The sequence below is a fragment of the Macaca fascicularis genome, chromosome 2 (assembly GCF_037993035.2).
Source record: "Macaca fascicularis isolate 582-1 chromosome 2, T2T-MFA8v1.1".
NCBI classification, from domain to species: Eukaryota; Metazoa; Chordata; class Mammalia; order Primates; family Cercopithecidae; genus Macaca; species Macaca fascicularis.
In genome coordinates, this window is record NC_088376.1 from 155,604,873 (window position 1) to 155,888,955 (window position 284,083).

Below are 284,083 nucleotides of genomic sequence, written 5' to 3' on the forward strand. Positions count from 1 at the left end.
TTGTACTTATAATGACCTTAGTGGAACATTTTTCAGTGTGTGCAACTTTGAACTGCTTCACTAACCTGATTAGTCAGGGGAAGAATTTCTCCTTCACTGGTGAGTCCAAATCTCATTACAGTGCTTGGGCCCGGTTACTAATTGCTGACATTCTGGACTTGCCAAATGCATTTAAAGAAGGTGGCACGTGGGTGGGAACCTATATTTTCATCTTGGTAGATTTGATTGTACTTAATGGCCTTTCCCAATAGGCCTGGCCCTTGTGCTTAAATACAGAGCAAAAATAGCTGCTCACAGCATGACTGTTTCTAAGAGCTGGGAGGACCCTTGGAGACCATCTGGGCCAAGCTTTATCTTGACCCCCAGGACGCTGAAGCCCAGAAGTGAAAAATCATGCTGGTATGTAGGGCGCCTCAGCCAGGAGGGGCTGTGGGCAGGACAGGCAGAGTGGGGGCCACACCCAACTTTCCCTCCTGGACTCCTCCCTGTGTGTCTCCAGCCTCGGGAAGGCCACACTACTTACATGATGGCTTACATGATGGCTTTGCCATATCTATGACCCACAAGGTATTTAGGTAATACCTTTCTTTAAATCAACCCGTGTTTTAAACTTCTTTTATTATGAAAGATTTCTTTAAATAGAAAATGAACACTTCCCACACAATAAGGTCGCCCTACAATGGAGAAAGCATGAGAGGTGGACGGATCGGGTTCACAGACTGGTTCTGCCATTTCCTCGCAGGGCATTGGGCAAGCAAAAGAACTTCTTTGCTGTGCAATTCCTCAGCTGTAAAATTCATGATAGTGCTGACCCCATAGGATGATAGGGGCATCACTGGCATGGGCACCTGTTAATTTACTTCCCTATTTTGATTCCCATTGATGCAATTTCTGCAGGAACTACACTAAAAATACTCAAAATGTTCTGTTTGGTTTTTCCCACATGACCTTTAGTGGTCAAAGAAAGGCAGGAGAGTGCCTTTGACTGCCACACCTGCCCTTCCAATGACATCTACAACTGTGTCCTCATGGAAGAAGAATTTGATGGCCAAGTCAACTCTCAGGAGCATTCAACGGGAGAAAATGAGCTTTTCTGCACCCACACACATTGTTTAAGAGTTTATGTTCACATTTAATACCTAGCAGTTTGGGGGGCCGCTAATGACTATAGTTCCTTTCTCAACCATGCTCGTTAATGGCCCCAAATCTCCTATGCAGAAAGAATTTATGCAGAAAGAACTAAAGTCTTCATGGAAAAATTGCTAAAGTGTGCCAAGGTAGAAATGATTTGGGGAAATTTTCCTACACACTTCAACAAGGTAGAATAATGGAGTCAATAAATCCTGCCATATCAACATTAAGAACATTTATGATCTCTAGTTATAGCACCCAGTACATCCTATTTGATTAATTTGATTGTTCTGTCTGTCATGTGTAAACTTTCTTCTACAAGATATTATATATCATACAAAGTACTTCTTTCCTTTCTCTTCTTCTATCCAAATTTTCAGTAATTTTAAACATCTTTTGATTTAGAACTGTTGAATTCCACCTCCCAGGTCCCACAGTGATTGTAGAGATGGGATAACCGTAATGTGTGAGATGGCAAATGCAATGCACAACCTGCTGCACCAGCTAGCAGCTGCAGCATAACGTCACCCCAACACTTAGCAGCTTAAAACAATAACCACTTATTTATCTCATGATTCTGTGGGGCAGCAACATGGGCCGGGCTCAGCCGGGTGGTTCTTTTGGTCTCTGCTGGGCACCCTTATGCATCTGTGGGCAGCTGCAGGTCACAAGGGCAGATCTGCTTCTGGGGATTGGTTGCTTATCTGATGGAGAGCCTTGGCTTCCTCCATGGGCCTCATCACTCCATCAAGCTAGCCCGGGCTGGTTTACATGACAAAGGAAAGGGTTGGGGTGAGTGAAGAAAGACTGACACGTAAGGCTTCTTGATGCCTTACATCAAGAACTGGCACAGTGTCATTTCCACCACACCCTGTTGGCCAAAACAAGTCAAGGCCAATGCAGGTTCAAGGCATGGGAACTAGACTTCACCTCTTGATGGGAAGAGCTTCCAAGTCAGTACAAAGAGCATGGGAACAAGCAGGCCATTTACTGCGGCCACTGATGCAACAAATCTCCACCCCTGCTGAGGAGATGTTTCTCGAGCTCTCTCCAGTTCATGTCTTGCCTCTTTAAGCAGCCTGGCTACTGGAGTCTCCAGGAAGCCAGTTACTTTCATTCCCCTGATGCCTTTGCATCTTACTGTCTCCTGGCTTGCTCTTTCTCCCTTTCTCTTCACAGGTATTTCCAGTGAAGTCCCACTCTCCTCAAACCTCACAGGATCTCTGGAAGGCCACACAGAACCTGGGACAGGAACCAAGGCACAGGGATGGGATGGAGACTCAAAATTCACTGTTAACATTTTGGTTCTCATTTGAATTTTTAACACATGCATCTATCACCTTAAGTTAATAGCAACAAAATTTTATTGCACTTTTCTTACCATGTGCCAGGCGTTGTGCTAAGTACTTGACCAGCATTATTCCATTTAGTCCCATGAAATAGACAATAATCTTAATTCCCCTTGTTTCATAGAGATATACAGAGGGTAAGTGACATGCCCAAGATCATGTAGTTAAACATTAGCAGAGCTGGTATTTGAACCCAGGCTGTCTGCCTCGAATGTCCATTGTCCTTGCCACTGCATTCTTACCTCTACTCCACAGAAGATATCTTGAAAGGGTTATCTACACTTGCTGTCTCCACTTATTGTCCACTCACTTCATACATCAGCACAAGCTGATCTCTACCCTGATTAATCCATGAACTGGGTTCTCTCCAGGGTCAAAAATGACCTTGTCATTAAGTCAATTGCACATTTCTCAGTTTGTCCTTTGCTTGACTGCTGGGAGCTATTAGACTCTTTTGGCCACATCTTCTTCTTGGAACATGCTGCAATTTTGGATTCTCTGCAGTCACACCTTCTGGATCATCCACCTCTGTCTCCATCACCTTTGCACTCTCCTCCTCCTCACGATGATCTCTCCTAGGCCTGCTTATCCTTCCAGTCTACATCCCCTGGGCAATTGAATTCATTCCCATGATTTCAGTGCTAATAAATGGCCAATGGCTTCCAAACCTTCATCTCCATCTTGAGCATCCTGCTGCATCTTCCATTGGCAATCAGGCCCCTCCACTTAGCTGTCATGGAGAACTCAGAAAGCCTAGAATGAATTGGACATCACACCTCTGCCTATCACCATAAAAACTTCCCCTTCTTCCTTCATGTTTCACAAATCAGAAAAGCTCCACCCAGTAAAATAAACCAGAAATCTGAGAGTTAGCTTTTTTGGAGGTGGGCCAGGCAGAGCAGTGGGCCAATAGACAGATGCATGCACCGCCTGCAGGGGGCAGCCTTCCCCCAGCCGCAGTGCAGGCCGCTTCCAGTCCAGATGGAACCCCATGTTGCCAGACCTTTGGCCTTTTACACAACCAGCGTTGCTATGTGAAATGCCATGATTTTCAGAAACTGGCTACTAATTCAACCAAATATCAATAAAGCACTGTGCAGGCCAAATCTCCTGCTGACCAGGTGCAGTATGCAGGCTGCCAGGTCACACCTGTACCTGCCCACTCTCCTGGGTCAGCACACTCTCCCCCACAGCCGCAAGGGCCATTTCTGGCCAATGCCCACATCTCTGTCTCCAGTCTGACCTTCTTCTTCAGCTCCAGATCCTCAAATCCAGCTGCCCCTGCAGGCACTTTATGCTCAACCCATCATCCAACACTAACAGACCAGTGTAACCATATCCTTCAGCTCTTTGAGAAAAGCTAGGAATCTGGATTTGCATGTGAAATCACCAATTTTTAAAACCCACATTTAAAAAACCATTTCAGATATAGAAATAATTTTTATTGGGTCAGACTTAACGTGAAGGCCCCCAAGCTGCCACCCTTGACTTAATGCAAGCTGACTAGCCACCAAGCACCATGTTGATTTCTCCCTAGACATGTTCAGTCCTTCTTGGCCAAGGCCCTAGAGAGGGTATTCCTATCCACATTCCCCTGTTTCAGGTGAGGAGGCAGGCTTAGCAAAGTATAGTAACTCACCAGGAAGTAGCACCACTAGTCAGTGGAACTTGCTTCTGAAGCTTATGTATTTTTGCCCAACTTTATTTTCCCTTAAGTTTGATGGTACAGTCTTGCTTTTTCTCTATCATTCACTTTCCGTACCATTTTCATTCCCAGCCTCCACTCCTTTCCCATTAGAAGTGGTTTATAATTGAAGTATACAACCACCCAAATTCTTGTGCAATATTCACATATATTAAAACTGCTAATAAGAGAAACTCTTGGTCTTCTTACTGTCTCCTAGCTTGCTCTTTCTCCTTTCTCTTCACAGGTATTTCCAGTGTGTTCCACTCTCCTCAAACCTCAGAGCATCTCTGAAGGCCACACAAGAACATTTGTGTTTTAGCCCATTCTCATGCTGCTATAAAGAAATACCTGAGACTGGGTAATTTATAAAGAAAAGAGATTTAATTGAGTCATGATTCTGCAGGCTATACAGGAAGCATAGTGGCTTCTGCTTCTAGGAGGCCTCAGGAAACTTTCAATCATGGCAGAATGTGAAGGGAAAGCAGGCACATCCTACATGGTCAGAGTAGAAACAAGAGAGAGGGAAAGGTGCTACACACTTTTAAACAACCAGATCTCACAAGAACTCACTCACTATCACCAAGACAATACCAAGGGGGAATGGCACTAAACCATTCATGAGAAATCCACCCTCATGATGCATTCACCTCCCACCAGGCCCCACTTTCAACATTGAGGATTACAGTTCAAAATGAGATTTGGTGGGGACACAGACCCAAATCATATCAACTTGTGGGGGCAGAAAGATGCCACCTTTACTTGAATTGCAACCCTTACCTTTTCATCCCAGGCTATAGGAGCAGAGCCTGATAACCAACACTTGTCTTGGAGATCACTGCATCTAGAATAATCCTGCCCTAGAGATCTAGGTGGACACATGGGCAAGTAGGGGCCTGGTGGCCCACTGATTTCCCTACTGAAGTAAAAAGCCAGAATCAAGACTTCTACATCTGCAAAGGTGGAGTAGATGTGCTTTTCCCTACTTTTCCCACTAAGTATGACTAAAAACCCTGGACATTATGTATAAAACCAATGTAAGAGGATGCTGAAAGGTAGAGATAAAAGCCAAACCTGCTGTGGACCTCAGGACCTGAGGAACAACATAATGGTGAGTTCCTTGGGTTTTTTGTTTTGCCTCACACATCTGTGACTCTGGAGAAAAACAGGTAAAACAAAAGGTTTAAATAAGATCCAGAGTTTGGTGACATAATACAAAAACAACCAAATTTCAATAGAAAATCATTTATCTTATCAAGAACCAGAAAGATCTAACACTGGATTAGAGAAGACAATAGATGCCAACAGAAAAACAAACAAACAGATTTTTAAAGCAGCCAGAATAAAAAGTGCTCCAACAGGCAATTATAAACATGCCTGAAACAAATGAAAAATAAAAAGTCTCAGCAAAGGGATAGACATTCTTAGCAAAGAAATAGAAGATATAAAGAACCAAATGGAAATTTTCGAGTTGAAAAATACAATAACTGAAATAAAAAGCTCAATGGATGGGCTCAAAAGTGAAATAGAGGGGACAGTTCAATAAGCTGGAACATAAGACAATAGAAATGACACAACTGAATAACAGAGATAAAATAGTATTAAAAAAAAAAACACCAAAAAACCCCAAAATGAACAGAGCCCTCAGGGACCTATGGAACTATAAGAAAAGCTCAAACATTCATGTCATCAGAGTCCCAAAAAGAGAAGAGAAAAGAGGGTGAGGCTGAAAAAGTGCTCAAATAAGTAATGGCTGAAAATGTCTCAAATTTGTCAGGAGACCAAAAAAAAAAAAAAAAAAAAAAAAAAAACTATAAATTAAAAAGCTGAATGAATTCCAAATAAAATATACCCAAAGAAACCCATAGCAAGAAACATCATAGTCAAACTTCTGAAAACTAAAGACAAAGAAAAAAATCTCGACAGCAGGGAAAGATAAATTGCATGTTTCTTATAAGGAAAAAAAATTTGAATGACAATGGATATCTTATCAGATAGCATTAAGGCCAGAATGTAGTGGCACAATATTTTTCAAATACTGAAAGAAAATAATTTTTAAACCAGAATTCTTTATCTAGTGAAAATATGCTTCAGGAATGAAGGGGAATCAAGATATTTTCAGACAAAGCAAAACTAAGAAAATTTTTGCCAGCAGACCCATCCTCAAAGAATGGCTCAAGGAATTTATCTAAATGGAAAAGAAATGATAAAAGAAGAAAACTTGTACTATCAGGAAGAAAGAGCACAGTGAACAAAACTATGGGCAAATAAAATAGACTTTTATTCTCCTCTTTTCTAAGTTATATTTGATGGTTGAAGCAAAAATTTTAATACTATCTGATGTGATTCTCAGAGTTTGTAGAGAAAATATTAAGGCAATTAGAGTATAAATGGTGCAGAGTAAAGGGACATAAGATGTTAGGTTTTTATATTGCATTAGAACTAGTAAAGTGACATCAGTAAGATATGATACATAAAATGCAGTACATAGAGCGACCAATGAAAAGTCTGTACAAAGAAATACACTCAAACACAGTCTAAATAAATAAAACTGGAATTTTAAAATGTTCCTGGCCAGGCCTGGTGGCTCATGCCTATAATTATCCAGCACTTTGGTAGGCCAAGGCAGGCAGGCTCAGAGCCTAGGAGTTTGAGAACAGCCAGGGCAACATAGTGAAACCCTATCTTTGCCAAGAAAAAAAACAATTAGCTGGGCACAGTGGCACACATCTGTAGTACCAGCTACTCAGGAGGCTGAGGTGGGAGGATGACTTAATCTAGAAAGTTGGGGCTGCAGTGAGCTGTGATCACATCATGGCACTCCAGGCTGGGCAACAGAGTGAGACCCTGTCTCAAAAACAAAACAAAACAAAACAGGCTGGGCATGGTGGCTCAGGCCTGTAATCCCAACACTTTGGGAGGCCAAGGCCGGTGGATCACCTGAGGTCAGGAGTTCGAGACCAGCCTGACCAATATAGTGAAACCTCATCTCTACTAAAAATACAAAAATTAGCCAGACTTGGGAGGCTGAGACATGAGAATTGCTTGAACCCGGGAGGCAGAGGTTGCAGTGAGCCAAGATGTCTGCCTGGGTGACAGAGCAAGACTCTATCTCAAAACCAAACCAAATCAAACAAAACAAAACAAGAAAAAATTCCTGTGCAAGTAACCCAGAAGAAGAAAAGAAAAAGAAAACAGATAAAAAAAAATTAAGAGAACAGAAATAAAAATAAAATGGCAGACTTAAAACATAACAATACGATAATTACATTAAAGGTAAATGGTCTAAATATACCAACTAAAAGACAGACATTGGCAGAATGGATTTTTAAAAATGATACAAGTATATGTTGTCTACAAGACACTCACTTCAAACATAATGATGTTTTATGTAGAAAACCCCAAGTAAGCTACAAATAAAACCAAACGCCAAAAACCCAAAGCCTCCTGGATTACAGAAGACAATAGATGCCAACAGGAAAAAAAAAAAGAACCCTATCTCTGTATTTAATAAGTGAGTTCAACAAGATTACAGGATACAAGATCAACATACAAAAATCAATTTTATCTCTATATGCTAGAAATTAACATGTGGAAACTGAAATTAAATATACCTAACATTTGTAATTACTTATTTTTAAAAAGGTATAAATTTGACCAAATGTGTATAGAACTTTTATGCTGAAAACTATGCAACATTTATGAAAGGAATCAAAGAACAACTAAATAAATGGACGTATATACCCATGTTCATGGATTGGAAGACTTAATAGTAAAAATGTCAGTTCTTGAAAAATATACATGTTTAATGAAATTCCTATCATAATCCCAGCAAGATTTTTAATGAATATAAACAAGATTATTTTAAAATTTATATTGAAAGGTGAAGGAACTAGAATAGTTAAAAGAATCTTGTAGACTGAGTGTGGTAGCTCATACTTGTAATCCCAGTGCATTGGGAGGTCACAGTGGGAGGGCAGCATAAGGCCAGGAGTTCAAGACCAGCCTGGACAACATGGAGAGATTTCTTCTCTAGCAAAAAAAAAAAAAGGTCTTGTAAAAGAAGAATAAAGTGAGAGCAACCAGCCTATTCAATTTCAAGATTTATAGAGAACTTCAATAATCAAGACTGTGTGTTATTGGTGGAGGAATAGACACAGACCAAGGAAACAAAATAGAGAACCCAGAAACAGACCTGTACAAGCAGGCCAGTTGAATTTTACAAATGTGCAAAAGCAATTCAATGGAGGAAAGGCAGCCTTTCAAACAAACTGTGCTGGAGCAATGGGACATGTAGAGACAAATGAACCTTGATCTAAATCTCACACTCCAGACAAAAAGTAATTCAAAGTAGGTTACAGACTTAAGCATAAAATGTAAATCTATATAACTTTTAGAGAAAACCAGGAAAAAATCTCTTGAGGTAGGACTACACAGAGTTCTTAGACTTGACATCAAATGCATAATCCATAAAACAAAAAATTGATAAATTGTTTCTGATCAAAATGAAAACTTTTACTCTGCAAAAGACCTTGTTAAAAGAATTAAAAGACAAGTTACAGACTGGAAGAAAATATTTGCAAATCACATATCTAGTATCTCATAGACTAATGTCTAGAATATACCAAGAACTCTCAAAACTCAACAGTAAAAAATCAACAAGCAAACAATTAGAAAATAGCCAAAAGGCTGCAGTGAGAGATCGTACACTGCACTCCAGACTGGGTGACAGAGTGAGACCCTGTCTCAAAAAAAAAAAAAAAGAAAAGAAAAAAAAAGAAAGAAAAGAAAAGAAAGAAGGAAAGGAAGGAAGGAAGGAAGGAAGGAAGGAAGGAAGGAAGGAAGGAAGGAAGGAAGGAAGGAAGGAAAGAAGGAAAGAAGGAAGGAAGGAAGGAAATAGCCTAAATGATGGGCATGGTGGCTCATGCCTGTAATTCCAGCACTTTGGGAGGCTGAGGCCAGGTGGATCACCTGAGCTCAGGAATTTGAGACCACCCTGGACAACATGATGAAACCCCATCTCTACTAAAATACAAAAAATTAGCCAGGTATGGTGGCCTGCACCTGTAGTCCCAGCTACTCGGGAGGCTGAGGCATGAGAATTGCTTGAGCCTGGGAGGTGGAGGTTGCAGTGAACCAAGAAGGCGCCATGGCACTTCAGCTTGGGCTACAGAGTGAGGCTAAGTCTCAGAAAAAAAAAAGGGGGGGGGGGGGGTGGGGGGGGGCAAGAAAATAGCCAAAAGACAAGAAGAGACATTTCACTGAATGGGATATATAGATGGCAAATAAGCACATGAAATAACACTAGCCATTAGGCAAAAGCAAATTAAAGACCATAGTGAAATATCATCACTACACACTTAACAGAAAGATTAAAATTTTTAAAATGGTGACAACACTACATGCTGACGTGAATGCTGAGAGACTGGATCTCTCCTACACTGCTGGTGGGAATGTAAAATACTACAGTCACTCTGGAAAACATTTTGGCATTCTCTTTAAAAACTCACAATTTCCATACAGCTCAGCAATTGCACTCCTGGGCCCTCATCTCAGAGAAATGAAGACTTAGGTTCACACAAAAACCTGAACATGGAGGTTTACAGTAGCTTTATTCTTAATCATCAAAAACTGGAAACAACGCAGATATCCTTCAGCAGATGACTTGTTAGGCACACTGTGGTACTTCCATACTGTGGACTGCTACACCCAACCACCTGGAATTACGCTGAATGAAAAGGTGAATCCTAGAGGTTATGTACTTTATGATTCTATTCATAAAATATCCTTGAAATGACAAAATTTTAGAAATGGAGAACAAAATAGTGGTTGCCAGGGGTTCTAGGGAAGTGAGGATGAGAGGGAAGTGGATGTGGCTATAAAAGGGTGCCACTTTGTGGGATGGAGACGTTTTGTAGCTTGACTACAGATACTGCATCAGTGTCAGTATCCTGTTGTGATATTTACTGTGGTTTGTGAGAAGTTGCCACGGCAGGAAACTGAGTAAAGGGCACATAGCATCTCTCCGTATTATTTGTTACAACTGCATAAGAATCTACAATTATCTCAGAATAAGTTTAATTACAAGAAAAAGCCAGATACAGAACAATAGGATCTGTCTCTTAAGTCCCAAATTCCCAGTTGGCTGGCCACACACCACAGTCTCAGTTCTGTCCATAACCAAGTTTTGGGGATCTCTTCAAGTTTGCAATGTCACTTCTACTAAGATCCCTCTGACAACTTCAGTTAAGGCTCTCCTCAAAACCTTTTTTTTTTGAGACAGAGCCTTGCTTTTTCACTCAGGCTGGAGTGTAATCACCGCAACCTCCGCCTCCTGGGTTCAAGTGGCTCTCCTGCCTCAGCCTCCTGAGTAGCTGAGATTACAGGTGCCTGCTATCACACCCAACTAATTTTTGTATTTTTAGTAGAGATGGGGTTTCACCATGTTGGTCAGGCTGATCTCGAACTCCTGACCTCAGGTGATCCACCCGCCTGGCCTCCCAAAGTGCTGGGATTACAGGCATGAGCCACTGAGCCCGGCCTCTCCTCCAAATTTTCAAGCTGTGTATTTTAAATCATGAAATGTTAGAGCCAGGGACATGTGAAATAATGGCTTGATAAAAGCATCCATCAGACCCCCAACCACCCTTCCTTTCAATGAATTATAACCCACGGAAATCCAGTGCACTTAGCGTGTCCAGCTTTGAGTGAAGCCCCCAAGCTTCCTGCCCCTGAGACTGCTGCCCCTCAACCTCTCTTGCATGGATTCTGTAGAGCTGCCCGGACCAGAAGTCACTTGGCCACTCCTCTGCTCCAGGCGTGGTGGCCTGCCAGAGGCCAGACAGTGGGTGAGTCACGCTCAGCAGTGCCTACAACTCAAGCCACTGCTCAAACGCTGTTGTTTTATTTCTCGAGTTAGACCACAGGCTCTACAACAACCTGGGCCTCATTGGACACACACAGTGTGACGCCGAGACACAGTTCTCAATGCTGCTATGGTGTAGAATTTTTTGCAGAGGAGGAAAGACAGGAAGGCCTCTTGAGGTCAGTGTGAGTCAGGGACACTTCACTGGGGCATAGGTATATCACTCACAGGTTGAAGGTGGTAGACTGAGGCTCAAAGAGCAAGCGGAAGAGCTAATGTTCAACCCAAGTGGTCTGGAGTCTCAGTCCAGTGGCCGTATCCTCCACGGCCACGTTGCTAGTTATACTGGACAGAGCTCAGACTGTGCCCTGGCCTGCGTAGATGCACCAGAGGTTTTATCTGGGGGTCACAGCCACTGGGCATGGGAGGGTTGCTGGGGATTGCCGGGAAGGGACAAGGCATTTGTAGGCATACACCATCTGCTTTTACACTACCAAGAGTCACGTGGACCCCCTCCAGCATTTTTTTTCCCCCGAGATGGAGTCTCACTCTGTCACCCAGGCTGGAGTGCAATGGCGTGGTCTCCGCTCACTGCAACCTCCGCCTCCCGGTTTCAAGCGATTCTCCTGAGTAGCTGGGACTACAGGCGCGTGCCACCACGCCCGACTAATTCCCCCTCCAGTACTGTATGTGTCTGACTGCATGAGGTGTGAGTGTGTCTGTGTATGACTGCGTGTGTATGATGTGTGTGTATCATTGCAGGTGTATGATGTGAGTGTGTCTGTGTATATGTGTGGGCCAGGTGTGTAGTCTGCAGATGTCTGTGCACGTCTGTGTCTCTGTGGGTTGTCTGTGCCTATGTCTCTGCATTACTTTCTATGTGAATCTAAGTGAGTTTGTGTGTCTCTGTGGATGTCAGGTGTCTTTGTGTCGCTGGGGCTGTGTGTGTGCATGCATGTGTGGTCTGTGTGTGTCTGTATGCATGTAGGATCTCTGGGATGTGTGTCGGTATGTCCATGCAGTGTAGTGACTTTGGGAGTGCACATGTGTGCACGTGTGGTATGTGTGCGGCCCTGCGCGCGTTGTCTGTGTACGTGCGGTGCCTGTGGGTATGTGTGCGCGCGTGTGCCCGGGGATGTGGTGTGTCCTCCTGCGCTGAGGCTCCGATGAACCCAGCTCAGTTCAGACCTCCCTGATAGTCCCCGGGCGGCCACCCCGGGGCGCGGCTGTCCACGAGGCGGGGAGGAGAGGAGTGCGTGGCTGGGTCGGCGGGCGGCGCCCCCGCTCCTCCCCGCGGGCCGGGCACACGTGGGCCCCGGGCGCCGCCTCCCCGCGCCGCCCGCCGCCCGCCGGGTCCCGCGCGTCCCCACCCACCTCGGGCCGCCCCCGCCGCCGAGCCGGCCCGGGGATAAAGTGGCGGCGCAGACGCCGCACCCTGTCGCCGCGAAGCCGGTCGCGCGCAGCTCGTCCCGGCCCTAGCCCGCCGCAAACGAAGATCCGCGGCGCTCGGGGAACGCGACAGCGGCGCTCGTGGCCCCGGTAACTGCCTCCCGGCCCCCGCCCCAGCCCGCCAGTGCCGCCGTCAGGGGTGGGGAGCAGCATCGGGGTCCCGGAAACACCCGGCGTGAGCTCCCGCTACCCATGTGTGCGTGTGTGTGTTCACGGTGTGTGTGCGCGCGTGTCCTTGTGTGCGCGCGTGTGTGTGCGCGCGCGCCCTCCCTGCTCCCTCGCACCAGCCCCCAAACCAACTTGTCCCCATCAACTCCATCTTTCTAGTCCCCACCTTCCCCGGTGCAGACACCGGCGAAGCGCCCCCCGGTTTTCCCAGGGGCATTTCCGATGACAGCTGCGGGGCTACATGTCCTGTACTGTCGGAGACGCGCAGGAAGCAAAGTTTGTGAGAAACCTTGGGGGCGACTTTGCCTCGGGCACCCGCATTTGTGCGTCTGCGAGGTGCCTCGGTGTGCGCCGAGCTAGTTTCCCAGTTTCCCGGGCCCCTCCCTGCTCCGAGCCCCTCCAGCGATTTGTTTAGGAAAAGTGATGACATGAACTAGTAGTGGAGATTCGCAGCGCCGCTCCCCGCCCTGGGGAGGGAGGGGAGCCCCGGAGAGCCTGCCAGTGGGAGCTGGAAGCAGGCTCCCGGCTGAGCGCCCCAGCACGAAAGGCAGGGTCTGGGTGCGGGAAGAGGGCTCGGGAGCTGCCTTCATGCTGCCTTGGGGCCGCCTAGATGAGGGAACAGCCGGGTTTGCCTGGTTCTGATTCTCCAGGCTGTCGTGGTTGTGGAATGCAAACGCCAGCACATAATGGAAACAGGTTTGTCATGTATCCTTGGAATTTCAGATGGGAGGAATAATCTGAGTATCATCCACCTCATTACTGTGCCCACTTGAAACTGTTCCTTGGAGATTTTAAGATAGATGGGTCTTCTTGCAGCTGGGTCTTTGTACCCATAGAGCCGACTGTAATTTCCACTTGATTACAGCTAAAATAGTCTTTAAGATGAAGTTTCCTGAAATGATTTAAAATAAACACAGATGGGAAGGGGGAAAAGCTGTAATGAGGCACTTAAAAAATAAAGTGAGCATTTTCTTAAGAACAAATGGGATTTTTCAGTCTTGGAGAGGTTTGCAAGAAATATATGTATTTTTTAAACCTTTGAAACGGAGGGGTTTTTAAAACTGCTTTTAAAAAAATGTTACTGACTCTGAACTAGGCTTTTCTCTCCTATCCATACATGTTCTTGAGATATTTCTGACTTTGGAATATGTCACTTTCCTTCTAGGATCTGAAGACCCTTCCAGAATGCCAGAGGAAAGTTCCCCCAGGCGGACCCCGCAGAGCATTCCCTACCAGGATCTCCCTCACTTGGTCAATGCAGATGGACAGTACCTCTTCTGCAGGTACTGGAAACCCACAGGCACACCCAAGTAAGTCTTCCTTAAAGAGTCACCCCAGGTGACAGGGGAGCTTGACCCCTGCTTCTCCTCTGGTCGTTATCATGTGCCATCTGGGGCGGGGCCGCTTTCTCTATGACCTACTTCCCCTGCTATTTTAACGTTAGGCTGAGCAATGTTAACAAAGCTAAAATGTATACTTTATAATTTTTAAATTAAGAAGCAGGAATTCTTTTTCCATTATAACAACTCAGATATGGATCCTACCGTATGGCAATTTTCAAAAATTCCACATGACTTTATTTTTTGTACTGGAGTTGATTTCCTGTTGTACAGGCATTCATTTAAAATCAAACCCAACAATTAAAGAAAATCCCCTAGGTGGATGAGAAACCCGAAGTAATACATATATCTTCACCTTTGCTCTCTTTTCCTGCTTGTTTCTGAGCTTCAGAAGATGGCATACATGTGTCACCAGGAAGACAGGGGCCTGGGTATTTCCTTCCGATTCCTTGCCTGCTCAATTACTTTGTACATTTTCCATCAAGGATTTGTCTTGCTATTAGAAGCAGGCATTGGGACTACACGCAAGACAGTTGGTCTCCTGCTGCTGCTCCCTCCTCTTGGATGAAGCAGGAAAACCCTGCTTGTGTGTGTTATTTGGAAAAAGAATTTATTTGTGGTAACCAGTTGGCCTGGTGACAAGTGAACATTTCCTGTTCCAGGGACATTTTACCTGTTTTGTAGGCCTCTTGTCTCCTAGGGATCATTGTGTGGTTGGATCATGTCTCTCTTTGTGCTCCAGTAATCACCCAACCCTCACACAGGTGTAAAATTTCTTCTTTGTCTTCATCAAGGTATGATTCAGGGAGCCTCACATCAAAAACACAGAGATACGGACTTTTAAAACCCGAGGTAGAGTCACAGCTTCAGGGCAGCTATACATACTGACTATGGTTTCTCTCTAGTGTTTTGAAGTGTGTAATGTGCTGAGAAGGGTTCCTACCAGTTCTGGTAATACATTTCTTAAAGAATGTGTCTGTACGTGCATATGCATTAGAGGAAGTGTGGGGGGTTGTCGAGCATTATGATGCTAATTAATCATTAATTCTCCACTCTGTCTTAACTGGCTGTAGAATTGCTCAATCTTGGATTAATTTCTAACAGATTAGTGGTTTGTGGTAATTTGATCAATATACAGAAAGAGGACAAATAATTGAAAATAGAAGTTTTTAATCTGAGTCTCAGACTTGGGGGGCTTTGTTGGTTAAGTAGTGAGGTTGTCCTAGTTCGAAGTCAACAAAAATAAAGAGGTTCTGCAGTCCTGGCACAGGGGGAGGGCGGTGGGTGAGTGTGTTCGAAATGGTCAAGTTGGCTGCCCTGCCCTCTCCTCGCCTGCGAGTGGTTTTCACAATCTCTGTGCTGAAGTTGCATTGCAGGGAGCTCTCTCTGCTCCGTTGCTTTTGCTCTAGTTAGAAATGATAACTCAACTTCTGAATTTAAACTGGGCTGCCTCTTGGATGTCAGCGTCCGCCTTATGGTGGTTGCTGATGGGCTTAAGAACAGGGGTGGATGGCTGGGGCAGTTCAGCCCCAGAATTTGGAAGAAAAGTATGGGTCTAGAAAAGGTAAAGGGAAAAAAATATTGAGGGCAGGAGTACTGAAATAGAAAGAGCAACAGAACCATGAGCATGTGCGGCTCAATGAACACTTTCTGTTGTGTTTTCCTCAGTTTACCAAAGAGGAAGGGGCTGGCTAAGGTCCTACCTGCCCTGCCTCCAGCCCCTGGAGATGATGCAGAGGTCCTGGAGGCCCCTTGTCATGACTCATGTTAACCCTGTGCTTGCTGGATCTTGGGGCAGCCTTGGGGATCCTAGCGTGGGGGCTCAGGGCAGACGTTTGTGCCAGCCAGCATGAAACACCTCTGTATCTTCATAACCGAGAGCAGCTGCTCAGCATGCCTGCCCTCTTGCATGATCTGGGAGACCCCCGCAGCATCATTATAATAAGTATTATTATTATTGCATGCACAGAATCATTCATTCTGCTTTTAGGAAGAGGGAGGAGACCTCAAGTCACCAGGGCTTCAATCTTTCCCCCCAGTCTCTTTACCCCTCTTCAGCAAAACCAGGACCTGGCTTTGTGCAATCCTGCCTCTTCCCAGTTAGGAAGAAAGAAGGGAGGAAAAGCAAGGGGCAAAAAAAGAGGAGACTGAACCCTCCCCCACTACTCTAGCAACTGTGGGCAAAACCTGGGTTAAGAGCACCTCATCTCCAGCCCCGCCTCTGCTCTCTTTCTCATAGAGGCCCTCGGGACCTCAGAAGCCACCCCGGGGGCCCGTGGATATTTTACTATGCAGAAGGATCTGTGCCAGCATCAGTTAGTCAGTACTGGTTTGGGTGGATTTTCTGGCCAATCAGTTACCTCCAGCTCCTGGAGCCTGCCATGAGCACCTACAAGGACATATTGCCCTCAGAGGACCTGCTGGGTTCCAGGACTGGCTCTGCAGGTGGCTCAGAGCAACACCAAGCCACAGGTGTCAGTCGCTGCACTGGGAACCTGGCTTAACCCGCTTTATGGAAGCAAATTCTGTCGTACAAACACCAGCCTCCTCAGACTGGACCCTGAGAAAGAGAAAGCATGTCTTGGGTTAGCCTTTACCGTCAGTGCTGTTTTTAACATAGCAGGCCAGAGTCTCTGTATTTCATCATCAGGAATCAGAGCTTAAACTCCATTTGGCAGTGCCAAGGCAAATTCATGCTGTAGTATTTACAGTAATAACAAATCTTATACTTAAGGCATGGCAGAATTATCTCATATTAATTGAGTGCCAAGTATGTTCTAGGGTCTGGACTAGATTCTGTGCACACATTATCTCATTTTACCTTCACATCAATCTGTGAGACAAGTATTATTATTCTTACTATTCCCATTTTTACAGATGAGGAAACAGAAGTCCAATGTTACAAAGTATCTTTCTACAAATGACCCCTGCTGGCAGTGGGGGAAGGCGGGGGGATTTGGTCCACATTCTTCTGACGTGGACCAAATCCAGTTGTTCTCCTTACACCACCAAGCAGGACAGATTTTGTGTTTATAGTTAGTATTTTCCTGATAAATTTTTAGATTTTGAGTTGGGGTAAAGATCACTTCCTAGGGTAAAGAGGAAGAGAATAATGAATTCTCCCTAATCGTTTGCTCATGATATATTAAAAGTGGGAAATGACCTGGGTTCAGTGGTACACATCTGTGGCCCAGAAACTCCAGAGACAGAGGTGGGAAATGCCTTGAGACCAGGAGTTTGAGACCACCCTGGGCGACATGTTGAAATTCTGTCTCTTAAAAAAAAAAATAGATCAGAGATATGTGTCTATTCTGAAAACAACAACAACAACGAAAAAGCGGAATTTATGCCCTTGGCTGACTAGCTGCCTCATCCAATTCAGCATGCTGGAATTTAAAAATATTGGCTGGGTACAGTGATTCACACCCGTAATCCCAACACATTGGAAGGCCGAGGTGGGTAGATCACCTGAGGTCAGGAGTTTGAGACTAGTCTGACCAAAAGTGGTGAAACTCCCTCTCTACTAAAAATACAAAAAATTACCCAGGTGTGGTGGCAGACGCCTGTAGTCCCGGCTACTCGGGAGGTTGAGGCAGGAGAATCGCTTGAACCCAGGAGGCAGAGGTTGTAGTGAGCCGAGACTGCGCCACTGCACTCCAGCCTGGGTGACAGAGTGAGACTCCATCTCAAAAAAAAAAAAAAAAAAAAGGGTACTGGATCATGAGCAAATGTCCACTGATGCTATCACAGGGTGATGGAGACTGGCCCATGGGTGAGGGCGAGCTGCTTTGTGGACTCTTGAGCTAGGAAGTCACGGTTGCTCTTGTGCCTCTTTGAGAAATATTTAGCACCTTTGAATTCAGCCCACCAAGTGGCTCTCAGTTCATAGAAAGGACACCTGGAAGTTAACTGTGAGAATTCCTTACCCATGAGAATGACTGAATGGCAGTGCTTGGGTGGGGGAAAGGGTGTGGTGTGAAAACAATGTGCAATTTGATGACTTAGACTCCAAAAATATCCTCATTTGACACTGGAATGACCAGGAAGGCTGGAGAGCAGGCTGTAATTATATGATTGTACAACTCTGACCCCTCCCAGGCAGTGAGTTCAAGGTATGGAGCAGACCATATTTGCTGTTCATCTGCAAGGACCGGCGTGAAGGAGGTGCTGAGTAGAGGGGTACCGAGTGGACACATCTCACTCCCATCTTTCTCTAGCGCTAGTGCACCCATCCGCTCGCGCACTTGGCCTTCCCGGCAGCCCCTCAACTCTGAAGAACTGGCCCACTTTCTTTTCTGTAGCTTCTGTTAAGATGATAACAACTGGTGTATTGAAGGAACTGGCTCAAAGTTTGATTGTCCCTCCCTCGCTGGTGTCCCAAGGCACATCTCTGGGAGGCCAGCCCTCCCCACTTCCTCCAGAGCCCTGCCCTCAGGCCTCCAGCAAGTGCTTCCTCCTTTAAATCTCTGTTTTGCATTTTGTTCCCAATTTGCCTGCATTTATGGAGACCTTCTGGAACAGAAGCCCTTTCTCTGAACCTTATTGGCCGTGCCTTCTAGTCCTTTCTCGCCTCAGACCTCGGTCACGTGGCTTTTTCCCTCCAGGAACTTTGTAACCACCCCCTCCCCATGGCTCCCTCCTCTCCCACCTGGTCTGCTCCACTGGTCTGAGCTGCCTCGGGGCCAGGTGCAGCCTGCATGGTTTTCAGGAATTTCCTGCCGGTGACGTGGAGCTAGGTGCTGCAAGGGGAACACAGGCAGGGGAGGGACTAGCAAGGGAGATCTGGCATCGTTTCTGGAACCTGCCCAAGTTCTCAGAACTGTGGCCGCTTTCAGTGGATCTAGAACCAATAAGACAGGGCTCCCCACTCCTGCTGTTCCTTCCCTTGCTCCTGGAGTGGGGCTCAGTGATGGCCCCCATCACAGCCCTCCCGTTCCAGGCCCATGTTGATCCCTTTCTCCATGAAGTCTTCACTCCCTGTGTGTGTCTGCAGCAATGGGCAGTGCCATCCTCAGGCACTTCCACCACCTATGCCAGTTTACCTGGAGGAGAGGCCGTGCCCTGAGGCCTGGGTAGATTTAAGTGGTATAGAACATCCCCCCTTCTTGCGTCCTTGTAATGTCCTCCTCACATCAGCCCCCAGTCAGACACGGGTGTGGCACCTGTGGCTCTAGGAAATAAGGGCCCCTCCCAGCCATCTGGATCCATCCGGAGGTGAAGAATTTTCACCATCTGCTTGGACATAATTCCATCCCCACGGCCTTCCAGAGACTTTGTCCTCAAAGGTGGGACTGGCTTTTCTTTCCCCGCCCTTAGGTTTTCTAAGCAGGTTGTCAGCCGGCTGTTTAGTGCTTTCTCTCTCGCACCCCCTGCTTTGGGGGTTTGTTCAGTGTTCTGGGAAGCCTTCTGCACGTCCTGTTTTCTTCTTTGAGCGTAGAAGGGAGTGTGAATTTCCGTCTCCCCAGGCCGCAGCTGCTGAACCCTGTGGCCCTTCTGAACTCATGCCACCTGCGACCAGGTGTTCCCGCATCACCAACCAGCTGGTGTAGCACAGATGGTCCCTGGGGTCAGCTAAATCACACAACTTATTGTCCCTTCAGATGGCCATTTTGAACTCCGCTCTGTCAGTCTCTGCAGGGGTGAGGACGGCCTGGCTCCCACTCAGCGCCCCTCGCATGCAGCTCTGTGGCTCCCCCATACGGCTCCTTGCTCTCCTCTCCCAGGATCCAAAGCAGCAATTCATTCAGCAAATACTTCCTTATTGATGTCTACATGGTCCTTGGGTGCCAGGGTGGGGAAAGGGTGGCAAAGATCATGTATCTGATGAAGGGGTGGGGATGGACCAACACGTGGATAATTATAATATGATGCAGCCAGGACCTAGAGGCAGGGCTGCTGCTATGCCATGCAGAGCCTTTGTGCAAATCAGACAGAAGTGCCCACTGGGCAGAGGCTGCCCCGTGAGTTGATGAGCAAAGTGTGGGCTGGGTCGCAGCTCCTACTTGCCCTTCTGTCCCGTGGCCTGGATGGTGTTCCACCCTTGGAAAGGGCACGTGGGGGAGAGGACCCAAACACAAAAGCATGAGCCAAAGGGTGGGTGTAGGGGTCCCAGCTTTGTATCTCAAATAACCAGCCAGATGGAGAGGTTCATAGTAATCTAGGTGCAAGGCGAAGAAGGCCGAGTCATGGCAAAGACATAGCACTTCGTGGTAGCGGGGGATGGAGAGATGAACAGGGACCGTGCCTGAGGATGCATGGGCAGCAGAGGGAGAAGGAAGGTGACTCCCAGGTGTCTCTGGTGTGATGGCAGAAGGAGCTGGTGTTATTGAGGGTGTGGGAATGTGGGATTCTCCTTCACAGCACACACCTTTAGCATATTCTCAGCTCAGAACACGGTGGGGCTGCTGTGTGGCAAGGAGGACGCATGGGATCGCCGCAGGCTGTGGGTCATTTGTTGGCACAGCCCTGGGATAAGCCAGGAGGGGAGTGAGGAGAAGGAGCAGTGGCCAATGAACTGATTACATTTCAGACGCCACCATACAATATGAATCAATATGAATCACAAGTGACTGTGCTGAAGGGAAGGAAGGAATCAGCTTACACTCTCTCCCTACAAGGAGGAATCAAAAGTGAAGCACCTTTGACTTATGTCTGTTGTTCCATAAAATTTACTCTTAAACTCTGAGAAAATGGGCCCTACCATGCATTTTCTAGCAATGACATTATTTTTAGTCAGATTATTGCATTTTAGTAGCACCTGTGTGTTATTTTGTCCATTTTAAGAATTTTCAGAAGTTTCTTTTTCTTGTATGAAGCTGTTATTTCTCCTTCTGATGCTTCTGCTTTTGTGATAGCATAGCAAATTGTTTTATTTTTAAACAGGGCATTTCTTTAGGGCTTTTTAAAAATACTGTTCGAATAGAAAAGATCTTTTGATGGCAAGAGGCAAGGCCAGCTGCTATTCTTGCAGTTGAGTTTTTCAACAGCTTCGTTAAGGGATAATTTCTTCCAGTTGCTGTAAGAATGTTCTGCTGATACAAATCTGGCTTTATTTTGCAGTAGAGTCGAAGAAAAAAAATAGCAGAATAAGCTGCTTCCTGAATAGCAACCTTTGTCCACCATTGTCTATTTATTGGCACCTTTTGGGTTTAGATCTTAATCCCAGATGCACTTTGTCCATGAATGCAAACCAAACTATTGGTCATTGTATACACGGAGGAAATGGTCTTTACTGGTGCAAATTTTTACAGCTGAGATGACAAGATGACCCTTGTCCCATATTGCAGGGTCATCCAAGGTTCTTGTTGGTAGGAGGTTCTTTTCATTTCACATAGCCTTGTTCATTAGGGGATGGGGGTGGGGATGCAGCGGTGGTCGGCGAGTGAAACGGGGTGACATTGTTCTCTGTGTGTTTGAAGCTGTAAGAAGAGCTGTGTGCTATGTGTCCCTCCACTTGCAGCTGGCCCAAGCTGACCTTTGTGGCTGTCTGCTAACATGCCTTGCTCCCAGGCTAACGCTGACCATTTGTTCCTGTGCATGGTGTTCCACACAGTCTCTTGTATATGATGATGAGAAGGTATGCCTCACCTTCCCCCAAAAAGATTCAAACCACATGCTTCTCAGGGAGTCATAGCTCTAGTGACAGTCTGAAGAGAGGATGGGAGAGAGGGAGGGAGGCAGGGAGGAAAGGAAGGAAGGAAGGAAGGAGGGAGGGAGGGAGGGAGGGAGGGAAGGAAGGAAGGAAGGAAGGAAGGAAGGAAGGAAGGAAGGAAGGAAGGAAGGAAGGAAGGAAGGAAGGAAGGGAAGGAAGGAAGGAGAGAAGAAAGAAAGAAGAGAAGAGAGGAAGGAGAAAAAAGAAGGCAGAGGAAGGATAGAGGACAGAAAGAAGGGTGGGAAAACAACAGACTGAGCACTAAGGTATCTTTAGACATCAGCCGCTGTCCCTGACCTTGGGGACTTACAGTAGGTTCGTGGATAGTTTTAGGGGGTTAGAGTCTGGGGCTTTTGACCTCAAAGTGGTGTATACACTTCTCTAGAAAAGGAAGATGGATCACAGGCTCCACGAGACTCTCAAAATGGGGGTCAGTGATCCCAGAGTTCTTTGCTACCTTCGTCATTTCATAGAAGGAAAGACTGAGGCCCGGGGGTGAAAGGAGCTTCTCAGGCTGCCACAGGGCTGGCTCAGGGCTGCAGGGCAGCCTCCTGATTATGCATTGCTTCTGCTTTGGGCTCTTCCTCAGAAGTTTCCCCCATGCCTTCTTCTGATCAATTTAAACTACAAGTTAGCCCTCCCCAGGAAGGACTTGAGCAAATGTCCGGTTTGGAGCAGGGCTTGGAGAGGTACCAGCTCCCTATCTCCCATGGCCAGCCTCCATTTTGCTGGGTCTGTTGACAGTGGTTAGCAGTATTAGGGCACTTAGGTGATGCCCACCGAGGCTGCTAATAAGGGCAGATGGACCTCAGAAGAGATGACCAGAGACCTACTTAGAGCATACAGGAGATAGGTGGGAGGAGGGGAGAAACTGTGGGAGGAACAGGAGCCCAGGAGGCCTCTGGGAGAACAAGAGTCAGAAGAAAGTGGCAGACTCTTATGAGGGGGCCCCAAACAAAAAGGAGGGAAGGAGGGGAAAAAAGAATGAAAAGGGAAAGAGATGGAAGGGCACAAAAAAACTGCACATGTGGCCACATACAGCCTCTGGTTAATGTCTCCTTATCAAGGCATGTCAATTTTCCCAGGTCACTGACAGTCTACTGGATTAGAGATTGAAAACCTTTAGTTAGGAAATTGCTGCCTTTAGACATTTTAGAAGTTCCCCTCTGTTTATCCTGTTCCGTCAATCTTAAAGAAACGTGTTTCAGGGAAACATTGCCTCTCTGAACAGCAAAAGCCAATGGTGCATGGAGAAGAGCGGAGGTCCTGGGGCAGGACTGCCAGGACCACACCCTGGTCGACACTGGCCAGGTATGGGCCCCCAGAGACGCTACTGACCCATCACTGCAGCAGTTTTCTCATCTTTAAAACGAGGACTAATAGCACCTTTCCCACATGGGTGGTGTGGGTGAGAGAGAAATGTGGGCTCCCTGAGGGGTCAATTTAAACTCTCCTGATTCCTTTGTCCACTTCATCTCCCTGCACCATCGTTCTGGGGACTCTGGACCTGTGCCAGGCTTGTCGATTGCCCACCATTACCCCTTACTTCCCTCCACCCTCATGGCAAGCACCAGTCACAGAGGACCCAGTGTGAAAGCAGTCATGCTTTTGACAGATTCCAACCTGACTGCTGCCCTCACCACACCAGGCCACAGGCTTTCGCCAGGGCTCAAGTTACTCACCTTTTTTTTTCTTAACTTTTTTGTTTCTTCAAATGAAACTCAGTTCTATGTCAAGGAGATTTCAGGCTCCCTAATAAACTTCTGCAGTTGCTGGGTGCTTCTTTTACAAAGTAAACAAAACAAAAAAGCCACAAGGAAGCCGGCCTTTGGTGGCGAAATTCTTTTTGAGATAACACATAATAAGGTTAGTTCAACACTTTTCTTTTATGTGGAGCTCAGTACAAGATTTGTGGCATAACTCTTGACTGGAAGGAGAACCAAACAACCCTTAGCTATTATAGCTGGAAGTCAACTCAAATAAACCTTCCTTAGAGCATCCAATATTCAGAGCATCCAATTTTCAGAGCATCCAGTCAAATTTCAGAAAATTAAGAATACCTTAATCCATGTCTTAAGGTACTCTGGTCTTTGGCATATGTTTTTCCTTTGGTCCTGATTACGTTATCATCGTTGGTGGAAATGTTTATGCTGCAGAGAGTGAGACTGTTACTACAAGGGCCATGTGCTGGATCCAGAGTGGACAGGATAGTCTAGGGTATGTTAGGAATCTATTGCTGTTACTCAGCCCTTGATTCTGTGGGTTGGCGATTAGTGCTGGGCTCAGCTGGGTGGGTCTTCTGCTGCTCCCAGCCAGGCTCCCGCATGTATCTATGGTCAGCTGTGGATTGGCAGGCACTGGCAGGCCATCTAGAGGCTTGCCAGTCTTGGATGGCTTTACCCACGTCTGGTGTTGGCAGGCTGTTGGTAGGATCACCTCAGTTCTTGTCCATGTGGTTTATCATGCTTTCTCAGACTGGCCTGGATCTGTTCTTAAGTTGGCAGTGTTTCAAGAGCAACGAGAACAGATGCCAGTGTTCGAGTGCTTTTGAAGTCTCTCTTGTATCACGTTTGTGAATGTCCCACTGGCCAAAGCACATCAGGAGGTCAGCCCAGAGGCAGTATGTGAAGGCATGTCCAAGGAGCGAGGATGGAGGAGAGAATATTTTGTGGTTATTTTTGAAATCTACTGCATGGGGGAAAATATATTTGTATTAAGAGTTGGGACCAGGGTTGAAGTCTTATTACTACCTCTGCCTCTGAGTAACTTTAGACAAGGTACCATCTCTAGACTGTCCAGCAAGTTCCCAGAAGTTTTCTCTTTTGCTATAACTCTGGGATAGTTTGCATCTCACAGGAGTAGAACAACCTATGAGCAGAATTCATGTTTAGCTTTTTTCTATCTTCTCCAACCAGGGCAGAATTCATGTTTAGCTTTTTTCTGTCTTCTCTAACACAGGCCTCTTGTAGAGTTTCATACCTGGCACAAAATAAGGGATCAAAACACATTTGTTGCATGGATGATTCAACTTCCTCATATTTACAATGGGATGATTGAGAGAGGATGATTCCTGAAGTCTCTACTGCCATAGTTTTCCAGGAAAAGAATAAAGGCTTTTCGGTTGTATATGGGCTTCAAGGCATTAACCTTTTGTGCAGGAAAAGGAGGAGCTAAATCCATAAGTATCACTGAAGGAGTTAGCGACACCTGGAAGAAGAATATTCCCTGCAGGTTACCCCTTGAGATACTGGATGACTGTGCTTTCACCAGTTTAGTTAGCTGTGGTGTAAAACTCTGTGTGAAATGCATCTATGAGTGGGAGTTGCAGTATGGCAGGTGTTTTCCATTTTAGCACAGAAGTTGCTGTGGATGTCAGAATCTGGAGGGTTTGCATCCTTTTTTGATTGGGTGGGAGAATGGTTCAACAGGTATTAATTGTGCTCCAAATATAAACTCAGCACTGTGCTAGACAGCAATGGAGGGTCCACAAACAGCTTGGAGATGTGGCCCCTTTCACTTCTGACCTCTCCATGGCACTAGCTCTTGCTGAACACCTCGTATATGCCAGGTCTCATTCCAGTTTGGAGACACAGAAATGAAGTCGCCCTGCCCCTGCCTTTGAAGGCATCTCCATACCTTTGTCAGGGAGGCAGTGCCACACACCATGGGTGTTGTCTTGTGAAGGCTGTGGATACTGTGTTTGGATTTCAGAGAGATGTTTAGGTGACTTTCGGCTGGATCTTGAAGGTAGAAAGGGACATTCTGGGCTGAAGGGAATCACTCTCACAGGCATGGAAGTGAGAAAGGATACAGTGTGCTCTGAAAATTACAAGGATTCTTTGGAAACTGGAGTCTGAACTGCATGGTAGAATGTGAGTTTGGAATGGCGGGTTCAGGAGCCTGGATTGGAATGGCTGTTGTCTAGTCTGCTAGGACGACTATAACAAAATACCACAGACTGGAGGCCTTCAACAACAGAAATTAATTTTCTCGCAGTTTTGGAGCCTAGAAGTCCAAGATCAAGGTGTCAGCAGGGTTGATTTCTGCTGAGGCCTCTCTCTTTGGCTCACAGATGCCAACACTCTTTCTGTGTCCTCGGGTGGCCTTTCCTTTGTGCACTCAGTTCAGTTGGCAATGGCCATTTTGACTTGCTAAGGAATTTGGGCTTCATTGTATAGGCTGTGCTGGGAACCATGATAGAGTCAGGGGCCATGTGGGTTGGTAATTGTTTACAGTCTAGTCCATCCAGAGCAACTGAGAAATTCCTGCAAAGATTTTATGTGGCTAAATGTCTAGAATTGGGTGAGGATCCCATATTTTCACATCTGTACTTCTCTGTGGTTCCATGGTGGGTGCCCCAGCCTGCATGAAGTTGCTGTTGGTTTATCCTTTGCCTTGATGTCTTTTGTCCAAGACCATCTAGTCTCAGCAAGCCCCACAAGCCACCTGGCTCAAGGGCAGAGCCAGCACAACATGGGAGCGTGCCAGGAATGAACTCTGTCATTACAGAGTAAGGGCACCATGCAGAGAACTGTGGCCATCCTCACTTCTTTCATGCTGATTTTTGTCCTCAGGGATATCACTCATGATTAGTCTTTTTTTTATTGTTGTTTTAAGAGACAGGGCTTTGCTCTGTCACTCAGGCTAGAGTGCGGTGGCTTAATCATAGCTCCCTACAGCCTCCAACTCCTGGCCTCAAGTGATCCTCCCGCCTCAGCCTCCTGAGTACCTGGGACTACAGGCATGTGCCACCATACCCAGATAGCTTTTACATTTTTTGTAGACACAGGATCTCACTATGTTGCCCAGGCATGTCACAAATTCCTGACCTCAAATGATCCTCTCTCCTCAGCCTCCCAAAGTGCTGGTATTCCAGGTGTGAGCCACCGCACCTGGCCTCATGATTGGTCTTAATCAGACATGGCTATCCCATTCTTCTCTCCCAGTGACATTGCAGCTAGGGCTGGCTATAGGATTTAGTGATGGCTAATGAGACACAGAATAAGTTTCTGGAGGATTTTAGTTCCATGATAAAAGGCAAGAGAGAGCAAGATGAGAAGATCTATCTCTCTCTCTGCCCCAGTTCCCCTCACTCCTACATTCTGCCTTTGTGGGCATAATGCTTGCAGCTGCAGTAGCCATGTTGTAGTCATGAGATGGAAAGAGATGCCAACAGAGAGTGAAGGAGAAAGCTGGGAAAATCTGGGTCCTTGATGGAATAGCTGAGGCAACCTTGGATCTGCCTATAAATATACTTTGATTGATAGGACAAAAATCCACACTCATATGTCTCAACTACCAGGTGTGTTCTGATTCTTTCAGCCAGATGCATCCAAATGATGGAAGATCCAAATGGTGGTGAGTATTTGGGCTGCCGATGCTTGAATTGAGTCTCAAAATGGCCCAAGACAGATATGAAGGAGCATGATGAGAAGGAGGAAAGGAATCCTAGGCATATGTCCAGCCTGAGTAGAGGCACTGGAGATGGGAATGAGCAGGAGAAGAGAGGCTGATGTTGAAGAATAGTGGGAGATGAGCTTGGAGCCTGAGTAGACGTTGGTTGGTTGTCTCCCCAGTATCCATTTCCTTCTTCTTCCACCCACAATGCCTTAAATTTAAGAGGCATCTCTCCTCTACTTTCAGCTCATGTGTTTCTGATGGTGTTGACACCACCCTGGTGAGAGGTTGATCATGTGACAAGTTTAGCCTATCATCATTTTACATTCTCCCCAGCTACAGTGATTGGTTCAGGGATGGGCAAGTACCCAGTGCAAGTTAGTGATCAATAAGATTTCCCCTGGGACTTTTGGGAAGGAGACTGTCACTTTTCTCTTCTGAAGTTGACTCTGGAAGTGTGAACCCTGGGAACTCTGGCAACCATTTTGAGACCACAAGGGGGAAGTCTGACCAAGAATGGAACCTACCTCAAAAAAGCAAAGCTAAGAAATGTTGAAAGAGAAACTAGTTCCTGGTCATGTTGCCAGACCCCTTGAATCAAACCTAACAGCACTGAGCCCAACAATCACATAAGCCAATGAGCATGGGAATCACTTTCTGTCACAACTGAAAGAATCATCATGGATCTGGAAATGGTCACATTGGAGGCTATGGTCATGTTGGAGGTTGTAAACAAAATTTTTGATAAGAAAGCTAGACTCTGGAGCAGAGAAAAAAGCAGAGTTTTCACAGTGTGTCTAAATTAGCCAGAGTAGGTGTCAGAAAGCATCATAAAATGAAGTTCTGAGTTACAGCCCCTGTTCTTGTACAACTGTGACTTTGGAGGCCAACAGACCTCCCTTCTCTCTTCTCATCACTGACAGAATCTACCAACCAGAGATTCACTTAATAAAATTATCTTTTAAGATGCAAATATCTTTTCACCTTAAGACACTGAAAAAAGAAGAGCAAACTAAGCCTAAAGCAAGCAGAAGGAAGAAAATAATAAAGATCAGAGCAGAAATTAGTGAAATAAAGAATAGAAAAACAATAGAGGAAATAAATCCAAAAGTTGGTTATTTGAAAATACCAATAAAATTGATAAATCTTTAGCTTGAGAGAAGACTTGAATTACTACAATCAGGAATGGAAGAGGGGACATTACTACCAAATTTTCAAAAATAAAAAGGGTTATAAAGGAATACTATGAACAATTGTGTCCTTATAAATTTGATAATGTAAATGAAATGAACAAACTTTAAGAAAGACCCAAACTTCCCAAACTGACTCAAGAAGAAATAAAAAATCTGAATAGACTTAAAACAAGTAAAGACATTGGATTAATAAGCAAAACAAAAACAAAACCAAAAAAACTACCAACAAAGAAAAACCCGGGCCCAGATGGTTTTGCTGTTGAAATATACCAAACATGTAGAAGAATTAATATCAATTCTCACAAACCTTTCCAAAAAATACAGGAAGAGAAAACACTTCCCAACTTATTCTAAGTGGTCAGTATTACCTGGATAACAAAAGCAAACAAAGACATCACAAGAAAAGAAAACTAAAGGTCAGTATTTCTTATGAATAGAGATGCAAAAATACTTAATAAAATACTAGCAAACTGAATTTGGCAACATTTAAAAACGTATTGCTGGGCGCAGTGGCTCCTGCCTGTAATTCCAGCACTTTGGGAGGCCAAGGTGGGCGGATCACCTGAGCTCAGGAGTTCGAGACCAGCCTGGACAACATGGCAGAACCCCATCTCTACTAAAAATACAAAAAATTAGCCAGGTGTATTGGCGGACACCTGTAATCACAGCTACTCGGGAGGCTGAGGCAGGAGAATCACTTGAACCCGGGAGGCGGAGCTTGCAGTGAGCCAAGATTGCACCACTGCACTCCAGCCTGGGCAACAGAGCAAGACTCCATCTTAACAAAACAAAACAAAACAAACTATATATATATACACACACACACGCATACATACATATCTATACACATACATACATATACATACACATACATACATACATATATATATACACACACACACACCATGACTGAGTGAGATTTATCCTGGGAATGTAAGGGTGGTTTAATGTCTAAAAATAAATTAGTGTAATGCATGAGATTAGTAGAGTAAAATACAAAACCTACATGATCATTTCAGTTGATGCAGAAACAGTATTTGATAAAATTCAATACCCTTTCTTCAATACCATAATTTTGTCACTTAAAAAACAAAGAATAGGAAAGACCTTCTCAATCTGATAAAGAACATCTACAAAAAACCTAAAGCTAACATCATACTTAACAGATGCTTTTCCCCTAAGATTAGGAGCAAGATAAAGATATCTAACTCATCACTTCTACTCAACATTGTACTGGAGAGACTAGAACCTCCAACCACACTGTGCTGGAGGTTTTGTGATCTCAACCATATTAAAATTATAATCATGGAAAAAAAGACTACAAATATGAATAGTAGTAATCTCTAGGCTTCAGAATTATAATGGGTAATTTTCATTTTATTATTCATATTTTTCTGTACTTCCAACATTTTCTAAAAAGAGCAGTTTGGGGGAAGACTTTGGAGAACATTATACCTAAGCCACGTATTGAAGGATGATGGGATTTGAATAAAAAGTAAAGTATGTTCTAGGCAGAACTGGACAGCATCAGAAGGCCTGATGGGGAATAGAGCACGTGGCTGGAGCACAGGGGACGAAACTAGAAAGGGCCTCATGTGCCTTGTTTGGGCTTTATCTTGTGGGCAATGGGAGGCCTCTGGGACTCCTTTGGTGGGGGGTATGTGGGAGTTAATACAGGGAGAAGAGTAGAGACCCCATTGCTGTATCAACAGCAGATCCAGCATCAGGAAGCATGTAAAGGAGAGACCAAAAAACAGTAGAGAGGAGAGAGCACCAAAAGAGAACACTGTCACAGGAGGGGCAATGGGGGACTGTCAGAGCACAGTTGCTGTGGGCCTGCAGCTAGCCAGGCAGTTTCCTCCTCTCCCTAACTTGGGCTGGTCCCAGCTACAAAACAAGAAGTATGGGAGGAGATTGCTAAGGGGATGGCTTCATCACAACACTCCTCCCTATAGTTTTTCCCTTGAATGATTTAAGGACTCCCTGAAGAGAGATGGGTGTTGGATGTTAACAGGCTGCCAGCTTCCAAAAGGCCTGGATGTTCTGCAGCATCTACAAGGGAAGAGGCATGTGTAGCTATAACCATCCATCTATCCATCCACCTATCCATCCATCCACCTACCTACCCATCCATCTACCCATCTACCTATCCAGCCAGCCAGCCAGTCAGCAGCCAGCCAGCCATCCCTCCACCCATTTATCCATCCATCCATCCATCCACCCACCCACCCACCCACCCATCAGTTTACCCATCTACCCATCCATATATGTATTCATCCTTCCATCCATCCAGCCACATGCCCATGCATGCATCCATCTACCCATCCACCCATCTATCCATCCATCTACCTACTTTTTTTAATTTTTAATTTTTTTTTTCTCTGAGACAGAGTCTTACTCTGTTGCCAAGGCTGGAGTGCAGTGGCGTGATAGCTCACTGCAACCTCTGCCTCCCTAGTTCAAGCAATTCTCCTGCCTCAGCCTCCCAAGTAGCTGGGATTATAGGCACGTGGCACCATGCCCAGTTAATTTTTGTATTTTTCATAGAAACAGGATTTCATCATGTTAGCCAGGCTGGTCTTGAACTCCTGAGCTCAGGTGATCCACCCGCCTCGGCTTCCCGTGCGGGGATTACAGGAGTGAGCCACCGCATCCGGCCCTGTCTACCTATGTATACGCCCATCCATTCGTTCATTCACCCGTCCATCCACCAACCCACTCATTCATCCATTTACCCATCTACCCATCCATACATCCATCCATCCTTCCATCTATCTACCCACCCATACATCTACTCACACACCCACTCATCCATCCACCTACCATCTACCCATCCATACATTCATTTATCCTTCAATCCATCGATCCATCCATCCATCCATCCATCCATCCATCCATCCATCCATTCATCCATCCACCCACCCCATACATCCACCCAGCCACCCCGTTCATCCACCCTTCCACCCATCCATTCACCAATCCACCCATCCATCTATCCATCCATTTATTCATTCATCTACCCATCCACACATTTACTTATCCATACATCCGTTAGTGTCATTCAGTAAATATTTACTGAGCACAAACTTTATGGCAGGCCTTGTGCTGGGTGTTGGGTGACAGAGAAATCATTAAGACCCCATGGTCTCTGCCTTCCAACAGCTCACAGCACAAGGAGAAAGGCAGGCAGGCCAGCCACTAGTGCATGTGCCAGGGTCTGGAGTCTAGACTGGGTGATTTGCCTGGAGAAGCTAGAGAGCTTCCCAGAGGAGAGGACCCTCATAGTCCCATGCTTATGCCCCGCCTGGCCATTCAGTGTGTTTAGAATTCTATGCACCAGATCCAAGATGGGCATTGTCAGGCTCTATCTCCACTGAGGCCCCAGCCAAGAATGGGGGAGACAGCCTGCTGATCTCCATGGCTTAACCTCAGAGGGCTGCAGGGAAGCATTTATTCCTTGAATACATGACTTTCTTAAAATTCTTTTGTAACCACTTTTGATTTGCATCACCGTCAGAAAGGGGAAGGAAACCAATCTCTTAGGAAGGCCCAAACCTGTGTCTGACACGTTGCTAGATACTTCTCTGTCTTTACCTCCCTGACTTTCACAGCACCCATGAGATGCCTAGCCTCATTCTTGCAATTTTTTTTTTTTTTTTTTTGAGATGGAGTCTCGCTCTGTCGCCCAGGCTGGAGTGCAGTGGTGCAATCTCGGCTCACTGCAAGCTCCACCTCCTGGGTTCACGCCATTCTCCTGCCTCAGCCTCCCAAGTAGCTGGGACTACAGGCGCCCGTAACTGCGCCCGGGTAATTTTTTGTATTTTTAGTAGAGACAGGATTTCACTGTGTTAGCCAGGATGGTCTCGATCTCCTGACCTCGTGATCCGCCCATCTCGACCTCCCAAAGTGCTGGGATTACAGGTGTGAGCCACCGCGCCCGGCCATTCTTGCTGTTTTATTGCCATAGACAGTGTCAGCCACATGCTATTAAGTGGAAGGGCCAGGATTTGAACCCAAGTCTGCTTGCTTTAAAAGCACCATTGAAATTCCAACACCCAGTTATGCCTTGTAAAACATTGCAGAACCATGCCTGTAACTCAGCTGTTTGTACAGATGTTATTTAACCCTCACAAAAACCCTGAGTGGGGCGGGGGGGGGGGGGGGCTGGGCGTGATAAGCCCATTTTACAGATGAAAAGACTGAGGCCCACAAAGGCTCAGTGGCTCTGATGATGTCTCACAGTTAGGAATGCCAGGTCTGTGGTATGAGCCTGTGGCCCATGCCCTGTTTACCCTCCATAGGTGTTCAGCTCCCGCTCCCGCTGATGATGCTGGCCTGGCTGCAGATGCCCCTTCAGGTCATAATGGAGCGCAGAGGCCTCATTGTGCCTTTGAAATTGTGACCATTTTCCTTAAATTCATCACTCGACACTCATCTCACCTCTCCTGCATTCTCAATAAATTCCTGATCATTTATCGCCATCCGTTTGGCATTTCACCACCCAGAGGAACTTGGAGCCATCTGCAGCCTTGGAAAGTTCAAGCTGTTCTCCTTCCAGGAAAGAAAAATGAATGTTACATAAGATGGAGCCCAGCACATTCTTATAGAAGATCAGGAAACCACTTCTCTGACTAAAACAGCTCCCTGTTATCTCTGCCTCTTGCTTCCTATTTTATCCAGGTCCACAATCACACGGCAGCTGCCGTTTTTAAACATTCTCTCTTGCAGAGCCTTTAAAAAGAGCTCCATACTGTCCCTGTGTTCACATAGAATGGCTCTCTCTCCAAGACCCCCATGGGCTCTGTGAGGAAAGTCTTCTCCCACTGCGTTGTCCCCAGCAGAGCCTGTGCTGGTGGCCTTGTCCTTTGTCCTTCAGGTGTGGGTGGGAGACCTCTCCAGGGGTCGAGGTATCTGCAGACCCCCAGAGGACCCTGGCCCACTTCCTCCTAGTGCCTCTCTGGGGTGGCAGGCCTGGCCCAACTATTACCATTTCTTCTTCATAGAACAGGCTCTTCTTCTACTTGCTCACCTTAGGTTATTTTATTTGGTTATTGTCAATACAACTGGCTCTGTGTTTTGGGGAAACATGTTCATTACAAAACCTTGAGAAACTGAAGTAGAAATATATGACTACTGACCGCTCCAGGACAATTAATGTTGATGTGCACAGGCTCTGAGGAGTTGGAAAGCACCCTGAAGATGATCTATTATAGTTCGACCTGGGGGCTCTACCATGGGGAAACTGAGGCCCAGGGGACTTACGCTCACTCATTCCCTTGTAGGTGGCCATGGCAGGAGTTGGGAGTCCTACTCAGGGAGTCACTGTGGGACGGGGGACAAGTGAGCAGAAGCGATCAGTGGACTCTGCCATGTGGCCAGGATGGCTTTAAGCAGATGTGACATTTGAGCCGGGTCTGGTCTGCCCCGCGGCCCTGCAACCCTCTGCTCACTGCCAGCCTCCTGGGTGACACTGCTTTCTGGCTCCATGGCCCCATCCTCCTCCCACTGATGTTACCTCCTCACCGGCCACCTCACATTCTGGGTGGTAATTCCTGCTAAATGGCTCCAGGTCAGCTTTTCCCAAACCTTGATTGTTTACACACCACCTTTGTGATTTTCATAGTGGCTGTTTAAATTTCTTACTATTTCTTCATAGTTTTTTAAAAATCAACTTTCTTTTTTACTTTAAATCTATTTTAAGAGGAAACTTTATTGTAACACAAGAAGTAGAAACCAGTGTCAGGGGCTGTAAATAGGTGACCACAAGGAGAAAACAAGACGACAGTGTATTCCAGCTCTGCACTGGGGCGCACTCAAGAGCCCTGAGCCACCCCGTCCCGAAAGTGGTGGAGAGCTAGTGCCTGAGAGGTGCTTACAATGGGACAGCACCTAAGTGAGTCTCTCTCTTATGTACTCAGAGGATTGGAATGGAATGAACTAGGGAATGAGTAATGTTTTCCTGGTACAAGGTGATGGCATTTCATGCTGTGACCTCAAACTTCCCTAACTCATCCCAGGCACAGCCAGCTGTGGGAGTCTTACAGGCTGAGAGACTCATGCTTTGCACACTCAGGGCTCATCACCCCAGCTAGTAAATGTGCAGGGTTTTTAACAACCCTCTATGTGATTTAGAATGTAGCGTTCTTCAATTTTTTTTTTGCCCTAACATATATGCACATCATTCAAAGCCATCCCATAAATAAGTGTACTGTTCCCCTCCTATGGAACATGCCTGTATAGTAAAAGCATCCCATATGGTGTGAGCGCACCAGCATTGCCCATGGTTTGCTGTGAGGCTGGTTGGCACCAAGGAGAATTAGAAGAAGCAGATGGGGCCAGAATATCTTCACCCCCACCCCACTGCTTTGTCCTTCAGGTGGCTTGGAGGTGGTGCCCACTGCCAGAACAAGAGCAAACACAGGCCCTCCCCATGCAGCAGTAAAGAGACTCAGGCTTGGGCCAGGTGCGGTGGCTCACATCTGTAATCTCAGCAATTTGAGAGGCCAAGGCAGGCAGATCATTTGAGGCCAGGAGTTCGAGACCAGCCTGGCCAACATGGCAAAACTCCGTCTCTACTAAAAATACAAAAATAAACTGGGTGTGAGGGCACATACCTGTAATCCCAGCTACTTGGGAGGCTGAGGCAGGAGAATCACTTGAACCCAGGAGGTGGAGGTTGCAGTGAGCCGTGCCATTGCACTCCAGCCTGGGTGACAGAGCAAGACTCCGTCTCAAAAAATAAAATAAAATAAAAGAGAGAGAGAGACTCAGGCTTGAAAGACAGTGCTCCAAGCTCTTGCATAGAAGCGAGGTCAGTCATACCAGCATCTGGTCCTTTTCCGAAATCTTGGGACAGCTGTGGAGCTCTTCACTAATGGACTGCTCTAAAAGTCACACCATGTGCCTTCCACAGACCATCAGTGATTTCCCAGAAGGGCAGTTCCAAATATTGATCTAAATGTCGCCTCAGAGGAGCCCTTTGGCATAAGAACCTTTTCAAAACCGGCCAGGGCCCCGGCTGGCCTGGAAGAGGCATCTGAAGAGATAGCACATGTTAATAAAGGTTCTTAATCTCTTGGCCTCCTATAATGCAGAACTGCTTTTTGATTAAAAATAAATCACTCCTGGAGCTTGCATCCCCAAAGCATATGAAATAATTTTGAGGCAGTAGATATCTGGTGTTGGAGGAGTAATAAGGGCCATCTAAGTTTCCAGCCTAGTACAAGGGGGGCGATTATCCATGTCACCCCACTGGCACTGACATATTTCTGCACCTGTAGGAGATTACAGGCGGATGGGAAGGTGTGGGAGGGGCTAATCAGGCTTAATTAGGGAATGCAGGATGTCAGTTCTGCTTGTTATTGCACCTGGGCACCAGGGCTGTCAAGCTCTGACCGCCCTCAGTGGGCCTCCACACTTTGGTCCTGTTTGCATTTTATGAGCAGCAAACAAGTATGCACCTAAATGAGTGAAGTTCAAGACCAAACGCTTGAACCTAGTATCTCTTACACTCCACAACTCCAGTGTCTCCAGTCCTGTAGGTAGCAGGCCTGTGCTGTGTGGTATGGAGCGGGTGTCACCTGTCCCCTGACCCTGACATGCTTGGCTCAGGGTGCCCAACCCAGCCTGGCATATGCTCATCTGCTAATTATTCTCGGTCCACACTAGACTGGAAGTTCCATAAGGGTAGGGACTTGGTATAACTCAGATGTGTCCCCAGAGCCTAACCCAGTGACTAGCCAGACAGAGCTCTCAAGGACTCTCTGTTAAAGAAGAAATAGAGGGCTGTGAGCTGTGTGGGCCTCTGGTTGGTGACAAGCATGCGTTCCTCCTGTTGGGTTACAGCTGTGGCCACAGCAGCCTTCCAGCTACTTTCATAGGGCTTCATCTTTTCTAGAAAAAAATTATATATGTGTAAATATATATTATAAAATATATATTATATTATTATAAATACATATTTAAAAATCCATAACATATACATATATTTTTTTTCTTTCTTTTTTAAAGGAAATAAATGCTTTAGGGAGTACTCCAGAACCTTGCATGCATCTGAACTTTTCTTGGAAATGTCACCCTTTTTTGTTTTGTTTTATTGTATTTAATTTTTGAGACGGAGTTTCGTTCTTGTTGCCCAGGCTGGGGTGCAGTGGTGTGATCTTGGCTCACTGCAACCTCCGCCTCCCAGGTTCAAGCGATTCTCCTGCCTCACCCTCCTGAGTAGCTGGGAATTACAGGCGCTTGCAACCAGGCCTGGCTAGTTTTTGTATTTTTAGTAGAGACAGAGTTTCACCATGTTGGTCAGGCTGGTCTAGAACTCCTGACCTTAGGCGATCCACCTGCCTTGGCCTCCCAAAGTGCTGGGATCACAGGCGTGAGCCACTGCACCTGGCTCATTACCTCTTTTTAATTAGTAACATTGCTCTTCTCTCTCTGACTGTACGTACTCTCTCTGACTTCTAAATTTATCAGCAGCTTTTTCTGAAGCTGGCCTGGTACCTGGTGAGCTATGGGACTCTGAGCTGAGCTTAGAGGAGGAAAAGGCAGTTGAAGGGATTTCTTGTTGGCTACAATGCTTAGACACCTTAGGGGGTGAAGCACATGCTTTCAGACTGTTACCAGTAAGTTCCCGGGCCAACCCGTGGGTAGTTCTTACTACCACACTTGGCTTGCTAGGGCTTTTGCATTAAAATGGATGTGAGGACATAAGATCAGTTGTGGCAGGAAGACACATAACTAACCACACAGGGGACCAACATAAAAGCTATTTCCTCTGGTACAGGCTGACTAATGCACGGGTAGCCTGGCTGGGGCTCCACAGGCAGGAAAACATTTTGATAAGATGATGATAACAGTAGCCATAACAGTAGCCCACTTTATTGTGTATATTCTATGTTATTTAATTCTCACTATAGGTCCCGTGGTTCTCCCCATTTCACAGATGAAGAAACAGTAGTTCAGCAACTTGCCCAAACTCACAGAGGTAGGAAGTCACAGAGTGTAGATCGGAACTCAAGTCAACTGGCTCTTCCCTATGTAAGGGGTCTTATTTTGTCTTCATTTGTTAAGGTACAGGCTGAGCACAGAGACCTCAAAATTTAGTGGCCAAAATAAGAGAGAGGTTTATTTTGCTCTCGCGTAGCAGTCCAGAGGTGAGCAGTCCAAGTCGGTAGGGTCACTGTGCTCCACATGGCCATCCAGGGACCTAGGTTCCTTCCATCTTGTTGTCCCACCACCACTTAGAGTGTGCTTCAATCACCAAAGCTGGTCATTGCGGTCTCTGTGTTCCAGACCATGCTGGGGAGAAAGAGCAAGTCTAAGGCAAGCAGATTGTTTCAAGTAGTTGTTGTAGAAATTGCATACATCACTTCTATTCGTATTCCATTGGCATAACTTTGTCATATGGCCACACCTGGGTGCAAGGAAGGCTGGGAAATATGATCCTTATCTGGGCAGCCATATGAACAGTTAAAATTCTATAAAATTCTGTAACTATGGAAGAGAGAATGCAGTTTGGGGCAATCAGTTTGCAGTCTACCATAAAGACCATCTTCTCTTTTGTGAATGTTAAGACTGGGCTACCACAAGGACAGTGTTAAATGCATTCATTATCATATGCAGACATGGGGTCATCTATTCATTTCATAAATATGAAGCCCTTCCTTTGCTGGTACTACTGTAGTGAGCTGCTTGGGGGCTGCCAAGAAGCCTGATTCACTCTCTTCCTGAGGCACAGCTGGGAGATGACACATCAGCCAGGATACAGGAAAGAGGAAAGAGAGTTGACTGGTGGATTTCATTCATTCATTCAACCTGGTTTATTTACACACGTCTTGTGCTGAGAAAGGACTTGAGGTAGCCCACTTGTAGTAGGATACAGCTGGCAAAATGCTGTTCATGTGCGTAATCTCTTTCACCTTCTCACCCACCCTGAGGGAGGCAGGGTAGGTTCAGAGGAGTTCTGGAAGCACCAGAAATCCCATGACTGGCGAGCGGCAAGGGCAGGATTCAAAGCTGGTCATGAGGGCAGTAGAAAGAGCAAAGCGCAGGTTCGAAGTTGGGAGAGTCCACATTCGAGGCCCAGCTCTTCTGATCCTAACGAATAGCTTCACTCACCCCTGGAAGCCTCAGTTTCCCCATCTGGAAAACTGGTGCTCAGGCTACTTATGTCAAAGGGCCATGAGGAGGACCTGCTGAGACAATGGGTGAGTCTCTGGGGCATGTGGACACTCCATAGCCATGAGTGTCCTTCTCCCTGGCTTCCTAAGAGCACTTGGTCCCTGGCAATTTGCATTGCATGTTCCATGATGTCCCAAGAATGTGTCCTCGAGAGAACAACGAGTCCATGGACTCGACGCTGGGCAGAGGGCCCTGTCTAGGCCTTTGGTGTTTGGCTCCAAGTTCTCCCTTCGTCATGGGAATCCGGCTGCAGGCTTAAAAGGCAGTGCTCCTGAGACTGCTCCCCTGCTCTGCCCTCGGCTTCCCTCGGATGCTCTCCAGCTTGGCCGCACCGCCTGTGACCTCACTTCATTGTACACACCCTGACCAGGGCCCCAGTGACTGGGGTACCTGGGAAGGCTGTGGAGCCTAGCCTCCTACCGATAGGAACCTTCCTGCAGGCGAGGAGGACGGGAAGGGCATCCTGAGCGGAGGAGAGGCCACAGCAAAGGTGCGGAGAGATGATGTAAGAGCAGAGCCATCAGTGATTTTGGCTGTTGACACAACAGGAATATGGCGTTTGTGTAAGCACAGATTTGAGTGGGGGAAATGGGGGCAGGGTGTGGAGTTGGGAGGCTGTTGGGATTGTTCAGGCTGTTGGGGTAATAAGGGCCAGGAGTGACAGCAGAGGGAACGGAAAGAACAAATCCAAGAGAAGTGAGGACTCAGCAAAGGTCCTGTCCAAGGAGGAAGTCCTGGAACCCAGAGTCCAGGAGCAGAGTCCAGGGGCAGGAGGACAGGCAGGGGCCACAGAGGCAAGAACAGGGCCCTGGGGTCCCAGCTGGGTACTTCGGAGCCCCAGGACTGTAACTCAGAGCAAAGCAGAGGCTGAAGCTAAAGGTGGGAGCTCAGAGAGATGTGCTGCCTGTTTTATGGCACCCCAAGAATTCACTTCATGGGCTAGTCTGATGCATAGAGAACCTGAACAGGCTCCTGCTTTCCTACATACATAGATACGAAGAAAAGCAAAAGAGTGATTCTCACAAAACCCTGGATAGTGGGTTGCTCCTGCAGGGAGAAAGGTATGCACTGTGCTTGCAAGGTGCTGGCATGTGCTTTGTGTCTTCCGCTGTTAGTAGGTACGTGGGTTTCCACCTGTCATGATTATTTGACCTGCACAGATGAGTTGTTTGTACTTTTTAATACCTATATCTATTTCACAATGAAATGTCACACACCTTTTGCTGTTCTGGATGACATCAACCTGGGCAGAGTTGGAGATGAAGGTTGGAGATACATTGGAGAGGTATATGCTATATGAAGAATTTTGGGCCAGGTACAGTGGGCCAGGTATGGTAGGCCCACATGCCTGTAATCCCTGCACTTTGGGATGCCCAGGTGGGAGAATCACTTGAGCTCAGGAGTTCAAGAACAATCTGGGCAACATGGTGAAACCCCATCTCTACAAAAAATAAAAATAAGCCAGGCAGTGGTGGCTTGTGCCTGTAGTCCCAGCTACTGAGGAGGCTGAGGTGGGAGGACTGCTTGAGCCTGGGAGTTTGAGGCTGCAGTGAGCCATGATTGCACCACTGTACTCCAGCCTGGGTGACAGAAGAAGACCAAGTCTCAAAAAAAAAGTTGATTTTTATGTTGTTTGTTTTTCTAATCTGGAATATTTGAGGATTCTAGTGACATTCTGGATATATAGTTTTAGGCATATAAATAAGGACTCATAGACAGCCATAATAAAAGGATTGTGTTCCATCTCCATCTTTTCACCCTGAGTTTCTATTTTCAGGAGCCTTCCAGCTCAGAAAATAGGCTGCATGCAGAGCAAGACTAGCCTGAGTCTTGACAGGTGGAGAGGAATATTACTTAGGAGACATGGTTCTCTTATTTGCCTCAGGAACATTTTTCTTTGCCTGCAAAAAGCCAGGAGGATTCTCAGCTTTGCCCCAGTGTTCTCAGGGACAACCACACAGAATATCCCAGAAGCGGAGTGGAACGCAGTCCTGGGATATACCCTCTGCAGAGGGATGGTGAGAGACAACTGGAGAGACGATTTTGATGTGGTCACTCAGCCAACAGTGACAGTCATGTGTGCGGCACAGCATGGCCTCTTGTGCCTGGGGACCACACGGCATCACAGGCTTCTGCTCTGCCACCCTGGCCTCAAGCACACCAGTGGATTGCAGGCCTCCCACGGGGCTCTGCAGAGTGGGTAAGGCATCCGCCTTCCAGAATCTCTCAGCTTAGCAGGCTGGGTAAGGCAGGCACTGGCCCCGGGGGAGTGTGGTAAGTGCCCAAAGAGAGATGTTAGCAGCATGATAAATTAGGTGGTAAATGCACCAGGCTGTCCGTCCCGCTCTGTTTCAGGCTGGTGGATGCTGGATTTGCTTTTGCACATTTATATGGAAATACATCTTTGCTGTGGCTTGTAATTTTCTAGTTGAATAACTTCAGGGTAGGCCTACTTTAGAATTTAATTATCCTTACGCTGGGAGAGCTTTGCTGAGGTTCAGTGCACGATTCTAAACATCTCGTGACACTCACCATAGGGCACCATTGGCTGCAGTACATCACTGTTTTGAGGGTTGTATGATAGTGTTCTTATGTCCTGCTGACCCAGGAGTCAAGATGGACTGGTCTCAAACTAAATTCTGCCCTGCCACTAATCACGCAGCAGGGAGGTTTCTCATCTGCTGGATACTTAACCAGGAGTTTCTGAAGCCAGACTGATTTTGGCAACCCTAAGGCATTGGCTTCACAGTGCTTTTTTAATGACAGCCCAAGCTAAATATGAAAGATCCAACTGCAGATTCATTGTGCACTAAAGGCTTGAATCTCTAAGTAGTGGTGACATAGTCCTGCAGGGAAATTGTGAATTGAAGATTGTCTCAGAGTTAGGCTTCTCAAAGCCAAGCCCCAATGTAGGAAGATAGTATGTGACTGTCTAGAGTGTGGTGCTGAAAAAGGGTCAGAGGGCTTCTGGGTTCCTCAGAAAAGGGAACTGGGATTGGTTAGTAATGTCTGCTTTGAGTTTGGGAGCAGGGACAGTGGCCCAAATGCCATGTGTTTGTAATTAGCCATTTTCAAGATACCGCCCAAGTTCTGGGCTCTGTGCAGGGAGCTGTGGGGCAGGGAGGGGCTTTCTCCAATGCTCTCTCCATTCAACCTCACTGCAACTCTCATGGGAAGATGTTCATGGAAAGATGTTATGGAATCAAAAGCGGGATTTAAAAGAAACATATAATGTATAAATAATTATAAATGAATTTTAATATATTTGGAAAAGAAGAACCTGGAAGGAAATACATCATAATGTTCATAATTATTATCACTGGGTGATAAGATTGTGGATGGAGTTTGCTTTTTCCTTTATGCTCATCTATATTTTTCTATTTTTCTGCAATGACCCATATTCCTTTTTAAGCACACATAAATTATATGTGTGAGTTGGTGTGTGCATTCTTCAATATTACATATGTGCAGATTTGGTGGCATACTTTTTTCACTTTATAAATTCACCAGGAACATTAATTACTCCTCCTCAACATAATTTTTAAGTCACTACTTAGGGTAATTCTAAGCCTTTTGCTTCATCTGGGCTGAAAGGTCTGGACAGCAACCTCATCATCACCTCAGTTTTTTTTTTTTGTTTGTTTTGTTTTTTAAAGTATCAACTTTTATTTAGATTCAGAGGATACATGTACATTGCTATATGGGTTTATTGCATGATGCTGAGTTTGGGGTATGATTGATCCCCTCACCCAGGTATTGAGCATAGTGCCCAATAGGTAGTTTTTCAATCCTTGCCCCCTCCCTCCCTTCTCCCTCTAGTAATTCCCAGTGTCTATTTTTCCCAACTTTATGTCCATGTGTATTCAATGCTTAGCTCCCACTTATAAGAACATGCAAAAACCCGCCATGTTTGGTTTTCTGTTCCTGCATTAATTTGCTTAGGATAATGGCCTCCAGCTGCGTCCGTGTTACTGTAAAGGATATGATTTTGTTACTTTTTATGGCTGCATAGTATAGCGTTGCATATACGTACCACCTTTTCTTTATCCGATCTACTGTTGATGGGCACCTAGGTTGATTCCATGTCTTTGCTATCATGAATAGTGCTGTGATGAACATACAAGTGAGTGGAGGTGTCTTTTAGGTAGAATGATGTATTTTCCTTTGGGTATATACCCAGTAATGGGATTGCTGAGTTGAGTGGCAGTTCTGTTTGTAGTTCTTTGAGAATCAATCTCCAAACTACTTTTCATAGTGGCTTAACTACCTCAGTTTCTAATACTAGACACACATTAACTTTCTTCCAAAAGGATGAGCAAAAGATCAAAACTCAACAGAAATCTGAAAGACTCTGTAGCCCAAAGGAGATGGGTATCCTTCTGAGGAGGCCTACATACGACGCATAGAAGAGAGTCTCACATCATAGAAGGCAGTGTTACATCATAAGACAGTCTTACATCAGAGAAGAGAATCTTACATCATAGAAGAGAATCTTACATCATAAAAGAAAGTTCCACATCATGGAAGATAGTCTGACATCATAGAAGACAGCCTGACATCACAGAAGACAGCCTTATGTCACAGAAGACAGTCTGACATCATAGAGGACAGCCTTGCATCATAGAACACAGCCTTACATCATAGAAGACAGTCTGATGTCATAGAAGACAGCCTTACATCATAGAAGACAGCCTGACGTTATAGAAGACAGTTTGACATCATCGAAGACAGTCTGGCATCATAATAGAGGATAGTCTTACCTCATAGAAGACAGTCTTTTTTTTTTCTCCCGCCTCAGCCTCCTTACTAGCTGGGATCGCAGAAGCATGCCACCATGCCCAGCTAATTTATGTATTTTTAGTAGAGGAAGGGTTGTGCCATGTTGGCCAGGCTGATCTGGAGCTCCTGACCTCAAGCAATTCTCTCACCTCAGCCGCCTGAGATGCTGGGAGTATAGACACACGCCACCATGCCCAGCTAATTTTTGTATTTTTAGTAGAGACAAGGTTTCACCGTGTTGGCCAGGCTGGTCTCAAACTACTGGCCTCAAGTGATCTACCCACCCTGTCCTCCGGGAGTGCTGGGATTACAGGCGTGAGCCATCACACCTGGCCAGAAGACAGCCTTATATCACAGAAGACAGCCCGACATCATAGAAGATAGTCTTACATCATAGAAGACAGCCTTACTTCAAGATGTTTAGAAAATTTCCAGTAACTTCCAACACACTTCAAGAAGACTTGGCCAGGTGCGGTGGCTCACGCCTGTAATCCCAGCACTTTGGGAGGCCGAGGCAGGCAGGTCACCTGAGGTCAGAAGGTCAAGACCAGCCTGGCCAACATGGTGAAACCCCGTCTGTACTAAAAATACAAAAATTAGCTGGGTGTGGTGGTATGCACCTGTAATCCCAGCTACTCAGGAGGCTGAGGCAGGAGAATCGCTTTAACCCGGGAGGCGGAGGTTCCAGTGAGCCGAGATCGCTCCATCACACTCCAGCCTGGGGGACAAGAGCAAGACTTCGTCTCAAAAAAAAAAAAAAAGAAGAAGAAAACTTGTCATCTATAAAATAAGACCCACTTATGCAGAGGGGTAGAAACTGACATCTGAAAAGATTCCGTGGGATCTAGAGCTTCTCTAATTATGGGGAAGGAGATTGTGAATAGAGAGCCCTTAGCCGGGTGCCTGGCCCATAAGCTCTCAAAATATGTTACTGTTATCATTCTTAAAATAAATTATATTCACACACAACCTATTTTTCTAATGTTTTGATTTATTAGGGTTTATGCCAATTGGGGATTTTTAACTTCCAGTTTGGGCAATTCTGACAAGCTAGGCCCTTCGCTGCCTCTCCCTAGACTCATGCAAGTTACAGAGTGAGACCTGAATGTGGCCTGGGAACTGCTGAGTCAGCCAAAGTCCAGGGCGGCTGCCATTCTGCCAGGTGCCTGGGTCCACTCCGATTGCTTTATTTCTCTGGTGGAGCCACTGTGGTTCACATGTTGGAGCTGGGAAGAGTTCCATCTGGCTCACAGCCAAGGAGGAATGGAGAGTTCCTTCAGACTTAGGTAGGCTGACAATCAACATCACTGCTCCCAAGAAAAAATGTTTTGAGTCATGGCCCCTGGGTGGGATTGGAACCCGTCAGTTTCTGCCCAGATGTGCCTGCTTCATGGGAACCAGATGTGCTAAAAAGCAAAACACAGGCCAGAAAACCTGCCATGTGTCTAAAGAGGCTGTCTGGAGTGGTCTTCCCAAGGGCCCACATAGCTTTGCATGTTCTCCAGTGGCTTGACTGAGGAAACCCTAACATGCACACGCAGGAGAGGAAGCCAAGAGAAGTGAACTGGTACCTACCAGCAGCTTTTTATCTTCAAAGCTTTTCTGCAAGGCAGGGATTTCTTTTTTTTTTTTTTTCTTTTGCGACAGAGTCTCGCTCTGTCACTAGGCTGGAGCGCAATGGCGCAATCTCGTCTCGCCGCAACCTCCGCCTCCCAGGTTCAAGCGATTCTCCTGCCTCAGCCTCCCGAGTAGCTAGGACTATAGGTGTGTGCCACCACGCCCAGCTAATTTTTGTATTTTTACAAAAGACATGGTTTCACCATGTTAGCCAGGATGGTCTTGATCTCTTGACCTCGTGATCCGCCTTGGCCTCCCAAAGTGCTGGAATTACAGGCGTGAGCCACTGCGACCCACCAAGGCAGGGATTATTATTCCTGTTTTCCAAGTGAGACACTTGAGGCTGTGAGTGACTTTCTCAAATAACAAGGCAGGGTTCATCACACAGCAAGCCCGTTGCCGTTACTCCAGCCTTTCTTGAACCCCTGTCCCTCAGATCTTAGAAGTGCATGTGTGGACCACAGCAATGGACTTCTGCCTGTAGTGTTGGTCTGGGCATGAAAAAAAGTGGATGTGTTGATTTAACACAAGAATCTGAAAGCCAGATTGATAGACGTAAACTTCTAGAGAGAGAGACCTAGACATATAGATTTGAACTTAGTGAGTGACCTCTGAGGGTGGGGACGCTGCATGTTTGTTCATTTGTTTTTTGAGACAGAGTCTTGTTTTGTTGCCCAGGCTTGAGTGCAGTGGTGCCATCTCGGTTCACTGCAACCTCTGCTCCTGGGTTCAAGCAATTCTCCTTTCTCAGCCTCCCGAATAGCTGAGACTACAAGCACTCATCACCACGCCCGGCTAATTTTTGTATTTTTAGTAGAGACAGGGTTTCACCATGTTGTTCAGGCTGGTCTCGAACTCCTGACCTCAGGCGATCCACCCGCCTCGGCCTCCCAAAGTGCTGGGATTACAGGTGTGAGTCACTGTGCTCAACAGATGCTGCATATTAAAGGATTCATGCTCCTCTTGCCTTGAGGGAGCCAGTGCAGTTCAAGGAATTTCCATAAAAGGCGAGGAAGGAACTCCTGGCCTCAAGAGTTTAAAACTGAGATAAACAGCCCATGTTAATATTTGAGCATCCTGTTTCACAGTTTTGGGAGGAGGCTGGGGATGATATAATTACGGAGTTCAGTCCACAGCATGACATATGTAAAGCACTTAGCTCAATAAGCATTCCTCCCCTTTTCGGGTAGGGGTCAGGGTAGGGGGAGCTTAGAGATGCACAGATACTCCCAATATACACAAAACATAATCAACTGCAACCACGTAGAATCATCAGGACACGAAATGTGAGCTGGACTGTGGTTAGCCTGGAGGCTGCAGATGCTTCTCAGAGAGCTTTCAAGCAGTATGGCTCAAAGACAAGCAAGAAATGAGAAAGAAAGGAGGGAGAGAGGAGGCAGGGTGGCCCTCTAGTGCCCGGGACAGAGGGGTGTGCGGGAGGAGCTTTCAGGCTCCTGTAGGATTCTGATCTTTCAATGATCTGAAGAAAGCTCATACTGAAAGGTAAAGCTCCTGACACAGGGAATTTGGGAGTCAGGCTCTGCAGTTTTCTTCTATTTCTGGGAGCACTTGTTTCAGCAGGACATTTGCACCAAAGGAAGAGGAAGCCTCCCCAGACACTGGGCTGGCCACACCCTAACTAAGCCCGCACTTTGGGCAGGCACAGTGCAACCTCAGCTGCAGTCTCAGTGGCACGGGTGACATGGAGGACTGGGTGACATGGAGGACTGGGCCTCGCCGCACTGGGGCTGGCTACCCCCTTGGATTTCCATCAGAGCAGGTTCACACACCAGCCCGCGGGGGAAATGGTGGGATCTGTCAGTGTGAGCGGGAGAAGGATCAGGCCCCTAGACTGGGGTCCCTCAGGAAGTGGGCAGACTGGCTGGACTTGAGTAGGAGAGCTGAGCTAGAAATCCAGGCATTCCAGCGTGGGGGAGGCAAGAGGCTGCGGGGCAGGCTGGTGTCAGGCTGTGCTAATGGGAAAATAGGGAGTCAGGGAAATTATTTCCCATGCGACTTCCTTAAGGGCAGGGGACCAGGTCTCATTCAACTCAGGATTCTGAGGTGGCTTCACAAAGTACACTTAGTAAACCCCTGACGGACGAAGGAAGGAAGAAAGGAAGGACTAACAGTGCCTTTATTTCAGGATTGTCCAATCTATCACCCCTCTCTCCATCTTATCTCCTGCTGCCATGAGGTCACAGTGGGCGTAAATTGTCCACGACAGGCAATGTAGTGTACTGGTTAAGAAAGGCGGTCTTCAAATCAGATCTCCCTCCCTCCAAGCTTGGCATGTGTGCATTTTTGGCTAAATACTTAACAGCTCCATGCCCAATTCCTAATTTGTCAAATGGCTTAGAATGTTACGTAATGCTGAGATCACATCCAGGGAGATGATGTTAGCTCATGTGGGTTGAGTGCCCCAACGCACACTGGGCTCATGTTTCACTCATTACCAATGTAATCGTCACGGAGCCTCTGGGAGGTGGGTGCTACCATAAGTACCCACTTCACAGATGAGGAAACTGAGACACAGAGTGATTGAGTCACTTGTCACCTAGGCCTGCAGCCAGTCAGGGGCAGATCCAGGATTCAAGTCCAAAGAATCTGATTCCAGGGCCCCAGCCCACAGGATACTGCTTCTTAATCAACGAGCACACTTACCACTAATCAGGGTGATTGTCACTTTACCCACCTTGGCGTAACCAAGGGCTTCTGATTTGTAGTGTTTTATGATAGTAAAAAAAATACATAGCTTGAGGTGGGTGGCAGCATTTGTGCTAAAATATGCTGGATGCAAAGTTGCTCTGGGTCTGAGTTGTGCCTATTCTGAAAGGAGTATTAGATCAAAGAATGCTTACCTGTGCCGTGGCTTTGTTTTATTATGGTTACAATTTTGTTTTCTTCTTGGAAAATGCCTCTATTAAAGGTCTGCTTTCTCTCTCTCTTTCTTTCTTTCTTTCTTTCTTTCTTTCTTTCTTTCTTTCTTTCTTTCTGTCTGTCTGTCTGTCTGTCTGTCTCTTTCTTCTTTTTTGAGACAGGGTCTTTCTCTGTCACCCAGGCTGGAGTGGAGTGCAGTGGCATGATCATGACTCACTGTAGCCTCAATCTCTGGGGCTCAAGTGATCCTCCCATCTCAGCCTTCCAAGTAGCTGCGCCACCACACTCTGCTAATTTTTAAAATGTTTTTGTAGAGATGGGGTCTCACCATGTTGCCCAGAGTGGTCTCAAACTCCTGGCCTCAAGCAGTCTTCCCCCACCTTGGCCTCCCAAAATGCTGGGATTATAGGCGTGAGTCACCTCACCCGCCCCAAAATATGCCTTTTAAGAAGAAGCTAAGGTTGTGTTGGGTGTCAGGGATGATGAGTCTAATTCCCATTGTGTTCCCAAATCTCAAATTTTCCTTCCAGCCATAGATGGGTCCTGGGCCTTTTCACATTCTAGTCCAGGTCTCCTGAAGCTGAGCCCACAGGGGATGGTCCACAGCGGCTCCTCCTACCATGGCTGGGCTTTGCTCACACTCAGACCCAGCTCCTCCTGGCCACCACGTGCCTCAGGGCCTTGTGTCCCTTGCCATTCCACCCCCTCCTGCCCCACCTTTAATGCCCTTTTCACATCCCCCCACACCTCTTGAGCCCAAAAGAGTTCCCACCTCTCCACTGGAGCATTTGGATAACCAGGTTCAGCTGCAGGTACCAGAAGCCTCTCTAGCCAGGCAAAGCAAAAAGGGATTTAACCTGGGGCATTGAGTGCTTTCAAAACTGTTGGGCACTGCGGGAGTGGTCTGTAGGCCTCCAGGAATGCTTCATGACTGTTCCAGTCCACAGTTGTCTCTCCTCTCTCTGATGTATTTCATTCATTCGTTCGTTCAGCATTCATGGAGCAGAGGCAGTGCCGGCTGCTAGGGGCAGGACACCAGGATGAATGAATAAAACATGATCTCTTCTCAAAGAACACAGGGTCTACATACCCTGGACAATGAACTCTGGATACGAGCCATGAACAGAGTACCACAGGGCCCCAGGAGGGTGCACGTAACTCAGTGCTGGGGAAGCGTGGAAGGACTGCGGAGTGCACAGAGGGCAAGAACGGGCCTCTGCCCAATCATGGGAGCATAGACAGAGGCAGGGTGTGGAGGAACCACACGTCCTTCCCTGTGGTTGGAGTACAGGGTAGGGTAGGGGTGCCGGGGCAGGCAACCAGAGAGAGGATAAGCTGGTCAGGGTGAGGGGCCTTCGGGGCACAACCTGACCATTACATGGTGTTGTCTTATTATTTAATTATAGTGATCAAGAAGGCAGACTTACCAGCCAGCCTGGCTGAGTTAAAATTCTGCTGGGCTCAAAACCTACTGGCTGTGTGACCTCAGGCAAGCTGTCCAGCCTCTGGACCTCACTTTTCTCATCAGTAAAATGGGAAATAACAGTACCCACATCATGGGGGTGCTGTGAGGGTTAAATGAGTTAATATGTAATAACACACTTTGACCTGTATCTGGCCGAGGTGTCAGCTGTCAGCCCTGGCTGTTATTTAATGCCTAACTCTGCACCAGGCAGCATGCTGGTGATTTTCCATAAATTCTCTCAATCAGTCCCCTCCAAGGCCCTCCCTGGGAGGCAGGCGTTATTGATCTGTTTTATTATACAAAGAAGTCTATTTCTAGTTTCCTCTGTGAGATTTTAGCTCCTTCACTGGCTCTGTTCTATTTCTGTCCCCCGCGCACTGTCGCTGTGGGAGCCCTGCCAGAGACAGAGAGGAACCAAAGCCCCCTGGAACTCCAAGAGGAAGGACAAGTTAGATCTGGGCTTCCACAGAGCCATCATGCTCCTGCTTTAATTACTGGAAAGGGATCCAACTCACTCTCACAAGCCCACACGCAGCCCCGACGGCAGACGTGCTGGTCAAATTTGTCAAAGTCATAAAATTTGGCAGGAAGGAGTTTGGTAGAAGTGGAAGATGAAGTGAGGGATCCAGTTGAATGAGTGGGATGCTCTGGAATAAGCAAGAATCAAGAACAGGCACTGCCCTGGAGAGGCAGGCAATGCTCCCGCCCCTCCAGCGAGGACACCCCAAGGGTCGTGGGACTAGTGTCCCCGAGGCTCCCCTCGCCCAGGACTGGCGGCATCCCCACCCACCTAGTGGCAGGAACAAACACTGTATCCCTCTGACCATACATTTCCTCCAACAAAACGTTCATTTTCCTGATTTTTTCTAAGAAAATGAAGGGAACATTCCTTCAGCTGGGCATTCCGTTCTTCCTTTAAGGGAGCCTGGCGTTGCTTCCACAAGGTCAGGCAGGAAGGAGGCTAGCATTTTCCCCTCAGTGCTGGCCGTTCCGCATGCTCTAGGGGACTGTCCCTTTAATTCTCTTGGCGGCCTCCTAGGGAGGCACCGTCATCCCCACTCTGTGGATGAACAGTCGAGGGCCAGCAAGTCCAGCCAAGTCCAGAGTCTGGCCAGAACAGGCCAGCCTCTTCGGTGGAGGTGAACCCCTTTCATCTCAGCTCTGGTCTCTGCCTTTCAAGGCAGTGGTGGCTGCTGGTGTATTGCAGGCGTCTTGCCCATGGGGCTGGCAGTGACCATGAGAATGTGAGTTGTCCCTGGCCCCGAATCCTCCTCCTCATGCAGGAGGCAGGTGAGGCAGAGCAGATGGTCATGAAGGCAGAAGCCTGGATCCTGAGCTGCAGGGCCTCGGTGCACTTGCACACACGTTGTCTCATTTTACCTCCAAACCCCTGGAGGCTGCAGTGTTCCTGTGTCTCAGGTGGAGAAACTGAGGCCCACAGAGGTCTAGGAACTAGCTCATGGGAGGGCCAGAGCTTCACCCCACACCTCCAGATGGCGAGTGACTCACCTGGCAAGTGGCTCACCTGTGCCATTGGAGCAAAGGGCTTCCTAGCGGACGGTGATGGGGGCTTTCGTTAGCCCAGACAAGACCCCTGCCCCATCCGCATTTCCTTATTTACCTCGTGACGTCATTCTCCGAGGCGGGTGGTGTTGGGATTATCCCCACCTCACAGGTGAATGAACTGAGGCACAGGTGAGAGGTTAGGTCACCTGATTAATGAACAAAGGCATAAAGAGGGCATTCGTTTTTCGATGGAGAGGATAAAGTAGCCTGGTTTGTACATTCTGAGAGGCTCTGTGGCTTGTTCATCTCGAGGGCTGTGTGTGCTTTATTGGGAGCTGCCCCACCTCCCGGGGCTGGATGCCAGGCAGGCCATCTGCTTCTGGGGCTGGGCGCCCCTCCCACAGTCATTGCCTTCTCCCTGAACGACTGGCTCCCAACTGGCTGCAGCCGTTAAAGAAGTTCCAGGAAAAAGATCTTAGCCAGCCTCCTCTGCAACCTAATTTCTGCTGCTGTGGGTATTGCCTTGTCTGCATAAATGGCTCTGCTAATTTTCTGCTGCTGCGTGTTGTTGAGGTTGCAGAACGGCAAGGGAGGAAGGGCAGAAACCAACCACTTTCCTTGGCACCTGTTCAGGGCCCTGTCAGCCCCTTGATGAATGTTGTCTCTCATCTCCCACTCCATTCGCAGCAGCCCTGCAGTCCTCACAAAGCTGAAGTCAGATCAGGTCGCTGCCCTGCTGAGTACCATTCCCTGCACAGAGGAGAACTCCAGCGCCCCATTGCTGCCCCTGGGGCTGTGGACCCAGCCTTCTGTGCACCTCTCACCTTCCTCCTCCACACGGTGTTCTGGACTCAGGGCCTTCCTTCTGTGCCTGGAGTAGGCACACCTGTGTGTCCCCAGCAGGACCTCTGCACCAGGACAACTCCCAGTCACTCAGACACTCAGGGGTCTTCCCTGGCGATTCCCTGGAGTCTAGGTCAGGCTCCCTTATCTGTCGACCCTCTCGTGGTGCTCACAGTGCTCCTCACAGTACACAATCACACATGTGTTCTCTGCTGAGTGACTGCAAGCTGTGTGCGGGCAGGGACAACGTTGTTTGTTCATCTCAGTGTCCCGGGGACCTGGCACGTAATAAGCTCTCATTCACATTTGCAGACTCAGCTGAAGGAAAGTAGGACCCACTGTTGCTGCCATCCCATTCTTTCTATTTCAACACCAAGGAGACAGGCTGAGGGCCATCAGGCGACTTGCCCAGGGTCCTGCGTGGTCACACTGGGAGTCCAACTAGGTTGTTCTGGCTGAACTTTGCTGTCTGTTCACAGCCTCCCAGCAACTGGGATGTGCATTTCCTCCACATCTGGGTTTCTCAGTGCTCGGTCATGTATGTTTTTAGAGCAGAAATAGAAGCACAATGTTTTGTAAAACCCTGAAGGGGAAGCTTCCACGCAGCACCCAGCATCCAGTGGTGAATGTGACCTTCCATCAGGAAGCCTGGAGCTGGGGTCTGTCCATTTACCCAGACAGACAAATACAGACACACATAGCTCAGGATATGGCCGGCTGTGTTCATGGCAACAGGGCGGGAAGCTGGGAAGGGCTGGGCCAGGCTGGGAAGAGGTCTGAAGAGAGGAGGGAGCGGCAGCAGTGGCTCCGCCCGCAGCAGGTGTGTGGGGAAGGAGGCGGAAGGTCTCGCAGGAGGAGGGGTGTGCTCACAGGGGGTGAGGTGAAGCACATGGAAACCCTGGTGCCAGTAAGCACAGCACAGGCGGGCTTCCAGGAGGCTCTGCCCTGGGCACTGCAGTGGGCGGAGGAACCCTAGAACCACCCCCACACCCAGTTGTTAAACATTTAACAGCACACCATTGCCTGGCACACCTGGGCACCAGAAAGGAGGCCTCGGAGCTTGGGAGCAGGGCAGAGGGGAAGAGGTGTTTCAGAGGCAGACAGGCTTTGTTCTGTTGCAGTGCAAAGTCTCTGGAAGGCTTAAAGCAGAAGAGTAACGTGATTTGATTTCACTTTGCTGGACAGATTTACAAAACACACTAAGGTCCTGGGAACATGTAAATGTGGCAGCCAGGGGGAAGGGGAGATTGAGTTATCAGAATCGGGGTCCAGGCAGGATCTGAATCCAGGCACTAAGGAGAAACCTACCTACCACAACAGAAGCTGAAGATCAGAATGAGTCCAGGTGTCCAATGATGGGTTCTCAGGGTGCTGACCAGGCCTTGGGGGTGGAAGTGTGGGGCTGTCGAAGGCTGAGCCTGCAGGTGCTGCCAACGGGCTCTTCCTGTGCAGAGAGAAGGGTGGCAGTGGTCCCCACCGCCTGCAGTGGGATGGCTATATCGGTCAACCCTTATGGCTAGAACCCGTGGTCTACCCAGCATACCCCCCAGGGAGATTGGTGGCTCTAAGCATGCTCTAAGTCCACGATGGCTGCATTCTCACCATGCTTAAGTTCCACTTAGCCTCTGAGCAGCACCATGGCCTAAGCTCAACACTGTGATGAGAACAGGTGCTTCTCCACCTTGGCTGTACATCGGAGCCACTGTGGAGCTTTTCTAACCTCAGACCAATTAAACCCAGAGGTCCCCTGGGGGTGGGACCCAGGCATCAGCCTTTTTGAAAGCTCCCCAGGTGACTCTAATATGTGGCCAAAGTTGAGAACCTCTGGATTAGAAGGAATTGCTGTAGAGTAAGAGACCACGTGTTTTTGCACATATTGACTTGGTGCTGGATTCTCTTGACAGGCAATTCCAGCATGATGGCAATGTCTTGTGCCATTTCTTTGGTTGCTAAATGGAACCCCGAAGTCCTTTTCTGCTGGGTGGCCCCTGGCTGTGGTGAGAGGCCGGAGAGTTGCATGATCCAGCTCAACGACTTGTCTGTCTGCATTAACAGTAGCCTGAATTATGATAGCAGTGGCTGTGCTCCCAAAGGGGGTTAAAGGATTTAAGCTATCCCTTCTGGAAGCACAGCCCCTTTTGAAGACGGAAGATGCTGACTAGTTAGAGGTTCCAGCCATGCTCCTCAGTAGCCAAGGGAAATGCAGGAAAGAAATCCCATCAGCCAACCCCAGAAATGTGAGGCGGGCAGGTGTCATTTACACAAGTACACATCTGATCGAGTGGAGGTGGCTGGGCATTCCATGGAGCAGTGAAGAAGGCGTGAACATTCCTCTGCTGTTTTTAGGAAAAAGGAAGGAAAAAGGAAAAGGACAGATGGCAAAGGTGATTTGAAAAATGGGGCTAATTGAAGTACCATAAAACAAAGTGGTGCCATTCTGCCCTTACACAGCCTGGCCAAAAAGAGTCATAGGAAGAACACAGTTGTAGAATGAGGTGTCTGTGTCCTCAGCTGGGACCCTGTTCATGTCGCTCGGCTGGGATACAGCTCTGGGGTCCAGTCCTCAGAGGGTTGTGGGCTGATGTCGAGGTAGGGGCATTAGGAAGCAGGCAGGCAACAGGGGAACCAGAGTGACGGTCACCGGGGGTGTGCGGAGAGGCCAGGGCCAAGCAGAAAGGCCCAGGAGAGGTTGCCAGATCAGGCACGGGGGGCCTCTGCCAAGGCAACGTCTGTCCTGACTCCATGGCTTGTGTTCTGAGCCCTACAGCAGCTTCTTGGAGACCAGAAAGCCAGTGGTAACATACTGTGAATGGCGTTTTGCCAACTTGCTGTGTGACTTGGACAACTTACTTAACTTTCTTTTTTTTTTTTTTTTTTTTTTTGAGACAGAGTCCCATTCTGGAGTGCAGTGGCACAATCTTGGCTCAACTGCAACTGCAGTCTTAGCCTCCTAAGTAGCTGGGATTACAGGTGTGTGCCACCACGCCTGAATTTTTGTATTTTTTATAGTGATGGGGTTTTACCATGTTGACCAAGCTGGTCTCAAGTGATCTGCCTGCCTCGGCCTTTGTAAGTGCTGGAATTATAGGCATGAGCCACCTTGCCTGGCCCAACTCACTTAACTTCTATGTGTTTCACTCTCATCTGTAAAGAAGATAAATCATCTGATGACTGGAGGATTAGAAATCTTGCATGTGGAGTTGCAGAGGAACGGGTGTATAGTAAACGCTCAGGAAGGTGGCAGCTTGTTCTCCTCCTCCTCCTCTCTCCCCCCATCACCATTAGCAGCAGCAGAAGTTGGTGGGTATCCCTCATGGCATTTACTCCATGCCTGAAGGAGACTCTAGCTCTCCATGGGTCTTCTGCTAAGAATATAGGTCTTGAAAATTGGATAGTTTGGAATCTAAATGTCGCCACATTCGCCCCCGAGGGAGGAAGCAGACCCTGGTGGAGGACCTGCCTGCCCCGCGCCAGCACTCTGCCTGGGCCATTGACATCGATTAGCTCCCATGAGCCTCACAAGCACCCGCAGAGTGATGCTATTCTTACCATGTTACAGGCGAAGAAATGAAACTTCATGGGACCAGAGCTCTGCCCGAGGAGCCCACAGGAAGAGCGGGGATTTGGGCTCCATTCTGTGTGACTCTGAAGTTCAGCATTTTAACAGCAAACTCCTCTAATTTGACAACGCCTGGAGCCCGTGGTGTGGCTCCTGGTGTTGCTGAGGTTGTGTAAGCTCTGGTGCTGCTGCAGCACAGTGGCAGCCATCTGGGCTTTTCTTTTTTGGAGACGGAGTCTCACTCTGTCACCCAGGCTGGAGTGCAGTGGCACCATCTTGGCTCACTGCAACCTCTGCCTCCTGGGTTCGAGCAGTTCTCCTGCCTCAGCCTCCCAAGTAGCTGGGACTGCAGGTGCACACTGCCACGCCCGGCTAATTTTTCTGTATTTTAGTAGAGACAGGATTTCACCATGTTGGCCAGGCTGGTCTTGAACTCCTGAGCTCAGGCAATCTGCCCGCCTCAGCCTCCCAAAGTGCTGGAATTACAGGCGTGAGCCACCACGCCTAGCCCCATCTGGGCTTTCCTAACCAGGCTCCCTTCTCGTCCCTCCAGGGCCCTCATCTTTGTGTCCCATGGAGCTGGAGAGCACTGTGGCCGCTATGAAGAGCTGGCTCAGATGCTGATGGGGCTGGACCTGCTGGTGTTCGCCCACGACCATGGTGAGTGTCCCAGGGCGCCGTCAGAGCTGGCCGGGCCCTGACAATTTGGAGATCTCCCTCTCTAGTCCATCTCACCGCCAGCATCCTTCCTTCTCAATTCTTCTATTCCCCATGGATGTTTCTAAGTAAAAAAATGTAGTTACATAAACAAAAAAAAAATGTCTGAGGGGCACATTCTGTAGCGTCTGAGACTGAATGCAGGCTGATTAGAAACCTCAACTGGAAAACAAAGTCGGATATGTTTATCTCAGAACTTACCCGAGGCCAAGGAATTCTTTCCTGCATTTATAAAGTGCTTTCTCTCAAAATGGGCCCTAGTTTTTCTCCAAGTGCCCTCAAATGGACATGATGTAGTCAGTTCAAGTGCAATGTAAATCCCGGTTTAACCACACGAGGTTTACCAAGCATTTCAGACCAGGAGAATAGTAGAAGCCTCAACAGGCCATATTGGTCACAAGAAAACCCAACACACATACATATACAGGGACACACACACACCCATGCATATAGTCATACACACATGTGCACACACATACACATGCACACATACATACACCCACACATGCACACCTGTACCTATACACATACACATAAAACGCACACACACACATACATACACATGTGCGCGCACACACACACCCCTACACACATATACACACATTCATACATACATATAGACATATACATGCATACATAAACATACATCCATACACAAACACACACACACAACCCCAGGCCAGGTCTTTGATTCTTTGTCCTGCAGCAAAATCCACAACTGTCAAAATCCAGTGTTCGTTGCCTGAGTCGGTACGTAGTTTCATAATCATGTTTGCAACATTCTCTATGGCTGGGAAGTCTCCCAGTTTAGTTCTTTGCCTAACACTTTTTAAAATTAAGACTTCCCTGTGACTAAACACGGTGATTTCCCCACAGCTTCATTGTAAAATTCTATAATTGTGACCCAGATCCAGAAATGTTGCTTCTGTTTTATCTGATTTGAAAATTGATAATAATTAAGTGATGTCTCTGAAAAGAGGGACAGGGGAGCAGTGACAAAGGCCTGGGAGTCCTTGTAAATGCGGAAAAGCCTTATCTGTACAGAGAAGCTGCACGGGAGGTGAAAAGCTTGCTGGGACATTCTGTAGGTAAAGAGCTGCAAATGTGATTTGCCAGGAGCTCTTATTCAGCTGGATATATACAAGCATCCTCATAACTGACAGTATTGACTAATTCTTTCTTACCATAGTTGTGACATTCTTTAGTGCTTTGCAAACTGTCCCAGTAATATTTGTGAGACTGTTTGAGGAATGATATTTGAGGATTATCTCTGAGGCTTTTAGTATGGGGACTGTGTCATTATTAACTTTGGTACTTCTTACATGTAAAAGCCTCAGATAGGAATTTTTTTTCCTATTGCATTTGCGTCCTTTAAAATTTGTTACACTCATCATCATTATGTTCTAGAGACATCCTGAAGGCAAAGAATATTTGTACTATGCAGCTAGAGTCCCAAGAATCTATTTTGTATCTTAGCACCAACCACCTTCTTATCAGATAAAACTTGGCCAAATCTGTGGGATTAAGTAAATGTTGCTCCTTGTTTATTTTGTCTGACTGTGGCACTTTGAGAAACAATTTTAAAAGCCTCCTTTTTTAGAATAAAGGGAGAAAAGAAACAGCCCACCTTTTGATGTTTCCAGAATAACATCTAAAGCTGAGGCAGAGCTCTCTGTGACATTCTAAATATAGTACAAAAGTGGTTGTTGGTGTTCACCTGTTTCAAGCTCTTTGAATGACTCATGGAAATCTCCCTGGCAAGTGTTTAAGGAAAGTGTGTAATTCAAGAAATGAACCCTGTTGGCTTGTGTGTGTGACTTTTGTTGTCTATGGATGGAAATGACTGTGGCTTGCTTAGTAGAAGGAAGCCAAGTAAATGGGCTGCCATTTCAGGGATCTTGTGCAGGCTGGCGATGCAGGTACTGGTGGCTTGTGATCTTGGCTGTATTTCCTTCTTCCTGAGAAATGTGCTAGTAAGTGAAGAAGGAAGGATTTGAACCCAGGTCAAAACTTCCTTAGAAGGTTGGGGAGGGAGAGGAGCAAATGGATGCTAAATCTGACACTAACTACTATGGATCTCGTTGCTCAATGCATTATAGTATTTCACTGTTCAGCATTTTAACAGCAAACCCTCTTATTTAATAAGGTCTGGAATCCACGATGTGTCGCCTGATGCATTGCTGAGGTTATGTAAGTTCCTGAGCTGCTCCATTACAGCCACAGCTGTCTAGACTTTTCTAAGAAAAAAATTTATTACTGTATACAATGTTTCCAGGCACAAATGCCTACAGAGATCTATGCAGACTGCATTCTTTCCAACATAGCTTTTATTTTATTTATTTATTTATTTATTTTTTGAGATGGAGTCTCGCTCTGTCACCCAGGCTAGAGTGCAGTGGTGTGATCTCAACTCACTGCAACCTCCGTCACCCAGGTTCAAGCGATTCTTCTGTCTGAGCCTCCTGAGTAGCTGGGACTACAGGCACCTGCCACTATGCCCGGCTAATTTTTGTGTTTTTGGTAGAGATGGGGTTTCACCATGTTGGCCAGGCTGGTCTCGAACTCCTGACCTTAGGTGATCCACTCTCCTCGGCCTCCCAAAGTGCGAGGGTTACAGGCATGAGCCACCGTGCCCAGCCCAACATAGCTTTTCAATTTAAATAAAATAGGCCAGGTGCAATGGCTCACACCTGTAGTCCCAGCACTTTGAGAGGCTGAGGTGGAAGGATCACTTGAGGCCAGGAGTTTGAGACCAGCACAGGCAACAGAGTGAGATCCCGTCTCTATAAAAAAACATTTTTTAAAATTAGCTGGTCACTATGGTATGTACCTATAGTGCCAGCTACTTAGGAGGCTGAGGTGGGAAGATCACTTGAGCCTGAAAGTTCAAGGCTGCAGTAAGCCATGATCACACCATTGTACCCAGCCTAGGGGAAAGAGCAAGATTCTGTCTCAAAAAGAAAAAAAAAAAAAATAAAGCAAATATTGGGAGACTGTCAGGGCATTTGTTGTGCCCATTGGAGATACACTGAATACTAAAAACAGAGCTGAAAACACTGCTGCAGGGCCCGTGGCACCTCCGGGCTCCAATGTCCAAACCTCCCATGTCTTTAGCCATGTTGTCATCTGCACTCCAGGGTGTCGCTGGAAGCATGCCACTGCAGCTTTCATTCCAGACAGCAAAAGGGCTCAGACACTAATACACCCAGTCCAGGGCCCACTCAACAGGGAGTTCAAGCCGTGATCTGGACCTTTTTTAACTATCACCAGTCTTGATGTTCTCATCTACCAAATGGGCAAGATAATGCTGTCCTATGGCAGAAGATTGGGGGACAGAGCAAGATCCTGTCTCAAAAAAAAAAAATTTGAAATAAAGCAAATATTGGGAGAATGTCAGGGCATTTATTTGACAGATTGCTGTGAGATAATGCATCAAGGGCCCAGCAGTGTGTGCTGCGTTCTTCCCCTTCACTCTACCCTGTCCAAGTCCCCTCCAGCTACAATGTAGACCGGCTGCTGTGCTGTGTACCCAGGTGGGCGTGACCCCAGGGCTCTGAGCAAGACCAGCAGGACTGAGGCTGGGAGTTAGGTTCTTGTCCTGGTGTGGCTGCCCTGAGTGGGCTGGGTCACCCCTCAGGCCTGCACAGGCTGTTCTGAAGATACAGTGAAGCAATAGACAGGAAAATGCTTTACAAAGTAGACAGAGCTGCCTACAGTGGTTTCACTGCCAGTTTCTATGACACGATTTATGGAAACACTGGCTTCTGTAAATCTGACGCTAACTGATTTTACTACCATGGGTCTCGTTGCTCAATGCATTACAGTATTTCACTGTTCAGACAGAAACCTCTAGGCGCTGTGGTTGTGGCAGTCTGGCTGTGTCTCCAGCATGCCTGGTAGATTGGTGGGCTCACAGTCATGTTCAGTAAGCATCTAATTTAACTTTGTTTTCCATTTTAACCTCAGAATTTGTACAGAATGACCTCATGGGTTTGAACAGCTTGCCAGCAGTGAAAATTGTGATTCCTGTCATTTATTCCGTGTCAACAGCATGCCAGGCTCGGTACCTTGCAATTTTCTCATATGATCTCTAATTTCTCATAACAATTAATCTTATTATCCCCATTTCATAAGTGAGGAACCTGTGGCTGTATAGTCAAGCAGACTCATTCTCACTGCACATGTGTTAGCAAAGGGAAGTTTCGTGTTCTTCCAGGGCACGTGACGTCTGAGACAGGTGCAAGGACTCCATGGCACCATCAATGCCCAGGGTTCCATCTGTAGTTTGCTCAGCTGGTACTACTTAGCATGTGGCTTTCATCTGTGTGGGCACTACCTCCGGCCTCATGTTCTAACAGGTAGATGAAGCAGGAAGTGACAGAGAAAAAGGGCTGGGCTCCTATTGGGAAGGCAAACCTTCTTTAGAAATCCTAGAAGGCTCTAGCTACACCGCATTGACCAGCGCTGTTCACAGGGCTCTGCCTAGCTGCAAGGGAGGCAGGAACTGTAATTTGTTAACTACTGAGCTAAACAACAGAAACTTCTGTTGGTAAGGTAGACACAGAGAATCGACATTACTGATGGCTATCCATCTCTGCCACGCCATACTCCCAGGTTTATTATTAAATGAGCATTTCCCCAGTTGTTTCTACTTTATGTATTTTCTGGGCATTTCAGCTCACTCACTGGGTTTCCTTTCTTCTCACCCATCCTTGTGTTCTTTCTGAAGGTTTTGGTGTGAAGGCTATTAGTATTGACATCATTAATAAGTATTGATTGAAGTTCCTAATTGGGTGTTTGTTCTGGGTGAGATGTGAAGCAAGGAGAAATGCATGGACACAGTAACTGTTGTCCTAATGAGAACATGACCTGTCTTCCCCAGAGAAAGCAAGCAGTCCCTCTCTAAGGGCATAGCTTTTTATAGCATGTATTATCCTGTGTGGGAACTATTCCTTTAGGCCAAGGCAGCCACTGCAGGCAGGCAAAGACAGTGTCTTACACTGTGTTGTCCATTCACTTGTCTCCCTCCCCCAAGAACCTTCTCGTCATCTTTGCACAGCGCAGTCCATTCCTGGACTGAGCAGGAAGTGGAGGCATCACCAGTGTTTGTTGAAGGACTGGAAGAGTTTATAAGCTGAAATAGATCAGACCAGAAATGCTTTAAATATTAAGGGTAGAGCATCCACATTAAGGTATCCACATAAGCAGGGCACTGCTGGTTCCCCTCAATGAGGAGAGGGTCCAGGAACGTGGCCACTGGACCTGAGTCTGGTGACCAAGCAGGTGGAGAGCCTGTAAGTGCCGTGGAGGCACTGCTGGGACAGAGGCGCCACCAGGCCAGCAGCTTGGACAGGGGTGTGGCACCTCCGGGGCTCAAGGCATCCTCAGTGCCTGGAGGGCCGGCAGGGTGGCCAGGTCTTGTCGGGAGAGTGGAAGCTTGTCAGCAGGAGGAAGGGCTCCGATCATTGAGAGCCATGGTTCTCACCTTGGCTACAGTCAGGATCACAGGGGAGTCAAAAAATCCTGAAGCCTGGACTCCCCCTCCCCTACCCCTCAGAGATCCTGATTTGTTGGTCTTTAGTGTGACCTGGGCATCAGGATTTTAAAAGATACACGAGGCGATTCTCATGCGCAGCCCAGGTTGAGAACCACCACCAAGCAGAGGAGGCCACACAGGCACGGTTTGGAGCCAGTGAAGACAGGATTTATTGGGAAGGACTCTGGGGCCTGGAAGGATGGAAGGCCACCAGGAGACTTTGGAGATTCTCAGGAGAGGGGCCCCAGAGCAGGGCCCATGAGGGAGAGGTGCATGGGCAGACAGAAACAGAGGGGCTGCTGCCATGTGTGAACAGGTGGGGACACCAGAAGATGGGATTTTCTGCAACATTCTAAATATAGCAGGGAGAAAACCAGGGCTGGCGTTCTCTTGGTCCCTGGGTCTGCCAGCTGCTGCAGTGACTCACTGGAAACCCCTCGGCCTTCCACGCAGGCAGAAGGGCCGGTCTCACCCCTAGGAGGCCAGGAGGACTCCGAGAGAAGGCCACACACGGCCCCACCCGGGAGGTGCTGCTGCGAGAGACGGCGGGAATCTGAGGCCCATTTCACCTTGGAAGGCGCCAGCAGGCCCGCTCCCTGCAGTCCTGCTGGAAAGGGCCCTTCCCCAGGGAGCAGCCCCCTGACTTCCTAACACACACGCTCAGCTCCAAGCGCACTTGCTGGGGCCAGAGACGCCTCCTCTGTATTTACAGAGTATAAAGGAACCATCCTCAACTGATTAACAGTGAATTAATTATCCGCAAATATTTGAGGGAAAGTGTTAAAGAGGGCTTTCTCTGTGTGTGTGTGTGTGTGTGTGTGTGTGTTTTAACTCAGCTGGGGCACGTGAGAAGAGGAAGTTTTGAGGTAATGTCTGTGGGCGGCAGTTAAGCGCGGTTCTTTTTGGCGGGTGGGTCCTACCCAGTCAGAAGAAGAGTATTTAGGAAATTCAGGGGGAATAATTGTATACAAGTGTTTTTCATCCAGGGAGACAGATTTGAGTCAAGGTCTCTTGCTGGAAGTACTCTAAAATAAACTGCCATCGGTTACAAGTAATATATTTTTGTTTGAAACGTTTGAAAAATGTGTTAACCGTTTTTCTTGCCTTAGTAAATACGAGAATTAAAATAACAGAGTGAGTTGCCCTTTAAGGCTTCAAGAGTTCATGGGGGCCCAACTCCGAGGGTGGGTGACAGTGAACTTGCTGCAACTGGTAGAGTGTGGGAGAGTGGACCATGCCACCCTGAGACCCGCAGGGTCTCTGCTGTTGCCAGCTCCTTCCCTTCCTCTCCCTGCCTCCTCCTCTTCCCTCTTCATTCACTGTTAAGCATAGTGAATGCTCCACCTTTGATGAAAGTCTGTTGAGTTTATTTGGTGTAAACCTCGGATCTGAGTTTGTGTGCCCTCTCTGATATGAGGTCATTTGTCTCTTTGTTATACAAAACAAAAACCTCCATGCAGCTCAGTTGCTCATTTGTAAAATGATGACCGTGATAATAACAAGGTTGCTCTGTGGCCGTGGAGACGAAATGAGATAGCACAGGGTCTGAAACTCCAGTGGCAGCAGCATCCCCAGGAAGGCCTGTTGAAAGCCAGATGGCTGGGCCCGCCCTAGGATTCAGATTCAGTTGGTCTGCTGTTGGGCCCAAGAATATGCTTTTCTAACAGGCCGCCAGGGGTGATGCTGCTGCTGCTGCTGCTAAGGACCCCTGAGAGAGTGTGTGTAAAAAACCATACACAACGCCAGGCATCTATTAGACATGCAGCACCTGCCAGCTCACCTGCAAAGCAAGGTTCGGGGAGACATTGCAGCTATTGAAAGTTCTGGCCCAGACTTCAAAAGGATGCTTCCTCAAGGAGGTGAGATTGAACAGGGAAATATGGAGAAAGAGCATTCAGGTGAAGGAACTCTTCTTCATTCATTCTTTGATATTCACTGAGTGCCCAACTGCACTCCTAACTGTTCTAGGCACAGAAGTCCAGCAGTGAGCCAGGCAGACATGAGTGAATAAGGAGAAATGTTATGTCCTGCCCAGTGCAGGGGAGGCAAGAGGCAGGAGGCTGCCAGGGAGAGGGGCTCCCTCTGCCCAGCAGTTCGGGAAGCCTTTCAAGAGGCTGTGGCAGTCAGTTGGACCCGTTCTTGCCAAGGTCCAGGTGGCAGAGGGAGTCTAGGCCCGGGGGCGGGGGCTAGCAGGGTGCTCCCAGGTCGCCAGCAAGCCAGGATGGCCACAGCTTAGACAAAGCAGCCGGTGAGCAGTGGTGGATAGGGGCCTTATGGGCCCAAGGAGGAGGAGCAGAGGCTGCTCTGGGATGTTGGAAGCCACTGGAGGGAGGGCTGCAAGCAGGGGAGCAATATGCTGTGACGTGTGTGGCTTCTGAACGACCCAAGGCTGCTGCGTGAAGACAGATTGCAAGGCGAAGGCAGGGAGTGTGGGGAGGACTTTGGGCTGCCAGGCTGGGAGGGACTTGCCGTGTGCTGTGTGGCCGTGTCAACGAGACCTCTCTGAGCCATGAACTTGGGTGGTGACCCTAGGAATAAAGAGGCCTGAGCAGAGTGGAGAGACGCAGAGATAAAAGCAACAAGATTTGGCAGAGAGGTGAGAGACAGGGAAGGCCCAACAGTGGCGAGCCTGAGTCTCTTTGTAATGACATCTGCCTCTAGAAACGGAAGGCTGAGTTCTAGTCTGCATCATATTGAACGATGTCTCAGGGTCCCTCCCCCAAGTCCACATGTTGTGGATGCCACATAAGGCAGTGAGATAAGAGCAGGTGCACTCCTTTAACAAGTCCCCATCACGCTGTCCCGGTCCAGAGCCAGCCCGGCACAGCCTGTATCCACCCCACCTGCCTAGGCCTCTTCTGTCTTGTGGTGACCCCCATGGCCTGTCCTAAGAAGACACAAGTACTGAGCCCCCAGCATGTGCTCAACACTGTGTTTATGTGTTCCCACCTTATCTGACTTGTCCTCACAGCACTACCAGGAGGCAAGACTGTTGTCCTCCTCTTACTGTTGAGGAAGCTGAGGCACAGACAGGTTAAGCCACTGCCCAAGGTGGCACGGCTGCTATGTGGCAGACCCTAGATTCAAGCCCAAGCTGTCTGGCTCTAGAGTGCAAGGGGTCTAGAACTTGGCCCCCTGGGGGGACCCTGGTCTCTAAGCAGCAGCCCACAGCATTCTTGGGCCCCTCAAAAATAATAATAGTCACAAGCACAGAACCTCACAGTTTATAAGGGGCTTCCTCAAGCATCTCATTCCATCTCAGTAACCCTGGGAGGAAACCAGCCCAGGCTGGAGCCCAGTTGTTGCCTTCAAATCTGCTGAGAGTGCCTTAGTGCGCCCAGGCTGCTGTAACAGAACACTCTAGACTGGGTGGCTGGGAAACAGCAGGGATCTATTCCTCACAGTTCTGGAGGCCGGGAAGTCCAAGGTCAAGGTGCTGACAGATTCCGTGTCTGGTGAGGGAACCACCTCCTGGTTCATAGATGATGCTTTCTCACTGTGTCCTCACATGGTGGGAAGAGGGCTAGAGAGCTCTGCAGCCCCTTTAATAAGGCCTCTAACCCCATTCATGAGGCCTCTGCCCCCATGACCTATCACCTCCCAAAGGCCCCACCTCCCAACACCATCACCTTTGGGGTTGGGATTTCAACATGAATTCCGAGGGGAGACAAACATTCACACCACAGCAGAGAGCAGAGTTTTGGATGCATACAGAGCCCCCTGCGTATCCAGCCTCTCACTAGTTGCTGGGTCAGCTGGAGTCCGTGGCTTTAACCCCACAGGAACCTCAGCTTTCCTGCTTGTAAGAGGAGCAGCCAGACTACTCCCTCAAGAGTGCCGTGGGAACGCTTGGCATGCAGTAGTGTGCAGGACAGTTCACGTGACCTTCCTTCCACCAGCCTTTGCACAGATGTGAAACAGGCTCAGCTTTAGAGAGACAGACCTTGGCTCTAATTTGCTCTGTGGCCTTGGCAAGTTACTTGACTTCTCTAGACTTCACACTCCTCATCTGTAAAATGGGCTAACAATACCAGCCTGTGGAGTGCTGTCAGAAGTGAACTACCAATGCAGCATGCTGTCTGCACTTAGAGGTTGGGGGAGCAGGAGCTCTGGAACCAGACAGACGAGGCCTCGAATTGTGGCTTCATCCTTTACTACCTGTGCGGCCTTGGCAAGTCTGCACAATCCCCTAAGTTGAAAAAGTAGGGCTGATAAGGCTTGCTGGGGTTATCCCAGGGATTCAGTGAGGTGAAGTATGTAGGGTGCTTGGTTCGGAGCCTGGGTTTGGTAAACACAGGTTTTCTTTCTTCCTCCCATGACACCTCTTTTGCTTTTTGAGGGACGGTAGGAAAGTGCGAGGCTCAGATGCCCTGAGAGACGTTGGTGTGAGACCCACCATTGCACCACTGTTGTGTTGAGAAACAGAACCTCATGGAGGCCAGGAGGCGTCCTTCCCAAGACAGCCAGGACTGTTGCCACCAGGCTGAGGTCCCCCACCTGTCTGCTCCCCACATACATGCTGCCCCTGGTGTTCTACTACCCTGGATTAAAATTAATGTAGGGCTTCTCTTTATAATTTTCAAATGCCCCTTGAGTTAACTGCAGATGGTAAGTATGGCACTAAGTCCTAGAATGATGCAGAGCCAGTGGTGGACATTTGTCTTCTTCCTAAGGCAGATGAAAACCTTTCAAGATAAATGGAGGAGGTTGGGCGTGGTGGCTCACACCTGTAACCCCAGCACCTTGAGAGGCTGATGGGGAAAGACTGCTTGAGCCCAGGGCTTTGAGACCAGCCTGGACAACTGTCAAACCCTGTCTCTATAAAAAACACAAGAATTAGCAGTGCTTAAAGGTGCATGCCTATGATCTCAGCTACTTGGGAGGCTGAGGCGGGAGCTACTTGGGAGCTACTTGGGATCGCTTGAGCCCGGGAGGTCAAGGCTGCAGTGAGCTGTGATTTCACCACTGCACTCCAGCCTGGGCAATAGAGCGAGACCCTATCACAAAAAATAAAATAAAATGCATAACTGGAGGAAGGCAGAAATAGTAAAGGGTTGCCTTGTGATGAGCAGGACCAGAGGGAAGATGGTCTCTGGGACCACAAAGCTCACGGTGAGCAGAGAGCAGCTGCCTCTGCTCCTGTTGGACCGGTTGCCAGGCCTTCAAGGAGGCAGGATTGGGAGGGTAACTGCCTGAGGCAATGAGCAGTTGTGGTTCCTGCTTACATGGGCTTGGCTAGCACAAATCGTAGGGTTGAGACATAGGCAGATGGGGGTTTAAGTAGGCTTCTGGGGCCTAATTAGGGACAAGCAGCATAAAGGGAAAGAGGAAATAAATAAATCATTCAGTCTTGTGACCTTGGACACATATCCTTGTGACCCTGGGCACCCTGCCTGTGACCCTAGATACCTAGCCTTTCCTTGGGCTCTCAACCTTATGACCTCAACATTCACCCTTGTGACCTTGAGTACCCAGCCTTATAACCTTGGGTGCTCAGCCTTGTGACCTTGGGCACTCAGTCTGTGACCCTTGGCATTCACCCTTGTAACCCTGGGCAACCAGCCTTGTGACCTTGGGCAAGTCACTGAGCTTCTCACTTTGGATCACAGGCCAAGTGGTTAAAGATGTTTAAAGACTCCAACAGGGTTTTGTGACCTGGCTTTGCTCCATACAGCCCTGCCTCCTGGAGTCTATTCCATTATTCTTAGATATTCACTGTTCATTTGCAAGACTCCCTCTGTGCAGCTGCACCTGGCCCTCACGCCTTAGTTCTTTGACCAACCCACGCCATGGCTTGGACATGGCACTCTCCCTCCTGCTCTCTTGGTTCTTTCTGAAAGGTGAAGAGACCTGGAGTGGACGAGACCTGCCCTGGAGAGTCTATATCCTCCAAGGGGCTGTGGGGAGTGTCCCCGAAACCGAGAGGGCTGGGCACTGCCTTCTTTCCCACCTTATGCAGGGCCACTCAGCTCTTTTTCTATAGAAGATTTCATTTGATTAAAGGATTCACTTCAAAAAAATTTTTTCAGGATGAGGCGCAGTGGTTCACATCTGTAATTCCAGCACTTTGGGAGGCTGAGGTGTGAGGATCGCTTGAGGCCAGGAGTTTGAGACCAGTCTGGGCAATAGGATGTGACTCTGTCTCTACAAAAATAATACAAAAATTAGCTGGAGGCAGTGGCGTGCACCTGACCCCATTACTTGGGAGGCTGAGGTGGAAGGATCACTTGAGCCCAGGAGATTGAGGATTTAGGAAGTTTCTTCCACTTCTAGAATTCTCTGATTCTAAATGAGAAACTAGCTATGAAAGCTCTTTGTTAACCACAAGGGCGGATAGTTATGAAGAGAAGCACCTTATTGCTGTTGTGGCAGAGTGGCCTGGGGAAGGGCTGGCTGATGTCGAGATGATGGGTGGAAGAGGAAAGCAGTCATGGCGCATGCCAGGCACTGAGCTGAGTGCTCACAGGAGCCCCGCTCCATCCTCAGGACAGACCCCCAGGACTCTGATGGTGCTTCAGCGGTGGGGTGATGTGGGGTGGAGGCAAGGAGGCTGCTCTGCTCTCCCTCCACTCAGCAAGTATTTATTGAAACTCACTATGTGCCTGCACTGTCTGGGCACTGGAGAAATGCTGAACCAAACAGATATCAACTCGCAGCCTCTTGGAGCTCACTTGCTACTTAAATATGTTCAGTACCTGGGGGCTAAGCCACCCGGGCCGGCAGTTCAGGGTCCAGTACTCTGAGTACTGGACTCCTCAGTACTCTGAGGAGAAGACCTCAGCTGCGATGGCAGCCTCCGCCTCACCAGCCTCCCTGGGCCTTGCTGTCTTCATCTGAGAAATGGGGAAGATGCACTACCTCTGTCACAGGGTTTTAGTGTGGACTATGGCACTAAGTGAGGGCAACGTCTAGGTGATGCAGGTTAGTTGAACTTTTGAAATGCCAGTTGTTTAAAAATTGATTTGTAGGAAGCCTATGGTCAAAGACAATCCAATTCTTTTTCTTTTTTTTTTTTTTTTTTGAGACAGAGTCTTGCTCTGTTGCCCAGGCTGGAGTACAATGGCACGATCTCAGCTCACTGCAACCTCTGCCTCCCAGATTCAAGCGATTCTCCTGCCTCAGCCTCCTGAGTAGCTGGGATTACAGGTGCACGTCACCATGCCTGGCTAATTTTTTGTTTTTAGTAGAGATGGGGTTTCACCATGTTGGTCAGGCTGGCCTCAAACTCCTGGCATCAGGTGATCTGCCCACCTCGGCCTCCCAAAGTGCTGGGATTACAGGCATAAGCCATCACTCCTGGCCTGACAATCCAATTCTTTTTAGCAGAGTTTTACCCAGAGACTCCATACGCTGAGCTGAAAGGAACCATCTCTAGATGTGAGGGGCTGTGAGTATGGTAGTGGTTCTCAAAGTGTGGTTCTGGTCAAACCAGCAGCAGTAGGAGTAGCAGCAACACCACCCAGGGATTTGTGGGAAGTGCACACTCTCGGGCTCCAGGGTAGGACCAGCAGTCAGTGTTTAGCAAGCCCTTAGGCAACTCTGATGGACACTACAGCCTAGAATCACTGCCCAGGGGTAGACACATGAGTGATGCACTAGGTTCCCTGAAGAAGGTGAGCATCGGGGCTTGGAGAGCTGGAGGGATGGACAGGACAGGGAGCTTCAGTAGGAAAAAGAGAGGAAAGGATATCTCAGTACGGGGGAGGGGGAAGGAAATGCCAAAGGGAGAAGGGAGAGTCAGAGTCAGGAAACTATTGGGAAATACTCCCTTACTTAGTTGTCTTGGATGTCAGAGTAATGTAGGTCAGGCCTCGGTTCTTAACATTTTATTTCTAAGACTCCAGTAGTCATTACACATCCCCAAAATGAGGGCTGTGATCCTTAAACCACACATCAGCTATACAAAAGCAACTGGCACAGAAAGTGGCAATGTGGTGTGATGGTTAAACACACAGGCTTTGGCATCAGATATGGGCTCAAATCTTGGTTCAGTCATTTACTAGCTGCAGGGCCTTGGTCTGCAGTCTGTTTTTTGTTATGTCCTTCTCCAGGTTTGGTACCAGGGATATTCTGGCTAATAAAATGAATTGGGAAGTGCTCCTTCTTAGTTAGTTCTGAAAGAATTTGTGTAAGATCATTATTATTTTTTTCCTTCAATGTTTGGTAGATCAGTGAGGCTATCAAGACCTGGAGTGTTCTTTCTGGGAAGGATTTTAATTATAAATTCAGTTTCTTTAACTATTAATAGGACTATCCCAATTTTCTTTTTCTTTTTGTGTCAGCTTTAGTAGTGTTTTTAAAGGAGTTTGTGTATTTCATCCAAGACGTCAAATTTATTGGCATACGCTTGTCCATAATATCCTCTGTTATCCTTGGACAAGTTACTGGAACATTACTGAGCTTTGGTTTCCTCATCTATGAAATGAAGGTATTGAAATTTCTACCTCATAAGTTGTTGTGAGGAGTAAACAATAATTTAGGTGTAGTGTTTTTCAAAGGTTCTGGCATATAGCATGCATTCACCTGCTCATTATTATTACTGATGGCCTCACCACATTCCAGTTACCTGCCAGAGACATGTACTGAAAAGTGTTTGAATTCTATTTCTTAATAGCTAAAACCTGGCCGCATTGGATATTGTCAAAAGCATCATTCTGAGACTTTAAGTTTACAAATTGCTATTCTGTTTCTAGAGTTAAACTTGCTTCAAAATTTATTTGAGAACATTTTACACTCTTATGGAACAGAGTGCCCCAGGGCTCTGATAGTCTGTAATTTCTTAAATAATCCGTTCATTCGGACCCTTTTCACAAGATGGCGCCGAAAGCGAAGAAGGAAGCTCCTGCCCCTCCTAAAGCCGAAGCCAAAGCGAAGGCTTTAAAGGCCAAGAAGGCAGTGTTGAAAGGTGTCCACAGCCACAAAAAAAAGAAGATCCACACGTCACCCACCTTCCGGCGGCCCAAGACACTGCGACTCCGGAGGCAGCCCAAATATCCTCGGAAGAGCGTCCCCAGGAGAAACAAGCTTGACCACTATGCTATCATCAAGTTTCCACTGACTACTGAGTCTGCCATGAAGAAGATAGAAGACAACAACACACTTGTGTTCATTGTGGATGTTAAAGCCAACAAGCACCAGATTAAACAGGCTGTGAAGAAGCTCTATGACATTGATGTGGCCAAGGTCAACACCCTGATTCGGCCTGATGGAGAGAAAAAGGCGTATGTTCGACTGGCTCCTGATTACGACGCTTTGGATGTTGCCAACAAAATTGGGATCATCTAAACTGAGTCCAGCTGCCTAATTCTAAATATATATATATATATCTTTTCAAAAAAAAAGTGCTTACCATGTGCTTTCACTGTGGGATAGAAAGAGGAATGAGACCATACTTCTGCCCTTGAGACTCTCACAAGCTAAGGTCCAGCCCCAAATGTGTTTTTGAATTATTTGATCCTTGCCACGAATCATGAAATATGGGATTTTATGACTGCCCCATTGATTAGTGAATTGTTTACAATCTTTGGAACCAGGCAGGCAAGAATGTCACCTTGCCTTTGCCACTGACTGCTTATGTGACCCCTGGGAAATTTCCTAACCTCGCTGAGCCTCCATTGCCTCATCTAACATGATGGGTGCAATAGTGCAAATATTGAGGGATCAAATAAATCCAGGCTCCATGACAGGCACCCATAGATGGTGATGGTGATAGTGATGGTAATATTGGTGAGAGTGATGGTGATGGTGATGATGGAGAATATAAGGAAGGTAAGCCTTAAAGGATAATTTCCTAACTAGTTTTTTTGTTTTTTGTTTGTTTTGTTTTGTTTTGTTTTTTTGATAGAGTCTCGCTCTGTGGCTCAGGCTGGAGTGCAGTGGCGCAATCTCGGTCCCCCACAATCTTCCTCCTGGGTTCAACCAATTCTCCTGCCTCAGCCTCCTGAGTAGCTGGGATTACAGGGGCATGCCACCACACTCGGCTAATTTTTGTATTTTTTGTAGAGATGAGGTGTCACCATGTTGGCCAGGCTGGTCTTGAACTCCGGACCTCAAGCAATACGCCCACCTCAGCCTCCCAGAATGCTGGGATTACAGATGTGAGCCACTGCGCCCGGCTGTAACTAGTGTTTTTAAAGAGGTAAACTAAGGCTTCATATTTGAAAGAGAAGATCTCATTACAAATATCTTTTGTCACAAAAATTTATGTCATATGGTTTTACATTGATTATGGCACAACTGACTTCCAGAATCCTCTATAACAAACCAACAAAGCCACTGTCTTCGGAGTTCTTTGATGCTGTTTTTGAGGACACAGCACCCTTCGTAAGAGTGCTTCTGCTTGACTGATAAACAGGCCAGGAAGGCACAGTTGGGAGGCGACCCTGTGTGCAACTGAGGAAGTGGATTGGGGCTCCCGCTGAAGAAAGGGGTTTGGCAGATTCTAAGGAGAAAAGAGCCAGGGGCACTACGAGTGTTTTCTGGGTACGATTTACTTTCAATAAGGCGTGTGTCTACATAGTTAAAATGGGAAATATACACACAACATTTGCAATAAACAGATTCAACAGCTATTATATGAGAACCTGTTGTGTGCTGGGTCAATGCTGGGTATGGAATTAGGAAATCACACAGACCTGGTTACTGCCTCGGAGAATCCATGGAGACAGACGTACTTCAAGAGCAAAAGTAGTTGGTGGGGGGCCATTATGGGGGTCTGGCAGAAGTGTGCATGGGACGTATGGGGGGAGGGAGGGAGGGCCCAGACTACCTTGGGGAGTGATCATAGGGAAAGATCTTCATAGGACATAACATTTGTGACTTTGGACAAGCTACTAAACCTCACTGAGCCTCAGTTTCCCCACTTGTAACTCTAAGTCATAGTTTCTACCCGGTGAAGATTAAATGAATATCTTAGCTGCTGGCAGAGTGGCTGCTGGGCACATAGTAGGTGCTCAACAAGCCCCCATACTGTCCTCTTTCCCAACACACAGATCCCTGCTCTCCTCACCACACATTAGTCACTGGCTGAGAAGAGAAACTTTTTTTTCAGTTCCCTGAAATTAAATAGACAGCTCCCATCTTTTCTATAAAAAGTTCATGCTTCCCGTGTTAGCTAATCTGAAGTGATGCGGCCCACAGTGTGGCTGCTCCTGCAGGAATGCTCTTCATCAGCCTTCAGCGACGTTGGGGGTACATGTTTCTGTTCTTTTACCCACTGTTGAACTGTTTTTAAAAATTTGCAAAGTGATTGCTGTGGCAGGTACAATGTGAACCCCGAGCTAGTCACACGGGAATCGGGCACGTTGTTCACTCAGCTTCACTGAAGTGACAAGAACACGTGGCTCTTCCGAGGGCCGCAGCAAGTGTGCCGTCTGAATGCCGAATTGCAGTTCTGTGTTGGAGGCTTTGGAAGCCACATGGACGCTCCTGGAGACCCAGCACCGTCTCTTCTCATTCCAGTGCCCAGCAGCCTGATAATTTGCCACCTGGTTATCTTTCAGAAGGAATTTACCCCAAAGGCGTAGTTATTCATTCAAAATTATTCATATGGTCTCTCAGATGAAAATATTTAAGGTTTCCTGGTGAGAAGAAAACAGACATCACTCTAGGTCCCCAGAAGAAGCCGTTTCTGAAGTGTTTGAATGAGTCACTTGTTGGAGGAGAAAAAAAGTCAAATTACTTACACGTGATCCTGTGTTAAAAAGAAAGACTGAATAATTCTAGGAAAGGAAATTCTTCTCGGCACCAGGGATGCTATTTGCTGTGGTTCAGGAGCTGAGAAAAGATGTAGCTAATTATAACAGATATGTAGGTTATATTTGGGTGTAGAACAAATACATAGTCCTTGTTGTCTGAAAGGCCTGAATTTGAGTCAGTTTAACCACTTATTTGCTATGTGACTCCAGGCAAGTTACTAACCTCTCTGCACCTCAGTTTTCTCATCTACAGTAAGGGATGAGTCAAAGTCTCTTTCTACCCCATAGGTTCAGTAGGGGGATTAACAGGGAATTAAATGAGCTCCTCTATGTGGGGGGCCTGGCCCACAGAGAGTATTCCATAAATATTGGCTATGTTGGGGTGACTGCTTTTTCACCTTAGGAAAACCTGATTCGACGCCAGTCACAACTTCATGCTAACTAGTGTGGCTTCCAAAGTTGGAAAGTGATGTAATATTACCTATGTCATAGAGTATTGATAAGAATTCTCAGAGAGAGAGATGATACTCATATTAAATATTAATTAATTTTTATTATATGCCTGATTATCCATGCAAAGCTTTTCAAACATTGCCTTGACCCTCATTACAGCCTTGGAATAGGTGTGGTAATTATTATAGATGAGGAGAGCACGTGAGCTTCCCAAACATGCACCTCTTCTCACCCACAGCAGAGCACAACTGCGGCCCGGGCCTCTCCTGGGGACTTTCTGTTCTTCTCTTTTATTCCGCACCACAAGTATATGGCCTTGATATCTGTATGCCCATTCTGCAGTCAGGGAGACATAGTAAAGTCATAAGGTGCTGAGAGGCCAGTGGGACCTCTTCCACTCCAGGTCTGCAGCCCCGTTCGCTCCAGCACCACTTCTTCCCCAAATGAGACACAGGGTTGCCCTTCGTCCTCAGGCTGTTAGGCTTCCTAGAGCCCCAGGAGTCTGTGGTGGGAGCAGATGCTCACAGAGGAGGGTGTGTGCCCCTCCCAGGGCCCATCTTTATCATGTCAGAGGTGGGTTCCTGAATCTGAGAGGAAAGGGGAGCACAACTGGGGGTGGTATTCAGGCAACTTCAGCATCAGGCATGGGGTGCCACCCAGAGAGGCCACGTGATGGGCATTGGGGATTTGCAGCTTAGATGGTGACATACAAGCTCTGAGAAGCCAGAGGAGCGCCTGAGAGCCGGGAGGGAGGAGGGTGGAGGTGGAGCCTCTTATTTCCACCCATGTTGAAACCTGGATCTTCCTTTCCTATCTTCTCAGCACACAGCTGAGACTGCATACTGAGGTGGGTGTAATGACTATGGCGACATCAGTAAACTTAGTTGCTCCTTGAGGACAAGTCCCATCTGCAATTTAGCCCTATGTCCCCCTCCCCCGCACAGTGGTTCTGTTTCTGGGAGAGTTTGAGGACAAGAGGGCAATAGGAAAAGGAGAGGCGGCAGGGAGGGGAAGGAAGGAAGCTCAGTGAGGTGGCACAGAGGGAAGGACCCAGTGGTCGAGCTTGGGGCACAGGCAGAGGTTCACTCCAGCCAGGGTCAGGGGCTGGGTTGGTCTCAGGACAGGTCCAGGTGGGGCTCCAGGGAGATGTCCCCACCCAGGTTGCTTGGGCAGGGTCTGAGATCCAGATGGCCGTGGCTGCTGCGGCACACCCCTTGGCGAACAGAAGCCACACCCCTGGCATGCTTGTGAGGCGCTACCGTTCTGCTGAGGCAGAGCTGGTCTTGAGCCTGAGGAGCCCCTGCTACCACAGCAACTGGGTACAGTCCAGTGTTTTCTGTGTCCAACCTGGCTTCATGGGACCAGAGGGTGAGAAGAAAACAGACATCACTCTAGGTCCCCAGAAGAAGCCATTCGATCTTTAGCAGTAGTCTCTATCACCCTCAGACTGGCATCTTCAGATCCATCTTGGAGATGATATACCCTCTGGAGCCTTTTCTTTCTAGCACACCTGTCCCCTGGCTGCTGGGGCAGCCTGGACCTGCCGGTGCATGTCAGTGCATGCACACTCACCACACACCTGACACCCTATGAAGCCACACCGCTGCACCCTGCCTAGTTAATAAGGACCTTGCATGGTTGGTTTTTTTTCTATCTCCAAATACTGAGTATTTCCCTAAAGACATTCAAGGAGGGTCGATCACCCATCTTTCCCCAATCAGAGTGACACACTGTGATCCAGCACACATGGAGATCAAGGGCAAAGCTGGGGAGGCTGCCATGGAGGGAAGGCAGAGTCTGGAGTGACACTGGGTTCCAGTCCCAGCTACAGGGCACAAACACAGACCTGGCCTGAGGCGTCCTCATCCCATCTCCTATCTGTGAAGTGGAGATGGTAATAATGGTACCTAGGTATAGAGCTCCCATCTGTAAACTTCCCAGTGATAAATTGCTTAGAACAGGCCCTGGCCCAGAGCAGCATGCAGCAGGTGCACCTGTTACTATGTGCATACTCATAACTGAAGCTGCAGCAGTGACCAGAACTGCTCTCATCTGATGGTCACTGACAGAGCAGTGGGCCGCAAGGAAGCCTCCATACCTTCCTTTCTCACTGTACAAGGGTCAGGGACAGATTTTGAGGTCCCACCAGTTGGTGGCAGGTTTGGACCCGGATCTCAGGCCCCAGCTCCCAGAACCAGGTTCTGTGCACCTCTCCCCACACATGGAAACAGCTACCTTGCCCATTTCGTAAATTAAACTTCAAAATCACTCTGGCTGCAAGTGGGCCAGAAGAAAGGGCTCCTCAAAGGAACTTTAAAACAGGTAGGGCCGGGGCTGGCTTCGCTTTGACACAGCCCTTGAGAAAGGCTGAGGGGTTGAGGATGGGCAGAGTCTGTCTTGTGAGCTGAGCCTTTCTGAAGTGGGAGCTCAAACAGCATGTGACCAGGAAATGGCTGGCCCACCAAGAACTAAAAATAAACGGCTGTAATGCTGCCAACCGTCAGGGCAGGCGGGGAGGATGCGGAGAGCTCGCGAGCAGAGCAGTGCCCAGCGGGCACCTCCTCACAATGAAAAAAGAACCGCATGCCGGCAGACAAGGTGCTTCACGTGTTACTAATGTGGAAGTAATAAACCACCATGCACTGTCAGGCTGCCCTTTCTGAAGGGCTTCATATTCTTTATTTAATTTAATTTCATTTTCCAAGGCAGGTAAAGCCATCGTCATTTTCATTTTACAGGGAAGAGAACAAGCTAGGAGTGGTAGAGCCAGGATCAGAATTCCAAATCACAGCTCTATTAAGCTGTGTTCTCAGTGTCTAGGTTTCTCCCCTGTTAGAGATAAAGGGAGAAATTAAAAAGCAAATGGAGGACTCAAACCTTGCATGGGATCCTCAGACGCAGTCACAACTCCCTGGCAAGTGCGCTGGGTACACTACGCATATTTAGTGCTTGTCTGGGCATTTGAGAATGAAGCTCTGCCTGGAGTCCCTCCCCGGAGAGCTGGGCTCCCAAGGGCCTGGCTGGTGAAGCCAGGAACCGGACATGCCGGGAGGGAGGCAGCCTGCGTGGTAGTCCAGCTCTGCCTACAGCCGGCTGTGCGCCAGCCCTCTCTGTGCCTCCATGTCCTCACCAGCCAAAAGAGGAAACCAACAGTAGCTTTGTGATAGACTGGTGTAGCCCAGTTGCTTAGGGGAACACGTGGACACACACACAGAAGGCACTTGAAATGCAGCTTGAAGGGCAGTTTGCAGTCTCTGGTCCAGGCGGTACAGAAGTGGCCTCTTTGACTGCTGTCTCTGAGTGTTCTGTGGCTTCTACCCTGGCTGTGGAGGTTAGTACTGCTTGCTGGAGAAGGAGAAGCCCTGGGGAGTCCTCCACCTGGTGCCTCAAAGCTTCTCAACCCCACCCTAAACTAAGCCAGCACCCGCAACACAGTGGCTCTGATAAGACACAGCAGCAGGGGAGAAGCCCAGTTTGCCCAGTGGGCCCCGGAAAGCGAAGCAGTCCCGTCATCAGCACCCCCAGAACTCCCTCCCAGGCGGTAGGCCCCTTGCTAGTGCGAAGGGTCCGGATGGCCACAGGGAATTGTAGGTTCTCTGAACACAGCAACCGGGGCCTCTGCTCTGCACATCCATGTGGCACCTTGCTCATAGCAGCTGCTCAGTGAAGGCTTGCAGAATTACAAGGCATTTCACAGAAATGACAATTTCTTTGGATATGCTCAAGTTCACACTCGTGAATCTTGTATGTGTGGGTATGAATTTGGCCTGGAGGATGGGCCCTGTTTAAAGAAAATCAAGTCTAACGCTTGCCGAGCTGGAAAAATCCATGACTTCTGTGCTAATAATTTTTTTCCATGGATCACCCCATTTAATCCTATGGCAGCAGAGCGAGGCAGGCAACGTCCCTATGGAGGAAACAAGCTCAGAGATGCTGCGTGATTTTTTCAAGCTCACACACTCATCAGGGGGCAAAGTCGGACTGAAATTCTTACACTCTTGCACGTTGCTACAGTTTTAACTTTTGGGAAGATGCTTTGGGGTGCAGAGCCGCAGGTTCTATCAGACCAGCCCCGCAGTCAGTGTTGTGCCTCTGAGCAGCCTGGCATGGGGCGCAGCCCCCAGGCGAGTGGCCCTGGGGTTTCTGCATCATCTGACAGAAGTGCCGCAGCGGCTCCAGGAATAGCTTGCGACGCGCAGTCTGTCGGGGGTGCCGTGCCAGCTCCTCACCTCGCCTTCTGCCAAGGCTCTGCTAGGAGATGCTCTGACTCCCAGAGGTGGCGCCTGAGCCTGGCCAAGGGACAGAGCCAGCGTCAGGGCTGACTCCAGGGGGAGAACAAGTTGCTTCCATCTTCATTCCTCAGCACCCGTGTGCCCTGTGTGGCATGGTGTGAGCCCAGAGGGGTTGGTCCCCTGTTGACAACTGGAGCTTAGCCCAGAGAGTTCTGTTATGTGAACCTGCTGGGCAGAGGCAGAGTGGCCTGGCCCACTGTTTGTACCTGTGTGGCCAGGACGGTCACTTGACCTCTCTGAGCCTCAGGTTTCCCATCTATATGTTAGGCCTGAGGCTTCCTATGGAAACGTTAGCTCATAGGACCCCACACAAACTCAGTGTCCCATAAACAGATGCTTCCATCCCTGTGTGGCTCTGCCCTTCCCTCCTGTCCGCTTTCCTTTGCTTTTCTTTGAAAGCTGTGTGCACATCCAGCGCCCTCCCTGCTACACCACTGGCTTCCTTTCTCCAACACAGAAAACCAAGCCGTCTAAGCAGGGCCTGCCCGCAGACAGTCAGTGTGAGAGGCAGGGGCCAGCTGCCTCCTCCCCAGAGTCGTGGAGAAGTGCTGGATCATTCAGGCCCCATAATCATAATTATTTCTTTCCTCAGTTATTGTGCAGATGCCACCAGACTGGAAAAATCACTTAAAGGTTTTATTTAGTGGAAGCTTTCTTACCAAAAAAGGAGGATCATCTGAAGGCCAAAGGGACGGATTCCAAGGACCCTGTGTTGAGTGAGGGAAAAGGAGCTGGGCTGATCTGAGCAGGTGGGAGCTCTACATCAGACCCCTCCTTCCTCCCAGTCCACACAAGAACCAAGAATCTCTGAAGTCATCGGGATCCCTGGGCTCAAAGCATCTCTATAAAGTGGCACTGCTTCTGTGAATTACATTCTCTCTTCCCTTCCTTGGAAAATGACCTCTAAGCAGGCGAAGGTGCAGGGAGACATAAGAACTTGCCCACAGCCGAGATTTTTAAATGACTGCGGGTGAACACAGACATCCCTCTTGAGCACGTGATTCAGAAGAGACACACCCACCTCCACTGAGCATCTACTGTGTGCCAGGCATGGTGCTGAGAGCCTTGGTCACATCAGGTGTGGTAGGGGACCACGGGAGGGGTAAGGACAGTCCCGGAGAGGTTGGAGACGTTAGCCAGGGTCACACGTAGCAGAGAGAAGGACTGAGAGCCGCCTTACTCTGTGTGTCTCAGTTGCTGGGGTCGCACAATAGGAGAGCTGGTTTATAATAATGGATGCTGTTAGAAATAGCTGCCAGGGCTGGGCGCAGTGGCTCACGCCCGTAATCCCAGCATTTAGGAGACCGAGGCAGGTTGATCACTCGAAGTCAGGAGTTCGAGACCAGCCTGGCCAACATGGTGAAACCTCATCTCTACTAAATACAAAAATTAGCCAGGCATGGTGGCAGGCACCTGTAATCCCAGCTAGCTACTCAGGAGGCTGAGGCAGGAGAATCACTTGAACCTGGGAGGCAGAGGTTGCCGTAAGCCTAGATCACACCATTGTACTCCAGCCTGGGCGACAGAGCAAGACTCTGTCTCAAAAAAAAAAAAAAAAAGAAAAGAAAAGAAAAAAAAAGAAAAGAAAAGAAAAAGAAGGAAATAGCTGCCAGGAGCCCCCAGAACATCCTGACCTGTGAGGGTCATATTTACAACTTACAACCATTGCACTTTTGCACATTTTCAAGAATGATATTTTTCTCCCTAGCAATTGCTTGTCATGACATGATAAATTGACCAATTCTCCTATTGTTTGTTATAACACACATCTGATTTTTAAAGGCCCTTTAAAAGAGCAAGAGAGAAAAGAAAATTACAGGTGGCTTCCCCCATTCTCCTTGCTTGGTACAGCCGAATTGTTGGGAAAGGAGACTGGCAGTTTGTCAGCACTAACAACAGAACACACCGTTTAATTATACAAGGCTCAGGGGCTGCTCTAAGAGGGCCAGGCCGACCTAGGCTTCTGTCTAGCTTGAAAAACTTCTAGCTATTGACTTTTTACAAGCTTTTTCACATCACCAAGCTTCATTCATGTATTTATTCATTTATTCAGTCTATAATGTATTAGCTTGATGCCCAGTTACCAACACCACACATGGTGCGAGGCACAGGAGATGCAGCTGTGAACAAAACAGACACAAGCCCCTGCCCTTGGCAGACCATGAGCAGCAATAAATGACTTTAGGGTATGTCCATGGGAGATAAGTGCCACAAAGCAAAATAAAACCTAGGAGGAGGAGGGTGGGGCAGTGGGGGCAGGGAGCCACGCTCAAGCTGCTGGCCCCACTGAGAAAGTGGTAGTTGAGCAAAGACCCAAAGGAGGCAAGGAGGAGCCTCACAGATGACTAGGGGAAGAAGGGGCGGCCAATGCAAAGGTTCTGGGGCAGGAGGGTGCCTGGCTCATGAAGAACAATCAGGAGACAGGAGTTGAGGTGAGAGGAGGGCACCGTAGGAGAGGAAACAGAGGTGGTGTGCAGCTGGCCACGCGGGGCCCAGAGATCCTCAGTTTTATCCTCTATAAAACAGGAACAGAAGCCCCCAGGCAGCTGCCATACAGATTTGATGAATAACATCAGCCAAGTACCTGCGGGTGTGCTAGGTTCCCCACCAGTGTGAGCAAGTGTGCGTTCCTTCCCGGCGCTCCCATATCAGCAATCCGTTTACAAGGTGTTGGTGACACGTGGCTGAACACGACTGGGTCAGGAGGATTCAGATCTCCTGAATTCTTGGATTCAGATCTACCCTGGTTGGGGTCAAGAAACGCTCTCTCAGAGGCAGGTTCCCCCAGCTTCATGACACTGTCATGGCTTTGTTCATTGTCCCCAGGGCTCGTTGGGTGCTTTTTCTTTTAGGGAGTTCAATGAAGAGTTTCTTTCTCTGGTGTAGTCAATTCACTTGGAGTTAAATTTCCTGCTGGAGTTGGCAACTGGGCATCTAGCTAATCTCAGTGGTCTTTGAAAGCGGAGAGTTCCAGAGCTAAGTCATCAATTTCTTGAAGTCAGAAGCCATCTCACTGGTTATATACATATATGTGTGTATGTGTGCCTGTGTGTCTGTGTGTATTATATATTATATACAGGTGCTGGGATATGCCTAAGGCAGTTTCTAATTTAAAAATTAGAGATCAATAAATATATATAGATTGCTGCCTTCCCGACTGAGCCAGTAGTTACCACAATAATGCTGCATAACAAATACCCCCGAAACTCAACAGCCTAAAACAACAACTGATGCTTTCTCCTGTGTCTGTAGGTCAGCTATTTTAGACTGGGCTTGGCTGGGTGTGGCTCCAGGCCTCAAGTTGGTTTAGCTCTCTCCATGTGTCTCTCAGTCTCCAGCAACAGTGGGCTAGAAGAGTCATGTTCTTTTTGAGACAACATGAGGATGGTGATGCTTTTTAAAGTCTGCACTCAAACTTTCTTGCCATCACTCTGTCCACCTTCCATTGACCAAAGCATGTCACATGGCCAAGCCCAACATTTATTTACAGGATGGGGACAGTGGGGACAGGTATTCCTCGCCTGGTGGGAGGACCTGCAGGGATGTGTGGCAAGAAGCATGGATGGAGGAGGTCTTCCTAGGAAGACGAGGGCCCATCCTGCTACTGACCTAGGCCTGCGTCATCAAGGGTAGCAGCCATAGTGGTTTTAGATAGTATGTAGGCAATCACTTTTTTCTTATGTATATGTATGTATTTTACAATTTCTATATCAGTAAGGAATTCAGTTTGGCTGCTAGAAATAAAGACTAGTTGTAACAGTCAACTACACAAGAAGAAGGTTTATTTCTCTTCTGAAAAGAAGTCTGGAGATGGGCCACACCTGTGTTTGAAAATGTAGGTTGTATTGTGATTCAGGTATATTAAGGCCAACACATCAGGAGAGGCTGCCATTGAAAAGAGAGTTTGTTCTTCTCAGTTCCCAAGAGAAGGGGCCACAGCATGCCACGGGGGCTTGTGGGGAAGCACCAGGGCTAATCAGGAGGCAAAGGGAACAAAGAGAAAAATTGGAAAAAAATCTTTATTGTGGTTTCCATGGGAAGGGATGGGTGAGATGGGGTGAGCAGGCTTAGAAATAGCCAGATTGAATAATTTTGTGGACTCTAGGGTGTAGGGGCTGTCTGGCATCTGGCCCTGGCATGATGAAAGCAGAGAAATATTGGCCTGGAGTGGAGGTGTGGGCTCTGGACCAGTTAATTTGCATAGGAAAGATGTGCTTCCCTGTAAGAACTTTACTATCTCTAGTAATTGGCTAGCCCTAGAACAGGTAATTTCCCCAGTCAGCAAGGCCTTAGGTCTCAAAATATCAGAATAAAAAGACATCCTTAATGCTTGGGATAACAGCTCCATTATTTTATCAAGAAACCAACTTCTTCTATCTGCTGCCCAACCTTTAGAGCACCCAGCTTCATTTACCTCTTTGCCCAAGATGGCTGTAAGAGTCCCAGCCATCACATTACATTCATATTTCAGATCTAAAAACTGATACCTATCTTCCACTTAAGAAGCCTTTCTGGAAGTTCCATCTATCCATGTCATCCTGTATCTCAGTGGCCAGGAGTTAATCACATAGCCACACTGATTGCTCGGGAGGCTGGGAGGTAGAGTGCTCTGCCCAGGCACGTTGCCAGTCTGAATAGTATCAGGTTTCAGTTACTAAGAAGAAAAGAGAGAGTGGATATTGGGTAGACAAATGGCCATCTCCACCAGTTACTCTGTGTTTACAGGAAGTGACAGATTTTCTACAAACAATAGTCATAGAAAGTGTCTTTGATAAATACATCAATTTAAGGGGGCGAGGGAACATGAGTATGTAATTAAGAAGTATATTAGGTAAATAATAATACAGGGGGTGTGCGAAGATTGGGTGACTCTGCTCCATATGTTTGGGGAGATAGAAGGTTGGATGCATTCTCTAGGGCCCGCAGTGGGGCCACTTGTCCTGGTTCAGAGCAACAGGCACATGTGCCAGTGTCCTGGTGGCACTGAGTCTCAGCGCGGCATGTGGTCCGCCCTTGTGACCATGCACCTCCCACCCACACTCATTCAGAGGCAACCTTCTCCTTGTCCTTGTCACTGAAATACCCACTGACCTACAACTGGCATATGTGTCTCCCATGTTTGGGGGCCTGCAGCAGTGGATTGCTGGGTAGGGGAAGGAGCTGAGACCCCAGAAGGCAGGGTGGGTGGGAGAGGCATGTTATCCTTTATAAAGCTGTGAGCAAATGTTTAAACCCTTCTATTTCTTTAAACACCCTCTTCCTCCTTCTACAAGAACATTGAGTCTAGCTAACGTGAACAGTTTCATCTTTGGTTTTTCCCTTGTTCCCAGGTCACAGTAGCTAATGAGAAGTGAAATCATTTGAATTCAGGTTTTATCTTCTCCTTTTCTCTCTGGGGTTGAGCAACGCACGGGGCATCCCCTAGTTGACGAGGCTGTGTGGGCAAAAAGAGCAGCCCCCACATTGGCAAGGACCTTTCCCCCAGGGATGCCACAGCTCATGACTGCAGAACCACAAAATGCCAAGAAGACAAACATAAAACATCCCTACCATCTCGTGGAAACCCGTGTTCCTCCCACACGATCCCTTCGCTGAGGCGCTAGGTGAATTTGAAAGGGAATGCCACGTACCTAGGGAACGCTTCCCTCTAAAGAGCCTGGGACACGTTGGCATGAGCACACACACCTAGAAATACAGCTCCCAAGACACATACCCCACACCCCTCTCTGATGACATTCTCGCTCTCTGGTTTGGTTTTCTCAGCAGCTGAGTGGGAGGCACATGGGGAGGCCACTGAGGCCTGGGTGGAGATCCAGTGTGAAACCTACACTCTCTTGCCCTCCGACAAGAAAAACCCGTCCTCCTGCCCGACCCAGCCTCGGGAGCACACCTGTAGGTGCCCCCGACTGGCACCAACAGCCTGAGTGGTGAGAACAGACCTAACGGCTGTGGATCCCGGCCCGCCAGCCCCCTCTCCTCTCTGTGCCTCAGCGTCCACCCTGGAGAAATGGACACAGGCAGTACTGCTGCCTAGTGGGGCCGTTGCAAGTACTCATCCAGTGAATGTCGGTGAGGGGTGAGGCCCTGTGTAGAGTTGAGGCGCGTGGAGCAGAAGGGGAGGCCACTGCCTGAAGAACGGCTTGCAGTCTTGGAAGGCACTGGTGTGGAGCTTTTGATAGATCTGGGTTTTTTTTTCTTTCTTTCTTATTTTGCCTTTTATGGCTGTGGGGGTGATAGCAGGACTGATTCCCTAAAAGGGAGAGATTTTCTCACTTAGTCTAAGCACCTCCTTCTTTCCAGGGGAACTGGGAGTGAGCTTGGTGGGGAGTGGGTGGCAGTGCTTGGCAGGTCGTGACCTCTGAGTTCACAGAGCGAAGCCCCTGCCAAGGAGGAAGCTGCAGAGTGAAGCCGGGGCCTGGGTGTGCGGGAGGCTGTGGCCTCCTCTGTAGAGTGCAGTGTCAGGCCCCAGCGGGCCACCACCCAGAAGTGATCAAAACAGAGCAGGGTGCCAACAGAAACAGCTACTGCAGCTACAGAATGGGCTAGGAGTGCAGGGCGCTGAAGGCTGTGATGAGGCTCGTGGGAGGAAGTGACCCCTGAGGAAGACAGGGCTCACATCTGGTGCCTCCCATGCCAAGTCAAGGGTGGGAATGGAGACTCATCACCAAGGACGTGTGTTGGGGTCCTGTGGGACTGGGGGAGACCTGCCTGTGCTCTGGACCAGCCTCCTTTGCCATCTCTAGTCGTGTGGCCTTGATTCAGTCATCGGGCTGTTTCTGAGCCCAATGCAGAAGGAACATTTGTAGATGGAGCATCTCCTGCTCCCTTTACCCCCTGTAGACTGTGTGCCGACCTTATTAGTGTGGCCATTTTAAGCGAGGAAAGTGAAGGCCACAGAGGTTATGTTGTCTGTGCACAGCTACCCAATCACAGAGACAAAGCTCAGGCCCTGGAGTGCCTGATGCTGATTCGATGAGGCAAGGTCTGCAGAAGTGCCCAGCACGTCAGTTGACATGCTGGTAGAATCCATGGAATGTGACTGCGGGAACAAAGAGCTATGCCAACTTGGAAACCCATGGGCAAGGGCCATTTTGTGCTGGGACAGATGACCTCACACCTAACCCCTGAGAACATCCCTGGGTTCTGAGACTACGTTAAAAACTGGTCACATCAAGGACCCAGCATCAGCAGGGAAAGGGCACATTATCATCAATATGGTCTGCTTTGGGTGAAGGGAATTCACTGTTCACACCTGCAGCCCCTCACCTTTCCGGAATACTCGCCATCCCGGTTGCAGGAGAGTGACTGAGTGATAGGCTCCTAGAGACGCTGGGGAGGTTGCTCTGCAGCTTTCCCTGTGTCATTACTTCTCTTCTGGCTTCTTGTTTTCTTTTGGGGCTTCTTTTGTATTTACACCTTTGACTGTTGTGTCTCCCATTTTTGTAATGATTCCTCTTATAGCCTTCTGTCCATACGAATCAGGTGTTCCTTTTATAATACAACAGTAGAAAATCTTTTTTTTCCCCCTGTGCAGGACCATTGACTCAGAAAAAAAATCAATCAAGGGCACAACAGAATGACTAAATGGAGGGTAATTTCTCTCCCCTCTTAGAAAAATATAGCCACTTCCATGCACATTCACTTTAGATTAAAGCAGGAAAACTCTACCTGACAAACCCCATGCTAGGTACATTTCAGGTTGTGGGAAGAGACGGTAAGGAGGCAGCCTGAAAGTGGTGGAAGGTGAAAGACCCGGGGCTGGGGAAGCTCAGCCGGTTTTGGAAAGGGTCAGTTATTGGTCTGTGGATTTTGGAAAGGCTCCATCTGCCACTGTTTTCCTTTAAATGCTCACTTGACCAGGGATGCCATATCTCTGCTTGCTCACTAAAGGGATCCGCCACATGTGTACAGAGAGATAAACCTCATTATCATGAAAAGTTGGGAACAACTCACATGGCCATGAGCACAGGAAGAGTCAGATAAACTAAGGTACTGTCATCCTTTGCCATGATTAAAAAGAAGGAGATAGGTCTATAATTCTGGCTATGGAAAGGCCTCCAAGACCTGTTGTTAAGGGAAAAATATAAAGTGCTGTTTATGGAAAGAAAAAGAAGACCATAAAACAAAATGACAGCCTGGCATGGTGGCTCACGCCTGTATTTCCAACACTTTGGGAGGCTGAGGGGGGTGGATCACTTGAGGTCAGGAGTTCGAGACCATCCTGGCCAACATGGTGAAACCCCATCTCTACTAAAAATACAAAAATTAGCTGGACGTAGTGGCGGGTGCCTGTAATCCCAGCTACTTGGGAGGCTGAGGTAGGAGAATTGCTTGAACCTAAGAGGTGGAGGTTGCAGTGAGCTGACATTGGCCATTGCACCCCAGCCTGGATAAGAGTGAAACTCCATCTAAAAAAAAAATTGACACAGAGCTGAGACATGAGTGTGAGTGTGTAGGAAAAAGTCTAGAATACACATCAAAGTGAGATAATTGGTCACCTGAGGGAGTAGTGAGACTGCGTTCATGTATTTTGTTACTTTAAATAACAATTTGTAAAGCAGTAGACGTAGTGCATGTTAACCAAGCATCATTTATGGCTTTTCACCTGCCACAGTTCTTGACCTCTGAAAGGCCCACCTTAAATTGGAAAGCCCAGATGCCCATCATGGTAGAACCACCCTTTTGGCAAGAGCCACAGATTCTAAAATGAAATTCTCTGAGGGACAGTTTCAATCAAGCCAAAGGTTGGTTGGTTGGTTGGTTTTTGCTCAGGTACATCTGTGACAGTAACCAGTTAATCAATTAGCTACAGCTGTGTAACAAACCACCCCAAAACTTACTGGCTTCAGACAACAGCCATTTATCTAGCTCATGATGCTTCAAGCCAGTGCGTGAGTCTGGGCTCAGCTGGGCGGTTCTCTCATCTCAACTGGGCCCCTCACACGTGTGTGGTCAGCTGCAGGTCGCATGGCAGCTTTGTGTCTGGGAATCATCTGGCTGCTGGCTGAGGTGACAGATGCAAGAAAGTTGGCTGGGATGTGTCTCTGATCACCCAGTCAATTAGCCTGGGCTTATTCACCTGATGGCAGCAGGGTTTCAAGAGACCAAGCAAAAGATGCAAGACCTTTCAAGCCCAGGCTCAGGCCTGGCACAGCATCACCTTTGCTGCATTGTGTTGGTCCGAGCAAGTCACAAGCACAGACTCCAGCCTTGCTGGGAGGAGCTGCAGGGCACTTTGCAGAGGGGCATGGACAGGGGCAAGGGGAAGGAGAAGGGAGAATTGAAGCCATTTTTGCAGTCAGCCTACCGAATGACTGAGAGCAGTGTGTTTCAGAGAAGGCAACAATGGCGGAAGATAATGAAAACCATTCCTGGGAGCTATTTCTGATCACTGCTTTTCTCCATTCCAGGGATGTCTCAGTGATAGTTGTGGTTGTCTTGATGCTGTAATCCAGACCCCCAGAAACACCACTGCTCTGGCAGGGCTCTGCCAGATCAGTGATCCTCACCTCTGGTCCCTCCACACACACAACTCATTCATTTTCACATCCTCAACTGCCAGCCTTGCCCCTGGCACATCCATTTAATGCATGAAGGCACTAACTCCAATTACAGTGGTTTCTCAAGACCAGATATGACTGTGGGCTGATTCAGAGCCAGCTGATTTTGTTTTCATGCTTTCTGTACTGTGCATATGTACAGTTGCATTTTGTGGGTGGGGAAGTCTTTTTCCCCTCATGACAAAATACCAGTTCATTGTAGAAATCTTGGAAAACCCAAAGGACAAAAAAAATTAGCCTTAACTCAATTACCCAGAGACAAACAGTACCCCATTTTGTGGCATATCCTTTCAGTGGTGTGTGTGTGTGTGCCAGTGTGTGTTTGCCCGGGAGTGGAAATGACTGAAACCTGTGGTTTGCCAACAGAATGGACATCTGTTCCCTGTGAGTCCCGGAGGGCCTGGCCTCCACCTGCTGTTTGGGGCTTTCTCAGTTTTCTCCACCGCGGTTCTCTCTCCCTCGTTTTTGCACTACCCTCTGTTTTTTAATAAGCTGCTTCTGAAGTTAGAGAATGAGAGTGCAGCCTTTGAAGCGTGGCGGGAGAAGATGTGGAGACCATCTTCTTGACTGCGCAGATGAAGAGGCAAGTGGCCTGCCCAAGGCACCCAGCGAGCTGGGGGCAGAACTGGATCTCAGTTCCTAGCCCAGTGTCCCAGACTACCTTTTATGGCCTCCTTGTCACTCAGATGCCTTCTCCACAGCAAACCCAGAAGAAACGGTGCCCTGATTTCACCAGGAGGCGAACGGGACACAGAAGTAGCTTTCTCAGCAGGGAGGCTGTACCCTCACCCCCACAGTCTAGTCCCCACACTCGGGCAGAGGAGTCCCTTCAGCCCAAGTGAGACCATGGCCCTCCTCAGCTACCACCCCCTGTGGCTCCCACCTCCCTCGGGGTCAAAGTCAAAGTCCCCAAGAAGCCTAAAAGACCCCCGTGACCTGGTCCCATCTCTCCCTGTCCTTGGCTCCAACTCACTGGCCTCCCCTCTGTTCCCACCTACTGGGCCCATTGGAGTCTTCAAACTTTCTGTCCCCTTTGCTAGGAACATGTGTCCCAAATGTCTGAATGGCTTGCTCTGTCACCTCCTTCTGGTCGTTACTAAAATATCACCTTCTCAGCTAGGCCTCCTCTAAAACAGTAAACCCCCTCACATAACACACATACACACGCACCCCATACCCGCTCCCTCCAGACTACCAGTGGTCAGACCCACTTTAGATTTTCTGTGTTTCTTGTCTGACCCCCATCATGACGAAGATCTGTGCTCATCTTGCTGACTGCTGAATGCCAAACCCATCCCCCCAGCACACAGCAAGTGCTCAGTGAAGAAAGGATGAGTAAAGGATGGAATGTGGAATGCAGGAGGGCTAGAAGTAAAGGAGTACAAGAGGGCACTGTGCACTTTTCCTTTTATGATGAACGGTATCTGAATTTGTAAATTCTAAGTCCTTACAGCAGAAAGCTCTGGGAAACATTTGCTTTATTTCTTTCCATCAGAAAATGGTGTTTATTTGGAGATCTTGGCTGGATGCTGCACTTCCCAGTTCTAATGAAAATGTTCTTTATTTCAGAGTGATAGGGAGGTTCCAGGATGAAGTTTTCTGATCCAAAGTCAAGACAGTCACTAATAAATAAATAGAAGAGTTGAGAATTTGAATGAATACATGGAGAGTCTGTGGCACGCCAGGCCCTGTGCCAGCCCTAGAGAGGAGTCCTCATTCCGGTGTCGAGAGGCTCAGACTGCCCAGATCACAGGCATCTTGACACATTGCCAAACCCAGGCTTCAGCATGCTTAGTAAGAGAGTGATCAGGGTTGTGGACACAGAGAAGAGGGAGCACTCCCTGGGGAAGAGGGCAGAGGGCAAGGTGAGGCTGCACAGAGGATGTGCTATCTACAAGGGGTTTTGAAGGTTGAATAGAAGTTTGTGAGGTGGGCAGAGGGGCATCATTCCAAGCAAAGATAATTACATTTGCAAAAGAACGGAGTCACGTGGCAGTGAGAGGTGTGGAGGGAGCTGCACACCACCTGGGGCTGTTGGAGCATAAATGGAAAGACTCCATGTGTATGAGTCGGCTAGGGCCAGCATAACAAAATAATCTACAGACTGGGGAGCTTCAACAGCAGGGATTTATTTTCTCACAGTTCTGGAGGCTGAAAATCCAAGATCAACATGTTGTCAGGGCTGGTTCCTTTTGAGGCCTCTTTCCTTGGCTTATAAGTGGCCGTCTTCTCCCTGTGTCCTCACGTGGTCCTCCCCCTCTAGTGTGTACGTTTGGGTTATAATGGATTAGGGCCCACCCATATTAACTTAATTACCTTGGCAAAGACTTTGTATCCATTCGAAGGTACTGGGGGTTAGGGCTTCATTCAGCCTGTGAATCTTGGGAAACAGCTCAGCCCGTAACACTGTAACGGGAATCTTTCTCTCTCTCTCTCTCTCCCCCTCCCTCCCTCCTCCCTCCTCCCTCTCCCACCTCTGTCGTGTGTTCTGTCTCTCTGGGGTATGATCAAGGACGGAACAATGTCAACAGACTGTGATGTGTAACCCTGAGTTGAGAATGACTCGGATTGAATTCGGATGGTCCTCTGAGTGCCAGGCGCCTCTTTGTGGTGTGGAGGGGAGGCCACCCGAGTCTGGATAGGCATGCTTTTATGGAAAAGCATTAAAAAAGCACAGCCCTGCCCGTGTTAGTCAGATCCAGTGAGGGGAGTTGTAAGTTGTTATACAGTTGTTTGGGATTACTTTCAACACTTGTCCTAGAATGCTTCTGAGTCTCTTGCTAATGACTTTTCCTTTACTTAAACCAGATACTGCGGCTCCTCCCCACGTGAAATCCCACGTGGACTTGGGAAGAAAGAACATCTGTCCCCATTTGGCTCATTTCAACACCAGGTCCCCGAGTGCCAGGTTGTGGCCAAATCCTGTTCCAGTGGGAGGACCCCCTTCCCTAGGATGTGGCTGAGTCACCTGTTTGTGCAGGCTCAGGAGTCTGGGAGCCACCCCAGGGACAACAGGTGTGGAAGGAGAAACCCGCTCCAATCACGGTTTCTGGGCATCACCTTGGAGACAGCCACTGAGGAGCTCAAATAGGTGTTACCGTGGAAGCTCATGTCCTGAGGGAGTCTGAGATTTTCTTTCCCAAGTCTGTAGACAGCCACTTGATGGAAGTGATCGTTCCTGTGCCCATTTGGGTTGGGCTGGACCGGAGACACTGGGCTCACAAGTCTCCGTTACCTCTTAGCTGCCCTGGAGGGAATCTCTTGTTCTGTGACTTAAGAAACCACAAGCTCTTGTCCTGATGAGTTCTCTTATTCTTGAGAATCTGTGAAGGGCCTGGCACTTTCTAGGTGCTGGAGATACAAAGACATCACAAGGCACCCTGCCCCTCAGGAGTACACAGTCCAGTGGGGGTCTGTAGTAGACCCTGATTATGCCATCCTGTGATAACACTGGAGTTAGACCTCTAGACGCACAGGAGAAGGCTGGGGTTTTTCTAGGGAAGAGCTGAGAAGTGCAGATGTTCCACAGGGTGAAGGGGTATTCCAGATGTAGCAGGTGTGTGTGCAAGGCCCGGGGTGTGCAGGAGTGCAAGGATGGGTGAGTGGGTGCTGCCTGGAGGCCTGGGATAGTGGCCTTGGGTCACTTCCCCTGAGTCCCAGACCAAATCTCCAGATGTTCCCAATAGCCCATCAAAGAGCAGGCACTGAAGAGGGGACTGAGGAGCTCCTTACGTCCACTTAGGAGGGACAGACACAGCACGAGAGAAGGGAACATAGACAGGGACACACAAAGGCAGACACAGAATGACCCACTTGTGACCTCAGGTGACTCCATCAGCAATCGAGAACAGGGCTGAGTCACTTGTTTGTGCAGGCTCAGGAGTCTGGGAGCCACCCCAGGGACCAGCTTCCTAGACCCCATCGCCTGAGGAAAATTCAGGAAGGAGGAGGAAGGGGCAGGGTTATCTCCTCCCCAGGCCCACAGACTGAGTGGATCTTGTGGAATGCACTGGGCTGGAGGGAGAGTGGGGGCTGGGGGTGGGGAGAAAGGCTGGAAGGCGGGGGAACCAGCCCCAGTAGACGAGAGGGAGACTTCCTACAGGAGTGTCAGAAGACAGGAAGGATGGCATGCATGCCTTTGGAGGGAGTGGACGCAGAGGGAGACGGAAGAGTGGAATGTGAGCCTGCAGTTCTACCCCCATAAAGACTAGAGGGCCAGGTTGGGAGGGGACATAACTGGTTCCAGACAGGTGGGAAACGTGGGGGTGGGATCCAGAGCCAAATGACACAGAAACCAGCCCAGGGATCACACCAGGGTGTCTTTAAGTGTCCCATGTGGATGAGGCCTCCAGGGCCAGAGAGAAAAGGATGGGCAGGGTGGAGAAGGGAAGATCGTAGGGGTAATTAGGAGACCACCTGGGGGCAGATGAGGCAGGGTGGATCTGTGAGCCCAGGACAAGAGAGTGCTGTGAGCAGTGCAGAGGGGACTGCCATCTGCCCAGGAGCCATGAACGGCTTGGAGGCAGCCAGAGCCGTAGGAAGGACGCTGTGCAGAGCTGCCACGTTAGAAAACTCAGGGGCCATGGCCACATGTTTGGGGCTTGTTTTCTCCCTGCAGGAGAGTCCGGAGGATGTGCTCATTCCCGCTGGCCTCAGTTCCATCCTCACAATCCCCGGCGTTCTCACAGTCTCCTCTTCCGCAGCCCGCCTGGCCGGTGCTGTTGGTTTCTCAATCTTCCATCTCTTCCATTTCCACCTTCCTTGTTTCTCTCTGGGCCCCCATCTCCCAAGTTGTTGTCTCTCATTCTATTCAAACTCTGTTCTTCACTTCAGTAAAGTCAAAATAACTTTTGTTAACATGGTGCACAAAAATATAAAGTTCCAGCGCCAGTCTTGTGAGGGGTCAGTCTGTTGTGCAGTCTTCCCCTTCCATGCCCCACCCCTGTGCCATCTGTCCCCACTTGCAGGGATGGCAGGTGTGACATCAGTACAGAGGCTGGGACTCTTTCAGGGCACAGCTTTGGGAAAGGCCTGTGTAGCCTGAGCAGGGCGGCTGCATCCCGGAGGATGGATGGACACTGCATCAGGAACCCCAGCATCCTGAAGCAGGCTTTCTTTTTTATTATTGTTATTCATATAAATGTATGGGGCACAAGTGCAGCTTTGTTACATGGATATATTGCGTGGTGGCGAAGTCTGGGCTTTTAGTGTACCGTTCCCCGAGCAATGTACATTGTACCCACAAGTCATCTCTCAATCCCCCACCCCCCATCCTTCCAGCCCTCCAGTGTCTGTCATTCCACCTTCTATGTCGATATGTGCACCTTATTTCACTCCCACTACAGGTGAGGACATTCGGCGTTTGACTTTCTGTGCCTGAGTCATTTCACTTAAGATAATGGCCTCCAGGTCCATCCACATTATTGCAAATGACAGGATTTCACTCCTTTTGAGGTCCTAGTAGCATTTGATGTATAAATGCACCACCACATTTTCTTTATCCAGCCATCTGTTTATGGACACTCAGGTCGATTCCTGCAAGGATGAAGTATGAAAGGTGGAGGAAGGAAGAGTAGCATTTTTTGGGCGCCTACTGTGTGACAAGTACTTTCATTTGCCTCCTCATTTAACCCTTTCAGCAACCCACTCAGGAAATACCCTGGCCCCTGATGGCGACTTCCATTGATGGGGAAACCAAGGATCATAGTGGTGAAGTCATTTGCAAGGTCACACAGCTACAAAGTAGCAGCTGGGGTCTGTCCCCGGATCTGATGCCATTGCCTGTGTGCTTTCTGCTGCCTGCCAGGGACTCTGCCAATCAGCAGGTGTATGACAGAAGCATATATATTAGTCAAAACACAATCTCTGTCATCTGTTTCCTAACCCAGTTAGAGGTGATCTTAAGGACGTGGACAGCGTAGTTTAGGATCAAATGTTCCGCAAAATCTGAGTCAGGTCAGGAATTTGCCTAATTTGACATATTGTTTCCGGCCCCTTTGACATTTCCCTTCCTTTGGTTCTAAACATACAGTATGGGAGATTTTTTCCTATTAAACCTTTTCCTGGGCTGTAAAAGCTCGTGGGGTTGCTGATCTTGTGGAGCTCTGCAGTTTGCCTCAAGCATTCTTTGGACTTCACAGAGCATCCTGTTATTTTGTTACAGACTTAATTCCTTGATCTCATGCATCCTATCCTGGAAGTTTCTAGTGGCAAAAGCCTCTCCCCACTCCGCAGCTGTCACTTATTTATAAGCCAGAGGCACTTTCTGTATATTCAACTTTCATCAGAGAGCTCTGAGAGAAAGGTCTGGCATTTCTGGATGATTCTGGCCAACCCAGAGCTGCACAGAGCCCTAACATTTCATGAGAGAGAAAATCAACAGGAGAATGGCCACTGTGGGCATGACACGTGGCAACGTGATCACTAACCCCACAGAACCAGCCTCTTGCCACTCTCTGAAACCCAGATCGTCATCCTGCAGCGTGATACAAAAGGAAGATCATCTTGCTAGATGCCAAGAACTGTAGTTATGACACTTTTTGTCATGCTGTTTCCTCTTATTTATACAGTGGAGAGTAGGATGTTTTCAAATAAACCTTCTAAATATGAAATCCTGAGAATGCATTACTTCGAAAATGCTGCACCGTTAGCAGCCTTTTAGTTGGTTACATTATAAAGCATGTAGTAACAGCTTAAAAAAAAAATCTGAGTCGAAATGTGTTTCCAGAGCCCATATGCTAAATTCTGGCATCTTTATACCTTTTTCAAGCTGTTGTCAATTAGTAAAGAAATTAATTTCTGCCTTTATCTTTCTCGTAAAGCCGAGCTTGTGCTCGGATGCTGCAGAAAGCCATAAAGGGAGACATCCTTCCTCACTCCAAGGTAACTCAGTGCAGTGGTAGTGGGGGCACGAAACATGTGCTCAGTGGCCGTGGATTGAAACTGGGACCATCAGCAAACAGAAGAGAAGGAAATGGCTTTTGTTGAGGGAAACAAACTGTTCTCCAGGCCAACAAGCTGTGATCTTGGACTTTTTGCCATCTGTACATTTTTTAGAAAGTGAGAGAAGCAGAGCCCCCGTGGTCATATGCTCTTCCTTGCCCTGGAGAGGGAAGGGCGGCGTGTGGGGGTGGCACGCAGTTCTTGTCTAACACATCACCTCTCCAGCCCCTTCTACCTGTGACTTTGAGCCTCCCTTTGTTCCAGTATTCTCTGATTGGAAGGTTTTTGTTTTTGTTTTTGTTTTTTTAGCATTAGTGGAATGTGTCAGCTGATGGCCAAACATAGTTTTGTAGTGGCAGCAAAAATTGATAGACATATGGCCTTTCATCTAAGGAAGTGGTTCCTTTGCTTTAATTTGTCATTTGTCTTATTTCCCTATACTTTGGTATATAGTGTCAAAGCTGGTGGAATTTCTGCTATTAGATGTCACACAAGCACAGAAAATAAACCAGGCTTTCATTAGGAAACTGTGCTTGAAACAACAATAGCTAAGTTTTTTTTAAAGCATAATCAAGTTGCAGCCTGAAGTAGGAAGGAAATATGGGGATGCTGGCATCCTCTCTCCAATAAAGGATCGAGGTTAAAGAATGGAATCTGAAAATACACAGCGATTGCAGGGGAATCTACTGAAACTGGAAGATTGTTTCTTGGCATGTAGGTGGCCACTGAGCTGGTTTTCTGTCAAATCACTTTTGGGTGCATTTGAAATGGCTCAAACAGGCTGGGTGCGGTGGCTCACGCCTGTAACCCCAACACTTTGGGAGGCCAAGGCAGGCGGATCACCTGAGGTCAGGAGTTCGAGACCAGCTCGGCCAACATGGCAAAACTCCATCTCTACTAAAAATACAAAAATTAGACGGGCTTAGTGGTGGGCACCTGTAATCCCAGCTACTCGAGAGGCTGAGGTAGGAGAATCACGTCAACTTGGGAGGTGGAGGTTGCAGTGAGCCGAGATTGCGCCACTGCATGCCAGCCTGGTGACATAGCAAGAAATGGCTCAAGCAGCCCCATGGTCTCTTCCTGTAATCAGGGCTTCCAAATCCGCAGGCTGAAAGCCCAGATTATGTTCTGATCCACCGTTTGGGTCATGTATAATAGTGATATGGCTCTCTCTCTCCCCACCAAAGGTAGAGAAAACAGGTTGCCTTAAGAAAAGAAGCAAGGAGAAACACATAACTTGAGCTGCATGTTCTTCAGACCAAAACAATGCCTTCTGTAGCATGTTTTTTTTGTTGTTGTTTTCCTTTTTGAGACAGAATCTCGCTTTGTCTCCCAGGCTGGAGTGCAGTGGGGCCATCCCAGCTCACTGCAACCTCAGCCTCCTGGGCTCAAGCAAGTCTCCTGCCTCAGCCTCCCGACTATCTGGGACTACAGGCACCCGCCACCAAGCCTGGCTGATTTTTGTATTTTTAGTAGAGGTGGGATTTCACCATGCTGGCCAGGCTGGTCTTGAACTTCTGACCTCAGGTGATCCGCCCACATTGGCCTCCCAAAGTGCTGAGGTTACAGGCATGAGCCACTGCGCCGGGTCTGCTTTCTGTAACTTTTATCTGTAAACCAAGTACTATAGTAGAAAGAAGGTGAGTTTTGCCCCCTATTATATAATAAGGACATTTTTTCAAATGGTAACTGCTGTGCTGACAAGGATATGGCAAAACTCAAACTTCCATACTTTGCTGATGGCAATGAAATGTCAAGTTGAAAAGCATTTTTAGTTTTATGTATTAGGACTCATAAAAATATTGGTATCTTTTGATCTAGAAATCCCATTTTGGGAAGTTTATCTTGAGAATTCCATAGACATCTGTAAAAAGATGTTCATTTCAGTGTTATTTATAGAAGTAAAAAATCGAAGTCACTCTCAATGCTCCACAATAAGTAGTTGAGTCTTGATGTATCCCCCGATGGGATATTATGCAGTCAGTGTAAGTCATGAGTACAAATGATGCAACAATGTGCAAAAATATTCACAGATTATGTATGTGAAGTTACAAGTCAACTCTAAGCCCCCAGCATCCAACCAAGACCTGACACAAAACAGGTATTTAGGAAATGCTTGTTACATTGAAAGTGACCTGCTTGCACGATCTTTCTGTAGCAGCCAGATAGAAAAAGGCTTTGTCTAGTGGAAGGGCTGACCTTGTCCCCACCCAGCCCCTAACGCACACCCTGGGAACCATGAGACAAGGGGATGTTGACTGAGCAAGAAGGCAAATTACACTCCCTGGCTGTTCCTGCTGGAAGGCTCGTCTGTAGCCACTCCCCACAAACCTCTGCCCCTGTGTAACACATGTGTTGTGGTGTCCTAGCGCGGGCCTCGGGCTGACAAAGGAGTAAGCCCACACCAGGCGGCTTTGTCTTTCCTGGGAGATGGGGTCTGGCTGGGAAGAGCCTGAGAGGGCCATGCCCCCTGGGAGCACCCAGCCTGCCCTGGCATCCAGAGCCACACTCGGGGCCACCCCACAGTCTGCTCTGGACAGGTCCACTCTCCCCCGCAAGAAAGCAGGAGGAGTGGGCATGGCCTCCAGCTGAGGTCATCATACACACCGTGTTGTATGTTTCCATTCTCATTCAGTCCGCCCCACTGTGTCTCTGGATGTCACATCCTAGGTGCTGCTGGGTATGTTTCCTGTGATGAAGAAGAACATTCTATCCATAGAATGTAGAGGAAACACAGAGACCTGGTTGTCCTGTATCTCTTTGGACACAGCCGCGCTCAGGCACCTGGCCACAGAGAGGCTGTCACTATTCACTGTGGCCGAAGGTCCAGTGGTTAGGACTACCAGGTCAGGCTCTGTGCTCACTGGGGGTGGCCATGGGGAGCAGCATTTTCCCTGAGGCTGGGGCCAGGCATTGGTACCTGCAGCCTGGGCCAGTCCAGCTCTGGGGAAAGCCTGCACTGCTGTGGGGGTGTTCTGCTCTCCTGGGACCTACCTGGCTGAACAGAACATTTTTCCCGTGCTGTGTTCTTGTATGAAAGTGGAGGTCCAGAATCCAGCCCTGGGAGGTCCCCACACTACGTCGGCACAGCCACATTTTGTCCTCTCCAAGCCTCACCTCCACCCTCAGCGTGGGGAGCTTTCCTTCCAGGCCAGCGTCACACCATTGGCCCTGCACTGGTGACTTCATCCTCCACCTGGCATATATTTTCATCCTGAAGTTTACGTGACTCGGACCACAGGCCACTTCCTCTGGGGTGTACCCCCTGCTGCCCTGCACAATCCCCACAGAACTGGAACCTCAGGGCCCCCGGAGAGCCCCTGCCTTCCTTTCTCTTGAATTCTCCAAGCTGAAGGGTGAGGCCGGCAAACGGCGACCTGGGTCCCGGCAGTCCTCAGGGGGGTTTTTGCAAAGTCCACTCAGACTTTTTAAAACTGGAACTGATACAGACAGATACTATATGATTCCACCTACATGAAGTCCTAGGGCAGTCAAACTCATGAAGACAAAAAGTCAGTGGCAGTCGCCAGGGGGTGGGTGCAGGAAAGACAGAATTGCTGAACGAGGACCGCGTTTCAGCTGGGGAGGATGGCAGGGTTCGAAGCTGGACAGTGCTGGTAGCTGCATGTCTGTGTGAACGAGCTTCATGCCGCAAATGGTGACTTCGGACAGTGAAGACGGTCAATTTAGGTTATGCACATTTACCACAAGTTTTTAAAAAGAGAACTAGGAAATGACCTTAAAACTGGATTTCTAGCTTCTCTTGAACATTTGGAAGACTGGGCCACACTGGACCCACATTCCTGTGTGGCCTGGACCTGCCAATGCCAGGGCTTTCCCCGTCAGAGCTGCCTACCGGCTCCGCAGGCCTCTGAGCGGGCTCCCCACACACGCAAGCGGACTTGCTGTGTGTGTGTCTGGCCCCAGGCCCACACCTGCGTTTTATGAGTCTCTGTATGTGCTTCACCTAGATACTGGCCAGCATACAGCAAGCGCTTAGCAAAGGTGTGCTGGGGGCTGGCTGCGTGCACACTTGGAGGATGGTAGAAAGCATCTCCAGGAACCCCCAAAGCCTCAAAGAAGCAGCACAGTACCACTGGTCCACACCCCTGTGTGGCATTCAGTTGTCCATGTAAGAGTTCCATGAATGAAATCTCAGGCCTGCTGCTCCAACCCAAAGCCCTCCATAAGGTCACCAGCATGGCCGGTTTGCAGTATAACCTTCCAGAGCTTTCTCTCTGCTTTGATATCACGTATGAGCCACAGGAAACAGTAGTATTTTGTGGGTTTTTAAAAGCATCAGTGGTGAGCTACGTAGGCGTCATTCAGCAGTTTAAGCTTTTTCTATCCACAGTGGGTCTTGGAGGTCTTCCCAGGCCAGTTCACACAGTCCACGTTGGCAACTTATTGAAAGGAGACCAAACTAATAATACTTAATTATTTCTGGTTGGCAGGAGTGGTTTGACTTTTAGTTTTTATTTCTACAACCAATATTTACTGCCCACTTATTCCTTGTCTGGTGCTGCCCCAAGCACTTTATAGCAATTATCTCAGTTAAACTCACTAACAAGCCAAAGAGGTGGGGACTTGCACTACCCTCAATTTGCAAAGGAGTCGACTGAGCCTTAAAGAAGCTGAGCCCCCTACAAGAGGCCTCCCTGTGGTGGAGCCGGATTTGATCTGAAGAAGTCTAATTCTGGGGTCTTTGCACTTAGTGGCTACTTGAGGCTTTTCTAGATTTTTCTGAGGTAGCTCCCTTGAACATGTTTTACTTTTTCAATCAGAGCAGAGACGCAGTGTGTATCATTTAAGATGCAGGCAAACTGACACAGGCATTTTCTTCATTCCACCTGGTGCCTCCTGAATCGAAGGCATCTTCAATACTGTCTGGTAGAATTTTCTGCGATGGTGGACATGTTCTACCTCTGCCCAACCTGTGTGGAAGTGACTGGTTGCATGTGGCCATAGAGCACTTGCAGGTAGCTGGTAAGACTACAGAACTGAGTTTTTCCATCTTTTTCATTTTAATTGATGTAAATGTAAGCATAGCTGACCTGTGCGGCTGGGGCAGATTGGGACCTCTCCTTTATGCAGTCACACTGTCTGTTGGCATCCAGGGACTCTGTGCCCTGCTGCAGAAGCCCCCATACCACCCTGCCACTTGGTACTCAGGAGCGCTCACTCCTGCAGGGGCTGGACTGGCCCTCTCCCCTTATGCTGGAAGCTGAGGAGTGTGCCCAGATGGCAAGGGTGCATGGAGAGGGCCAGATAATCCCTTTCTAACCTCTCTGCAGGCAGGCCCAAGGGCTGGGACCCAGGCTGCAGGGTGCTCCAGCCTGGCAGGTGGCTCCTGCCCAGGGCCTCCCTCTGTCTGTCCATGGTTGTGAGCAACCCAGGGCTGAGTGGGTGCTGAACACCGGAGGCCTGACCAGACTCCACCCCTCCACCAGCAGCATCTGGGAGGTAGAGCTGTGATTCCAGAAATAAGGCCTCCCAAGGCATGGCTTGCTCCTGTGTTTGCTGGAGGATTCAACAAGAAAGATCTAGGTTACCATTTCCTGCTTCCAGGAACCAAGAACACTTTTTTTATTTTAAAGAGACAGGGTCTTACTGTCACCCAGGCTGGAGCGCAGTGGTAAAATCATGGCTCACTGCAGCCTCAACTTCCCGGGCTTAAGCGATCCTCCCGCCTCAGCTTCCCGAATAGCTGGAACTACAGGCATGTGCCACCACGCTCGGCTAATTTTTTGTATTTTTTGTACAGGTGGAGTTTCAGCATGTTGCCCAGGCTGGTCTCGAACTCCTGGTTTAAGCCATCCGCCCACCTTGGCTTCCCAAAGTGCTGGGATTACAGGTGTGAGCCACTGCGCCCAGCCACACGAGCACTTCTTACGTTATTCTTACTTAGATAATATTACCATGTGCCATATGTGAATGCATAATTAATGCCTGTTTTAAGAAGCAGTTGATGGGCGGTCGCTCATGCCTATAATCCCGACTGAGGCAGGGGATCACCTGAGGTCAGAAGCTCGAGACTAGCCTGACCAACATGGTGAAACCCAATCTCTACTAAATACAAAAAATTAGCCGGGTATGGTGGTGCACGCCTGTAATCCCAGCTACTTGGGAGGCTGAGGCAGGAGAATTGCTTGAACCCGGAAGGCAGAGGTTGCAGTGAGCTGAGATTGTGCCATTGCACTCCAGCCTGGGCAAGAAGAGTGAAACCCTGTCTCAAAAAAAAAAAGAAGCAATTGATGATTTCACTATATCCTGGAGGTGGATAGTGATGTCCCGGAATTGCAAAAGACCCGGGCAGATGTTCCAGTGTGGAGAATACAGGGCCGCTTTGGTCTGCAGCCTCAATTTTCATAATGACCCTTATCATGGCAGTGAGCATTTATTGAGTGCTTCCTGTGTGCCCTGCTCTGTGCTAGCCACCATCCATGCCCTCCCTCACTAATCCTCACAGCACCTTCTGATGTGGGCTTGTGAGTGCCCCTTATTGCAGGTGACAAGGCTGAGCCTTCAGAAAGTGAAGTCACTGCCCAAGGTCACACAGAGGTGACCTCCACCTTACTACAGTCACACGTCAGAGGGTGCTGTGAGGATTAGTGAGCAAGGGAATGGATGGTGGCTAGCACAGAGTGGGGCAAACAGGAAGCACTCAGTAAATGCTCAGTGCTGTGATAAGGGTCATTATGGAAATTGCGGCTGCGGACCAAAGCGGCCCTGTATTCTCCTCACTGGAACATCTGCCCAGGTCATTTGTAATTGCTGGCCACCTCCAGGATACAGTGATGCTGGCCTTAGCCTCCTCATCTTCCAACTGGCGGATGGGGACCCTTCCCTCCCAGCTTGGGTTGTTATTAAACAAGAGGAGGGCCGGGCGCGGTGGCTCATGCCTGTAGTACCAGCACATTGGGAGGCTGAGGCAGGTGGATCATTTGAGGTCAGAGTTCTAGACCAGCCTGGCCAACATGGTGAAATCCTGTCTCTACTAAAAATACAAAAAATTAGCTAGGCATGGTGACATGCAATTGTGGTCCCAGCTACTCAGGAGGCTGAGGCAGGAGGATCATTGGAGCCCAGGAGGTCGAGGTTGCAGTGAGCCGAGATTACACCACTGCACTCCAGCCTGGGCGACAGAGTGAGACCCTGTCTCAAAAAATAAATATAAATAAATAAATAAATAAACAAGAGGAGTAGCAGGCCCAATGGCCTGGCGTGGGGCCAGGCATACCGCAAGCCCTTAACAAATGAGACTCTTTTCTGTTTGCCTTCATAACATCTTAGCTGAATTTAAATTTGGAATAGTGCTTATTCATTCATTAAACCCCAGTGAAAGGAGCCCTTCCCCTCACCCAGCCCTGCCTGCGCAGGGATGCATGAAGCTGAAGTCTCCAGGGCAGCGGAACCATTTCTCACATGTGTTCTCTCTAGGACCAGACTCATTTACTCTTTGTGACTCATGACTCTTTTGCTGACCTAACTGCTGCCTTTTCTGGAAGCTCTGGGATCCTGACTTCAGTTGTTTTTAGTTGCATATTGCCCAGCCCTTCTAAAAGTTTCACTTCTTAATTGTTAAAAAATATAGCAGGCCGGGCGCGGTGGCTCACGCCTGTAATCCCAGCACTTTGGGAGGCCGAGGCGGGCGGATCACAAGGTCAGGAGATCGAGACCACGGTGAAACCCCGTCTCTACTAAAAATACAAAAAATTAGCCGGGCGCGGTTGTGGGCGCCTGTAGTCCCAGCTACTCGGGAGGCTGAGGCAGGAGAATGGCGTGAACCCGGGAGGCGGAGCTTGCAGTGAGCCGAGATCGCGCCACTGCACTCCAGCCTGGGCGACAGAGCGAGACTCCGTCTCAAAAACAAAACAAAACAAAAAATATATATATATATATAGCATCTCACATCCTGGAGTAATGAATGTCCGTTTCTTTTTAAAGCAATTTGCTTTTCCTCATACAATTTCCCTTGTTTTTTTAAAGTGATACAACAATTTCAGCAGAAGTGAAACTTTGGTTGCCACGTGTCTGTACTTTTATTAGGTTTGACTGACCCTAAGCTCCAAACGATGGAACTAGCACTATTTGGGAACTTCTGTAATCTCACGGAGGACAACAGATCTAACTGAATGCTTTTAAGTGAAAATAAAAAGATCTCTTCCATGTTAAACCTGGGAGTTTTTAGTGTGAAGGAACTAAGCCAAAAGATGGCTTAACGCTCGCACTCTAAGAAAGTCAGGATTCTAACTGAAGGTGCAGACCAGCTGCCCCATCTCTTTGCAGAGTTGAACAGGAGAAAATCCTTGTAAGTGGGAGAGATACAGACTAGATTTTTCAGAAGGATCTCCCCCTGGAAGGACGTAAGCACCAAGAGAATGCCAGAACTTATACATTTTTCTCCTCTGAAACTATACAAAGGGAGAGAATGGGAGAAGGCAGGGAGCGAGCGCGTGCTAGAAACCCACTTTTGCCGGGTATGTTGTGCTGTTTCATTTATTCCCCCAACAATCTGAAGAGGAGACAGGCAGGGAGGTGACAGGAGATAACTACAATCTTGGAATTTGTGTTTCATTCCCTTGCTTTTTTATTTTATGTGTTTATCACATAAGTATGGGTCTCTAAAAATATGTATATTTGCTTTTGCTTGTTTTCTTAACATTATAAAATGGCGTCATACTTACCGCAGTCTTCCATGACTTGCTTAACACTTTGTATTTCTTTTCTAAGATTCATCAGTGCTGCTTTGTGCAGCTCTAGTTTATTTGCTTTTCGCTACTGTGTGATAATCCATTTGCCACAATGTATCCATTCTCTAGTTATGACAACTGGACTGCTGTGAACAGTCCCATTCCTGTGTCTAAGAGCTTCTCTTGGACATATATCCTGGTGTGGAATTGCTGGGTTGTAAAGTATAGAAATTCAACCTTACTGGATACCAAATTGTTCTCCCAAGGAGGTTGTACTAGTTTCTCTCCCTCCTGTTGCAACATGTATGAGTTTGGGACTTCCTTTAGATCTAAAAATGGGGACTAAGGCAATTCTTCCTTTCTGCTCCTAAAACAAAGGCTTGTTCCACTCTGGTGTTCATCAACAAATGACTTTAATTCTTCCTTTGGGTCTGAATGAGCCAAGACTCCCACATTGGACTCCTCCAGATCCATTGTGTGGTTCTTGAGACTAGAGGCCCCACAGTGATGGTCTGTCTTATTGCCCTGACCACACATTCTGCAAGATTCCTCCTTTCTGGTGCTGGCTGACCTCCTGTGGGTTGGCCAGGAATGCAGGGCAGACAGCCGAATTGTAAGGGAGGGAAGTGTCTGTCCTCTTCACAGTCAGGTGCTCCCATCTCTCCAGAGCCTCAGCTGGTGTGCCTCCTGTGACTGGCTGCCTTAGTCACCCAAGGAGAGATGACCAGGAAAATCCAGAGAGAAGGCATTTGCTGGACTGAGGGGGATAAACGGACCGTGGAAAGGTGGATTGCTCCTTGGACCTCTTCACCTGGGGGCTGTCAAGTTGGGACAGAGCCAAGACAAGAGCCCTTTTTCAAACGTGTTCTTTCATCTTTTAATGGAGCTGGTTTATTTGGCAGGCTAGCAAATCCTGCAGGGCCCCTGTGCGGCCACTCTGGAGGGTCAGGGAGACACTGTGTGGCCGGCACCTGCAAAGGAGCAGGGGTGAGAAATGAGGAGAAGTGTCTGTCTGTGCAGAACCCCCAGTGGAGAGCGTGTGGGCTCAGAGTTAGGGTAAATGAAGGCACAGGCACACTGCAGACCCCGATGGGAGAGGCAGTGGGCGATGTTTCCATGGTGAAATGGAATACTGGGAGCCGGGTGCCCTGGCGCCTCGTGGCAGCCCCTCCTTACTCTAGGCTGGCCTCGCTGGCATTCGTCTTTGAGCTGATGAGGGACCAGACCAGTCCCAGGTTAGCACCTGAATCTACTTTCCTGCATTTTGGATAACACATATTGTGTCTTTCCTCTGGTTATACCCTACTCTGATCAGGGTAGATTCAAGGGAAAACAGCACTGCCTCAAGGCAGCCATGGAGCCCACAGGGTTAAGGGAGCAGGCTCCAGAATTAGACTCCTTAGACCAACCCGGCTCCACCACAGGAAGGGCTCCAGCAGGGTTTTCTACTTCAGGCCTGGGCCTCCTGCTCTGCAAGGAGCACCCACTTTCCTCTGCAGGGCCGCAACACCATTCGACTGGGAGGCAGGCTGGAGGGGCTTGGCCGCCCTGCCCTCTTTACTGGGCTCTTCAGTGACTTGCTCCACATCAGCACACCCAGCCAGGTGCAGCTGCGCACCCAGCCACTCCATCCCTCTGCTCAGAGGCAAAGCTTCCCCCTCTGAACCCTGGAAGTCAGAGCGATGGCTGCATAGGGTCCTTTCTCCCCAGGGAGGCACGGAGTTGGTGGATGAAGCTTTTGACAAGACTTTTCTATAATGGTCTTGCGGAGACAGTGATATAATGAGGCCAAATTAAAAAAAAAAAAAATGCAAACATCCCTCTTGTGCCTAAAACTCTCCTCAGCCTCCCCTCTCTCCAGGCAGAGGCCAGCATCCTTACCATGGTCTCAGGCCACGTCCTCCCAAGACACTGACACCTCTCCTCCCATGCAGGGGCCTGCATCTGCCTTGCTTCCCAGGCCTGAATCCCCCTCACTCTTGTTACCGGAAGGGGGTCCTTATCCAGACTCCAAGAGAGGGTTCTTGGATCTCACACAAGAAGGAATTTAGAGGGAGTCCATAGAGTAACATGAAAGCAAGTTTATTAGGATGGTAGAGGAATAAAAGAATGGATACTCCATAGACAGAGCAGCCCTGAGGGCTGCTAGTTGCCCATTTTTATGGCTATTTCTTGATGATATGCTAAACAAGGAGTGGATTATTCATGCCTCCCCTTTTTAGACTATACTGGGTAACTTCCTGACGTTGCCATGGCGTCTGTAAACTGTCATGGCTCTGCTGAGACTGTAGCAGTGAGGACAACCAGAGGTCACTGTTGTCGCCATCTTGATTTTGGTGGGTTTTAGCCGGCTTCTTTACTGCAACCTGTTTTATCAGCGAGGTCTTTAGGACCTGTATCTTGTGCCTAGCTCCTATCTCACTCTGTAACTTAGAAAACCTCCATCGTCTGGGAATGCAGCCCCGTAGGTCTAAGTCTCGTTTTATCCAGCCCCTGTTCAAGATGGAATTGCTCTGGTTCAAATGCCTCTGGTACTCTCACCCTCCTTCCACCCACCACTCCTCCCAGAACTCCCTGGGCTGGAGAAGTCACTGAACCTCCTGAGACCCAGTCATGGTGTCCGTCAGTGCACTCGGTGGCCTCATAGACATGAGGTCTCCAGTGGACATTTGCTGCCATTTGTTGTGGTTACTTCCAGGGTCAGGGTCAGCCTCTGCCCAGCCCTTCTGTTCCCATTGTATCTCACTCTTAGAAATTTGTGAAGTCTTCAAAAGAACATTTCCCAGTGGCCTCCCTGTTTGCACATCTGCAGGTGCTGGTGAGTGTAAACAACCTGTCCCTGCCTGACACGGAGCCAGACCCTTCTCAGGACTCACCTGGGGTGAGCAACTGCAGGCACATATCACCAAGAAATCCGGGCGGGCTTGTAGGGAAGATACCAGCCCTGTGTTTTCACAGTGGGTTCTTTATCTTGTTGAGAAGGCTTTTCTTTCCCTCCTCAACCTTCGTCCCCTGCTTCCTGCTGTGTTTTGCCCTGAGCTGTAAGAGTGACAACCCTGGGTCTGGAGTTCACGCCCTGTACTCAAGCCCCTTCCCTGTGGCTCACTCACTGGGGGCTGAGCTCCACCGTTTAGTCTCTCCAGGGTCAGTTTCCTTTGCTAGAAAATGGGAAAGGAATCCCTACCTCACAAGCTTGTGGGGATCAAATGAAACAAACTCTGGGAAAAGTGCTTTGTGGGTTATGAACTCTCACACAAATACCACGTGCTGTTTTTACTGCTTGTTAAAGGCTTCACCTCGCTTTCCTTATGCAAAGCTATATTTTACCAGCTTTTTCTTCTGTAAGAAAATGAATGCTAAGTAAGCCTGGTTCCCTGAAAAAAGGGAAGTGAAGTGAGAGGTCAGCTCTTCCCATTCCAGCAGTAACAGGATCACCAGCTTTCTGTAGGTTCCCGGGGGACTCTTTGCTCATGGTAATGACATGGAAAGTTATTTTCAGACAGAAATATTTTGTAGGAGACTATTTAATCATTCAACAAAGAATTATCATGAATTTATTATACTTTTCATCAAATGCAGCACTGGGGTGTTTAAGAGTACCTAGGATCTGTTTTAATTGGGTGTCGTAAGACACACAGACATGAAAATGACTGTCATGAGGGGAGAAGTTTATTCCATTAACAGGTCCCTAGAAACAGATGGCAAAGCACTCCATGCAGGGCCCTGCAGGGGAGCACTGGGCGGGTCAGGGGCCAGAGGGAATGGGGACTGTGGGCCGGGGCTTTTATTGTGGCTTCCAAAGGGAAGAACAGGTGAGGTGCAGTGAGCAGGTTTAGGTTTGATTAGTTTGAAGAATTTCAGGGCTCTGAGATGCAGGACTGTCCTTAATTGTCTGGTGCCTGGCCCTGAGGTGATCAGGACAGGGGGACAGTGGCCTGGAGCGGGAAAGTCTGATAAAGGTGGTTGAAGTCCCATCCACTATGGGGTGGGGCTGTCTTTCCAGGATCAGCAAGGCCTGAGATGTTAAAGCATCAAAGTATAGAAAATTTAAAAATATAGTTAATACATAGAGACACAAAACTAAAAATATCTTAAAATCTGCAAAGCAGGGTTCTTTAAAAATAAAAATAATAATAATAATAATAATAATAATAATAAACACCAAGAGAGCAGCCAGGCATGGTGGTGCGCGCCTGTAGCCCTAGTACTTGGGAGGCTGAGGCAGGGGATTGCTTGAGCCCAGGAGTTTGAATCCACCCCGGGCAACATAACAAGACCTTGTCTCTAAAACAAATATGTAAATACATAAATAAAACCAGGAGAAAAAGAATTCTCATTGCAGATGCAAAGCTACTTCTCAACAAACTCTGTTTCCATGGTGGTCAAGGAAACATATGCATCAGCTATAGCTAGAGTAATGGAATTGAGTTTCTTTGGTAAGTGGCCATTATGGAAACATTGCCGACAATTCATTTCAACAGACATTGATCAAACACCCACCTTCTGCTAGGCCTGTGCCAGGAACCTTAGGGAATGCACAGGTGAATAAAGTATGATCCTTGCTCTCCAAGGCAGACATGGGCACGTGCACGCTGCATTCCCTTCCTGATTCCATGCAGACATCATTGTTCACTCAGGACTTTTTTGCGCCCCAACCAACCACACTCGCCTTAGAAGTCGCTGCAGCACAGAGCAGCAGGCAGCCTCTGCCACCAACCAGAGTCATGTGGCACCCCTGCTCTCAGGACCCTCCATCTGTAGGGTGGGGGGTGGTGCTGGAGGAGGACTGTGATCAACTCACATGTGACAGGGGCAAGAAGTGCTTCAGGGGTATGAAAGGGGTACGTTGCCTTTGAACTTGCAGTAGCTTCTTCTCCAATCTGCCTGCCCACCCCAAGCTCTCCATGACCCACCTCCTCTTCCGGAAGCTGCACCTGCATTGAGGGAATTACAGTGGATGCCATGGATGACAGGACTGAAAGGGCCTTAAAGGACTGGGGCAGGGTGAAGACATCAAGGAGAGGCTGCCCGTTCAGAGGCACAGGGCAGGAACGTGTGCGCATGCTTCAGGAACTGTGGGCAGGTGGGTGTGCACGTGGCTCAGAATGTGGCAGAGGAACCAGTAGGAGCCTTCCTGGGAGGCTGGGAATACTGGGCTGGGATGTGCAGGCTGCATTCTCAAATAGTGGGGGCTGTTGGACTACAACACCATCAGAGCAGCTTCCAGAAGAGGAGGTGGGTCATGGAGAACTTGGGGTGGGCAAGGAGATTGGAGAAGAAGCTACTGCAAGTTCAAAGGTAACAAGGGTCTCCACCCCTACCAGGATATGATGTGCAAAGAAGGAGACTGGATGTAGAAATCTAGAAGGACTTGGGGACCAATTGGATGTGGAAAGAGAATTAAAGTCAAAGATGACAGCCCTGTTTTGAGCCTGAATAATTTGGAAGGCTTACTGGGCTGTTAACTACTATGTGAAGCCCAGAAAGAGAGCCAATTATTTGCAAGCAGTCTGAGGAACTGTGGAACAGCCAGGAGAGTCTGACCATGGGTTGGCAGGGTGGATCTGTAGCTCTGGAAAGAAGCCAGAGTCAGAAACGGTTTATCCAGGAGATGCCTACATTACCATCAGAGTCAAAGCATGGGAGTGATACACTTGGACCAGGGAGAGCTCGCAGAGTGACCTGAGGCCTCCTGCACGTAACGTGTGTCAAGGGCAGGATCCTATAATGCCTCAAGAATATGGAGGCTGACTTATGAATAAGCAAACTGGCGGAGCTGAGCGGAAATCTGGAAATAGACTGGGCTTGAGTGAAAAGGGAACTTTAACACATGATAAGGATGACACTGCAATTCAGTGAAGCAGTGAAGGACTTGCTCATAAATTCTGCTGCGACAATTACGAACCATCTGCATTTTGGAACTTCCTATAGAGATGGTGGTAGCAACCACATTGTAGATACACTAAATGCCACTAAATTGGTACACTTTAACATGGTTCATTTTATGTGTGGTGAATATTCTGAATTGAAATAAAGTCTGGTAAAAGATGGCTGTCTCTTACCCGACACCAAGACAAAATCCAAATGGGTCAAAGATTAGAATGTAAAACAATGAAACTATATCTAGAGATGGATGGTGGTGATGGCTGCACAAGAATGTGAATGTATTTAATACCACTAAACTGTACATGTAAACTGGTTAATGTTTTAGGTCATGTATATTATACTGCAAAAGAAATATAAGTCACAGAAAATATGGCTGAATTCTTTTGTAACTGCGGAGTGGGGAAGGCCTTTATCACCAAGAATCAAAATTCAGAAGCCATAAAATGAAAAGACTGATAATTTGACTATTCAAAAATAAGAATCTCAAAAGAAACCAAAAGTAAGAATTCTTCTGCTTGGCTAAATACAACGTAAACAAAGCCAAAAGACAAATGACCAACTAATGTACAAAGAGCTCCTAAATGTCAAGAAGAGATGCAAAACCCCCACAGAAAAAAATAAGCAAGGATGTGAATACTCAGTTTACTAAAAAAGAAGTAATGGCTCTTAAAATCTGAGATGTTCAACCCCACTTTGTCTCCTGTCATAAGAGCAAAAACCTAAATGTCAAACACACAGTCTGCTGGTCACGCCAAGAGAAAGAGACCCTCTCCGACATCTCACTCACAGAGTGAAATGCGACACTCCCACACGGAGGGGAATTTGGTAATACCTACAAAAATTGCATATGCATTTACATTTCAGCTAAGCAATCCTGCATCTAGGCACATACCCTGAAGATACACCAACATGCAGATGACATAAAATAGTCCAAGTTTATCCACTGCAGCCAAGTGTTTAATAAATAAGAGCTTGGATACAATCCAAATGTTTCCAATGAGAGAGTGCTTGAAGAAACTACGGTTCACCCCCACAGAGGCGTACTACGCAGCAGTAAGGCAGAATGGAGGCAGGTCTGGGGTCTGTGGCACAGAGTGACCTCCAGAATATGTTAAACGTGGGGGAAAAAAAAGACCTGGTAGAAATCCAGAAATAGAAAAGACTGTTTCAGAGTAGGATATGTGGCGTACTATCTTTTAACTAACAAAGGAGGAAAAATAAGAATAGATGGGTAGATGGATAAATAGATTAGACAGAGAATAGATAGATGATAGACTAGATGGATAAATGGATGGATGGATGGATGGATGGATGGACGGATGAACAGGTAGTTTTCTTATTTTTGCAAAAAGAAATGATTAGAGAAAAAAACAGAAAATAATTAGAATGATTAACCCTAGGGAACGAGCGGGGAAATGGAGGAGATGGGGTAGAAGTGAGACTTCACTGGAAGAATTTTTTAATATATTTCTGACCATTGTATCAGGTAGATGTTCTCATATTTGGAAAAGAAAATTAAATTGAAAAGCAAAAAGGAAAAACCTATAATTGGAAAGAAATTTAATTTGAAATTAATGCATCTAATTATCAAATTAGTAACATAAGCACACAGAGAAAATAATTATAACCTGTTTGTAAGAATTTGAACTTCAAACTGAATACTCTGGTCATTTATTATTGAACTATATTCTAAAGACAAAAAAATGCAAAGTGATTCTAGCTTCTTGCCATAGGCTTATTATTGGTGGCAATGTTGGTATTGTAATTTTGACACTATGCTACAAGTAAATATGTTAATGCTATTAGGAACCAAGATTTTCAGTGCCAAAGAAAATAGATAAAATACAAAATCATAGAAGGTAAGAGAAAACTTTAGAACATTGATTTCTACTTCTTTGTTTGTTTGTTTGTTTCTTTGTTTGTTTGACAGCCTTGCTCTGTTGCCCAGGCTGGAGCCCAGTGGCACGATCATGGCTCACTGCCGCCGTGACCTCCTGGGCTCAAACGATTCTCTCACTTCAACTTCCTGAGTATCTGGGACTACAGGTGTGCACCACCATGCTAGGCTAATTTTTTGTATTTTTTGTAGAGATGGGGTTTTGCCAAGTTGTCCAGGCTGGTCTCGAACTCCTGGGCCCAAGAGATCTGCCCATCTTGGCCTCCCAAAGTGCTGGGATTACAGGCATGAGCCACTGCGCCTAGCCAGAACATTGATTTATAGTTGAAAATATCTATATGGACACATGTTTTTTAAGAATTAAGTTTTCTTAAGTCTCACGTAAAAAAAAAAAAAAAAAGAATTAAGTTTTCCAGCTCTGCCTAATGAAGGGCATGAAAGCAAGGGCACCTCGATTGCATTGGACACTCCCAACTTTAAATCTTGATTTTTAAACACTGAAAGGAACTGGAGCTCCCTGGAGAAATGGTTAATTCCAAGTCTGGGACAAGGAAAGTATAAGGTGAGCCTGGTACATTTGTGTTGAGGAAGAGGGGAAGTTCTTGATAATGAATGGGAACACAGGAACAAGCCAAATGACACCATGAGGGGAAACAGTCAGATACAGGATGTGGGGCATTTACTAGCCTGGCCTCTCTAAGACTAAAGAAACATAGCAAACAAATACAGCATATGAATTTTGCATCCTGGTTCTAAAACACCAGCTGTAAAATACTTGCAGACAACTGGGAAATTAGAATTTAGATTGTATATTAGATGATATTAGAGAGTTATTGCTAATTTACTTAGGCAGGAAAATGGTATTATAGTTATGAAGAGAATGTCACTAAGCATGCTGAAGTGTTTACGGTGAAATGTTATAGTACTTATGGATTATTTTTATAACACTTTTTTATTCGGAAGTACCTTCAACTTCAAAGAAAGTTTGCAAGAATAGTATAAAGAACCCCTGTAGATCCTTTACCCAGATTTGTCCATTGTTTCTTCCTTCCTTGCTTGCCTGCTTGCTTCCTTCCTTCCTTCCTTCCTTCCTTCCTTCCTTCCTTCCTTCCTTCCTTCCTTCCTTCCTCCCTCCCTCCCTCCTTTCTTTCTTGCTTTCTTTTCCTTCCTCCCTCCCTCCCTCCCTCCTTTCTTTCTCGCTTTCTTTTCCTTCCTTCCTCCCTCCCTCCCTCCCTCCTTTCTTTCTTGCTTTCTTTTCCTTCCTTCCTCCCTCCCTCCTTTCTTTCTTGCTTTCTTTTCCTTCCTTCCTCCCTCCCTCCCTCCTTTCTTTCTCGCTTTCTTTTCCTTCCTCCCTCCCTCCCTCCCTCCCTCCTTTCTTTCTTGCTTTCTTTTCCTTCCTTCCTCCCTCCCTCCCTTCCTTCCTTTTCTTTCCCTCTCTCTTTCTTTCTTTTTCTTTCTTTCTGTCTTCTCTTTCTTTCACTATCTGTTTTTCCTTTTTTTTTTTTGAGATAGGGTCTCCCTTTTGTCCAGGCTGGAGTGCAGTGGTGTGAACACAGCTCACTGCAGCCCCAACCTCACAGGTTCGAGTGATCCCAAGTAGATAGGATTACAGGTGTGCACCACCATGCCACCGATGCCCAGTTAATGTTTTAAATTCTTTTTTAGCAACAGGATCTCTCGTTATATTGCCCAGGTGGGTCTTGAACTCTTGGGCTCAAGCGATCTTTCCACCCTGGCCTCCCAAAGCACTGGGACTATAAACATGAGCCACCTTGCCCAGCCTGCAACTTACTTTTACAAGATTCAGCCATTTTTATATTCATAAATGTGTATATATACAGCAAATAAAATGATAACGTATTCTTTCAGTGTTTCTGTTCATTTGAAAGTTTTGTAGTAAGAAGCTGGGGAGGAGCCCTATTTCAAACGTTGGAAGATCAGGATATAGCGTCGAGTGAACAAAGCCCCACACAGAGCAGGATCTGTTTTGTGTTTCTTTGTGTTTAGGACTGGGGTAAAAATCAGGAATTGTATTTGTATTTGCATTTGCTTATAAAGAGGCTGAGACACTAAGAGAAGAGTTTAGGGGAAGATGGGGAATTGGGTGGATGGGAGGAGGTGGGAAAGGGACCGTCAGTGTACACCTTTCATATCACTTTGATTTTGTACCATGTGAATCGAGTGTCTTTTAAGATGCAATTTTTAAATTAAAAATGAATGAATGAATGAATGAGTACAGAAATTAGCCAGGGAGGAAAACAGACAAAGACAACACAGCCAGATAAGAAGGAGGAGAGCCGAGGAAGTCCATTTCCAGGCGCACCCCATGACAAGGTCAGCAGGAGCATGTGGTGCTGAGCGAGCTCAGAAGAGGATGGGGTAAAGGCCCACTGGGGTGGACTCAGCTGAGGGTTGCATGGAGCCTCTAGGGCTGGAGAGAGAATGTAGGTGGGGAAAGGGCCATGAGTGTGAATCACCCCTTAAGTGGGAGGGGAAGAGGGAGGGAAGAGGGCGGCTTGAGGGCTGTGGATGAAGGAGGGAGGACAGGGATGTAGCTGACACGGGGAGCAGGCTGGGCTGGGAGTGGTTGGAATCAGAAAGGGGGATGCTTCCAATATAGAGGGCCGTTTTGGACTGTCCCCTTGTTTTCAAAAAAGATGAGTGATACTATGTCCCCAGGATTATTAGGTAGCATTGCAAGTTTTGGGAGCATAGAAACATACGGAAGAGATGCCCAGATGAATTTGTTTGGAGACCAAGCCTGTGGGAAGAGGGAGCCTGTCACTGGGCAGCCCTGGTGTTGCCTTGGCTCAGCGTTTGTGTGCAGCCAGGCCTCAGGCTTTAGAGTGAGAGCAGCAGCCCCTGCGGAGGAGTAGGGGCTGTGTGCAGAGAGATGTTCCACATGGATATGGGGGATCATGCCTCAAAAATTCAACACAGAATCACCATCTGACCTAGCAACACCGCTTCTGGGTATTACCCCAAAGAATTGAAAACTGGGACCTGAAGAGAGATTTGCACACCCATGTTCACGGCAGCATCATTTGCAATAACCAAAAGGTGGGAACAGCCCAAATGTCCGTCGACAGATAAATATATAAACGCAACATGGTCCATCCACAGAATGGAATATGATACAGCTTTATAAAGGAAGGAAATTCTGACATACATGACTACATGGATGCACCTTGAAGATACCGTGCTATGTGAAATAAGCCAGACACAAAAAGGACAAATATGACCTGATTCCACTCAAATGAAGTCCCTAGAGCAGTTAAATTTATAGAAGCAGAAAGTGTAATAGAGGGTGCCAGGGGTGTGGGGGAAGAGAGAGTAAGAAGAAAATGGGAGTTGGGGTTTAATAGCTAGTATGAGTTTGCCAGGGCTTCCATAATGAAGGACCCCAGACTGGGGCCTCGACAACAGACATTTATTGTCTCACAGTTCCAGAGGCTGGAAGTCCAAGATCAGGGCACCAGCAGGGTTGGTTTCTCCTGCACGCTCTCCTTGTGTGGTAGATGGCTGCCGTCTCCCTGCATCCTCACATAATCTTCCCTCTATCTGGGTTGTAATCCCCTCTCCTTACAGGACACCAGTCATTTGGATTAGGGCTCACCCTAAGGACCTCATTTAACTTAATCACGTTTTTTAAGACCCTGTCTTCAAATAAGGTCCCATTCCAAGATCTTGGGGGTTAGAGCTTCAACATATGGATTTGGGGGACACAAGTCAACCCATATCAATTGGTGTGGAGTCTCAGCATGGGAAGGTGAAAAAGTACAGAGTTGCACAATAATGTCCTTGATGCCACTGAACTGTACATTTAAAAATGGTTCAAACAGCAAAATTTATGTTATGGATATGATAGCACAGTAAAAAGTAAAAATAAATTTTAAAAGAGAAAACTACTCAGAAGGGCAAGGAAAACGGGAATGTTGCCGAGAGGGTAGTGGGACCCTCGGGCCCAGTGGGATGGTCAAAGAGACCATGGGATGGTGGCTGGGAAGGTGGGTGCGGGGGACGGGCCAGTGGGAAACACGGGAGCTCGGGGCCTGACAGCAGGAGGGTCTCCAAGCTGGAGGTCTGGGCAGCCTGTCAGTTCCAGGTGGTGGCCGTTATTAGTGCAGCAGCCTCCCCAGAGGTGGCAGAGGCTTAATGAGTGCTTCAGGCTCTCAGCAGGGAAGGTCTGGGCAGCCCCTCTGGCTGTGTGGTCCCAGTTCTCCAGAAGCGCTTTCTTTTTTGCAATTTTCAAACCATCACAGCTGCTTTCAGCCTGAATGTGAAGCCACAGCCAGTGAGTTGTTTCTATAGCGACTGATGTCCTTCAAAGAGGGAGAAAGTGGAGGGCCCTGAGGAAAGAACAAGGGGGTGAACAGCACAAATAGGTGACAGATTAAACCCAAGAGGGAGAGAGTGTGACCTAGTTTCACTGCAGCTTCGTCGAGAGCTTTCTGGCAAGCACACCCAATGACTGCATATTATTTTATGTTCGTCATGTTATCTTCACATAAAGCTGTAAGATGAGGGGCTAAGTGTACCACTCTACCTGGTGAAAGGCCAATATTCAGGCACAGCTGCCAGAGGCAAGGAACAGGGAAAACGCAGGAAAATTCTGAGCCGTCTTCGTCTTACTCCTGGCCACTTTGCAGAAAACTGGGCATGCTGAGGCTCTCTGTGCACCTATCCTTTTTCCCTTCCTTGGAAACCAACCCCAAGGGAGGCTTTGTAGTATTTACACCCTGGCTCGTCGCTTCCTAGTGGTGTGATCTTGGGCACGTTCCTCAACCACTCTGTGCCTCAGTTTCATAATCCATAAAAAGTGGGAGAGAAGAATTCCAACATTCAAGAGTGGCCAGAAATAGTTAAAATGAGGTGACACGTTCAGGCGCTCAGGAGAGGCGGGTGACTGCAGTGAGGAGACCTCTGGGCTTGGGCAGGAGTCAACCTGGTAACTGCAGCTCTCTCTCATCTCCCATTCCTTTCCAGTTGGCCACGGACAGAGCGAAGGGGAGAGGATGGTAGTGTCTGACTTCCACGTTTTCGTCAGAGATGTGTTGCAGCATGTGGATTCCATGCAGAAAGACTACCCTGGGCTTCCTGTCTTCCTTCTGGGCCACTCCATGGTAAGCAGACCACAGAAGACCCACATCACATCCACCCTGGCTTCCAGCCTTGCAGGGGGAAGGGGGTGGCCCGTACTCCCCGCCCCTCCCCCCGCTCTCTGCCTGCTGGCATGATGTCTCCCTTTGTGCCCTGCACTTGGAGTTCCTGGGCGATTCCGTGCTTAGGAAACAAGGGAGGCTGCCAGCCGGTCCTGACTGAGCAGCTTGAGTATGTGGCCTTTTGGAAAACTGATCTTTTTCTCAACGCTCTTTGGCCCACTTGGTGCCATTTCATAGTGAGGCTACTAAGAGCCACTTCTTGGAGGGGGAATAGCTCCTTCATCAATAAGAAGCACACGAAATGTCCCCAAACCTTGTGTGCTTTTTTCAGAATTGAATGATAACTAGGGACAAAGGGTCCCCTTGGAAAAAATTCCTTAAAGCTTACTCCAACTCCTTCCACCTTTTAAATACGTAAATCGAGCAAATATCGTCTTAAAATGTAACGGAGCAAATGTAATCTTAAATCGGGGGCCTTAAACTGGCAGCCTCCAGGTCAAATCTACCTACAGAAAAAGTAGGCTGGTTGGCTGACCAAGAGGTATCGAACTGCTTGAATTTATATCCCTGGGGACATTTCACCAGGGTAGGCGTTGCCTCTCGCCCCTTGGTCACTGCCTGGCTCTGTCCTTAAGTTTCTCTTACCTGCCCAGCCCCTGTGAGCATTTGCAGTTGCAACCCTTGCTTTTAAGCACCTTTGTGCTTTAGCAAACAGGTGAGGCCTCTCTCCAGCACCATCCACATTCACTCCCATTTTTCTTGGAATTTAAATTTCTAGGACCTTTACTAAACCAGGAAAAAGTATAGTATAGCAATCTATTATTATGATCACATTACCCCCCAGCAAAAAAAAAAAAAAGAAAGAAAACAACCCTCCTATTAAGCCTGTCGGGATGATGAATTGGGGTTCCGCCAGCTTTGGGCTTGAAATGAAGTGGGAATGTGTTATTGTTTAACTTGCGGCCCACAGGCAGGAACCTTATTTATAACTCTCTGAAATGTTTGCTCTTGGAAAACCCAGAGAAAAAAACATGTGTAATAAAATAATTGCAGATCTAGTTGATCCAACATTTGATGGTGCCTCTTCCAAGGTAGTCCTCCTCAGGGCTCTTGGCCAGGACTGCAGCTTAAGAGGACTGCATTGGTCATGTTTATTAGAATTATGGCATTGGTCATGTTTATTAGAATTGTGTGCGCTGTTGCAAGCCGAACACAGCAGCTCTGCCCGTTCTGCATTACAGGGAGGTGCCATCGCCATCCTCACGGCCGCAGAAAGGCCGGGCCACTTCGCCGGCATGGTACTCATTTCACCTCTGGTTCTTGCCAATCCTGAATCTGCAACAACTTTCAAGGTAAAAGGACCTTCCGGTCTATACGAATTCCTGCAGGTTTCCCGGGACATGGGGCTTCCATTTGTAGCCTGAGTCTGTGTAAAAGGGCCAAAGGCCATCCTTGGACCTCAGACAGTATTGCATAAGGGTTTGGACAAATATCCCACACTGTTGCCACCGGGGTTCTGTAATTTCTAAAGGCAGGTGCCATTTTCCCCCAAGACAAAGGATAATGCCTTCCTGTTTGTGCATGTTTTGTTGATGAACTTTAAAAGGAGAAGAGGTTAGACTTGTTATTAGTCCAGCAAAGTCACATTTGTTAACAAGTCACACTCAAGGCCTGGGCTGTTTTTCATTGACTATTTGCCAACTTCAGCAGAAAGTGAGCAGTGAGAGGAACTGCAGGTACTCCTAACTGCAGTACGGAGTCGCATTCACTGCCGCGCTCCTCCGCCCCAGGCACTTTCGACCTCTGACTGTGAGGGATCCGTCATTTTGTTCTCCTGGTTGGAATGACCCACAGGAATGACATACCCCGTTAGGTGCTGGGACTCTGGGCTGCTTTTGCCAAGGCAAATGAACCAACCAATGATACCTAGAGGTGGAGCAGGCACTTTCTCTCCCTGAGAAACGAGATGAAACCAGTGGCCTCAGCAGGGCTGCTTGCTTGTGACTCTGGCTTGTTGACAAGGTATTGGTTTAGACCCGGCCTTGAGGGCATCAGACTTAAGGTAAATGCATAGCCCCAGTGAGGGTGGAGAATCCATGTATCCACAGGGAATCCTCAGTCTCACCCCAGTGCTGGGCAGGGGCTGCTGCCTCCTGAGCCAGTTCCAGAGACTCTCAAAAGAGAAAGAGGGGAGGCAGTAGGTCATGGTGCCAGGTGCGCTGGGCAGCCATCCTCCACAGGCTTACCCTATGGACTATGGGATCATTTAAATAATGACATTAGCTCTTATTCCCCCACCCCACTCTCCTCAACACAGCACAGGGAATGAAACCTTATAACAACATCCTCAAAGGGTTTCCTTCAGCCCATGACCACAGACTTGCTCCTGGCTCTAGAGACAGTCTTTCAATTAAATACAGAAAATCTCAGCCATCTGAAATGGGGCTGGGCTTGGCAAAAGAGAAATCAGGGACTATCTGATAGTTTAGCCAGAGAATGATGATTTATTTAGTTTGCAAGAGAGATGGATGATATCTCATTTGAATTTTACTCCAGTTTAAGGAAATCACGGACTTACTGAAATCGACTATCATGAGTGAATTTCAGTGCAGTGTGGGACAGTACCAGGGGTCTGTCACAGAGTGATCGAGGTCCCTTAGCATCACAATGCCTGGATGTGCACTACCTCATCATTGGAACATGCCGGGGGAGGCATGACCTACTCAACATCTCCCGTGACTATGGTTCTAATTATTTAAGTAGAATAAGCAGGCCCAGACTCAGCATCAAGGGCGTTCCTGCTGTGTTCCATGAGATTTGCTGTATGAAGGTCTGCAAAATTCAGCCAATGCCAGGCATGCACTATGCTCCTCTCCCAGGCATTTTCTCACTTAACTCCCCTCCAGCCCAGGAGCAGGTTATAGCAGCACTTTCCGGATGGGAAAACCTGGGCTTAGGAAGGATGAATGGCTGGTCAGGATTGTGCAGCCCTTGTGATGGGTTTGAATCCAGGGCTGCCCACTCCACATCTAGGATATTTCCCCAGGGGAGAAAGTGGATGTTTCTGCAATCAGTGTTTTCCCTTACAAAAAAGCCAGGGACTGCAGGACTTTTCAGATAAAGTGCACCATGGGTACCCTGGCAGGTGGTCCTGGAGGTGGAACGAACAAGGTTTCCTCCCAGAGCCTCCTGGGCTCCATACTGACCAGGGGAGGGGGCACTTCTGGGCAAGGCCACCTCTGTGACCTTTCAAAGCCTTGTGCTAATGGATCACCTTGTGACATCAGGAGCCAGCTGCCCCTGGGGGAACACAGGTCTCCTCTTATTAACAAGACAAATTAGGTTTCCCTTTGCCCCAGACTTGAGGGCCCAGCCTCCACTCCCTGAAATCTGTTGCTGCTCCTGCATCTCTGGCAATTTTGGCTGACAAAGTCCATGATGCATTCGTCCACCCTGCCCCTGGAAGGCTTCATCACTCTTGGCACATTTTCTAGTCTTGTCTGACAACCTTCCTGAAAGTCTCACAGGATCTATTTTTTAATGTCATTTAAAAGTTTTAAGAATAAGACGTTTCTATGGTTCAAAATTCAAAAGATATGAAAGAGGATGCAGGGAGAGTCTCTCTGCCCGTTGGCATGGGCAGCAACCCATGGTACCAGCGAAAGTCTCTGCATCTCCCGTCAACGCTCACTCCATTTGTTCTTCTTCTTCACACAAATGGGAGCTTGCGCCATGCATGTCGGGGGTACTCTGTGTTTGCTTTTGTTCTTTTGGTTGGTGTGTTTGTTTTTGTGGGTTTTGGGTTTTATTTTGTGGTTTTACTTAGCAACCTTTTGGTGCTCCTTCCCCATCAGGACCTACCACGGGTCCCACTGCAGGGATAGGTCCTGGTTTAGGGAGGGTGCCCTGGGGTCATTTCCAGTTGTTTGCTCTTATGAGCCTCAATGATGGAACAATTCCTAGAGCCCACCTCCTCCCTCCTGCGTTCTGGATGGGAAATCTGTTTGGTGGTGGGGGTGAGGGGCTTCCCTGAGTGTGGCTGTGAGTAGCAGCAGAGCAGAGTCAAGTCCCAGCCTCCTGACTCCTCAGACAGTGCTCAATCCCTCAAGCCGTTCAACAGTTTCCCGGCACCAGGCGCCTTCTAGAGCAACTCCACCAGTTAGTAAGGGGCAGCATGAGACGCCCAGTCTATGAGTACAGCCTGGCCTGTGGAAGACAGCCAGCCCCCACCCCCTGCAATGTGAGAACGCCAGATCGCCCCCACCCTCCTAAATCTCGCCACCATCTGGTTCTTATGTGGATGCTGGTTTTCAACAAGCTGGGATATATTTAGCCTGGAGATGAGACAATGAGGACGGATGGGGGGCCCCAAACATTGTCTCTGCTGAGAAAGTGGTTTCGCAGAGAAAGTGGCAGAGGCAGAAATTCAGAAACGAACCCTCCACGCATCAGAACAAATCTGGCTATTTGTGAGGTCGCTCCGTGGGGTTTTCACCGTGGCTCGCGGCTCGTGCCTGGCTACAGAGGTGGAACTGTGGCCCCCCAGCTGGAAGAGTGTCAAGCTCCAGGCGCCCCTCGAGATTTCCCACCCTTACTTGTCTGGGACAGCACTCAGGAGCAACTGCAGGCTGCAGGGCCCCTCCTTTCTCTGGGAGCCTCTTGGGAGAGAAAAATCCCCCTGGGCTAAGCTTGAGGGATGGGGGTCTCAGCCTACCGGGAGTAATCGTTCTAAATGACCTCTCGCTGTTTGCCAAGGTTGCCCTTGGGTTCCCGGGGCAGCGATGCAGGAGTCAGCCAGTGCTTCAAGATACTTCCACTCCCCACCAAGAAGGGCACTTCGCCCAGTGGGGAGAAGGGGATTGCCACTGGGAGCCCAGTACTCGGTGCCTGACATGCATTGTCTCCGTTCCTCTCCAGCACTGCCCTGGAAGGAGGAGAAATTATTCCCCATTTACAGACAAGGAAACAAGGCCAAATGCCTTGCTCAAGGTCAGCTTGAGCACGAGCTCAGGCCAGCGAGCGTGCCAGGATACTCCCTTTCACCCCAAAACACACCTGAGATCAGCTTCCCTTGACAGAGCCCGCTCCCATCTGAATGTCACTCATCTGTTTTTAGCCATAGAATCCAGAAGGCCCTTGGGGCAGTGGGAGGTTGCAGGGATGGAGGGGAAATTAGTTGAACATGGCCACTCTTTCAAGCTTCAGGTGAATTTGGACCCAGGATCCCAGAACTTAGCTATGCACTGGCCCTTTAGGCAGCAGCAATGAGCCACCATGGGGGTTAGTTCTCCTCTGTCCTGCGGGCACCTGCTCTCTAATAGCTAATAGCTAGGTGTTGGGCTTTCTAGACACCTGTGCTTCCAGGAACCAGCTGTCTTCCTAGCAAGCCTCCTGCCACACATCTTTGGTGAGCCCCTGATCTATCAGAAAACAAGTATCCTGGCCTTCCCAGCGAGGGTCACTGGCAAAGGATCACAGCACTTTGTATTTTATGACGGCCTTAAGGTGTCCTCTCGCTCTCAAGAAAATCTGGTGCAACCCCGAGGGTCCCTGCTGTGTCCCCCGCATGGCCGTCCCATGACCCTTGTCATAGTGCCGCCCCGTGGAAGGCAGGAGGGTCCTAGCCTCCTGTGCACAGGTCAGCCTGGGGGAGCCACTTAGGAAACAGCATCTGTAATTGCCTTCCTCATGGCAAGGCTTTCACTGGCAGAAGTGAAATTCACTTGGAAATGATCACAGGGAGCCATTAAAACCTTCTGGATCAATAAAAGCATTTGTGCCTGTCTCTAGTATTTAAAGTGACAGGCACGATGGTGCAGCAGGAACGCCCCTCAAGCCTCTTGCTCATCAAGATGTTGACTTCAGCTGTGGGAGAGTTGCCCTGTTTGTGGGTGACTGCATCATTTGTTGCAAAGCTGCATGTCACGTGCTTTTCCTGAAGCCTCTACTTTGAATGACATTTGCTCACTCGTTCAGTCAACCAACACCTATTTATTGGGCCTCTCCTTAGGGCCAGAAGCCAGGAAGAGAGTTAGGGACCTGCTCCAGGGCAGTGGGGTCTCATGCGGCTCTCCCGGCATCCCATCAGAATTAGTTTAATTATCCCTGTCTTATAGATGAAGAAACTGAGATCATAGACTTTCTCAAGGATTCAGGATCAAAGTTCAAATCCAAATGTGCCTGCCTCATGTCTCCAAGTCTGGTTTCTCCATTTCATCACCTGTCTCTTCCAGGGTTGGGGTCCGGTGACTGTGTAGCCATTTGTCATGGGTTTTGGTCCCAGTTTATCCTCAGGCGATGACCCTTGGGGTCTGAGTTGAGCTGGCATAATTGGGAGCTGTGTGGTTGCACAAACCTGGCTTTGCCAGGGTCATGGGGCAGGTGCAGGGGGTCTCACCTCAATGGGGGAGCCATGCAGGGGCTCCTCTCTCCTGAGCTGGATCCAAGGCTCTCTCAATGCTCTTGTAGGATTATTCGGGGATTTTGAAATATTCGATGGAAAAGGCATCAAGAACGTTACAGTTTTGGATTCCAAATCCTTTTTGGGTGAGCAACTCCCCTCTGAGGCTTCCCTGGTATGCTCACAGCTCAGGGTGGAGGTTGTGGGAGAGCGGGAGCAGTAGTCATCTGATCAACCTTGGCAATGCGATCCATCCAGGTGTGGGACCTGCCATGACTCCTTCCTTCCCCGCTGCTTCCTCGTCATGTGACCTCAGTGTCCCCTGCTCAACCGTTCTGCCTTCCTTCGTGCACAATCAATCTACTTCCTCTGCTTAGCTCTTTCTACTCCCATCCTACCCTTTCCTCCTTCAAGAGAGATTAGGCTCATGAAATCAACAAATATTAAACGAGCGGCAGGGAAAGGGGATCTCTTTTGCGGTTGTTCAAAGCATCCTGCCCCTGAGTGGCAGCTCTCCTCTTTCTTGGGGCTTTTGTGGGGAAGAGGCTAAACACTTAATTTTTTTTTAAGCCGTGAAGTTATCATTAAAAGTTTTGCCTCTACACAATTGAGTCTTGTTGGAATGTGGCTTGGAACTTACTATGCAATTTTAGAAAAAGAGCTGAAGGTCAGGGCATGCAAACATCTCTTATGGTGGCTCCTTTGAAAGGGCAGCTTGCCCTGCATGAACATGTGCACCCCCATCCTAGCCAGTGCCTGTCAGAAGCACTTCTGCTCTGGCTGCACACAGGATCACTAGGGAACTTTAAAAAGGCACTGATGCCAGGTCCCCACTTCGGCCAATACAATCAGAGTCTCTCAGGGCGGCACTGGGAGGAGGTGTTTGTGGTGTTTCATGGACACACACACTGCCAGCCCCTGAAACTTCACCACGCACACGAATGCCCAGGAGCCCTGCAAAGCTACAGACCCTGACCCAGAAGCCGGGTGACCCTGGAGCCACTGGTGCTGCTGGTGTGAGGACCACACTGAGCAGGGAGGCCCTGGGATGTTGGGATGGGTGTGCTGTGCCCGCTGCCATATGCCAACTGGATTGAAGGAACAGAACAGTACAGACGGTTCCATCTTCCTGGGAAGACAGGGATTTACAGATCGTTTTAAGGGAATCCCAGGACTCTAGAAGTCTCCTTCATGGGTTTCTCTTTCTGTACCTTTCCTGTGAATGGTATATCCACCTGGGTCCCCTCCTGCCTCTTTGTACACTCTCTCTGGTGTAATTTGCACCCAGGGCTTCAGCAACCATCTATGCACTGAGATCTTTCTGTTCTTGGGGTGGCATTCCTAGGGATTTAGTGCCAGGACACGCCTGTGTGCACATTCACTGGGAAAAGTCTGCAGAATCTGCACCAGGCGTTCCTGGAGGGCGTGTTCCTCCGTCTACATTCGTGATAGAACAACCAGTTATTATCACTAGGACACCAGTGCCTCATCTACACTATCAGCCACAGGAGTTTTACTGTTACAAGCTTGTCCTTTTAGGCGCATTCCCTCATCCTGAACCTGCTGGCAGCAGCTCCTTTAGGGGAGCAAGGTGGCTGCTTGCCCCATCAGTCCTTGGGCAGCCAGCGCTCAGCTGGATGCATGCAGCGGAAGTCACCTTCTGCCTCCACTCCTGAGCAGGATGTGCTCTCCCCACATCTCCTGTTTGCGCTTTCAGCAATAGATCATTCACAGCTATAGGAGGGGGAGGCCCCCGGGCCTTGGCTTTTTGTACCTGGAAGGGGATGGTGAGGCATTCCGCTGCCAGGAATCGCTTCCTTCCCTCCAGGGAGCAGCCCCTTGCATTGTTCATTTTCTAAAGCAAATACGTCTCAGGAAGTGGCTCTCCTCTTTTTTTTTTTTTTTTTTTTCCTATGAAGCTCTTTTCTTAAAAGCTTCCTTTAACTGCAAAAGTTCCTCTGTTCATGGAGGAAGAAAATCAGGCTTGCTGGGTGAGAGGACAGAATAGGGCTTGCTGTAATTCTCTCCTGGAGGCAGGCTCTCTCTGGCTCTCTGTTCCCCCTTCCCCATCCCCTGTGAAACCACTTCAAGGATGGCTCAAGCTGTGCTGATCCTTGAGGCGCTGATCCTAAGCTGTCAGCATCTTCTCCAGAGCCTGGAAGTAGAGGCCTTGTTGCTTTTTGGTATAAAACTTTTGGGTTAAAAGGTGCCAGCTGCAGAAACATATGTTCAAGGATGAAGGTAAGTCTGTCTTCACAAATGACCGATCTTGAAAATGGACCGGCACCTCCGGGCCCAGGTCCCCGCAGAATCAGGTGGTGGGTCCCCAAAACACAAATGGTGGCACAATGAGAAATCTGGTGGTGGGCTTGAACGAAATGGCGTGGATGCTGGGTGGTCTCTTGCTTTCACCTCTGTGGCAGGCACTGCTGAGGTGCTGGGTCCCTGGGCCTTTTCTTGGCTCTGAGCCATCTGGTCAGGGAATGGGTAGGAAGCTGGCTTACATAAAACAGCCATGTCCCTGAGAAGGCTGTGCGGGCCCCAGCAGGCAGGTGGGCTGACCTGGGAGCAGCGCCTGCAAACCTGGCATTTGCACACCATCCTGTCACACAGAGCCTTGCTGCAGTTCCTGAGCATGGCGGGGATCCCCCCACAGCTGGCAGCCCCATGTCTGCCCTGGCTGCACACAGATTCACTAGGGAATTGTTAAAAGGCACTGATGCCAGGGCCCCACTTCAGCCGATACAATCAGAGTCTCTCAGGGCAGCACTGGGAGGAGGTGTTTGTGGTGTTTCATGCACACACACACTGTCAGTGTCAGGCAGAAGTGATGGGGTACTGAGAACAGCAGAATATCTAGAAGTGAGTTCTTCATAACTGTGGAACACAAAAGTCTTCCCTCACAGTGTGGCCCTTGATCACTACTGCTGGAGGAGAGAGCTGAGGCCCTGGAACACTCGTCCTTACACAGCCAGAGTCTAGTGAAGGCCACAGAGCCACAGCCCACTGCCTTTATGCACTGATCCACTCCATTTTCTCATTTTTAGATTGTTTTAACCTTTGAAAGCACAGATCCCAATGCAGATGAGCTCCCAATTCTTGGAGTTCACAGACATTTGATCCGTGTTTGAAAATACCCTAATCCTTGTGCAGAGTTCCCAGAATTCCAAGTTTTCCTTTCCCAGGCTTGTTTTTGGAGCTGGCCCATGACACCAGCTGGACTCTTGAATGTTCCCGACCCATCATGGCCACGCTGCAAGGCTTCTGATTGTGCAGACACACCATGCCCCTGCACAGTGATCAAAGTCAGGCTGCCACATGCTTCTACACTAGACGGTCAAAGTCAGACCCCAGGGCTCAGCAAAGCACCTGGCACAGTGGCAGCTGCAGAATGAGATCTGCTTGCCTGGATGCCAAGGCTGGAGGGCAGTGAGCTTCCTCCTCAGAGGCAGGGGGCTGCCACCTTTGCACTAAGAAGGAATTACTGATTTCCAACATTTGAGAAAAGGGGAGTTGACCGCATGGAACTCTGAATAGGTTCATGTACGTGGAGCAAAGCCCTTTAGGAGAAAAGCCCGTTTTTTGCTGTCTGCCTGATACTGGATGGTTGAGAAACAATCGTGGTGGGCGGTCATGCCACACTTGTGCAGGCCAAGGACACAGGAAGGTTTAGCCCTGGCCTACAGGGAGGGTGGGCAAGCACAGCAATCTTGTCCCCCAAAAGAACATCAGCGGCCGCTGATGTTGAGACCCACGGGAAGGTTAGAGCTCTGGGTCACATTTGTGGAGAGAGACACAGACAGCGACAGAGACAGAGTAATCCAGGCCATGTGGCATAAGAACATAAAGTGGCCCCCCAGCCCGGGGCCCCTCCCATGGACCTCGTGGTACTGAGCCTCCATTTTCTTACCTGTTCAGTGGAGATGAAGCCTCACCTCCCAGGGTTTTTATAAAGATCGGGAGACTGGCCGGGCACCGTGGCTCACTCCTATAATCCCAGCATTTTGGGAGGCCGAGGCGGGCAGATCACAACGTCGGGAGTTTGAAACCAGCCTGACCAACATGGTGAAACCCCGTCTCTACTAAAAATGCAAAAATTGGCTAGGGGTGGTGGCGCATGCCTTTAATCCCAGCTACTCAGGTGGCTGAGGCAGGAGAATCACTTGAACTGAGGAGGTGAAGGTTGCAGTGAGCCGAGATTGTGCCATTGCACTCCAGCCTGGGCAACAGAGCAAGACTATGTCTCAAAAAAAGAAAAAAATCGGGAAACTGTGCCCAATGCACCAGAAGGTGCTTCCTCGGTGCCCATGAGTGCCCTTGCCCTCTGCCAAGGGTACTGAGCATGGGCCCTGTGCCCTTGATGTGCACTGAGAATTCACTGCTTGCCACCTTCCGTCCGATTCTAATTTCAGCATTTCACGGCTCAGTTTTGAAATAGCATCTTTCATCCCCAAATGTCTGTGCACATTGCAGAAATGAAAACTGTCCCTCTCTGAAGGCAGAAGTGTGAGATCTGGGTTCTCTGTTTTCCTGGGAAAACAAGAGATCCAGAAGGAGAAAAGGGGGAGGGGATGGGAAGGTTTGGGCCTGAATCAGGCTCAAGTTCAGTGAGCATGTATTAAGCTCCTGCTGTGTTCCCTGGGCTTCTGCACACAGGGTGTTATTCACCTTCCCCGTGGTCCTCTGGGGGAGGGTCAAGGTCCCACTGGCAGCTGAGGAAATGGAGGCTCAGCGATGTGGAGATTCCAGCCCATGTTCACGAGTCAGCAGAGCTAGGAATCAAACCCAGCTCTCCTTCCCTCTGCCACACAGCCTTCTCATCGGGATGGTGCTATTTCTACGTCCGCCCGAGAGAAATGGATGCACAGATCCTCTGTGTGGTTCCTGTGGGCCCTCACTCGCTGTCCTGCTTCGTGCTCAGCTGATCTGGGTGATTCTGCGCCTGCCGTGTATTTTCAGTACCCCAGAGAAATGGCCTGGGTACCAGAGCTCAGCCCGGACAGCTGTTGCCAGTGATGCAAAATTACAACCCATGAGCAATCATGGGGAGGTATAGAGCAGGCAAAACTCAGACGCGACTTCCCACCTTGGGCGTGGTGGCTGCCTGGCCAGCTCTCCCAGGTGGAGCAGAGCCAGGCTGAATAGAGGCTGAGTCAGAAGGGAGAGTCCTTGGGCATGCAGGCTTGAGGATGCAGGCTTGGGAGATGAACCTGGCTGATGTTCAGTTTGGGCGTCACTCTTTTTAATGTACTGTAAACTGTCACTGCGGAAGAGCCGGGCGTGGATGCCACTTGTACTCACAGCTCTTGTTTTCCCTCCCCCGCTAGGTCCTTGCTGCAAAAGTGCTCAACCTTGTGCTGCCAAACTTGTCCCTCGGGCCCATCGACTCCAGCGTGCTCTCTCGGAATAAGACAGAGGTGAGAGGCTTTCCGAAACCCCAGGGGTAGCTTGGGTGGCTGCCCCCATAGGGAATCAGAGTTTTGGCTCCAGCCTTGGCATTCTCTACTGCCCTTTCACTGAGGCCCCGTGCAAAGTGACGGGCACACAGTGGTGCGTGAGACATGGTTGGCTTCAGGTTTGGGTGGAAAGGGTGGGTTGGCTATGATGCCTGAGCTGTGTTCTAAACATGAAAGGAGCCGACAATGGAAGTTGAGTGTGTACCAGTCAACTCTCTTGGTTGCAAGAGACAGAAACCCAAGTCAAAGTGATTTAAGCAAAAGCAGGGATTTTGTGGTGAATGGAACTGAAGGCTTCAGACATGGCTGAATCCAGGGCGTCGAAAGTCTTATTCTCCATCCGTCTCTCCCCAGCTCTCATCTCCCCTGGTTTGGCTTCATTCCCAGACAGGCTTTCCCCCAGTGAAGGCCAAGAGGGCCACCAGCAGGTTTATCTGAGCAACCCCAGTGGAAAAACAGCACCTCTTTCCAGCAAAAGTCTCAGGGCTGATTCTTACTGACTGATTGTCCAGGCCTAGATTATTTGTCCAGGAAAGGAGGGTAGTATTATCCCCACCCACTGAGAGTAGAGGAAGGGGATCCCTGGGAGTAATTCAGAATAGTGGTAGCAAAGGAAGGACAGACCCATATTGCAGATGAGCGAACTGAGCCCCATAACGTGGGAGGACTTGCCTGGGGTCAGCCAGTGGTGAGGCTAGCCTGGGAACTTGGGTAGGTGTGGTTTCCAGCTGTGCTCTGTCTAGGTATGGGAGAGGGTTCCTGTGGGCTTGCAGCTAGTGGGTAGGAAGCATCCAGAAGACACCAGAATAATCTTCATGAATAAGCAAATAAGTTTGCCACTCTTCTGCCTTAGTTGCCCTCTTGCTTTAGGAGTTTGAAATCATTGAATCACTGGCTCCCTAAAGGGCCCTGGGAAGTGGAGTGCAGTGCTCTGGCATTCTGGGGATGTTCCCAAACTTCCGTGGGCCGTTGGACTCTAGCTTCATTATAAAATGTGGCCCCCTGGCCCTCTGAGTCACTTAGAGAGTGGGCAACTCAAGAGGAATAGCCCGTGGTGTGCAGGAAAGAGACTTTCTAGATCAGGGATTGAAACTCCCAGGCCTCTGAGGGCCAACTGCTTAAAAATCAGACTGGTGAGAGACTAGCGAGCCATGAGGCCTGTGCGGAGCCAGAGGGCATCCGATCTGTTCAACCCATCCACGTTAATTTAAAATTCTAATATAATTTGGTTTCTAAAGCCCCAGTGCTTCCCAAACCCACATCTTGGGGCCAGGTTGGGCCCATCAGGGGCCAATGTGTGGCCCCTGGTCTTTCTGAAAGAATATCTGAGTAAAGGAAAAATCTTTAATTCCAAAAAGCAGATTCATACGGTGAAAGAGCACAACTTTAGGACCTAGAAAGACCAAAGCCAAATATACACTGTTTGATTTAATCCTGACATGAATGAGATAGACATTAACCCCATTTCACAGATGAAGAAACTGAGGCTTGGAGAGGTGAAATAACCTGTTCAAGATGGCACAACTAGTCAGGGGCAGAGGTGGGATTTTAGCCCATTTTATTCAAAAGTCCATGCTTTGGTGCCTCCCTCAAGCTAGTAATTACGATAATTAAGCTCTGTTTCCTGTTTTACAATTGATTGCTGGTCCACGCATCTCATGGCCATTGCTCTGTGTATGGGACCCACTTTGTCAGGGAAACTGAGTGTGGGGTGGGGACTCCTGCTTGAAGGCGTGGTCTCTGGTAAAACCAGTGATCTTTGTGGCAGCGGTGCCAGGACAACAGTAGGTTTGAGAAAGATGGATCAGGGAGGGAGGGGCCTCCCTTTGAGACAAAGCACCCAGGTGCAAATCCAAGTTGTTTTTCTGAACACCTGAAAATACATGGGCAAAGAGGAAGAAAAAAAGAGGTACTAAAAAGAGATTCCAAACCCTCTCTGTTCAAAATCATCCAATTTCAGATCTTTTCTCTCCTTTTTGCAATAATGAGATATTCCTCAGCCTTACTCAGGACAGAAGCACCTGGTGGGGCTCCCCTCCTCTGTTCCTGCCCCACCCACAGCCCCCTGTCTGAGCCCTCCTGCCTCAGGTTTCTGGCTGGCCAGGTCATCACTTATTTAGAAACACTAATAAATGTCCCTGCTGAGAAGACATGAGGAAGGGAGGTGGCCGGTCAGCCCCAAAGCTGGACTGCAGTCGGAAAAAATCAAGAGCACGCCTTTCCCTCCCTCGCCTGCTGCAGCTCTGCATCTCCCTCTGAAAGTTCTGCTGAGCTTTAAAAATAGCAACGCCGAGGGGAAAATGTGTTGGGAAAGGCATCTAACATCAGGGTGTCTTGAAGCACATCTTTAGCTAAGACATTTCCCATGGAACCCTGCAGCTATAAAAGCCTCAAACCGCAAAGAAATGTTTGCCTAACAAGCTGAGTGAGCAGGACTATGGGGGATGGGCCACTGGCCGGCAATCGAGGGTGCAGGGGCCTGGGACTGGAGGGTGCACAGGTCCCAGGGAAGATCTGGAATTCTCTCTGAAGGGAATCAGGTTGGCTCTGTTGCCAGAATGTCAAAAGCAGAATGTTTGGTGTTTGCTGTGACAAGCGTTCTCACAACCCACCCAGCACTGCTAGCAGGCTCTCCTCACTTGCCTTGCCCCGCAGCTGCCACCCTATAGAGCCACATTCTCCCTGCATGTGTGAAGCCTTCGGGAAAAAAGGCATGAGAAGACTTTTTATTGTCTCAACACTACCCAATGCACAATGATGGCATCATTCTTCTTTACCAGACACTAGAGCCCTTCTGGTCTCACCATGACCCCAGGAAGTCAGTCTTGTTACCAGTATTTGTAGTTGTAGAAGTGTGGGCCCAGAGAAGGCAAGTCACTTGCCCAAGAACACACTCCGGGCCAAGTGCCCTTGGCACTCAAACCCAAGGAACAAAGAAGTTGCTACACAGACATTTACTATGTTTGTCAATGCATTTAGGGACCCCGATCAGAACATCAGAATACTGACATGGTAATCATTCCCCCCAAAAAAGGCTTTATCAGAATGTGATGAATCCCCTCCTACTCTGAGAAGCCTTGAATGTGATTCTAAAGAGTTCTATGGCCAAGGACGCTGTGGGAGGAGGTGAGGAGGAGAGGTTGCTCAGCATCTGCCCATGCCCTCAGCCATCCATATACTCAGGGGAATGCACTGCTTCCTCTCCCAGGCTGTGGAAGGGGTGGAGGCAGGAGGCAAAGAGGCCATGATTCTGAGCACACCTTGTGCTAGGAACCTCAGCTGCTTGTCTCTTGAGGCCACGTGTCTTCTAGAGCCCAGTCTCTGTTCTTTATAAATACCCTGGAGGCCCTCCCTGTGCATCTGCCAGTTTATATTCCCTCAGACAGGCCACATGCTGAGTTCTGAGCACCCAGGTGCTGTAAGGAGTGGTCACTCAGCTTCCTTTCTTGTCTCCCCTGCCTGGTGTTTTGGATGTGCCCAATGTCGGGGAGTCGGCTCCAGGTCCCCCTGTTGCCTGCCTGTCTTGCACCCATGCTGCCCAGAGGCCCTCAGAAGGCTCCTGCCGGGTCTCGGAAAGCTCGGCTGTGCTGAGGCCTTTGACTTAAACGTAACCACAGCTAAAGATGGGCCTCAGCCTCCCACCCTGTCCCCAGGACACAGCCTCCCATGGGAGTTCCCTCCGAGAACAAGCTAAGAACCTTCTAGCAAACTCGGTTTGGCTAGCAGATTTTATTTTGTGGCTCTCCATCGTTCATCACTTACATTCCCCACAGCATACTTGTCTATTTGAGACAATCTTATTACCAGTATTTGCAGCTAAAAATTTCCCAATGCTCTAAAAAAACAACAGGACTAGAAAGTCTCTTGGGCATATGGCTCCATGTGGGGTGGTGGCGGGGGAGCGTGTGAATTGCGCTACGTTGCTTTTGTGCCCTGCACCACCCTCTGTAGATGTTCCAGCTCCGGACCTGCTCCCAGCCCCACTCCTGCCAGCCACCAAGGCTGGGAGAAACGGCTCTGAGCTCACGAGAGGCAGGTCCTGGAAGTTGGATGCTTTAATGGCAGCAGAAAACCAGGGACTGCAGAGACTGTCAGGGAAGCCCCAGCTGCCAGCAAGATACAGGACACACTGAGGAGTTCTCTGTGTCCAGCAGGCCCATCTGAGCTTCTTTCTCAAGTACCTTTGTGGGTACATGGGACATGCACATTGTAGGGCCTTGGCAGTGGAGGAAAGAAAGAAGATGTGGGCTCAGTTGGGCTCCCACGGGAACATAGCCTAAGCAAAGCTCTCCCAAAGACACTTCTTGGCTGAGAGGTGAATAACACTGCTGTGCCCGTGGCGGTGCAGATATCGACTCCAGACCCTGCTTCCATTCTTTTGGGTATGCATGTGCCCAGAAGTGGGATTGCTGGGCCATATTCCGCTGGTAATTTTGGAGGAACCACGCTGCCGTTTTCCACAGTGGCTGTGCCATTTCACATTCTCACCAATAGTGCTCAAGGGCTCCCTACATCCTTGTCCACATCTGTTAGGTTGTGTTTTTTGATAGTAGCCATCCTAATGGGTATGGAGTGGCATCTCAGTGTGGCTTTGATTTCTATTTCCCTAATGGTTAGTGATGCTGAGTGTCTTTTCAGGTGATTTTTGGCCTTTTGTATATCTTCTTCTTCTTCTTTTTTTTTTTTTTTTTGAAACGGAGTTTCTCTCTCATCACCCAGGCTGGAGTGCAGTGGTGCGATCTTGGCTCACTGCAACCTCCACCTCCCAGGTTCAAGCAATTCTCCTGCCTCCACCTCCTGAGTAGCTGGGATTACAGGCGTGTGCCACCACGCTAGGCTAATTTTGTATTTTTAGTAGAGACGGGGTTTCTCCATGTTGGTCAGGCTGGTCTTGAACTCCTGACCTCAGGTGATTCGCCCACCTCGGCCTCCCAAAGTGCTGGGATTACAGGCGTGAGCCACTGTGCTGGGACCTTGTATGTCTTCTTTAGAGAAATGTTTGTTTCAGATCCTTTGCCCATTTCTTTTCTTTTTCCTATTTCTTGTCTATTGTTTTTCTTTCTTTTTAATTTAATTTAATTTTAAGTTCCAGGATACACATGCAGGATGTGCAGGTTTGTTACACAGGTAAACACATGCCATGGTGGTTTACTGCACCCAGCAACCCATCACCTAGGTATTAAGCCCCACATGCATTAGCTATTTATCCTGATGCTCTCCCTCCCCCCGTGCCCCTCCCCCTGACAGGCCCTGGTGTGTATTTTTCCCCTCCCTGTGTCCATATGTTCTCATTGTTCAGCTCCCACTTATAAGTGAGAACATGTGGTGTTTGGTTTTCAGTTCCTGCATTAGTTTGCTGAAGATAATGGCTTCCAGCTCCATCCATGTCCCTGCAAAGGACATGATCTTGTTCCTTTTTATGGCTGCATAGTATTCCATGATATATATGTACCACATTTTCTTTATCCAGTCTATCATTGAATGGCATTTGGGTTGATTCCATGTCTTTGCTATTGTGAATAGTGCTACAATAGACATATGTGTGCATGTATCTTTATAATAGAATGATTTATATTCCTTTGGGTGTATACCCAGTAATACCCAAAGGGATTGCTGGGTCAAATGGTGTTTCTGTTGTCTTCCACAGTGGTTGAACTAATTTACATTCCCACCAACAATGTAAAAGTGTTCCTATTTCTCCACAGCCTCACCAGCATCTGTTGTTTCTTGACTTTTTAATAATCACCATTCTGACTGGCATGAGATGGTATCTCATTGTGATTTTGATTTGCATTTCTCTGATGATTGGTGATGTTGAGCTTTTTTTCATATGTTTTTGGCCACATAAATTTCTTCTTCTGAAAAGTGTCTATTCATATTCTTTGCCCACTATTGGTGGGGTTGTTTTTTTCTTGCAAATTTGTTTAAATTCCTTGTAGATTCTGCATATTAGACCTTTGTCAGGTGGATAGATTGCAAAAATTTTCTCCCATTCTGTAGGTTGTCTGTTCACTCTGATGATAGTTTCTTTTGCTGTGCAGAAGCTCTTTAGTTTCATTAGATACCATTTGTCAATTTTTGTTTTTGTTGCAGTTGATTTTGACATTTTCATCATTAAATCTTTGCTCGTGCCTATGTCCTGAATGGTATTGCCTAGATTTTCTTCCAGGGATTTTATAGTTTTGGGTTTTACATTTAAGTCTTTAATCCATCTTGAGTTAATTTTTGTATATGGTGAAAGGAAGGGGTCCAGTTTCTATTTTCTGCATATGGCTAGCCAGTTTTCCCAGCACCATTTATTAAATAGGGAGTCCTTCCCCCATTGCTTGTTTTCATCAGGTTTGTTAACCATCAGATGGTTGTAGATATGCAGTCTTATTTCTGAGATCTCCACTCTGTTCCATTGGTTATGTGTCTGTTTTTGTAACAGTGCCATGCTGTTTTGGTTACTGTAGTCTTGGAATATAGTTTGAAGTTGGGTAGCATGATTCCTCCAGCTTTGTTCTTTTTGCTTAGGATTGTCTGGCCCATTGTTTGCTTTGCTCATTTCCTAATTGCGTTGTTTGTTATTTGTTGTTAAGTTGCAGGAGTTCTGTATATGTTCTGGATATTAACCCCTTATCTGGATATTAACCCCACATACAAATATAATTTGCAAATATTTTCTCCTATTCTGTGGGCTGCCTTTTCCCTCTGCCGATAATGTCCTCTGAGGTTTAGGGTTTTTTTCTTTCTGACGTAGTCCAGTTTATCTGTTTTTCTTTTGTTGCCTGTGCTTTTGGTGTCATGTCCAAGAAGTCATTGCCAAATCCAATGTCATGAAGTGGATACCATGTTTTGGCTGAACAATGTGAAAGTAAACTGCAGACACCATGATCCTGAATGCGCCTGAATACTTCAGCCTGGGTTGCCCAAGAGGAAGGACTCAAAACAGAGGCTTTCACACAGGACCCCATGCCATTTTTACATTTAGGAAAAGTAACAGTCATTCCTCCTTGTTGTCCTCGATCTAGTCCATGCTCCAATTTCCACAGTTGTCACCGTTTGATTTTAAGACTCGAGATTGCATGATTTTGCTGTTCTGTGATCAGTACTTATGAACGTGATCCTGCAAGACCCGGGAATTCTTTCTTGTTTCTCTTATTATTCCTCAAATCCCTGAGCCTGTGAGAAGGTGGAGAATGTGGTGGCTGCTTTTTCCTTTCCCTTGGTGGTCATCCAGGAGCACTTCTGTGTTCAGAACCACATTCTAGGGCCCTCCACTCCAAAGGACAAAGAGAGGTTGACTTTTTGCGTCACTTCTGGTTGTGAAGACTCTGGAGCCCTGCAGAAGGAATCCTGGGGGAGCAGACAGTGGTGGCGCTGGGCTATGCAAACAGCTTTCCCCATTTGCCAGGGCTGCGACCTCCAGAGCCATTCCTAGCTCACTGCTCTTAAAAGCAGATGCTAGGACCGGGTGCGGTGGCTCATGCCTGTAATCCCAGCACTTTGGGAGGCCGAGGTGGGTGGATCACCTGAGGTCAGGAGTTCGAGACCAGCCTGGCCAACATGGTGAAACCCCATCTCTACTAAAAATATAAAAATTAGTGGGGCCTGGTGGCGTGTGTCTGTAATCCCAGCTACTCAGGAGGCTGAGGCAGGAGAATCATTTGAACCTGGGAGGCAGAGGTTGCAGTGAGCCGAGATTGCACCACTGCACTCCAGCGGGCGACAAGAGGGAGTCTCAAAAACAAACAAACAAACAAATGCCAGGATGTCCAGAAGTTCAAACCTTCATAGTAAAAAGTAATTTGGAGGAAAGAATGCTCATTAATTTGCACACCCTTGATTAAGTGGCAACTCAGAAATGTAGGCTGATCCTTGATTATCCTCTTTCTGTCCAAAATGGCACTGCAGCTTCCAGGAGAGGAGAATGTGCAGCAACATCTTCTTTCCAAATGGCCCTGGTCTGGTTCAGGAATTTCAGCCACCGAGGCTGGCTGCCAGCTAGGGCTGGCCCAAGGCAGGGTAAGGTCATTGTGGGGACTCAGGCCTCCTGGTAGGCAGGGCTTGCTTGGGTCTATCAAGACGGAGGGGCTTTCTGCTGAGTCAGGCAGGGCCTATCTCCCCTCTGGCACCCTGCAGGCAGCTCACCACACCAGCAAACTTTCTCAGGGCTCCCACTCCGGCCAGGCTAGAGCTGGAGGCTGCGACACCCCATAGGCTGCCCTGTTGTCCCTGCCGGCCAGGCCCATCAGCTGCGGTGGCGCAGAGGGGAAAGGGGCGGTGGGCTCAGTGGGAAGAGCACAGCCTTCCAAAAGGACCTGAGTCTGGACCCTGCTCCATCTCTTCAGTGTGACCTTGGAAGCCACACTCAGTCTTGCCCTTCCTCAGATCCCTCCAGATGACTGCACAGCCACCTAGCACAGTGTGGACCCTAGCAAGTGAGAGCTGTTGCTATCACAGCTCTGAGAGAGGCCCACTGAAGGAGGCGTTGGCAAAGATACGGGAGCCCGGGGAGAGAAGCGTGGATGTCAGCAAGGGTGTCTGGGCACCTGTCCACAGGAGGAAACGCTTAACCTGGGCCTTGAAGAGAGGGAACAGGGTTGCTGGCAGATAAGAGAAAGGGCATGGAAGGGGATGGTGGAAATGGAGGTGTCGGGGCCAGTCTGTAGTGCAGGTGACAAGCACATGAGGAAAGGGGTCCAGGGATGACACACATGGGACCAGGGAAGGTTGCCTGGAGGAAGGGCAGCTGAGCCGAGGGTTGATAGGGAGGGAGAAACTCCACCGGCAGCCAAGGAAGGGGTCTGAAGGCTGAGGGGACATGCTGTGCAAGTGCCCTGGGGTCAAGGGGAGTGGGGAGTGTTAAGGGAGGGCAGGGATGGCGGTGTCGCAGGCCATACCAAGAAGTTAGGACTTTGCCCTGCAGCCCCTGTGGGAAGTACTACAGGGTTCTTCACAGAGGGGGACAGGTACAGATCTGTGAGTCTGAAATGGGACCTACCTCTGCATGACAGGGACCCACCTCTGCTTGGCAGGGACCCAATGCCGTGAGCCCTCTGGGAGCTGACAGCAGTGACCAGGGTGCTACAGGCTTGGGAGGGGATGTGTGGGAGAGGAAGCACACCAGAGCCACGCCAAGCACAGCTGTTTCCAGCCTTCAGCATGTTCCAAATTCAGGCCAACTTCCACAGGACATTGACATTGTTTTTTTTCGTTGTTGCTGTTTTTTTGTGTTGTTGTTGTTTCTTGTCTTTTTTTTGAGGCAGACTCTCACTGTCTTGCCCAGGCTGGAGTGCAGTGGCATGATCTCAGCTCACTGAAGCCTCCACATTTTGGGCCCGAGCAATCCTCCCACCTTAGCCTCCCCAGTAGCTGGGACTACGGGTGTGCACCACTACACCAGGCTAATTTTTGTATTTTTTGTAGAGACAGGGTTTTACCATGTTGCCCAGGCTGGTTTTGAATTCCTGGGCTCAGGTGATCTGCCCACCTTGGCCTCCCAAAGTGCTGGGATTATGGGCATGCACCACCACGCCCAGCCTACAGTACATTCTTATTTGTGTTTAGGATATTCCATGGGCCTGAGGTTCAGCACGATGCACTGAAGGAAAGCAATGCCAAGCAGCTCCAAAAGCGTGCTGTCGGGGTTTTCCATGTGTGCACGCAGAAAAGTCGTTCACTGAATGAAATGACAAGGGCCTCTGCTTTCGAGGGTCCCAAGTCTCATTCCCATTGTGGACACTCGCTTGGCCAGGAGGCGGCCAGCAGTTCTCAGCTGCCATGAGTGAGGTCTCTCAGTACCCAAAGGTGCTACTTCTTGGGCTAGATTAGGGAATGGTTTGCCTCTTCATCCATTGCACCAGAGTTTACCAAGGGCTTTCCCTGTGCCAGCCACTGTGCAGGACATGCAGAGGGCAGGACAGAGCCCTGACCTCAAGTGGGGCAGACATGTGGGAAGAGATGCGCTGATTGCAGACCAGGCCGAGTGCGGCATGGGAGAAGGGCTTTGGGGCAGCAGAGTCTGTGGGGGTCTGGGAAGGCTGAGCTGAGGCCTGAAAGTGGAGTAGACAGTGTTAATTAAGCTAAGAGCAAGGGGCTGAAAAGCCGTTTGTGATGGGAGACAGAAGCCATCACAAGAGGATTCTCTCTCATCCAGCTCTTTCCACCACAAATTATGTCTCCGGTCATTCAAGACAAAGGTGGGAAATGAGGCATCGTCTCTACAAAGACCTGCCAGTTCCTGTTAGGGTTCCTGCAGGTTTCTAAATTTCACAGAGATCACTCAGGTAGAGTTGTCGTGCACTCTTTCTCTATTATGCCAGAGAAGGCTATCTGAGTTCCCTGTATTGGAAAGGGATGGATTAAGAGAGATCTAAACAATGGAGGAAGAAGGTGGGAATTCTGGGATGGGCTCTAAAGCCCAGATGGAAGGGTGAGGCTTCCATAGGAAAAGGGAGGAGATTGCAGGGAAGGAGAGGCAGGAAGAGCCAGCTGTGGACAGATCTACAGGGATGAAGCCTGCTGGGTTGTCTTTCTCTGTGATTAGAGGTTCATCCAGGGGGACACATGCCTGTCTGTGCCCAGAAGGGCTCCCCTATCCCCTCTGGCTGGCTGTGAAGGGCGGTGGTAACCCCTGGGCCCCACCAGATCACTTCACCATCTCTCAGGCCCATCTGCTTATGGTCCTCATCAGGGACCATTCTTGCCTTTTCTGAGAGCACTAGTATCCCTGCCACCTGCACAGCTCCTGGCTGTCTATACCCCAGCACTGACCTTCACCTTCTCCTCTCGAGACAGGCAGCAGAGCATGGTAAGTGGCTAAGAATGCTGATGGCAGTGGCAGAGTGCCTAGTTTCTTACCTTGGCTCTGCCTCTTACTTGCTGTGTAACCTTGGGTGAGTCACCTAACCTCTCTGAGCTTGTCTCCTCATATGTAAAAAGGTAATAATAATAGTTCCTACATCACAGGGTTCCTGTGAAGATTAAATGAGCAAGTACGAGTGAAGCACTTACTACAGCACCTAGTAAAGAGTCAAGGGCTCCACGCATGAGTTATTTTTCATAGTATTCTAATTAAACTGCAATATTGCATTTCATCATGGAATGGTTTAAAAAAAAAAGGGTCAAGAGATTTGACTGCAGGGGTTGTGTCTCGATTTTGCTCAACCATAAGTGTAAGAAAACTCCCAGCTGAGGATTGCAGCTGTATTTACTGCACTTTAGTGCAAAGTTTCTTCCCACAGTGAGACGGTGCTGGAAATTCAGAAGTCCCAGCTGGTGTATTCCTGGCTGTCAAGCTCAACAGGAGGCCAGCTTGTGAAACTTAACACCCAAGAGGAGCCTTTGGGGTCCCCTGATGGGGAAACTGAGGCCCAGGAAGGAGTAGAGCCTTACCATACTCCAACCCCACCCCGGGGGAAAAAAGACTTCAGCTCTCAGCCAGTGGGGGCTCCCCAGGAAATCAGTTCTCTAGAGCCACGGTGGAGTGGTCACTTGGACCTGGGTCCCCAGCTTGGGCTCCTGCTTCCAGCTGCCATGTCCCCAGCAGACCCTGGTCTCAGCTGGTGGGAGCCATGGTGAGCTAAACATGGGCCTTTGCTATTAGTTTTTAGTTAAACTTTTCATTTAAGATCACTGTAACTCACAAGCAGCTGTAAGAAATAATACAGAGTGATTCCATGCATCCATTACCCAGTTTCCCCCAGCAGTGACATTTTGCAAAATGACAGGACAGTATCACAACCAGGATACTGACCTTGACACAGTCAAGTCACAGATGGCTCCATCCCCACAAGGACCCCTCATGTTGCCATTTTGCAGCCGCATCCACTCCCCACTCGCCCCACACCCTCCTCGGCCCTTTGAGCTGTGAGTCTGGTCTCTGTTTCTCTAGTTTTGTCACATGAAGAACATTACATCAGTGGAATCATGCAGTGTGGAATCTTTGGGGACTGACTCTTTGGTCCATATTGAATGAATGGGCTCATGTTCTGGGCTTGGGCCTGGTTTGGGAGGAAGGGGCCTGGCTATCTCCTTCCTGGGAGCCACAAGACACATTCCTAGGACTTTTGGTGGATTGAGATCTTAAGCTGTCAAAAAATCAAGGCCATTGTGATTGGGCCAGAACTGCCACTTGAGGGGAGGGTTTGGCCCCTCTGTGCCTCAATCTCCCCATGTGGTACAGCCCTCCCCCGCCTCCTGGTCCCAGTTTCCCTCTGCCCCTCACCCCCAGTCCGGGCTGTGGTTCACATGAGGGGCCTACCCTTTCCCTGACACATCTGGTGGCTGGGCCCCAGGCCCAGAATAGGCCATTGTGTAAACAGGGCCTACGTGATCAAGACATGGAAAATGAAGCCAAGAGCAGGAAGCCGCTTGGCCATCAGTGCAATTAAACTCAGAAGCAGAGTCCCCAAGGGCCTGCTGTGCCCAGGACGCTCGGGGTCAGCAGGGTAAAGCAGCAGGCCTGCTGCAGGAAGAAGGCGGTTGTAAGACTGCTGGCAGCAGGGTCGAGGGTGTGGCCCCCACCCCACAGATCCCACAGAAGCCCTGGAGACAGCATGGGATGGGGTGGTGGCCCAGCCCAGGGCATGGCCAGCCTGCTGGAACCCATACCCCCAACAACAGCAGCTTAACCAAGAGACGGTGTGACTTCTCGGCATCAGGACACCCATCTTGTTGCTCTGGCTTCCAGGGGCGAACCTTGTCCACATGGCCCTGACTCTTTCTATGGGGCAAGGAGAAAATAAGACCTAGACCCAGAGTGTGCACACAGCCCCTGCCTGCCTACTTTCTATTGGCCAGAACTTGGTCATGTGACCACAAGTCACATTGCTAGCTACAAGGGAGACTGGGAAATATAGTCTTTATTCTGAGCAGTTGTATACCCAAAGAAACATCAAGGTTCTGTAGGGGAGAACAAGAATTGGGGCAACTAACAGCAGGCAGGTTGACAAGCCTCTCTGTGCCTTAGTTTCCTCCTCTGTGTAATGGAGAGAATGAGAGCAATTCCTTATACAGGGGAGTTATGGAGGCCCAGTGAGTTACTGCACGCAAAAACACTTAGTGCTGGGCAGACAGACAGAGCTCAGATGTAGCTATTATTACTTTTATTACTCAGTGAGACCCTGCATGTCACAGCCCAGCACAAGCTGGTAGATGGCGCTGCTGTTGGGGACTCCACTGACCCCAAGCCCCGGGCTCTTTTGCAGGCCCTACAGCCCTCCTTCCCTCATGGCTCCTGGCTGACCCTGGGGAAGCACCCCCTGTGGTTGGGCCTGGCCATGGGCCCCCATGAACTGCCCTGCCAGTCCCGTGTCCTCTCAGGCTCCAAGCAGATGGCCTGGCCCAGCAGGACTCATGCCAGCTCAGCTGCAGGAAGTGGCTAATCTGTCTCGTGTGGCTTTACACAAATGGTCTGGTTTTTGGTGCTCAGTCCCCAGCATGGGAAGGAATCCAGGGATGGCAGGGGTGACTGCAGGACAGCCTCTCCCACTTGGTGTGGTCCGGAATTCTGGCCAAGGCCTTGTAGGGGTGGTAATGGAAGGGGTGTAGCCCAGTTCTTGGAAATGCTGAGTCCTGACACAGTGGGCACCCTGGTTGCCCGGGGAGCAGCTGGCAGCGTGTTCCTTCCTCGTCCCCACATGCTCTCTGACCCTCACCCAGTCCTCACCACGTGAACCCTCCCCAACCCACCAAGAACCCACTGGCAAGGATGATGAACGTGAGTGAAGAAGCATCATGGGGCCGGGCTCAGTGGCTCATGCCTATAATCCCAGCACTTTGGGAGGCTGAGGCGGGTGGATCACCTGAGGTCAGGAGTTTGAGACCAGCCTGGCCAACATGGCAAAACCCTGTCTCTACTAAAAATACAAAAATTTGCCGGGTGTGGTGACCACCACCTATAATCCCAACTACCTCGAAGGCTGAGGTAGCAGAATCACTTGAACCCTGGAGGCGGAGGTTGCAGTGAGCCGAGATTGTAGCACTGCACTCCAGCCTGGGTGACAGAGCGAGACTCCTTCTCAAGAGAAAAAAAAAAAAAAAGCATCGGGGCTCACTCCTGCCCCCTATGGGCCTGAGAGAGACCTAGAAACTTATCCCCTGATCCTGTGGGGCAGATGCTAGAGATCAGGGCAGTGGAGCCTGAGCTGTTCCTGCCGAGGCGGGAAGACTGAAGCCAGAAACCCAGACAGGCCAAGGAGAGCAAGGACAGGGGAGAGAGCAGCCCCTTGAAAGGCAAGATCCACAGGCTGGTGGTTGAGGAGGGAGGACTCACGTCCTGTAGAGGGGCAGAGATGGCCTTGGGCACAGCCAGGGCCCAGGCCTCCCTGTCAGAGCCTCTGACCATCCTGTGTAGCCTTAAGGTTCACAGAGACTGAGCCCACCACAGCCAGACCTGCCCTTGGGTGTCCCTCACCCCAAAGCCCGTCATCAGTGCCTGGCTGAAGCCCCTCCGGGAGCTCCTAGCACAGGCCCTCGCTTTCCAGCACAGACCCCAGTAAACTGTTCCTGCAGTTTACTGTTTGCCCCTCATCCACTCCACCAGGTGGACACCACATCAGTGGAGACAGAGAACAAAAATCAAATGCTAAAACAGCTGCAGAGCTACTTTTTAATAAAATAATTGATGTGAACAATATGTTGTTGCTTATATTTTTAAAAATACAAATTAATACTTGAAATTTTATTTTCTTTTCTTGACCGAGTCTTGCTCTGTCACCCAGGCTGGAGTGCAGTGGCACCATCTCAGCTCACTGCAAAGTCCGCCTTCCAGGTTCAAGGGATTCTCCCACCTCAGCCTCCCAAGTAGCTGGGATAACAGGAGCCCGCCACCATGCCCAGCTAATTTTTGTATTTTTACAAAAATACAAAAAAAAAAAACCTGTAGAGACATGGTTTTGCCATGTTGGTCAGGCTACTCTGGAACTCCTGACCTCAGGTGATCTGCTCGCCTCAGTTTCCCAAAGTGCTGGGATTACAGGTGTGAGCCACCACACCCGGCCAATACTTGACATTTTCTACAGGCACCCGTGTGTATGTGAAACCCTCAAGCCTGAAAGGAGACGCACGGCTAGTGGTGCAGATGAAGTCTGTGGGTGAACACAGCTGGCCCTCAGAGCCACACCCAAGCCCAGCTGACCTGAATGGAATCAACCCTTCAGGCCAGAGCAGAAGGAAATCTACCAGGAAATAGGTCTGGCTTAAGGAAGTGAGCCCTGCCCATGCTGATGGAGCCCTCTCCTTCTTTCTCCAGGTCGACATTTATAACTCAGACCCCTTGATCTGCCGGGCAGGGCTGAAGGTGTGCTTTGGCATCCAGCTGCTGAATGCCGTCTCACGGGTGGAGCGCGCCCTCCCCAAGCTGACGGTGCCCTTCCTGCTGCTCCAGGGCTCTGCCGATCGCCTGTGTGACAGCAAAGGGGCCTACCTGCTCATGGAGTCAGCCAAGAGCCAGGACAAGACTCTCAAGGTGAGTGGCTGCCACTTGCCCATTTCCCCCAAAGGTGGAGGGAGGGTGGTGAGGCAGCACCCCTTGGGGCACATCTGCCAAGACCCCCGAGGACCACCTCCCAGATCTCAGGATAGGGAACAGCCTGCTTGACCGAGAGATAAATAAATAAAAGGAATCCCAGGAGCCTATGAATTTCAAGAGAACACACGAGTCATTTGCTAATTGTTTTGCATGAATGAGCCTCAAAGGAAAAAAGAACAATCAAAAGATGTTGTAGGCAAGAAAAGAATCTGCAACTGGGCACTGAGCAAATAAATATCCCGAGAGAGAGGCATGTCCAAGCTCCAAGGACACGTGTAATGCCCAAGCCTCCCTCTGCACCAGCGGTGGCTGCAGTAGCCCGCGAGCCATGGCCACCAGAGGGCTCAGAGCACACAGGTGCTGGCAGGACTTGGCAGAGCCTGCTCTGTGAAGGGAGCTGTCAGAGCTATCCCTGCAGACAGGGACCCTGAGGACAGGCCCTGCGGGTTGCAATATTAGACATAAAGACTATATATCTTTTTTGGGTTTTTTTGTTTGTTTGTTTTTGTTTTTAGACAGAGTATCCCTCTGTTGCCCAGGCTGGAGTGCAGTGGCGCCATCTCGGCTCACTGCAACCTCTGCCTCCCAGGTTCAAGTGGTTCTGCTGCCTCAGCGCCCTGGGTAGCTGAGATTACAGGCACCTGCCATCATGCCAGGCTAATTTTTGTATTTTTAGTAGAGATGGGGTTTCACCATGTTGACCAGGTTGGTCTCACTCCTGACTTCAGGTGATTCTCCCGCCTCAGCCTCCCAAAGTGCTGGAATTACAGACATGAGCCACCACACCCAGCAAAATAGATTTTTTAAAAGCCACAGTGGAACACTGCATTCATCTGTGAGAGCATCACTCAGACCTCCCTTACACCAATGTGAACCCTTGCAAATCCCTGCAAAAGGAGTCCACTAAGATTAGTCATTCATTTACCCAGCTAGCCATTCATCCCTTCTTTAATTCAAGTATTTATGGGGCCCTAAGTTTCTGTCAGGCCCAGAGAACAAGACAGGCAAAGGCTCTGCTCTGCCCCCCCGGAACCTGAATCCTGAAGCAATCAACAAATAAATGAAAAGGATGATGATGGAGAGAACTCAGTGCCCCTAAGGAAACTCAGCAGAGTGTAGTGTAGGGATAGAGGGGTACAGGGGGGAAAGCAGCACTTTAGATGGGACGGCCAGGCCTGTAGTCTGCTGGTGAGAAGAGCCAGTGGAAGAACCTTCCAGACTGAGGCAAGAGAGAGATTGAGGACCTGAGGCTGGCATAGGCACGCAGCCACAAGAAGAGCAGCCAGTGAGGATGCACCAGGCAGGGAGGCTGGTAGGGGGGCAGGGGAGCCCCACCACCTGGGAAATCTAGACTTCATCTCTGGGTTAGATGAGAAGCCACCTGAACATTTCGAGCCAAGAAGTAACATGCTCTGATTTTCATGTTAAAAGCATCCCCCAGTGGCCTTGGGGAGACAGGAGCTGGGGTAAGAAGGAGGTAGGGGACAGTGACAACCAAGGCAGGGGAAGCCAGGTAGGACGGCAGAGAGTGAGATCACTGTCATGAAGGATGAACCCTGGGTTCAGGCTTGCAGTAATGAGGAGGCTGTAATGAGACGAGAAACGCCAGGCAGAGAGACTGATGTGAGCAATGGCTGGAGTCCACCTGGAGATGCCCATTAGCATCGCGCTGAAGTCTGGAGGTCCCTGCCAGGAATTCAGATGGAGATGGCAGGTCAGCCGTCTAGAGGCAGAAGGGAGGTCTGGCTGGAGATGTAAATTCCAGAGTCATCAGCCCAGGATAGATTTTAAAACCACTGGACTGGACGAGGTGACCAGGGAGAGTGAAGGAGGGCACAGCCAAGCCCGTAGTCCAGCTGCCTGCAGAGGCCAGTGGGTGGGATAAGCCTGAATTGAGAAGGAGTTGCTGGCGAGGTCGAAAGAAAATCAGAAGTTAAAGCCATGGAACCGCAAGAAGAAAGTGTTTCTAGAAGGTGAGAGTGAGCAGCTTATGAATGACCAGCGCAGTGTCCCCTGCCACGGCAATAGAGGTCCCTGGAGACCTCGCCAGGATAGCCACTGTGGGTTGGCAGGGGTGGAAGTCAGCTTGGGATGAGCTGAGGACCCCGTGGCGGTCAGGATGTGAGGCCAGGAGTGGAACCCCCTCTTTTGAGAAGGTTGCCTGACTCAGGCACAGAAACGGGCCCAGGGATGGGGAGAGATGTGGAGTAAGGGAACGTTTGCATTTGAGAGAGGAAGTTCGGGAACATGTTGGGACATTGTAACGCATTTGAACCATCATCTGATAGAAAGGTGTTGGCCTCCTAATAATGGGAGGTCAGGGCCAGGTCCTCGGGCATAGGGAGAGGGTCTGGAGAATGCTCCTAACCCTGCCCACTGCGTGCGGCCTCCACTTCCCACACCTGCCTCTGATGGTGCAGCTCTGATTCCATGTGTCTCCTCATTGCAGATTTATGAAGGTGCCTACCACGTTCTCCACAAAGAGCTTCCTGAAGTCACCAACTCCGTCTTCCATGAAATAAACATGTGGGTCTCTCAAAGGACAGCCACGGCAGGAACTGCGTCCCCACCCTGAATGCACTGGCCGGTGCCCGGCTCATGGTCTGGGGGACGCAGGCAGGGGAAGGGCAGAGATGGCTTCTCAGATGTGGCTTGCAAAAAAAAAAAAAAAAAATCAGAAATTGGAGAAATCTCTAGCACAATTTACTAAAAAATAACAAAAAGACATTTTTGTTATACATTACGCTATCAGACACTGGATCTATCTTAATGGGTAGACACTTTATGCAAAAAAAAGAGAAAGGTCCCAGGTAATTTTCCACAGAGAATGTGCTAAAATGTCCACTGAAAACAAAGCCAAGCCTCTGCCCGCCTCTCCCAGCTCCCACAGGGGTTCCAGGAATTCCTGGTGTTCCCAGGACACCAGACTGCAATAACTGGAGGCACCTCCCTCCTGCCCACCCTCACTCGCGCCCCAGCGCCCTCTCTGACCGGCCTCCACTTGGTGGCCTTCCTCTGGCTGTGTGATGAGGTGGCTGCTGTCTCCATAGGGGCCAGCTCCCCGGGGCAGACTCACGTGCCCCTCTGAGGCTCAGAAAATGCCCAGCCCTTCCTCAAAATAAGCAGCCACTCATGACTTTGTGGGCTCCTTGTTACCCTGAGGCCAGGCTTTGCAGAGGGGAGGGGGGTGAGGCTTAGCCCAGAAATATAACTGAGCAGGAAACCGAGCCTCTTCTCTGCCCTCTGCCCTTCCCCTCCTGCCAGGGAGAGGCGCAGGTTGGCCCCTGAGTGCTGTCTGTAGTCACAAAGGCTGCCTTTCCTCTGGAGTCACTAATTTTACCTGATGCTGTTAGAGAATCGTATTGAAGATGAAATGTCTAATATATAATATATATTTTAAAGCAGAGACTATTTTGGTGGGTAGGTGGGAGGGAGCAAGGGGAGTTTGAAGGAATCAGAGCTTGATGCTACTGTACAGAACTGGACAGGTTAGGCCGGCAGTGGTGGGGCCAGAGGGCCCTGTGCTCCAGGAGCTAAGCCAGCAGCCCCCAAGAGGGGACTTGGCTGGGCCTTTCCTATGGGCAAGGCCCAGTGCCCTTCCTGTGCCACCCCCTGTCCCCCGGGGACCATGGAGCAGTGGCAGCCTATGGGGCTGTGATCCCTGGGCCTGGGCCAGGGCCTGCCTATGGCCCAGAGCTACCCTGGGAGTGTCAGTGCTAGCAGCACAGCTACCTCTGGTGGCAGAAGAGGGGCCCCGCACAGTGGCAGGTCAGGTCTTCCTGCCCAGGTCTACATGGAGCACTCGGTGACCCAGAGCAGGCACTGGAGGCACTCCCAGCCCTGCCCCAGGCCACAGCAGGACAGGCCAGGACAGGCCTCACCCAAGGCCAAGACTGGCATCAGCCAATCTTTCGGAGTCGAGGCCCTGGCCCTAGCCTGCCCATCTCAGGTGCCAACACCACCCCAGCCCTGCCCTTGGCCTCACTTGGTCCCAGCAATAAGTGGGGGTCACTACCCGCCTGGGGAATACTTTCACCTTCTCAATGGGACTTGCTGTTACCTCAGGAGGCTCCTTAGTGCAAACGTGACCCTAGTCAGGGCGTTGCCACCGTTGAAGCCCTGCAGAAGGTGCAATCTAGGGGTTCTGGGGCCACAGAGGAGGGGCCACTTCCCACCAGGACCCCCAACATGAAGTCTAGGCATTGGGGGCTCCCGCCCTTCTTCCTCCAGCAGCGGGAACTGCCACTGCTCTCCTAGGCCCTGTTCTGGAGGCTAACCTTGGTTCCTGGAGCGTGTGCCCCTCCACCCTCCCTCCAGCAGCCCTGATCACACCGTGACAGAGCCAGGAACGGGTCACCCTGCTGAAGATCACTCTGTGCCCTGGGGGAGGAGCCAAGCCCTCACCCCACAAGGGGCAGGTGGGGGCTCTGGTGCTGACCCGGCCCACGTCCCCACAGAGCGCCTTCTGTAGCTCCAGCTTGTCTCCCTGGCTTCTCTTTGAAGGAGAAAAATGTAAAATATGCACTGAGAGAGAAAGCCAGCCCCGCCTGCTCGGTCAGCACCGGCAGCAGGGCAGCCATGGGAGCTCAGGAAAAGCAGGAACCCTTTCCAAAAGCCAAGAGACGCCCTGGGCTCAGATCTGTAATTCTCCCAGGAGCTGTGACAAAGCAGGTCACACAAAGTCCCTACGCCTCCCTGCCACCTCCCCCAGACGCATGTGATGGCATCGCCATTCCCCAAATTAAGTATCGGCACGCGGCCTGACCAGGGACTCTTTAGATGCATGAATTTATTTATATGAAGGCTCTCACAGAGACACACACAGCACTTCAGTAGCATTTGCATTCCTGGTTAAAGAATCACCAATATTTAAAAGAAAAACTTTCCTGAAATTGGGACTGTTTCATGTTATCTGGAAGGGCTGGTACATCCGCCCACCGTGTCCCCCTGCTGGGTCAGGAGCCAGCACAGGACCCTGTGCATGAGCGAGCCTGACATCTCACGCATGGCCACTCCAGAGCTGGTCCCTGTCCTTGGAAAGCTGTGAAGTCTTGCGTTGAGTTCCTTCTCGATATTGATGGCTCTGTGCTGACATTCTGAGCTCTGGAGTCGCACTGGCGCAGGGCCGTGGAGGAACTGAGGTTTGGAAGGGATGCCAGGTCTCACATAGCTTGGCCTCGAGAAGGTGAGAGGAAGGCCAAGGTCAGGGAGAGGACCCAGAGAGGTCTGGCACACAAGGCCCAAGCACCACCGTCAACACGGCCCAGTCCATACAGAAATGGGTTTCATGCCTGAAAAATATTTTACAGAAAGATGCCGCCTGTAGCCGGTGACAGCCGCAACCCTACAGGCCTCAGTTCCTTGCAGAGGCGAGGAGTAGAGAGTCAGCCTCCCTCCCTTCCAGCAGCGACCCAGCTTCTCCCGCTTCCAGGTGGTGCTGGGCTCACCGAGGGAGCACTGGTGGGTCCTCTGAAAACCCACAGGCTCTGCTCGGACTCCACCCCCAGGCCCACCTGGGTCCTATCTCACTCTCTTCTCTCACCAATTGCTAACATAGACCTTGTTGGGATCACGACGGCTTCACAAGCCAGCTGTTGGGTTTGCTATGTCACTGTGGCTCAGTCACATCCCTGTGTGTATACTGTCTGCGGGGCACATATGTATCCGTTTAGAGCTAAAGGAATCAGTGTACACTACAGCTAATCCTAATAAATCCGATGTTTTCGGAATGGCGTCTGTCTGTCCGTCACAGCAGCCTCTGACCCTGGATGGCAATCTTCCTTGCCGAGAGCACAGCAGGCCCTTTTTCAGACAGGCTAATCCCTGCCCAAGCCACTCCTGTCACCTGATACCAACTCCAGCAGTGCTTCCCAGCCTGGGTCAGCGCGTGTGGAATTTATCTTCTCCCATCCACGCTTGAAGCAGGTTTCTAAACACACACATCCACTTGCAGACCCTGCCCCACCGCTGGGGCGGACGGAGCCCAGGCCACCCTCCCCGCGCCAGCTTCAGGTGGATTGTGCTTTCTCCAGGGCCCCATGTAGATGCCAAACCTATCCCCACACAAGCTGGGCTCTGTCCGAACTCAGCCCTCCCTCCTCAGCATAGGGAACCCAGCCTCCTGCTGCTGGGCATCCTCCACGCCCCTCTCCGTTCCACACCCACACCTGGCCCAGCCACTCTCCCTAAGTGTGACCAAGATCTTGTAGCTTCCTTCCAGCTGTACAGCTGTCACCAGCGTCTGAGGGACGGCAGCAGCGGCCTCATTGGCAGGCCCCGCTTTCTCGCCTGCACCCAGTCTGTTTCCACATGGAGGCGAGAGGGCTGTTAAAGTATGAGTCAGACTGTGGCCCTTCTCTGCTCAACATCCTCCGGTGGCCACCATCTCACCTAAATAAAGGCCATGGTTCTTGCTGAAGCCTACGGGCGCTGGGCCTTTAGCCTACTTGCCTCCCCTCTCCCAATCCTCCACGTCCACTCGGTCCTCATCATGCCAGCCTCCTCGCAGGCCATCTTCTCAGTGAGGCCCTCCCCCAGGCACTGCCCTACCTTCTCCTCCTCCAGCACATTTGTTGACATCTGACATGACAGATCTTCTGCTTGTCTGCTTGGTAGCACTCTGTCCCCTCCCATGTGAACTGCAAAAGGGCATATCCCTGCACTACACCTCTGCCTGCTTCCCAGAGGGTCCCTGGAAAGACCTGCCTGATAGGGTAGGGAGGGAAGGAGTGGGTGAGGAAGTGAATAAATGAGTGAGTGACAGAATGATGTGTTCTCTTTGTCCTCTCCCTCAGGAGGAGCCAAGCCCCCATCCCATGCAGGGCAGGTGAAGGCTCAGGTACTGACTGAGCCTAGGTTCCCGCAGAGAGCACCTACCATAGCCCCATATTATCTCTCTGGTTTCTCTTTGAGGGAGAAAAATGTAAAAAATGCACTGACATGAGTGAGTGAGGGACTGTGCAAGTGAGTGAATGAATGCGAAAATGAATGCATGAGGGATTGAATGAGTGAGGAAATGAGTGAGTGAATGAATGAGCAAGGGAATGAATGAGTGAGTGAATCAGTGAGACAGTGAATGAATGAGCAAGGGAATGAATGAGGAAATGAGGGAATGAGGAAATGAGTGAGTGAGAGAAGAATGAGTAAGTGAATGAGGGGATGAATGAATGAAGGAATGAGTGGTGAGGGGATGAGAGAATGGATGACTGAGGGAATGAATGAATGAGGAAAGGAGTGAGTGAGAAAATAAATGAATGAAGGAAGGAATTAATGAAAGAATGAGTGAGAATGAGTGAATGGGTGGGGATGAATGAAGGAATGAGTGATGACGGAGTGAGTGAGAATGAATGAGTGAGGGCATGAATGAGTGAGTGAGATCATGAGTGAATGAGGGGATGAATGAATGAACAAGAGTGAGGGAATGAGTGAGTGAGAAAATGAATAAGTGAATGAGGGAATGAGAGAATGGATGAGTAAGGGAATGAGTAATGAGTGAATGAATGAGGGATGAGTGAGTGAGGAAATGAGTGAATGAATGAAAGCAAATGAGGGGATGAATTGAGGGAATGAGTGGGTGAGGAAATGAGTGATGACTGAGTGAGAGAATGAATGAGTGAGGGAATGAATGACCAAGTGAAGAAATGAGAGAATAAATGAGTGAATGAGTGAGTGGATGAATAAATGAAGGAATGAGTGAGCGAGGGAATGTGTGATGAGGAAATGGATGGGTGAGGAAATGAGTGAGAGAATGCAAGAATGAGTGAATGAGTGAGTGAGAATGGATGAGTGAGGAAATGAGATAATGAATGAATGAATGAATGAGGGGATGAATAAAGGAATGAGTGAGTGAATGAATGGATGAGCGAATGAGTGAGGGGATGAGGAAATGACAGAATGAGTGAATGAATGAATGAGGGAATGAGTGAGTGATAAGTGAACGAATGAGGGAATGAGTGAAGGAGTGAACGAGCAAGGGAATGAGGAAGTGAGTGAATGAATGAGTGAGGGATTGAATGAGTGATTGAAGGAATGAGCGAGTGAGAGAAGAATGAGTAAGTGAATGAGTGAGGGGATGAATGAATGAAGGAATGAGTGGTGAGGGAATGAGAATGGATGAGTGAGGGAATGAATGAGGAATGGAGTGAGAAAATGAATGAATGAGGGATGGAGGGAATTAATGAATGAAGGAATGAGTGATGAAGGAATGAGTGAGAATGGATGAGTGAGGGAATGAATGAGTGAGTGAGCGCATGAGTGAACAGGATGAATGAATGAAGGAATAAGAGTGAGGGAATGAGTGAGAAATTGAATGAGTGATGAGTAAATGAATGAGGGATGAGTGAGTGAGGAAATGAGTGAATGAAAGTGAATGAGGGGGATGAATTGAGGAATGAATGGGTGAGGAAATGAGTGATGAATGAGAGAATGGATGAGTGAGGGAATGAATAAGCAAGTGAAGAAATGAGAAAATAAATGGGTGAATGAGTGAGGGATGGATAAATGAGGGAATGAGTGAGTGAGGGAATGTGTGATGAGGGAATGGATGGGTGAGGAAATGAGTTAGTGAATTAATGGGTGAATGAGTGAGAGAATGGATGAGTGAGGAAATGAGAGAATGAGTGAGTGAGGGGATGAATAAATGAGGGAATGAATGAGTGAGTGAATAATGAATGAGTGAATGAGTGAGGGGGTGAATAAATGAAAGAATGAGTGAGATGAATGAGGGAATGAGATGAATGAATGAGGGAATGAGGGGATGAATGAATGAGGGAATGAGTGAGCGTGGGAATGTGTAATGAGGGAATGAATGACAGGAAATGAGGAAGAGAATGATAAAGAATGAGTGAGAGAGAATGAATGATGGAATGAGTGAGGGGTTGAATGAATGAGAGAATGGATGAGTCCATGAGTGAGGGGGATGAATAAACGAGGAAATGAGTGAGTGAGAGAATGGATGAGTGATGGAGTGATGAAGGAATGAATGAGTGGCCGAGGGAGGGAGAGAGGGATGGAAGGAGGGAGGAAGGAGGGAGGAAGGAGGCAGGAAGGCTTTATCTGGGCCAGGCACTGAGCTGGAAACTGGGTGTGGATGCAAGTTGGCCTTGCAGCCTGGCCACCCATGCAGTGACCCAGGCCCCACACTAGAAGGTCCGTGCGTTTGGGTGAATGCTCTACTGTTGCTCTCTGGAAATTCTTAATGCTCTTTGAGCAAGGGCCCTACGTGCTGTTTTGCAGTGGGCCCTGCAAACCACTTAGGCCCTGGGTGGGTGGCACCTGGCCTCTGTGCAGAAGGTCCCCCAAAGATGCACAGACCTGAAGGACAGCCCCTTTTCTCCAGGCCCTCATGCTTTATTTACGGCCAACCAAATTCTGCCCGGAACTTCACTGTATCAAACCTAGAGTCAACAATGTTTGCACTTGTTGGCTTTTCCAGCCTCCTCCATGAACACTCAGGCTCATCACAAGCTCCTTACTGGGCGTCTGTGATGCGCCAGGCACGGTGTCCAGTGCTGGGAGGAACAGTGACCAGGGCAGAACAAGGTGGGCCGCCCTCACAGAACGAGGACCCGGGCAACACAGACTCTCACCCCAGAGCCTAACAGTGATGGGCACCCAGTGGCTGCCAGCACAGCCCTCCAGAAGCTAAAGGTGAGCAGGAGCGGGCCAGGGTTGGGGGCACAGCAGAGGGGTCGGGGGGGGGAGTTTTTGAGGTGCAGAGAGCTCAGGGTGGCCCCGAAACTGAGAGACTCTCAGGATGGCTGGAGCACAGGGGTGAAGGGCATGTTCATTCGGGGCCATGGTTGCACCTAATCGAGGATGGTGTCACTAAAGGGGTCAGCAGGGGATGACACAGCGTCCACGAACAGCCACAGCAGGGAGTGGAACCCCACAGCAGCAGTTGCTGTGGGAGAGGGCAGCCTGTCAGGGTTGGGGCTTTAGGTAGAGGGCTGCCCAGCTCCACCTTCACTCCTCCTCCTCTTCTGGTGGGTCAGTAAGCCATCCCTACACTACCTTTCCTGTGCAAAATGGAGTTTATTTCCTTTCCATCATTGCTCATTTTGTCATTGTTCAATTGATTTTTCTTTTTCTTTCTTTTTTTTTTTTTAAGACAGCATCTCACTCTGTTGCCCAGGCTGGAGTGCAGTGGTGCAATCACAGTTCACCGCAGCCCCAACCTCCTGGGCTCGAGCCTCTAGAGTAGCTGGGACTACAGGCTCGTGCCACCATGCCCAGCTAATTTTTTATTTTTTGGAAAGACAGAGTCTCACTGTGCTGCCCAGGCTGGTCTCAAACTCCTGGGCTCAGACCATCCTCCTGCCTCAGCCTCCCAAAGTGCTGGGATTACAGGCGTGAACCCCCACGCCGAGTCTATTTTTCTATCTGTTAAAAATTTGGGGGTATCTTGAGTTGAGAGAGCACACATATAATTTTTCCAATAACACATGATGGAAATATTTTTCATTCAACAATAATTTTTTTTCACCTGGGAGTAGGAATGAATTAAAGTAAGAGATAAACATGGTTTTTATTTTTATTTTTTTAATTTTAAAGGTAGCCAAGCTACATTACAGAAACTAAACAGAAATCAGATCAAATATCCCCAGCTCTCACACAGTAACTCTTCCTCTGGTTTAGGGATAATGGAGGAGTCTCAAACCCAGGGCCTCTGTGTCAAAATGTGTCTTCTGTTAGTCTATTTTAACATTTGTCAGAGTAGGGCACACTTCTGAATTTAAATCAACCCAATTTTAGAACCAAGTATTAGACACTAAATTTCAAATTCCATGGTTGTAGTTCACTACTCCTGTGTGGCTGTCTGTGCCACAGGTTTCTCATATAAGCCTGGGGAGCACCCCTTAGTGCCTGAATGTCCTCCACCTTTTCCTTGTGGATGCAGAGGCTGCACTGACCACCCTCATGGCTACAGGAAGCTCTGCACGTCCATGCTCTCTCACTTCCTTCCCCACTTGCTCGCTGCGGCTGCTGGCAATGTTTCCTGTTGATTTGCAATACCGCATTGGACACCTTCCTACACAAGTGTCTCCCCATCGCGCTGGCTTCTCTGCCTGAGGCTAAAGTGAGGAATGGGGACGCCGTGGCTCACGCCTGTAATATCAGCATTTTGGGAGGCTGAGGTGCACGGATCACTCGAGGTCAGGAGTTCCAGACCACCCTGGCCAGCATGGTGAAACAATGTCTCTACTAAAAATATGAAAATCAGCTGGGCGTGGTGGTAGGCACCTGTTGTCCCAGCTACCCTGGAGGCTGAGGCACGAGAATCATTTGAACCCAGGAGGTGAAGGTTGCAGTGAGCCGAGATCGTACCACTATACTCCAGCCTGGGTGACAGAGCTAGACTCCATTTCAAAAAAATAAATAAAATAAAGTGAGGAACGGTGTGGTGTGGCTGGGGAATGCTGCCCCCACAACCACACAGCCTAGCTCCTGAGGGGTGGCAGTTCTCAGATTGCAGCTCTCTCCGAACAGATGCCATAGCTGGTACACCTGGCTGTATCCGCTGTATCAGTGAACCACTAAAATACCCCAACTCCAGATAATTTTTCCTTAAACTGCCCTTTCACTAGGGATTTTATTTAAAATTTGTTCAAGATTGGAAACTTTCATGATTTCAAATAATAACATCTGTAAAAAAAGGTTTCATGTAGTAGCTCATTTTCTCCCCTAACGCATATGAAAAGAAATGCATAGGAAATAAAACTTTTTCTTTAAATATTTAAATATCTCTTGGCACACCAGGATTTGTGTGTGCTCTGAGGTGAGACCCGCTGGTGTTAGGCCACTAGCCTGGCCTCAGCCTTCCCTTCTTGTATGCCCCAGGGCAACCAGAGTGAGCCCCTGTCACTCCCCTGCTCCCACCTGCCACCCACCAGGTGGACTCAGCTTTTGTTTAACAAACACACCAGGCTCAGGATAGGTCAAACACTAGTTAAGAGGGAGTTGCCATAATCACCCCCAATTTGTGGGCAGGCAAATAGGCAGAGCGGTGGCCAGCAGTGAAAGGCAGAGCAGCAGCAGTGATTGGGCCTCTGGCTGCAGCTCAGCTCTGGCAATGCGCAGACCCCGCCCAGCCCATCCCATCTCAGGCTGTTTTCAGGCTCCCAGGCCCTTGCACAAGCTACAACCTACACCCACAGGCCCTCCCGGGGACTCCTTCCCTCCTCACCTCCCTAACACACTCATCACCTCCTGCAGGCTGCACCATGACTTGTCCCAGCTCATCCTTCACTAGTGGTCACTTCAGACCTACAACCTCCCCCATGCGATGATCAACATGCCAGTGCAACACGGCTGAAAATGCGCTGGAGAGGAAAAAGGAAAAAATCTAAAAATAACATAGTAAAAAGGCATGAAGAGGCCGGGCGCGGTGACTCACACCTGTAATCCCAACACTTCGTGGGGCGGATCACCCGAGGTTAGGAGTTCAAGCTCAGCCTGGCCAACATGGTGAAACTGTGTCCACTAAAAATACAAAAATTAGCCGGGCATGGTGGTGTGCACCTATAATCCTAGCTACTTGGGAGGCTGAGCAGCAGAACTGCTTGAACTCGGGAGGTGGAGGTTGCAGTGAGCCAAGCAAGATTGCATCACTGCACTCCAGCCTGGGCGATAGAGCGAGAATCCGTCTCAAGAAAAAAGAAAAAAAGGCATGAAGAGCTGTGAAATAACTGCAGGAAGGGTGGAGACCCCCGATATTAGAAGCCCTGTGAAAGAACCAGCCTTCCTTTCCTCCCCCAGGGCCGTGACGTGACTGAGTTTAACCAGGTTAGAAGGTAGAGAGGCCTGGGGGGTCCACAGGCCTGCAGTGCAGCGCATCGTGAGAAACCCCCTTGGGGCTCAAATACCCCAAAATGAAGGCCCAAGCAGCAACCTCAGAAGCAGGAGCTTCTCTCTGACCTTTTGCCCCTGTCTCTCAGTCTCATCATCCCGAGGCTAGCCACAGAAACTAGAATCCCTTTTCCCCTAGGGCGGGCCCTAGAAACCAGAGCCCCTGTTCCCCAGAGCCAGCCGTAAAACCTAAAAACAGGACTCTCACTTTCCCTCTGCCCTATCTGTGTAAAAAGTAGCCATAAGCGTCTGACCCACCTTGTTTGACTATAGGTCATAAGACCCCCCCATTCCAGAGGGTCCTGCCCCACACCCAGAAGACAGGCAGGCAGGCTGCTCAGAGAGACCAAGAAGAATCCAGACAGGCCTGACTGCGTTTCCCTGTTGTCAGCATTGGATCCTGCACTTTTTGCCAATCCCATTTCTACTCAGCTGGCCAGTTTGCTGAGCCTAAGCTTAACAATGACAGCTTCCCGTCTTTGGGTCTTCCTTCTGAAGATGCCCATGTCTACATACTAAATAAATTTGCATGTCTTTTCTCCTCTTACTCAAGTTTTCAGTGAACCTTCAGAGGGCCAAGGAGAAAGGTCTCCCTTGGCCCCTGCAGCTCACCTTCCCGTAATAAGGTGGCAGCCCACAAGGGCCTCCCTGGGGAAAAGACTGGCACTGGGCTGAGAGAAAATGGTCATTTTGGTCCTGGCCCTTTCCTGGAATGAGGCCCACCACAACCAGCCTCCATGGAGACAGGGAGGGAGGGAGCCAGGCTGGGCCCAGGCCACGCTGGGGTCAGTGGCAGATCTCTAAGTCTGCTCAGCCAGGTATTCTGGCCCTTGGGCTCTGGGCCAGCCTCTGCTGGGAGCCCCCAACTCTGGAGCTTCTTTCCTTGGTCCTACAAGCTCCTTTGGTTCCAGAAGTCCCCACTCTTCCCAAGCTGTACCCCAGGACACAGGCTCATGCTCCCACAATGCCTTCAAGCTTTATTGCCACACACACTCCCCCAGCCCTTCCTGAATGGCCCTGTGCATGGGAACACCGGCTTAGAGAAGCAATCCAGGGCTGGGTGAGGGCTACAAGACTGGATTTGGGACTGGGGTGGTGTGGGGAGGGGGATCTGGGGAAGGAAAGTGCTAAGACCAAAGCCCACCCCCACCCCAGGTTTCCCTGAGTGGTGCCCACCCCCAGGATCTTGGGGGCCGGCTTGTGCATTGGGGAGAGGGGGCTCATCCCAAATGCATCTTCCCCTGGGGTCTCCAGGCTCATGGAGGGAAGAGAAGCCCCACTGAGCCCCCTGCACCCACCATGAAGCCCTCAATGTGCAGGGAGCAGGAAGAAGAGCTGCACACACACACATACACATGCTTGTCTCCAAGGGAGCTCCTGGCCCCTGGGGCTGCCCAGCCAGGGACTCAACAGTCCAGGCCAATGGACACGAGCAGGTCCTCGAGTGCCCGCAGCCGCTGCTGCGCCTCCTCTATGGCGCTGTAGGTCTGCACCGTGCTGGCCACGTGGAAGCGGATGTCGTCCACCAGCGGGATGGAGTCCGTCTCCTGCCGGGCCGCCACAGCCGCTGCCTCCTCTTTCACCGCCTCCACGAAGTCTTCCCGCTCCACCAGCTATCAGCGGGAAGGGCCAGCTCAGTGCAGGGGTGCCCGCCCTCTCACCACTCCCTCCCGCCAGCTGCAGCCCACTGGCCCACCTTTTCAATGACCTTGGCCATGTACTCAGTGCACTGGTCCTCAAGCCGCGCCAAGCGGAAGAGCTTGGCCACGCGCCACACACCCACCACACTGTCCTCGTCTAGCACCTGGGCCAGGCTACGGCCACACAGCCTCTTCAGGCCTGGCAGTAGGTACATGTCGGCGATGCTCAGCACGTCGTAGGCCGCCTCAGGGGACAGCTGCAGTGGAGACAGGGATGAAGGTGCCCCCCAAGGTCACCAAGGGCTCCCAGGGCCCAACGGCCAAGGACAGGGCCTGTGGGGGTTGTGGGGCAGTGGTGGGAAGGCTTCCAGGGGGAGTACGAGTTCCCTGAGCATGTGTGGGTAGGGGGTAAGGGGAACTAGGACCGCACAGGGGGCAGAAGACTGTGGGGTGGGTGTGCTCTCAAGCCTTGAGCAGGCTGGCAGTCTGGGTGGGAGGCAGGGCCCTCGCAGGAGCCAGGGTCTGAGCTCCGAGTTACATAGACCTGGGTCTGTCGCTTCTAGCTGTGGGGCCCTGGGCAAGTCACTGCACCTCCTGTGCCTCTATTTCCCGTTCATGAGGTACAGATAACCATGCCTACCTTGGGGGGCTGTCAGAATGGTGGGGCAGAGGCAGCTAGCCAAGACCCATGCAGGGACCCTGCCGGGGTGGGAGACTGTCTACCCGCTCCCTCCCTCTCAAGAGGCTGTGGGGACACAGAGCCCACCTACAGGTACATCCTGTGCTGGGCAAGACTGAAGCCTTCAGATTCGGGCCAGAGCCTGGGTGGCACAGGGAACAAGCTGCAGACAGAGACGAGGGAAGCTCTGCGACCACATTACAGGCCATGTGCCATGTGCCATGCCACCTCCTCTACCTGGGTAACCCATTCATCCGCACAAGGCCTTAGGAAGTGACAATGAGTGCTATCCCCATGTTCTAGAGGCACAGAGCAGTTAAGTAACTTGCCCAAGATCACAAAGCTCACCCAGTGTCACACAGCTCAACCAGTGTCAACCCAGGTTAGGAGCCCAAGCCACACTCTGAGACAAGGTGCCCTTGGGGTGGCGAGGCTCCTTGAGGAGGGAGCTTCTCCAGGGTGGGCAAAGGTAACCCCTGGTAAGGGGCCAGAGAGCTGGGCTGAGCTGCAGGAGTTGCCCAGTAGAGGAGGTGGGAAGGATGGAGGCTGAGGGGCTGTTAGGTCGCAGGGAGGGATGGACAAGGGAGCTGCCACTGGAGGTAGAGCAGCAGTAGGGACTGCCCTCTGTCCCCCAGCATGCTTCCTCGAACCCTTCCCCCACAAAACAGGGCCCTGGCCACAGAATGACTTTCCAACCCTCCCTTGTTGGCAGGTAGGCACGAAGTTCTCTCCAGGGGAACATAAGAAGTGCTGTGTGCAATTTCCTGTAGCTTCTACAAAAACAACATTGTTTGCCCTGTGTTCCTCTTCCTCCTAGAGCATGAGTTTGCCTAGGACCCAATCTCCATGGCCAAAGGCAATGCCCCAGGGCAGGGTGGGTAAGCTACAGCCTGCGGACCAAATCCAGCCTGTTTGTGCCAATAAAGTTTTATTGGAATGCAGCCTCACCCACTCATCTCTGTACTGTCTCTGGCTGCCTTTGCACTACAGAGTTGAGTAGCTACAACAGGGCCATATGGCCCACAGAACCTGAACCATTCACCTTTAGAGACAAGGGTTTTTGACCTTCACCCTTAGGGATACAGGGGCAAGATGGAGGGATGACCTGGTCTTCAGCAAGTCACCTGCCCTGGGGCAGCCACCTCAGTCAGATGTGAAGGAGAAACAAACTCCCCTCTTCAAGCCACCAGATATGGGGGTCTCTATAGCATGCATGCACGTGCGCGCACACACACACACACACCCTGGCAGATCAAACCTTCAGCACTCTGCTGCTGCCCTGTAGCTTTGGCTTACGGAGACCCTGGGGCAGCTGGAGACAGAGGGAGGCAGCAAGGGAAGAGGAGACTAGGAACCCAGAACCCCAGGGATCTGCAGCATCGCAGAGGGAGGAGGCTGTCCCCACCCAGCCTCCACCCTCCTGCTGGAGAAGCTGAGGACCCCAAGTGGCTGACAAGTGTGGAGTGCCTGTGACATAGGCCTTGTCACTTACCCTCTCTCTGGAGCCTAACAAGGCTTCCCTCTGCCTGAAAGAAAAATCCAAAGTCCCACATCCTTCCCCTCCAGCCTTCTCAAAATGTCAATCATGGGGCCAACTGGGCCCTCCCAAAGACCCCCAAGGCCCTGGCACTCCCTCTCAGCCCATGGCAGCACAGGCTATGTGCCGTCCCCAGCTCTGCCTGAGCCCCCACCTCAGTGTGGTCGCTGTACACGTAGTAGAGCACGTGGGTGAAGATGTCGGGTGAGATGCCGTGCAGGGTGATGGCTGGGGGGCCCCCTGAGGTCTCCGGCTCCTCGCTCTCTCGGAAGTGGTCATCCAGCAGGGCCCGGAAGTAGTCACTGCGGCCACAGAAGAAGGCCTGGGGAAGGCCGGGCTCAGGAAGTGTGAGGGCCAGGGTCTGTCTCCTGAGGAGCTAGACCGGGGCTCAGGGCAATGGGTTGGAGCCAGGGGCAACAGGAGGGCGCAGGCACCTTGTGGCAGAGGAAGCTGCAGCCGGCCACTCGGAAGCAGACGTCAGGGCAGCTGTTGAAGCCATCAGGACAAGGGAAGGGCAGCTCCCAAAGATCACCCTGGGGTATAGAAGAGTGTGACCCCATCAGAGCAGTTGTTCACAGAAGTGAATGACTAGGTTCAGAAAAGGGAAGTAACTGGTCCAAGGCCACACAAGAAATTGAGCCCAAGTATCTGGGCTGCCTGTCACAGCCTGCCATCCCAAAATGCCCCTCCTGCCCACCAGCCCCGCACCTACTCGGAGCTCAGGGGGCAGGGCACAGTCAGCCAGCAGCGCCATGTCCTCCCGGAGGCGGGGGTCTGCAGGTGGGGGCTCGATGGTCAGCACCTTCACACACGTGCCTGGCTTAGACACCACTACAGGGGAAGAACAACTTCAGGGAGCCAGGCCAGCCCTACCAGGCGGCACCCATGGCCCCGGGCCCCAAAACCTGCTCGCACCAAACTCAGACACCTTCTCGCACTTGGCCTCCAGGTCGCTGAGCAGGTCCCACAGCTGGCACTGCTTGGCCAGGCGTTCACAGTCACTCACATGCTCTACACCAATGTCCAGGCGGCCTGGGGGCAGTGGGGAGGATGAGGGCCTGCGGGACCTGAGCTGTCATCAGGCCCACAGAAAAACAGTGATCCCCTCCCACCTGGCCACCTGGCCGCAGGGCTAGGACTCCTGGACCCACTTGCCACCTTGGTTTCCCCATCAAGAGCTGCTGCCTGAGTTCTACAGGCCCCAGGGAACAGACGGGAAAAGCTCAGCATATGGGTGGGACAAGCTCTTCCTGAGCAGACACACTAGTCCTCTCTTGCAACCCAACGCGAGGGGCAGCTGGAACCACCCTGGGGGACCATGAAGTGTCTAGAGGTTAAAGGTCAGCCCAGCGACACCTAAGTGTACTGCTGTCCAGAAGGACAGCCCACTCCCTCTCCTCCTACCCTGGACCCAGGGGGTCACCTGTGTACAGGTACTGCAGCAGGGCCCCAAAGGCCACAGGGTTGATCTGTGGGCAGAAAGCCAGAAAGGAATGTCAGAGGCAGCCACCCAGCACAACCCCCTGCTGTTCCTGGGCAGTCCATGCCCCTCTGCCACCCTGAAGGGACATACCAGTGGGTGCCTGAGAACCACGACACTCTTGCCCTTCCATTTGGTGTCCAGCATGTTAGCAAAGTAGGCACTGCGTGCACCCAGGACGCAGCGATGCACCCGGAATGGCTTTCCGTGTACTACAAAGACCACATCACTGTGGATGCCCTGCTCTAGAAGCCTGGGGAGGGACAAGCCGGGAGGGAGGATGCTTGGCACAGCCCCCACCCCATTCCTTGAAGCACCCAGAGCCCAGGGCAGGCCACAGAGCAGACCCCTCCACACTCACCACGGCCACCGTACCCCATGCTGCACCCCTCGTGTGCCCTGACTCACCGCTGCAAGAAGTCATCATAGTAATCCCGCCTCCTGCAGGAAGCTGTGACCTGCTTGTAATCGCGTAGAGCCCGGCGGATGGGGTCACTCAGTGCCCCATAGAGGCAGCGCTCACCATCGAAGGTGTTGGCCTCACAGCGGGCTCCTGGGGGATGCAGCACTCACCAGTTAGCAGGGAAGGGGCCTGGGGAAATTCTAATCTCCCTCTCCCTCCTCCCCACCTTCCCACACATGGTGCTCCGAATCTCTGGCAATGCCTTCCCAAATTACCCTGGGCCCACTCTGACCCAACATCCTCCCAGTCAAGGGCTAGACGAATGGGCATGTCTGTGCGCACTCACACAGGCACATACTCGCTCACACGGAAGACAAGACTACACAGAACAGAGAGCAGACTCGGTGGCTGGGCTTGTCCCACACACTGGAGCACAGCAGTGAACGAGACACAGGTCCCTGTCCTGCTGAACTTATACTCTAGTGAGGCAGGACAATGAACGCACTACCTAACGATGGCAGGGACTAATTAAGAAAAACAAGGCTGGGCATGGCGACTCACACCTATAATCCAGGCACTTTTCGAGGCCAAGGTAGGTGGATCGCTTGAGCTCAGGAGTTTGAGACCAACCTGAGCAACATAGTGAGACTCCGTCTCTGCAAAAAAAAAAAAAAAATACAAAAACTTGCCAGGCCCGGTGGCACACGCCTGTAGTCCCAGCTATTGGAAGATTTGAAGGGGCTGAGGTAGGAGGATCACTTGAGCCTGGGAGGTTAAGGCTGCAGTGAGCCGAGATCACACCACTACATTCCAGCCTGGGTGACAGAGCAAGTCTCTGTCTCCAAAAAAAAAAAAAAAAAGAAAAAGAAAACCAAAATAGGATGAAGAATGGCACTGGATGAAGGAAAGTAATGAAAGGTCACTTTGTGATGGTGGCAGCATGCAGAGACCTGAATGAAGTGGGGGAGTGGGCCATGTGAATGTCTGCAGAAGGGCAGTCCATGCAGGAGGAACAGCAGGTGCAAAGGCCCTGGGGCAGGAACAGGCGCATGCGTAGCACAGTGAAGCCCCAGTGAGGCCAGTATAGCAGCAAGCAAGCAAAGAGAGCCGAGGGAGTGAGGCCAGCAGGAGGGCAGACCCTGTGGAGCCTTGGGCATGGCCAGGCAGGCTCACTGTGTCCTAGAGGCAGTGGGAACTCGCTAGAGGATTTTTAGCCACTCAGATTCATTGTGAAAAGAGGGAGATTAGAATTAGAACTTGGCTGCAATGGCAAGAGAGGAGGCAGGCACTGTGCCCGGGGAGAAATGCTGATGACTGGACCCAGGTCATAGAAGTAGAGATGGGGAGGGTGGACAGAGAAAAGGTTTTAAAGTAGCGCTAACAGTACTTGCTGATTCTACTAAGTGGTAAGAGAGGAATCGTGGTGCTTTGCAAATGTGTATGAAGACCCAGTGCTGGGGCTGGACCTTTGGCCTTTCAGCGTTTGGGAGAGGAGGTGATGGAGCCTTCACTCCCACCAGAGCTCTCTACTGCAGGAAGAAGCTGGCCCTGCTAGAAGCAGGGAGCCGGGGGAAAAGCTGCACACATGCATGCATGCACCCACGCACACCCCTGAGCCCGGCTCCCTGCTCTCACCATTGGCCAGAAGGTAGAGTACCAGCTCCTCGTGCCCACACAAGCAGGCATAGTACCTGAAGGGAGGGAACAAGTCCTCAGCGCTGAAGGGGTACACCAACCCCCACCCTCTGCACCCCTCTCCCCAGCACTCACAAGGGGGTGCTGTCCCACTTGTCCCGCACATTCACCTCCACGTCTCGCTGCTCCAGCAGGTACCTGGGCAGGAAGGAGGTCAGAGCCTGGGTCAGGACGGGTTCATGGTCTGAGAAAGAAGGCCCGTGGAAGGGAGCGGAGGGAAAACATCCCTTTTGGTCTGGGGAAGCCACCCCCAGGTAAGGGCAGGTGACAGGCAGATCACAGCAGGAGAGGCACTAGAGGCAAAGTGCAGGCAAGGGTGTGGAGGTGGGGTCGGACAGGCAGACAGTGTGTGCCATCAGTGCTGGGGGACGATGGGCTACAGGGGCAGAGGCCAGCGCCAGTGCTGGGGCTGGACCTTTGACCTTGCAGCGTTTGGGAGAGAGAGGAGGTGATGGAGCCTTCGCTCCCACCAGAGCTCTCTACTGCAGGAAGAAGCTGGCCCTGCTAGAAGCAGGGAGCCCGGGGAAAAGCTGCTGCAGGCCTCCTGGTGGTGTGGAGGGCACATAATTCTAGAAGGCAGGAGTAGCGGGATACAGCAACTGATGGGATGCGGAAGGTGAGCAAGGGGAGTCGCCAACGCTAGTGTAGCCCCACCAAGGTGGGGGCAGCCCGAGGGAGGCCTCCAGGCTGCACCTGGAAGCACCGTTGACACTATGCACTAACTCTTGAGTGGCACGGGATGTTGGGGAGGGGCCCAGGGATTCTACGGGAGTACAGCAGCCTGGGGCCAGCCCAGGGGAGGTGGAAGTAGTCAATCAGCACCAGGTCAAGGGGGAGGAGGGGCCAAGGAAAAAGGAGGTCAAACGGAATAGTGGAAGGCCAAGGAGGGGAAGGGCCCCAGAACCCAACTGGGCACCCCTTCCCTCCGCGTCCAGCCCATGGAGGTGCCATCTCAGCGCCAGATTCACTTTAGCTGCGTCAGGAGTTTCCGAATCATCAAGGACCGGAGGCCGATTATGGGCTCTAGGTGTTCCCCGCGCCGGTCCAGAGAGCATGAGAGTAAGGGGCCACGTCTGGAGTCCCAGACCTATACCCGCGGCCCGCGCCCGGGGGTCTGACGTCCGGGCCCTACCAGGGCTAACAGTGGCCCGCCTTTCTCTCCGCCCACTTCTGCGCCTTCGGGCCTCCGTGGAGCAGTCCCTTCTTCCAGGAAGCCCTCCGGGGGTCAATGGCCATCAGTGTCCCTGCCCCAGCGCGCTTCCGCTGGGGGGCTGCGGCGGGGTCTAGGTGGTCAGCCCCGCGGGGGCGCTCCGAAGGCTTGTGACCCGACCGAGGCGCCCGCCTCTCTCCGCGGCCGTCCAGCCGCACGTCCCAGGTCCCGAGGCGTTCCGAGGGCGCCCCACCTCCCGCACCCTCCCCGGGACTGCGGGGTCCTCACCGCACTCGGCCCACATCCCCCTTCCTGCAGCTGGCGAACAAGTCGCTGGTGTCCATGGCGCTGAGGCTCGTACCCAAGCCGAACGACCTCGGGCGGCGACGCTGCGCACCCGGCGGATGTAAACACGCTCAGCTCAGCCCCGCCCCGCTCCGCAGCGGCGTCCGGAGGACCCGCCCGCCCGGGCCGCCCAGCCCCGCCCCGCGGCCCCGCCCCTGCCCCGGGGTCCCCCGCCCGCCCCGCCCCTCCCCGCCCCGCCCCAACCCCGGAAATAAGAAAGAGTCGGGCAGGCGGACGTGCTGAGCCCGGCGTGGTCTCCGGGCAGGTTTAATGGAGTCCTGGGGCGCAGGGAGCGCCGCCCGTCGCCCGCCGCCCGCGGGGCCGGGGTTCAGGGGCAGGAAAGCGGGGCCAAGGCGGGCTCTGAGGCCCGCCCTTCGGGCAGGAGTGAGGGAGTTGGTCCGAGGCCACCGTGTGAAGTCGGGGGAAGCGGGGAGGAGCCCGCGCCGAGGGCCAGGCTGCGGGAGCGGCCCGGGTAGGCGCGGGGCTGGTGCGGGCTCCGGGCCGTCCGTTTCGGGGTCCACCTCGCTTCGTCCTGGCGGCCCACTCGGCCTGCGCCTCGGCTGCGCTCACAGGTGCGTGTCCTCCTCGAACACGTCCGAGTCCTCGGGGTCCCGCTTGCCCCCCATGAGCGCCCCCCAGCTTCCCGGGCCGTTGAGGGCCCCGCCGCCGTTCAGGCTGGGGTGCTTCTCCTGCATCTCCGACTGGCTGTCGCTGGCCACGTCCAGCGTGGGGTTGTCGTGGCAGCCGTTCTCCACGAAGCGCAGCTCCTCGCCGTGCGACTGCGGCGGGGTGGGGAGAGGCCGTGGGCGAGCGAGCCGGCCCCCAGACGGCTCCAGGCCTGCGGCCGTCTGTGCAGCCCCACCCAGAGGGTCCCCGCGGCAGCCTCCACAGGTGCCAGATCCTTCTTTTCTGTTGCTGCAGCTCAACTCCTTTCTCAAAATAAATCTACTAATCGTTGGCACTACAGAGCCCCGTGGTCTCCCTGACGTCATCGATACCCCAACAGCCCCCTAAGAAGACTCTACTTGCGAGGTGGGCAGGGGGCATCACTAGGGCACTGCTCTCTTCCTCCTGGGGAGGCCTCCAGGCTGCTGGAGCCTCTCCTTGACCCTTGGGCATCACCAATGCAGGGCCTGTTTCTGGTGAGGTATCCAGGTGCTCAGGCCCTGCAGTGCCTTCCCTGGAAAGGGGCTGGTGGTGCCAGGGAGGGGCCCCTGGTGGGGCTAGCAGCCCCCTCACTCCCTGCACCTCCAGCACCTGTCCTGGGGCTAGTGCCCTGCAGAGCAGGCAGCAGTGCTAGGCTGACCAGCTGCTTCACCCAAGGGACCCTGTGCTCCCAGGAGAGTCACTGCCTCCCCTTGCAGATGAGGACACCTATCGATGGGCACTCTCCTCTCCACTGGCCCCAAGCCCCACCTGTCCCCACACTCACCACGTGCTTGAGCTTGGGCAGACGGCGCTGCCAGCAGTTGTAGAGCAGGCCAAGCGCAATGATGATGATGCAGATGGCCCCAATGACCACCAGCACCACGAAGAGCGTGCCGTAGTCGCTGCGCACTTGGCTGGCCCGTGCCTGGCAGCTGCTGGTTGTGGAATAGTTCTGGATGCCAATCTGGGGGTAGGAGGGGCCAGGTTCTTCAGCTGAGGTCCTGGGGTGCCATGGCTTCTCTGGGGTGGTTGCATTGGGCTCAGGGGTGGGGATGGGGGAGCAGGCTTAGAAGGTGCTGGCACTCCCGATTCCTGAAGTTCCCTGGGGCCTGGGCTTGCCTTTACCCCATGCTCATCCTGTTCGTCTCAGCACAGCTATAGGCCTCTCCACCCCATGCCCATGTTCCCAGTCTCCTTCACATCCCACCACAGCTTCTGCCCCAACCGCTGAGTGTGACCTCACTGTGGCCGTAGCCCCCCAGTGAGAGTGGACCCATGCTGCTGGACACCATCCAACTAGAGAGATCCCCCACACCTATCCCTAACCAGTTAGAGAGACAAGAAGATGTGAGCCCCCCCACACATCTTCCACCATACGACCGCTTCCACCTTGGTGGGGAGGGGTGGGATAGTCACCTTCCCGATGCCAGGGCCAGTGCAGGGAGGGATACCAAGGGCATGCAGGCCACATGCGTGGCCACCCTGGCTACCCAGCTTCCTCCCTTCCCACGGTGTGTTCACTGCTGGCATGTAGCTGCCTGCACCCCTCCACACTGCAGGTTGTCATGGTCAGTCCTGCCTTCTCTGGCCAAGGAGATCGGTGCCAGGGGCCAGGCAGGTGCTGTCTCCACAGATCAGCATCTCAGCAGAGAGAAGCAGGAAGGCGAGTACCACCAGGGACTCCTCAGGTGAGGGGTCAGGGCATTTCCCAGTGCTGAGGCCTAGATTGCACCAGGCCCCCCTTTCTGAGGCCACGTTGCAGCTCTTCCCTAGTTTCTGTGAACCATCTGTATCTCCAGTACTTTTCTCAATTTTTTGTTATCAAGGGTCAGTTTTTCTTGCTAGATCCACCTGAGTATATTTCCAAAGACCCAGCATGACTTTTGGCTAAGTCAGTCTGAATTAAGTGACCAGTAAGGCCAGAATACTCAGGGGCAGCGAAAAGCAGGGTGAGGACTGTATAAAAGGTCAAGGTTAGCTCACACTTCCACCAGCAGCCCCACTGTTCATGGACCCACGATTCCAGAACTGGGAAGGGCCTCAGTGGCCCTCCAGGCAGTAGAGCAGTGTGGTGAAAGGCCCAGGCTCCGGAATCAGGCTTCCTGCAAAGCCTGGCTCTACTGCTTACCGGAGGTGCCATCTCAGGCAGGTCACCTAACCTCTCCCGCTTCAGCTCTCATCTTCCATGGGGACACCATCGGTACTCAACAGGTGCCCCACTTAACTCTCACAACCCCAAGGGGTGGTGGCGAGGACTGAGGGAGAGAGCCTTGCAGAGTGTGGTGCTCAGTGGGCATTCGACGTGCTCACCAGAAAAGCACCACCACCAGGGCCTCCGCTTTCCTGGCACGCAAGGATGAGGAGGTGGCCAGGATTATACCACTCATCTCTCCTACCAAAAGTGGCAGCACCTTCGGGAGTGGAGAGGGCTGATGACAGGGCACTGGACTCTACAGTGAGCAATGGCAGTTTTGCTGGAGATGGTGGCTGTCCTGAAGAAGCGAGATGAGGAACGGAAGGACCCCACAGGCAAGGTGGTATGAGGAGCAGGAGGACTGGGGACCCTGCCATCCCATCCAAGCTTGTGTGGCAGCTGGGTAGGAGAGGTTGGCCGGGTTGGGCCAGGCAGCCAGCAGACTGCACTGGATGGGGGCACCTCCCAAGATGGCAGGGCTGCCTCCTGGCCCCCAGGTGCCGCATCTCACCACAGCAGGAGCGCAGAGCCTGGCTGTGCAAGCACCAGCAGACTCACACATCCACGCCAAGTCACATGTCCAGGTCTCCCAGGCTTGCTCTTTTGGTTTCTGGAACCCATAACACTGTCCCCTCCCACCAGGCTGCATGGCGTCTCTGCCACTGTCCACCCGGCTAACTGTCCCAGTTAACCCTCATTGCCCCCCAGACCCTTCCTCTCTGGGCCCTCTCCTGTCAGCCTCTTAGCACAGCCCCCCGCACCCCCATGGCCCCTTTCTGCCCCTGGCCATTGCCTGCATTGCACCATTGGTTGGCAGCATGCACGTGCACCGTCTTTCCCACAAAACCATGTCTAAGGAAGGCCTGAAGCAAGGGACCTGCCCAGAGCACGCTCTGTCTTATGCTCCTTTGAACCTCACGATGTGGGCAGCCTCCTGGGACTTTGAGGAACAGAGACAGGAGGGAGCATATTAGAAGCTAACAGATCCAGGTCCCTGCACTCTTACCTCCTCCAGGCTCCTGCGGATGTCACCCAGCATGGAAAGGACATCTTGAGTGGGCACCACCCCTGGGGGGTAAGAAACACCACTATCAGTGCAGCCATGGCTGAGGTGCCCCTCCAAGGGCTCTGACCCCGCACTCCAATGGCTGGCCTGAGCCTCTGCCTCCCCTCCTGGCTCAAATTGCACACAGATCCTCAAGGCACATGCCTCCCCCTAGGAGAGGGCTCCTAGACATGCTTTTCACTGCATCGATTTGTTAGAACATCGATTTGTATAATATCAGACAGCCACTTGAGAAGCCCACACACTGCCTTCTGAACACACCCCTTCTCCCCTGCCACACCAGGTACAGTGTCCATTCATCTCCCACCTGTGCTGGACCACACCTCTTCCCCTGCCTCCTGTTGCCATCCTTCATTCTCACACCCGCCTCCTTGTCCCCAGAACCCAAGCTGGTGGGTACACCTTGACCCCTAAACTAAGTAGCTCAAACTACTGTCCTGGAGTTCCAAGTTTCAAAGCCCTTATGCGTGTACTTTTTTCCCATGGCCCTCAGGGGCCGCCTACCTCCCACTGCCCTCCTGGGCCCTCCCATCACCTGCCCTCACTCACCCTGCTCGCCCACCAGTGTCATGAGAAGGTGCTGCTCCTTCTCGCTGGGCTTGCTCAGAGAAATGTGCCAGGCCCCGTGGTGGCCGCTGCCATGGCGGGGCAGCACCTCTTCCACCAGGGCCAGGAGCTGCGGCCCCCGGTGCTGCCGGAACACCTCCTACAAGGGCAGAAAGAGCCCCCCGGGTTCAGTGAAGGAGAGGGGCTCTACTAAGCCCTCTGCCTCTAGGCCCAGCCCCATACTCACCCTCAACCCTCTGGCTGTTCCCAGAGAGGCAGCTCTGGTCAGCTCTGGAGACCCTTTGAGAGCTGCAAGCTGGGGAATGTGGGAACCCCAAGATGTACACCCATTTGTTCACTTACACCAGGTGCTCCTTCCTGCCCTGGCTTGTAGCCATGAGAAAGTCAAGGGGCCCATCCCAGAGACAAATGCAGTTGAGTGGTGCGGGGACACACACACACACACGCCATGTACAGTGACAAACCCAGAAACTAGGTACACAGAGTGGTAAGGCCTATGGGAGAACTGCTCCCTGTGCCTAGTGCTCAAGTGTGTGGTGCTGGGGATGAACACATGGGAGGGTGGGAGTGGTGATGGACAAAGAGGTGTGCACCATATAACTACCAAAAATCGGGGAGGGGCCAGAAGTGGCAGAACCTGGCTCTCCTCTCGCCTGTCATCACAAGATGCAGCCCCAAGCTGGTGAGTGGGGAAAGCCATCTGTGTGCTCTTGTGTAGGCGGTGGAGGCCAAAAGAGCAAACACAGAGATGGGAACTGGAGCCCCTGGAGCTGGGCTGGGACAGAGGGAGGGGCATGAGGAGACCTTTTCTCATCGCTTGTATTGAGGTTTTCTTGACCATGTATATATATATATATATATATATATATATGTAATTCCACAATTTAAAACAAAAACAAGAGCCTGGCCTTAAACAGAAACTCAGCGAGTGGCAGGAGCCCAGGCTGGGGTACAGGCCAGAACCCTGCCTCCTGCTTCACGTCCTGCCGTTTGTCCCTGCCCAGCCCCATCTAGGAAGATACCCTCCTTTGGCCCTGTGGCTACTCCTCACTCTGGTTCCTCCCCAGCAGCCTTTTCCCTCCTGAACATGCACAGTTGCACATTCCCTGCTCCTAGCCTCCACAGCCTGCTGCAGATACCTCTCTCCCAGGTGCTCAGCTCTTTCACAGTGCCCTGCTATGCAGCTGAGAGCCAGTGCCACTGGGAGGCACAGGCATCTCACTAGGCCAGCCCTGCAGGATCCCCTGCCACTCCAAATCTCCCTTCTGTTAGAGCCCAGGCTAATGAGCTGTTCCCTAGTTGTCATGCCAACCTAAAGTCTACCAGGGGGATTGAAGTGCTGGGCCTCTGTTCTTTGTTACCATGGCAAATGCCAGGCTCAGGCTCAAGCCTTGGCACTCACTGGTCTAACAGCCAGCCAACTGAGTTCTAAATGTGGGAGAAGATGGGTACCTGGAGATGGCCACAGAGCAGCTAGGAAAGCCCTAGTTCTGTGATGGTTCTTTCTTTCTTCACTGATTGAGTATCGGGGGAGAAGCATGCCCACCTCTGCCAGAGCAAGGGTACGTGCACCATGACCCACAGACCCCCGGTTACAAAACAAGCACTCTCCTGCCACATGAAGTGCCTGCTCTCTATGCCGCAGCTCTGTGATCTGCTGTGTTTGCACACCCCACATTTTCCTGGGTACATATGTCAGCCTGGCTTAAGCCCAGAGATCCACAACATCAGTGTGGGAGGATCTGATGACTGCAGATGTCATACCACTTACTATGTAGACAGGAAAACTGAATGTCCACGGCAAGGGGGAAAAGCCCTGACTTTGGAATCAAATAAATCTGGGCTCTGGCCAGTGCAGTGGCTCATGTAATCCCAACATCTGGGAGGCCAAGGGAGGTGGATCACTTGAGCCCAGGAGTTCCAACTCCTGCACAGACAACACGGCAAACCCTGTCTCTACAAAAAATGCAAAAAATGTGGTGGTGCACATCTGGGGTCCCAGCTACTTGGGAGGCTGAGGTGGGAGGATCACTTGAGCCTGGGAAGTTGAGGCTGCAGTAAGCTGACATTGTGCCACTGTACTCCAGCCTGGGTGATAAAAATAAATAAATACATTGGTTCAAATCCTGTTTCTGCCATTTGTCAGCTCTCTGTGATGTGAGCAAAAAAAAAAAAAAAAAAAAGTACCTCTCTGGGCCTCAAAGGCTCAGATCCTTGCATCTCTACAGTAAGGATTTCTTTTGCCTTCTAGAACTCAAAAACACCACCTCTGGATTTACTACTTTATCTTTCTGCCTCCTCTCATAGGTTTCCTTATTAGACTTATTTCCAGTTTCTTCTGTGTTACCTGTGACATCTAGGTAAAATAGAAGCCACTGAGTTTGCATCACTTTCTCTAGATCTTGAGGGCCGAACTCCTGGAACTCCTGTAGTTCTAACGTGTAAAACTTTCCCCAAGAGACTGCCAGCACTTTTCTCCCTGTCTTTTTCTGAATATGTACTCTCTGTATAGCCCATCGTTTTTAATGCACATTTATTCCTATCATTTTTCAAACAAGTCAAGATAATTAAATGCAAAGAAAGACCGAGGAACTATTCCAGATTAAAGGAGATTAAAGAGACAAGACAATTAATGCAATGCATGACCATGGATTCTATCCCGGACTGGGAGGGAAAAAAATATAAAGGACATTATTGGAAACATGGTGAAATAGAAATAAGGTAGGTGATCAGATAATAGTTTTGTAGCAGTGCTAACTCCTGATTTTGACCATTGCATTGTGGTTATCTAAAATATTCTTGTTCTGAGGAAATACAAACTAATGTATTTGGGGGTAGGGACAAAAGGAAATAATGTCTTCAACTTTTTCTCAAATGGTTTGAAAAAATTCTAACAAGTGATGAATCTGGCAAAGAAACTAACAAATATGTTGATAAAATATAGTAAGCATTGACTGTTAATAATAATGACTAATGCTCAACATCACCAATCATCAGGGAAAATGCAAATCAAAACCACAATGAGATACCATTTAGGTTGGTGCAAAGGTAATTGCAGGTTTTGTCATTACTTTCAATGGTAAAAAGAGCAATTACTTTTGCACCAACCAAATACCTCATTTCCCTCAGGATGGCCACTGTTTAAAACAACAGAAAAGGGCCGGGCGCGGTGGCTCACGCCTGTAATCCCAGCACTTTGGGAGGCTGAGGCGGGAGGATCACAAGGTCAGGAGACTGAGACCATCCTGGCTAACACGGTGAAACCCCATCTCTACTAAAACTACAAAAAAATTAGCTGGGCGAGGTGGCGGGCGCCTGTAGTCCCAGCTACTCAGGAGGCTGAGGCAGGAGAATGGCGGGAACCCAGGAGGTGGAGGTTGCAGTAAGCCGAGATCACACCACTGCACTCCAGACTGGGCGACAGAGCAAGACTCCGTCTCAAAACAAAACAAACAAACAAAAAAAACCAGAAAAGAACAAGTGTTTATGAGGATGTGGAAACACTGGAACCCTAGTGCTGGTGAAAATGTAAAATGGTATAGTCATAGCGAAAAGCAGTATGGAGAGTCCTCAAAAAAATTAAAAATAGAATTACCACATGATCCACCAACCCCACTTCTGAGTATATACACAAAAGAATTAAAAACAGAGTCCTGAAGAGATATTTGCACAGCACATTCCCAGCAGCACTATTCACAACAGCCAAAAGAGGGAAGCAACTCAAGTGTCCGTGGACAGCTGTGTGGATAAATAACGTGGCATATACATACAATGGAATATTTTTCAGCCTTAAGAAGAAAATTCTGCCACATGCTACCAAATGGATGTACCCTGAGGACATTATGCTGAGTGAAATGAGCCAGATGTAAAATGACAAATGCTGTCTGATTCCACTTCTATTAGGTATCCAGAGTAGTCCCATTCATAGAAACCAAAAGGAGAATGGTGGGTGCCGGGGCTGGGGAACAGATAGTCATTTAATGGGTACAGAGTTTCAGCTTTGAAAATGAAAAAGTTCTGGGGCTCGGTTCCACAACAATGTACATATACTTAACACAACTGAACTTATACTTACAAAGGGTGAAATGGGAAATTTTATGTTTTTTACTACAATAAAAAAAAATCTACCATAAAAAATAATGACTGAGTCACATAATAGAATAGCACAGAAGACAAAAACAGGGAAAACAGAATAAAAGCATCTTAATATCTATGTATTGATTGGAAAAAAGATATGAACTTTAGGCTATATTGTTCAAATACGCACAATATGCCCAAGGGTCCCAAGTACCCATACTGTGGTCTTTATGTACGTACCATTTCCCAATGAAGGGAATGAGAGGGCTCCATGTCTAGGGAGGAAGATGAGCCTGGAATGTCTTATTATTCCAGAAAGCAAGGAGGCAATCAGACACTTAATAGATTGGTCAAAAGGACTCAGAGGTCAACTCAAAGAGGCTTTCCCTGACCAAAGATGAGGTATTGAGCATCAGTAAAAATAATAACTGCAATGGATGAAAACACACATCACTTAGGTGAAGATCCATCAGTATAGTCATGGTGGGGGAAACCAACCTTGCTGGGGACTTTTGGATTAAATGCATGTATGTCCCTTCAGTCTTGCCCAGGCCCACTAACAAGAGTAAAGAATTTAAGGCCTAAAACCACAGAGACAAAGTAAAACAGAAGAGGAGACAAGAGCAACAAAATCTAGACACTGGAAGCAGATGGGTGAGTTAGAATTTCCTAATTTAGCAAACTCTAAAGAGCCAAACCCTAAGCCAAAATGAGGAAAGCTGAGAAGCAGTCAGATGCATACTGATTGACACTCCCCAGATGCCCTGGAATAGGGGCCCTGGTTACCTTTGGAAGAGGGGATGAAAATGCTACTAAAAATATAAACTGGTCAAAAGTTTGCTTAAGAAACGGCTGGGTCCCTAGTTCTTCCTGCAATGCTGCACAGCCAAGAAATGTCCCTTCTCCCTGGCAGAAGACTGGAAGTTTATTCTTTAAAAAGGATAAAACAGAGGGTCTCTGACCCAGAGAGCATCAGACACAAGTGTGTGTTTTGGGGAGGGAAAAGGTCACACTGCAAACAGGAAGAGACAGTACATGAATATTGATATTTATGGATACATATTTATAATACTGAAACACCCAGCCCTCTCTCTCCACCCTGGCTCCCAGAACACTGACAACCAACTTGTTATACTTCCAACAGAACAGAAGTTCCCTTTTCAAAGACTCTAATCACCTCAGGAGGAAGGCCCTAACAATGCTGCCATTACAAATTTCTAAGTGATACGGCCTAGCCAGACCACTCATGAGAAGCCGTAGCTGACAAACCCTAGCACCATGCTCAAAGCTTCCAGCCAGTTTTTTGATAGAGAAAGCTGTGAACAAACTCCACCAGACATGTGTGGAGAGCATGTATATATATGAAAAGGCTGAGACCCAAAACGGAGAAAAGCAACCTATACAGGAAGAAAACAACTCTAAAAAAGACAGAAAGGTTTCAATATCACTGGAGAAATAAGATAGTGCACACATGAACAAAGTATTCGTTTAAATTAAAAAGAGAGGGAGGCAAGAACCAAAGAGCCTTCGTAAATTTTAAAATACAAAAGCTCTCTGTGTGTAATGTTGGTGGCTGCTGGTATATCCCTGGGCCACCAACTGAAGAACTAAGCCTCCTCCCGTGCACTGCTTGTCCCCACAGCCTTGGGACCCCCCACCCTGCCCACTGCCTGCAGCCTTTCCCTGCGGTTCGGAGCCTGGCTGGGCACTCACACAGTCTATGTTCTCTGTCATGTTCAGAATGATGTAGTTTTTCCCAGCCAGATTGCTCCAGTCCTTGCAGATCACCTGTGTGAGGAGACAGAAAGCAGGGCGACAGTTACGAAGGCATAGGAAAGGCACGGGGGAAAGAGGCCCGGTCGGAGGCCCTCTGGGAAGCTGGAAGGTGGAGGCCAGCAGAAGTGTATTACAGCGAGGGGCTGCTGACAGCCTCTGTGAGGCACCATGCCGAGGAGTACAAACTCGAATGTCTTTGGGGACCAAGCAGGGAATGTGTTGAGTGAGAGCAGGAGGCCAGGCATTATTCCCAGGAAAAAGGGGGCTATATCAAAGGGGCCAGGCTGCAGAGAGCTTGCCCCACATGCTGGCTTTCAAGGGCAAGTTTATCGTTAATATTCTGGGGCTCCTTTCCTTTCCTTGCGGTGTCAGTGGGTGTGAACACTGACTTGTGCCTGCTGTGCACGTGGGTGTCGGTGGGGAGAAGGAGGGTGGTGAGATGGGATGAGGAAAGCACAGGTCAGCCACTAGCTCTAGCTGCTGGTAGAATCAGTCTAAGGGTGGGCTGGGCGCAGTAGCTAATGTCTGTAATCCCCGCACTTTGGGAGGCCAAAGCGGGTGGATCACTTGAAGTCAGGAGTTCCCGACCAGCCTAGCCAACATGGTGAAACCTCGCCTCCACTAAAAATACAAAAATTAGCCAGGCATGGTGGCACACGCCTGTAATCCCAGCTACTCAAGAGGCTGAGTTACGAGAATTGCTTGAACCTGGGAGGTGGAGAATGCAGTGAACCGAGATCGTGGCCACTGCACTCCAGCCTGGGCGACAGAGTGAGACTCCATCTTGGAAAAAAAAAAACAAAAGAAGTCTAAGGGTGGTAGTGGTAACACCTGAACAAATGAAACCCAGGCCAGGCCACCAAGCTTCTCCGAAGGCCTTTGTAGAGAAGTGTGGGGAGAACACCCATTGTTGGCCCTGAGGTTTGCATCCCCACAAGTTCCATGGGGATCTACATGCCATGGAAAGGGCCTCCCTCCTCAACCTGGCAGATCCTGCCCCCATGCCACACCAGCCCTGGGGATGGCCAGGCTCCGTGAAGAAGGTGCGGGGTGGTGGCCCGCATGCCCCTCACTTTACCTGCGTAGAATCCCAGGGTATTCTGGATTGAGCTTCAGCTGCCTGCCCTTCTAGGAGCTGCTGGTTGAGATCTTCTTGCCCCAAGGTAGCAGAGGAAGGTGTCAGTTTCACGTCTCCAGAGGCCAGTGGGAAAGAGGCTGAGGTTCTAGAGCCAAGGGGATCTTCATCTGGGTGCTCGGCCCCACCGGGAGCTGTGGTTTGAGGGAATGAAGGCGAGGCCGGCACCTCCTCCTGCTGGCCAGACAAACCAGCTGCTCCCACAGTGACTTCCTCGCTTGCTTCCTGAGGAGCCTCGAACTCTACCCCAAGCCCTGCAGCTGGCAGCACTGTGGCCTCCGCCTCCTGGCTGGTGGAGTCCTGGTCCCCCAGAGTCACTGTAGTTGGGGTGACTGAAGGCAGCAGCAAGCTGGGCCCCATGCTGCTCTCTACCTCCACACCTGATGAGGCCTGGTCCCCAGAGTCTTCATGCTTGCTTTTGGTGACCCCTGGGGTCTGGCTGCTGCTGGTGAGAGAAAAGTCACGGACCTGAGGCTTGGCTTCTTCTTGGGATCCATTCACAGGGAGCAGCTCCTCCTCTTCTTCCTCTTCTTGTTTCTCTACCTCTTCCTTCTCCCTCTCCTCCTCTTCCTCTTCCTCTTCTTCCTCTTCTTCCTCCTCTCCGGGAGGCATATGCCAGGGAGGCTCAACCAGATTCATCTTGGGCAAGGGAGAGGGGAGGTTTGGCAGCTCTTGAGCCTGGCTGGTGTCTTCAATGGAACCTGCCTTCTCAGTTAAGTCAGGAAAAACATAATCTAAGGACAGAGATGAAAAGTTCATTCACTTGTTTCATCATTTATTGCTTTACTCAATATTTACTGGGCAGATGGCATAAAAGAACCACAATACACTGACGGGGCAGAAGTCATCAGGTCATGACCAAGAGGTGAGGCCAGGGGAGCAGACTGTGGAGGGACACAGGGACAAGGCTAGTCACTGTTTCCTTTATCATGATAAAATAATACAAATTTATCACCAAAACTCAACGAACACAGGAATGTAGAAAGTTTTGTATATTGCATCCCTCCAAAAGAGCCATGAGTAGTTTGAGGTATATATTCTCCACTGTGTTTGTAATGTGCTCGCTTGTCCTCATCCAGGGATTTCACCAAGAAGATCCCACAACAACCCACTAGGAAATGTCCCCCTACTCCTTTTCTAGTGAGTCGTTATGAGAGTCTTCTTGGTGGAGTTCCCGAAGGAGGTCTGACAGCCCTCTCATCACAGAAGTGAGACCCCTCGATTATGACCATTGTTCCTAAACTGTGCTCTTTTTCTGTAATTTAGGCCCAGACAGGAAATGAAAAAGATGTAGGGAGAGCCAGAGAGAGGCCAGGGGCTGAGCCCGGAGGTTTCCAGGGCCTCCCAGAATGTTCAGGGTCACTGTTGGCAGTGGGAGAGGGGATTTTATTCTCCCTGCCATTCTTGGGAATTACATTTTGAAGCAGAGAAGTTAGGAGACTTCCTGGAGATCAGATTGTTTTCTGGCTTTTCAATGAACCCTAGGCCTCTTCCGAATAACTATGTATGAAAGTTACAGAACAAGTTTTTTAGAAATTCATTCAAAATATCAGAAGCTATATCTAGGAAGCAACTTTCATTGGCTGCCATTTTGTTTCAAAATAATAAATATTGTAGTTTTAAAATACTCTTTAGAAAGGGAGTGGTGGGAACACTTTAAGATAGTGAACTAAGGGTATTCATTTACTGCCTCCTCCAAAATTTTTATCAAACGACAAAAGAAAAATTTTAACGGTCAAAATGAAGGTAAAAACATTTTAGAGAAATTTCTGGGAACATGGAAAGCATTTGAGATTATAGGAACAGATAACCCCTCAGCCAACATAAACATAGGAAAAAACAGCAGGGGAGGGCAGGCTTTCTTACCCAGAGTTAGGAAGAGGCACAACTGTGGGAGCAAGGATGCAGAACAAAGGAAATTCAGAGAACAGAAGGTAATTTCAAAAAATCTAATTAGTATCCTCAGAAAGATTCAAAACTATTGCATCCCTAAAATAAGAGGCCACTAAGAAAATCAAGTAATCTTTAAAAAAGAAAAATTTCTTGGATATTGAAAGTTGATTGTTGAAATTTAAAAATTCAGCAGATTGAAAATTCAAATTTTTAATGGCTGGAAAAAAAAAAAAAAAGTCAAGGAAAAGCCTCTAGGGCAAAAGGGAAAAGACAATAGAGAAGAGTTAAAAGATACAGACAACCAATGTAGGAGATCCAATACCTAGCTAATATGATTTCCAGAAAGACAGAAGCAATAAAATGGAGAATAATGGAGAGAAACAAAGAAAAAAAATTTCCAGAGCTGGCAACATGAATCTTCGCATTGAAAGGCTATATCATCAGGGTGAATGATAAAAGGCTCACACCTAGCCTCATTCTCATGTCATTTTAGAATTCTAAGGAGCAAGATAAAATCTTAACAGCTCTCAGAGAAAGAACAGGTTATCTGTAAAGGAATAAGAAACAGATTATCAAATTATCATGAAGCTTCTAATTAATATCAGTAGCCAAGAGGAAGAATTTTAAAATGCATTGAAAAATCTGAGGGATGTTTATTTTGAACCTGAAATTTTATACCCAACTAAACAACTACTCAAGTGTGACTGCAAAATAAAGACATTCTCATACATGCAAAGATTTAAAAGTGTTATTATCTACAGATTCCAAGAGATCTAAGTAAGTTCTCTAAGAAACCCAAAAAAGAAGACATGGGAAATCAAGAAACATGAGAGGAATGTAATGAAAATATATCTCAGGATGGAAACTGTGCAGTAAGTCTGGAAAGCAATTGGTTCAAATTAGAACACAGAGAGAGAGCTCTGAGAAGGATTACTTCAAAAAGAAAAACTGATTCCCTGTCATAAAAAGTATGACTTAGAAGCTGAACAATCCTAGTGACAACTGAAAGCTCACTATAGTATTTACATCAACAATTAGAATATTCTATCCAGTTTACTTCTGTTAATTAGACTTTTTGAGTAGCAGATCCTCCCCCTCTTCCACCTGATGTCATGCTCTGTAGTGAGGTCACTACAGATAAATAAATAAATAAGTAAGAAAGAAAGAACAACCAAGGTTCCCAAGATATTTTAAGAAAGCCAGCCTGATGAAGAAGCATGAGGGTGAGACCGTAAAGCAACTGACCTCTAGGAAGAGTCAGTCTAGTTAACAAAAGAGAATTCAGAAAAGTTTCTTGTTAATATCTTCAGAAAGATTCAGGAGGAAACCACACCCATAAAACAAGTATATAGAAGAATAAAAATATTTTGCTTCAATGTAACAACTTTATAATAGCCAGATCTATTCAAAATTAAAATATAATGCATGAAAACATAACTGAAATGGGTTGGATGATTACTTGATAGGAATACTGGGTAACAGAATAGGAGTCAGATGGGTGCCTAGGAAATACAACATAAATCCCTTACAAGCATATTTCATTATTGGAAGATTAATCTGACAGCAATTTACAAGATTAGGTGAAGGAGGCCGGGCGCGGTGGCTCAAGCCTGTAATCCCAGCACTTTGGGAGGCCGAGGCGGGCGGATCACAAGGTCAGGAGATCGAGACCACAGTGAAACCCCGTCTCTACTAAAAATACAAAAAATTAGCCGGGCGCGGTGGCGGGCGCCTGTAGTCCCAGCTACTCAGGAGGCTGAGGCAGGAGAATGGCGGGAACCCGGGAGGCGGAGCTTGCAGTGAGCCGAGATCGCGCCACTGCACTCCAGCCTGGGCAACAGCGTGAGACTCCGTCTCAAAAAAAAAAAAAAAAAAAAAAAAAAAAGATTAGGTGAAGGAGTAGATGAATGAAAGTTTACAGAAGAGTCAGGGAGTTGCTGCAGTGGTTCAGGAGAGATGCATGGCAGTGACAACACTGGAAATGATGAGAAAAGAGCAGATTTAAGAGATGACTCTGAAGGAGAAGTAATCAGATGTGTGAGCTGGAGGGCCAACAGGAAGAAGCTGCCGGAGTAGCCAAGCCATTAGTAAAGATGGTGAAGTTCAGAGGAAAGGCATATTGGAAACCTTCAAGACGCACTTAAAATAGCTGATGGATTCAATGAAGCCTAGGATATGGCAGGAATATGGTGGATGGTGACACACCCATCAGCAGAATCCCACAGGGTAGGGAGGTCCTGGGAGGGCAAATTGACTAAAACAATCCCTCTACTCAATTTGGTGCTGACTTTCCAAAAGTCAGAGAGAGCACCAACATCTCCAGAGGGCACCAACAGAACTCCCTAAACCGTGTACAGCCTCTTCAGAGATGCATCATCGGTCACACTGTCAGCAACATGATCTGGGACTCAGCCATTAACTTATCTGTGCATGCAGTGGTTGTATCACTGATATTTTGTTTTGTTTTTGAGACGGGGTCTCACTCTGTCACCCAGGCTGGAGTGCAGTGGTGCCATGACAGCTCACTGCAGCCTCAAACTCCGAGGCTCAAGTGATCCTCCTACCTCAGCCTCCCAAGCAGCTGGGACCACAGGCATGTGCCACCACACCCAGCTAATTTTTTTTATTATTTGTAGAGATAGGGTATCTTTACGCTGTGCAAGCTGGTCTCGAACTCCTGAGCTCAAGCAATTCTCCTGCCTCAGCCTCCTGAGTAGCTGGGACTTACTGGCATACACCACCACACTTAGCTAATTTTTTTTTTTTTTTTGAGATGGTGTCTTGCTCTGTCACCCAGGCTAGAGTGTAGTGGCACGATCTTGGCTCAACTGCAACCTCTGTCTCCCAGGTTCAAGCAATTCTCCTGCCTCAGCCTCCCGAGTAGCTGGGACTATAGGCATGCACCACCACGCCCAGCTATTTTTAGTAGAGACGGGGTTTCACCATGTTGGCCAGGCTGGTCTCAAACTCCTGACCTCGTGATCCACCCACCAAGGCCTCCCAGAGTGCTGGGATTACAGGCATGAGCCACCGCACCTGACACCTGGCTAATTCTTTAAAATTATTTGTAGAGATGGGGTCTCCCTGTGTTGCCCAGGCTGGTCTTGAACTCCTGGGCTCAAGCGATCCTCCTGCCTTGGCCTGCCAAAGTTCCAGGATTACAGGCATGAGCCACTGCACCTGGCCTGGGCTTCAGTTTTTATGTGGAATGAAGATGATGGTATATATGATTTCTAAGGTTCTTGATATCGCTGGTATTTTAAGCTTTGGATATAGTTCTGATAAATGTGTCTTATGTAACACAATGGCATTACAAACAACTCTACTGTCTTAAATAAGAATAAAACAGGATTCACTAGATTACAAATTCTTGTTGCCAAGCAAAGTGATTTTCTTCATCCCTACATTCCCAGCACCTAACATAGTGCCTGGTCCAGAGTAGAAAGGAGAGCAATGTGTGTTTGTTGAACTTTTCTGCCTCCTAAACACCAGGGCCTGTGCCTCCAGGGAGTAAGAGGCCCACCTGTTGGCCGGGCGCGGTGGCTCAAGCCTGTAATCCCAGCACTTTGGGAGGCCGAGACGGGCGGATCATGAGGTCAGGAGATCGAGACCATCCTGGCTAACATGGTGAAACCCCGTCTCTACTAAAAAAAAAAATACAAAAAACTAGCCGGGCGAGGTGGGGGGCGCCTGTAGTCCCAGCTACTCGGGAGGCTGAGGCAGGAGAATGGCGTAAACCCGGGAGGCGGAGCTTGCAGTGAGCTGAGATCTGGCCACTGCACTCCAGCCTGGGCGATAGAGCGAGACTCCATCTCAAAAAAAAAAAAAAAAAAAAAGAGGAGGCCCACCTGTCACTATACAGACTTCTTTACTCTCTCTATGAATTCCTCTCCTGCCTCTCAAAATGCAGTCCCTTCCAGGGTCAGCCTCTGACTCATCATTTCCACACTTCTTCCTTGGTCAGTGCTTATTCCACAGGCTGCATCTATTTTCTCTATGCTAAAGTCTCCCAAATTTACATCTTCTCCAGAGCTCCTCGCTTTTTTCCAGCCTCTCACTCCAGTGACTTGACAAATCAGTAAACACTTGCTCACTAGCACTTGGAATCAGCAGTCCTTTTCCACTTTCTTACCAGTGCTCAAGATCTAAAATTATTCCTTTTCTTTTTACTGTGTGGTCTCAGTTCCACTGCTTATCAGCTGTATGATCTTGGACATGTTGCTTAACCTCCACATGTCTCCCTTTCCTTAAGCGTAAAATAACAGTGGTACCTGCCACACAGAGCTGTGGTCAGGGTTCAGTGAGGTGACCCTGTGCACAGTCCACAGAGTAAACACTCAGTTAACTGTGGGGGGTCCTCCGCCTCCTCCTGCTTTTATTATTATTATTATTTGAGACAGAGTCTCGCTCTGTTGCCCAGGCTGGAATGCAGTGTTGTGATCTTGGCTCACTGCAACCTCCACCTTCCAGGTTCAAGCAATTCTCCTGCCTCAGCCTCTAGAGAAGCTGGGATTACAGGCACCCACCACCATGCCTGGCTAATTTTTGTATTATGGCTGGGCATGGTGGCTCATGCCTGTAATCCCAGCACTTTGGGAGGCCAAGGGGGTGGATCACCTGGGGTCAGGAGTTCAAGACCAGCCTGGCCAACACAGTGAAACCCCGTCTCTACTAAAAATACAAAAATCAGCCAGGTGTGGTGGTAGGTGCCTGTAATCCCAGCTGCTCGGGAGGCTGAGGCACGAGAATCACTTGAACCTGGGAGGCAGAGGTTCCAGTGAGCCGAGATTGCACCACTGCACTCCAGCCTGGGTGACAGAGTGAGACTCTGTCTCAAAAAAAAAAAAAAAAAAAAAAAGAGAAAGAAAAATTTGTATTTTTAGTAGAGACGGGGTTTTGCCATGTTGGCCAGGCTGTTCTCAAACTCCTGACTTCAGGTGGATCCGCCCACCTTCGCCCTCCAAAGTGCTGGGATTATAGGCATAAGCCACCGCGCCTGGCCATCTGCCTGCCATTATTATTATTAAAGGAGTTATTACCTGGTAAAATCATAACAGGAAAAGTAGAAGTGTTCTCCACAGAATGAGGAGCAGCATAAACACTTGAGTTTTTATTTTTCATTTTTTATACTGAATGTAACTAAAGCCTAAGCACTTAAGTTTTAAGTCAAAGAAAATCCAGGAAAAAGGGTAGGGCAGGAGGGGATTGGTCATCTGTTGACAAGTGTAAATATGATCTTAATATTACAAATGTCTCTTAAAATAGAAGCAGAATTACTGGGAGGCCTGATGGGAGCACACACTAGGAACCAGTGGGGTAAGGGGCGTCTGTGTGGGCAGCTGCAGGGCAAACACCAGCAATGTGAAAGCAGGGGTCCCAGGAGAGAGCCCGTAAGACTGGATCCAAATGTGAGTTGAGAATAAAGAGTGAAGAAGCCAGGCTTTACCCAAGAGCAGAGCCAGTCCACAGAGTAAACACTCAGTTAACTTCTTACGATTCACTAAGAAGATACAGCATCGGCCGGGCGCGGTGGCTCAAGCCTGTAATCCCAGCACTTTGGGAGGCTGAGACGGGCGGATCACGAGGTCAGGAGACTGAGATCATCCTGGCTAACACGGTGAAACCCCGTCTCTACTCAAAAGAATACAAAAATCAAGCCGGGCAAGGTGGTGGGCGCCTGTAGTCCCAGATACTCGGGAGGCTGAGGCAGGAGAATGGTGTGAACCCGGGAGGCGGAGCTTACAGTGAGCCCAGATGGTGCCACTGCACTCCAGCCTGGGCGACAGAGCGAGACTTCTTTTAAAAAAATAATAATAAAAATAAAAAAGAAGATACAGCATCACGTCCACAATATGCCTGCCAAAAATGCAGAGCCCGAATCTGACCATGGGAAAATTTGAGACAAACTAAAATTGAGGGGCAATCTACAAAATAACTGGCCTATACTCCAACAATGTCAAGGTCATGAAAGACAAAGAAAGACTAGAGGGTTTTCCAGAATAAAAAAGACAAAAGAGACATGCTGACTAAATGCAGTACATGATTCTGGACCAGACAGTGGACTATGAAATTCTGCTCTTTTTTTCTTTTGCTATAAAAGACACTATTGGGAAAACTGGCAAAGTTTGAATAAAGTTTGTAATTACAGAAGCATATTATATCAGTGTTAATTTCCTGATTTTGATCATCCTGCTGTGGTTTTTGGCAGAATGCTTTGTTCCTAAGAAATGCACACTGAAGTATTTGGAGCAAAGGAGTAACTGCAACTTACCATCAAATGGTTCAGCAAGAAGTACAGATCTGCGTCTCCATATGCATACATGCACACATATACAGTGACAAAGCAAATGCAGCAAAGCGTTAATAATGGGGGAATCTGAGCAAGGGGTGGATGGAATTATTCTTGCAACTTTTCTGTAAATTGAAATTTTTTTTAAATAAGGAGTAACAGAGAGAGTGTGCACATGTGAGAGAGACTTTCTTTTTTTTTTTTTTTTTTTTTTGAGATGGAGTCTTGCTCTGTCACCCAGGCTGGACTGCAGTGCCATGATCTTGGGTCACTGCAACCCCCACCTCCTGGGTTCAAGCAATTCTCCTGCCTCACCCTCCTGAGTAGCTGGGACTACAGGCGCACGCCACCATGCCCAGCTAATTTTTTGTACTTTTAGTAGAGACGGAGTTTCACCATGTTGGTCAGGCTGGTCCTGATCTCTTGACCTCGTGATCCGCCTGCCTTGGCGTCCCAAAGTACTGGGCTTACAGGAGTGAGCCCCTGCACCCGTCCTGAGACACTGACTTTCACTACAAGCCAGTGAACACGCTTGAGCTGTCAAGAGGGGAACAGAAATATGGCAAGGGACAGGGCAGGCTATCCTGGCTGAGAGCGCAGAGCCCTGTGGCAGGAAGGAGCCACACCGCCCTGAAGCAGGTAAGACAGTCTTGAGAGACAGGGAGGAAGGTGCTTTTCCCACTCACGTGTCCAAGGAATACAGATCAGGCTTCCAGGAACTCGTTGTGTTGAGAGGGGAGAGGAAGCCTCAGCAGGCACTTTGGAGGTGAAAAAGGATCAAATCGACAATGGAAGAAGAGAAACAAAGAAGTGAAGCTGAGCAGGAAAAGGAGGGAGATGGAGATGAGGAGAGTAAAGAGAGGGGATAGGCAAGAGGAGAGGGAGGAGAGAGGGGACAACGACAGGGCTCCCTGCCCTCCCAGCCCGCCCTCAGTGACCCAGGGCAAGTCCTTGACACCCGCACCCTCAGCCCTGCTGCTGCGGACAGCTGTGATTCCAGAGGGAGGGTCTGACCAGCTGAGCGCTCCAGGGAATACCTTCCTACTCCATCCACTTTAGGCTCAGGAGAGAGGTAGGCCTTTTAGTTTGTAGCCAAACCCCAAAAGCATGTCTGGGACCAAGGTGTACCTCCAGAGCCCCACACCTGGACACAGGTGTAAGCAAGCAGAGTCGCCCGGGAGACACACTGGAGACACGTGGAAGTCTAAGGGCTGGTTCCATGGACTTGTCCCTGTCGTCAGGAAGAGCTGGGGCACTGAAGGATGAGAAAGGTCATCCAAGACTCAGGCCCTCCAGGGAGAGGCTCGGGCTGGGCCTGAGAGCATGGGAAGCCACGAGTGTCTAAGCTGCAGCTCGGAAGTCACCTAGGGCTGTCCCCCTCACTGCACAGGAGAGCCCTGGAGCACCTCCTGGATTGACTGCAGGATAACCTTAGGCTCCTGGGCTCCTGACCCTCCTGGAACTGCTGGGAATGGCACTGTGAAGTCACAGCTCCCCCTGGTGGCTCTACACAGAAACCACATGTTCCCCAGAGCCCTCAGAACAGTTGGGTCTCCAAATCCCAGACTTGGGGATTTTACAGGTAGACAGAGGCCCTGCAAGAGCAAAGGGCCCATCTCTCGCCTTTTCCAGATGAGGGAGCACAGGAGAGGAGGATACTTGCTCTAAGTTGTGATATTAGACTTGTCACAGTTGTAAAGTTGTAAGACTCTTAGACTCTTGTGTGGTTAAAGCCAGTGTCTTTTGACACATCCTGGTCATTTAGTCCAGCACCCAGGCTTGGCTTGGGATGCTAGACAGGAGCAAGCTGACAAGCAGAATCATGACCTCTTCCCAGTCTGCCCGCATCTTTGTGGCCACAGCCAGCCTCCTTAAAGCTGGGCTTGACTCATGAGAGTGGTTGGCGTTAAGAGCCCCAGGCCAAGCTTCAGGGTTCTGCAGGCACGGGCTGGAATTCTGGGTGGACACTTGCCTCCGTGTGCCGCACACCCACCCCTCCATGATGTGAGGCTAATACCTCTGGTTGTTACAAAGATGAAGTGGCATCAGGAATGCAAAACACCCACCCCACAGAAGGCACACTTTCCTTCTGTCACCCTCCATGTTCTCTGCTCCTCTCAGCATCCACACAGCCCAGCTCACGGCAGGTGTATCCGTGGTTAGGGTCAGGGTCCTAACATGGGAAGGGACCACAGGAGGCTACCTGATGAGGCCTCAGCCCTCTGGCAGACATCGGTGAGTCTAGAGAAGATGAGCTGGCAATTATCTTCAAGAATATGGCTGGGTCTCTTTAGAGAGGCATTTCTGTGTTATTGACTTACCCCTATACCCCCATTTACCTAAACCCAGCTGTGATGGTTCCTTTACAACTCAAGTCCATCTCTGTTTCATCTGTTAAGTGAGCAGCACCTGCTAGCATTGCCTTCACAGGAAACAATGTACATAGTCTCTTAGTTGCCCCCAAACCTAGCCTCTTTTCTTGGGGCTAAGCAACTGTAATTATTCTTTATTCTCAACCTTCCTATTTTCATCCTTCCCTTATGAAAACTCTGGATTCACCACAGTGGTTTTTTTGTATGTTTGTTTGTTTGTTTGTTTTGAGATAGGGTCTCGGTTTGTCGCCCAGGCTGGAGTGCAATGGAACGATCTCAGCTCACTGCAACCTCCGCCTCCTGGGTTCAAGTGATTCTCCTGCCTTAGCCTCCCAAGTAGCTGGGATTAAAGCACCCGCAACCACATCTGGCTAATTTTTGTATTTTTAGTAGAGACGGGGTTTCACCATATTGGTCAGGCTGGTCTCGAACCCCTGACCTCAGGTGATCCACCCGCCTTGGCCTCCCAAAGTGTTGGGATTATGGGCGTGAGCCACTGTGCCCAGCCTCACCACAGTTTTAAGAGTGTTACAAAATCAGCACAGGGGGTACACAATAAACATTTGCTGAATGAACTATTGAAAACTGAACAAGATTCACTAACTTGAGACTAACTGATGCAAAATGTAAAGGGGTTTCTCCACTCCGGTGGCACTACTGTCATTTATCACAGCTGGTAAGGTCAGCTCTCCCACGCCCCCTGTGATGGGTCGGTGCTGGCTCAAATGCAGCTCCAGTTCACCCTGATGAAGCACCAGGCCTGGGTCCCCCAGGCCTTATTTGTCCCCTTTCTTTTAAACTCATTATGGTGCTGGCTTTGTTCCCTAAATAGATCATTTTTTCCTCCTATATTTCATCACAGTTCTGTATAGGTTTCTTTCCCCAATTTATCAAGGTCACACTGGATGTTTCTTCTGTCTCTCAGGGCAGCCATAACCCCAGGGATGAACTTCAGCACAGGCTGAAATATCAATGAACAGGCAAAAGGGCCAGAGTCCTTGAAAGATCACCTTAAATGTCCCTTTAGGTTAATGTCAAGTCACTGAAAATTGTCCCCTGGCTTCAAACTACTTTTTGATAGTCGACCTCAATAGTCATCAAAGAAATATAAAGTAAACTGCAAAATGCCAGTCTTTGGACTACCAACCTGACAAGTATATGTATACATTCAAGGTCATTCATGCCTAGTATTGGAAGGGTGCAAGATGGGAAGGAAAGCAGGTCACATTTCTGGAGGGCTACTGAGTCATAGGAACGAGAAGCTTTAAAGACAAATATTCTCAACCTATAATCTCACTTCTGGAAAGGTACCCTAAGGAGACGATTAGGGATGCTCACAGTCATGTGGCTTCATAGATCCCCATCATGGCACAGTCCATGTAACAGAAGACTGGGGTCCAGCACCCACACTGCAGGGGACTGCCCAAAGAAATGACAGACCTGCCTTATATTGGGAGACCATGGCAGCCTTGAACAGGCTGCAGAGCTGTGTGTGCTGGCTTGGAAAGAGGTTTCTAAGTGAAACAGCAAGATGTGTACACCACAGTGTCCACTATTGTCCATTTTTTTGTAAAAGTATATTTTATATATGGCCTACAAAGGAAAAAAAAAAAGTCCAGAAAGAGCTAGGCACAATGGCTCATGCCTGTAATCCCAGCACTTTGGTAGACCGAGGCAGGTGGATCTCCTGAGGTTTGGAGTTCAAGACCAGCCTGGCCAACATGGCGAAACCCCGGCTCTACTAAAAATACAAAAATTAGCCGGGGGTGGTGGCACATGCCTGCAGCCCCAGCTCTCAGGAGGAAGAGACAGGAGAATTGCTTGAACCTGGGAGACAGAGGTTGCAGTGAGCCAAGACTGCACCAGTGCACTCCAGCCTGGGCGACAGGGCAAGACTCCATCTCAAAAAAAAAAAAAAAAAAAAAAAAATTAGCTGGGCGTAGGGACACATGACTGTAATCCCAGCCACTCAGGAGACAGAATCGCTTGAACCCATGCAGCGGAGGTTGCAGTGAGCCGAGATCACACCACTGCACTCCAGCCTGGACAAAGAGTGAGATTGTCTCAAAAAAAAAAAAAAAAAAATGTCCAGAAAGAGATAGTCCAAAACGTTAACATTCACTGACTCTGAATGACTGGATCATAGGTGATTTTTATTTTCTTCTTTTAGTTGCAGTTTTAAATTTTTATATGTTGATATGTATTACTAGCATAGAACAAGAATGACAAGGCTTTTGTTTTGGTGGCTAAGTAAAAGTGCTCTCTTTGTTGCTCTGTTCACAGGCTCCACAGCTATCAGCCCATCCTAAGGATATGGACACGCCTGATGTGTGGGCAATGACCCAGAAGGTCAAATCATTCTACAGCAGACACAATCACGACAAGGCTTTGCTGTACAGGAACCACTTCCAGGTCCCAGCAGACAGCTGCTCCGTTGGTCTGCTTTCTCCAAAATTGATTACAGCAATGATAATTAAAGTAGCCTAATGAAGGACTTTGTATTGAGGGGAGCAGCAGGTCTTCAAGTAGAACTCAGATTTGAGATTTAGTTTTGCCACTGTGTCATTTAGAGCCACTTTTAAATCTCTCTAAGCCGGCTTCTCTAGCTGTAAAACAGTGATATAATCATGCCTGCTTTTACAGATTTCATCAGGTTGCTGTGAGGTTAAAAAAAAATCCAAGTGGGCCGCGTGCGGTGGCTCACGCCTGTAATCCCAGCACTTTGGGAGGCCGAGGCAGGCAGATCACGAGGTCAGGAGATCGAGACCATCCTGGTTAACACGGTGAAACCCCCTCTCTACTAAAAAATACAAAAATTAGCCGGGCGTGGTGGCGGGCACCTGTAGTCCCAGCTACTCAGGAGGCTGAGGCAGGAGAATGGTATGAACCCAGGAGGCGGAGCTTGCAGTGAGCCGAGATTGCGCCACTGCACTCCAGCCTGGGCGACAGAGCAAGACTCCATCTCAAAAAAAAAAAAAAAGAAATCCAAGTGAAAATGACATATAGGCACTTTATGAGTGTTCCCTACTCAAGTGCAGTACTGTTGTCTCATGCTCTCTTTCTGTTAATAGCACCTCAATTCTACTCTGGGGGACACTCCTCCTCTCTTTTTGGTTTGGAATGTCCCCTGGCTTCAGGGACAGCTCAACATGGGCGTGGATAGTCAAATTCCATCCCCAAGCTCGGGACTCAGCGAGATCATCCAGAGACTGTTCCTGAAGTGATGGGAAGGCAGATCTCCCTTTCTGCAGGGTGCTGAGTGATAGGACGACAGTGTGCAGCTACTGGGGCTCTCCAAGCCAGCACCCAGGACCAGCCTGCCTGAGAACGAAGCCAGCAAGGGAAAGCCGAGCACGACTGATGGGGCAGGGCAGGCTCCAGCACGTGGAGGGCGGCACGTGGAGGGCGGCACGCTGAGTGCTGGAGCAGGAAGCCCATTCCTGGATCCCCGTTCTTCAGCCAATAAAGTCCCCTTTTATCACACAGGCCTGTGAGCCCATCTGAGTGGGGTATCTAGGACTTGCCAACCCCAAAGATTAAAGTGTTTCTTGCAGAACACTTTAATTTGCTCACTCACTAGGAAAATTAAAACTGCATGCAAGACAATTTCCTTAAGGAGCTTAGAAAATAAAAGGGCTGGAGGGGACAGTGGGGACAGTCTCGAATGAGTAGGTAACCTGACAGACTGCTCCTAATCATTAATAATTGTGCATGAATTAACTGATCAGGCTGTAACTTCGCTTGATGCTAGCTGGTGGAGCAGCAATTCGCATTCCATGTCTTTTTCCCTGCTTTGTTGAGGCCGCTCTTTTCACTTGAAATGTCATAGAATCATAATATTTTCAAGCTGGAAACATTTTAATCTATTATTCCCAGGTCTCATTTTGCAGATGAAGAGACTGAAGCCAACATTAGAAAAGCAACCCACTCAAGGTCACACTGTTCATTATCCACCAAGCAGAAACTCCACCAGCTGTTTTTCCCACTGGGGCTGGGGACCATCACTACAGATGGAGAAGGAAGCCATCAGCTCTACCTGAGGCCCAACACACTAGAAATGGGATGTATGACAAAGTCCTAGTAACAGAATGGACTGGTTTCCTGTCTCACATGTGCCATCAATGTGCTCCCTTGGCAAGAAGCTAGGCCCAGGGCATCAGTGCTCAGGGACACCAACTCCAGATTCGGCTCTGTCACACACAAGCTGTGTGGCCTTGGGCAAAGGTCTGAACCTCCCTTGGCCCGGCTCACCATCTGTCAAGCAAAGAGAATAACTGCCACCTGGCTGAGCTCACAGAGTGGTTGTGAAGTTCAAATGAGCTAACTCAAAATTCTCTGGAGCCCGGCATGGTGGCTCACGCCTGCAATCCCAGCACTTTCGGTGGCCAAGACGGGCAGATCACGAGGTCAGGAGATCGAGACCAGCCTGGCCAACATGGTGAAACTCTGTCTCCACTAAAAATACAAAAATTAGCTGGGCATAGTGGCGCACCCCTGTAATCCCAGCTACTCGGGAGGCTGAGGCAGGAGAATCACTTGAACCTGGGAGGCGGAGGTTGCAGTGAGCCAAGATCGCGCCATTGCACTCCAGCTTGGGCAATAGAGTGAGACTTTGTCTCAAAAACAAAAAAATTCTATGGAAAAATGGTGATAAGTACCATACAGAATATGACATTAGTGCTAGTCTCTAGTAAAATCACTGTGCTGAGAGGTGACATGACAGAGCAGAGAGGCTTTGGAGTGTAACAACTTGGGTTTGAATCCTGATTGTTACATTGACTTGCTGGGCTGTAAATTCAAACTCCCTAAGCCTCAGGTTTGCTTATCAGCTAAATGGAAGTAAGAATATATACTTAAACATTTTTCAGTGGAGGTTAAATAAGAACCCACAACCCCTAACATAGTGCTAGGCACATACCTAGTGTTGAATACATGAACTGATGTCACAATTATTAAAAGGGTACTTGATCTGAGATTGACCTGTTTGCAGCATAGTTTTCAACAATCCCTGCTACTGCTGCACGCAGTTCAATGTCCCTAATAGCCATGTTAGGATAGCACTTGGTACAGTCACTCTGGACTCTGCAGGACTCCCGACCCAGGCAGGCCTCTCAAGGTTCCTTTGTGTTCCTCCAACCCCCAAGAGGTGATCCACCTCCTTCTCCCCAAGAACCCCTAGACAGAAGCCTGTGACTCTGGTGTACAAGAGCAGAAGAGAATAGTGGGGTGGGGCACGCCACTGTCCCCTGGGCTGCCTCCTAGACCAGCCTATTTGCTGTCAGCCTGCCACCTTAGCCACTTTCTTTCCTCTGTCATGTCCTAATCACGTGCCATCAAGGTGCTGCGAGAAAACAGAAGCAGAGGTGAGTGACTAGCCTGATTTCAGGGCCACTGCCAGTACATGGAGATGTCCCCTCTGGGCAGATGAATTAGAAAAAGGTGCTCCTCCCACCCAGCCCATGGCCTGATGGGCAGGGCGTATGCTGGACTTCAGCTCCAACTCCCATGCTCGGTCAGGAGCCCTGGACAGGGCACCACCAGCATGACCACGTGCAGTGGTCCTGATCACTGGGGAGAGCTGGCAAAAGCCTCTTGAAGCTAGCCCTCTTGAGCTAGGTGCTGAAGGTAAATACACCTCCACTAGGACATCGGGATGGAGAAGAGCTTCCCAAGCAGATGGGACAAGAGGAAGAAGTGCATCATAGGCTTAGGGAATAGGCCAGGCTGTTGTCAGTGAGAAGACACTGACTCTAGATCCAGCTCCATTACATCCAAACCATGTGCCCTTGGGCAAAGCACCCCACTTCCCCATACCTCAGTTCAACTCTGCCAAGCAAGGAAGAGAACAAGCTGATGATGAGCTAATCAGATGCATGCTGGAGCAGGGAAGGAGAAGAGGCTGGGGAAGGCTGGGGCCGGAATGTCAAGAGCATTTTCTGCCATGCTAAGAAGTTTAGCCTTTAACCTGTGAGCACTGGGGTTTGAGAAGGGGTTTCTTCGCTAGTCTGTTTGAGAAGAAGATGGGAAACTCTAGTTTTTTCACAAGATCATGGTTAGGTGGTATGGAGAAGAGACTGACCTGAGGAAATGTAAGGGCTGTGGTCAAGTGGACAAGTCTGGAGAAGAGCAATGAGGAACAGGACTGAAGCAGCTCTCCTCCCTGCCACTCCCTGGCCTCTCACCCTTCTCCCTTCCCTTCCCCAGCCTCCCACCCTCCCCCCCTGCACCTCCTCTGCCTCCTGCCCTCCTCCCTGTACCTCCCTAGCCTCCTGCCCATCCTGAGTAGGGCGACTGGTATCCCCACCTCACAGCCATGCCATGTGCAGCTGTGGTGAGGACTAGAGACGATGGAGGCAAAGGCCTACGCATGGCTCATATTGAATGAATGAGAGCTATTTTTATTCTTATGAGACCTAGGGAAGCCAATGGGGGAGGAAGAGACATGAACTGAAAGAAAAAGAAAGGGAAACGAATTCCCTGGGAAGCGGGGAGGACAACAAATTGAGCTCATCAAGGCTTCAGGGCTCTTCACTGTGGTCCTGAGGCCAAGGCTCTCTGTGTGACTGCTTACCCCACACTTGATGCTCAACAGTCTCAACAAAAGGAAAAGGCCAGACAAAGACCCAAGAATTGTCTGGTACAATGTAAAAGTTTCTTTTAAATCATTTCTTGGCCAAGCACAGTGGCTCACACCTGTAATCACAATACCTTGGGAGGCTGAGGTGGGTGGATCACTTGAGGTCAGGAGTTCGGTCAGCCTGGGCAACACGGTAAAACCCATCTCTACTAAAATTACAAAAATTAGCTGGGTGTGGTGGCACGCCTGTAATCCCAGTTACCAGGGAGTCTGAGGCAGGAGGATCACTTGAACCTCAGAGGCAGAGATTGCAGTAAGCAGAGATCACACCACTGCATTCCAGCCTGGGCAAGAGTGAGACTCTGTCTGAAAACAACAACAGCAACAAAATACCATTTATTTAAAATGATAAGAGGACAGATTTATCAATGGATGCTGCCATGACAACAGATGATCTGTGTGGAGAAAATAAATTAGATCCTTATCTTACACCATACACAAAAATAAATTATAGCTAGATTGGACTTAAATGTAAAAAATTAAGCTAAAGAATAGAAGGGGCCAGGCGTGGTAGCTCACACCTGTAATCCCAGCACTTTGGGAGCCTGAGGCAGGTGGATCGCTTGAGCCCAGGCGTTCAAGACCAGCCTGGGCAACATGGCAAAACCCCATCTCTACCAAAAAACAGAAAAATTAACCAGGCATGGTGGGGTACACCAGTAGTCCCAACTACTTGGGAGGCTGAAGCAGGAGGATCGATTGAGCTCAGGAGGTCAAGGCTGCAGTGAGCTAAGATTGTGCTGCTGCACTCCAGCCTGAGGTAAGAGCGAGACCCTGTGTCCAAAAAATAAAAACAATTTTTAAAAAAGAATTTACATTAAAAAAAGAATAGAAGGAAGAAAGGTGCATGTATCTCAAGGGCAGAAAGTATTTTCTAATCATAAAGTAAAGACAAACACATAAAAACATTTTAAAAGAAGTAATTTTGCTGGGTGCAGTGGCTCACAACTGTAATTCCAACACTTTGGGAGGCTGAGGTGGGTGGATTACTTGAGGTCGGGAGTTTGAAACCAGCTGGCCAACATGGTGAAACCCCATCTCTACTAAAAATACAAAATTTGCTGGGTGTGGTGGCATGTGCCTATAATCCCAGCTACTTGGGAAGCTGAGGTAGGAGAATTGCTTGAATTTGGGAGGCAGAGGTTGCAGTGAGCTAAGATCACACCATTGCACTCCAGCTTGGGTGACTAGAGTGAAACTCCATCTCAAAGAAAAAAAAAAGTAATTTTAAGCTCATAAAATATTTAATTACTTTACGCCAAAAATTATAATCAAAATAAAAGCAGTTGACAAACTGGAAAAATGTTTTCTATGTATGTCAGAGGAAAGTTAGTACCCTTTTTCAGATTTGTACAGGGATAAGAAAAAATTAAAGACTCAATAGAAAAAAATAGAAAAGTAATAATAATAGCTAATACTCACAGAGCACTTAACAATGTGCCAAGCACTGAGTTAAGTGCTCGAAATATATGATGGTGTGTGAACCCCACAACCCTGTGAGGTGGGTATATGATTATCTCCAATTCCTAGATGGGAAACTGAGGCTTAGGGTAAGTTACTCACAAAAAATTGTGTCACTGTTAAATGACAGCGCTGGAGCCTTCCTGACTCCAAGGCCTGTTCTCTTAACTACACTGTGCTTCAAATAAAAAAGAAGAGTGATAAGTGGTCGCTATTTTTTTTCTATATATAATGAATGTACATATATATTTTGTACATATATGAGTTAAAATTTACTAGAATCAAAGGCCATTATAATTTTTCCTATCAAATTGACAAGGGAAAGACAGAACATTTGGTGGGGGATGCGGTGTTCATTCTCTCGGTCTCCTCCAGTATCTGGCCACCTCTTTACACCACTTTCCCTGCAGGCTCCCATCTTCATCCCTTCCCTGGTCTCCCTGTGCCTAGAGATGGTAAGCACTCAGCTGCTGCTAGCCACAGATCCTTTGGTGGTTCACCCGTATCCAGCCCATACCTTCATAAATCTGCTGCTTTATAAACAAATTCTCCTTAGATTGTCTTAATTTGATTGTGTCTTCTGTTTCTGTGTGGGATGCTGACTGATACATCTTTTTTTTTTTTTTTTCTGAGATGGAGTCTTGCTCTGTCCCGCAGGCTGGAGTGCAGTGGTGCAATCTCAGCTCACTGCAACCTCCGCCTCCCAGGTTCAAGCAATCCTCCTGCCTCAGCCTCCTAAGTAGCTAGGATTACAGGCGTCCACCACCACACCTGGCTAATTTTTGTATTTTTAGTAGAGACGGGGTTACACCATGTTGGCCAGGCTGGTCTCAAACTCCGGACCTCATGATCTGCCCACCTCAAACTCCCAAAGTGCTGGGATTACAGGCGTGAGCCACCATGCCCAGCCCTGATACATATTTTGACTTACCAATTTTATTCCAGAAATTAATCCTAAGGAAACAACCAGGAAGTTGTGAAAATGTATAAGGATATTTGTCGCAGCATTAAAACTGAAGACAACCTAAGTATTCAACAGTAGGGAACCAGTTTAATAAATTTGATGACCCACATGATGAAATATTATGTAGTTGTTAAAAATCAGGGCTGGGCACAGTGGCTCACGCCTGTAATCCCAGCAGTTTGGGAGGCTGAGGCGGGCAAATCACCTGAGGTCGGGAGTTCGAGATTAGACTGACCAACACGGAGAAACCCTGTCTCTACTAAAAAAAATACAAAATTATTCAGGCATGGTGGCACATGCCTATAATCTCAGCTACTCAGGAGGCTGAGACAGGAGAATCACTTGAATTCGGGAGGCAGAGTTTGCAGTGAGCCAAGATGGCGCCATTGCACTCCAGCCTGGGCAACAAGAGCAAAACTCTGTCTCAAGAAAAAAAAAAAAAAAAATCAGGTTACAAGCTGGGCAAAGTGGCCCACAGCTATAATCTGAGCACTTTGGGAGGCCAAGGGAGGAGGATCACTTGAGCCCAGGAGTTCAAGACCAGCCTGGGCAACATAGCAAGACCCCATCACTACAAAAAAATGAAAAAATTAGTCAGGCGTGGTGGCACGTTTTTGGTCCCTGCTACCTATGAGGCTGAGGTGGGAGGATCGCTTGAGCCCAGGAGTTCGAGGTTACAGTGAGCTATGATCGCACCTGAACAATGGAGCAAAACCTCAACTCTAAACATAAATAAATAAATAATAACATGTTGGCCGGGAGAGGTGGCTCGCACCTGTAATCCCAGCACTTTGGGAGGCTGAGGCGGGCAGATCACTTGAGGTCAGGAGTTAGAGACCAGTCTGGCCAACATGGTGAAACCCTGTCTTTATTAAAAATACAAAAATTAGCTGGGTGTGGTGGTGTATGCCTGTAATCCCAGCTACTCAGGAGGCTGAGGCAGGAGAATCACTTGAACTCGGGAGATGAAGGTTGCAGTGAGCCAAGGTCATGCCACTGCATTCCAGCCTGGGTGACAGAGCGAGACTCCATCTCAAAAAAAGTAAAATAAATAAATAATAACATGTTTAAAAATCAGGTTACAAATGGATATTTAACAATGCAGAAATATACTTATGAAATATATTGAGTGAAAACAAAATGTTCTTGCGAATCCTATTTTGAATATAAAAGTGAACGATGTATCCCCAAACTACTAATGGTAATTATCTTTTAATTATCAGGTTATGGGTGGTTTTTATTTTCTTCTTTTTTTTTTGAGACAGATTTTTGTTCTTGTCGCCCAGGCTGGAGTGCAGTGGTGCGATCTCAGCTCACTGCAACCTCCACCTCCCGGGTTCAAGCAATTCTCCTGCCTCTGCCTCCTGAGTAGATGGGATTACAGGTGTCTGCCACCATGCCCAGCTAATTTTTGTATTTTTAGTAGAGATGGGATTTCACCATGTTGGCCAGGCTCATCTCAAACTCCTGACCCCAAGTGATCCACCCACCTCAGTCTCCCAAAGTGCTGGGATTACAGATGAGAGCCACCACACCCAGCCTTATTTTCTTCTTTGTATTATTTTTGTGCGTTTTAGATTTTCTACAATGTTCATGTGTTCTTTCATAATTAGAAAAAGTATATCCAATAAATATTATCTGATTTAAAAAGAAACATTAAGGTTAAGTTCTGTAACACCTTGCCCCATGTGCACACACAATCACACCAATTCCTCAGTCCCTGCTGAGAGATGGGCCCCTGCTGGCCCAGGACATTGGTGGAGCGGCTATGGCTGGCAGCGCTGCCTGCAAGCTCCTGCACATCTGCATCAGCGTCAGCTTATGGCGGTGGGCATTCAGCCCGGAGCCCTAGGCCTCAGGCTTACTTCAGGACACAAATGTTCACCAGCTGGGCTCTGTAAACCCAAACACCAGCTCTGGTGCATGACTGAGGGAAGGGCAGTTAGAATGCCTCAACTGCTGGTCGGATAGACTCAAGGAAACACGGATCAGCTGACCTCGTGGCAATCTTCAACAGAGACAGCATAGAGCAGTAGGGAAAAACAAAACAATGAGCCCCAGGGCTTGGAAAGCCATAGGTCTGAATCATGACTGAGCATCTGAGCCGCTGTTTGACCTCAGGCCAGCTTTTAACCTCTCAGTCTCAGTGTTTTCTTGTCTACAAGGGGGGGTCATATTACTTATCTCTCAGGTTATAAGCATCGGATTGAATTAAATGAGCACAGAATAAAGGCTCCCTAAACAGTGGTTAATATTAAAGAGAAAGGGCCGCCTGGGCCTGTGAGACACTCAGGGTCCCAGAGCCTTAGCTCTGATGTGCAGGTAAACAGCAGCAGCATGGTAAAAACTGTAGGGAGAGAGAAGAGATGGTTCTGGCAAGGAAATGGTCACCTGGTGTTTTGCCTAGACACTTGGCTGGCACTCAACACATGCTCTGTCGGTAAGAAGAGCTACCTGCAGTGGGTCCCAGGTCCAGACTTGAGTCATTCAGCTCTTCCTCCTCTTCCCAGAAGTACTGTGGTGGCTGCAGAATCCGAGACTCTTCACTCTCTTCGCTGGGGAAGCCTGAGCCAGGGGCTCCCAGCCCAGCTCCCAGGCCCATAGTCTCACTAGGCTCCTCTGAGTCCAGTGGCTCCAAGCCAGTGGGCAGCAGGAGGTCTAGCAGGGAGGTGGAGGTGAGGCCCTCTGGGCCAGGCTCATCAGACCCAGCAGCACAGGCACCCAGGAACGCTCCTGTGCAGACATAAAAGCCAGACAGTCAGGGGAGGCAAGAGAAGACAAAGACTGGTGCCAGGTTAGAGCATGTCTCAAATGACAAAGGTCCTGGGGAGGGGGGGACTTCAGTGGACACTCCCGAACACCCAGAGGCTTTGCGGGAATTCCGAGACGCTGTTTTCATTTCAAAAAGGCCAAATCGCTGAGACTTCCCTATGGCAGGGGCAAGGGGAGACAGATGGAGACAGGCAGGGGAGAGAGAGGAATCACTGAGTCAGCGTTCCACTGCGCATGTTCTCACTCAGAAAGCGCCTCCTGAGTACCCCCTCTCTGCTGGCAATTGTGCTGCATGTTTGGGGCTATAAACAGAAGTGAAGACAGGGCCCATGCTTTTAAGGACCTAGCTGTATGATTGGATGAACATGGTGTTCCCCAGGCTTCCATCCTTGGCTGAAATTTCTCCAAAACTGAATTAAGAATATGATTTGTATTTCAGCAATACAGTATCCTGAATATAGTCTTTAGTTTTTTTATTTATGATTTTTTTTGAGATGGACTCTTGCTCTGTTGCCCAGGCTGGAGTACAGTGGTACAATCTCGGCTCACTGCAATCTCCGCCTCCCAGGTTCAAGTGATTCTCTTGCCTCAGCCCCCCGAGCAGCTGGGATTACAGGTGCCCACCACCACGCCCAGCTAATTTTTGTATTTTTAGTACAGACAGGGTTTCGCCATGTTGGTCAGGCTGGTTTTGAACTCCTGACCTCAAGTGATCTGCCCTCCTCAGCCTCCCAAAGTGCTGGCATTACAGGCATGCGCCACTGAGCCCAGCCTCTAAACGTAGTCTTTTAAAAAACCACGTGAGGTCACACAGTTCAAACCCAACCCAGTGCTGGTAATTTGATGTATTTGTTTAGAATCTTGGGTTCTCTCTCTCCTAATTTACCAAAACAAGCAAATAAATGGACAGGAAAACAAATTAAAGGAGGCCTTCTTCCTCTTCTTTCACTCTCATTCTTTAAGGACAGGAATATAGCCCTATTTGCCAGTTTCACAACTTAATCTCTAACTTAATGACCTAACCACACAAATTACTAACTTGCTGTGAGGCTCCTGGAAAGCTGCTCAAGACCTCTGGGTCTCAGTCTCCTCACTAGAAAGGCAAGGAAGCTAAATGAAATGACCTCTGAATTATTTTCTAAGACTAACATTTAAGGATCTAGGGAACAGGGAATTTCACAGTCTTCCTCTTGCTCTACACCAGATGCCTACTGTGACCTGACTTGACTGTAGTGCATGGCAATTTTTAGTGATGTTTACAATAAAAATAGAGCTAATATTATTGGTGCCATGTGCTTTGCTGAGCAGGCCCTAAGCTTGATATGTGCCAATACTGTGACTGGCCACTGAAAAAAAATGAGCGTTTCAGACTGTCCTGTGAGTCTGGGTATGAGGGAGTCTGTGCACACCGTGCACCAGTCAGACAACTCACAGCCAAGAACGCAACATCCAGCCATAGGGGTGTATTCTGGGTTGTGTGGATGGCGGACAGGGAGTAGAGACTCCAGGGGAAGATAGTCAGGCCTTGGGGTCAGAGACAGGAAGATGTTCTATAACAGGAGAGAAAGGCTGGTACCAGGAAATAGGTTACACTCTGGCTTCTCTGGCTGAGCAACTTCATCACCACCAGCCTTGCTCTACTCTTCTGTGTAATAAGGACAGCACTTCCTACCATGCCTCCAGTGTGAGGGGCACCAAATGAGGTAATTCCTGAGCCATGTGTGAAAGCTGCTCTACAAAGAGCTTCACAAACCAAAGTATTCTACAAATATTGTGTTATTATCCTTTATAAAAAACAGAGACCTGTGAAGTTCATGGCCTGGGGAAAAAAATTTTAAAAGACACCATGGTATCTTCAAATACATTAAAAGGTTGATGTGAATAAGAAGATCAGAGTGATTCTATGTGGCCTCAAAGCCAACGCTGGGGCTAAGGAGGCATCAGAGCCTTAGCATCTGACCAGGGCTAGTAACATCTGTGCCAACCTTTAAGATCCCGTAAAGCTCTGTCTCTCAATAAAATAATTCACACGTCCAACTCTGAGCTTTAGAAAGTACCATCATAACTAGAGGGTGGGGCTGGGTGCAGTGGCTCACACCTATAAATCCCAGCAGTTTGGGAGGCTGAGGCGGGAGGATCACTTGAGGTCAGGAGGTTGAGACAAGCCTGGCCAATATGGCAAAACCCATCTCTTCTAAAACACAAAAACTAGCTGGGCGTAGTGGCACACGCATATAGTCTCCAGCTACTCAGGAGGCTAAGGCAGGAGAATCGCTTGAATCCCGAAGGCACAGGTTGCAGTGAACCAAGATGGTGCCATTGCACTCCAGCCTGGGCGACAGAGCAAGACTCTGTCAAAAAAATAAAAATAAAAAAATAACTAAAGGGCGGGCATGCTGTGACCCTGGGCAGGTGGGAGGCACTGCTGTGTTGCCAATGCTCCTGAGGACTGCTCACAGGAGAATGCCTTCTGCCAAGTCCAAACCAAGAAGCCATCACACCCCATCCAGAATGTCTTCTGTTCGCCTCGGCACCACGTCCATGGTCAAAGATTCTGCTTCCAGGTAAGCCCTGGCTCCATGAAGCTGAAGCCATGTTCCCGGAGCCTGTGTCTGAATCCCTGACTCAAACAGAGAAACAACCATCTCATATTTTGTGGTTTCTTTGAGCCAAAGGCATTTAAAAGCCAGAGAAAGCCAAGACAATCAATTTTGGGTCCACTCCCCTTGAAGTTCCCCTTTGTTCCTGGGAGAGGATGAATTAAGAATATTGGATTCCCTCTAGCCCAGACTTTCCCATGACCTCTTCCACTCTAATTTCCTCTTTCCATCATAGGGGGACCCTAAGCTACTCTTGGATTTTTTCCTAGCCCAAATATTACAGAAGAAAGCAGTATCTATCCCCTACTAGATAGATGGGAAAGAGACAGTGTGCCAAGTCCTACCACAAAACAGAACCTTCTTAAGGTTCTTCCTGAGAGGGGTTATCCAATGATGTCCCAATTAATAACCTACAATAACACACATCTTTGCAATGAGACTTTGTAGCTCCTCCCATCAAGAGATGAAATCTAATTCTCCACTCCTTGAATCTGAGCTACCTTTGTGAGTTACTACACAAGACAACGCAGGAGAAAAGATGATGTGCCATTTCCAAGGCTAGGCCTCAAGATACCTTGAATGCTTCCATTCTCTCAGGATTTTGCTCAAGGCTATCCTTCAGGAAAACGGGAGCCCATGCAGAAGACAGCCAGGTCAGCTCAGTGTCCTAGCTGAAGTCCCAAAGTGAGAGAGCCAGACAAGAACCGGCAAAGGTGATAAACAGTTGATGACAAACTTGAAGGAGTTCAGCTGAGACCAGAACCACCCAGCTGATTGCAGCCTAAATTGCCAAACTACAGAATCATGAGCTAAATAAATGGCTACTGTTTAAATCCAAAGCTTTCAAACGAACCAGCATGGAATCACCATGAGGGCTTGTTAAAACAGAGACTGTTAAGCCCACCCTAGAGTTCTGAATCCAGTTGGTCTGTGATGGGGCCCAACAATTTGCATTTCTAGCAAGTTCCCAGGTGATGCTTCTGGTCCAGGGATCAGATCTCGAGAATTGAGAATCTGAAACCACTAAATTTTGGGGTGATTTATTACACAGAAATAGCCAACTGATACATTAAGAAAAATTATAAATCGAGTTCTCCTTTTGGATCAGAGTAGTGTTTAAATGGTTAAATTCCATTCATTCATTCATCCATTCATTCATTCATTCTTCAACCGAAAAGCCTTTATTAAATGCTTTTTTGGACTAGGCATGATCCAAGGCTATGTTGCTACAGAAATAAGAAAGATATAGTCCCTGCCCCCAGAAGGGTCAGTTTCTACTACAGAGACCAGCAAGAAAACAAATCATTATGCAATAGTGTACCAGTGACCATATAACTCTGTTTGAGCCACAGGGTTAGTAGGGCAGGGAGAGAGATCTCAAAGTTAGCTACTAACAGAGCTGCTCATGGCACTGTACTGACTGTGCTCAGTACACTGTGAAGGAGAAAGGAGGCTGGAGGAAATAACAGCACCGGGAGCTCAGGAACATGTGTTCAGTTTCCCATTCTCTAGGGTAGACAACCATGCCACTCAGGGGGGCACATGGCTGAAATGCCCCACACTTCACGATAAAGAAAATAGCAGGGAAGATATAGAAACATAAGTGTGTAGACATGAGAGACGCCTCCATTAGAATTAGTCCTCATAGTGCTTCACCGCTGGAAGAAAAAGAGAGCTCTTTTACAAACCCCTAGCATTTCCCCCTGCACCCATCTGTCCCGCACACTGCCCTCTAATCAGCACTGCTCAGACTGAAATGTGTGTTAGTCACCCGAGTCTGCTGACACAGTAGGTGTGAGTGATACTGCTGGTCCCTGGATCACACTTTGAGTGACAACGCTCAGAGAGGTCTTTTTATTGATTTTATTTTTTCATTTTTATTTATTTTTGAGTTTCACTCTTGTTGCCCAGGCTGGAGCGCAATGGCGCATTCTTGGCTCACTGCAACCTCCGCTTCTCGGGTTCAAGTGATTCTCCTGCCTCAGCCTTCTGAGTAGCTGGGATTATAGGCGCCTGCCACCACACCCAGCTTATTTTTTTGTGTGTATTTTTAGTAGAGACTTAGTTTCACCATGTTGGCCAGGCTGGTCTTGAACTCCTGACCTCAGGTGATCTGTCCACCTCGGCCTCCCAAAGTGCTGGGATTACAGGTGTGAGTCACTGCGCCTGGTCAACTTTTTTTTTTTTTTTTTTGGAGATGGAGTTTCTCTCTTGTTGCCCAGGCTGGAGTGCAATGGCGCGATCTCAGCTCACTGCAACCTTCACCTCCCGAGTTCAAGCGATTCTCCTGTCTCAGCCTCCGGAGTAGCTGGGATTACAGGCATGTGCCACCACGCCTGGCTAATTTTGTATTTTTAGTAGAGACGGGGTGTCACCATGTTGGCCAGGCTGGTCTCAAACTCCTGACGTCAAGTAATCCGCCCACCTTGGCCTCCCAGAATGCTGGGATTATAGGCGTGAGCCACCACACCCGGCCAAGAGGTCTTTTTAAAATGCAAATCTGGTTCTATCATTCTATCATACAGGTCAGATCCTTTGAAAAGGCAGAGAAGGCTCTCATAAACTGACCATTACCTCCTCTCCCCTCTCTGTCCCCACCTTCCCCAATCATACTCTATGCTTCAGACAAACTGACTACCTGCAATTTCCAGAACACAGCCGTCTCTTTTGCCTTTGAGTCTTTGCACATGCTCTTCTGCTTGAACATCCATATCTCCCTATCTCTGTTCTGTCCCACCACCCACCTGCTAATTCTCACTCCTGCCTCCAGTCTCAGCTTCCAAGAAGCTTTTTGTGGCCACTCCAAGTCTGGATGAGGCACCACTCCTCTCTATCACAGCCTTCTCAACAAACTACTCTCACTCCACTTTTCTCACCAAATTGTAACGACCTTCACAGTGCCTCCACTGTAAATGAGAAGTCCCTTGTGTCAATTCCACTCTGGAATTCCAGTGCCTAGCACAACCTTTTACACACACTGGGGACTCAATAAAGGTATGAATAAATAATTAGTAGTCTAGTCCAACTTTCTTGTTTTACAAATGAAATAACTGAGGCCTTGTGGGATTAAGGTCAAACAGCTAGTTAATAGAGGAGCTGAAATTAGCTGGTTTCTCCCCCACAAAAAGGTCTTGCGGATGCTCCAGAAGGAAGAATGGAAAGCTATTACTTGTAGGGCTGGGTACCTTCCTTCCTCCAAAGGATACACGAAAGAAGATAATATGTAAGACAGCTTAAATATTTCATGCGCTTTAAGGGCCAGGGAAAGAAGCCAGAGCTGAAAACTAGAAGATACCCCTTTCCAAACACTGCCCAGGGTCCCCACAACCAATCCAATCAATTGAAGGAACCTCTTCTCTTGAAAAAGACCAAATTAGTAAAGTGACTCCCAATGTTTTCACCAGCAAGAATCTCTTTATTTACATTTCCATGTGGCTCCTGTGTTTGGAAATTTTTCATCTATAAACTGTACTTATTTAATAGTTATTTTCTAATTTTTGAAAAGTGAATCAGAATCATGTAATACTGCCAATCAGATGTGATACCAATTACAATTGAACTTTGGTTTCAGGTGGGCTGTGCTCTTATTAGAGGTAAAATTTCTATTAGACTGTCGATTACAAAGAAAAATATAGTCACTCCTGAGCTCCTATTCTGTGCCAAACAGTGTGTTAGGCCCTTCCTGGGGGTGCAACAAGAGACAGATGAACAAGAGACAGGCTTTGCCCTCAGGAAAATTACCAACTCTTGGGAAGTGAAATCCTAAGTTATTTAGGGGATGTCAGCCGATGCAACAGACTGCTTTGCAAAAGCAGTATCCCCAGGGCTGGCAGGGAGCCAAAATACAAGAAACAGATCTGGAAAAACTCATTTATGCATTCCAGGAAGAAAAAAGCCAACTGATGGAAAACGTTTATAACAATTAAATAATACGCACTGTATAGGTTCCCAGGGCATCCGGGCAGCCTGCCTTTGAGAGGGCCATGAACTGGAGATCTTTATCTGCATGCTCCAACCTCCAGCAGGTATGCTGGGAAAGATATTACTTCAGCCTTGTTAGAAAAGGGTAAACTGATTCTCCCTAAGAATTTTGAAATTCACTCTCTACAAACACTGAAGGATTAAACACGGGTTGTCTCTCAAACCTTGGCACTCTCTCTCAGAGCTGAACTGTGGCATGGCAGGGAGAGGCTGTGGCATGGCAGGGGGAGGCTGCTGCCGTCTACACCCTACCCTGGCTCCTCGGAGTGGCTTGGAACTCAAGAAGACTGCTCTGCCCTCTCCAGGTCAGTGTGCCCAGAGGAGCCTGTTTCCTTCCCCACTCTAGGGGATAAAACTTTCTAGTCAGTCCAGCTCTCTGTGCACAGGACTGTGGTCTGGTGTGTTTGCCAGGCCTCTTCCCTGTCATTTCCATGGCTCCAGTGAGCCCCCACCTCTCTAGGCTCTCTCAGCTGTCAAGCCAGGAACCACAACCTTCCTCTAACATCTCTCCCTTTCCTTCTTTGTCTTCCCTTACCAATGGTCTGATAGGAATTGGCAAAGATTTTGAAAACCCTACTGAAGAAAAAGGAATCTGGTATTTTCTGGTTTTTCATTCCTTTTCCAGTAAAAAGTTTCATTTTCTTAAAGTTATTTTTCCCTCTAATAACTGTTTTGTCTTTATATAGACCTTGATATTTTCAAAGGCCTTGGCAATGGGTAATTATTTAAGTAATTACAAGAGGTTACTTCTTTTCAAATTTGCCCACCATAAGATGACACCAAAATAGTAGCTGAGACCTAGCCATTCTGTGTATAATTAGTTTTGCACTTAATAATTAATCTACCTTAATTGAGACCCCACCTGACTTAAAATTTCAGAATTACACTCTGCTTGTGATTGATTTCCTTTTTCCCTCAGCACCTATAATTTTCTGTTACATCATCACACCCAACAGAGGAGAGAGAAAAAGACGGCACATGAAAAGGATTAGGGGATCAGCCTCAAAGAACTGAAAATCCGACCCAAACAAACACAGAAAGAGGGAAAGGAAGCAGGCTGACATTTGGAGAGGTGAAAAAAACAAGACCCCAGCCATCCTCATGTTTTATTGTACCTTTCCAAATCAGTCCCTGCAATCTGCTCCTGGTGCAAACCTCCTTTCTGATTTTCACCATTAGCTACACCCCATCTTTCCCCTAAGCAGGGGCTTTGAATTTCAGTCCAGTCTCCCTAAGCTCTTGGCAGACACCAACATGGGAGGGGCCATGCAGCATCTGTCACACAGCCCCTTACCCTTGAGTGTCAGTGACAACAGGAACTGCCGAGCACAGTTACGCTACCTCCACTCCGTAAGCACCAGAGAAACAACGCTGACAGGTCTCCGAAGAGCTTCCACACAAAGGTGTGTAAGAAAGAGACACACTGCTAGTCACACACACATGGCCTCCAAGCATGGGCTAAGAAGTACGTCATGAAGAGCATGCATGGGAGAGAGAAGCAGGGAGGCAGGCTGCCCACAGTCCTCACTGCTGGTCACATAAGCACATGGGCAGTTACAGCTGGGCCTGGGTCCTTACGGATGTTGCTCGCCAGTTCTGGTTTACAACTGTCACACAAAGAAGTAGCAGATCAATCGATTGATGTTTGTTTGTTGAATATCGCCTTCTTCCAAAGAGGATTTAAGGCGTGAAGGAACGGGTGGGTTTGTGTGTGTCTGAGCCAACACTGATGGACATGTTTTTCTGTGCACACCACCTAGGGCCTTTCTTCATCCCTAGACTGACCGTGGAGAAAGTGTACCCTCCCTGAACTGAGCCTTCCCATGACATGCACAGGAATGTGTGAGGGACTGCTTTCCTCTCCCAGCCATTTACCCTGGAATTCTGCCACTCGGAGCCCCAGGGTCATGGCCCATCTCAAGCAAAGACTGTTCCTCCCTTCCCATAGAGACCCTTCAGTAGTTTCTCTTTCACTCACACACATCTGGATATAAAGTGCCTGTGTCTTCATGGGTCGGCTGTGTGGGAAATGTCCTGTGCACACTCCTACATGCACATACACACATCATACTAAGGCGCTATTCTGATGTGTGCATTAGAAGTGAAGTTACTCACAGCTGGCTGAGTGTGTACGGGCACACATGCACACTTGCTCATCCGGGTACTCCTCCAGCAGCACCAGTCACACCTTAACATACACCGTAACACACTCCCTCTGCTGCGCCACTGTGTGCAGGAGCTGCTCAGCTATGACCTTATTTGACCCACCTTTGCAGACAGCCCTTCTCCCCGCCATTTCCATAGTGGCCGCCTGCCTCATGGGCTGTCACACCGCATGCCCACCTCCCTACACACCCCCTCCACTAAATCCCCGTCTGCGCTGGAAGCCATCAGGAGGCCCGTCTCTTTCTCTCTCAGGCAGACAGATCCCTTTCACACCTGTGCCACACCCCCAGCCCGCCACGCACCCACACGGCCCGCCGCCCGGCGTCGCTGCTGAATGGAAACCACACATCCGAGTCTCACACCTCCCTCGTGTGTGAGCTGCGTGGGAGCCTCCCGCCGTGTGCTGTCACGGGCCTTCCGTGGCTGTACGCCCGTTTTTGTCAGCTCCTAATCGAGTCGCCCAGAACAGTGGAGAATATCCATTCACCGTGACACACTCACACACTCCCTCCCGGCAACGCCACACGTAAACAGCCACCCGCGCCTCAGCGAACCGCCCCACACTCCGCCGGCAGCCCCTGGGACCTTCACAATGCAGCCTCCTCCCCGCGTAGCTGTCACACACGCCCCCTCCCCCGAGTGCGCAGGCACACAATACACACTCGCACACACACATGCACACGCACACACATGCACACCCACACGTGCGCGCCCCCCCCGGCCTGCGAGGCAGTAGCCTGCGCACCTGCCCCTGCGAGCCACGGCGTGGGGACCACCGTGCTGTGTCCCAGCTTCACCGCCGCGCCTCGGTCAAGGGGTCGCCCCGCACGCCAGGCGCCCGCCGCGGCCCCCCACGCACCCACTCCGCGTGCGCGCGTGTCGGGGCGGCGCCGCGGCCCGGCCGGGACACGCTCGCTCCCGGCCTCGCCGCACGCTGGTCCCTTTGTTGGCGGCCCGGGGAGCTGTCCAGCACCGCGCCCGCGCCGCCGCCCGCCCGCCCGCGCCCGGGCCCGGGCCCGGAGCGCACTCACCTCCAGCCAGCAGCAGCAGCAGCAGCAGCGGCAGCAGCGGCGGCAGCCGGGCGGCCCGCAGTAGCCGGCCCATGGTGCAGCCGTCGCCGCCCGCAGCCGCAGCGGCGCGGCGCCCGGGCCCGCGTCAGGGGCCGCGCGGGCGGCGGCGGCGGCGCGCGCCCGTCCCATTGGTTCACGTGGCCGTCACTCAGGCCCGGCCCCGCCCGGCCGCGTGCCGCGGGCGCGCCCCCGCGGAGAATAAGCGGACGCGCGGGTGGCCGCCCCTCCGCCCGTCCCCCCCACGCCAGGCCGTCCAATCAGCACCGCGGAGGCTAGGGGGCTTGGCCCGGCCGCCCGCAGACCCGGGCCTCGCACCTCGCGCCCGGGTGCTTCTGTCTCCCCGAGCCGTCACCCGTTCCCTGGGAAGCAGAGTGGGCAACTGCGGCAGATGGGACTGATGGGACGAGGACGACGCGGGGAAATGACTGAGGGTGGACAGAGGCATGGGGTAAGGAAAGACTTCTCAGGGTACTTAGATTGGGCGAGCCCTGAAGGCGAACCTGAGAGCAAAGAACTGGAGTTTAGAGCCAGGCAGTCCGGCTCAGGTTCAGACTGGTTTCGAGACCTTGAGGAAATCTCTTCTCACCTCTGGGCCCCACTTGCCCCATTTGCCAACTGGGGGATTTTAGATTATGAGAGCAGTGCTGACTTCTCTAACATGTGCTCCATTTTGGCAACTGAAGATCCTTAATGTGCCAAGCACTGTAGTGGTAAATAAAACAGGCACATCCCTTGTCCTCATAGTTTCGGCTAGTAGAGAAAACAGACTGAAAAACAAAATGGATACACAAAACAAAATGCTCCTATGATTGCAATTGGTAGTCTGTTAAGGAGTGTAAGAGGCTGGGAGACAGCACAGAGGGGAACCTTATGCTTGCCTTCTTGAAGAAACAGCATTTAAGGTAAGCTGGCTGGCATCTGGAAGGATGAGTGGGTATTAGGCAGGAGATTGGGTTTGGGAGAAAACGTACAAGGCAGAGGGGAAAGCCCACTGATAGAGTTCCTGAGTGAGAAAGAAGCTCAGCCTCTTTAAGGGAGAGAAAAGCCCTGACTACCCTTTTAGAATTACTGCAGCTTAAATATACAGCAACCATAATTTTGTGGAATGTTACTTTATATATAGCATATTAGGAAAACATTTCTTTAAAATAACAAATCATTATATTGAATATGCTTTTTCAAAGTATATCCTCACCCCCCTATGCAGGGGGATAGCATCAGACATTGGAGATGATCTCATGGGACTCTTCCAGGCTAAATATTAATACTTAGGAAAAATAGGAGTTGGGGGTGGAGAAGCATAGGGAAGAAATGGGTTCCAGGCAAAAGAAAGAACATGAGCAAAATATAGCACCTTTTATTTGATGGGTGTTAGGGGTACTAGAAAAGTGGCTGTCGGCTGGGCTTGGAAAAGAGAAATCCAGGGTGTGTCCACCCAGCTTCCCTCTTCTTCTTTCCTCCTCTGAGGATGAAAGGAGCATCCCTTTGGTTTTTTGTTTTGTTTTTCTGTTAAAAGAAACAAAGACCTGGCCGGGCGCGGTGGCTCAAGCCTGTAATCCCAGCACTTTGGGAGGCCGAGACGGGCGGATCACGAGGTCAGGAGATCGAGACCATCCTGGCTAACACGGTGAAACCCCGTCTCTACTAAAAAGTACAAAAAACTAGCCGGGCGAGGTGGCGAGCGCCTGTAGTCCCAGCTACTCGGGAGGCTGAGCCAGGAGAATGGCGTAAACCCGGGAGGCGGAGCTTGCAGTGAGCAGAGATCCGGCCACCGCACCCCAGCCTGGGTGACAGAGCGAGACTCCGTCTCAAAAAAAAAAAAAAAAAAAAGAAACAAAGACCTTAGAAGCAAACAAGAAATGGAAGGAAACATCCTCAATTCCATTAAAGGTATCTCCCAGAAACCCTTATGATCGTACTTAATGGTGAAACCATACTTAATGATGAAACATTAGTAACTTTCTCTTTTAAGTGAATGGAACCAAAGAATCCTCACTACCACCACAATGATTGAATGTTCTATAAGGGACACTGCAACAAGGCCTGATAGAAGAAATGGGATGAACGTATTGGGGGAAAACTTGGTAAAACTCATTATTTGCAGGTTTATCTAGGAAATGCAAGATCATCAGTTGGCAAAATAATTGAAAACCAATGAGTTCAGCAAGATTGCTGGATACAAGATAACATACAGAAATCAATAGCTTTGCTGTGTATCCTCAATAACTACTTAGAAAATGTAGTAGGAGAAAAGATTGCAATCACAGCAACAATTATTAAAAACCAGGAATAAACCAAACCAGATATGTAGATCTAAATGAAGAAAACTCTAAAGCTGCCGGGGATGGTGGCATGCGCCTGGAATCCCTGCTACCTGGGGGAGACTGAGGCAGGAGGATGGATCACTTGAGGCTAGGGGTTTGAGACCAGCTTTGGCAACTTGGTGAGATCCCCATCTCTAAATAAATAAATTAGCCGGGTGTGGTGGTTCATGTCTGTAATCCTACCTACTTGGGAGGCTGAGGTGGGAGGATCACTTGAGCCCAGGAGTTTAAGACCAACCTGGGCAACAAAGCAAGAGGCCATCTCTATGAAAAATTTTAAAATTAGCCAGGCATGGTGGTACACACCTGTAGTCCTAGTTACATAGGAGGCTGAGGTGGGAAGATGGCTTGAGCACAGGGGTTCAAGGCTGCAGTGAGCTATGATTGTGCCACTGCACTTCAGCCTCGGTGACAGAGTGAGACCCTGTCTCAAAAAAAGAAAAAAAAAATTAAGTGAAGGCAATTCACAGAATGGGAAGATACATTTGGAAATCATGTATCTAGAATATACAAAGAATTTTTACAAGTCAATAATAAAGACAACCCAATTTTTAAAAATGGGCAAAGATCTGAATATACATTCCTCCAAATGTAATAAGCACAAGAAAACGTGCTCAATCTCATTAACCATCAGATAAATGCAAATCAAAACCACAATAAGAAACCACTTCTCAGGCTGGGTACGGTGGTTCATGCCCTGTAATCCCAGCACTTTGGGAGGCCAAGGGGGGGGCAGATCACCTGAGGTCGGGAGTTCGAGACCAGCCTGACCAACATGGAGAAACCCCATCTCTACTAAAAATACAAAATTAGCCAGGTGTGGTGGCTCATGCCTGTAATCCCAGCTATTCAGGAGGCTGAGGCACGAGAATCACTTGAACCCAGGGGGCGGAGGTTGCAGTGAGCTGAGATCTCACCACTGCACTCCAGCCTGGGTGACAAAGCAAGACTCTGTCTCAAAAAAAAGGAAACCACTTCGCATCCCACTAAGGTGGGTGGCTAGAATAAAAAAGAGAGACCACTTGTTATATAGGATGTAGAGAAAGAACCCTCCTCGTGCACTGCTGATGGGAATGTAAAACAGTGCAGCTGCTTTGGACATAGGCAGTTTCTCAAAAGAGTTACCTCTATGATCTCATAATTCCACCCTAATACACAAATAAGAGCATAGAAAACATATGTCTAGTCAAATACCTTATGGGAATGTTCATAGCAGCATTAGTCATAATAATGAAGAGGTGGAAACAACCCAAATTCTCATCAACTGATGAATGCATAAATAAAACGTAGCATACCCATACAATGGAATGTTGGTCAGCAATACAAAGAAATAAAGTACTGACACATGCTACGACATGGATGAACCTTGAAAACATTCTTTTTTTTTTTTTTTTTTTTTGAGACGGAGTCTCACTCTGTCGCCCAGGCTGGAGTGCAGTGGCCGGATCTTAGCTCACTGCAAGCTCCGCCTCCCGGGTTCACGCCATTCTCCTGCCTCAGCCTCCCGAGTAGCTGGGACTACAGGCGCCCGCCACCTCGCCCGGCTAGTTTTTTGTATTTTTTAGTAGAGACGGGGTTTCACTGGGTTAGCCAGGATGGTCTCGATCTCCTGACCTCGTGATCCACCCGTCTCGGCCTCCCAAAGTGCTGGGATTACAGGCTTAAGCCACCGCCCCCGGCCGAAAACATTATTCTAAGTGAAAGAAGCCCATCACAAAAGACTACATGTTATATGATTCAATTTTTATGAAATGTCCAGAATAGGTAAATCTTTAGCAATAGAAAGCAGATTAGTGGTTGCCTAGGGCTGGTGGGGGAGGAAGAAGAGTAACTGCTAATGGGTATGGGTTTTTTTGGGAAGGAGGGGAGTGATGAAAATGTAAAAGTGTGATAATTTGCACAACTGCAAATGTGCTAAAACCATTGAGTTGTACATTTTTAAATTTATTTATTTATTTATTTATATTTGAGATGGAGTCTTGCTCTGTTGCCCAGGCTGGAGTGCAGTGGCGTGACCTTGGCTCACTACAACCTCCTCCTCCTGGGTTCAAGCGATTCTCCTGCCCCAGCCTCCTGAGTAGCTGGGATTACAGGTGTGCGCTGCCACACCCGGCCAAGTTGTACATTTTAAATTATGTGGTATGTAAACTATATCTCAATCAACCTGTAAAAAAACACAAGATTACCCAAGCTCACATTTTATCTTGGGTTTTTTTGTTTGTCTGAGACAGGGTCTTGATCTGTCACCAAGGCTGGAGTGCAGGGGCACCATCATAGCTCACTGCAGGCTCTATCTCCCAGGCTCAACTGATCCTCCTGCTTCAGCTCCCAGAGCAGCTGGGATTACAGGTTTTTGCCACCACGCCCAGCTAACTGTTGTATTTTTTGTGGAGATGGGGTCTCACTATGTTTCCCAGGCTGGGCTCAAGCGATCCACCCACATTGGCCCCCCAAAGTGCTAGGATTGTAGGCATAAGCCACCTCGCTGGCATATATTATCTTTAACATACAAACACACACACACATATATACACACACACATTATGTAATATCGGTATATTATAAATGTTTACATATATGTATCACATCCTTCAGCATCTTGTTTTTTCACTCATAATTATCTTTCAAATTAATCCATTAATAAATTCTATCGCAAGAATAAAAAAAAAAATCTAATTTTCCAGTCCTAGAGTAAACACCAATGGAAAAGCCTCACTGTGGTCCTGTATACCTTGTTGGCTGTCCCATTTCACATGCTCCTCGGAGCCAAACTTCTCATGTGTTTTCTCCATGTGCAATTTCTACCTCCTCACCTCCCGTTTATTCTACCTGCACTCCAACCTGGCTTCCACTGTCACCAAGGGATTGAAACTGCTGGATGAGGCCACAGCAACTCCCACATTACCACAAAGCTTGTATTTCAAAGGTGCACATCTAAACTAGGATGTCTGGCTGGGCATGGTGGCTCACACCTGTAATCCCAGCACTCTGGGAGGCTGAGGTGGGTGGATCACTTGAGGTCAGGAGTTTGAGACCAGCCTGGCCAACATAGTGAAACCCTGTCTCTACTAAAAATACAAAAAAAAAAAAATTAGCTGGGCATGGTGGCGCACACCTGTAATCCAAGCTACTCAGGGGGCTGAGGCAAGAGAATTGCTTGAACCTGGGAGGTGGAGGTTGCGGTGAGCTGAGATTGTACCACTGCACTCCTGGGTGACAGAGAAAGCCTGCGTGACAGAGCAAGACTCAGTCTCTAAATAAATAAATAAGGATGTCTGAAGGTTGATGACATCATTATAAATGTTTACATTTTTTCTTCAGAAGCACATAAAATGGTGATTGTTATCTTCAATGGCATCTTACATTCAATGAAACATGGTAGTAGGCAGGTTTGTCATTTCACCTGATCTTTCAGCTACATTGGCCAACTGACCTCAATCTTCTGGAAATTTCTTCTTCTTCTGGCTTCCACAAACACCCTTCTCCCCTGGTTTTTCTGCCACATTTTCCTCCTGTCTCCTTTGCTGTTTCAAATGATGGGTGTCACGTCGCCTTCCAGATTTTTTTTTTTTTTTTTTTTTGAGATGGAGTCTTGCTCTGTTGCCCAGACTGGAGTGCAGTGGCACAATCTCGGCTCACTGCACCCTCTGCCTCCTGGGTTCAAGCAATTCTCCTGCCCAGCCTCCCGAGTAGCTGGGATTACAGGCACACACCACCATGCCCAACTAATTTTTGTATTTTTTTAGTAGAGACAGGGTTTCACCATGTTGGCCAGGCTGGTCTTGAACTCCCGACCTTGTGCTCCACCCACCTCAGCCTCCCAAAGTGCTGGGATTACAGGCATAAACCACCGTACCCAGCCCGGATCATTTCTCTATGCACTCTGGGGGTGATGGCACTCAGCCCCACAGTGGCAGCTGCAATGACTGCACCTCATGCCCACACCTCTCCTCAGTGGCCTGCCTCTGTGGCAGCTATGATGACTGCCCCTTATGCCCACACCTCTGCTCAGTGGTCCAGACTCAACCTGCCTGCAGACTTCACACTTCTACTTGGAGACCTAAAAGGCCTGTCTGGCCAACATGTTTGAAACAAAGCTCCCGGCTTTCCCTACTAAACTTCAACCTATTTCCCCAGCCACATACCTGGTCATCCAGGGTTTTTCCTTTTTGCTCCACCCCTACATCTTACTCATCACTAAATCTTGTCTAATCTACCTGCAAAATACACCTATGTCCACTTTCCCCCATCTCCACCATCACCCAAGTCTCCACTCTTTCGCCCTTTCTCCTCTCAGTATGATTTGGTAGCCAGCCAGCTCTCCAAGACTGCTGGACCGCTGCTGTCCTGAACACCCTCTTGCTGGCTGCCTGCTGTGCCGGACTAGAACCTCCTTAGAGCACAAGTCCTGTGTGACTCAGACTCTGGCCACAATCCTTGCCCCGCCCTATACTTCAGCCCGTTTTCCTGTGGCCGGCACCTTTTCCTTTAAAAAGTCACTCCAGGCTCAACATGGTGGCGCAGGCCTGTAATCCCAGCACTTTGGTAGACCAAGGTGGGAGTATCGCTTGAGCCCAGTTCAAGACCAGCCTGGGCAACATAGTGAGACCTCATTGCCACCAAAAACTTAAAAAAATTAGCCAGGTGTAGTGGTGCATGCCTGTAGTCCAGGCTACCCGGGACGATTGCTTGAGCCCGGGAGGTCGATGCTGCAGTAAGCTATGACTGCACCATTGCACTCTAGCCTGGGCGATTGAGAACTTACCTCAAAAAAAAAAAAGTTCAAGAAGGGAAAACTTGGACAAGACAGATGTCAGAACCCCATCTGGGAACTGCAATCCCTCTGGCAGCCCATCAGCATCTCTGGGTGAGGTGGTGGATGGTACTGCCCCATTAGGAGGTGGGCTACACCACCTCTAGTCCTTCTATACATATGTCTAACTAAGATTTCCATGAATTCCACTTAGATATCACAGAGGCAGTAACAGCAAACCAAGTTCCATGGGGACATCCATATCATTTTTGCTTTCTCTACATCCACAAACAAAACAGCTTTTTTAACCCAACCTATCTCCTACAGAACTCTAAAGGGAGAAGGTGGAAAGGGCCTTCAGAGGAAGTCCAGGTTACTTATTAAAGCAGAATGGAAGCCAACAAATACCAGCGTTTATATTTTATTCAACTTTATTAAAAATTAAAACTACAGAAACCAAACTTAATGCACGAATAAGAGAGTGGGGAAACAGGCAGCAATGGCAGCTGGTAATGAGTGGATAATCCACATGACTCACATCCCATCCCTGCGACTTAGGAGCCCAGGCTGCTGCGCTGGCACTGTTGTGCCCTCTTCCACCAGAGGGACACAGAAACCTGCAGGAGACTGAAAAGATTACAAACATCTTCAACCAGCTCTCTGGCCAAAGGTTGCAGAAGCAGCCTGAATACAAAACTCACACCAAGAGGGCAGCAGCTCTCCTGACATCCACGTAAGGAGGCTAACACCTAAACCATGCGCAGGCATCCTGAACTCACACCTATGATCCAAGGTACTGAGTGGAGACAAAGCACTCGGAGGTGGCAAGATGTTCAGCAACCAAGTAAGAAACACTGGCAAGGAATCCCACCCAGAAAGTGAGAAGCACAAAGCAGGCTTGGAGAAACGAACAGTCATGCCAGGTGCAGCCAGACATCCTGCTACAAGCCCTGACCCTAGCACCCCAAGTTCATCGAGTGCTCTGGTTTTGTGCCCATAAAGCACAGAGGGCACTGATCACTCAGTCTGACTGCCTCAAACCAAATCTTTGTGGATGGCGCAGGACCTCAGAACTGCTGCAGGATCATCTTCCTTTTCAGGTCGTGGCTAAACTTGTTCATCCTGAAGAGCTCACTGTCATAAAATGCAGAGAGGTTGTGGATGTTGATCTGACGAGCCTGCAAGGAGGAAGTGTCCAATGAACCATCAGTGTTGTGAGAACAGGCTGTTTCCAGAGCACCCATATACAATGCACTTTCAGACACCATCACCTCTATTTACGGGAGGAAAATATCCAGGAGTGGAGAGGCCGATTAAGGGGCTTCAAATCTCTGCTGTGCAAGCTGCCCGTGTAAACTGAGACAAGTTATTTGGCTGCCCTGTATCTGTCTCCACCTCTGTACAACAGGAAGGCAGTAACAAGACTCACCTCACTCCCCTGCTGTCAGACTACAGGCACAGAACTGGACTCAACAGACTGTAAGCATTCAATAAACGGCCCACCCACTTCACGACCCAGTATGACGGAGCCCCTTCAGGGGACTGGCAGCTCCCAAGGCAGCAAACCCCGACCCTCACTTCCCTTCTGGGCCCATACCTTATCCACCAAGTCCTTCTCAGGAACCTCAATAGTGTCCTGCTGGGCCCCAAAGCGGTTGCGCTGATATGTCACCTGCTCTGCCACTAACTGCTTCAGTATGAAGAGCAACAGCTCATTGTTGTCACGCCGGAATGAAAGGTAGCGGGCAAAAGTCTGCAGGAAAAAAGCCTCAGTCAAACACCCACTCCCACTATGCCTGCCACACTCCCTTTACCTGATGTGCTAGCACCCAGGTCAGACAGGCTGCCGCTGCTGGGTGCACGTCCAGGCCAGAGCCTCGGATACCCACGTGTGGCCGGCCTCCTTCTCTTGCCCGTCAGGCCCCTACCTCGGAACACACCTACCTTACGCATGCTGCGCATGACGCTGAACTTCTGAGTGTCTATGAAGCTCTCCAGCATCACGCGGATGGCCATGTTGACATCGTCTTCGATCACATAGTCCCGGAGATGGATGCGCGCGTGGGCCTCCGCCATGCGGATCATGGACTCGATGTGCCGCACCGTAATGGGGATGCTGCCTGTGGCCTGGAGAGAAGCACGTCAGGTCTTTTACGGGCAGGAAAGAGGGGCAAGGAAAATAAAACATCGGCGCTCTTAGCACCCAGAGCCAAGAAGACCCATCTGACAGTGCCACAGCAGAAATGCAGAATGCTTGACTGCGCTGCCCAGTGAATGCACACTTCCTATCCCTCCTCGAAACTGGAGGATGCCGGTGGACGCTGCATGCTTACCGCCTGTCACCATCACACCTGCACAGTTCTGCTCCCGCCAGCTGACTTCTATACATCTCAGAGGCTGTTATATTTGTGGAAAGCTGTATTGGTTATTGTCACACACTAAATATCGAATAATCCTGTGCAATGTAAGTGCAAAAAAAAGTAGTTGTTTGTAGGAAAACTAAATTGAATGATCTGAAAAAACTTGGTAAAGTTAAAAGGCAGAAATTTAAAAAGCTGCTGTGTTGATTGGGTGTGGCTGAGGCAGCAATCTACAAGAACTCGGCATTCCCATGGCTTGCAAGCTGCCTTTAAGTTTCCGTTCCACTATGAATGAGCCAAAGAACTTTTGTTCATTTGCTTGACATTTACACAAAGTCAATATGGAACTTAATAAGCACGTCAACAATTAAGGCCCCAGCCCTATACCGAGACAAATGAATGCACATTTAAATTTCATCTAAAACAAAATGGTTAAGGTATATATTAATACCTATCATTTTTTGTTTTTATTTTTATTTGAAACAGGGTCTCACTCTGTCACCAAGGCTAGAGTGCAGTGGTGCCATCATAGCTCACTGTAGCTTAAACTCCTGGGCTCAAGTAGATCCTTCTTCCTTAGCCTCCTGAGTAGCTGGGACTACAGGCACAAACCACCAGGCCCAGCTAAGTTTTAAAACATTTTTTGTAGAAGGGCCTCACTATGTTGCCAAGCCTGGTCTTGAACTCACCTCAAGCAATCTTCCTGCCTTGGCCTCCCAAAGTGCTGGGATTAGAGGCATGAATCACTGTACCCAACCTTCGTTTTTTGTTTTTGAGATGGGGTCTCACTCTGTCACCCAGGCTGGAGTGCGGAGGTGCGATCTCAGCTCACCTCTGCCTCCCAGGTTCAAGTGATTCTCCTGCCTCTTTGGGTTTCACCATGTTGGTCAGGCTGGTCTCGAACTCCTGACATGATCCTCCCACCTCGGCCTCCCAAAGTGCTGGGATTTACAGGCGTGAACCACCATGCCTGGCACCTTCATTTTTTTTTTAATGCCTCCCTGCTCTGGCACCTTTTGGACTGACCGGCTGCCGCCCCTGCTGCATCAGTCAGAAGGCTCACACTGCACTTCCTTCTCTGCACCGCACCTCCCAGCTCTTCCTGGGCTCTCACCATAGATTCTTTCCTCAGGTCACTGTACATCTTGGCCACCTTGTCCTGGTCCATCTGGTTGAGCTTTGGGTGGACCCTCTCCTTGGCATAGATGATGTACTTCTTTAGGACCTCCTGGGGCAAGGGCTCCACACCATATGTATTGGGCATGGCGGGCTCGGTGGCGCTGCCGTTGGCCAGCCCCTCATCCTCCTTGTTGCTGGGGTGGTGTCTGACGTGGCTGCCCACCACGAAGCGGGCCAGCATCTCATCCTAAGACAAGCCATGAGAGGGTGGGTCTGACTGTGGGTGTGCGCGACCTTGGGGAGGTCAGTGGCTGGAGAAGAGCTGCATGTGTGCCCTACAAGGGTGACGCTCTTTCAACAAGACTGACTACACTGACCATGTGCAGGGCAGTTCTGGGTGTGGGGGGCAAACCAGACAATGGGACAGAGTCCCCACAGGGCCCACCTCCACAAGGGGAAACAAATAGTCTTAAAAATTGATTATGGAAAGTATGCTCAGAAGAAAAATAGAGTGATGGGATCAAGGGACCAAGGAGATGCCTCTAGCTAAAGGTGCCCTGCAAAGCTCATCCCTGATGGACAGAGAACTGAGATGACAATGCTGAGATGCAAGTCACGTGACAGTGTGGGAGCGCATGTGCCAGGAGCAAGGAGCATAAGAGAGCCCCCAAGGCTTGGCCCTTTTGAGAGACAGAAGGGCAGGCGCAGGTGAGAGAAGGGAGCGAGGAGGAGGTAGCTGCAGAGAGGGTGGGTGCGGGCTGGAGGGGAGGACCATGGATTCTATTCTGGTGACAGCAGAAAGCCTCGAGCAGTTGTTAAGGATGGGGCTGATCTGATTTATGCCTTCAGCTGGAAGACAGTCTACGTGGGTGCCAGGAGGCCAATTCAGATGATGGTAGTGCCTCAGGTCAGAGGCAGAAGCGAGGGAGGTGGGCAGGTTCAGAAGTTGGGACAACAGGATTTGGTGGATTGTGGGTTATTCCGGGTGGGGGTTGGGAGTGCTGTGAAGGAAAGAGAAATCAGGGTGACTTCTGGACATGAGAAGAGACTGAGGGAACAGGCCTGGAAAACAGGTTACGGCCCCTGCAGCGCCCGTCCCCTGCGCTGGGCACACCGTATGACACCAAGCCTCACCTGAGGTCCCCAAACCACAGTGCATGGAAACCGGGCACATGCGAGCTGTACCTGGACTGGGTCCACGGTGTCCCTCACCACACACAGGATGTCGAAGCGTGAGATGATGGGCTCTGTGAGGTCCACGTTCTCGGAGAAGGTCAGCGAGGGGTCGTAGCGCCCTCCTAAAACACAGGGGAGCATCTCTATCAGGGTGGATTCCCCTATCCTCCCGTCTCAGCGACCCCAGGCCGCTCTGATGGCAGAAGGGGGTAAGGACAGTGGAAGAGGAAGACATGGGTGGGTACTTAGCACCTGCTGTCTGAGACAGCAAAGAGCTTACCCCAAGCAATGCCCAAAACAGCCTAGTTTAGACAGAAAGCACAACTGCTTCCCCGGAAGGAAAAACCAAGAACACAGTGGGTGACAGAGCCTGGGTTCTTCAAGCATTCGCTGCTGAGACCAACAGCCAACTCCATCCCGGCCAGTGGGGCACTGGGCTCTCCTCCCATGCCTTCTGAGAACATCCAAGGTGGATCCAGGAACATGACTCGACAGGAAACCCAGGTGTCCCAGGTCCCACTTTCACTGTTCCCCACTCTGGCAGGATATGCAGAAGACGGGAACCCTCTGCTGTCCAGTGACTTCCTCAGATCAGCTCCTGGGGACCCAGTGGGCTCCCGATTCAAGCAGGTGGGACCTCCCTGTGTCCCACCCCAGCCCCAGCAGTCAGGGTGCCTGCTGCACCTATGGGGTTGGCGGCAGCAATGACGGTGCAGCGAGCCTGCAGGGAGGTGACGATGCCAGCCTTCGAGATGGAGATGCTCTGTTGCTCCATGGCCTCATGGATGCTGGTTCTGTCCTGGTCGTTCATCTGCAAGATTAAAATGGCCGGCCCTTAGCATGGTTCGTGCTCCTACCACTAAGTCTCCAATGAGGTCCCAATGCATCCCATTAACACCATTCCCCTCGCTAAGGCCCAATCCCACATACACACCCCGAGTCCCATCAGCCTCCATGACCCAGGGACCCACCTTGTCAAATTCATCAATGAGACACACTCCTCGGTCAGCCAGAACCAGGGCCCCAGCCTCCAAGGTCCACTCCCTGCTGACAGGGTGCCGCTGGACATACGCCGTGAGGCCCACAGCTGACGCCCCCTGGCCGGTGGTGAAGATGGCTCGGCTGGACACTTTCTCAATATACTTGAGAAACTGCGACTTTGCTGTGCCAGGGTCTCCACACAAGAGCACGTTGATATCGCCACGTACCTTGTGTTTGCCACCTGGAGGGGACGAGTGGAAGCGGGGGAGGAGTGTGGGAAGTGAGAGGAGGAGGGCACAGTTGCATCCTCCACCAATTCCTCAGCCTACTTGTTATGAATGGTAAGGCACAGTCTCTCTTGAAAGGGATACAATACCCTACGCCATGCAGTCCCACTCTGGGCACTCCCAGGGACACACACATGGGTGCAGAGGAGGGATGCATGAGATGTCCTTGGCGAATGTGAAATACCAGAAACAATCTAGGTGTTCTCCAAAGGGAGAGCTAAATAAACTGCATTATCCGGTGACACGATACAGTCATTTAAAAGAATGCACTTGCTCTGTATGCACTAACAAGAAAAGATGCCGCAGTGTGGCACTGAGCGGGAGAGCTTGGTGGGGTGCGCTTCGCACAGGCACAGCACTGGGCACACACAGGGGATGCTGTGGTTGTACACATAAATGCGTGTAGTCATGAAACCCTGTGTTTGCTGTGTAATTGTAAATGGCCACAAAGGGAGGGGACTAGGATGAGAAGGGGAGGTCAATGGGGAGATCAGCCTCACCTGTGACTTTTAGTGTTCTATAAAAGTGTAATATAAATATACATACCCATGTGTCAATAGTATTTTTGTACTTAAAACAGTTTTTTAAAAGACAAAGTATTTTTTAAATAGAAGAGAAGCAAAGACTCATTTGCTTAAATCACAAAAGCAGGCAGACACTGGCTCCCTGACCAACAGCCCGACATCCAGAATGCCCAACTCAGGGCCACCCTCTCCCTTGAAGAACAAGTCACACCCACCCAGACCATCTTTTAATGCCTTCTTTCTCCCCAGCACCCAGGCTTTAAAAACACTGTGTCATTCATTCTTCGAATGCTGGCACCTCAAAGAGAAAGCTGCTAACACCTCTGCAGAGGAAAGGCGGGTGCTCACCTGGGTTTTTGGGCTCCCCTCCAAACAGGGCCAGAGCCAGGCCTCTCTTGATGTGTTCATGACCATAGATGGAAGGAGCAATGCTGGCAAAGATCTGAGAAAGGGAAGGAGAATGACAGGAATGGGAACAGATACTCACAGAGTAGGTCACCCACACGCTCTGGCATCAGGGAACCAGGACATCTCCAGCTCAAAGATACCCACTTCCACAACTGCTGCAACTGCATCAGGCCCTGGTATCAAGCCGTGCCCGACTCTAAAGCTTTTCATTAGTTTGCTCTTCCCAAGAATCACAGAACTTTGGAGATTAGAAGAACCTTAATCTGAACCCCTAATCTTGACATATTTCAGAAAGGCCTTTCCCAAGACCACAGACCACAGAAGAAATGAGACGAGAACCAGGTCTGTCATGGCACTGGCCTACCCCAAGCCTCAGTTTCCTCATGTTGGAAAGAGAGATGGCAACACCCAACTCACAGAAGGGTGGGTACAAATGCAACAGTTCATGCAAGTGCCTGCCTCATCAATGCATTCAATGTGGCACATCTGGGAGATGTCTCCACCAGGAAGTAATTCTAACTGGTGAGTCACCGGAACATTTCTCTTTATTTCAGTGTGTGTGTGAGAGAGAAAGAAAGAGACAGGGAGAGAGCAAAATCTTCATGAATTTTAAAGATAGAATCAGAGACATCAAAGACATTTCTTGCTTGTAGGAGACTGCTTCCAACTCTTCCTGCAGCACAGCCGTGTTTTGATGACTTTCATCCTCATACCCCCCTGCACTGGCCACACCCACATCCTTCCCTCTTTACAGGACAAAGGAGCTCAGAAAGCACTGGCCCTCCCCTGGGGAGAGGGCACTAAGGCAGGAAAACCAGCCCTGAAGGTGGAGGGGAGACCCCCATCCTGCGTCCTGCCTGCACCACCAAATTCATGCAGCTTTAGAGGTATCCCCCTCTGAAAGAAAGTAACAATTCCCACAGGGCTTCTTGGAGAAATGTCCGATTCCAGGTCTGGGGCAGGAAATGTACAAAAGAAGCCTGCGTTATCTTCTACCAGAAAGCAAAAAAGCACTCAAAGACAACTAAGGTCATGTCAACAGAACTCAGGGGCCAACATGAATAGGTTCACGCTGGCAAAAAAGGGACACTTGAGTATCGTAGGGATGACACCTGCAGCGTGGAAACCTCAACACCCGGTGGGCCTATTCATCTGTTATGATACCCAGGTCACCTGGGAACCAATTCATTATTTTTAAAACTAGTAAGTAAAAGAAAATAAGCAGGCATTTATCTGACTAGGCTTCAGTGCCTGACTGCCAAATTACAGAAAACACAGGTGACAGAGGCATGTGTCTAATGGGGACATAATTAGTAACATCTCGACTGCAAGGCTCAACAGGACAAATGACCCAGTTTCTTTCACGAAAAAATTACAAGGAAAAAAAGAGATGGAGAAAAGATCTAACGATTATGAGACTTAAGAGACATCAACCAATCACAATTTATGGACCTTATTTGGATAATGACTCCAAGAAGCTGCAAAAAACAGGGGGAAGGGGTAAGATAATCAGGAAAATGTGAACACCAACAGAATACTGAATATTAAGGAATTGTTAATTATCTCTTAAAGTGAGATAATGGTAGTGTGGTTAGCTTTATTCAAAAAGAGCTTTTTCTTTTTCATATACTTACTGATGTAGTTACAGAAAAAAAACAGCATGCCTGGAATTTGCCTTGAAAATTCACTAAGGGTGAATGGGTGGTGCATTAAGAAAACAAGATTGGCTGTGACTATGACAGCTGTGGAAGCTGGGTAGCGTGCTACAGTTTGAATGTACCCCCCAGAAAGCATGTGTTGGCATCTTAATCTCCCATTTACCAGTATTAAAAGGTGGGACCTTTAAGGGGTGATCAGGCCATGAGGGATCTGCTCTCATGAATGGAAAATAAAAGCACTGCTATCCAGGGAGTAGGTCCTTAAGGATGAGTCTGGCCCCCTTTGGGCTCTCACTGTCTCTTTAACTCTCACCTTTTTGCCATGGGATGACACAGCAAGAAGGCCCTCGCCAGATGCCAGCCCTCAATTTTGGACTTCCCAGCCTCTAGAACCATAAGCCAATAAATTTCTGTTCATTATAAATTACCCAGTCTATGGTATTCTGTTGTAGCAGCAGAAAATGGACTAAGACAAATAGTCGAAGTTCATTACACCATTCCACATACCTGTTTGAAATTTTCTGTACAGTTTTAAAATGTGGGCCAGGCCTTATGCCACAGAGTGCCCACGGAACTCACAATAGCCAAATAAACTCACCAACTATTGGCACAATACAGTCACTGGGAGCATGGACTCAAGCCAGGCTGCTGACTCTGCCACTTGCTATGTGACTGTGGCCAACTTATCTAACCTCTTGTGCCTTAGTTTATTCATCAGTAAAACGGGCACAGATGAAACCTACCTCATAGGACCACTGCTATCTAGAAATTACCTAGACAAGGCCAAGCAGATACTAAGTCTTCAGTAAGTATAATGACTCCCTTATGAAACCCTTACTTTGTGCTGCAGATGCTGGGCAAACCTCCACGGACCTCTCACGCCCCAAAACACCTCGTGCTGGATGTGCCAAGACTGCCAGTCCTTGACTCCTCTTAACCCAGCTCATTTCCCTGTGTAGTTTTTGTAGCGAGCAACCTTGCAGGATGAGGTAATGTCTCCCTCCAGGGCCAAACGCTTCCTGCTTGCTATGCAGGGCAGATTGCCCAACTCAATCCCCCTCCTGTAAAGCAACCACTGCATCCAAGGGGACTTCCCCGTGGGACTGGAGGGCAAGGAGCGCAAATGTGCGAATGCCTACACTGCCTGCTGTGCCTTCCACTGCTGACCCAGTTACTCCAGGAGAGAGTAACAGGCTAATTTAATGGCTAGAAAGTGGGGCAGAATCAAATCCCAGACCTGCCAGGGAATAACAGTGCTTTCCATGAATTACCTCATGTAATTCTCATAATAACCCTGTTTCTCTCCATCCTACAGAGGAAACCAAGGCTTAGGTCAAAACATTTTCTCCTAGAAGAGAGGCAAGACTTGACCCCAGATGCATCTGAAGCCAAAGCTCATGCTCCTCATGGCTCTAGCTGTGCTGCTTCCTAGCACTCCTCAGTCTCCACACCCAGCAAACAGGGATAGAGTGCTCAACTGAGTGGGTACTGTGAGTGCCACCCAGCAAATAGAGAGAGAGCACCCACCTGCATGGGTACCATGAGTCTGAGATAACGTTATGTAAAATACCTAAAGCACCAGGCTCCAAGCTATTTTTTTCCTACTTACTGGCTGCTTATGCTTTCTGCACGCCTGTCACAGGCTCTTCCATCCAGTTTTTGTACAAATAGTTTAACTCTTGTAGCCATGTGCAATAACAGCCAGATACTGAGCACTCGCCAACAGCCAAGTACTTTATATGCACTGATTTATTCAATCTTTATAACATCTCTATGAGTGTTTACTCTCATCCTCTCATTTCTATAGATAAGGGTGACTCATCTGACCATCCTAAGGATTAGGCCAAAATTCAAACCTAAAAAATCTGGCTTCAGACTGCATGCTGCTTCTGTTAGTTCTTTAAAATCTAAGTGTTGGGCATGACCCTGATCTCTTTAATACTTTACCCAATCAGTGTCCAGGGCCCACGGAAGGCAGGCAGGGCTGTGAAAGTGACAGAGTAGGAGACAGAGTAAACCTGGGGACACAGGTCCCGCCCGCAAGGGCAGTTATGCCTCAGCTCCATCAGCACTACCAGAGAGGAACACAGAGCCAGCACCCACAGATCTTGGATTTTCAAAAAGCACCCGGATTTCTATGTGAAGTCTCCTGATCCCTCAAGGATAACTAACTCAAAATAAAAACAAATACGAAAAGTCAGTTGCAGAAGTCTGCAGGGCTTCCTGCTGGAGGTGGAGTCTGTAGAAGACAGAAGTCAGCTGGGGACAAGTAAGGGAGGAAGGTGCTCAATGTAGACACAAATAGCAGGCATCAAGACACGGGAGTGGGGCAGGGCTGCCTCCATTTGGGGAACAAGTCGTTCTGGAACCTGGGGCTCCACAGGCACATGGGGATGGCCCTGGCAGATGCCATATTAGTGCCCAGGCATGCCATGCCCACCACACGCTCACCTATGGGTCTCTCACCTCTTCAGTCAACAGAGTGGGAGATTAGTGGCTGAAGATCGCGGCAAAGAGAAGGTGCCAGAAGGGTGTTCCTGAAGCATGCAGCTCCTTTGGCGTGGTAGGCACAGACACAGACAAGCATGTGGGACACAGGTGGCCCAGCTGCTTAGGGACTGCAAGACCCCAGCAGGGCCAAGTCCACCCAAGCCTGAAGAAATTGGCTCAAACATCTGGATGAAATTCTGCAAAGGTGTCCACCGTGGTAGCACTCATGAGCCTCTGCAGGTGGTGAGGGTAGAAGGCTAGGAGGTCCTGGCTTTCTTTGCCTGTGTGACTGTCTTGATCGCATGTAAAACTACGTGAAAAGATCTTGTCTATTTCCTATTATTGGGAACCCTAGTAAAAGATGAGCTCTGAGGACAAGTGTCATATCTGACTTACTCACCACTGTATCCCCAGAACTTGGCCCTAGCAGGTCTTCCAGGAATGAATGTGTGTTGGCTGAACTGAAGCTCCTGGCCTCCTGAGGCTGAGAAACACCCACCTCTCCTATGGGAACCCCAAATTTTCACAGACGAGGTTAGATGGCCAAGAGCTGAGAAGGAATGGCACCAATACCAACCCATGCCAGGGATGCATTTCTGGAGCTTTCCTGAACAATGACAGTAACGTATAAGCCCACAAATGCTGGATGCTTTGCCCCTACTGGGTTTGCATCTAGCCTGCAGCAGCTTCTCACAGTAGATGCAAAGACATGCAATACACTTGAGGAAAGGAACCGAGACATAAAACTACCCTGCCCACTTGCAGAACATGCCTCAAGGAGTAAAGAAAGGAACAGAACAAACCATGCATGTGTAGGAATATTAAGGGGCAGGCAGACATGGGTAAATGTGATGGGTGAGGAGGAAAAGGAAGGGACAACCATAGCCATGCCACAAAGAAACCAAGAAAGGGGGCTCCACAGGCTTCAGGGGAAGGTGGATGGAGAGAAACAACCAAAACAACCTATCAGCTGGCCTGCAGCCTGGATGCAGCTCTCCTTACCCCACCATCCATTCCTTCAGAGTTACTCAGGGCCTCCTGCAGCCAGGCTCTGGGGACAGAGGTGATTAAGCCAGCAATGGCTCCTGTCCCTGGGGGGTTAACATACATCAGAAGGAAATCATCCAGTTCGCTGAAGAAGCCAAATGGGATCTGAATTTTATGTTGCCAGAGGGCAGCAGAAGAGTGGAGGCTAAAGGGCAAACTAAACTGCTCTGCATTAAAAACTGAACTTCAAGTTGACTTGAAGGCCGGGCGTGGTGGCTCGTGCCTGTAATTCCAGCACTTTGGGAGGCTGAGGCAAGTGGATCACCTGAGGTCAGGAGTTCGAGCCCAGCCTGGCCACAATGATGAAATGCTGTCTCTACTAAAAATACAAAAATTAGTCAGGTGTGGTGATGCGTGCCTGTAATCCCGGCTACTCAGGAGGCTGAGGCAAGAGAATTACTTGAACCCAGGAATGCAGTGAGCTGAGATTGCGCCACTGCACCCCAGCCTGGGCGACACAGAGACTCCATCTCAAAAAAAAAAAAAAAAAAAGGAAGGAAGGAAGAGAAAGGGGAGAGCAGTGAGCTTGAGAACATGCAGTGCTCTGAGGCAGGATGGAGGTACTGTGGGAGAAACAGCAAAGGACTTTTATCAACAAAAATTTGATGTTCTGTTTAAGTAATCCATATTTCTGCAACATAAACCCCCATCTCCTCATCCTTCAGTAAGAATGTCTACATTAAAAACCAACTGCCCAACTGCCTGGGCACAAGGGCTCACACCTGTAAGCCCAGCACTTTGGGAGGCCAAGGTGGGAGGATCTTGAGCCAGGAGTGTGAGACAAGCCAGGAGTTTGAGACCAGCCTGGGCAACATAGTGAGACTCCCATCTCTATTTAAAAACAAAACAAAACAAAACAAAACAAAACACAACACCACCACCATTCTGGGTTGTTTTTCTGAAAAAACTCCCATTGGCCACAACTGGATCCCTAGGAATCCCTCATGACACAAATTATCCTATTGCCTGCCTCTGTTCCCATTTCAAACCACAGCTCGAAATGATCTGCTAAAGGAAGAGCTCTTCTCGTCGCAACCCTATCCTCAGCAGGGGACTCCTCCCCACCACACAGGCTCAGAGAGGTCATCCAAGTTATCCCACTACCTCGCTGGCCCATGGTAGAACCAGAACCAGGTTCACCCATCCCCAATGCGAGTTTACCTCTTCCCCGGAGCACAGGGCCTCCCTTCCAGACAAGCTTAACTGAGCTCCAGGGGAATAAGGCAAGGTTTGAGCAGTGAGCCCTAGATGCCTGCCACACCCCCAGCAAACCTCCATGTCCCCTCACAGCATCCTGGCAGCCCCTGCCTTCCACCTGCCTTCTCCCCGATCTGCTGATCCTTGGAGAGGCTAGTGATCATCTTCACATCTTCATCGGTCAGTTCCCCTACAGCGACCTTGTTGTCCTTCTTGGCCACGTGGTTGGCCAGGATGACAGTGGCAAAGACGGGGAAGCCATTGGCAGTGTTGAGGGAGCCATCATAGTTGTTGTGATAGATGCCAGTCAGTTCCTGGGGAAAGGGAGGGGCCAAGAAGTCAGAGCCTAACCGAGGGGCCACAGGCAGAGTGGGGGCCCACCTCCGTGCTGCCTTCCTCCAATTTCTCCTATTGCAAGTGCTCCACATTACAGACATCAAGATGAGTAACTCAGTAAAAGCCCTCCTAAACCCACCATTCCAACAACCCATCCACCAGAGGAGATAAAGTTCTTTGCCTCAGCCATGCAAAAACAGATGCTAGCCTGAGTGCCCCTGCGACCATACACACCTCCACCAGCCCAGCCACAACTGCTTCTGCCAATTCCCTCTGCAACTTGGCTCCCTTCCAGCCTACCCCTGGCCACTTACTATCTCGTCTCCTGGCTTGCAGCTGTCTACCAGATCCGCAAGGAGAATGGCGTCCTTGGAGCGGGGCAGCCGGCCAGCTGCCACTTTGCCTGGACTCTCCTGGATTCGGATACGCTGGTAGTTCTGATAGATGGTCTGCGAGGGACACAGAGAAGGCCTCAAAGCACTGACTTACTATGTCACCCAACCTTGACCCCTCACCAGGCAGGACAACAGGCAGGATTCCGACTCCTGAGTGGCAAATGGAGAGCCAAAGACAGCAAGGAATGAGTTCATGGCTACTTAGCACATCAGTGGACAGTACCCACTCCTGCCACCATCCCTCTGGGATGCCTTCTGACTGCCAGACTCAGCACCTGCTCTATGCTGTACAGCTGAGCTGTCTTGAGTACCAATGCTGGAACCAGGCTGCCTTGGTTCTGTGTCTAAGCTGTGTGATCTTGGGCAAGTGACTTCCTTTCTCTGTGCCTTCTCTGCAACCTCACAATGAGAATTAAAGCAAGTCAAACATACATCAACCTAATCCAGCATCTGATAAATGTAAGTTATAGGAAGTCTTGGCTGTCACTGTCAATTATCACAGGCTAGCACTGTGCCATGTCATTTCGTGTCCATTATCTCACAACACGCACTGCAGTTAAAAGCACATGCTCTGGATCAAGATGCCTGAGCTGTGGACCTCTGATCCACATTCTGGCTGGGTGACCTCAGCCAGTTCTCTAAACACTCGGAAAAGTGGGGCCAGTAACAGTTCCTGCCTCACGAGCTGTGAAAAAGGACCAGGTAATAAACCACCCACTACCTGGCACTGATAAGTACTCCATGAATGATAGCTGTAACTGTTAACCCTCTACCAGGTACTATCTCAGGTCCCTAGAAGCAAGGCCTGAGGGAGACAGACAGGGCATGGGAAGAGTGAGCAAAGACGTGGCTCAGCAGGCATCTGGCCTGCAGCTGTCCCACCTGAGGCAGGGGTCAGCTTTTGGCTGTAGATGGCCACAGGTGGGACCTCTGAGGCATTTTCTGGCAAGGCGGCTCGAGCTGGGACAGTTCTCAGAACTGCAGAGCGGTGAGAAGAGGACAGCCAACAGCCACAGCAGCAAGGCAGTCAGGGGGCCTGGGCGCCACCACAGGGACTACAAGCCCATTTACAGACAGGGAAGCTCAAGTACAAAGGCACATGTAATGTGCCTAAGACCTTAAGGCCAGAGGCTTTGGCAGCATCTCCTGAATATGGTGCAAGAGGTTGGTATGGTCCAGGGGCCCCATATGAGCCAGGCAGGTCCCCAAAACAAGCCGAGGGGAAGTCCCGATGGGACTGCAGCCGCCCCACGCAAGTGATGGCCCCCTGGAGACTGGTAAGCACACATTCTGAAGGAGCAACTTGGCAAGAAGCAGGACCTGTTTGCTTCTTCCCATGTTTGCCAGATCTTCCCATGTTTCAAGAGGAGCCATAAACTTGAATGATTTAAACAAAATCGCCCCACCTAAATATTGACTTGAATTCCTAAAAACACCGTGTGGGCCAAACTAAGCTCACTGGCCAGACAGATTGGGTCCACCCCAGGGTGTGGCCAACACACAATTCTATCTTGCTTCTTGAGGCTGCCCACACTGGTCTTCTACAGCCTGAGAGGCCAGTAAGGCCCTGCATACTGGGCACCCCTAAGGAGAGCTGGCAGCAGGCCCTGTGGCCTCTCTCACCTCTTCCATGTTGACCTCAAAGGGGCCGGCTGACTGGCACTCGGGACAGGAGCCTGGTTTCACCTCCTGGTTCTGGGACTGGCAGAAAGGCCCCAGGACGAAATTGCACTTGTTGCAGTTGTACTTGACCATGCTGAGCTGGGGCAGGACGCCAGTGCAGCTGGTCACCACCCCACTGGTGCGGATCAGCTGGTTCAGATGCAGTTGCCTGCAGAGGCAGAGGGAGCATCAGAAGCTGTGAGCTAGGGTGAGGCCAGGCTGCAGACGAGGGTGTCCCAACACACTGTCGTGGAAACTGGGCCCAGCCCCCAGCCTGGGAAGATACCTCCCATCACACTCCTGTGCAACCACAACTCACCTGCGATGAGGGTGCTGCTGGCTGCACCCTGCCCCGCCCACACCACGAGCGCTCTCTGGAATCACGACTGAGTTACCTAGCACTGAGCTCAGACCTGCCATCCTCACCTGCCCTCAGCTCACCTCAGCGAGCGCAGCTCCTCCACCAGAGGCAGGTGGGAGATGCGGACATGGATGTGGTTGGTGATACGGTCGTACTTGGGGTACATGGCCAGTACCACCTCCAGGGCAGCCTCGTCAAAGATCTGCAGCAGCTCCGCCGGCGCCTCGGGCAGGAAGTAGGCCAGCACGTGCTCCCTTGCTGCCAGGTCCTCATAGTTCACCACCAGGCTCTCACGATTCTCTAGAGGGAGGCATGGTGGGAAGAGAGTTAATGAAGCATGAGAACCGGGCTGGACGGCAACAATGTCTGTGTGAGAAGTGAGGCCTACCCACCCCGACCATTGACTTTGACCTAGAAAGTCCAGCTTTCACTTCTAGGTCTACCACACTTCCGCTGTGACATAGCCTGAGCTTCAACTCTCCACTCCGTAAAATGGGCCTGTCACATGGTGCACAAAGTTGCTGGGGGGTTAAACACGAGCAGAGTGCCTACAGAACTATAAACACAAAATGCCTTACAAGAGCCTAGAAGAAAATCTATGAATAAACTGTCAAACACAGGACAAAAAGCAGGGGAAGGAATTGCAGGAATCAAGATGTACACGTCCCTTTTAAAAGTCAATGCCTGGCTGGGGACGGTGGCTCACACCTGTAATCCTAGCACTCTGGGAGGCCAAGGTGGGCAAATCACCTGAGGTCGGGAGTTCCAAACCAGTCTGACCAAAATGGAGAAACCCCGTCTCTACTAAAAATAAAAAATTAGTCAGGTGTGGTGGCGCATGCCTGTAATACCAGCTACTTGGGAGGCTGAGGCATGAGAATCACTTGAACCCTGGAGGCGGAGGTTGCAGTGAGCTGAGACTGCGCCATTGCACTCTAGCCTGGGAAACAAAAACAAGAACGAAACTCCGTCTCAAAAAAAAAAAAAAAAGACAATTCCTATTACATATATCAAAGTAGTAATCCAGATTTTTATATAAAATCTGTCCATTTACAAGCTTATCAAAAAAATGCTTTGGTGGCCCAGATGTGGTCACTGCACAGCCAGCAGGAGAGCCCTGATGCAAAACTCAATACTTTTAGTTTCTCTGACAGACCTCTCAGTCACATGCCCTGTACTTCACGTGTTCACTGGGTTGGGAAAACTTTCTGTGGGAAGATTTATGGAGGTGCTACAGGGGCTGAGGCGGGAGCTGAGGAAAGCCACACCTTTGCACATGTCACTGATGCGCTCCTTGAAGACGTTGTGGCCGTGGCTGTCCACGTGGGTGCGCAGGAAGTTCTTGAAGCGGTGGTGGATCTCCAGCCGGGGGCCCGCCATGCTCACCCACTCGCGCACAGAGTGGCCCTTGAGATCCTCCAGGTTCTCGATGCTCTCGATCATCTCCTCGTCCTCCTCGCCGTCCTCTGTGGCCCGCTCCACCTGGCGGCGCTTGCGGGCAGGGCGCTCCTCGTCCTCCTCATCGCTGTCTGGGGAGGCAAGAGACACCTGCTACTGTAGTCATCTCCAGCACCTCTACTCCCCTCCCGGACTCCTTCCCAGCTTCCCAGCCCCTCGGGCAGGCAGGCACCTGGACTTACCGTACAGGAGCCCACGGCGCATGCGGCCCAGGCCCCGGCCAGCCTCCCGGTCGCGCTGCCGCATGGCCCGCTCTGCTGCCTCCCTCTGACTGGCCGTCAGCTCCTCTACGTCCTCATCATCCAGAGCCAGTCCCTCGGCCTCATAGGCGTCCAGCTCTGGGATGGCACGGTAGTCCCTGAGGGAGCCCCAAAACAGATGTGGTTACTGACCAAAAGAAAAACCCGAAGCACCAAACCCCATCCAGGAACTGGGCCTGTTCAGTAAGGTTCAGGAGCCCCAATGTGGGTAGGCTTAGCACTTCCAGGTCAGAAACACAGAAGGCTCAGAAAATATCTCCAATGAATGAACAAAACACAATCTGTACATATGATGGATGATGCAGCCTTAAAATAGAAGGAAACTCTGCCACATGCTGGCACATGGATGAACCTTGAGGACATGATTTTGAGTGAAAGAAGCCAGGCACAAAAGGACAAATCCTGTATGGTTCCACTCATTGAGCAGTCAAATTCATAGAAACAGAAAGTAAAATGATGGTTGCTAGGGACTGGGAAGAATGGGGAATTAGTGTTTAACCGAGACAGTTTCAGTTTTCAAACTGCAAAGACTTTTGTGGATGGATGGCGGTGTGGCTGCACAACAATATGAATGTACCTAATGCCACTGAACCATACACAGAAAAATGGTTAAGATGGCTGGGCACCGTGGCTCATTTCTATAATCCCAGCACTTTGGGAGGCCAAGGCAGGAGGATCACTTGAGCCCAGGAGTTCAAGGACAGCCTTAACATAGTGAGACCCCGGCCAGGCGCGGTTGCTCATGCCTGTAATCCCAGCACTTTGGGAAACTGAGGTGGGTGGATCACGAGGTCAGGAGATCAAGACCATCTGGCAAACACGGCGAAACCCCGTCTCTACTAAAAATACAAAAAAATTAGCCGGGCGTGGTGGCGGGCGCCTGTAGTCCCAGCTACTCGGGAGGCTGAGGCAGGAGAATCACTTGAACCGGGGAGGCGGAGCTTGCAGTGAGCTGAGACTGCGCCACTGCACTCCAGCCTGGGCAACAGAGCGGGACTCCGTCTCAAAAAAAAAAAAAAAAAGAACATAGTGAGACCCCCATCTCTATAAAAACAGAAAATGGCTGGGCACGGTGGCTCATACCTGTAATCCCAGCACTTTGGGAGGCCAAGGTGGGCAAATCACGAGGTCAAGAGATCGAGACCATCCTGGCGAGCATGGTAAAACCCCACCTCTACTAAAAATACAAAAATTAGCTGGGTGTAGTGGCACACGCCTATAGTCCCAGCTACTCGAGAGGTTGAGGCAGGAGAATCACTTGAACCCGGGAGACAGAGGTTGCAGTGAGCTGAGATTGTGCCACTGCACTCCAGCCTGGTGGTGACACAGCAAGACTCCATTTCAAAAAAAAAAAAAAAAGAAAATAACCCAGGCCTGGAGGCACATGCCTATAGTCCTAGCTACTCAGGAGGCTGAGGTGGGAGGATTGCTTGAGTGCAGGAGTTTGAGGCTGCAATGAGCTATGTTCATGCCACTGCATTCCAGCCTGGGTGACAGAGTAAGACCCTGTCTCAGAAAACAAACAAACAAACAAACAAAATGGCTGGGCGCAGTGGCTCATGCCTGTAATCTTAGCACTTTGAACCCGGGAGGCAGAGGTTGCAGTGAGCCGAGATAGCGTCACTGCACTCCAGCCTGGGCAATAAGAGTGAAACTCCATCTCAAAAAACAAAAAAACAAACAAAAACGGTTAAGATGGTAAATTTCGGGCCAGGCGCAGTGGCTCATGCCTATAACTTTGGGAGGCCGAGGTGGGTGGCTCACAAGATCAGAAGATCGAGACCATCCTGGTCAACATGGTGAAACCTCGTCTCTACTAAAAATACAAAAATTAGTCATGCGCAGTGGTGGGCACCTGTAGTCCCAGCTACTTGGGAGGCTGAGGCAGGAGAATCACTTGAACCAGGGAGTCGGAGGTTGCAGTGAGCCGAGATTGCACCACTGCACTCCAGCCTGGCAACAAGAGTGAGACTCTGTCTCAAAAAAAAAAAAAGGTAAATTTTGTTATGTGTATTTTACCACAATTACAAAAGGGGAGGTAGATCTCCAGAGAGGTTCTATGCACCCAGTAAGATAAAAGAATTCAAGGAACCACAAAACATTAGACCAAAAGGCTTCACAGAGCTAACCCAACTCCCTGTGAGGGCTGGAATTCTCCCTGTACTTTCCCCATTTCTGACTATGCTGCCTTCAACAACCTGATGTCCTGGCTTCTACGCAGTCAGTCAAACCAGCCCTCTGAAATGGCCACCCACTGTCTCAACCCTTTGAGCTACTCCAAGATCATCAGACACACATTTTCCACATTATCTTCCTTCAGATACTGAAGAGAAATAATGCCTTAATAAGGCACCCAATGAGTGCAAAGCACTTCCCTGCAGTGCTCTCTTTCCTGAGAGGGAGATACCGTCATTCCATCTGAAAGATGAGGAAATGGGTAGTTGAGGAGAAGATGTGATTTTTGCCTATGGTCGCTCTGCAGACCTGGGTGTCAAAATACAGTCCAAGCCCAGAGCTCCTTCTCCCATGCCATACCGCCTTCCCAAGACAATCCCCTTGAATTCTCCTTTTTTCAAGTTAAATGGTGATAAGAGAAACTGCTACTATTTTTCTGCAATAAATGTTGTCAAACTACTGTCAGAACACATCTTTTTATGCTGTTGATGCCCCAAACAGAACCTAGCCAGGCAGATATCAGAGTTGACCAGGTCTGATTTCTTCCGTGTTCTCAGGGAAAAGGTATCGGTCCAATTCTCCTTGGATCTCAAGTCACACAAAATGCCCTCAGCAAACTTCTAATTGGTTCATACCAAAAAAAAAAAAAAAAAAGGTAAACTGGACATCAAATTTCAATTTTTGCACCTCAAAAGAAAACATTAAAAACATGAAAAAGACAAGCCAGATTGAGGAGAAAATAACTGCAAATTACATGTCTGATAGAGGACTTATATTCAGAATAAGTAAAAAACCTCTTACAACTCAATCATAAAAAGCCAAGCAACCCAATTAAAAAGTGGGTCCAGGATTTCTCTGAAGAAGATACACATATAGCAATCAAACGTACGAAAAGATGTTCAACATCATTAGCCATCAGGGATGAGATGCCACTTCACACCTGCAGGGATGGCCAGAATTAAAAAGACCAGTGTTGGCAAGAACATGGAAGAGTGGAACCCTTGTGTGTTGCTAGTGGGAATGCAAAATGGTGCAGCTGCTTTTGAAAACGGTCTGGCAGTTCCTCAAAAGATTCAACACAAGACCAACAATCTCACTCCTACATAGCCAACAGAATTAAAGACCTGTTCACATAAAAACCTGTAACAGGCCAGGTGCGGTGGCTCATACCTGTAATCCAAGCACTTTGGGAGGCTGAAGCAGGTGGATCACCTGAGGTCAGGAGTTCAAGACCAGCCTGGCCAACATGGCAAAACCAAAACCACGTCTCCACTAAAAATACAAAAATTAGCCGGGTGTGGTGGCAAATGCCTGTGATCCCAGCTACTCAGGAGGCTTAGGCAGAAGAATTGCTTGAACCTGCGAGGCGGAGGTTGCAGTGAGCTGAGATTGTGGCAGTACACTCCAGCCTAGGCAACAGAGCAAAACTCAGAAAAAAAAAAAAACACACACACACACACAAAACAAAAAAAAAACACCTGTAATGAATGTTCATGGCAACATTATTCATAATTGCCAAAAGGCTTGAGGAACCCAACGTCCATCAACTGATGAATGGATGTGTTATCTCCACACAAAGAAATATGATTCAGCCACAAAAAGGAATGGAGTGCTGCACATGCAACAACACAGAAAGACCTTAAAACCACACTAAGTGAAAAAAGCTCATCACAAAAGGGCATATATAATATGATTCAATTTATATGAAATTACCAGATTGGAAAATCTAGAGACAGTAAGTGGATTCTCAGTTGCCCGTGGGTTGGGTAAGAACTGAGAATGAACTATAAGCAGGCAGGAGGGACATCAATGGGACAATGGCCCTGTTCTTACACTGGATTGTGGTGAAGCCTGCATAATTCAGGAAATTTACACTGAATTTGCATTGAATTGTATTTTTGCAAGGGGCAAACTCTAAAAAACTATAGCCCAATAAAAATTTTTTTGAAAAACCACAAAAACAAATGTAATTGGGCTCAGCTATCCCTCAGCTACCTCTACCCAGAAGCCCCCTGCCAAGGGCCTCTCACTCTCTGAAGGAAAAGAGAAGCAAAGAGAAAGGGTCAAGACAGGGAGAGGACACAGTGGAGGAGGAGCATCCGGCCTGAACAACTCCACTGAGCAGAATGGGGAAGCCGTCCAGGCCCCATGCCCTGACCCCAAGTCCAGGGTGGATTTATCCAAAGACTCCTCATTCCTTCTACAGTCTACAGCATGTGCAGTCTCATCGTTGGGGGTGGTACTGGTAACAGCAAAGATCCATCCAGTCTGGAGTGCCCTTGAAAGCCCCTCAGCTGTCTGACATCCTAGGGATGGCAGGACGCCCTGCACGGTACTCTCACACACGCTAAGGCTGGAAAGGCACAAAAGGAGCATCTCCACGAGGCTCCTGGGCATTCACACAACTCCGCTACTGACATATCTACCAGATCCCAGCTGGAAACGCAGAGTAAGGCAGGAGTAGAAATCTAGCCTTGCTCATGCGCAGAGCTTACTCCACTCTCCTAGCATTAAGTCTTGATAACCTATTTATGTATTTATTTATTTATTTTTGAGATTGAGTTTCACTCTTGTCGCCCAAGCTGGAGTGCAGTGGCATGATCTCGGCTCTCGGCAACCTACGCCTCCTGGGTTCAAGCGATTCTCCTGCCTCAGCCTCCTGAATAGCTGGGACTACAGGCATGCACCACCACGCCTGGCTAATTTTTTGTATTTTTAGTAGAGACGGGGTTTCACCATGTTGACCAGGCTGGTTTCAAACTCCTGACTTCAGGTGATCCGCCGACCTCGGCCTCCCAAAGTGCTGGGATTACAGGTGTGAGCCACCATGCCCGGCCAACACATGTTTACTAATAAACAAGACCATTCCTAACAAAGGGCATGGTGCACATTACGTATAATAAACGGTTGCTGATTGACTCTAAAACTTTATTTATCAGATCCCTCCTCCCCCATGCACCTTTCCTTTGAAAAGTTACCAAGAAACACTGGGCTTCCTGCTTCCTGTCTTTTTGAGTTGCAGTCCTCCAGATTAGAGAGCTCTGCATTACCTGGGGTGCTTATGGAGTTAGGCTTATCCAACCCTTAGGGTCTAGTCTTTCCAAGTTACATACAGTAAGTTAAAGAAACCTATGTCACGGCTCTGTAAACCTGTCTCCCCAGAACCCTGGATCAACCTGTGCTCAAAGGCAAGAATGCCATCAGATTCATTTGTTCCCAGCTCCCAAAGCCAGGCCACCAGACACACAATGGGCTCTCTGCAAAATTGTCTGCTGAGTCCAGGGCATTGATTGAAATTACCTTTCCATGCCATCTCCAATGAGCTCCTCTCCATCCTCTTCTTCTTCCAGGGGCCCCTCTGTGCCTAGGAGCCCCTCAGACTCATCCTCAAAGGGTGGAAGGTCACGGCCAGGGCTGGAGGTCAGGGCATCAGTACGCCGGGAGCTTCGGCCAGGGCTGGAGGTGATAGGATCATTGCCTCGCCTACGCTGGGCCGGGCTGGATGCCATGGTGAAGGACTCCGATGATTCCTGCAAGAGAAAGTGCCGCTGTCAGAAACCTAAGAAGCTGGTGAGGCATGATACAGCTTCCTTTTTACTATCAGGGTTCTTCCCTCCTCTCTCTCCACCTGTGACTCTTGTCCTCCAACACACCAATCCCCTTCCAGCCTCCAGATCTTTGCGCTTGCTGTTCTCTCAGCTGGAATGCTCTCTGCTGGGCAATCCGAGCCAGTGGCTTCCAAACAAATAGGAGGCAGCTCAAATAGCGGGTCACCCACATCACCGTGCTTTCTCCATGAAAAACCACTGAGGTTATGTCATTTGCCTATTTACCTGTTTATTGTCTACTATCTCCCCCTTAAGCATTAGAGCTATTTCAGCACACACAGTGTGCAAGGTATTGTGATAGAGATGGCATAGAAGAGCCACCAAAACAAGAGGTCTGGAACTCAGATGTGAAACAGACAGTACACAAGACAAAGGGACAAGAAAGTAATACGAAAGTAAATGTAGCATTCAGAACAAGGATCATTGGGAAATTGAAAAAAAAAAAAAGTTTTAAGAAGTGCAGTGAGATGGGGGCCTGTCTTTTGTACACTCAGCGCCAGACATACAGATGGCGCTCAATAAGCACGTGTGCGGTGAATAAAGGACACGGGTTGAGCGGGTCGGGCGCGGCTTAGGGAACCCAGGGCCCCAGGTCAGTGGTGGGGAGACGAGTCGCCAGGTGGCCTAGCGTCACGCGGGGTGCAGGCGAGAAAGCAGCTGCGCCCCAGAGCCTGAGGCCCCACCTCACCCAGAGCGCCGACCCGGGCCGGGGCAAGAGTACGGGAAGCGCGCAGCCTCCGCACCCATGACCCCGGCGCCCGCACCATCCCGCCCGCCCCGCGCCAGCGCGCTCACCGCCATCGCAGTACCACGATCCTCTCAGCCACTCCAGCAACAACCAGGTTTCGCGCGAAAAGTAGCTCACGTGACCCACCAAAGCCGGGTAAGAGCCCTACGGAACGCGACGTCATGACGTCGGCGTCCACTGGCGAGCAGCGGGGACACGGAGGGGTGGGCCAAAGAGTCGGGTCCCGCCCACGCCGCCCGGAGGTCCCGCCCAGAGCCTGAGGGTGGGCGGCGGGGCGCTGTGCGCGTGCGCTCTCCTGAGCTGGAGTGGGAGCCGGGGTGGAGGTAGGAGCTGTGGTTCCAGGGCCCCCGACGACACTTGCTGGCTACGTGACCTCGGTCACACCAGGGCCATTTTACTGACAAGGCAACAGAGGTCCAGAGCCTGGTTTTCCGACGCCTTCTTACTGTCTTAGGAGCAGAATGTTTTAACTTCTCCCAAAGCTCAAAGGCTCAATGCTTCAAGTAGCTGGACAACTCTGGGATTTTGTAGGTCACATCTGAGGCTTTAGTAGGAGTTATCCTTGCCCAGGGGAGCGAAGACGCAGGGAGAATGTTACAGATAGAAGGATGCCATGTGCAAAGCCGCAGAGGGCATGGCACGGCCCGGATGTGCAAGCCCCTGCCTAAGAACTAAGGCTAGGAGCTTATGATGCCGGGCAATGGACAAGACTTGAGGGAGAGAAAATCCGGATCAAAAAAGAGTTAGATGTTTTTCTAGAGAGTTTGACTATTCTGTATTCTGAAGGCAATGGAAGACCATGAAAGCATTTTGAGCAGGGTGAGACGTGAACCGGTGTGTGTTTTAGAATCCCTACGGCTGCTACCAGGTGGAAGTGGATTGAACAAGGTTGAAGGCAGCAAATGAGGAGGTTGTTGTGGTTCTTGTCTAGTTACAGGCAGCCTTAGTGAGCAGAGGCAGGGCTGAATCGCAGCCCTCTTAGCCAGGCACTTTGTGCAGTGAATAAGCATCTCTGCATGGGACCCAGGGTAGGGGCAGGAGTGATGGAGAGAACTGGAAATACAAGATGTTTAGGAGGTGGGATCTTTTTTCTTTTTCTTTTTCTTTCTTTTTTTTTTTTTTCTTTTTGAGACAGAGTCTTACTCTGTCACCCAGGCTGGAGTGCAGTGGCGCAATCTCAGCTCACTGCAACCTCCACCTCCCAAAGTGATTCTCATGCCTTAGCCTCCTGAGTAGCTGGGATTACAGATGCACGCCATAATGCCCGGTTAATTTTTGTATTTTTGGTAGAGATGGGAATTCACCATTGTTAGCTAGGCTGATCTCCAACTCCTGACAAGTGGATCTGCCTGCCTTGGCCTCCCAAAGTGCTGGGATTACAGGCGTGAGCCACCGTGCCCAGCCAGGAGGTGGGGTCTATTGGTGTTGGTGATTGAGTACAGCAAAAGAGGCATGCAGGATGACACCAGGATCCTGGTTTAGCTAGGGGAATGATAGCTGAGATGGGAACGCACAGGAAGACCAACAATAAGGGGGAATAAGATGAGTTTGTTTTGGGCTGTGCTGAATGTGGGCCGAGGGGACATATCCAGGAAGCTGTTGGATATCCATGTGTGGGACTTGAGGGGGAGTTTGGACTGCAGCTGTAGATTGCCTTGGGAGTGGTTGTATAATCCAGAGTGAGTGTAGGGAGACGAGAAGGTCTAAGCCTGGGACCTGGGAAACTTCAACAGTTAAGAGACACCAACAAAGGATGTGAAGGATACACCTGGGATGCTAGGAGCTGCTGAGAGTAAAGTTGACGAGACTGCATGGGCTTGTGTTAGTTATCTATTGCTGCATAAAAAATTATCCTGGGATGGCCAGGCATGGTGGCTCACACCTGTAATCCCAGCGCTTTGGGAGGCTGAGGTGGGCGGATCACCTGAGGTCGGGAATTAGAGACCAGCCTGGCCAACATGGAGAAACCCTGTCTCTGCTAAAACTACAAAATTAGCCAGGCATGGTGGCGCATGCCTGTAATCCCAGCTACTTGGGAGGCTGAGGCAGGAGAATCACTTCAACCCTGGAGGCAGAGGTTGCGGTGAGCTGAGATCATGCCATTGCACTCCAGCCTGGGCAACAAGAGTGAAACTCCGTGTCAAAAAAAAAAAAAATTATCCTGGGATTTAGCAGCTTGAAGTAATTAGCACACATTATCTCAGTGTCTGTGGGTCAGGGATCTGGGCATGATGCCGCTGGGTGCCTTTTCTTCCAGGTCTTTCAAGGCTGCAGTCAAGGTATGGGCCAGGGCTGCGGTCTCATCTGAAGGCTCATCTTGAGGAGGATCCCCTTCCAATTTTCTTCACATAGGATTCAGGTCCTCATAGGCTGTTGGACTGAAGACTTAGCTTCCCACTGGCTCTTGGGTGGGGGCCTCTCCACAGGGCAGCTTACAACCTGGCAGCTGGTTTGTTTCAGAGCAAGCAAACAAGAGACAGAGGCCATTCAAGACAGATGCCGTGTTTTGGAAGTGATATTCCATTACTTTTGCCATATTCTGTTAGGTAGAAGTGAGTCCTGATGTCCGGCCCACACTCAAGGAGAGGAGATCCTAGCAGGGCTGGGGATTATCAGGAGCCCTTCCAAAGGCCACTGAAGACAGCAGTCGAGATGGTGGATGGGGTCAGCTGGCTGCCCAGAGGTCATCTGATGAGGACTAGGAGCTGTTAGTGGGCCTGGCGATAGCAGATCTGGGATGGCTGGTGTGTCTAGAGTCAGACACCACATTGAAGTGTGTTGACAGGTAGGATACAGGGAAGTGAGAAAGGTGAATGTGAGTTACTAGTTGGAGGCTGGAGCGCTTTTATGTCACTCAGAGATGTATGGGTCAGAGAGGCATTCCCAGGTGTGGAATGGACTGTGAGAGCTGGGACAGGCACTGGAGTGGGATGTGGCTTTTTCTCAGATGAGAGGTTCTTGGGCATGTTTAAACACTGGTGGAGGGGGGCAGGATAGGAGAGATGGAAAGGTGGGTGGGGTGAGTAGGCAGCCTCTATTATGGCCCTCGCCTTCTGGTATTCACACGCTTGTGTGATCTGCTCCCAACAGCATAGGACAAATGTGGTTGGATGTTACTTTGGAGATTCAGTTACAAAAAGACTGCAGCTTTGCTCACTCTGAGGAAAGGCAGCATCCCTGTCTTGAGGACACTCGGGCAGCCTGGGACAGGCTTGGGGAGTGAGGAGCTGGGATCCCAGCCAACAGTCATGCTGGACTTGCTCCAGGACACATCACCTTGGGGTTTGCTCTTCCCACATCACTAGGCATCCATTGCTGGGGCATCTGCTTCAGGACATCGCTGAGGACAAGTCTCCTCCCCTCTCTGGTTCCACCATCTGTAGCCTGCGGCTTTCATCCTCAAGGGCTCCATGCGACCGCTGCACATCCAGGTACCACATCTGACCCATGTAATGAACCAGCTCAGCGCATGTAATGAGCCAGCTGCCCATGGGCGTGGGTGTGAACTGAGGCAGAGGAGCTGCTGTGGCAGTGGTAGGTGACGTGGATCTACAATGGATTGCTTAGTCTCACAGTGGATTGCTGCTAGGCCTACCCACCTGAATTTACATCTTAGAGGGCCTGACAGAACCCAGTTCACGAGGGGCAGCTCTGAGCTCTGGCCTCATGGTCACTTGATGTTCCCCAGTCATCTCTACCAGGGTCCAGTAGCCTGGCAGCGCTGCTTTGTGAATGGTGTCTGGTTCTCTACTATAGATGGCCTGGTCTTGCTCCAGAACCCTAGGGGGTATACTTTGTGGTTTTCCCACCAGAGCTTGCTGTAAGCTTCACACAGCATGTCTTCCCACCGGGTATGCCTCTAGTATCATGGGAGCTGTGGGTCCCATAGTCTGAGGGACAGCCTTTGATGTCATGTGACCCCGAGATATGTGGGTCAGAGCAGCATTCCCAGGTGTGGAATCTTCTACCTCCAGAACCCAGAGGCCTCTAAGCATTGTGCTTGCTCCTCTGGGATGGAGTGTGAGGGGGATGTTCTGGTGTGCCCCAGACCACCAGACCCCTACAAATCTCACTGATGTGGCAAGCCCCTAATTCTTCATAGGGTTTAATCTTCTGCCCATTGGAGCACATATGTCTCATCAAGTTTTCCATGTACTTGTCACCACCTGTTCATCTATCCTGATTAGCACATTGTCATTGACACCGTGAACCAGTGCAGTGTTCTGCAAGACGTTCAGATGGCCCAGTCCCCTTCAGACTCTGTGATGACAAAGGATGGGAGCGGTACCATTGGCCTGGGACAAGACCATGTGTGTGTACTGTTGGCCCTTCCTGTGAATGCAAATGGTCCCTGATAGGGATGAAAAAGTATGGTGATCAGATGGAAGGCTATACCCTGAGGCTGTGCTGATTTGTCTGTGCTAGCAATGACACCTGCACGGCACCTGTGGTCAGGGCTACCACTTGGCTGAATCTGCAACAGTCCATTGCCATTCTGTTTATTTTTATAAGGTCAGACTGATGAATTAAATAGGTTCATGGTCGGGGAAACCCTCCCACACGTCTTTGGTCTTCAAGGGCGGCACCAATCTCCACCATTTTCTCTGGTGTGTGATGTTGTTTATGTGCTTGCTCTCTTGGCTGGGGTGGGTGGTGGTGATGGTGGGGTCTCACAGGATTTCACTTGACTTTTACTACTATCACTCTTACCCCATAGACCAAGGAACCAGTGCGGGCATTTTGTTTACTACACAGGATGTCTATCCCAGTGATATATTGAGCTTGATCTTGATGGTCATATGACAGTTGCACCCACTTTGCTTCTCACGCCTAAGCACTACCATCTGGCTTCTGTTATTTGGAGATTGCTGTCATCCCCATGGCTATCAGGGAGCCCAGTTCTGTAGCAGCATCTCCTACTGTCAGCCATGGCCACCCCTGAGCCTGATGTAGGGCGATGGAGAACCTGAGAGTCAGATCTGTCCTATTAAGCTACTTTTCATTTAACGTTGCAGATGCCACGCTCTGTCCTGTGTGTAGTGGATACTGCAGTGAATTAGCCACTGCCTCAGTTCTCAAATGGAGAGAGGTGAAATAGATACCTTTGGTTATTTCATAAATACAACAAAATCCCACAGAAACCTAGATATGGGTCCAAAACTCAAGAGAAGAAAATGTAGAATTCTCCAAGTCTCAAAAGGGAGAAAAAGAAAAATAGAGGGTTTAAGATTCTTCCCGGGGCCTGAAAGCTTAAGGAGATGAATAACTCCTCCCTTCTTAGGCCCAAGGCACAAGGCTACTTGTGCCAGCAAGATAGCAGAAGCAGGATAAGAGCCGGCCAGAAGATACCTACCCTGGCTGGAAGACACGTACCCATGAAGATGGAGAAAGAGGCCATCCGGGTACAACGTATCAGTTATGCCAGACTAGGGTACTTCCTGTTTACAGGAGACTATAAAACCTTTGCCCTGTCCTCACTTGGGGCTGATGCCATTTTAGGCCTCAGCCCACCTGCACCCAGGCGCTCATTAAAACAGCATGTTTTTCCACACCGCCTCGTGTTGTCTGTTGGTGCGCTCTCAGGGTTCAAACTGATACAAGAACCTTACAGAGGGTAGTTATCAGGCCTGGTCACACATGTCCCATGACTTCTCCTTCCTGGCACATGGTAGGGTGGCAGTTTCCTGCCCTCTGGAGGCTAGAAGCGGTGGCCAATTGAATGTGAGCGTGAGTGATACCTGTAACTTTCTGGCAGGCCCTTGAGGAGCCACTGGATTCCCCACGGCTCATTGTGTCTGTGGTCATTCGTGATTACGCAGGCCGCCATTGCCCAGCCTCTCTGGCGAATACAGAAACTGAAACTTAGGCTATGCACATTTGGGTGCAGTCCAGGCTGGGAAAGTCCCAGATGAAGTCCCAGAGGATCACAAGGTGGTTTCTTCCCCAATCTCCCTGTGTTTTTAGGACAGGAGCAAGGAGGAGAATGGGACCCAATCTCATTCCAGCCCAGCGGTGCTGTCACGAGGTATGAGTCTTAGGGTGCCTGTAATAACTGGGTGCCTACAATCTGTGCCAGGCTCTGAGTCAGCCTCAAGATGCTGCAGGGGACATCCTGCAGCGTGGCTCTCTTGGCTCTGTCCTCATGACGCTGGAATTCTATAATAGAGTGGGGAGACTGGACGGGGAGGCAGTTAATGAGGACAATCAGGAGAGAATTAAGATGCTTGGAAGGAAATGAGACTGGACAGCTGCTCCAGCGAGGGTGCCCACAAAACCCTCTTGAGGACATGATGTGGCAAGGAGCCAGCTCAGCAGGGGAACAGGCGTAGAGACAGGAGCAGGAACAAGCTTGGAATAGCTGAGGAACAGAAACAGAGACCCGCATGGCGTGAGTATGGTGAATGCAGCATCCATGCCAGGGGATAAGACAGGCGCAATCAGGGAGGGCTTTCCAGAGGAAGCGGCTTGAAGAATTGTGGAAGTTAGAGTTGGGGGGAGGCGTCCTGGCTGTGTCGCTTCCTCATTGCGGGCTTTGGGCAAGTTATTTGACCTCTCCAAGCCTCAGGTGGCCCTGTAAAACGTGACTATAATGACCGCCCAGCAGGGTTGTTAAGAGGAGTGCCAGAGGCCTGGCGCCGCCCCGTGGAGCAGCGCGCTGGGAGGCGGCGTCCCTGCGGCGTGGCGCGGCGGGAGCGCGTGGCGCCGGGGAGGGTGAGGGTCCCCACCCCGCCTTCCCCCCAGCTGAGCTCAGGTCGCCCCGGCGGGGCTCCCGAGGCGCCTCCAGGCGAGGGGGCGGTCCCCGGAAGCTCCGCCCCGACGGTCCGGCTGCGGCCCCGGCCCGGAGGTGGAGCGCGGCTACCGCCAGCTGGTCCACTGACAACTGCCGCCAGCTGTAAGGCGCGCAGGGCGAGAAGTGGCGCGTCCTCAGCTTTCCAGTCTTCGATTCCGCCCGCTTTCCGAGTGAGAAAGGCAGGCCTCTCTCTTCCTTGAAGCAGCGTCGCGCCTCCGCACCCACTCTGTGCTGTCTCTTTAAGAGGTCAGCGGACTGCTCCGCCTCTTGGGAATTTGGTTGGTCTCGCCCACTTTTTTTTTTTTTTTTTCAGTGATGGCTTATTCCTATAGGCTGTTGCAGGTTAGAGGGCGGGCCCGAGTTATACAGGGACTCTGGGACTTGTGGGACTGTGGCCGTTTTCGCAGTTTGGGCTGGACGAAAAAGACGGGTGGCCGCTGTCGGGAAGGGCTGCAGGGTGTGCGAGCTGACCCCGCCTCGCCTTTCCTGCCTAGCCCTCATTCCGCGGAACCGGCCGCGCCCGGTCCTTGCGCGACGCTCCCCGGCCCCGGCCGCCTGGTCAGGCGCTGGAGGCCGGAGTCCCGCGGCCTGTACTGGGTCCGCGCACACCCAGCGGCGGCGGATGGGCGGCCGGGGCGGCCGGGCCTGAGCGCGGCCAGGGCTTTCAGGTAAGGAGGCGGCCTTCTCCCTGTCTCCTGCCGCAGCTAGAGGGGAAGCCCAGCCGCGGTGCTCCTCCTTGCTCCGCGAGCTGCCCCTTGCCGCTCGGGCACAGCTCGGACGGCCGAGGCGGCGTTTGGGAGGGAAGGCCCTGGGTGTGAGAACCCAGGGGAGAAGCGCTGGGCAGTCAGGAGTCGCTCGGGGCGCGGGGTCACGCGAGGCCCGGGAGGGAGCCGCACGCAGCGGCGTTGGGCTTGGCTCCGGCTGGAGGCAGTGCGGGCGGAGATCCGGACCTCGGCGACCCGGTCCGGCGCGGGGTGGCGGCACGGGCTGCAGCCCCACGGTGGCTGTCCGCAGCGGCCGAGGTGCTCCTGAGCCAAGCCTGCGCCGGTTCGGGGCTTTGCTGCCCCGCGAGGGGCAGTGTCAAAGCCTCCGCTCCCCCTGGACTCGGGGAAGGCGGGTGGGGGCTGGCTTTGCGCTCCTCTCTGCAGTGAGGAGGGGCCGCGGGGTCGTCCAGTCCCCAGCGGGGCTTGGCGGTGCTGGAGATTAAGTTGTTTCCGTCATAGCAACCTGTTGAGGGCTGCTCGTGTCGTGCCAGGCCGTGTTCTAGGGGACCGATTCCTGAGCACTCCCTGGATAGAGAGTAGTAAACACCCAAACGCGGCTCGGGCGCTGGAGACAGCTGAGAAGGGAGGGCTTCTCAGAGGAGGTGTCAGGAGAGAGCTAGGGGAGAGCCAGTACAAAGGCCCTGAGGAAGGGACCAGCTCAGCACGTGGAAGGCAACCAGGAGGGCCCGGTACAGGTCAGATTGGGCCCAGGCCTCCCCATCCTCCTGGGGTCTCTGGCTTAGGACAGGGACCACACACCTGCCAGCCCCAAGGCTGAAGGACAACACGGGAAAGCAAAGTAACTTGGCCTCTGCCCTATGGCGCTTCCCCACCATGTCCTTGCTCCAGGGTTTGTAAGCTCAACAGTCCTTTGGGGTGGGAAGCATTGAGGGCCCCTCTCCCCAGGGTTTCCCATCTGGTAGCCGTGGTTGGGGTTTGGTCAATACCGTTGCACAGATGAGAGCAAGGGTCCTATTAACTGAAAGTCAGTGCGGGCCAGGCGTGGTGGCTCACGGCTGTAATCCTAGCACTTTGGGAGGCCAAGGTGGGTGGATCATCTGAGGTCAGGAGTTTGAGACCAGCTTGGCCAATATGGCAAAACCCCATCTCTAGTAAAACTACAAAAATAAGCTGGGTGTAGTGGCACCCACCTGTAATCCCAGCTACTCAGGAGGCTGAGGCAGGAGATCACTTGAATCCAGGAGGCGGAGGTTGTGCGGAGATTTTACCACTGCACTGCAGGCTAAGCAAGAAAGCGAAACTGTCTCAAAAAAAAAAAAAAAAAAAAAAAACCAAAAAAGTCAGGGCTTCAGGTATTTCATAAGCTTTGATACATAATGGCAATCCTGGTATGGCCAGCAGCCCCATAACCCCAGTGGGGTTGCTGGACCCAAGCAGCAGCAGGAGGGGCACCACCTGGGAGCCTGTGGTAAACAGACTGTCAGCCCTACCCCTGCCCTTGGGAGGAGCATCTGCATGTTAACAACACCAGGGTATTTCCCACATCAGGTCTGAGAAGATAGCTCTAGAACAAGCCTGGTGCTCTTGACCCACAGATGGAGAAACAGGCCTGGAGAGGGGTACCTGGCAAGTTGTTGACTGGGGGCCTGGGCTCTGGAGACAGAGCCTGGATTGCCGGCCTGGCAAGTGGCTGCCCCTCTGAGCTCCACGTGCACAATGCGGATAACATAAGTACCTCCCTCCCAGGATTGGAAACCAGGGCACAGAGGTTGGGCACAGAGGTTGCTACGTTGTTGGCAGGGGAGTGGGGGCAGGGAGAGCAGCTTATACCTCCTCTGCCTCTCCTCAGACCCCACAGCAATGGGGGCTTCCAAAGGAGTCCATGGACCTGTGAACCAATTCCTTTCTCTCCTTGCCCTTCAGTCCCTTCTCTGGTAATCCCAGCTACTTGGGAGGCTGAGGTGGGAGAATAGCTTGAACCCAGGAGGTGGAGGTTGCAGTGAGCCGAGATCACGCCACTGCACTCCAGCCTGAGCGACAGAGCAAGAGACTCTGTCTCAAAAAAAAAAAAAAAGAAAAGCAGCAACCACCTTTGTACATGTGTTGCTTTTGTAGATGTTTATCTCCCTGGTTTTGTTTGATTCTTATGGCACCCCTTATTAGGCAGGTGTTTTCCCCATGATATTTGGAGGGGGAGTGACTCACCCAGGTCACACAGCAAGCATGTGGCGGAACCAGCAGTGCAGCCCATCTTCTTGACTCCATAACCTGTGTTAGCTGGAGGTTTTTCAGTGGTAAATTAGAGAAATCAGACTCAAACTGGTCTAGGCAGAAACGGGGATTTGTTGGGATTTATAACTGAAAAATCCAAGGGGGTAGGACTAGCTTTAGGTGTGGCTGAATCCAGGGGCTCCAGTGAGCTCATCAACATCTGTCTCCGTCTGTGTCTCAGCTCTGCACTCCTCCGTGTCGGCTTTACTCTGAGGCGGGTCCCTGAGTGTGAGGTCAAGGTGGTACAGCCCTGACTTACTGAGGTCAGCAGAGAGTGTTTCCTCAGTTATCAATGAGAATCTCCCCTGAGACTTTTGCTCTAATAATTTATTCTAATAATAATTTACAGCAAAAGTCTCAGGGCAGATTTTCATTGGCCAGGGTGATGGAACATCCTGACTAGCCAGGCTTAGATCACAGGTGCATTCCCTGGGTTGTGAAGGGTTGGAGTCAGGCATCCATAAACTTCCAGAGAGTCTGGGAGCTGAGTTTCCACTTCAGGAAAGCAGTACTCTTACCAACTAGCAGGAGGCTGGATGCTGGGCAGGCAAAACCAGCAGAAGCCTACCCCACCCTCCATATCCTGGACTCTGCCTGACTCCCCCATTCTCCTCCCTGCCCCTGTTCCTCCCCACTGGCTTCTGTGCTGCAAGGGGCCGCTCTGCTTCCTGGTGACTGCAGGGTGCCTGGCCCGCACCCTGGCCCTTTCCATCCTGGGGCTGCGTGACATTCCATCCTGAGTCAGAGCTGGTGTTGGGCTGTTAGGACCAGGCATTTGTTCTGCCTGGCTTGGCTTTATAATAGGTGTGGGGATAGCCGGTCACGGTGGCCCACATCTGTAATCTCAGCACTTTGGGAGGCTGAGGCAGGTGGATCACTTGAGGTCAGGAGTTCTAGACCAGCCTGGCCAACATGGCGAAACCCTGTCTCTACTAAAAATACAAAAATTAGCCAGGTATGGTGGTGCACACTTGTGATCCTAGCTACTTGGGAGGCTGAGATGGAAAGATTGCTTGAACCCAGAAGGCTGGACTTGGGAGGCAGAAGTTGCAGTGAGCCGAGATCGCACCACTGCACTCTAACCTCGGTGACAGAGTGAGACTCTGTCTCAAAAATAAATACATAAATAAATAAGAGGGGTGGGGAGGAGAGGGCTGTAGAATCTCCCTCCTTCATCAGGTCGCTAATATTCTCAACTCAGAGTTACAAGTTATTATCTCCTGCCACCAGAAGTCAGGCAGGAGGCCGCACTGCACACCCTCTTCCAGCTGTAAGCTCCTCCATGCTCAGGTGGTGGCCCAGTCCTCCAGGGGTGCAGGAAGACACAGTTCCGGACACCGTGCCCTCTACTGCCCCATGCAGGCGCAGATCTCTCCATGAGGCATCGCATGCCTTTGCCTCAACCAGCTGCTGGCCAGGAGCAGAAGGGCCACCCTTCTTGACTTTGACCAGAGCCACTCTGCAGGGCATGCTAGCTGTAGGGGAGGACAGTTACTCATTTGGTGGACTGTCCTATGCATTGCAGACATTTGGCAGCCCTGGACCCTGCACACAAAAAAGTCCACAGTCCTCCATCCCCTAGCAGTTGCCATGTCAAACTAGAGCAGTGCTCCACACCAGCTCCACCCCAGAGACCACTGGCTGAAATTAATGGAGACTCAATTTCTGGTGCTGGGGAGGGGCCTGTTTGAACACTAGGCTTTATGGAGGGATCCTGAACAAAATAGTAGCTTGTTAGTGAGGAAGAAGGGGACAGTGTCTTGTGGGCAGTGTTGGCCTCAGTTGTAAAACATCCAGTGGCTCAGGCCAGAAACTGTACCATCAGCCTTCTTTGGCCTCTTCTCTCATTCCCTGTGTTTGATCTGTCAGTGGGTCTTGTTGGCCGAGCCTCCCAAAGGTCTCCCAAATCCCTCTGTTCCACCTGCGCTGTTGCCACTAGTGCAAGCCTCTGTCCTCTCATGCCTGGACTGTTGCAGGAGCTCCTCATGGCCTCCCTGTCTCTGCTTCTCCTCCACTTCGTCCCTTTTCACTGGCATCCTGTCCCCACGGAAACCAGACCCCTCACTCCTCGTAACACCCTTCTGGTTGCACTTAAGAGTGAAGTTGAGTTGCATGTGGGACCTGGCCCTGCCAACCTTTCTGGTATCAGCTACCCTGGCCTGTTTTTGCCCTTGGGGCAGGACAAACCTGTTCCCACCTCTGGACCTGTGCATCTGGATCTCATGTGATTCTCCCTGGAATGTTCTTTATCTCGATCTTTCCAAGACTGGCTCCTGCTTATTTATTGAGAGCTGGGCTCAAGATGTCTGACCACCCAGTCCAAGCAGTACCTTTATGTTCATTGGGATTTGGGCTAGCTGTTGCAACAAAGGCTAAGATAATAGATTATTTTTATCTATGCATAACAGCCTCTGTGCAAGCTGTCCAGTACATGCATGGAGTCCCCATTGTGCTGGGGACCCAGACACTTTATTTCTCACTGTTCCGTTACCCTCATACAGGGTTTCTGCCTCATGGTCTGAGAAGGCTGTTCTTGTTCCCACCGTCTTATCCATATTCCAGCCACCCAGAAGGGAGAAGGGCATGACCTGAAATTGGCAGACCTCACTCCAGCCTGGGCAACAAGAGAGAAACTCCATCTCAAAAAAAAAAAAAAAAGGTTGACCAGGTGCAGTGACTCACACCTGTAATCCCAGCACTTTGGGAGGCTGAGGTGGGCGGATCACAAGGTCAGGAGATCAAGACCATCCTGGCCAACATGGTGAAACCCTGTCTGTACTAAAATACAAAAAATTAACTGGGCATGGTGGCACGCGCCTGTAGCCCCAGCTACTCGGGAGGCTGAGGCAGGGGAATTGCTTGAACCTGGGAGGCAGAGGTTGAAGTGAGCCGAGATCACGCCACTGCACCCTAGCCTGGTGACAGAGCAAGACGATGTCTCAAAAAAAAAAAAAAAAAAAAAGGCTTGTGTTAATGAAGGCTGGACTGCTTTGCTCCCCTCCCAACAGTAGGGAAGGACCCATCTTCTTTCTTAGGATCTACTATGTGTCTTTAATATTCCCCATCGCTTGAAGATTGCAGCTATGGCCTCGTTTTATTATTTTTAATTAATTCTTTTTTGAGGCGTGGTCCCACTCTGTCACCCAAGCTAGAGTGCAGTGGCACGATCATAGCTCACTGCAGCCTTGAACTCCTGGGCTCAAGCCATCCTCCCATCTCAGCCTTACTATTAGCTGGGACTACAGGTATGCACCACTATACCTGGCTAATTTTTGTATTTGTTTCTTTTTTTTTTTGAGATGGAGTTTCACTCTTGTTGCCCAGGCTGGAGAGCAATGGTATGATGTTGGCTCACTGCAACCTCCGCCTCCTGGGTTCAAGTGATTCTCCTGCCTCAGCCTCCCGAGTAGCTGGGCCCTTTACAGGCATGTGCCACCATGCCTGGCTAATTTTTTTGTATTTTTAGTAGAGACAGGGTTTTCCCATTTTGGTCAGGGTGGTCTCGAACTCCTGACCAGGTGATCCGCCCGCCTTGGCCTCCCAAAGTGCTGGGATTACCGGTGTAAACCACTGTGCCTGGTCCTAATTTTGTATTTTTTTTTTTTTTTAGTAGAGGCGGGGCTTCTCCATGTTGGTCAGTCTGGCCTCAAACTCCCAACCTCTACACCTACCTCAGCCTCCCAAAGTGCTAGGATTATAGGTGTGAGCCACTGCGCCCAGCCTTTTTTTTTTTTTTTTTTAAGACAGAGTCTTGCCCTGTCGCCCAGGCTAGAGTGCAGTGGCACGATCTCAGCTCACTGCAAGCTCTGCCTCCCGGGTTCAAGTGATTCAAGTGATTCTCCTGCCTCAGCTCCCAAGTAGCTGGTATTACAGCTGCACGCCACTGTGCCCGGCTAATTTTTGTGTTTTTTAGTAGAGATGGAATTTTGGCATGTTGACCAGGCTTGTCTTGAACTCCTGACCACAAGTGATCCGCCTGCCTTGGCCTCCCAAAGTGCTGGAATTTCTGGTGTGAGCCACTGCGCCTGGCCAATTTTTGTGTTTTTTGTAGAGATGAGGTCTTGCTATGTTGCCCAGGCTGGTCTGAAACTCCTGAGCTCAAGCAGTCCTCCCTCCTCAGCCTCCCAAAGTGTTGGGATTGCAGGTGTGAGTCACTGCACCCTGCTGTCCTTATTGTTTAGTTGGGGACCTGATCCCAGAGCCAGTGAGTGGCCCACTGGAGCAACCTGAGCCCCAGCCCATGGCCCACCCCCTTCAGAGTCTTCCCTCCCTTTCATCCAGAGGTGTTCTGGTGTTTAAGGGCTTGGACCAGCAATGGGAATATTCCTAAGTTCCCCCAGCCCTGTCTTGGGCTGCTGTTGTTCAGGGATGGCTTTGGCAACAACAGAAGCAGGTCTCCTGTTGCGTTTCTGCAGACCTTGCTGACAGGCATGCAGCTCACTGGGCAGCTCCTTGCTGAAGGGGAGGCCTGGGCCCTTGATATGTTTCCAGGACACATCTTTTTTTTTTTTTTTTTTTTTTTTTGAGATAGAGTCTCGCTCTGTCGGCCAGGCTGGAGCGCAGTGGTACCATCTCGGCTCACTGCAGCCTCCGTCACCTGGGTTCAAGCAATTCTACTGCCTCAGCCTACTGAGTAGCTGGGACTGTAGGTGCATGATGCCATGCCCAGCTAATCTTTTTTTTTTTTTTTTTTTTTTGTATTTTAGTAGAGATGGGGTTTCACCATGTTGCCCAGGCTGGTCTCGAACTCCTGAGCTCAGGCAATCTGCCCGCCTCGGCCTCCCAAAGTGCTAGGATTGCAGGCGTGAGCCACTGTGCCCGGCCACATCTTTTTTACTTTTTAAAATTTACTGAAGTGCACCTACGACTTAGGAGTCATCAGTGTGTGGCTCAATGAATTACCACACAGTGAACACGCCTGTGTACCCACCACCTGGATCTGACAACCAGAAGCTGGCATGCCTCCCCCAATTACCACGCTCTTCATCTCCCCAAAGGTGCCCCGTCTACATTTGTCCACGGATCGTATGCCTGTTGGCCCTTGTGCCTGGCTTCACGCTATATCACTTCTGAGAGTCATTCGTGTTGCCTGTAGCAGTGGGTCGTTCTTTTTATGCTGTGCAGTGTCGACCACTTATGCCCATGCTCTGGGGCTGCTTCCCGCCTGGAGCTTTCATCCACAGGCTTTATGAGCATTCCTGGTGAAGCAGAGTCACAGGCATCTGGCCCAATCTGTTCAAATCATTCTAAATATTGGCATATGTTATGTTCTGGTACCCCAGGCCACACCTGGATCACCCCAAATTCCCTGCGGAAGTACCTGTTGCTATTCCCTGAGAGTCCTCTAGCTCAACAGTCTTGGTTTTCTGACCAGACCCTCAGTCCTCCAACCCCAGAGTGGTTCCCAGGACCCCAGACCACCAGCTCTCCTGTCTTCCAGGCTAGACTCAACCTCTCGTGCTCAGAGTGTCGTGTGGGCCCCTGCCTATGGGCCCACCCTGTCCCTGGTTTCACCCTGTAGCCTGACCATTGCAGACACAGCTTGCCCTGCCCCTCTGTGGTATAGCCTCTTCCCCCATGCCCATCTCCACTTGGAGACCTCCTGTGCATCTCCCAGGCACGGCTCAGTGTCCCCTCCATCTTTGTCTGTGGTGGCAGAGGGAGATAAGGGCCAGAGGGTGCAACTGAGGAGGGCATGGTGCCCAGCTGTGGCCCTCAGCAGTTCCGTGGCCTCATACGAGTCAGTGGCCTCTGAGTTCTGCATGGTGTGGCGGGTCGGAACCACGGCTGACCGCTCCCAAGAACTCCCCGTGTGTGTCTTGTTTGAGGCACTTGGCATCACCACCGCCTTACTTGTTACACCCATTCCATGGGTGGGGGACACAGGCATGGAGAGGACAGGAAGGAAAGGGCAGGGCTGGGCTGTGAACCCAGAGCCTGTGCTCTCACCCATGCTGCTCTCATGGGCCCTCAGGACTGAAAGGAGCCAAATGGCTGTGCCTTACACAGGAGGTGCTCAGCTGAGGGGGTGGCTTTGTGATTGTTTGCGGATCGTGAGATAGAGCCTGAGATGGGGGATTGGGTCGTGACCTGTGTGGAGTCCCACACTGAGTTGCAGTAGGTAGGGAGGGTGGTTTACAGGGGTGCTCTGTGCAGCCCCTCTGATTTTCCCCTGGGAGTCCCAGGTCCAGAGGAAGGAGGACAGTGGCCCAGGCCACACAGCTCCTGCACGGCTCACTGGGTGACTCTCACTCCCACAGGGCTGGCTGCTGGCAGAATGGACACCCTGGAGGAGGCGACTTGGGCCAATGGGAGCACAGCACTACCCCCACCCCTGGCACCAAACATCAGTGTGCCTCATCGCTGCCTGCTGCTGCTCTATGAAGACATTGGCACCTCCAGGTGAGGCAGTCACAACACTGGGCAGGCTTGCTGAGTGTCAGTGGCTTTTCCTGGAGTCGGGGAGTGGTGAGGGTGGGCCAGACTGTGTGCTGGAGAGAGGGTGCATATGTGGCCTCGCCAGTGAGCCAGCTCCTGTGCCTGTCTGCCAGGGTCCGGTACTGGGACCTCTTGCTGCTCATCCCCAATGTGCTCTTCCTCATCTTCCTGCTCTGGAAGCTTCCATCTGCTCGGGCCAAGATCCGCATCACCTCCAGCCCCATTTTTATCACCTTCTACATCCTGGTGAGTTCACTGCAGTTGACAGAAAAGCCAACGACACAACTGAAACAAAAAGGAATTAGCTGCTTCTATAATGAAAATGAGCTTCAGGTATGGCTGGATCCAGGCAGTTAAATTTTGCCGTTAAGATCTGTTTCTGCATCTCTGCTGTCTTTGGGACTTATCTCTGATGAGTTCCCCTCATATGGTGTCAAAGATGGCCAAGAACAGCTTTGAGCTAACATCCTGCCTCTACAACTCAGGCAGACAGTGCCTGTTTGCTGATAGTGCCAGTGTAGACCTGGGATTTCCTCTGACTGGCCCACCTAGGATCCCATCCTCATCCCTGAGCCAAGCACTGTGGCTAGGAAGGAAAGGGGCTCTGTGAAGCTGGGAGGGCAGCATCAGCTCAGCCGGACCATGTGGACTGAGGGAGGTGGTCCCTACAACAGAACTGGGGAGCTGATACTAGAGGGGAGGGGAATGGATGCTGGGTAGGGAAAATGCCCACTGCATCCTCCAACCTTTCGTCCCTTATCTGTCCATTCTGTGAAACCTCTTTGGAGAAGACATCTTACTTGCTGGGAGAGCCTGCATTCTCACCACTTGGTGGTCCTGGCACATGTTGCCTGGGGAGAGGTGTCAGGGCTGTGGTTGAGAAGGCAGCTCCAAACGTGGGCTGTCCCGTTACAGGCTCCAGGTGTAGGCTCCAGGTGTGGGCTGTCCGGTATAGGCTCCAGGTGTGGGCTGTCCAGGTATAGGCTCCAGGTGTGGGCTCCAGGTGTGGGCTGTCCAGGTATAGGCTCCAGGTATGGGCTCCAGGTGTGGGCTCCAGGTGTGGGCGCTGAGTATAGGCTTCAAGTGTGGGTTCCAGGTGTGGGCAGTCTTGATGCAGGTTCCAGATATGGGCCGCAGGTCTGGGCTGTGCAGGTGTGGGCTGCAGAAGGCTTCAGGTGTGGACTACCCAGGTATGGGCTGTCCAGGTGCGGGCTTCAGGTATGAGCCGTGTAGGTAATGGGCTTCAGGTGGGGGTTATCCAGGTGCAGGCTGTCTGGTTGGGGGCTGTCAGGTGTAGGCTTCAGGTATGGGCTGTTCAGGGACAGGCTATCCAGGTGTGGACTTCAGGGCTGTCCAGGTGCAGCCTGTCCAGGTGTGGGCTGTCCAGGTGTGGGCTGTCCTGGTGTGGGCTTTCGGTGCGGGCTGTCCAGGTATGGGCTTCGGGTGTGGGCTGTCCAGCTCCCTTCCTTCAGGGCGCCCTTACCCTGCCTGCAGGGCCTGCCTGGCTAGAGTCCACCCTTAGATACCACTACATGAGAGCCGAGTGGCTCCCTGGTCGCCTCTTTGTGGTCTAGCCCAGAACTTCCCAGTTAGAGGAGTGGGCTGTGGGCAGGCAGAGAGACAGACAAGGGACTGGGGAAGCCTGGAAGCTGTAGTGGCCTGATGTCCCTTACTCCTGCAAGATGGTGATGGACAGGACTGGGAACTGAGGCCTGCTTTCTTCTCTGCTTCTCTCCCCATTTACTTATTTGTGTATTTATTCAACAGATATTAAACATCTACTGTATGCTAGGCAGATGTCCTTTTGTGGGGTAAGGGGGAGTGCAGGCAGGAAGAAAGAGCCAGGGCTAAATGTCCAGGAACATAGAACAGGGCCCAGCCCATCAACTTTTGAGGACTTTGTCCTAAACAGTTCAGGAGGCAATGGTAAGAGTGGACTCAGGAAGTCCAGCTCTGAACCCCAGCCATGCTGCTGTGTGACCTGGAGCCAGTGGCTTGGTCTCTCTGTGCCCCAGTGCCCTTCTGCGTAATAGATGTTGATCTGCTTTAGCTATGGAGTTCGTATGAGCACCTATGAGGTCATCTGCATAGCTGCAGCCCAGTGGGAGCTTGGCATACAGTAGGCGTTTGGCAGTTTGTTGCTTTTGCTGCCTGCCCTGCTGACACAATTTCTCATGGCATAAAAGACAGAGTATATATGGATCTGGGCATGTGTCAGAAAACCCAACTGAGACTCACAGAAGCCAGTTTCTGACTGAGAAACTGGGCAGTTCCTGGGCCTCAGGCACAGCAGGATTTTGGGGCACAGCAGTGGTGCTGGGGCACCATCTCCATCTCCCACTTAGCCTGAGATCTCCCCGATGGCCCTGCTCTCTTGCCATCTGCCCTTGTGGCAGCAGGGTGGCGTCCATGGTTCCAGGTTTGCATGCCCTTGGTCTGCCTTTCCCAGCAGTTGCACCTGACATCCTGGTTCTCTCTCATGGGGCTCCCGTGGGTCCCAAGCACTTCCCTGAACCAGCCCTCAGGCCAGGGGAATGACACACACCACTGGCCAGTGCTGCGTCCTAGGCCCATCCCTGAAGCCAGGAGCGGGGGACTCAGCCTCACCTGGAACCACTGAAGTGGGGGTGAGGAGGGAGAGGAAGGGGATGGATATACCAGGCCGATAAGTGCCACAGATGCTGAGCAGGCCCTTTTGCGAAACCTGCTGGGCCGGTGGCTTCCCTAGAGGTCTCCACACCTGTTGTCGGTGACCTTTCGCCTGGTCCCGCATGCCTCAGAATTAAAACCATGAATATGATAATAACAGCAAATGTATACTTGGCCCTTCCTGGGTGCCAGGCAGTCTTCTGCTGCATCTGTTAACCCATTTGACCCAACAATCAAATGCAGTAGGTTTTGTTTCTGCCCCCGTTTTATAGATGAGAAAGCTAAGGTACAGAGCCAGGAAGCAGCAGCCTGCTACTTGTGATGTGAACCTGGCCCATCTGGCTCCACCGTGCTCACCCCTACTCACCAGCCCAAGGCTGTTGTTCCTAGCCAGGAAACTGGGGCCCCAAGAGGGGAGGGCCAGGCTGGAGGTCACCTGCAGTTGAGGGTCTGCAAGTCTGTGAGCCTTGCTCCCTGGAGCCTGATCCCCACCTCCCTGTGTCCCACCCTGACTTGCCCCTTCCTCCTTTCCAACCTCAGGAACCAAAGGCTCCTATAGATATGGGGATGAGCTTACTGCCCCTGCCGATGCAGAGGCTCTTGTTCCCTGACTACCACGCCACTCCCTTGCCCACCAGGTGTTTGTGGTGGCACTGGTGGGCATTGCCCGGGCCGTGGTATCCATGACGGTGAGCACCTCGAACGCTGCAACTGTTGCTGATAAGGTGCGGCTGGGCCCTCTGAGGGAGGCCAGGGAGGCCTGGCCTGGGGTGGGCTGGGGATGCTGGCCTGGGCTGACGCTGTGCCCACTCTGCGTGCAGATCCTGTGGGAGATCACCCGCTTCTTCCTGCTGGCCATCGAGCTGAGTGTGATCATCCTGGGCCTGGCCTTTGGTGTGTGTACCGCTGGGCTCCGGGGCCCCGGCAACGCTCTCCCCTGCCCCTCCCTGGCTGTGGGCTGACTCTGGCGTGGTCACCTGGGCTGGCTCCTGCCTACTGACCAGCACGTTTCTTCCAGGCCACCTGGAGAGCAAGTCCAGCATCAAGCGGTTGCTGGCCATCACCACAGTGCTGTCTCTGGCCTACTCTGTCACCCAGGTAAGAGGGTGGGTTTGGGCAGGAGATGCCAGGGGTCAGGGCACCAGGCACCCACTGCTTCTGGGCTTGGGTGAGGTTTCCAGTCTTTGTCACCTTCAGAGTTCCCAAAACTTTGCACCTGAGAAATCACATGGGATGCTTGTTACCGAGGCACATTCTGGGGTCCCCTGGAGATTCGGATCCAGTAGGCCAGGGCACCAGGGCGGGAGGCTCAGGACTTGCCATTTTAATAAGGAGTTCAGGTAGGGACAGTGCAGGTCCGCAGACCTCCCTGAGAAGCATGCATCTAGAGGCCCCTTTCTTGGATTGGGGGGAGGTACTGCACCTCGTCCATCTCTGCCCCCTGCCCCATGTGACTCAGCCCAAGACTGGGCCGGCTCCGGATGCTATAATCAGGTGGGCAGTACGTGGCCTGGGAGCAGGCTGGGGCAGGTGACTTGAGGGTCAGGCCAAGAGGCTGGACTTGGTGTGGTAGAGAGCTTAGGGGGCTTTGCATCAGGGAAAGCCCCTGGGAGGGAGGAGCCTTGAGATCCTCTCCCTTCATCCCTTCCTGCTTGCCCCTGCAGGGCACCCTGGAGATCCTGTACCCTGATGCCCATCTCTCAGCTGAGGACTTTAATATCTATGGCCATGGGGGCCGCCAGTTCTGGCTGGTCAGCTCCTGCTTCTTCTTCCTGGTGAGGTTCAGGCTGGGGCAACTGGGGTGGCTGGGGCCTTAGGGCCAGGTAGGGGATTGGATGCCTGGGTTTCTGGCTGTGGGTCAGGGCTGGCGCCCCCAGCACTGTCTCAGCCCTGCCTGTCTCTGTAGGTCTACTCTCTGGTGGTCGTCCTTCCCAAGACCCCGCTGAAGGAGCGCATCTCCCTGCCTTGTGAGCAGCTGGCCAGCAGCTCTGGGACAGGCGGGGACGGGAGGGCATCTACTGGGCCACTGTGGCTGGGAGCTGGAGAGCCCTGGGTGAAAGGGAGGCCTAGGGGGGCTCCGAGGGACACACCAGGCTTGAGGGTGGTAGGTGCTGGAGGCAGAGTCTGGCCTGGCCAGGGTGGGACCTCACGACCCACCCTGTCTGGCCCCCAGCTCGGAGGAGCTTCTACGTGTATGCGGGCATCCTGGCACTGCTCAACCTACTGCAGGGGCTGGGGAGTGTGCTGCTCTGCTTGGACATCATCGAGGGGCTCTGGTGCGTGGGGGCTGCAGGGTGTCTACCTCGTGGGGGCATGGGAAGTGGGCGGCAGGGTGTCCACCCACTGGGGGCATGGGGAGGTGTGGAGTCAGCATAGGGCTGGGAGGCCCTGCGCTGACCTGTCTTCTCCGCAGCTGTGTAGATGCCACAACCTTCCTGTACTTCAGCTTCTTTGCTCCGCTCATCTACGTGGCTTTCCTCCGGGGCTTCTTTGGGTGAGTCTGTGGCCGCCGGCGCCCCCGCGTGGCTGCTAGCGGAACTGCGCCTTCTTCCAGAATGGGTGTGAGGATTGAAACAGAGGGGCTGTGTATGCATTCAGTGTGCATGCGCATGCACATACTTGCACATGGGCACATGCCTACAGATACACATGCACATGCACACAGATATATGCACACTTACCCACATGTGCATGGACACGTGCACATGCACGCACAGATGCACAAGCATGCACACATGCACAAACATACACATACGGATACACACGGGCACATGCACACAAACATGCACGCCCACATGCATGCATACACACATGAACACACAGGCGCTCAATATATACATACATGTAGATATATGCACATATACATATATACATATATATATATGCACATTGTATGTACAGTTCACACAGACATACTCTCACCATGAGAGATAGAGTGACTGCACGTTGTCCTACATTGCTGGTTTTTATTTAATAATATATGAAGTCATTCATTCGCAAGCATTCATTGAACACCTACTGTGTGCCAGACACTGCTAGAGCCAGAAGATGCGAGGCCCACAGTGGATGCAAATCCCTGTCCTCATGGAGCTTGTACCCTGCTGGGGGAAGACTTAAGTGGGGAGCAGGTTTGGGGTGGGAAGTCAGTTGGATTCTCTGGGGGTGAGTACACTGCTATGCACATGTGCATCTGCAGAAGCATCTGTGAGATGGGATGCTGAAGACGTGGGATTGGGGGTCCCACTCCAGGCCTCTAATGTGGTCGGAATGTGGGTGCTTTGCCCCTCCTTTCTCACCTGCCAGGTCTTGTGGGGAGGGGCTCAGCCTCCCCCCGGGTGAAGCTGGCAGAGGGTCAGACTGGCCCACAGCCACAGCTCGGATCTGCAGACACAATTTCTCTCCTGAGCCTCAGGCTCCTTTTTGTAAATTGGGTGTAGTGTGTCCCCCTTGGAGAGTTACCCTGAGGACCGAGGGACCAGATCAGGGTGGAGCAGGCAGTAACATGAGCAGCAGGGGTCAGAGGAGTGGGGCGGAGGCCACAGCCAGTGTTTCCTGAGTGCTTGGGCAGGCGCTGTTGAAGGCTCATGATTTATGTCGTTCTTCCTCCACACGGTGTCCACGCACCCATTTCACCATGAGGAAGCAGGCACAGAGGCCCCCTGCCTGAGCTCACACAGTCGGGGGAGGAGGGCTGGGTTCCAAAACAAGTCTAAATGGGCACCGGGGTCCAGCTGACAGGCCTACTTGGGGTGGGTGTCAGGCAGCTGTTGGCCGATTCCTTCCTTATCTGGTGGCCCCATTGGCCTGGAGGGAAGACTGTTCCTGAGTCACTCAGTGAGGCTCCTGTGCCCCTGTCTCCCTCCTGTCAGCTCAGAGCCCAAGATCCTCTTCTCCTACAAATGCCAAGTGGACGAGACAGAGGAGCCGGATGTACACCTACCCCAGCCCTACGCTGTGGCCCGGCGGGAGGGCCTGGAGGCTCCAGGGGCTGCTGGGGCCTCAGCTGCCAGCTACTCAAGCACACAGTTTGACTCTGCGGGCGGGGTGGCCTACCTGGATGATATCGCTTCCATGCCCTGCCACACTGGCAGCATCAACAGCACGGACAGCGAGCGCTGGAAGGCCATCAATGCCTGAGAGCAGCTGCCAGGGCCTGCAGAGGACAGGCCAGAATGGAGGCCAGCAGGTCCAGAGTCCCCGGGGGAGGAGGACCAGGTCAAGGGACCTTCTGTGGGCGGTAGCCTTGTGTGGCCCTGTTCCCACCATGAGTCTGGAGGCCCCACCTCCCTGGGGCTCCCAATCCCCTTTGCCATCTCTGCTCTCACTGGGGACTCTCCTCCCTTCCCATCTGGTCTCATACTGCTCAGCGACATGGCCCAGGCTTTCCTTCCAGGGCCATGCTTGGCAAGGTTGGCTGAGGGCACCCTCCTTCTCTGCATCCTTGGCACGAGGGCAGGGCTGGCTCTCCCAATGCCTCCATCCCATCCCCATGGTGCTTTGGCCTCCTCAAAGCCCACTGTGGTAGATGGACTGAAGTGTGTATATTTTCTTGATCTATTTTTTAATAAAAATGAAAAGGAGCAGAAGGTGCTAATGTGGAGGTTTTGCAGGAATACTGGTGCTGGTTCCTTTCAGGAGCCTGAGGGCTGGGTGAGGGGCTGGGAGGCTCAGGGGGCCTCTGTTTGCTCAACTAAGGAACAATCCCCATTGCCCAAGCCGTGGACTGGCTGCTGGGGAGGTGGAGAGAAACAGGATCCCAGCTGCCCCTGCTCCTGGGCCCATCTGAGTCGTGGGGACAGACATTGGAGAGAGAGGAGAACTATGTTTTGTGAGCCAGCCCCTCTCCCTTCTGTGTCAGAGACACACACTGTTGTCTTGAGCAGCGGGTTCCCTCTGCTCAGCTCCAGTAAAACTCAGAATGGACTTACTATTGCCATCTGTAAAATCCGGAGAAGACGCATCCTGCAGGGCCTTTTGTAAGGATTGGAAAACACTAAGCATGAGTGGCTGGCATACAGTCATGAACGATAAGGATAGCTCTTATTTTTAGCCTCGAGAATAGTGCTTGGCACTAGTAAACCCTCAGCAGACAGGATGCGGGGAATGATGTTTGTCATAAGGATGGGTGTGGTTGGCTAAAAATGGGAGTAAATCAGAACAAAGCACTGGGATCATAAGGCGTGAGTAGGGGAGAGGGGCCCACGTGTCCCTGCCACTGCCCTTGTACCTGAGTTCGGCTTTGAGCTTTTTGGCAGCCAGAGTGAAAGGGAGTTGCTGCCAGTTATGTAATCCCCAGTGTTGGAGAGCAGGGGCCCACCCAGGACACAGCCAACTGCATGCTTCAGAGCCTGAGGAGGTCGCCGCCCCGGCCATGGGGACCCTGAGGGTCAGGCTGTTGCTCGCCTCCACGATTGGCCTTTATTTAGGCGGGAACGGGGTGCCGAGAGCACCAGCTCCAACACAGCTCATGTCTGTGGCGCCAGTGTGTCAGGCTCCCTGGGATCCAGGACCAGGAGGGTTGCTAGTGGGCAGGGCTGACAGTATGGCCAGTGAGCTGGACTCCTGGGCTGCAGCGGGGACTGCAGGGTGCCCCTGAGTGGCATACTTTGTTGAGGCCTCTCAGCTCACGTAAAAGCCTGGTAATCAGGGAAGGCAAGCTCACGGCATTCTGAGTGAGCAGGGTAAGGGTTGGGGGCCAGCAGGGATTTGACCATCAAATCCACATGCAGTCCAAGATGGCAGTGTCAGCTGAGGTTTGCTGGGTGCAGTGAATGAGCAGAGAGGCATCAACAGAAGAAAAGAGACCATTTTTGTAATTTTTGTTGTTGTTATTGTTGAGATGGAGTCTTGCTCTGTCGCCCAGGCTGGAGTGCAGTGGTGCCATCTTGGCTCACTGCAAGCTCCTCCTCCTGGGTTCACGCCATTCTCCTGCCTCAGCCTCCCGAGTAGCTGGGACTACAGGCACCTGCCACCATGCCCAGCTAATTTTTTGTATTTTTTAGTAGAGATGGGGTTTCACAATGTTAGCCAGGATGGTCTTGATCTCCTGACCTCGTGATCCGCCCACCTTGGCCTCCCGAAGTGCTGGGATTATAGGCGTGAGCCACCGTGCCCGGCCATTTTTGTAATTTTTGTTTTTTAAAAATAGGTCATATATGTACATGGCAAGAAAAAAAAAAGGTTCATGCAGTACAGGAGGGTATTTGGTGAACGATAAATCTCCCTGTGTGGCACTGAATTCCTTCGTCACCCTCCTGAAGCACCCAGGGTCTCCATAACCTTCCAGAGCCATCCTGTGTTCACACCGATGGATGTGTATATCATCCCTCTTTCTTAATGCTAATATTCTGTAGCTCCAGTGGATCTTGGAGATCATTCCATGTCAAGTGCAGGACTGCTTAACCCCTGCAGCTGCATACATGTGGATATATGGCAATTTATAAACCACTTCCCTCGGGGTGGACTTTTGTTTCTGAAAGATTTTCCAGCAACAAACAGGGCAACATCAACAATCCTTACAAATTTGCTTTTGGTAACTCATGCAAGTAGAATTGCTGGAGCACACAGTCTTAATCAGTTTTAATTACTCTTATGAGTCTTCTGCAGAGATTAATAGTTGTCCTCCAATATATGCTGTTTTTCTCCATTGAAAGAGAATCCCTGATTTTTAGCTGAATACACAGCTGTCCAGAATAAAGACTGCATTTTCTAACTTTCCTTGCAGGTGGGTTCTGGCCAATGGATGTAAGTATGCATGCAACTTCCCTAGGGATAGGAGGTGGCCTTTCTTTCGGGCTGAGTAGGATGTGCTTATAATGGCTGGAGTGACAGCAGCCATCTTGAACCATAGGGTAATCTGGGGAATGGAATTTTTTCACTGAAGTGCAACAGGATAGAGCCTATGTCACAGACACTAGCTCATCTGTAATGACCCCAGACATCCTACCTTCAGATGACTTTTGGAACGTGCGAGAGAGATGAGTGGCTATCTTGTTCAAACCACTTTTGATGTTTCTCTTACAGTTGAACCTAATCTGAACTAACACACCCATTCCAAGAAGCTGTGCCGGCCTTCATTCCCACCGGCACATCCTCACTGACGTGTGTTAGTCACATTTTCAGTCTTTCTGAAGAGCCCTGCTCGGACCACATCTCCTCTGTGGTGTCTGGGTGGGAACAGGCATTAGGCAGAGGAGTGGCAGGATGCCGGGTTCCTGGAGTTTTAACGTGGTGACAGAGTTCATTGTGTGTGGCCAAAGTCTAGTCTTACCTTCCCACTGCTGCTACACGTGGACCTTGGGCAGGTCACAGCTTCTCCTGGACGTTTACTTCACTGATGGTACAGGGTAGCAGGTGACTGGTTGCTACCAATACCCATTTTTCCTCCCTCAGTAACTGCACCCTGATGTTTGTGGGTCAGTGAAGCCCCCACCTTAGAGGTGTCACCATTGAGAATTTAGGGAAGGAGACCTTGGACACAGGGTCCTCAGTTGCTGCCAAGCTCAATGCCAGCCCAAGCATGGCCCTGAAGCAGCAGAGCTCTGAGACCTGCAGGTCCACCCACCCAGAGCACTGGAGCACGGTGATATGACGGGTGAACGCATGGCCAGTGATATATGGGTTTGCCAGGGCTGCCATAACAAAGTACTACAGATGGGGGCCTTCAACAACGGGTTTATTTTCTTACAGTTCTGGAGGCTGGAATTCCAAGATCAAGGGGTCCACTGTTGGTTTCCTCTGAGGCCCCTCTCCTGGGTTTGCAGTCAGCCACCCGCTTGCTGCCTTTTCGAGTGGTCTTCCCTTTGTGTGTGGGGTCCCTGCTGTCTCTCTGGGTCCGAATTTCCTCTCTTTATATGGACACCAGTCAGATTAGATTAGGACCCCCAATGGCCTCTTTTCACCTTAGTCACCTCTGTAAAGGCCAAATCTCCAAATGCAGTCCCCTGCAGAGGTGCTGGGGGCTGGGGCTTCAGTGCATGAGTGTTGGGGGGATGCACTTCAGCCATAACAAGTGGCGTTAGAGCCTCTGTCCCTCTGACCTCCTGACGCTGTGCAAGGTCCTGAGACCTTACCAGATCTGCAACCTGACTTTACCCGGGTCGCAACACCCCTCTCAGGAGGACCCAGGTCAGTGGAGGGGGACGGAGAGCAATTTTACCAAACTGTCCCCCTTAACAACATCAGGTGTGAAAGGTGTGAATGGGAGGAGCTGGCTTTCACGTGTCACATCGGAGAGGAAGGCAGGGTCATCTGGCACCGCACGTGTTTTTGGTCGATTATTTAGGTGGGATATGAAAGTAGTTCTAAACACTGTGTTCCGGCAGCATTCTAAACACTCGCCATGGGTTATACGGCCCCACTTTACAGACGGGGAAACCTGAAGGAGTGAGGTCACATGGCCAAATACACGGTAGGGTGGGTTTTGACTCCAGGCAATCTAACTGAGTCCAGGCCTCTCACCACTGCCCCGTACTGTCACATCTGATAGAAACACCCTCAGCACTGGAATGGCCCCGAGTCTTGTCTCTTGGGCCATTGCAGCAAAATGAGGAGCCTGCACCCCCTCCAAAGCCAGTCTGAAGGATGCAGAGAAATGCCCAAAGGATTGCTGCGATGGGACTGAGAGCGCCTGGGGCGGTTATAGCAGAGCGAGGTCTGGAGTGCACACCTCTGGAGCATAGAGCCAACTCGTTTCCACTCCTAGCTCTGCCACTTCCTCAAGTGAGCTGGCAGGCTTCCTGTGCTCTGTGCCTCAGTTTCCCTGCCTATAATGTGGGGCTGATTGTGCCTCCTTGGCTTCTATGAAGCCTCCACCCCATCCTGTGCAGGGCCTGGCCCAGTGCAGCATCTTCATCTGGGGAACGGTTCACGCTCTGTTTCTCAGCAGGACCTTCTCTGGGGGGTGCGGGGGCTGCTTGCGGGGAGTGGCCCGTGTAATTGGCTCTGGGATCAGGAGCATGCCCAACGTTTAATTTCTCATATTGTTTGGGGACAATGACTCAGCTGAATGCACTCCTCAAATCCAGATCCAATAACCTGCTGTGAAGAGTGTTTAAAGCCGGCTCCAGGAGGCTCCGGGATGAAAGATCAGTTCTGCTTGGCTGGGGCTGAATGGTATTCTGGGGAAGACAGGGCCTAATTTGAGGTGGAAAATGTGAGAGCCGCTCCAAGGAGCTGGCCCTCCCCATGGACTGGAGGTTGCCCGGGCGGGAGCTGGGCCATGGGCTTGCGGGGCACACCCCCTCACACGATTGACCTCCCCACTGTGGGCACCTGGGCTGCCTCTGGGACTGGCTCTGAAACCCTTGACTACAGACTGGAGTGGGTGACAAGCACCCTCCTCTAGTCACCGATGCAGCCCTTGTGACGGTGGCCTTCCAGAGGGTTCCTGCTCCTCCCCATTCCAAATGCTGACCCTCATCATCCTCATAAATGGAGGTGTCCTGTGGGTTTGCACAATGTTTAAAAAATTAGTTGTCAGATTTTAAATATTACAGGATTTCATATATATGTCCAAGTATTTGGCTTCTCAAAAAAAATTGGAAGATGTGACAGTCTCAGATTGGGACATTTCGCCCCCAGTTCTGACCGGTCCTTCTGGCATGGACCATCGTGTCTCCTGCCTGGCTCCTGCACATATCAGAGTTTCAGACATCCCTGCAATCCTGGGCCCTGTCATCAGGAGGACTCTCCCAGGCTACATCTTGTCCTTCCCACTCATGGCATTCTGCACATGTTTACTGAGCACCTACCTAGTATGCCTGTGTCACGCTCTATGGTAATCTAGATGTAGAAGGCAGACAAGAAAACAAATTACAACCTCGTGTTGCCATGGGGTCCAGTCTTTTTTGCCTCCCCAGTCTTCTTTAAAAAAATTTTTTTTTAAAAATAAAATAGAGATGGAGTCTTGCTACGTTGCGCAGGCTGGTCTTGAACTCCTGAGCTCAAATGGTCCTCCCAACTCAGCCTCCCAAAGTGTTAGGATCACAGGCATGAGCCATCATACCCAGCCTGCCTGCCCAGACTTCTAAGATGCCCCCAACTTCCTTTCTGGGGACTGGCCCTTGCCTCGGCTCCTTGGTGGGAACATGCTCAGGCCTAGCCAATGAGGAACATGCTTGTGACTCAGGCTTAGCCAATCGGAATCACTGAGCTGCTTCTGGAATTCTTGAGAACAAGAAGTGTCTTTCTGCAGGGTTTGCAGAGCTGGTGGAATGTGGTTCTGGAGCTGCTCTAGCTCCCTTGTGAGATCCTCTGAGGATGAGGCCAACAGGGCTAGCAGAGCCTTGGAGAGAGAGGGGCAGGGCTCAGGAGCAAGCCCTCCGCCTAGCACTTGGACCCATCCAAGCCTGAACAGGGCATGGCAGGGGTTTCCAGGCATTGCAGCCAACACAGCTCCTTTTTGGCTCAAGCCAGTTGAAGCTGCGCTCTTGTCACTTGTAACTAGAGGAGCCCTGCCTTATGTGGGTGAGGGGAGAGCCAGGCAGAGGGATGCCCAGTGGCTGCAGGCATGGGGAGGAGACCCAGCTCCAAGCTGGAGGCAGGGGCCTTCCAACCAGTGAGATTGAAGGGTGAGCAGCTGTCAGGGAAATGAAGGAAGGAGCGGAAAGGGAGGGCATTCTGGTCCGGGGAAGTCATGAGCACAAGACTGGTAGATCAGTGTGGATTGAAATAAGACAGGACTCTCAGAACCTTGGTTCAAATAAGGAATGAAATAGCGTCTTAGCTTTTACTAATTTTTTCCTTCATGCAGATGGCAATGATCCTCTTATAGTTTGACCAAAAAATTTCAGAAAGTGACAGATGTAAAATTAAATATTCTTAGCAGAGCAAGAAATTATCATACAAGACACCTCGTCATGGGTCTCGCAGCCCGGAGAGCATCGCAGGTTGTGCTGGCAAAGCCAAGTCCAGGCACCTTCAAGACTTCTTTGTCCAAATATCCCTTCTGAAAACACTTTTATACAAACAGAAAATAGAATGGGATTTTACATTTTCTCATCAGTCTTCACACTGGAGAGGGGGGAGGCGAGAGAGAGAGACAGAGAAATATATATATGTATGTATATAACATTTTCAATTCCCCACATTATCAGAGGCAGCCTTGTGATTCCAAAGAGTGCCTGTATTTTTGCGGCTTTAGGGAAGGGGGAACATTTCTTTCTTCTTATCTTGCTGAGATTTCTTTCACTGGTGGTAAGAAAGGCTTAGAGTTCTCTAGGCTAGCTGTCGAAATTTCATTATTTGGCACCAAAAGAAGAAAAAAAAGCAGGCTCGACAAGCTTATAACTCAGACTACAGAAAGGTGAAGAGCAGGCTAGAGTGAGTCAGTAGGAGAATTGGGGCACATGCCACTTGCACCGTCGGTGAGCGGCATGCCCTCTGAATGTGCCTGGGGAGGTGCGATTGTTCACCTCTGCCAGTGAGTGGAGTATGAGGGTGCACTGCTGTGGACACACACAGCCGGACCAGAGAACCTTAAATAAAGAGGGGATGGAGCTTGAGGTGAGGAGGGGGCAGGCCAGCCAGTCCATGCCCCAGGCTCCTTCTGGCTTTATTCTCTGCTAGCCTCAGCCCTGGCTCCTATCCTAAAGGTGGCCTCATAGTCCTGGGATGGCAGCTGTGGCTCCCGCTGTCATGTTCTGTCTTGGTCCCTGGGCTGTGGGCCAGCAGCCCTTCCATGGGAAGAGCTGGCGCATCAACTGTACTAAATAACTCTCACTTTCCCCTTGTTGGCCAAAAATTGCTGATCGAGTCACCCCTGTTTGCAAGGGAGGTTGGAAATGGCAGGGTTTCCTTTTCTGAGGTGGTTGGGCACATGCTGTCTCCCATAAATCATAAAACAGAGAAAGAAAACAGATATTAGATAGGCAATTGGCAGTTTCTGCTACATGTACTAAGAAATACAAAGTATCAGTTAATGAACTGGTGCTGGTGCTGATGATGGTGGTGCTGGTGGTGATGGTGGTGCTGATGGTGGTGCCAGTGGTGGTGCTGATGATGGTGCTGCTGGTGGTGGTGGTACTGGTAGCGATGGTGGTGGTGATGGTGGTGGTGGTATTGGTAGTGATGGTGGTGGTGATGGTGGTGGTGGTGCTGGTAGTGATGGTGGTGGTGGTGGTGGTGATGCTGGTAGTGATGGTGGTGGTGATGATGCTGGTGCTGGTGGTGTTGGTGATGGTGTTGATGGTGATGATGCTGGTGCTGGTGGTGCTGGTGGTGGTGGTGGTGATGATGATGATGGTGCTGGTGGTGCTGGTGGTAGTGGCCTGTCATAGTTTCCCATAGTCATTCAGATAGGTCTTTCAAATGTTACCTTATAAGTTAAGACATCATGGATACAATTCATCCCCCCACCATGTGTAATCCTTCCTTCTTATTTCCCTTCTTTGACTCCCACAGTAGGCAACTACTCTCCCACTGTCTCAAATTTTGTGTTTATCCATGGAGCATGTATCTGTGACAGTATGTGGCATTGTCTTGTGTGCATTTAAATTAATCAAATAAGTTCATACTGATCACTTTCTTCCATAACTTGATGTTTCATTTCATTTTGTTTTGGTGACTCATCTATGTTAACACTTTCAGCTACTGCGTAGTATTCCATTATACAAATACAGCATCATTTATTTGTCAGTTTTCCTGACAATTCAGCTTGTTTGCAAGCTGTGACAGCAAACGACATCCCCGTGCATGATTTGATGTGTGACTTTCTGAAGCCCTCCCTAGGGTGTGTCTTGAGGAATAAACTTTCTGGGGTCATGTGCATACACGTCTTCAACTTCACTCAATGCTGCTAAAGTTTTCTTCCAAGTGGTCATAGCAATCCCTGGAGCTTTTGAAACAAGGATGTGACATAGACCAGGGGTTCTCAAACTTGGGTCCTGGCCCCTATAGATTTCTGAAACCCTTTGAGGGGGTTTGTGAGGTGAAAACGATTTTCACAATAAGCTATGATCTGCCTTTCTCACTCATTCTGTCACAGTGCACGGTGGAATTTTCCAGGCATGTCATGTGATGACATCACAGCTTTGACAGCCAGTGAGATGCATGCTCATGGCTTCTTGTGCTTTCGAAGCTCTACATTCTAATGAGTATGGTAAACGTTGATCGATAAAGCTCTTCCTGACAAAAGCTGTCTGAGGGCCTCAATTTTTAAGAGTGTAAAGGGGTCCTGAGACCTAAAAGTTTTAGGGTTGCCAAGGGACAGACCCACCATTTAGACCCACAGAGCCGGGGAGGACGAGGGGCAGTCCACGGGTGAGTTGCTTCAGGACTGCTGTTCCTCTTTGCCGGGTCTACTTCTTGGGATGCTGAGACAAAGTGATTTCAAATGCAGCCAGTGGAAACAGGCCCTTGTTGTGTCGACTGCCCTTGCTGCATGGATCCTCAGGGGGCAACTCGAGCTCTGGGAACCACCTTGCTGGGATACACTCCTACATTCTGGGCCCATCTCAGAGCCATTGCAACTGGCCCCATTTGGCCCCTGGGGATTGCTAACAGTGTGTCATTGATCCAACCTCTCTGATTCCGTCCCAATTTGGGAAACTGTGATTTTCAGGCCAGAGGGACACTTCCAGATCTGAACAGGCCAGCTGGGAAGGTCAGCACTGTGCAGAGGGAGGCAGCCATGTGAGGGAAAGAAGTCGGATGCTTGGGCTGCAAGTCACTCTACTTCTAAGAGTGACCTTGGGTGGGTCATTTTACCCTCTGGGTCTCAGTTTCCTCTTCTGTAAAATAGGGACAATAATATCTCTTCCTGTTGGGGATTAGCTGACCTATAAAATAGCCATCGCTCAGAAGGCTCTTGAGAACTGTGGGTTCTCCCAAGAGATCAATAACTTGGCTTTTTTCCCAAACATCTATGTATGTCCTGGTGCTAGAATCACATTCACAGGCCTCAGCTGCTAGGAATGATTCTGCTCACTGCCAGCTGAGAGGGCAGGGACCCAGGTGAAGTCCTCTTCCAGAATAAGTCAGCAGTCTGTCCAGGATGGAGAAGACTTGCAGGATGGGGAAGACTTGGCGATGGAGCATATTATGTGAAGAAAGAGGGTCCAAAATGGTCACAGGCTGGCTTGTTCTATGGAAAGGCCCAAGCTGGCAGTGAGTCCATGGAACAGGCACCAGCAGGGGAGGAATATGGGGCTGCTCCACCTGGCTGTGAGACAGTGGGGAGTGTGATGGCTGTGTTAGGTCTGGTCTGCCACTCCAGGGCCTGCTGCAACCAGCCTGGGGAGCAGCTGGGTTCCTAAGACTGTAATAGACAGTGGTGGCTCCACAGAGCAGGCACATCTAAGGGGAAAATCAGCATTGCATTGGGAACAGTGAGGTGACATCACAGAACCTGAATTCTCACTCCTTTTGCAGATTCTCCTTTACCTCCTTCTCTGGTCAGCATCACCTTCTCAGAGCAACACAGCTGAACAACCACACTAGAAAGCAGCCCCTTTTGTTGTTCATTTATCCACACAGAGGAAACAGCAGTGAAGAAACCAGACAAAAATCCCTGCCCTGAAGGGGCTGATATTCTAGTGTGGGAGGTAGATAATCCAGGAGACACACGGAATATACAGAGGTTTAGACAGCAGTGAGTGCTAGGAAGAAAAACAAGCAGAGAAGGGGAAGGGGAATTGCTGGAGTGGGGAGAAGAAGCAGAAAGTGTAAATAAACTGTGCAGGAAATACTTAGGAAAAAGTGACTTTGGAGTTAAGATATGAGGAAAGTGAGGGGGCTCCATTGTGGGTATCTGGGGATAGAAGTGGGCAGCTGAGAGTATAGTAAGTACAGAGGGAACATATATCACCCCGGAACAGCAAGTGCAGGGGAACAGTAAGTGCAAGGGAATAGTAAGTGTAAGGGAAATAGGAAGTACAGTGGGAACAGGAAGGGCAAGGTGAACAAGGAGAGCAGGGAGAATAGTAAATGCAGGCAAATAGGAAGAGCAGGGAAACAGCAGTGTGGGGGCAGGAGAACAGTAAGTATGGGGGAAGAGTAGGTTCAGGGGTAACAGTAATTGTAAGGGGATTAGGAAGTGCAGGGGGACAGAAAGTGTAGGGGAACGGGAAGTGCAGGGTTAATAGTAAGTGCAGGAAACAATATGTGCAGGGGAATGGTAACTGAGGGGCAAATAGCAAGTGCAAGGGGGCACAGTAAGTACAGGGGAAGAGTAAGTGCAGGGGGAGCAATAAGTGAGGGGACAGTCATCAAAAGGTGAATAGCAAATGTGGGAGAACAGTAAGTGCAGGGGTAACAGGAAGTGTAGGGGCAACAGGAATTGCAGAGGAAATAGTGCAAGGGAACAGGAAATGCAGGGGAACAGAAGTGTGTAAGCACAGGATGTTTGGGGACACAGGAAGTGCAGGGAACAGTACGTGATGGTGGAACACTAAGTGCTAGGGTACTGTAAGTTCAGAGGAAACAGTAAGTGCACAGGAATGATAAGTACAGAGTCTTGCTGTTGTTTTACCCATGAGACTCCTGTTCACAAATTAACTGTGTTAACTTGTTTGTTAACACAGTTTCTTGTTGATCTCCCTTGTTGTGTAAGTTCCATGAAGGTAGGGATTTTCGTATACTTTGTTTACTGTTGTCTCCCCAGTGTCTAGGATAGTGACTGATGGTATTGAGTGCTCAGTAGCAATTTTGTTGAAGGAATGGATGGATGAATGAACTGGTGGGTGCCGTAGGGTGGGGAATGCTGAAGAATGGGAGGCTATATCTGATGTTTGACAGTGAAATCAAGCAGCACGGTCTTGATAGCTGGGAGTGTGTGGCTGGGGCTCAGGGCTGAGGCCACTGAGATGGCTCCCAGGGAAGACAGATTCTGAGCCAGGACCAGGAATGCCAACCCGGGGCAGCTTGAGATAGGCCACACTGATGGCTAGCAGGGGCAATGCTCTGACCAGGGCTGGCTGGTCAGAGCATTCCATCCTGAACGTGCCTGGCCTGATCAGATGCTCCAGCTGGCAATGCCTGAGGTTATAGTGCATCCTCAGGAAGTGCTAGAGCTATGGGGCAGGTGGGCATAGGTAAGGGGCCTGGAGTAGGAAAGGGGAGTGTTCCCTTCCTGACCTCCCATGTCAAGTAGCATATAAAGGGCTTCTGGGGACCATTCCTCTCCAGTCTCCAGCAGAATCTGGTCAAAAGGGTGTGATGACTGTGTTGTAGTCCTTGTGGTTTGGATGGCATTTTGTCCAAATCACCAGCACACCTTTTTGGGGTAACATTAAAGATATTTTTTATTTTAAAATAATTTCAGATGTCTAGAAAAGATACAAAAATATTACAAAGAACTTTTTGTTTTTTGAGACGGAGTCTCGCCCTGTTGCCCAGGCTGGAGTGCAGTGGCATGATCTCAGCTCACTGCAACCTCTACCTCCCAGGTTCGAGCAATTCTCCTGTCTCAGCCTCCCAAGTAGTAGCTGGAATTACAGGCACCTGCCACCATGCCTGGCTAATTTTTGTATTTTTTAGTGGAGATGGGGTTTCGCCATATTGGTCAGGCTGGTCTTGAACTCCTGACCTCAGGTGATCCACCCACCCCGGCCTCCCAAAGTGCTGGGATTACAGGCGTGAGCCACCATGCCTGGCCTCCTCCAGCATTTTTAAAAAAGTAGAATGCCCCTCAAATTGGGTTTGTCTGCTGCTTCCTAATGATGAGATCAGGTTTTGTGTTTTCAGAGGGATGGCACAGAAGGGATGCTGCATTCTCTTCACTGCACCCTATTGGGGCCCACGGTAGCAGTTTGTCTTATCATTTGATTATGGAAGGACCTTCTTCCCTGTAAATGTGGGAAATGTGCTCTTCCCCTTTGTGAGTAACATGCCTCTGTGGAGAGGCAGTGCTTTGAGCCCAGGTGCACTCTCTCTTCTCCCTCCACCTTCCATTTGCCAGGTTTTTGTTTGTTTGTTTGTTTGTTTTAATTGAGATGGAGTCCCGCTCTGTCATCCAGGCTAGAGTACAGTGATGTGATCTTGGCTCATCACTGCAACCTACACCTCGTGGGTTCAAGCAATTCTCTTGTCTCAGCCTCCTCAATAGCTGGAATTATAGGCATGTGCCACCATGCCTGGCTAATTTTTCTATTATAATAGAGATGGGGTTTCACCATGTTGGCCAGGCTGGTCTTGAACTCCTGATCTCAAGTGATCCACCCGCCTTGGTCTCTCAAAGTGCTTGGATTACAGGCATGAGCCACTGTGCCTGGCCCTTACTTGCCAGTTTTAGTGTCCTTTGATTCTTGCCTGAAACAATTGTTCCCCAACTGGTGGCCAAATAGTGACTTTCAGATCACATACTCCACCCCTTCCACATTTACCGGTTAGCTTCCACTGTTAGGAAGAGCATTCTCATCTCCCCATCCATTCATTTATTTTAAAATTTATTTACATTTATTTTTATTTATCATTCAGAGGAAAACAGGGACATTTTTGAGAGTGGAAGGGGGCAATAGGTACATATTCAGGGATGATAGGTATAAACCAGGACTGTCCCCAGAAAACTGGGAGGTGTGTTCACCTGTGACACCCCTCACCCCCACCCCAGCTGGCTTCTGGGTAAGGAAAGCGGCTCTGCTACAACTTCAAAGGGGACACCTGCCTGCCCAGTTCCAGGAGCCAGGCCTTGGAAGTTCTCCTGACACCCACTACTCTCTCATCCCCACATGCATTCTATCACCAAGTCCTGTGCATTTTAATTCCAAAATGTAGCTTCAATCTACCCATCCCTTCCCACCTCTGCCAGCCTGGTCCACGCCGCCATTACCTCTCTTCTAGGCCAATGCTGTCATTTCTATTCTGCCCCATCCTATTCCATTTGCACATTCAGTTACAGAGACCTTTGAAACACAGAGATCTATTCGGTGGCTCAGCCCCCTCCCTCGGCTCCCCTCTGGCATGGCCCCCACATGCTCCTCCCGTGCCTCCCCATCTACACCCCAGCACCCCAGGCTCTGGAGCCCTCAAACTCTCAGCTTTCCAACCCTAGCCCGCCAGTCATTGAAGGTTATAGATTCTTTGTAGTTATACATTTTTATAGTTACAAAATCATTGTCTCACAACCATTCAAAAATGTGCAATGGTTGAATTTTATTGGAAAGTAACTTTGGCACCACTGTCACCTTTCAGATTCAGTCAGAGCAACTGTGCCCAGTCGATATCCCACCTGCCACCAGAGGGCTCTCTGTAGTACTGCAGGCGGTCCTCTTCCGCTGCTGCCTGCCTGGCCACTTCTCATCAGTGGTGACTGTCGGGAAACTAAAGGATTGATCCCTGAAAAACATTCCTGATCAGGGACTGTGCTTAGTCAGCTCAAACATGAAACCTGGTAAATTGGTATATAAAAAATGTATGCTTGTAAGGCTGGGTGCAGTGGCTCACGCCTGTAATCCCAGCACTTTGGGAGGCCAAGGCGGGCAGATCAGGGTAGGTCCTGATTAGGTGGGAAGTTTGAGACCAGCATGGCCAATATGGTGAAACTCCACCTCTACTAAAAATAAAAAGGTTAGCCAGGCATGGTGTTGTGCACCTGTAATCCCAGCTACTCAAAAGGCTGAGGCACGAGAATCACTTGAACCTGGGAGGTGGAGATTGCAGTGAGCCAAGATCGCGCCACTGCACTCCAGCCTGGGTGATAGAACGAGACTCTGTCTTAAAATAAAAAAAAAAGAAAAAAGAAAAAAAAGTTATGCTTGTAGAAGCCAACTCAAGATGAATTTACATATTTAAAAATAATTTCCTTGGAAATTTAATACACATCCAATACTGACTATCTTCTTTAAGTACTTTGTATCTTATTCTTCCTGTCAAGCTTTGCACTATAAAGGCGATGTCATGCTTTTCTACCATGCCTCATGCAGGTGGCACCTCCCTCCCCTCACCGTGTCTTTTCCAGGTGAGTCGCGATGCACAAAAGGTTGGGATGCCTGGCATGGGATGCCAGCTAGTCGGTGTCTTTAGAATGCCCCTGCAGTCTCTCCCAAGGCTAAATCCTATTCCACCATGAGCCCTCCTTGACCAGCAGAGAAGAGAAGTGCCTGGTACATATAGGCCACCGAAGGTATCTGTTGAGCAGACATGTACAGGGCTTCTTCTGTGGGTCAGGAGGCCCCACTCAGGAGCCTGGGTACCTTCCCTCCACAGGCCATGTAATCCTGTGAACAGATGAATGGGGCAGATGCGCTTTTGTCCCTATTTTACAGATGATAAAGCTGAGGCTCAGAGGGGCTTAGCGACTTGGCTAAGCTCACCAAGCTGCTGGGAAGTAGTGGAGCTGTGATTCAAACCCAGGCATTCTGGCTCCAGGACCATGCCCTTAGCTGCTGTCTCTTCTTCATGCGCCAACCGTTGTGATGCTGTATTTGTTTGTAGTATATGATTATTGTGACCTCTGTGGGGACACTCAGCACAAGGCCTGGTTCTTGGTAGGTGCTCAACACATATCGTTTAAATGAAGGAATGAAAACAATTATTGTTCCTTTAGGTGATCAAAATTTCCACTCCACCCTAAGTTCCCCTTTCATGGAATGAAGGGATATGAGGCTAGGGAAAGTCAGCTCAGGACACTGATGGATTCTCAGAGGGCAGAGCTTGGCCATCTTGGTCTGCCAGTGGACAAAGAGACCCTCCCTACCTGAGGGGGCCAAGGAGGGCTTCACTAAGGCAGCGACATTGAGATAGGTTTTGAAGGATGAGTGGGAGTTCATTGAATCTCAGAAGTGTAGCCTGATGGAATCTGCGGTTGGAAGCAGTACATGCAATGAAGGGTCAGTCCCATTTTCAAATGACCTCCCCATCATTCAGGCTGGAGGTACAAAGCAGGATGATAGGAACATATACAGATGGCCATGAACTCGTGAATTGGCCAAAGGTTTCCTCTCATCCCTTTTGCTGAATCATTTAGTGCTTTTCAAAGACAAGGGGGTTAAACCTTGTTCCCTTCGACTTCTCTCACTTGGAATGGATGCTTCTGGCTGCCAGCTGCTCTCCTCTTCTGTGGCTGGAAGCATTTTGGGTTTCTGGGGGTCTCCTCTGAGACTGCAGTTATCCTAGGCGTGAAGCAAACATGAACATCTCTGTCTGCTGACCTCTTCACTGTGGGCTGCAGATGAGCAGATGGGGCAAGGGCACAGGGAGCAGGGTGTGGCTCCAGAGAGGAGCTGGAGATCTGGGTAGGGTGGGGACAGGTGGGTGGCCTGTGACACAGGCTAGTTGGCAAGCACCACAGTCCCATGGCCACAGGAAGGACATGTGATCTCAGCTGGCCCAATGTGGGGACATCCTCCGAGCACACTGGGAACCAGAACCAGGAGACAGATATCGATTCTGAATGGACTTCTTTCAACACCTGGATCCACCTAGCCCCAAAGTCCTGCACTTTGCAATGACTCAAAATACTCCTGTACTGTGAAGCCGGTTTAGGATGGGTTTCTGACTCTGGCTACAAGAGGTTCCGGGGCAGAGGAGAGTTGTCTTGGTTCAGGGATCAGAGTGAGGCCTGCAACCTCTCCCACGGTTGTGCCGAGGAAGAAAGACCATACAGGCTCAGAACCACTCCCGGATGTCCCTGGCTACTATGCAGAGGAGGGGCAGCGCTGAGTAGTTTTAGAGACTAAGGTTGAAGAGAAAGCACACATGCATGCCCTTTATGCAAAAACACATGACAGATTTGCACCGGGACCTGCAGGAACCACAGGCTCAGGCCCACAGACACAAGATAGAAGTGCACACATGCGCACACACACACACACTTCAAATGGTTTAAACATGTGCTGTAAAAAAAGTACATGCCCTTTGACCTAAAAATTCCATTTCTGGGAAGCTATTCTTAGGAGAGAGTTAAGGATGTGTGCCAAGACTCAGCTGCAAGGAATATCCCTGCAGTGCTGTTTGCAATAATAAAAAGCTGGCAACAATCTAGATTCTAATAAGGGGTGGTAAAGTCCATTGTCATTGGAGGGCACAGTGGCATGCTATTCAGCCCTCAAGAGGAAGTACGGAGCTGTTTACACAGAAGATGAGTGTCATTTATTGCTGAGTGCAACAAAAAGCAGCTTGCAAAATAATCTGAATGGTATGAGCCCATTTGGGTAAGACAGAAGTCAGAAGCAGCTTGGAAGAGGGACTGAAAGATTTGCTCTGGGGGGCTAATCACGGTTGTTTCTGGTTGCTTTTTTATTTTTATTTTTATTTTTTAGACACAGGTCTCACTCTGTTGCCCAGGCTGGAGTGTAGTGGTGTGATCATAGCTCTCTGCAGCCTCGACCTCTCAGGCCCAAGCAATCCTCCCACCTCAGCCCCTGGAGTAACTGGGACTACAGGTGTGTGCCACTATGCCTGGCTAATTTTTTAAAATTTTTTGTAGAGATGGGGTCTTACTATGTTGTCCAAGCTGGTCTTGACCTCCTGGCCTCAAGCAGTCTTCCCACCTTGACCTCCCAGAGTGTTAGGATTATTGGAGTGAGCCACTGTGCCTGGCTTCTAGTTGCTTTTGAGTTGGTGGGATTGTGGCATTCTTTCTTTTCCTGTAAGGGAATCAAGAATTGCTTTCTGGGGCCAGGCACAATGTATAATCTCAGCACTTTGGGAGGCTGAGGCGGGCGGATCACTTGAGGGGAGTTTGAAACCAGCTTAGCCAACATGGCGAAACCCCGTCTCTCCTAAAAATACAAAAAATTAACTGGGCATGGTGGTGTTCACCTCTAGTCCCAGCTACTCAGGAGGCTGAAGCAAGAGAATCATTTGAACCTGGGAGGTGGAGGTTGCAGTGAGCCGAGATCACACCATTGCACTCCTGCACTCCAGCCTGGACCACAGAATGAGATTCTATCTCAAAAAAAAATTGCCTTCTGGGTAGGAAAAAAAGGAAGGGAAGGGAAGGGGAGGGAGGGAAGGGGAGGGGAGGGGAGGGGAGAGGAGGGGAGGGGAAGGGAGGGGAGGGGAAGGGAAGGGAAGGGAAGGGAAGGCAAGGCAAGGGAAGGCAAGGCAAGGGAAGGGAAGGATTGATTTTGAAAGGAATATGAATTCTATACACATATACCCCCACATGTACAAACTCGAAGTATGGATAAAGATTGAGATTGCTATGTGGTTTATAAAAGCATGAGGTTGGAAATAATTTATATGTCCAGCAATAGGGGATTGATTAAGAAATCAAAGTACAGTCTTTCAATGGAATTACTATGCAACTGTTCCAAAGATTGAGGAATGTCTAGATAAGCTCTTGTTAGTAAGAGTCTCCAAGATGTATTCTCAAAACCACCGCCACCGCCAACAGCAGCATAATGTTTATAGTATGTAATCATTTGCATAGAAACAATTTTATGCACATGTAAACATAAACTGTCTCTGGAAGGACCCACAGGAAACCAATAGCAGTGTTTGTCCCTGGGGAAGGGAACTGGTGGTCTGGAATCAGGGTTGGGGGAAGAGGGGCTCATTGTAGATGTAAACCTGTTTAAATCTTGAATTAAATTTTTTTTTTTGCATTATTTGCATGTGTTTTTCCTTTGAAAGCCTAAATTAAAAATGAAGAAAAGGAAAGCACAGACATGCTTAGGTAAGCACATGGCTGAGACGTCCAAACATGCTGGCAGAACAGCTGCTCATCCCCAAACACAAACGCCACCCTGCACCCCCATACCTATGGACATGTGAACAGGGATTCAAGCAAGTCCTTCAGGGAGTCGGGCCTCACACAGGGCTGGGGGTGGTGGAGTAGTGGGTATGGGGGCAGCTGGGAGCAGTGGCAGTTCTGTGCTCTGCCTCTTTAATTCCCTCTGGCTGAAATGCCAATTTTCTGCTAGGCTGGCCTGGCTGCTGCAGAATCGCTTCTGTTAACAAACTGCACCGAAGAGCTGAGCAATTAGGCAATTAAACTGTTTTAAATTGAATTTAGAGCCCTGATATTTCTCTGGGAAGATGGCCTCCTGGCCTCACCTCTGCCCTGGGTGGTGGATGGGAGAGGAGAGGGCAAAATGCAGGGCTTTGTAACAGTGGCTGTGTGGGGGCTGCTCTGAGATGGACTCGTAGATCTATGGCCCAGGGAATGCATCCTCTCCTGGCTCATTGCTATGTGCTACAGCGTGCAGATTCTTCATTCACTCATTCACGTATTTATGGGACACCCATTATGTGCCAGGACTGTTCTGGGCACTGGGATCTAGCAGTAGCAGTGAATGGAATAGAGTCCTTGTCCTCTGGAGTTTATATTCTACTAAAGGAAACAGATGACAAACAAAGAAACAAAGAAGCAAGACGATTCCAGATTGAAATGGGAATGAGAAAGGGAATGGCGGGGAGACATGTTAGCTAGAGTAGTGGGTGAAGGCCTTTCTAAGGAGGTTACACTCCTGCTAAGAAACTGAAGCCTGGGGAGATGCAGGCATAATAAGAGCTTTCCAGACAGAGGGGACAGCAAGGGCAAAGGCCCTGGGGTATGCCCATGCTGGGTTGATGTGTGCAAGACCAAAGATTAAAATGGAGAAGAGTTAGAGGAGATCAGTGGGGCCTCCGTGTGTGCTAGCACTGTCCCTGTGAAGTTCACAGCAGTTTAACAAAAGGGGATATGTGGATCCATATTGACTCAGAGAGGAAGGGACCCGAATCACTCAGCAGGGGCAACTGCAACAGCCAGGACTGCTCAGAATGAAGAATAGCCCCAGGTGCCCTGGCCACGTGCCCACGTGGTTTTCCCTCGCGGAGGGATTAGATGGGCTCCCAGGACAGAGCTGGGGCAAGCAGGCCCATTGCTACTGAGTGTGGGGAGGGCTTTTGACCCAAACATCTGACCATGGAATGCCCTCCCTGTAAGGCGGCCAGCTTCCTATTCTGGGAGGTATTTGAGCATAGGCTGGGTAACCAGTTGAGAGGGTTTCATAGAGGAAATCCCTGCATTGAATAGTGTTGGGCTACAACGGTGTTTTCCAGCTGCTGGCCATGGGGACTTGCCGGGGGTGTGCTCACCCTGTGTGACGCTGGGCAGGCCACCTCACTGCTCTGCAGCTCAGCTTCCTCAGCCATAAAGTGGAGCTGCTGATGGTACCTACAGAGAATGCTAGGTGACTGAATGCAGCCAACGCCCTCAGAATGCTGTGGGGGGAGCTGCTGTGTTATTATAACAGCCATGGGCTTTCACCCACTTGCTTTTTCATCTCTTTTTCTTTTGATTTGAAAATCTCAAAGCACGCGTATGGTAAAAAACAAAAGCAAAACCAACCAACCATCCAAAAGGATCAGCAGTCAAAGGTGAGCCTCTCTCCAATCCCTGCCCCACGTTCCCCCTGGAGGCCATCACTGCCAGCACTTGAGGAGGGGATTGTAATCCTTCCAGAGATATTCCACACATAAGGAAATGCCTTTCCCACACAAACCGTAGCATTCTATATATATCCTTCTGTATTTGGCTTCCTTCCTCACTCCTCGTCAGAGCCACGTACATTGATTTAAAAATTTTTAAATTTCTGAATAGGAAATATATTCTCACGGGGCTTAAAAAGCTACAGTGACGTATATTGAGAATTCTTTCTCTCCTCCCCATTCCTGACCACCCCATGCCCCAGACAGGTGACTACTTGTACGGATTTCTTATAGATCCTTTTAATGTTTCTTTACACAAACATATACAAATAGACATTCTTATTTCCCCACCCCATTCCTACACAAAAGCCTTATACTCTGTGCGTGGTTCTGCATGTTTGTTCTGCTAACATCTACCAGCACGGCCCAGGGAATGCAGCTTCTCTTGCCTCATCCCTAAGTGTTAGAGTGTGCAGATCATTCATTCATTCATTCATTCATTCATTCATGTATTTATTGGACATCCATTATGTGCCAGGACTGTTCTGGGCCCTGGGATCTAGAGGTAGTGGTGAGTCTCACAGCAATGTGGAAGGACCTGTTTCCCAACAGCATGTGGAATTTTCCTGTCAGCCCACGGAGCCTCCTCACTGTCTTCAACAACTGTGCGGTATTCCACTGTGTGCCCAAAGCAGTTTCTCTAACCAGCTCCTAGATGGGTTGTTTCCAATATTTTCACGACTATGAACAGCAGCAGTGGCTCCCCTGGTGGAACTGTGAGGATGCATCATTTCGTGGCGCCCGGGATGTTTGCAAGATCCATGCTCCGAGGTAGGGCAGTGGATCCATATTGACTCAGAGAGGAAGGGACCCGAATCGCT

General features: G+C 49.7%; 6 protein-coding genes and 1 long non-coding RNA gene across 83 annotated transcripts; 4 read left to right on the forward strand and 3 right to left on the reverse strand.

Moving 5' to 3' along the window:
* Window positions 1-12,466: 12,466 nt before the first annotated feature.
* On the forward strand, window positions 12,467-148,991 carry MGLL (monoglyceride lipase). 14 transcript variants are annotated; one of them, XM_074033217.1, is made up of 9 exons: window positions 13,147-13,342; window positions 13,812-13,956; window positions 55,609-55,715; window positions 115,714-115,850; window positions 117,131-117,241; window positions 122,358-122,435; window positions 127,617-127,706; window positions 142,984-143,199; window positions 145,712-148,991. In XM_074033217.1, exons 1-9 carry the CDS (start codon window positions 13,333-13,335, stop codon window positions 145,835-145,837), a joined length of 1,020 nt encoding a protein of 339 aa, XP_073889318.1. In that variant the 5' UTR covers window positions 13,147-13,332; the 3' UTR covers window positions 145,838-148,991. The 14 variants fall into 14 exon arrangements, with proteins under 14 accessions (XP_005571844.1, XP_073889311.1, XP_005571845.1 ...); XM_005571787.5 differs by lacking the exon at window positions 122,358-122,435 and having other exon boundaries at window positions 12,467-13,342; XM_074033210.1 differs by lacking the exons at window positions 13,147-13,342; window positions 122,358-122,435 and adding an exon at window positions 12,467-12,674.
* Window positions 70,110-70,666, forward strand: LOC102118714 (large ribosomal subunit protein uL23). The gene has a single exon (XM_005571783.5). The coding sequence runs from the start codon at window positions 70,123-70,125 to the stop codon at window positions 70,591-70,593; it is 471 nt and encodes a 156-aa protein (XP_005571840.2). The 5' UTR covers window positions 70,110-70,122; the 3' UTR covers window positions 70,594-70,666.
* Window positions 148,992-157,059: 8,068 nt separating the features above from the next.
* Window positions 157,060-165,110, reverse strand: ABTB1 (ankyrin repeat and BTB domain containing 1). 26 transcript variants are annotated; one of them, XR_012431585.1, is made up of 14 exons: window positions 164,981-165,110; window positions 163,618-163,680; window positions 163,483-163,538; window positions 161,853-161,997; window positions 161,538-161,697; window positions 161,388-161,433; window positions 160,880-160,996; window positions 160,677-160,795; window positions 160,399-160,497; window positions 160,119-160,286; window positions 159,920-159,953; window positions 158,515-158,590; window positions 157,805-158,005; window positions 157,060-157,721 (listed from the first exon to the last, which is right to left on the reverse strand). XR_012431585.1 is itself a non-coding variant. In XM_045385590.2 (12 exons), the coding sequence occupies exons 1-12, from the start codon at window positions 164,994-164,996 to the stop codon at window positions 157,515-157,517; spliced, it is 1,362 nt and encodes a 453-aa protein (XP_045241525.2). In that variant the 5' UTR covers window positions 164,997-165,110; the 3' UTR covers window positions 157,060-157,514. The 26 variants fall into 26 exon arrangements, 17 of the variants coding, with proteins under 17 accessions (XP_045241525.2, XP_045241524.2, XP_045241530.2 ...); XR_012431594.1 differs by having other exon boundaries at window positions 163,653-163,680; window positions 164,675-165,110; XR_012431593.1 differs by having other exon boundaries at window positions 164,675-165,110.
* A 164-nt stretch (window positions 165,111-165,274) lies between these two features.
* Window positions 165,275-208,781, reverse strand: PODXL2 (podocalyxin like 2). 2 transcript variants are annotated; one of them, XM_045385585.2, is made up of 8 exons: window positions 208,667-208,781; window positions 198,571-198,849; window positions 176,444-177,234; window positions 175,303-175,377; window positions 169,495-169,651; window positions 168,886-168,947; window positions 166,470-166,649; window positions 165,275-165,816 (listed from the first exon to the last, which is right to left on the reverse strand). In XM_045385585.2, the coding sequence occupies exons 1-8, from the start codon at window positions 208,737-208,739 to the stop codon at window positions 165,604-165,606; spliced, it is 1,830 nt and encodes a 609-aa protein (XP_045241520.2). In that variant the 5' UTR covers window positions 208,740-208,781; the 3' UTR covers window positions 165,275-165,603. The 2 variants fall into 2 exon arrangements, with proteins under 2 accessions (XP_045241520.2, XP_045241519.2); XM_045385584.2 differs by having other exon boundaries at window positions 166,470-166,724.
* Window positions 208,782-208,979: 198 nt separating this feature from the next.
* On the forward strand, window positions 208,980-218,336 carry LOC141409714 (uncharacterized). Its single transcript, XR_012431596.1, has 2 exons — window positions 208,980-209,153; window positions 216,110-218,336. It is a non-coding gene; the product is annotated as an uncharacterized lncRNA (long non-coding RNA).
* On the reverse strand, window positions 216,196-240,142 carry MCM2 (minichromosome maintenance complex component 2). Its single transcript, XM_005571798.4, has 16 exons — window positions 240,080-240,142; window positions 238,977-239,206; window positions 233,424-233,599; window positions 233,052-233,312; window positions 231,864-232,083; window positions 231,384-231,591; window positions 229,680-229,814; window positions 229,152-229,343; window positions 222,578-222,671; window positions 221,409-221,659; window positions 221,122-221,248; window positions 220,447-220,559; window positions 219,257-219,508; window positions 217,727-217,909; window positions 217,380-217,535; window positions 216,196-216,960 (listed from the first exon to the last, which is right to left on the reverse strand). Exons 1-16 carry the CDS (start codon window positions 240,083-240,085, stop codon window positions 216,850-216,852), a joined length of 2,715 nt encoding a protein of 904 aa, XP_005571855.2. The 5' UTR covers window positions 240,086-240,142; the 3' UTR covers window positions 216,196-216,849.
* Window positions 240,143-245,986: 5,844 nt separating this feature from the next.
* TPRA1 (transmembrane protein adipocyte associated 1) lies at window positions 245,987-263,488 on the forward strand. Of its 38 annotated transcripts, none has more exons than XM_065539092.2 (11): window positions 245,987-246,420; window positions 256,079-256,220; window positions 256,370-256,589; window positions 259,544-259,630; window positions 259,727-259,799; window positions 259,924-260,003; window positions 260,570-260,680; window positions 260,812-260,872; window positions 261,079-261,181; window positions 261,319-261,399; window positions 262,775-263,488. In XM_065539092.2, the coding sequence occupies exons 2-11, from the start codon at window positions 256,096-256,098 to the stop codon at window positions 263,040-263,042; spliced, it is 1,209 nt and encodes a 402-aa protein (XP_065395164.1). In that variant the 5' UTR covers window positions 245,987-246,420; window positions 256,079-256,095; the 3' UTR covers window positions 263,043-263,488. The 38 variants fall into 38 exon arrangements, 26 of the variants coding, with proteins under 26 accessions (XP_065395164.1, XP_073889290.1, XP_073889292.1 ...); XM_074033189.1 differs by having other exon boundaries at window positions 256,370-256,502; XM_015431368.4 differs by lacking the exon at window positions 245,987-246,420 and adding an exon at window positions 246,873-247,100.
* Window positions 263,489-284,083: the final 20,595 nt, after the last annotated feature.

Excerpts from the sequence above, each read along its gene's own strand:
- PODXL2 (XM_045385584.2), bottom strand. The coding sequence starts at position 208,739 with ATGGGCCGGCTACTGCGGGCCGCCCGGCTGCCGCCGCTGCTGCCGCTG. Across the intron at positions 177,235-198,570 it reads GGACCTGGGACCCACTGCAG|ATTATGTTTTTCCTGACTTA; the intron begins GTAGCTCTTCTT and ends CTCTGTCCTTAG. Across the intron at positions 168,948-169,494 it reads GACACTGGTGGGCGAGCAGG|GGGTGGTGCCCACTCAAGAT; the intron begins GTGAGTGAGGGC and ends CTTACCCCCCAG.
- MGLL (XM_074033217.1), top strand. Across the intron at positions 13,957-55,608 it reads AAACCCACAGGCACACCCAA|GGCCCTCATCTTTGTGTCCC; the intron begins GTAAGTCTTCCT and ends TCGTCCCTCCAG. Across the intron at positions 115,851-117,130 it reads TCCTTCTGGGCCACTCCATG|GGAGGTGCCATCGCCATCCT; the intron begins GTAAGCAGACCA and ends TCTGCATTACAG.
- ABTB1 (XM_045385588.3), bottom strand. Across the intron at positions 161,998-163,482 it reads ACTCTACCTTCTGGCCAATG|GAGCCCGCTGTGAGGCCAAC; the intron begins GTGAGAGCAGGG and ends TGCATCCCCCAG. Across the intron at positions 160,997-161,387 it reads GCTGCAGTACCTGTACACAG|GCCGCCTGGACATTGGTGTA; the intron begins GTGACCCCCTGG and ends CACTGCCCCCAG.
- LOC102118714 (XM_005571783.5), top strand. The coding sequence starts at position 70,123 with ATGGCGCCGAAAGCGAAGAAGGAAGCTCCTGCCCCTCCTAAAGCCGAA.
- TPRA1 (XM_074033182.1), top strand. The coding sequence starts at position 255,809 with ATGGCTGTGCCTTACACAGGAG. Across the intron at positions 256,590-259,543 it reads ATAATGAAAATGAGCTTCAG|GTGTTTGTGGTGGCACTGGT; the intron begins GTATGGCTGGAT and ends CTTGCCCACCAG. Across the intron at positions 261,182-261,318 it reads GACATCATCGAGGGGCTCTG|CTGTGTAGATGCCACAACCT; the intron begins GTGCGTGGGGGC and ends TCTTCTCCGCAG.
- MCM2 (XM_005571798.4), bottom strand. Across the intron at positions 233,600-238,976 it reads ATTGGAGATGGCATGGAAAG|GGACTACCGTGCCATCCCAG; the intron begins GTAATTTCAATC and ends GGGCTCCCTCAG. Across the intron at positions 231,592-231,863 it reads GAGGAGCTGCGCTCGCTGAG|GCAACTGCATCTGAACCAGC; the intron begins GTGAGCTGAGGG and ends CTGCCTCTGCAG.